At 62.4% G+C, this 254,562-nt stretch overlaps 18 protein-coding genes and 3 long non-coding RNA genes across 63 annotated transcripts; 9 read left to right on the forward strand and 12 right to left on the reverse strand.

The window, feature by feature from the left end:
- The first annotated feature begins 7,132 nt into the window (after positions 1 to 7,132).
- ARHGEF11 (Rho guanine nucleotide exchange factor 11) lies at positions 7,133 to 32,685 on the forward strand. 8 transcript variants are annotated; one of them, XM_087772278.1, is made up of 42 exons: positions 7,134 to 7,314; positions 14,138 to 14,173; positions 15,351 to 15,442; positions 15,957 to 16,055; positions 17,392 to 17,441; positions 17,541 to 17,598; positions 18,182 to 18,360; positions 18,489 to 18,560; positions 18,787 to 18,906; positions 19,152 to 19,206; positions 19,288 to 19,364; positions 19,845 to 19,982; positions 20,164 to 20,238; positions 20,535 to 20,636; positions 21,098 to 21,196; positions 21,787 to 21,829; positions 22,266 to 22,362; positions 22,445 to 22,567; positions 22,877 to 22,900; positions 23,346 to 23,490; positions 23,746 to 23,842; positions 24,374 to 24,403; positions 24,803 to 24,932; positions 25,072 to 25,251; positions 25,670 to 25,717; positions 26,227 to 26,414; positions 26,524 to 26,670; positions 27,162 to 27,241; positions 27,430 to 27,555; positions 27,650 to 27,767; positions 28,125 to 28,303; positions 28,384 to 28,459; positions 28,687 to 28,854; positions 28,991 to 29,078; positions 29,194 to 29,295; positions 29,561 to 29,649; positions 29,746 to 29,982; positions 30,096 to 30,365; positions 30,893 to 30,985; positions 31,412 to 31,626; positions 31,748 to 31,937; positions 32,015 to 32,685. In XM_087772278.1, the coding sequence occupies exons 1-42, from the start codon at positions 7,283 to 7,285 to the stop codon at positions 32,062 to 32,064; spliced, it is 4,617 nt and encodes a 1,538-aa protein (XP_087628404.1). In that variant the 5' UTR covers positions 7,134 to 7,282; the 3' UTR covers positions 32,065 to 32,685. The 8 variants fall into 8 exon arrangements, with proteins under 8 accessions (XP_087628403.1, XP_087628404.1, XP_087628405.1 ...); XM_087772279.1 differs by having other exon boundaries at positions 24,806 to 24,932; XM_087772283.1 differs by lacking the exon at positions 30,893 to 30,985.
- LRRC71 (leucine rich repeat containing 71) lies at positions 32,683 to 37,209 on the reverse strand. Of its 9 annotated transcripts, none has more exons than XM_087772325.1 (15): positions 35,812 to 37,209; positions 35,613 to 35,729; positions 35,399 to 35,530; positions 35,146 to 35,221; positions 34,973 to 35,047; positions 34,813 to 34,881; positions 34,523 to 34,682; positions 34,357 to 34,440; positions 34,208 to 34,273; positions 33,981 to 34,091; positions 33,797 to 33,833; positions 33,647 to 33,714; positions 33,456 to 33,564; positions 33,264 to 33,379; positions 32,683 to 32,914 (listed from the first exon to the last, which is right to left on the reverse strand). In XM_087772325.1, the coding sequence occupies exons 1-15, from the start codon at positions 35,909 to 35,911 to the stop codon at positions 32,798 to 32,800; spliced, it is 1,437 nt and encodes a 478-aa protein (XP_087628451.1). In that variant the 5' UTR covers positions 35,912 to 37,209; the 3' UTR covers positions 32,683 to 32,797. The 9 variants fall into 9 exon arrangements, with proteins under 9 accessions (XP_087628451.1, XP_087628450.1, XP_087628445.1 ...); XM_087772324.1 differs by having other exon boundaries at positions 34,202 to 34,273; XM_087772319.1 differs by having other exon boundaries at positions 33,647 to 33,833; positions 33,981 to 34,273; positions 35,812 to 35,920; positions 36,768 to 37,209.
- Positions 37,210 to 37,342: 133 nt separating this feature from the next.
- Positions 37,343 to 48,335, reverse strand: PEAR1 (platelet endothelial aggregation receptor 1). The gene is made up of 23 exons (XM_087772297.1): positions 48,206 to 48,335; positions 46,427 to 46,519; positions 46,234 to 46,338; positions 45,648 to 45,748; positions 45,477 to 45,569; positions 44,504 to 44,750; positions 44,304 to 44,418; positions 44,091 to 44,227; positions 43,549 to 43,761; positions 43,145 to 43,319; positions 42,307 to 42,427; positions 42,066 to 42,229; positions 41,870 to 41,972; positions 41,655 to 41,801; positions 41,431 to 41,559; positions 41,219 to 41,347; positions 39,811 to 39,939; positions 39,521 to 39,736; positions 39,333 to 39,448; positions 38,931 to 39,036; positions 38,716 to 38,775; positions 37,993 to 38,181; positions 37,343 to 37,698 (listed from the first exon to the last, which is right to left on the reverse strand). Exons 2-23 carry the CDS (start codon positions 46,516 to 46,518, stop codon positions 37,547 to 37,549), a joined length of 3,039 nt encoding a protein of 1,012 aa, XP_087628423.1. The 5' UTR covers position 46,519; positions 48,206 to 48,335; the 3' UTR covers positions 37,343 to 37,546.
- A 4,472-nt stretch (positions 48,336 to 52,807) lies between these two features.
- Positions 52,808 to 61,482, reverse strand: NTRK1 (neurotrophic receptor tyrosine kinase 1). Its single transcript, XM_087772298.1, has 17 exons — positions 61,223 to 61,482; positions 59,330 to 59,404; positions 59,096 to 59,167; positions 58,560 to 58,628; positions 58,087 to 58,241; positions 57,834 to 57,982; positions 57,568 to 57,694; positions 57,157 to 57,486; positions 56,923 to 56,940; positions 56,615 to 56,673; positions 56,261 to 56,363; positions 55,752 to 55,898; positions 55,528 to 55,658; positions 55,272 to 55,444; positions 53,649 to 53,889; positions 53,090 to 53,248; positions 52,808 to 52,993 (listed from the first exon to the last, which is right to left on the reverse strand). Exons 1-17 carry the CDS (start codon positions 61,411 to 61,413, stop codon positions 52,808 to 52,810), a joined length of 2,385 nt encoding a protein of 794 aa, XP_087628424.1. The 5' UTR covers positions 61,414 to 61,482.
- A 1,443-nt stretch (positions 61,483 to 62,925) lies between these two features.
- INSRR (insulin receptor related receptor) lies at positions 62,926 to 73,721 on the reverse strand. Its single transcript, XM_087772294.1, has 22 exons — positions 73,576 to 73,721; positions 71,073 to 71,624; positions 69,483 to 69,795; positions 69,253 to 69,395; positions 68,957 to 69,101; positions 68,655 to 68,869; positions 68,458 to 68,584; positions 68,073 to 68,311; positions 67,828 to 67,995; positions 67,491 to 67,680; positions 67,325 to 67,366; positions 66,951 to 67,216; positions 66,669 to 66,805; positions 66,057 to 66,222; positions 65,484 to 65,592; positions 65,281 to 65,351; positions 64,697 to 64,926; positions 64,506 to 64,616; positions 64,236 to 64,395; positions 64,011 to 64,140; positions 63,802 to 63,936; positions 62,926 to 63,650 (listed from the first exon to the last, which is right to left on the reverse strand). The coding sequence occupies exons 1-22, from the start codon at positions 73,667 to 73,669 to the stop codon at positions 63,386 to 63,388; spliced, it is 4,008 nt and encodes a 1,335-aa protein (XP_087628420.1). The 5' UTR covers positions 73,670 to 73,721; the 3' UTR covers positions 62,926 to 63,385.
- Positions 73,722 to 74,365: 644 nt separating this feature from the next.
- Positions 74,366 to 82,045, reverse strand: LOC104012073 (death-associated protein kinase 2). Of its 3 annotated transcripts, XM_087772358.1 has the most exons (16): positions 81,963 to 82,045; positions 81,482 to 81,557; positions 79,665 to 80,160; positions 79,261 to 79,495; positions 77,792 to 77,862; positions 77,241 to 77,332; positions 76,912 to 77,133; positions 76,686 to 76,824; positions 76,383 to 76,512; positions 76,148 to 76,196; positions 75,998 to 76,024; positions 75,710 to 75,862; positions 75,331 to 75,376; positions 75,151 to 75,240; positions 74,860 to 74,943; positions 74,366 to 74,589 (listed from the first exon to the last, which is right to left on the reverse strand). In XM_087772358.1, exons 5-16 carry the CDS (start codon positions 77,858 to 77,860, stop codon positions 74,509 to 74,511), a joined length of 1,182 nt encoding a protein of 393 aa, XP_087628484.1. In that variant the 5' UTR covers positions 77,861 to 77,862; positions 79,261 to 79,495; positions 79,665 to 80,160; positions 81,482 to 81,557; positions 81,963 to 82,045; the 3' UTR covers positions 74,366 to 74,508. The 3 variants fall into 3 exon arrangements, with proteins under 3 accessions (XP_087628484.1, XP_087628486.1, XP_087628485.1); XM_087772360.1 differs by lacking the exons at positions 79,665 to 80,160; positions 81,482 to 81,557; positions 81,963 to 82,045 and adding an exon at positions 80,245 to 80,301 and having other exon boundaries at positions 79,261 to 79,398; XM_087772359.1 differs by lacking the exons at positions 81,482 to 81,557; positions 81,963 to 82,045 and having other exon boundaries at positions 79,665 to 80,161.
- Positions 80,271 to 84,513, forward strand: SH2D2A (SH2 domain containing 2A). 3 transcript variants are annotated; one of them, XM_087772306.1, is made up of 8 exons: positions 80,271 to 80,483; positions 81,741 to 81,892; positions 82,071 to 82,246; positions 82,358 to 82,447; positions 82,535 to 83,159; positions 83,339 to 83,866; positions 84,165 to 84,321; positions 84,446 to 84,513. In XM_087772306.1, the coding sequence occupies exons 1-7, from the start codon at positions 80,327 to 80,329 to the stop codon at positions 84,306 to 84,308; spliced, it is 1,872 nt and encodes a 623-aa protein (XP_087628432.1). In that variant the 5' UTR covers positions 80,271 to 80,326; the 3' UTR covers positions 84,309 to 84,321; positions 84,446 to 84,513. The 3 variants fall into 3 exon arrangements, with proteins under 3 accessions (XP_087628432.1, XP_087628433.1, XP_087628431.1); XM_087772307.1 differs by lacking the exon at positions 84,446 to 84,513 and having other exon boundaries at positions 82,535 to 82,700; positions 82,989 to 83,159; positions 84,165 to 84,437; XM_087772305.1 differs by lacking the exon at positions 84,446 to 84,513 and having other exon boundaries at positions 84,165 to 84,437.
- Positions 84,514 to 85,483: 970 nt separating this feature from the next.
- Positions 85,484 to 94,353, reverse strand: PRCC (proline rich mitotic checkpoint control factor). Its single transcript, XM_087772336.1, has 7 exons — positions 93,675 to 94,353; positions 91,011 to 91,058; positions 89,982 to 90,566; positions 89,283 to 89,378; positions 88,263 to 88,406; positions 87,837 to 87,902; positions 85,484 to 87,207 (listed from the first exon to the last, which is right to left on the reverse strand). The coding sequence occupies exons 1-7, from the start codon at positions 94,218 to 94,220 to the stop codon at positions 87,121 to 87,123; spliced, it is 1,572 nt and encodes a 523-aa protein (XP_087628462.1). The 5' UTR covers positions 94,221 to 94,353; the 3' UTR covers positions 85,484 to 87,120.
- Positions 94,354 to 94,629: 276 nt separating this feature from the next.
- Positions 94,630 to 97,848, forward strand: LOC148053902 (uncharacterized). Its single transcript, XR_015707875.1, has 3 exons — positions 94,630 to 95,217; positions 95,850 to 95,948; positions 96,795 to 97,848. It is a non-coding gene; the product is annotated as an uncharacterized LOC148053902 (long non-coding RNA).
- A 184-nt stretch (positions 97,849 to 98,032) lies between these two features.
- On the forward strand, positions 98,033 to 105,472 carry HDGF (heparin binding growth factor). Of its 2 annotated transcripts, none has more exons than XM_087772403.1 (6): positions 98,033 to 98,429; positions 104,036 to 104,112; positions 104,247 to 104,385; positions 104,495 to 104,677; positions 104,757 to 104,948; positions 105,122 to 105,472. In XM_087772403.1, the coding sequence occupies exons 1-6, from the start codon at positions 98,343 to 98,345 to the stop codon at positions 105,146 to 105,148; spliced, it is 705 nt and encodes a 234-aa protein (XP_087628529.1). In that variant the 5' UTR covers positions 98,033 to 98,342; the 3' UTR covers positions 105,149 to 105,472. The 2 variants fall into 2 exon arrangements, with proteins under 2 accessions (XP_087628529.1, XP_087628528.1); XM_087772402.1 differs by having other exon boundaries at positions 98,277 to 98,429; positions 104,757 to 104,968.
- A 727-nt stretch (positions 105,473 to 106,199) lies between these two features.
- MRPL24 (mitochondrial ribosomal protein L24) lies at positions 106,200 to 107,914 on the forward strand. Of its 2 annotated transcripts, none has more exons than XM_087772406.1 (6): positions 106,200 to 106,327; positions 106,844 to 107,035; positions 107,120 to 107,215; positions 107,295 to 107,398; positions 107,485 to 107,615; positions 107,705 to 107,914. In XM_087772406.1, exons 2-6 carry the CDS (start codon positions 106,856 to 106,858, stop codon positions 107,839 to 107,841), a joined length of 648 nt encoding a protein of 215 aa, XP_087628532.1. In that variant the 5' UTR covers positions 106,200 to 106,327; positions 106,844 to 106,855; the 3' UTR covers positions 107,842 to 107,914. The 2 variants fall into 2 exon arrangements, with proteins under 2 accessions (XP_087628532.1, XP_087628533.1); XM_087772407.1 differs by having other exon boundaries at positions 106,228 to 106,327; positions 106,817 to 107,035.
- A 57-nt stretch (positions 107,915 to 107,971) lies between these two features.
- On the reverse strand, positions 107,972 to 110,575 carry METTL25B (methyltransferase like 25B). 5 transcript variants are annotated; one of them, XM_087772333.1, is made up of 6 exons: positions 109,833 to 110,575; positions 109,475 to 109,765; positions 109,321 to 109,383; positions 108,514 to 109,223; positions 108,252 to 108,439; positions 107,972 to 108,185 (listed from the first exon to the last, which is right to left on the reverse strand). In XM_087772333.1, the coding sequence occupies exons 1-6, from the start codon at positions 109,935 to 109,937 to the stop codon at positions 107,989 to 107,991; spliced, it is 1,554 nt and encodes a 517-aa protein (XP_087628459.1). In that variant the 5' UTR covers positions 109,938 to 110,575; the 3' UTR covers positions 107,972 to 107,988. The 5 variants fall into 5 exon arrangements, with proteins under 5 accessions (XP_087628459.1, XP_087628457.1, XP_087628460.1 ...); XM_087772331.1 differs by having other exon boundaries at positions 107,972 to 108,439; XM_087772334.1 differs by lacking the exon at positions 109,475 to 109,765 and having other exon boundaries at positions 107,972 to 108,439.
- Positions 110,576 to 110,632: 57 nt separating this feature from the next.
- ISG20L2 (interferon stimulated exonuclease gene 20 like 2) lies at positions 110,633 to 113,446 on the forward strand. 2 transcript variants are annotated; one of them, XM_087772378.1, is made up of 4 exons: positions 110,633 to 110,774; positions 110,912 to 111,596; positions 111,916 to 112,116; positions 112,507 to 113,446. In XM_087772378.1, the coding sequence occupies exons 2-4, from the start codon at positions 110,964 to 110,966 to the stop codon at positions 112,618 to 112,620; spliced, it is 948 nt and encodes a 315-aa protein (XP_087628504.1). In that variant the 5' UTR covers positions 110,633 to 110,774; positions 110,912 to 110,963; the 3' UTR covers positions 112,621 to 113,446. The 2 variants fall into 2 exon arrangements, with proteins under 2 accessions (XP_087628504.1, XP_087628503.1); XM_087772377.1 differs by lacking the exon at positions 110,633 to 110,774 and having other exon boundaries at positions 110,781 to 111,596.
- Positions 112,583 to 124,073, forward strand: CRABP2 (cellular retinoic acid binding protein 2). 2 transcript variants are annotated; one of them, XM_087772451.1, is made up of 4 exons: positions 112,583 to 112,715; positions 119,633 to 119,811; positions 120,640 to 120,756; positions 120,879 to 124,073. In XM_087772451.1, exons 2-4 carry the CDS (start codon positions 119,641 to 119,643, stop codon positions 120,927 to 120,929), a joined length of 339 nt encoding a protein of 112 aa, XP_087628577.1. In that variant the 5' UTR covers positions 112,583 to 112,715; positions 119,633 to 119,640; the 3' UTR covers positions 120,930 to 124,073. The 2 variants fall into 2 exon arrangements, with proteins under 2 accessions (XP_087628577.1, XP_087628575.1); XM_087772449.1 differs by lacking the exon at positions 112,583 to 112,715 and adding an exon at positions 117,196 to 117,583.
- A 1,273-nt stretch (positions 124,074 to 125,346) lies between these two features.
- LOC104011869 (dnaJ homolog subfamily A member 1) lies at positions 125,347 to 128,334 on the reverse strand. The gene is made up of 7 exons (XM_087772345.1): positions 128,184 to 128,334; positions 127,911 to 128,109; positions 126,997 to 127,101; positions 126,682 to 126,909; positions 126,372 to 126,602; positions 126,183 to 126,283; positions 125,347 to 126,099 (listed from the first exon to the last, which is right to left on the reverse strand). Exons 1-7 carry the CDS (start codon positions 128,313 to 128,315, stop codon positions 125,872 to 125,874), a joined length of 1,224 nt encoding a protein of 407 aa, XP_087628471.1. The 5' UTR covers positions 128,316 to 128,334; the 3' UTR covers positions 125,347 to 125,871.
- A 6,315-nt stretch (positions 128,335 to 134,649) lies between these two features.
- Positions 134,650 to 142,219, reverse strand: NES (nestin). Its single transcript, XM_087772276.1, has 4 exons — positions 141,287 to 142,219; positions 140,236 to 140,360; positions 139,595 to 139,668; positions 134,650 to 138,997 (listed from the first exon to the last, which is right to left on the reverse strand). Exons 1-4 carry the CDS (start codon positions 142,097 to 142,099, stop codon positions 135,147 to 135,149), a joined length of 4,863 nt encoding a protein of 1,620 aa, XP_087628402.1. The 5' UTR covers positions 142,100 to 142,219; the 3' UTR covers positions 134,650 to 135,146.
- Positions 142,220 to 142,970: 751 nt separating this feature from the next.
- BCAN (brevican) lies at positions 142,971 to 162,653 on the forward strand. Of its 5 annotated transcripts, XM_087772628.1 has the most exons (17): positions 142,971 to 143,050; positions 144,885 to 145,693; positions 146,217 to 146,512; positions 151,559 to 151,651; positions 151,742 to 152,134; positions 152,310 to 152,484; positions 152,578 to 152,705; positions 153,769 to 154,062; positions 155,529 to 155,954; positions 156,574 to 156,762; positions 156,934 to 157,383; positions 159,491 to 159,598; positions 159,797 to 159,955; positions 161,015 to 161,097; positions 161,455 to 161,599; positions 161,824 to 162,006; positions 162,099 to 162,653. In XM_087772628.1, exons 4-17 carry the CDS (start codon positions 151,567 to 151,569, stop codon positions 162,122 to 162,124), a joined length of 2,844 nt encoding a protein of 947 aa, XP_087628754.1. In that variant the 5' UTR covers positions 142,971 to 143,050; positions 144,885 to 145,693; positions 146,217 to 146,512; positions 151,559 to 151,566; the 3' UTR covers positions 162,125 to 162,653. The 5 variants fall into 5 exon arrangements, with proteins under 5 accessions (XP_087628754.1, XP_087628753.1, XP_087628755.1 ...); XM_087772627.1 differs by having other exon boundaries at positions 155,529 to 155,786; positions 156,574 to 157,383; XM_087772629.1 differs by lacking the exon at positions 155,529 to 155,954 and having other exon boundaries at positions 156,574 to 157,383.
- A 543-nt stretch (positions 162,654 to 163,196) lies between these two features.
- HAPLN2 (hyaluronan and proteoglycan link protein 2) lies at positions 163,197 to 167,454 on the reverse strand. Its single transcript, XM_087772158.1, has 6 exons — positions 165,650 to 167,454; positions 165,307 to 165,420; positions 164,725 to 165,075; positions 164,383 to 164,499; positions 164,083 to 164,268; positions 163,197 to 163,952 (listed from the first exon to the last, which is right to left on the reverse strand). The coding sequence occupies exons 2-6, from the start codon at positions 165,392 to 165,394 to the stop codon at positions 163,669 to 163,671; spliced, it is 1,026 nt and encodes a 341-aa protein (XP_087628284.1). The 5' UTR covers positions 165,395 to 165,420; positions 165,650 to 167,454; the 3' UTR covers positions 163,197 to 163,668.
- A 480-nt stretch (positions 167,455 to 167,934) lies between these two features.
- Positions 167,935 to 172,924, forward strand: RHBG (Rh family B glycoprotein). The gene is made up of 10 exons (XM_009464182.2): positions 167,935 to 168,310; positions 169,712 to 169,898; positions 170,300 to 170,450; positions 170,587 to 170,734; positions 171,045 to 171,211; positions 171,433 to 171,570; positions 171,745 to 171,878; positions 172,083 to 172,204; positions 172,522 to 172,595; positions 172,818 to 172,924. Exons 1-10 carry the CDS (start codon positions 168,136 to 168,138, stop codon positions 172,881 to 172,883), a joined length of 1,362 nt encoding a protein of 453 aa, XP_009462457.1. The 5' UTR covers positions 167,935 to 168,135; the 3' UTR covers positions 172,884 to 172,924.
- On the reverse strand, positions 169,729 to 208,768 carry LOC148053905 (uncharacterized). Its single transcript, XR_015707857.1, has 3 exons — positions 208,694 to 208,768; positions 170,584 to 170,836; positions 169,729 to 169,866 (listed from the first exon to the last, which is right to left on the reverse strand). It is a non-coding gene; the product is annotated as an uncharacterized LOC148053905 (long non-coding RNA).
- Positions 208,769 to 209,568: 800 nt separating this feature from the next.
- On the reverse strand, positions 209,569 to 242,622 carry LOC148053906 (uncharacterized). 12 transcript variants are annotated; one of them, XR_015707842.1, is made up of 6 exons: positions 235,502 to 235,576; positions 218,600 to 218,696; positions 217,819 to 218,179; positions 213,623 to 213,786; positions 211,197 to 211,310; positions 209,569 to 209,918 (listed from the first exon to the last, which is right to left on the reverse strand). It is a non-coding gene; the product is annotated as an uncharacterized LOC148053906 (long non-coding RNA). The 12 variants fall into 12 exon arrangements; XR_015707839.1 differs by lacking the exons at positions 211,197 to 211,310; positions 235,502 to 235,576 and adding exons at positions 222,729 to 222,818; positions 231,480 to 231,555 and having other exon boundaries at positions 209,572 to 209,918; XR_015707840.1 differs by lacking the exons at positions 211,197 to 211,310; positions 235,502 to 235,576 and adding exons at positions 224,260 to 224,305; positions 231,480 to 231,555 and having other exon boundaries at positions 209,573 to 209,918.
- Positions 242,623 to 254,562: the final 11,940 nt, after the last annotated feature.

Below are 254,562 nucleotides of genomic sequence, written 5' to 3' on the forward strand. Positions count from 1 at the left end.
TGGCTGTCCCCATCGGGGACTGGTCCCCAGGGAGCTGCATCCCCATCGCTCGCAGGGGCTGGGTGTGAGGAGGAGGAGGAGGATGGCGATGGCCGCGGTCGGCAGCCCACGGCCGGTGAAGGGTTAAGGCAATCGTCTGTGCAGCCACGGCCGCCCTCCCGGGAGCCAGCGTAGCAGGACTGGGTTTTCATTTTAAGTGCCCCTAACGCGGTGAAATGCAGCGGGCCGGGTGCGCCAGAGGCGGGGAGCGCGCGGGCGAGACGGACGCCGGGCGCCGGCGGGAGGTAGGAGACCCCCGAGCGAGCCGGTGCGGGCGCTTTGGGAGAGGCACCGCGAGCCCTTCCCTCGCAGCGACCCGGGGGTCCCAGCACCCCTCGGAGCCCCTCTTGCTCCTGGCGCAGGTTGGGTGCCCGCCGCGGTGGCGCCGGATCGGGCACGGGGCACGGCCGGTGCCCCCGACGCCCCGCTTCCCCCCATGGCTCCCACCCTTTGCGGATGCTCGGGGTCACCGCGCCGGCCTCGTGCTCCCGAGGCTGCTCGGAGCCTCCGCCTCTGCCTGCAGGCAGGGTTTGGCACAGGCAGGGTTTGGCGCAGGCAGGGAATGGGTCTCGTTTTCCATTTTCACCAATTTCACCAAATCAAGGGCAGGGTTTCACCCTGTTTGCTCCGATCGGTGCCCCTGCGCCGGCCCCACCTTGCTGCCGGCTCCGAAGAGGATTTAGGCAGCGAGGGAAAACCCCAAAGAGCTTCGAGGATTAGGGCTGGGCTCGGGGGACGAAGCCGGCGATAGCCCAGACCAAATTTCGGCCCCGCTCCTTGCGGTGGCCATAAAATCTCCACGGTCAGGAGCCGGATCCAGTGCCTCCCTCTGCCCCAGCGCCCAGTATGGCCATATCCAGCCCGAGTATGGCTGTATCCAGCCCTGGGATGAATGTATCAAGCCCTGGGATGGCCGTATCCAGCCCCAGAATGGATATTGAACTCTGGGATGGCCATATCCAGCCCCGGGATGGATATCGAGCCCTGGGATGGGCCGTATCCAGCCCCAGAATGGATATCGAGCCCTGGGATGGGCCGTATCCAGCCCCGGGATGGATATCGAGCCCTGGGATGGGCTGTATCCAGCCCCAGAATGGATATCGAGCCCTGGGATGGGCCGTATCCAGCCCCGGGATGGATATTGAGCCCTGGGATGGGCCGTATCCAGCCCCAGAATGGATATCGAGCCCTGGGATGGGCATATCCAGCCCTGGGGTAGAGGAGGGGACCGAGCGGGGACAGGGGATGCCACCGTCCCAGGACGTGGCGTGCCCGGGGACCAGCCCGGCCCCCCTCAGCCCCTCGCCTGGATCTTTCCAGGGCTGTCACTTTCCGATGTGACCTTCATCCCCTTGTCATCCTCCCCCCCGACCCGGTTAGGGTTTCTGTCTGAAACCTTTTAAATCCCACAGTCCCAGGAGACCGAGAGGATGGGAATGAGCAGGGCCGGGGAGGGAAGGGGGAAGCCGCCGTGAGCATGGGAGGATGCTCCGAGCTGGGGATGGGGCTCCCCCCGGGGCGGGGGTCGGACCCTGCGGCACGGGGGGGCTCCCAGCCCCGGGAAATGAGGGGGTGACGTGCCACCGAGGGTGATGCTCCATCCCCGTCCCTCTCCCCTGCCCCATACCTGGGATGAACCCCAGGATCTGGCCCCCCCCGGTCCCGTTGGGGTCCCCCCAGCTCCTGGCTGTTCCGATGCTCCCTAATCCGCTTGTTTTAATAGCATTAAATGCTTTTAAGCAAACAGGCCCTTCACCTCTGCCTGCCCGGGGGGGCGATGCCCCCCCCAGGACTCAGGGGGGCCGGCTAAGGAGATTGGAGCGGGATTTGGGAGAGATAAAGGGGCAGGAACCCGGCCAAATCCCAGCCCTGACAGCCAGCCCTGCAGGATCGGTCCCCAACTCTCTCCTGTACCCCCCCGGGGTCCCCGTCCCCCATCCTGGGGGGACCCAGGCATCCTGGCCCCCTGCCCACCCCCCCGGCAGGGCCGTGGGGACCCCCTGCCCCGATTCGGAGTCCCCCCTCCGTGTCCATGGTTGCCACTCGGCTCCTGTCCCCATAATCCAGGGGGACCCCAGGAAAACACCCCCGGGGCTCGACAGCTCCCGCAGGGCTCCCGGGGCCCCTGGGGCCCCACCAGAGACTTGCAAGAGGCATCGAGGCCCTCGCTGATGAGAGATGGAGAGCAAACGAGGAGAGGAAAGCAAATTAGGAGAGGAAAAAAACGGGCACAAAGCCTTTCCATCGCTGCCCGAGCCCTCGGGGGGGGTCGCAGCCTCCTGCCCTTTGGATCCGCTGCTCTCGGGGCCCTGTTCGCCTTCCCGCTCCAATCCAAATATCCCAAATGGCCCCACTGGCATTTACCCGGCTGCGACACGGGGCTGGGGATGCGCCACGGCCGCTCGGGTGAGGGAGAGGAGGGAGCGGGGGGGACGAAGCCACCGCCACCCTGTCCCATCGCTCCCATCTCTTTTTTTCCCTGTTTTTGTGGCTGAATCCGGGATCACGCTCAGATAAAATGGGTGAGCACGGGGGGCACCCACCTCCAGGCACCTGCAGCCGAAGGGTCAGGGTTTTGGGCAGCGGTTCTTTCGCCGCCGCTGGGCAGGGACCCCCAAACCTCCCCCCTGCACCCCAACCCTCCGCTCCCCCCTCTCCTTCCCAGCCATTCCACGCTCCTGCCGGGGTGTAAGCAGATTTACGCTTAACCCGTCCCCTCCCTTTATATACCCAGGTGATGCTCCCTGAAAGCCTCAGAGGGCTTCTCCTGCCCAGCAGCTCCCGCCCGGGAAGACCCTCCCAGGTGAGTGGGGGGGGGGGGCCGGGGTCCCCTCCCGGGGACCCCACGGGGAGCAGTTGGGGACAGCGACTTTTGGGTTTTTTGGCAATGCCGAACCCCCTGCAAGTGAGAACGTGTCCGTCCCCATGAGTTGCAGCGGCGTGGCCTGTCCTGGCCACATCGGAGAGGTCACATAGCACCGCAGCATCATCCCCCCGGTGCTGGGTGTATCCCCCCCCGGTGCTGGGTGCATCCCCCCGGAGCTGGGTGCATCCCCACCCCCAGTGCTGGGTGCATCTGTCCCCGGTGCTGGGTGAATCCCCGCCCCCGGAGCTGGGTGCATCCCCCCGGTGCTGGGTGCATCCCCCCCCGGTGCTAGGTGCATCCCCCTGGTGCTGGGTGCATCCCCCCCCTGTGCTGGGTGCATCTCCCCAGTGCTGGGTGCATCTCCCTGGTACTGGGTGTATCCCCCCCCAGCACTGGGTGCATCCCCCCGGTGCTGGGTGCATCCCCCCCCCGGTGCTGGGTGCCCACCGCTGGGCTCCTCTGCTTTCTGCTGGCAGGCCGGAGGATGCAGTGTGGCTGTCTGTCCCGGGGGCTGCCCGTCCTGCCCGGCTCTTACTGGGCACCAGGTGAGCGCCCAGCGAGCGGGGCGAAGCCTTGGGGAGGGCAGGGGCGAGGGGGCACCCTCAGCCCCCCGCTTGCCTCCCTGCCTGCACCCAGGGTGGGTCCCTCTCTGCAGACCCGCAGCCGCTCCGGGATGGGGCACGGATCCCGTCACCGTCCTCCCCGGAGCTAAAAAGCAGCAGGGAGCGGTGACTTTGAGGTGATGTCCCCCGGTCCCCGGGGAGCCCTAAGCGTGCCCCGCTCGCTCCGCAGGGCTGGCCTTCCCCGACTGGGCGTACAAAGCTGAGTCCAGCCCCGGCTCCCGACAGATCCAGTTATGGCATTTCATCCTGGAGCTGCTGCAGAAGGAGGAGTTCCGCCATGTCATCGCCTGGCAGCAGGGCGAGTACGGGGAGTTTGTCATCAAGGACCCCGAGGAGGTGGCCCGGCTGTGGGGCCGGAGGAAAGGCAAACCCCAGATGAACTACGACAAACTCAGCCGGGCGCTCAGGTGCTGCAGGGGACGGGGGGCATGGGGGGGACAGAGCCCTCGCCATCCCCAGGGACCCCACGGAGAGGCATCCGCCACCCCAGGGGGACCCCTCGGCTCGCCCACTCCCAGTCCTCGGTGGGGGTGTCCGTCCGTCCGTCCGTCCACCCGTTAACGCTCCCGCTTTCCCCACAGGTACTACTACAACAAGCGCATCCTGCACAAGACCAAGGGCAAACGCTTCACCTACAAGTTCAACTTCAGCAAACTCATCTTCCTCAGCTGCCCGCCGTGGGATGCCCGCTGCCCGTCCTCGCTGCCGGCCGCCGGCGGCCTGTGCCACCCCGCCGGCGTGCCAAGCCAGGTAGGGGAGCCGGGGGACCCAGCCTGGCTGGGGACACCCCTGGGGACATGCTGCCCTTCGCCGGCGCTGCCACGTCCCCTTTCGTCCCCCCAGTTGGTGCCGAGCACGCTGCTGAGCCGGCGGGTGCTGGCGGAGCCGCTGGCCTGGCACCGGTGTCCCCGGCACCCCGAGATGCTGGAGAAGAGGGCAGCCGCCACCGGGACCAGTAAGTGTGGGGCCAGCGGGGCTGTGGCATGGCAAGCGCCGGCACCCAGCACGCTGCTGCCTGCACAGGCAGGGGATGCATCGGGGACAGGCAGGGCTTGCTGCCTGCAGGCAGGGCAGGGGGCTGCAGGGCGGTGGAGAGCAGCGGGTGCCGGGGCTTTTGTGGGTGCAGGGGCATGGTGGGGCTCAGGGCCCTTGGTGCCGGCAGCAGGGCCCTTGGTGCAGGCAGCAGGGCCCTGCCTGCAGCCCCGGCGCAGGCAGGGACGCCGTTGCCGGTCCCACAGCAGCACCCAGTGGCTGTGGCCGGGAGAGAGGACGGGGGCACCCACCCGGAGGGTGCTGAGGCCAAGGGAGAAGGGACCGGCCGGAGCACCCCGGGGTGCTGCCCGTCACCCCGGCTCGGCCGTGCCATACGGTGCCGCCACCGGCCACGCTCACAGCGCTTCCCATCTCTTGCTGCCCGCAGGCCTCGGCTCCACGTCCCCGCCATGCCTGGGGGGCTCCTGCTGCCGTCTGGGGGTCCCGGAGGAGCTTCCCGGCCTGGCTACCTTCCCCCCGCCGCTGCCAGCCCTGGGCCGCCCAGCACCCATCTGGGCCACCTTCCCCAGCCACCTCCTGGCCGCCCCCAGCCGCCCCCCGCCGCTGCTGGCCCCCCAGCTGGGGGTCCCTGCCCATGCGGGGCCCCCCACATCGCTGCTCCTGCACCCCAGCTTCCCGCCCCGAGCCTTCCCCGGGCTCCCGCTCGTGGCCAGGGCGCCGGTGCCCGAGCCCCCTGCATCCCGGCCAGGGCAGGAAGGTGAGGAGGAGGAAGAGGAGGAGGAAGGCCGGCGTGGTGCCAGCGCTGCGCAGAGCTGCCCTGGGGTGAAGCTGGAGTTCAAGGACAAAAGTGGGGTGCTCCCGGCCAGCGGCTTGGCACCCCCCCGGCCCCCCAGCTGGTCCATCCAGCCACCCTAGGGTGGGCTGCGCGTTGGCGGGGCAGCCATGACACCCCCTCGTCCCCCCCATCCCAACCCCGCAGCACCCCGGGAGGTGGCCGACATCCCCAGCACAGCCCCCGGGGTCCGGCTGAGCCCCCCGCGAGGTTTAGGGTGCCCCTGCGGACCCCTGTCAGGTCCCTGCCTGCAGGCAGCTGCCTGTACAAAGGGCAGGACCCAGCCCCCCCCCCCCCCCCCCAATAAACCAGTTTGCAGAGAGGGGTCTGGCTGTTCTCACCCCGGGGAGCACCCCAAATCTGGTGGCACCCCAAAGCCTCCGTCACGCTGTTCACGACCTCAACCTCTCCCCAGGGGTTTGCAGACGGGATTTCGGGGGACAGCGGCGCGGGGGGATGCAGGCAGGACAGGGTGGCCCCCCAAAAAGCCGATCTGGCCCTGGGGGCAGTGGGAGGCTGGGAGCCGGTTTGGGATTTGGGGGGATGAGCCAGGCGGCCTCCGCTCAATCCCAGGGATTTCCGGAAAATGGCTCATTTTCATTTTCGCTTTTCCATGTTTTTCTGCCTTGGGAAGTCTGCAGGAGCAGGGGAAAGCACCTCACTCGCCTTTTTGGGGACCCCCTCTGTCCTCCCCTCGTGGCACAGGGCACCCGTGGGGGGGCTCCAGGGGTGGTGAGGGTTTGGGGGGCTCCCCGTGGGGCACCCCTCAGTGGGGTGTCGGTGGGTGAGCCCCCCGTCCCCTCTGAAGCCTTGTGCCCCCCAAATCCCGGCTATGGCTACGGGCTCCCCCATACCTGGGGTACAGGTGGGACCCCTGTACCCGGGCTGTGTCTGTGGGTCCCTCCACCCCGGGGTGTCCCCGTGGGTCCCCCACATCCACGCTGTCCCCATGGGTCCCCACGCGCCCAGGTGTCCCCATGGGTCCCCCCACATCCATGCTGTCCTCATGGTCCCCCGCACCCCGGTCTCCCCGTGGGTCCCCCACATCCACGCTGTCCCCATGGGTCCCCGCACACCTGAATCTCCCCGTGGGTCCCCCCTTCCCATCCACGCTGTCCCTGTGGGTCCCCCCACATCTCTGCTGTCCCTGTGGGTCCCTCTCATCCATGCTGTCTCTATAGGTCCCCCACACCTGAATCTCCCCGTGGGTCCCCCCCATCCACGCCATCCCCGGGGTCCCCCACACCCCGGTCTCCCCGTGGGTCCCCCCCCGCCAAATCTCCCTGTGGCCCCCCATGCCCAGGGTCTCCCCGTGGGTCCCCCCCATCCACGCCATCCCCAGGGTCCCCCACACCCCGGTCTCCCCGTGGGTCCCCCCCACCTGAGTCTCCCCATGGGTGTCCCCCCGCCAAATCTCCCCGGGGTCCCCCACGCCCGGGGTCTCCCCGTGGGTCCCCCCCATCCACGCCGTCCCCGGGGTCCCCCACGCCCGGGGTCTCCCCGTGGGTCCCCCCCATCCACGCCGTCCCCGTGGGTGCCCCCCCCCGCCCCGCCCGGTGTCCCCGCGGGTCGTGTGTGTCCCCCCCCCCCGCCTCCCCCGCCCTCCTCCCCCGCCGGCGCTGCCCCCTCGGCGGCGGCGGGGGCCGGGCGAGCCCGGGGATTGGGAGCGGGCGTAGGCCTCTCCCTCGGCCCGGCCCCCAGCGCCGCCGGGCGGGTCGGGGGGGGGGCCGCGCCGCCGCCGCCGCCGCGCCGAGCCGGAGCCGGAGCCGGAGCCGGGCCGGGATCGCCACCGGAGCCGAGGGCGGGTCGGGCCCCGCCGCCGCCGCCGAGGCCGCCGAGGCCGCCGCCGGGCTCCCGGGGATGGTGGCGGCCGGAGCGGGGCGGCGGCTCCCCGCGCCCTGACCGCCGAGGGGCCGCGGACGAGGCACCATGAGCGTGCGGCCTCCGCAGGCCCTCGACAGGTAGGGTGCGGGGCCGGGAGGGCCGGGGGCCGCCGCTCACCGCGGCCTCTGGGCGGCTGTCAGCCGGGGGAGCGGGGCCCGGGGCGGCGGGGAGACACCCCCCCCCCCCCATCCCCGGCAGCCATAGGGTAAAAGCAGCGTTTTGGGGTGAAACGCTGTGTTTTGGGGAGGGCAGGCTGTGGCCTCTCCGGTTGCGGGGGGGGGGGGGGTGTGTGTGTCTCAGCCCTCCCCGACCCCCCCATCCCGTCCCTCCGTCCCGTCCCGCCACAATGCTCGGACCAGGCTTATGGTGTCCCCCCAAAAAACCCACCCCAAACCCACCCCGCGTCCCACCGGTGGGAAGATGCGGCCGAAATTAGAAAATGGGGGAAACACCCAGGTTCACCGTTAAATATCTTCTCCCCGGGTGCAGCGTTTTGCCCCAAATAACCTCAGTTTTAACGTTAATTTCTTCAGCTGGGTTTTTGGGGTGGACGGGGTGTCTTATCCTCGCCAGGGCTCAGTTCCTGGCATGTAATTAAGCTAATTAAACCCCAGCGGGATGCGTTCGTCTTCTGCCCCGGGAACAGGGGGCAAGCGACGGGTGAGGGTCCCGCGTGTCCCCCCGCCATCTCCGGACGTCGCGGTCCCAGGTCGGCAGCACTGCCGGCGTCTTCCTCGCTCCGTGCACGGGAAGATGGAGGTCCGTGCACGTTTGGGAGCTGGAAACGGGCACCTCGCTCCTCGGCGGCCGGCTTGGCATCCGTGCCCTGGGATCCAAGCAAATCGGCATGGCAGAGGGATGCAAGCTGGGGGAATCAGCCCCAGAAAAGCCTCATTTACTTTTGGGGTGACTCGAGGGATGGAGGCGGATTGCGACTGCCCTGTCTCAGGGCGAGGAGCTTCCTCGTGTCCCTGGCACAGTCGGGCTCGTGGGCCAGGACCCCCGGTCCGGCCGCAGGGATGCGACAGCGTCTATTCCACGCAGATCTCGCCCATTTGTGCCGCCGGCGGGGCTTTCTGCTGAAAACAAGGTTTTCTTTTCGCTCCCCGTGCCCCAGAAGAAGCCGATTCAGGGCGTTGGGGGCGGCTGCGATGCTGCGTCCGCTGGAGGCATCCCTGGCCGACGGCGTTGAAGATGCTCGACGTGGGCTTCGGGCGCATCGGCACATGCTGCTGTGCCGAAAGGTGGTTTGGTGCGTTCGTTGGCAGGACGGGCGGCTGATTTCCACCTTCTTCGTCAACCAGCCCTCTCCCAGTTTGGGGGAAAGAGCGCGCGGGTGAGGCAGGGGCTGGGGCTGAGCACAAAAGCCCCCCGCCACGCTTTCCCTCCCCGTCACTCTTAATTAGCCAGAGAACCCAGCCACAAGGCCAGCGATGAGGCTCTGCCTGTTCGCAGCCAGCCCCTCCGCAGCAGAAATTAAGGAGCTGTTGAATTTCACTCCCATCCCGGGCGGCGAAGCGGCAGGATCAGGTCCCGGCGGCGTGTCGGAGCGGGGACGCGCCGCGTGAGCCTCGCTGCCCAACTTCCCCGCCTCGGGGAGCTGTGGGGCGTCATTACCGGGCTTAAGACTTCTCTGCTCTTTAAATAGCCGCGGTCTCCTCCGCTCTTTAAGGTCAGGCGCCTGGAGTGCCCTGGCCGAGCCGGGAGTCACTCGTTGCTGGGTGGCACGGCTCTTCGGCAACAAAAATGACTTGAAAATGGGTCAACGTGAGGACTTTTTCCCCCAAAACACCCCAGCAGCCCCTGCCCAAGCTTGGGGTGGGCATAGGGCTTCTGCCCACTGCTCTCCACGGCCGATCGATGTCCAGGCAGCCCCCGCGGCAAGTAGGCAGGCTCCCAGGAGAGGCAGACCAGTGCAAACCAGTATAAATCTTCCTCCTCCAGTAGCAGGAGATGCAGAAGGAGCTGCGCATCACCAGCGAGCGCCGTCTGGCTGCAGGGACGTGACTTGTCTGTGGGTTTAGTCGCCGCTCTCTGACCTCTTGTATTGCCACGGTTTTAATCATAGAAGGAGCTCGCGGGGAGGCTGGAGGAAAGCGTTTCGAGAGCGGCCGCTCCCGAGCTGCACTGGTGGAAAGAGGCGCGATCTTCCCCGCTGCGGGGTGCGCGGCTTTTGGTTAGGAGGAAGGTTGGGGAGAAAACGTCCCCTCGGGGCAGGTTATTCCATTTCTTGCTCGCTGCTACAGATCTCGCACCCCAAAAGCGCCGTCAGTGCCGGACAAACCAGCTCTGCCAGTCTGTGTTTTCCAGGAGATGAGTGGCACCGTTAATGATTACACTGCCCGGCACAGGGAGAGCTTGGGAGAAATTTGGAGCTGCTCACGGTCCTTGCCTGTCTTGCTGCGTGCTCCGGCGGCATTCCCGGAAAAGCAGGGCCTTGCGCCGCGTGTGATCCGCATCTTCCGTGGTGGGGAATTCGGATCCCGGCTCCGCTCTCCCCATCGGACTCCCTCCACGCTCCCATGCTGTGGTTTTCTGGCAGGTGGGGAGGGAGAGGATGGAAAACGCTTTTTAAAACACAGTTTTGCGGGAGGAAAGGGCTTTCGGTGTGCGGGATTGCGGCTGATCTGGCCTAACTTTGCTGGTAGCGGTCGTGATACTTAACATTTATGTAGCAGAGTGCGTGCGCAAAGTGCTTTGCAAACATTATCTAATTAAGACGTAAATACTCGCTCACCCCTTCCTCGCCTCCCGCCTTGGATCCCGCAGCCCCTCCGTGCTCTTCCCCGGCTCTTGCTGCGCTCTGCCAGGCAGAGTGCTCCGGTCTCTGTCCCTTTTTGGGTCTAATCCTGCTCGGGAGCTCCCGCGGCCACCTCCGGGAGCGGAGCCGGGGTTGTTTAGGGTCTCCCTTCCCCGGCTGCCGGCGCCGTTTTGGGAGAGAGCAGCACGGGAGGAACCCGGCCCAGCGAACCGGGCAGGCATCGCGGCTGCGAAACCCAGCGGATTTTGCGTAACCGACTGGCTGCCCGAAATCACAGCTGTCCCCGCGCTCAGCCTCCGTTCCTCCCCGTGGGGAATAGGCATTGCAAAAATTTTCAGCACACAGACAATTAGAAATGTGGGGAATGGAGTCTGCTGCGCCATTAAACAACCAGGGCTGCTGCGCTCGTCGTGTTAATTTTTTTTTTTCCCCCCATTTAATTAAAAGTCTTAATTTAAACAAAGCTTTTGCAGAATCCCCTGTCTGCTGCAACAAAGTGGCTGGAGGAACCCAGGGATTTAAATTCAGTTTGCTGTGGCGTGTACACGGGACTTTGCATCTGATTTGCAAAATGAAATTTGCTACCAGCCGCCTCCTGAGGGCTGAGGCTTTGCTTTTCTCCCTTGGAAAAAAGAAAATAAGCAGAGAGAGAGAGAGAGAGAGAAGGAAAAAGCTTTGCTGCATAAACCCCAGATGGATCCGGGATGACTCCAGCCTCATGGATTTGCGGGCGGACGGGCAGCAGCTGCAGGGTGGCTTGGCAGTCGCACATAGCCTGCGTGCCACGGGGACGCGCCGATCTCGGCCAGCCACCGCAGTGCCGGCGACGCTGCCCCGGCCCTGCCGAACCCCTAGGGTTGGCAGGGCGCTGGCGTTCCCGGCTCTGCTGCCGGGAAGAAAAAGCTGGGTTGCAGCCTGCAAACGCGCCGGGGTCGGCACGGCGGGGATGGAGGCACCGGCACCGGGCTCTTGATTCAACACCGGCCAAAAGTCCCCGGAGGGCTGCTCTCGTCCCGCTCTTCAGGCGGGCTCTGACGTGCTTTGCCGGCTGGGAGTCGGAAACCTGTTGTGCGCTCTCGTGTGGGAAAAGATGAGAAGAAAACCAGATCTCCTCGGGGACGGGGGGTGTCAGCGCAAGCTGCGTCTGCAGGCGGCCAAAAATGTCGAGAAATGACTTTTTCCCCCCCCCCCCTCTTTCATTTGCTAGCAACACCCTAGCAAGGTTTAAATCTGCCTCGCCGTGCAAACTTAGAGGCAGACGCATAATTACAAGCTTCCCCGATGCGTCATCGTGCAGCAGTCGACGGGTCGGCCGCCGAGCAGGAGCAGCGGGCAGCTTTGCACCTCAACCCCTCCGTCCCCTGCAGCCGGCCCCGGCGAGAAGCAGGCAGCGTTCCCAGGGGACACGCACCCCGCTCCCGGAGGGAATGCGGACACGCAGCCCGCTCCCGGAGGCATGCGAAGGGACGTCCCCGGGAGACGCGCATCCTCGGCACGCATCCTCGGCACGGCCGGCTTTCCGCTGCGAGGCTGGAGCCGCTCCAGCGAGAGGAGCGTCGGGGCTGGACGCAGCCAGGCCAACGCGTTTTCCCTCTGCCGTGCCGTGGGGAGGGGGAAGGGGAGGAAGCTGAATCTTTTTTTTTTTTTTTAGCTGAAATTCCTTCCTTCCTGTCCCCAGAATACCAGTATGTGAAACCGTCTGCGGGGCTGTGGCCCGGGAGAGCGGCCAGCGGCAGGGTTTGGCACGGGAGATGTCGGGTAATCCTGGTGCTACCAGCAGTGCAGACTGTATCGTCAGGCTGCGGTGGAAGCAATGACTCAATTGCAAGAGGCATCCCACCAAGACACTGATTTCCCTTTTCAAGTTGTTTTTCTGGGTTTGGTTTTTTGGTTTTTTGTTTTTTTTTTTTCTTTTTTCCATATATATTTCTGGTTTTTTGCAACTTCTGCTGCTGCCAGGCCGGCGCTGGCGCCACCTGCCTCCCCGCTCACCTCAAAAGGCAGCGGCTTTGCCGGCGCAGGCTCCGGCTGTTCGTGAAACGTTGTCTCTTCCCCGGAGCTGGGATCGCAGGGAGCGGCCGTTTGGAGACCTGGGAGGGGAAAAAAAATAAAGCTCCCAGTCTCGGCGAGAGCATTTTGCAAAGCTGGAGGCTGACCCGCTTTGAGGATTTGATCCTGTTCCTCTCTTAATCTTTTAATTGTGGCGTTTGCTCTGCGTGGGCTCCCGAGGTGGCAGCGCCTGTGCTGCGCTTTGCTCTTCAGCGTGCGGGATGATTTTATTTTCCTCCTTGGTTGTCTTTTTTTTTTTTTCCCTTGGCCGTGCCCAGCTCCGCCTGCCTGGGTGCCTCTCGCCGGGGTGCCCGGTGTGCCCTGCCCTCCCTCCCCGCCGTGCTGCCCGCTTCCATCCTGCCTCCATTGCAGGCAGGCTGGGCAGAGCATCTTCCTCCCGTCGTGTGTTCGTGACAAGCAAATAGCCGTCACTTAACTGAAAGTAGCCAAAATCGGGGAAAATAACCTCAGAGGAGAAACCTCTGAGGGCAGCGCATAGGATGGGGCTGCAGGTGCCGGTTTGGAGACTGGCACCAGCGCTGGGACTGGGAGAGTCAAGGGCGGTTGCAGGATTCGGGCATCGCGCAAGGGCTCTGGAGTTACAGTTTTTTGGAAGACCGGAGGGTTGGTCTTTCAGGGCAGCGAAAGGAGCTTCCCTGGCTGGAAACAGGCGCCGGGGTCAGGCCTCCGTCGAGCTGGCAGCGTTTGGTTTAAAATGGCATGTTTTGGCTCTCTGTAAGTCAATTAGGAAGGAGCTTATGCAAAGCCGAATTAAACTACTCTTTTAGACGGCAATAAGCCAGCGCTGGCCCGGCTCCTTTGAGCAGGATGGAAACGGGCTCCTGCCACGGGCGCGGGGTTGGCATCTCCCTGTGTGTGACTGGTGTCCGACCGGTGGCTCCTGGCGGGGCTGGGGGCTCAGCCGCGTGTGGTCCTGGCACCGTTGGGCACCGGGGAGCTTCCCGTAACAAAGAGGCTTAACGACTGTCCCGCTGTGCAGCAGCGCCTTAAGTCCCGGCATCCGGGGCCATGCGGAAAAAGGAGCCGATCCTTCCTTGGCCTGGATAAGCGGCGGGTCTGACCTGCCCCGAGTGCCCTCCGCCTGGCTGCCGCGTAATCCCGCGGGGTTAATCCTGCACCTACCCTTCGACCGACAACGATGCCGGGCCCCATCCTAGATTGCCTCTGAAACGGAGGGGACCGGTCCCATTCCTGCCCCCAGCTCCCAGGGAAGCTGGTGGGGATACTTCGGCCGTGTTCCTCCTTCCGTAGTCCCCATCCCAGGCTGCAACCGCGCCCGGGCTCCTTTGTGCCGAAATCCTGGTTTATCCCCAACTTCAGCAAGCGAGGGTTGTAATCGAGTAAATTAGAGGCTGTGGCATAACGGTTGTGCAGGTTGGGTCTCGATTAAGATTGTGCAGGCAACCTTAAATGAGGTGTTTCCTAATATTCGTCTCCTGGAGCAGGGAAGGAGCCGGGGAGCTGTTGCGCCTCGGGAACTGGCTATGGCGGCGGGGCTGTTGGGTTTACGCTGCTGCGGGCTCCGACTTTGCATCCCCGTGGGGTGATTTTGGGGGGAGACCCTCCTGCTCGGCCCCGCCACGAAGGGCTGAGAGTCTCGCCCGGCTTTGTGGTCCTGCAGTGAAACCGGGCTGGGTTCGCTGCGGATGTTATTTTAGGCAGGTGGGGGCTTGCCAGGGGGGATGCTGGCCCAGGAGACACCCCCGTGCTTCCCCCCGCCTGCCTCCAGGCAGCCCCCCTGCCCGAGGGACGATGCCGGGGGGCGAGGCCTCCCCCTCCCCATCATCCAGAGGAAGGCGCGAAACCTTCGCGGGATTTGCACCGGCGAAGGCGAATCCCGCCCCGAGCCTGGTGGGTGCTGCGAAGCCGTGCTGGGCACAGGGAGGTGTTTCTGGGTCCCACCGCCCTTCCCGAGGGGTGTAAGTGCGCTGTCGCTGTGCCGTGCGTCACACCTCTGCCTCTTGATTCGTTTGTCTCCTCTTTCCCCCGCTCCCCGCACCGGCTGTCCTCCGGGTGTCCCTTGTGCCACCTCTCACCGCCACCGCCCCTGTCTCTGTCCTCCCTGGCAGCCGACCGGGCAGCAAGAGCCAGCCCCACCTGCCCAGGTAAGCGGGGTCAGGGACGGGGCTGCTTGTGCTCTCATCCTGCACCCTCACTTCATCGCAGCCTTCGGGGTGTAAGGCAGAGACCGGCTGCTCTTCCCGCCAGGAGCACCTTCCTTTTCCCACTCTTCCCATTGCTTCCCGATCCCTCCGGCCCTGCCCCGACGGGGGAGAGCTGTGGCTGGTTTGGTTGGGAGGAGGAGAGACAGGACAGCGGAACCGGGCTTTCCTCCCTGGGATGGCGTGGGATCATGGAGGGGCACAGGGAAGGGGAGGCAGCGCTCCAGGGCCCTCGTTTTGTGGATGGAGCCGGATTTGGAGGCAGTCAGGCCCCCGAGGAGGGGTAAAGGCTGGGGGCTGGCACGCTGTTCCCTCTGGCCGCAGCTCGTGGGCTGGCACTGTCTTGTTCAAGCAGTGTTCGCAGGGATGGCTGCCCAGCCTTGACTTCTCCAGACCCCCGTTAGCTGGAGAATAAACTCCGGGGCTGAAAAGAGCCGTGCAGACGAGCCCCCCCTTCCTATCGCGGTCCTTCCAGCACGGCAGCGAGGGGACGTGCTCTGCCCCTTGGGTGCACAGAAAGCCCCAGCCCACGCGCCCATCCAGCATCCAAAGCCTTGCTGCAGGACTTGCGAGGCTCAGCGAGAGGGCAGGACCGTAAAGTACCTGTCTGTTGTCTGTCTGTCTTTCTCTCACCCGTCCTTCACTGCTTCGTGTCTCTCCTTCCATCAGCCCCATCGCAGCCTGGTAAAGACCTGCCACTGAGCTCCGTCCTGTCTGCGCTGCATGACGCTTCTCTCCCCTCGCCTGCCGCCTTCGCTGCTCTCCCCGAGCCGTGCTCGCCCCGGGCAGCCCCCGCTGCTCCTCCCTGCCGGCAAACGCGAGATCTTGGGGTCCTGGCCCCGAGCGGGGCCTCTTCTGGGGCTCTCCCCGGAGCCCTGTGGTGGTGAAGGGAGAGGAGCCTTTTCCCAAGGTGGTTTGGGGACGGGCAACTGGAGGGACCGGCAGCTCTCACCTGTGCTGGCTGCTGTCACCTTCCAGCTGCATGCATTTGTTTTTCCGGAGCCCAAGAAGGAGCCGTGGCTGGAGAATGGCTCTGTCCAGCCGTCCCCGGTCCCAGCCATGGCTGGAGGATGGCTCCGTCCAGCCATCCCCTTCCCTGACCTCTCCTCCTCCTCCGCAGGTTAAGCAGCCTGTCTTCCCTGGGTGATTCGTCTTCAGAGCGGAGGTCTCCCGGGCACCGCCGCCAGCCCTCCGACTCCTCCGAAACCACAGGTAGGTTTTCCTTCCCCTTCCTCTGCTTCTCTTGCGCTTGAGGACTGCACTTAGTGCCCTGTCCGCCCAGGGAGCTTCGTGGCACATTGCCACCTGCCTCTGTCCTTGCAGTGCCTTTGGGGACAGGGCTCCTGTGCCCCTTCACAGCACCCAAAGTCACCCGGCCGAGGCTGCACGTGCCTGGGGGGGGCAGGACCCTTCCTCGGCTGCCGGCGAAGCAGCCCAGCAGGGCCAGGGATGATGCTCCAGCTGCCCACAGCCGGGAGCTCTTCCCACCCTGCCCATGCTCCCCAGGGCACCCTGTTTTCAGGAGGAGGGGTCCAAGCGGGGACATCACGCCAGGGGTTCGTAGGGTGAGGAGGAACTAGCTGTGCCCTTGGGGTCTGGCAGCAGGGATTGGGAGAGCTGACAGGAGCCGCAGACCCTGAAACCGAGAGCGGCAGGGGGTCCCCACAAGCCAAGCTCGTGCCCCAGGTTTGGAGTCTCACTGGTTCTCCCTCCTCTCCCTCCCCAGGTCTGGTCCAGCGCTGCGTCGTCATCCAGAAGGACCAGCATGGCTTCGGCTTCACCGTCAGCGGGGACCGCGTTGTCCTGGTGCAATCGGTGCGGCCAGGTGAGAGGGGCCGGCGCTGGCAGCAGGCAGGGTGAGGGCAGGGCGGGCAGGAGATGTCTTGGGGCTCCCCTCACCCCCTCAAAGCCACATCCCTTGTGAGAAAACATGGGAAAAAGGGGTTTTCCTTCCTAAGCGTTGCCGGCTTGGGGTCTCGCTACGGCATCAGCCAGGATGGGGAGGACACGATTGCTGGGGTGGAAGGCAGGCAGTTTTGGGGGGAGCGTTTTGGGGAAGCTCCCCAAACCCGTCGTGCTCTCCCTGCTCCTCGTACAACCCGGGGAGCTGCTGACGGTGGGTGGGTGGGGAATTCCCTTTTGTAGCCCTGGGTAAACACAGCTTCAGCAGCTCGCTGCTCTTGGCGCTGTGCTGCAGGAGACGCTGCCGGTTTTGCTGTATAATGACTTTGCGGGGTGGCAGGGCTTGGAGCAGCAATTTAAATAGACAATGAGCTGCTTATTTTACAGCGGATGTTCCCACCTCCTCCCCCTTCCCCCCCTCTAGCCCGAAAGCCAGGAAAAATGAGAATATAGGAAAGGGAAAACGCTGTGAGTTTCAAGGGCAGGTTAGCGCCGGAGTGCCTCTCTCCTGCAACTGGAGCCGCGTGGGGAGCCCCCGCATCGGCCCCCTCGCCCCAGGGCTGGCTGGGGGGACGGGGATGAGGTCCTCAGGTGCAGGACAGCCCGGAGTCCCGTCCCCCCTCTCCCCGCTCACTTCATTTGCCAATAACGAGATCGTTAAAGCCCAAAGAATCTGAACAATCCGACGTACTTTCCACTCTCGGAGCTCACTGCCGTGTCTCAGGCCCTTGGCTTGGAGTTGAACCTAATGGAAACATTTTCCTCTTGGTTTTGGCTTTAAGAAAAGTGAATTTTTCATGTATTCCAACCTCGGCAGCTTTGTTAAAGAGCAGGCAGGGGGAGAGGAGGCAGAGCAGTGCTGCTCTTCCTGGGCCCCGCTCCTGCCTTTGGATCCAGGCACGTGGTGGCTCTCTAGATGTGTCGGAGCCAACCTGGATGGTGGGAAACAGGTTGGGGCCCCCTCTTCCATCCCGAGACGGATGGAAAAGGCTGGGGTCTGGCTGGGTGAGCAGAGGAGGGCTTGTCTGGATGAGCTGTGAGCTGAATGCCTGCTGGGTGTTGTGCGTAAAGCACCCAAGGCTTGGTCGCCAGCCTTGTCCCGTGGGGAATACGTGCCTGGTGGTCCCCGTGTCCCCCCCGGCAGGACGATAGCTGCCCAGACTGTGCCAGGACAAGCTGGGACCGGCGGGAGGGGAGCCCGTGGCTCCGTCTGCGTCCCCTCCGGCCCTCCTAACGCCTGTCTCCTCCCTGTGTCGCAGGAGGGGCGGCCATGAGAGCCGGGGTGCAGGAGGGGGACCGGATCGTCAAGGTGAGCATCCCCAGCCGTTGTCCCCGCTGCTTCTCCGCGCAGGGCCGCGCGCCCCGCTCCCCGCCGCCAGCCTGTCTGACCCCCTCTCTCCTCTCCCAGGTGAACGGCACGATGGTGACCAACAGCTCTCACCTCGAAGTGGTGAAGTTAATCAAGTGTGAGTATGGCAGCGGCTCCTTCCCACCCCGGGGGACCCGCAGCCCCGGCCCCCACCGGCTGGCTGCTCTGCCCGGCCGCCTCGCTCCATCGTGCCCGGGCTGCTGGGGATGAAACGGGAGGAGGCAGCGCGGGTGCGCAGGAGCGTGGGCGTGCAGAAGCACATTTCCATCGGGCTATTAGGGAGATGGGCGGCAGCCAGCCCCCGCCTCTTGCACCCCCAGGGTGACAGTCTGCCCTGTAGCAGGGTCCGAAAAAGACAAATAGGTGTTTACAACCTCAGTCACGAGCCTTGCAACATGGAGAGGGGCACCTCATTCCTCCCCAGCCTGGGAGGCCACAGGATCCCACCCAAGGGCAGGTCTTGATTCTTGGGAAAAGATGAGAAAACCTGTCTTGGTGCTTCCAGTGCGTGTTTGCGGTGGGCCAGGGTAGCTCCTGCCACGGCAGAGGTGGCCTCGCTGCTTACAGGGTCAGGGCCGTGCCCACCCCGATGCCGTGGGGCCCATCGGATGTTTTAGGTTGAGAGAGCGAATAATGGAAGTCTTTCTCACCCTCCCTTTCCCACTCCCAATTTTTTCCAGCCGGTGCCTATGTCGCTCTGACCCTCCTGGGCTCTCCCCCTCCTTCGGTGGGGCTCTCCAGTTCTCAGCAAGACGTGAGCTTGGCAGGGGCTCCCCGCGTCACCCCCGCCTGTCCCCCACCGCCTCCTCCACCGCCGCTCCCTCCGCCGCAGCGCATCACCGACCCCAAGCCCCTGCAGGTAGCAAACGGCGCAGCCTTCCCACCCAGCCGTCCACGCTGCCGCGCTGCTCTGTCCCCCCACCGCCCGGCACGGCGGGCGGGAGGAAGGAAAAGCTCAGCCCTCTTTGCATCCATCCGAAATTGCAGGACCCTGAAGTCCAGAAGCACGCGACGCAGATTCTCCGGAACATGCTGCGGCAGGAGGAGGCAGAGTTGCAGGTACGCCGGTGGCACAGCTCTTTTCTTCTGTGGAGCTGCGGCGGAGCAGCCCTCGGTGCTGCCCCGGTGCAGTCCTGGCTTCCCAGCCCTTGCAGCACCCGGTGACCTGCACCTGCTTCAGCCCATTGTCCCACCGACCTGCTCAGCCCCGATTTCTGGGGGACGGTGGGACGGGACTTACGGGGTCGGGGCCGGTGTGAGCATCCCCTCTCGTCTCTCCGCTCAGCGCTTCTACGAGGCATACAGCCGAAACCCTGCCACCGCGGTGGAGGAGCAGATCGAGGGAGCGCGCCGGCGAGTCAGCCAGCTGCAGCTCAAAATCCTCCAGGAGACTGGTGGCTCCATGGTACGTGAAATTAGTGGGGTTACCCCTGGTTCAGGGGCCCTGCCATCCTCCCGGCTCCCTCTGAGCCTGGCTGGAGCCTGCGGAGACCCTCCCGAAGCAGTGGGCACAGCAGTGGAGGCATCCCTGGTTTCCAAAACCTGCTGCAGTGGGAGCTGCTGCAGCTGGCCGGTCCCTGGCCCAGCATCCCGGTGTCCCCACGTACCGGGGAACATCCCACCGGTCCAACACAGCTCCTCGTGTTGCAGGATTCGGGGCGGCTGTGCGGCGACTCCGGCTCGGGTGGTTTCAGAGTGACAGAAGGTGAGTTGTGCCGGCGGCTTGGACCATCCCCACATCCCCATCTCCTGAAGACACGGGTCAGATTCTCTCCTCTGCTCCCAGGACGCCTCTCCCTGGACTCTCAGGATGGCGACAGCGGGTTGGAGTCCGGGACGGAGCGGTTCCCCTCCGTCAGCGAGGTGAGAGCAGGGTCACTGCGGCCACAGGGAGCCCACCCCAACTTCTGCTGGGCCCTGGGAGCGGGGAGAAAAGCCCAGGTGGATGGGTCTGTGCCTCCTTAGGAGTCGAGGACCGGCCATTGCAATCGCAATTATTTGTTTGCCATCTGAAGAAGCTGAATTTCTTGTAATGTGGTCTTGGCTCTGAATTTCTTGGGCTTGTAATGCTTAGCCTCGCATGACTGCCCCAAAATGAAGGGTACCCCCAAGTTTCTGGCTTGTGGTCCTAATTTTAAAGTTTTTCTGTTGGCCCTGGAGGGGTTTTGTGGTTTCCAAGTTCCCTGGGCCTGTCTCCCTTATGATCTCTGACCTGGAAACTGCTGTCGAGATGGCCCTGAGTGCCTCTGCCGGGTGGGGGAGCGGCGGTGGCAGCCCCCGGCGTGGAGCCTGCCCGTCTCCGTGCCCTGCGTCCCCTGACGCCTGCGCTGCCGTCCCGAGCAGATCTCCCTGAACCGCAACTCCGTCCTCTCCGACCACGGCCTGGACAGCCCGCGAACCTCCCCGGTCATCACCGCCCGCCTCTTCCAGCACCACCGCCGGCAGGGCTCCGACACCCCCTTCGCCCCCTCTGCCGAGCAGGTGGGCTGGGGCCGGGTGGGGGGTCCCGCTGCACGGCCAGGGCGGCGGATGGGTGTTCGACCCCATCAGACGTGGTCCAGGCCTCCCTCGGGAGCTGGTGGGGTGGGTGCTGCAGGGAGGGCGAAGGTGTCACCCCAAAGCTGGGTGCCTGGCTCCTAACTCTGTCCCCTCTCCCTGGCAGGGGTTGGACCGGACAGGACAACACCTCATCATCGGGCCGGAGGAGGATTACGACCCAGGATATTTCAATAACGAGGTAATGGTGTCCAAAGGGTTCTTGGCTTTTGTCCCGTCTCCTTAGGGGACAGGGCTGTCCCCCTCCCACGCGGGTCCCTTTGCGGGCCCCCGTGCCCTGGCACCTGGTGGCACTTAGAAATCCTCCCAGGGGACACCCAGGGACGGGGGGAGGCAAGTGCCCGGCTGGGGCGAGGAAAGGGGTGTGGGAGCTGGGGATTTACCCCGGTGCTGAGCTGTGGGACGGGCCTGAACCGGAGGAGTGAATTCCTTTCCTTCCTAACTGGCTCTTTCTCCTGTGGTCCCTTCTCTGCGCAGTGCGACTCGCTCTTCCAGGACCTGGGCAAGCTGAAATCCCGGCCGGCGCATCTGGGGGTCTTCTTGCGTTACATCTTCTCCCAGGCAGATCCCAGCCCCCTGGTAAGGGAACCGTCGGCGTCACCGGCGCAGGCACCAAGCGGGGCCAGGGTGGGATGCAGACAGGGCGGCCTCTTTGGCACCGTCCCCCCCTCCGGGCGAGCGCAGGGTGGTGCTGGTTTGCTGAGCCCATCCGCAAAGCTCTGTGCTGCCCTTCTGCCAGAGGCTGCCTGAGGCAAAGGCAGCTGCCTGCACCCGCCTGCTCTCCGGCTGCCTGCTGCAGGCAGCTGCCAGCCAGGGGTTCCCAGAGCTGTGTGTGCACATGAGAGGGAAACACAGGGTAGGGTTACACTTCCTCCCCTTCCTCCCAGGCGTGGCACGGTGGGGTGCTGCCCTCCCCAGACCCCAGCGATCGTTTCCTGTTTCATGGCCGTACGGGCACCGCTTCACCGACTCCTTTCACCTCCCTGCTTCTAAACCTTCCTCCTCCTTCACTGCCCACCTCCGCTCTCCCCTCCTTGCAGCTCTTCTACTTATGCACGGACGTTTGCCAGCAGACGACCGCCAAGGATTCCCGGGTCTTGGGGAAGGACATCTGGAACATCTTCTTGGACAGGAACGCGGTAAGGGCAGGACTGGGCCGTGAGCCTGCAGAGGAGTCCTTGTCCCTGCAGGGGATCAGCTGGAAAGCCAGCGTTGGGTGTCGCATCCCTTGCGGGGGGATGGTTTTTTAATGGTGTTTTTGCCACTGACATTGCTTTGTTGCTGCTGGTTCCTCTTCATCGGTACAAGCAGTTGCATAAGGCGCATACCCACGCGTTGCACAACTGCAGCTTCCCCGGTGCCTGAAAGCTCAGTGCAGGCGGGAGAGCAGGGTCCTGGCAGCGAGGACGGGGCTCCAGGTGCTCCCGTTCGTGCTGCTGGGGCCCAGTGCCCGCTCGGAGGGAGCGGGGTCCCACTGTGCTGCTCCGGAGGGGGTTGGGTGTCGGGTGCTGGGATGAGGGCTGGGCGCTTGGTGTGCGAGATCCCCAGCTTTCGCCTCTCTGGCTGCAGAAGTTGCCACGGGGCAATGGTGTGGGAGCGCAGGGCGCCGTCTCCGCGCTGGCTTGAGCGTGGCTCTGGCGTGTGCGCCGCATCCCCAGCTCCTTCCAGCCCTGCATGGGGAAAATGAAGTGGTGCTGAGCCGTTCTTCTGTTCTGCCTTCCCTCCCCAGCCTCTGCGAGTGAAAGTGTCTGAGCAGCTCCTGGTTGAGATCGGTGAGTGCGGGGCTCCCGGGTCGTGTGCCACAGCCCAGGGCCTGCCACAGCACCCGCAGTCTGCACGGCCGGCATTGCCAGCACCTTCGCCCTGAATAAGGGCTGTTATTAGGATGCCAAATCAGGATCCCAAAGGATTTCTGCAGGGCCTGTTGCCCTCTTAGAGAGGATGTGCTGCGGTTTGGGACTGGGGCTCCTCAGCTCTTCCCCAGCTCCGTCCTGGTGGTCCCGGGGGTCTTGTTATGGGCAAGTGTCTCAGCCTGGGTGTGCAAAATGGGAGACAGGTTGTCCCAGGCTGGAAACCACCTAGCAAGGGGGCTGCACTCTGGCAGGGGGAGGCCAGCAGAGAGGCTCTGAGGATGCCAGAAGATCCCTTTGGCCCTTCCCTGCATGCTGAGCCTGGTTGGTGACACCGACTCTCCTCTCCCGTCCCCAGAGACTCGCTTGCGGAATGGGGACGATGTTCGAGCCGCCCTCTTCGAAGCTCAGGAGATGGTGATGCCCGAGATACAGGAGCAGATTCAGGACTACAGGTAACGTAGAGCCCGCAGAGCTCAACGGGCTCCTGCCCGTGCGGGTGACCGGGCTCCTGGCCCTGACCCTTGTCCTCTGCAGAACAAAGCGCACCATGGGCCTGGGGAGTCTGTACGGGGAGAACGACCTCCTGGACCTGGACGGGGATCCCCAGAAGGAGCGGCAAGTGGCCGAGAAGCAGCTGGCCCAGCTGGGCGACATACTGTGAGTGCCGGGCTGCCACAGAGGCTCCCTGCCCTGCACGTGGGGGAGCGCCTCTCTGCCTGGATTCGGGGCGAGGACGTGGGGAAGGGGATCGGACACAGGCTTAGCTCTGCTCCTTGATCCTGCCTGAGCCACACGTTTGCCGTTGGAGGTGGGAAGGAGAGTTTGGAGCAGGCGGTGGGTGCGGTGAGGGGCAGGGGGCACAGCGGGATGGGGGGCTCAGTGCTGCGAGCGCCCTGCTTGCAGGAGGCTGTGTAGAGGAGCCTGTTCCAAACAAGTTCTTTTATCCCTCCCTCTCTCTTTCTCCAGGTCAAAATATGAAGAGGACAGGAGGTGAGTGGCCCTGGGGCACAGGGGAAGCGCGTCCAGGTGCGACTGCCTTACAGTTGTTAGCTGAGGAGGCAAAAGGAGAGGAGTCGCAGGAACGTCCTCTTCCCATGCTGGCCTCTGGCACCCTCTCCCCGTGCCAGCCGTGTCCCCGTGGGCTCTCAGGCCGGCCCTGGGGAAGGGTGAACACTTACCTCGGGGTCCTGGTGCGCTGGGTGCGGCCCGCTGCCAGCCCCTGCCACCCCAGCTCGCCCTCTTGAACTACTTCTTGCCTTTCCTCCCTTCTACCTTGCCTGCGTCCCTGCCTGGGCATCCTCTCCTGCCTGGGAAGGGACGGACCCTCTCCCCCAGAGCCCCGCGGGGTGTCCCGGCCTCCCCCGTCGTCTTCCCCTGGCCTGCGGTGCCCTGTCCTGGTGTCGGATCTCCAGCCTCACGCTCTCCTCTCTTCCAGCTCCCCCATGGCCTTTGCCCTCAGCACGTATATGAACCACACAGGCATCCGCAGCCGGGAGCCCCGGGTGGCCGGCACCAGCGAGAAGGCCCAGTCCCTCCCGGACAGGGACAAGTGGCTGCCCTTCTTCCCCAAGGCCAAGAAGGTGGGTGGCTTGCTGGCAGCCGCTCCTCTGCCTCGGGGCCAGGCTCTTGCTGCTGGATCTTTTGAGGCGACGCAGGGAGGGGTTCTCCAGAGATCCCCATCTCTCCCGGTGCCTTGGAGAGCCACTTAGCGCCGGGATCCTGGCCCCATCCCTTCCCTGACGGCTCGTGCCGCAGCGTTCAGCCGGCACGGTGAAGGTTGGGGTCCGCGCGGTGACCTGTGTTTTTATCAGTGCTCCTCTCGGGTGTCCCAACAGAGCAGCAGCACGAAGAAGGACAAGGATGCCATGGAAGACAAGAAGCGCAACCCCATCCTCAAATACATTGGGAAGCCCAAAATCTCCTCCCAGAGCAGTGAGTATCAGGACCTTCTGGGGTGCTGTACCCACCAGCCTCCCTGCTGCCTGGAGGAGATCCGCAGCCGTCTGCGTGCCCGGGGCTGTTGGGTGGCTTTGGCACCCGTGGGACTGCCGTTCACCCGGTAGCAGGCACTTCGCATCCGCCACCCTCCGCTCTCCTCCGGCCGCTCATTGGAAACCTCCTGTCTCAACCGTCCGTGCTCCCGCGTGGCGTTGAGGGGAGCGGGAAGGGAGCAGAGCTGAGCTCTGCCCGCAGATTTATCTTGCGTACCCCGTCCTGCAGGCTTGCAGGCTGCTCGCTGTGTCGTAAAAGTGAGGTGCACCTCAGCAGGGCTGAGGCGGTGGAGAGCAAGTGTGTGCCTGTGCGTGTGTGCACACGTGTGTGCACACGTGCGTGTGCCCGTGTTCCTCTTCCTCCCCTTCTGCTTTCAGTTCTCATGCCGTTAGCTCACGCATTCCCTCTTTGCCTCCTTCGTTGCTGAAATGCAGGATTGATTTGACATCTCATTTTTGTTTTTCCTTTCAGCATTTCATGTCCCTTTGTCCCCCGTTGAAGGTAAAAGGCCTCTTTTTCTGTTTGCCATTCACCTCATGCGCTTAGTTTTATTTTGTCCCCCCGAGGTACCCCAGCGTTGTTGCACCGGGTGTCGGGGTGGGCTCGAATGGGTGCCGTGGGGGCCGGGAGGAGGGCTGCCCGTGGCAGCCGGCTGTTCCCATCCCGCGCTCGGGCAGCCCGGGTGCCTGCTCGGCACATCTCCCCGAGGAAGCTGGCAGCCGGCCTCAGGGAAGCCCCTCGGGTGAGCGGTCACGGTGCGGCCTTTGCCTCCGCAGCCTGAGCTTCGCCGGGCAGACGGCCGAGGCCGCGGTGCCGCGGGGTGGGCAGCAGCACCAGCATCTCCCGCCCGGCCGCGCACAGCCCGCTCTCACCGGGCTTGCTTCCTTGCTTTCGCCCCAGCAGTCAAACCCGGCAATGTGAGGAACATCATCCAGCACTTTGAGAACAACCAGCATTACGAGAGCCAGGAGCCCGGCACCCAGCGTCTCTCCACCGGCAGCTTCCCCGAGGACCTGCTGGAGTCGGACGGGTAGGGCAGGGGGACGCGTGGGGGGCAGCCCCTGCTCTCGGGGGTCCCACGGCCGTTTTTGGTGGGTTTGCGTGCGCAGGGACATCCCTGCCTGTCCCACCAGGCTCAGCTTGTTCTTTGCTTTGTCTCCCTGCTGCAGTTCCCGTGCCGAGGTCAAGCTGGGCCGCTCGGAAAGCTTGAAAGGCCGGGAGGAGATGAAGAAATCCCGGAAAGCGGAAAACGTGCCTCGGTCCCGTAGCGATGTGGACATGGATGCCGCAGCCGAGGCCACGAGGCTTCACCAGTCGGCATCGTCTTCCGCTTCCAGCCTGTCCACAAGGTGGGAGACGCCGTCCCAGCACCGGCAGGGAGGACCTGGGTTCCCCTGGGCTTGTTTGGCTTCAGAGGGGAGCTGGGACGGCCGGGGGCCTGAAAGCTGAACCCCTTGGGCTGAGACGCTGCCTCTTGGGAAAGCTTTTGCCTGTGGGTGAAGGCCAAGCAGCAGCCACACAGAGCAGGGTGGTCCCAGCCCCGCTGCCTGCGGAGCCTCCTGGCCGACATTTGCCAGGGAAAAACCCAAGAGAATTGGGCTTTAATTCCCATTTGTGCCCCAAAGCCCTCTCGCAGCCAGTAGCCCCGGACCCACGTCCGGAGGGGCTTATGGAAACACTGCTGGGTGCTGTCCCACGGGGTGCAGCGATGGAAGGAGAGGGGCCAGGATGTCAGGACACGAGGGTGACTCTCCCATTCCTCCCCAGGTCGCTGGAAAATCCCACCCCCCCGTACACGCCGAAGATGGGACGCAGGTGAGTGGCCCAGCCTCGGTCTCTGCCATCTCTACCGCGCTGCCTCGAGCCGGCCGGGGTCCCTGGGGCCAGTCTTCCTTCAGAGCAGGACGGTCACTGTAGGGGTTGCCGGGGCTGTGCCCCCGTTTTGGGGGTCAGAGGGGCTCCATCTCTGCCTTCCTAGCTTTTCCCTCCCCATAAGCAAGCCATGACAGAGCACAAGGGGAGGCGATGCCCAGCGCTGCCCTGGGAGGGAGTCCCCCATTAGTTCTCCATCCTCCTGGGGCGAGGGGGCACCTCTGTTCCCTTGTGTCTCACGCAGGAGCTTAAAGGACCTATATAGATGTCTGCTGGGGGACCTAGTCTTTTAGCTCAAGAGTCAGAGGCTTGTACTTCTTGTGCTGAAGGCCCCGGGTTCAAGCCGAAATAGGGCCCAGGTAGATATTGGCTGTACTGGGAGCTCTGCGGGGTGGGCTGGCTGGATGCGGGTGGCTGCAGAGTACTCCCACCGCCGCCTTTCACCCTCCCAGGAGCATCGAGTCGCCCAGCCTGGGTTTCGGCGTGGACTCCTTCCTGCCTCATCTGCTGGAGGACGAGCAGGGCCAGCTCTCCGACCTGGAGCCCGAGCTGGACTCCCAGAACTGGCAGCACACGGTCAGCCGGGAGCTGGTGGCCAACCTGCCGCAGAAGGAGATCGACCGGCAAGAGGTGATCAACGGTAAGGAGCACGGGGCATCCCAGGGACACGAGGGACCCCCCCCCGGCAGCGCGCCCCAGCACCGCAGGGCTCCCCTGGGCACTTCTCCACCCCCGTGCCTTTCGCACAGAGCTCTTTGCCACCGAAGGGTCTCACCTCCGCATCCTCCGAGTCCTCGACCTCCTCTTCTACCAGCGGATGAAGAAGGAGAGCCTGCTGTCCCGGGAAGAGCTGGCGCTCCTCTTCCCCAACCTCCCTGACCTGATAGAAATCCACAGTAAGCCTCTTCGCGCTCGGATCCTGCCCTCCCCTGGAAATACCCCCCTGCAGTGGGAGCAGAGGGTGGCCCACGTGGCCTGCACCTGCCCGGTGCTCCTGTGTGCTCACCCACCATTCAGACCAGCCCTGCTGATGGCATCGTACCATCTTGCCACTCCGTCCTCTCCTTTCCCTCTCCTGGGAGCGATCCAGAGCCTGTTTTTTCTGGGCTCTGCCAATGCCCGTGTTTGGGACGCCTGGTCTGTACCCAGCCCTTGGCGTAGCACGCTTTCAGGACACGCTTTCGGTGCCACACTCGACACGCTGCGTCCGTGATGGCAGCAATCGAAGCCCAGTCGGCTCTCAGCCCCTCCTGCCTGCACCCGTGCTGGAGAGCCGGCAGGGACCCTCCCGGGCAGGCAGCTCAGCGGGTGCGGGCAGGGACGAGCGGTGGGTGGCCCCAGCGCCCCGTTCACATGAGTCCTGCCTGTCTCTCGTATCCTCGTTTAGATTCTCTCTCCGAATCCATGAAGAAGCTCCGGGAAGAAGGACCAATCATCAAAGAAATTGGGGATCTCATGCTGTCTCGGGTAAGGGGTGGTGGGGACATCTTCTTGTCCTCCAGCGTGGAGGGGCTGACGTCTTGAAGGGGAGGTGGAGGTGACCCCGCTGTCCTCTGGCCGTGGCTGCGCTCGTAGCAGACGAGCTCGGGGAGACGCAGGGCTCAGGGCGGACGCTGGGGGGTGCCTGAGCCCAGTTCTCCCCTGCACCCCCCCAGTTCGACGGCCTGGCCAAAGAGGAAATCCAGCAGGTCGCTGCTGACTTCTGCTCTTACCAATCCATCGCCCTAGAGCTGATCAAAACCAAGCAGCGCAAGGAGACCCGTTTCCAGATCTTCATGCAGGTTTGTCCCTCTCCTGGGCCGTTCTTCACCCTGCTGCTCCCCTGGCTTCCCCTAATCCCACCTCGGGGCTTTCATCCTCTTCCCTCTGCCCTAGGAAGCAGAAAGCAATCCGCAGTGCCGGCGCCTGCAGCTCAAGGACTTGATCATCTCCGAAATGCAGCGCCTGACCAAGTACCCGCTGCTGCTGGAGAACATCATCAAGCACACCGAGGGTAGGGGCTGGGGGGGCAGCGGGGGCTCGTCCCCAGCCTCGCTCGGCTGCGTGCTCCCATCTCCAGCACGTCCTCCGGCTGGCAGGAGCCGATCGCTTTCTGCTGTGGGGCTCCTGCCGCTCTGTTGCCATCCAGAGCAAAATCCCAGGGCGGTGGGGAGGACGTGCTGCCTTTCCAGCAGAAAGAGCCGGGCCAAGAGGGTCCTGGGGGTGGGAAAATCTCCCTCGTGTCGGCAGGGAGCTCTGGGCCGCAGCATTTCGTGCCCGGGATGCGGCTGGGAGCCTGTCCCAGCGGGACAGGGACAGCCCCATCTCCTTTGGGTGCTGCTGACCCGCTCTCGCCTCTCTGCCATCCCAGCGGGCACCTCGGAGCACGACAAGCTGTGCCGAGCCCGGGACCAGTGCCGGGACATCCTCAAGTACGTGAACGAGGCAGTGAAGCGAGCGGAGAACCGGCACCGGCTGGAGGGCTACCAGAAACGGCTGGATGCCACCTCGCTGGAGAGGACCAGCAACCCGCTGGCTGCCGAGTTCAAGGTAGCTGCAGCTCCCGGGCGCTGCGGTGGGGGCTGCCTGGCCCAGGCCCACGCTCACCCACCGCCCTCACCTTCCCGCAGAGCCTGGACCTCACCTCCCGGCGCATGATCCACGAAGGGCCGCTCACCTGGCGCATCAGCAAGGACAAGACTGTGGGTACGGGACTGGGAGCACTGGGAGGCCTCCCTCTGCATCCCCAGCATCCCCCAGGATGGGGGCATTTTACCTCCAGCCCCAGCAGCGTTACAGGGACCCCCTTAGCCCCCGCTTTGCCGCATCCGCCGGGCCATCGTCCCTCCTGGCTGCAAGGAGGGAGCTTCCACCTGGCTTGTGAGCGCATCCCTGGCTGAGCCTCCGCTCTCTGGCTCTTCTCCCCCCCCCAGACCTGCATGTGCTGCTCCTCGAGGACCTCTTGGTGCTGCTGCAGAAGCAGGACGAGAAACTGGTGCTTAAGTGCCACAGCAAGACGGCGCTGGGCTCTTCGGACAACAAGCAGACCTTCAGCCCCGTCCTCAAGCTCAACTCGGTGCTTATCCGCTCTGTGGCCACAGGTAGGGAGAAAGGCTGGCAGCGAGGACGGCCTGTCCTCGGCCACGTCCCACTGCGGTGACAGCCATGCCAGTGGGTTGGGTTAAGGCCCTCGCTGTGCTCTGACCTTCCTCGTCGCTCTTGGTCACCCTCCTGCAGATAAACGAGCCCTCTTCATCATCTGCACATCGGAGTTGGGACCCCAGATCTATGAGCTGGTGGCGTTGACCTCCTCCGAGAAAAACACGTAAGGCTCGGCGGGACGGGTCCCGGCAGCGCTGGGCAGCGGCTGCCCGGGGCGGGGGCTTCTCTGGGGGGCAGCAGCCCCCCCAGGAGCTGACAAGGGGCTCTGGGCCGGGCAGGTGGATGGAGCTGCTGGAGGAGGCGGTGCAGAGTGCCACAAGGAACGCCACCTTCCCCCCCAAGCGCCGGACGCCAGAGCCCAGCCGCGCAGCACCCTCTGGGTGAGCAGCCCAGCCCTGGCTGGGAGCCAGGGCCTTAGCCCAGTCCCGTGCTGGTGGGTGCTGGGGGCTGAGGCCAGCAGGCTGCTGGGTCTCTCCGGAGGGCGGTTGGGATGGGGACAGGGGTCCTCCCTGGTCACTGGGGACCTGGGGGTGGCTGCCAGGGCTCCTGGCAGCTTGGGTGGGGGCTTCGGCAGTGTCTGCCCCGGGGTCGGTGCTGCCTCCGAGCCCCTGGCTCCTGCCTAACACCCCTTCTCCGTCCTCGCAGCCTGGCGTTACAGGACCCCGACGTCTCCCCCATCCTCTCCCGAGGCGCCAGCTCTGGAGCAGAGGCAGAGGCAGAGGATTGCTCCTCGGGTGAGCTCCCCCGGCCCTGCCTGCTGCTCGCTGCCTGCACCCTGCCCGTCTTCGAGGCACGGGCCGTGGGTCTGAGCTCTCCCCTTCTCCCCGCAGCGGATGACAATCCCACCGTGCTCCTGGGCAGGGAGCAACCCCCAGCGCTGCTGGAGGAGCCGGTGAGCAGCGAGGTGGAGGAAGGGGAGGAAGAGCTGCCCGTAGCCCCCCTGCCCACGGGCGCTGGCGTGGAGGCAGCTGCCACCCTCCCGGCCAAGCGGCCGGGGCCCCCCATGCGTCTGCCGCTGCCGGGGCCCGTCGGCGCGGAGGGGCTGGCCGAGGCGGCGCTGGAGGATGGTGAGTGGCGCGGGGGGCTCCAGGGGGGAGGCCCCCCCAGGGTGCCAGCCTGTCCCTGAGGGAGCCGAAGCCCAAAACCGCCTCTTCCACCCCCTCCCCACGCTCCATCCCAGTGGAGAACCTGCGGCTCCTGATCCTACGGAGGCTCCTGCCCTGCCGGGACGCGGAGCCCGAGGACGACCTGACGCCCACGCCGTCGGTCATCGGGGGAGCCGGCCAGGCCTGGGACTCGGTGCTCTCCAGCCAGGATTCAGCCTCCCAGGAGGTGCTGGCAGAGCCCCCGAGCGCCGCCGAGGACACGAAGCTTCGCTCGGGCCGGGAGGAGACAGACGAGCCGGGTCCGGCTGCCGAGGAGCCGAGCGGCTACAAAGTCGTCCGAAAAGGTAGAGGGGCGGCGGCGAGGGTCCTCGGCCGGGCAGGGTGGGGGGCAGGCGCCGGGGACCCCCCCTCCTCTTCCTGACCGGCCCCTCGCTGGGATTTGGGGTCTCCCTCCCCGCTTGCCTGCCTGAGCTTGGCTGGATCGGAGCTGGGGGCTTGCATAGGGGGCCGAGGGGTGCGGGGGCGCTGAGGGGTGCTGGTGGTGGGTGCTGATGGATGCCGGTACTGGGGTGCTGGTGGTGGGTACCGATGGGTGCCGGTATTGGGGTGCTGGTGATGGGTGCTGATGGATGCCGGTACTGGGGTGCTGGTGGCGGGATGCTGTTGGGTGCTGATATTGGGGTGGTGGTGGTGGGTGCTGGTGGATGCTGGTATTGGGGTGCTGGTGGTGGGTGCTGGTGGATGCTGGTATTGGGGTGCTGGTGGTGGGATGCTGTCGGGTGCCGGTGGTGGGTGCCGGTGATGCGGTGCCGGTGGCGGGTCCTGCTCACCCCTTCCCTCCCCCCCCCCCCCCCCTTTTTGGGGTGCACAGCCCAGGCGGAGGGTGCTAAGGAGGCCACGCCCTCGCCAGGCAGCAGCCAATCAGAAACTGAGGTGCAGGAAGGAGGCGGAGCTAATGTAGATGGTAAAGAGACACCCCCCCCCCGTCCCCCGTCCCCTCCCCAGAGCTGGCAGAGTGCCCCCATGTCCCCACGTCCCCAGGAGGGCCACGTTACCGGTTCCCCACGACGGGGAGGCCCTGGTCTCCCTGGAGGGGAGCCGAGTCCTCTGAGGGGACGCGTGTCTGTGGCCGGGGGGGACAGCATCACTTGGGAGGACATGTCCCTGGTGGGGGGGGGACGCCGTGTCCCTGAGGAGTGTCCCCATGGCGGAGGACACCCAGTGCCACCGATGCCATGACCCAGAGCGAGCTGGAAACGGGTCTGTGGCCGGATCCTGCCACGAAGGGGCACAACCTGCAGGACCTCGGGCACCAAAACCCCGCCGGCGGGCCACCATCACCCACCCAAGCAGGTCCCTGCCACGCTAACGCCGCTCATCCCCTCTTAAGGCAACTACTTCTACGTCAGCATGCCCACGGGACACCCCCAGCCCACGGCCCCGGACCCCGCGCCGCCCCCCAGCCCCCCGCGGGGCTCCCCGCAGGAGGCACCCACCCGTCCCAGCCCCGCCGAGGGCTCCCCGGACCCCCCAGCTCCCCTCCGCGACGTCGACCTCATCTTTCGCACCATCGAGCAGCTGACGCTGAAGCTCAACAGGCTGAAAGTGAGCCCCTCAAATTGGGGAAAGCTGGGGGGGCTTGGAGGGGCGGGGGGCACATCGGTCTCGACCCCAAACCTGCGCCCACCCCTCTGACCGGGCACCCTTTCTCCCCGGCACCCTCCAGGCTGTCGAAACAGCCCACCGGGAGCTGCTGCGGTCCCTGGGGTGCAGCTCCTCGACCGATGCCACCCCCCTGGGGGACTCGGCCCCGGAGATGGACGGGTGGTCCCGACAGCAGCCCCCCAGCCCCGACGGTGACAGCCCCCTGTCCCGCGCCCTCCGGAGCCTGCAGGGCCCTGCCGCCAACGCCCCGGGTAAGACCCTCCGCCGCACGGTGCTCGCTCACCCCTCATCCCCCCCGTCCCCCTCACCGTCTCCCCGTCTCTTCCAGGCTCCAGAGCCCCCCTGGCCGAGGACCCCGCTGGCGACCCCGGCCTTTAGCCGCAGTGGGGAGGGGGGGTCTCCCCCCAGGAGTCGCTCAAAGCCGGGGCGCTGCCCGCCAGCCCCCTGTGCCCCCCACCCCGTGCCGGCAGCCGTGGGAGCCTCCCCCAGCCCCAGGCTGCCGGGGGCTTCGGCTGGAAGGAGGGAGCACGATCCGGCGGGGCCGGCAGCCGGGCCCCCCCTCACCCCCTCGCATGGCAGCCCCGGCTCGGCCCCCCCGCGTCCCCCCGGCCGTGAGAGCTGGATCTAGTCTGTATAAATGCACTTTGTTCTGTTCCTCTCCGTGCTGCGGCCCCCTCCCCGCTCCCCGCTGCCTATAAATATGTACGTACGTGCACCCCCTCCTGTAAATAACCACCGCCGGCCCCCCCAGCCTGCCCGGCCCGCGGCCGGGGACGGGGGACAGCAGGGACGCCCCGAGCACCGGGCTCTCCTCCCCGGCTACCGCCGGTGACAATCGGTGACCCGAGGGGATGGCCGGGGAGCCGGGGCGACGGCTGGGGCGCACCTCCGCTCCCCCCCATCCCTTCTCCCCCTCCCAGGTGTCGTGGCGAGGCCAGCGCTGGGGCGTCTGATATATATATTATATATAATAGAGCCAAGACTGACCAGTTGCTGTTCGACGCTGTATAATCTGGTTTATTTTCTTCCTTTCCACGGTAAAAGTTTTGATTTCTTTTTTTTTCTCCTCCGGGTGCGTGTGCGGCTCCCTGGGGGCCGGCTAGGGGGCCGGCTAGGCGCCCGACTCCTGCTCCTCCTCCTGGCCCTGGGCTTTGGGGAGGGGGTCCTGCGGCGGCAGCAGCTCCTGGAGCCGCGTGAAGGCCGGGCTGGTGGGAGGGATGCGGTTCTTCTGCGGAGAAACGGGGCGTCAGGCCCATGGCGACGCCAGCCCCACAGCGTGCTCAGTGGCCACGCCAGCCCCACGGCGATGCCAGCCCCATGCTGTGCGCGGTGGCCATGCCGGCCCCGCAGCGATGCCAGCCCCACAGTGTGCCCAGTGCCCATGCCGGCCCCGCAGCAATGCCAGCCCCACAGCGTGCCCGGTGGCCACGCCGGCCCCGCGGCAATGCCAGCCCCACAGTGTGCCCAGTGGCCATGTCAGCCCCACGGTGTGCGCGGTGGCCACGCCGGCCCCGTGGCGATGCCAGGCCCACAGCGTGCCCGGTGGCCATGCCAGCCCCGTGGCCCACCCGGCTCACCTCCAGGGAGAGGCACAGCAGCCCCTGCTGCCCCGGCACCTTTGGCTTCTTCTCCCGCCGCTGCCCCTCCAGTGCCGCCAGGAAAGCGCCGAGGCCCCGCTCGGTGACATGGTTGTCTGCGGAGGGAGAGGGGTGTTGGGGACAAGCGGCGGGGGGCCGGTGGGGACGAGCCACCCGCCCACCCTCACTCACGGCTCAGGTTGAGGTTGAGGAGCGCCCGGTTTCCCGGCAGGACGACGCTGCCCTGGTGCTCCCTGGCCTCCTCCAGCAGCGGGTTTGGCGGCTCGGCCAGATCCGGCGCCTGGACACAGGGGTCCCCAGAGGGAGCGTGGGGACCCCAGCATCGGGCACCCCCTCCCCACCCCATCCCCGGTGCCCCTCACCTCTGGGCTGGGTTTCTCCTGGCCGCTCGGTTTCACATCTCTGCCACGGGCGGCTCTCGGCTCCGGCGCTGCCGGGAGGGGAGAGCAGGGAGGGGGCTGAGCCGGGCACGGCCCCCCTGTGCCCCCCGAGCCCGTCGGACCCTCACTCACGCTTCTTGGGCTGCCTAGCCTCCTTCTGCAGCAGCTCCTGCAACAGACAGGGCAGCAGGCAGCGGCTTACAGCCCCCCTGCTTCCCCCCGTGCCGTGCACCGCAAAGCCAGAAGGGTGGGGAAACTGAGGCACGCCTGCCCCCACAGCCTGGCAGCTGCCCGCACCACCCACCCACCTCCTCACCTTCTTCTTGGCCGGGGTTTTGCCAAGCTTGGCCGGGGGCAGCTTATCGGGGGCCGCGCTGCCGCGCAGGTTGGATGGACGCTCGCTGTTGCCCTCGGTTTCTTTTGGGGTCTGGGGGAGACGGGTGCGGAGGGTGCTGGCAGCCCCCCGGGAGCCGCCGGCCTTTCCCGGAGGTGAGGAGGGAACGTGACCCCCGCAAAACGGGGAAGGGGGGTTCTCACCAGCACCTCCGCCAAGAGCAGCCGCCTACGCTCCACCACTTCAGCGTCCGTCAGGGCAAACGGCCCCAGGACCTGGCAGGCAGCGGGGCTGGGGTCAGAGCAGGATCCGGCCCGAGCCGCGCACCCCCGCTCCCCAGGAGGCGGGGGGCACCCACCTTGGCGAGCCTGGTGGCCCCCGCGTCGCCGATGTCATTGTTCGCCAGGGAGAGGGAGAGCAGGGAGCGGTTCAGGCGCAAACCCTGGGGGGCCAAGGGACAGGATGGGTGCTGGGGAGCAGGGTGCTGGGCACCCAGCCGAGCCCCACGCCCTCCCGCTGCCCACCGTGGCGATGTAGCCGGCTCCCAGGTCCGAGATGCGGTTGAAGCTGAGGACGAGGGAGACCAGGCTGCGGTTGGAGGAGCTCAGGGTGGAAAGGCTCTGCCCGATGAGCCGGGCGGCCGCGTCCCCGATGCCGTTGTGGCGCAGCGAGAGGTGGGCCAGCCTGCGGGATGGGGTGGGCTTCGCTGCCTGCGCCCGGGGGGCTTCGCGGCAGGCAGGGGGTGCGCCGAGGGTCCCGGCCGAGCGGGGCAGGGGGACGAGCGGGGCTCGATCCGGCTCCAGCTCCGACTCACGTGCTGTCGCTCCCCATCAGCGTGTGGAAGGCGGGCTCGGGCAAGGGGTTCCCCTCCAGGCTGAGCGTCCTGCGGAGGAAAACCCCCCCGGCCGGCGTTAACGATCCTCCCCGGCACCCCCGTTCCTCAGTTAGCGATACCGAGGGAGCACCCCGCGTACCGGAGGCCGGGGCAGCGCGCCAGCAGCGCTGCCAGCGCCGGGAGCAGCCGCTCCGTCAGCCCGACCTTCCAGAGGCTGCGGGAGGACAAAGCGGCATCGGGACCCGCTGCCGGAGAGGGGACACGGCGGCATTTTGGGGGGCTGCCTGCGCCCCCCTCCCTGCCCGCACTCACTGCACTGCCTGCAGGCCGGCCAGGGCGGGCAGGCACTGGCTCAGGACCCCCAGCATCTTCTCCTCGATCTTCCAGCCTGCCGGAGACGGGGAGATCAAGGCCGCACGATGGGATAGGGGGGAAGAGCCCTCAAATGTGGCCATTCCCCTCCCGAGAGTGCCCGGGAGGCGCCCGGGGGGGGTCCCACAGGCTGATTTCCAGGGGCTCCTCGTCCCTGGGTGCCAGGGGGACCCTGGGGCTCCCCAGGACCCACCTCGCAGGAAGACGGCGCGGACGCTGCGGGGCTCCTCCTGCTCCCTCTCCACCTGGACGCAGGGCTGGAAGCGGCTGTACTTGCGCTCGATGCGGGCGAGGACCTCCGTCAGCGTCGGCTCGGCCGGCTCCTCTGCGGGCCGGGGACGAGGGTGGGGTGGGGGGTGCTGCCAGCAGCCCCCCCCCGCACCCCGATGTCCTCCGGCCCCGCTCACCATCCGCAGGGAAGCTCGCGGCCGGCCGGAGGGTGACTCTGGGGACGCCGGTGATGCCAGCCCGGGCGCAGAGCTCGGGAAAGTCCTGCTCCAGGAGGCCGGTGCACGGGTACTCCTCTGCGGGCAGGGCAGGCAGGAGCGGGGGGACATAAGGGGGACCCCCGCAGCCCCCCAACCCCTGCCAGGGCCGGGGGCTCACCTGCGCCCTGCTCAGCCTTCCTCCCCGCGCTCTTCATCTCTTCCTCCGCAGCCACCACCGCCGCCTTCTCCCTGGGCGCCCGCTCCCCCCGGCGCCTCATGGCCCACAGCTGGGGGGGCACCAGGGAGGGCTCAGCACCCCCCAGCCCTAGGGCTGGCCCTGCCCAGCACCCAGACCCCCTGCATCCCTGGGCCAGGGGGTCCCCGTGGGGTCCCTGTGTGGATGAGAGGGGATCCCAGGGCTCTGGGGGGGTCCCAGGGGCCCTCTGGGGGTCCCTATGTGGGTGGGTGGGGGGTCCCAGGGCCCTATGGGGGTCCTTATGTGGGTGAGGAGGGTCCCAGGGCTGGGGGCCCTATGGGGGTCTCCATGGAGGTCTTTGTAGGGGGTGAGGGAAGACCCAGGGTCGGGTGGGTCCCTTTGGGGCCCCTACGGGGGTCTCTGGGGGGGGGGGTCCTAGGCCTGGTGGCTCTGTGGGGGTGCAGGGGGATCCCAGGGCCCTATGGGGTGTCCCTATGTGGGTGAGGGGGGTCCCAGGGCCCTATGGGGGTCCCTAGGTGGGTGAGGGGGGTCCCAGGGCCCTATGGGGGTCCCTATGTGGGTGAGGGGGGGTCCCAGGGCTGAGCAGGTCCTATGGGGGTCCCTATAGGGGTGAGGGGGCTCCCAGGGCTGGGGGGGCCCTATGGGGGTCCCTATAGAGGTCTCCCTGGGGGGTGCCAGGCCTGGGGGGGTCACTAGGGAGGTGAGGGGGCTCCCAGGGCTGGGGGGGCCCTATGGGGGGCCCTATAGAGGTCTCCCTGGGGGGTGCCAGGCCTGGGGGGGTCACTAGGGAGGTGAGGGGGCTCCCAGGGCTGGGGGGGCCCTATGGGGGGCCCTATAGGGGTCTCCCGGGGTCCCAGGGCTGGAGGGGGCCCATGGGGTCCCTGCGGGGTCCCCCGGGGTCCCAGGGCCGCCGTAACCTCGCTCCTGGGGACGGGCAGGGCCTGGGGCGCTGCGGCGCCTGCGCGGGGCGGGGCCGGCTGGGAGGGGCGGGGTCTGCGTGGAAAGGGGAGGGGACGAGGCGGGCAGGGGCGGGGTCTTCGCGGAAGGGGCGTGGCCGGCGCGGAAAGGGGCGTGGCCGGCAGCACGGCCACCCACGGCTGGGGACGCCGGGCACTGGGCAGCGGCACTGGGAGTACTGGGCTGTAACTGAGCCCTTACTGGGACCAGCGCTGGGCCTTCACTGGGCCCTTACTGGGGCCATCATTGGACCGTTACTGGGCCCATTACTGAGCCTTCACTGGGGCCATCATTAGACCATTACTGGATCTTTACTGGGGCCATCACTGGGCCTTAACTGGTCCATTTCTTGTCCCATTACCAGGCCTTTATTGGGACCATCACCGGGACCATCACTGGGTTATAACTGAGCCCATTACTGGGCTCTTACTGGGCCCATCACTGAGCCTTTACTGGGGCCGTCATTGGACCGTTACTGGGCCCATCACTAAGCCTTTACTGGTCCATTTCTTCTCCCATTACTGGGCCTTTATTGGGACCATCCCAGGGTCACAACTGAGCCCATTACTGGGCCCCCCCGACCTCATCCCCGGTCCCCCCCACGCCGGCCCCGCGCCCCCTCCCTCCCACCGGTGCCCCCGGTGCCCGCGCCCGCTCCCCGCCGCCGCCGCTGCTCCCGCCGCCGCCGCCGCCGCCGCCCCGCTGTTCCCGGGGGTCCCTCGCCGCGGCCCCGCGGCCCTCAGCGGTCCTTCCTGCGCAGCGGCGGGGACGGCGGGTAGTGGCGGGCGGGGGGGACGTCATAGTGGCTGGGGATGTGGCTGTTCTTGGGGGAGTCGTAATGGCTGGGGGGGGGCCCAGGGGTGACGCCGTCGGCCCCGCCGGCGCGGCTCTCTGCGGGGACGAGAGGAGGCTGCAAGGGGCCGGGTCTCCCCGGGGCCACGCAGCCCCCGTCACCGGGGCCATGTGTCCCCCCCCAGGGCCATCACCGGGGCCGTGTCCCCCCCAGGGCCATGCAGCCCCCGTCACCAGGGCCACGTTGTCCCCCCAGGGCCATCACCGGGGCCGTGTCCCCCCCAGGGCCATGCAGCCCCCGTCACCGGGGCCATGTCGTCCCCCCAGGGCCATCGCCGGGGCCGTGTCCCCCCCAGCCAGGCTCACCAGGGCCAGGGGACCCCCCGGCCGTACCCTCCTGGGACGGCTCCTCCAGGAGCCCGATCTCGGCGTAGGACATCTCCCGCCGGACGGGGGATTTCATCTCCATGTAGCTGCCCTCGGGGGGCTTGGCGGCGGCGGGGGGCAGCTCCTTGATGGTGGCGTAGGGGTTCTCGCTGGCCAGGGAGCTGGCGCTGGCCCCCAGCCGCGGCGGGGGGTGCTCTGGGGGAGCAGGAGTTGGGGGCTCCCCACGGCGGGGAGCGCAGGGGAGGGGGGCAGCCGCCGCTGGCTGTGGCCCGGGCCACTCCGAGCTCCATCCGCGCCCTGTCCCAGCCCTGTCCCTTCCCCGCCCCATCCCATCCCCGTCATATCCCTCTCTCTTCCCCATCCCATCACAATCCCATCCTCATCCCTTTCCCATCCCCATCCCTTCCCCATCCCCATTTCTGTCTCTTCCCATCCTCACCCCATTCCAGCCCTGTCCCATCCCCATCCCATCCCTGTCTCTTCCCCACCCCATCCCCATCCTTTTCCCATCCCCATCCCAGCGCTGTCCCATCCCTGCCCCATCTCCATCCCTTCCCATCCCATCCCCATCCCTTCCCCATCCCATCCCCACCCCATTCCAGCCGTGTTCCATCTCCATCCCTTCCCCACCCCATCCCAGTCCCATCCCCATCCCATCCCAATCCCATCCCATCCCCACCCCATTCCAGCCCTGTCCCATCTCCATCCCTTCCCCACCCCATCCCGTACCTTTCCCGCTGTACGTCCCCGGGCTGTAGCTGTAGCTGTAGCTCCGGTCCAGCTGCCCCCCTGGAAGGGAGCAGATTTGGGGTCCCCCCGTGCCACCCCGCCCACCCCAGCACCCTCCCGGTGGATCCTGAGCTGGGAGGGGGCCCCGGTGTCCGCCCCGCTCCGGCCTAGGTCCGCGCTGGCTCCCCGGGAGCTGCCCCCGCGTCCCCCCTTACCCCTGGGGCCCGGGGCCCCGAGGTGCTTCCAGTCGGGCGGCAGCGTGGCGTTGCCTTCGGCGCCGTAGGGTCTCTCCACGCCGGGGAAGAGCTGGGTGCCGGGCACCTGGAGCCCAAACGGGATGGGCTGGCCACGAGGCTCCCGGCAGCAGCGCCGTGCCGTGCCGCACTGCGCAACACCGCGCTGCACCGTGGTACGGCATGCAATACCGCGGTGCGCTGTGCAACACTGCGGTGCACCGTGCAACACCACGCTGCACCATGCAACACCACGCTGCACCACAGTGCACCATGCAACACCCTGGTGCACTGTGCATTACGCCACACCACGCCACGCTGCATCGTGCTGCACCATGCCACGCTGCACCGCGCCGTGCCGTGCCGTGCCGTGCCGTGCCGTACCTTGAGGGAGCTGGCTCTGTCCTGGGGGCCGGGGCCGGGGGCCGGCAGCGTGCACTGGGACAGCGTGTGGTAGCTGGGGTTGGAGTAGTAGTGCGCGTGGTGGCTCGGTGGCACATCTGGGGGACAGGCGTCAGCCCGGCGCAGCGGGGCCACCGGGGCTGCGGCCGCGTCCCCGCCGCCGTGCTCACCTGGCACCACGTAGTCGGAGGTGTCCGTCTGTCCCGCCGTGTAGGCCACGGCCAGGTGCCGGCTCTCCTTTTCCTTCTGCCGGTGCCGGTAGCACAGGGCCACGGCCACCACGGCCACCAGCAGCGCCACCAGGGCCACCAGGCTGAGCACCACCCCCAGGGAGCTGTAGGCTGCCGGGGGGGCCGGCACGATGGTGTAGGGCTGCTCGGGGGTCCCTGTGGGGGGGACAGTCCTTAGGGTGGGGCAGGGACCCCGGCGGGCCCCCCCACCCCGCTCCGCACCCACTCACCGGCCTCGCAGTGGGGCCCGATCCTGCCCGGGGCGCAGGGGCACGTCCCGCTGGCGGGGTGGCAGCTGGCGTTGTGGGCGCAGCGGCAGAGCTGCTCACACCGGAGCCCGAAGGTGCCGGGGGGGCAGGCTGGGGGGCAGAGCCACGCTGCCGCGACCGTATGGCTCCATACGGGCACAATACGGCTCCATACTGCCCGCGACTGTATGGCTCCATACGGGCACAATACAGCTCCATACTGCCCGTGACCGTATGGCTCCATACGGGCACAATACGGCTCCATACTGCCCGCGACCGTATGGTTCCATATGGGGACAATACGGCTCCATACTGCCCGCGACCGTATGGCTCCATACGGGCACAATACGGCTCCATACTGCCCGCGACCGTATGGCTCCATACGGGCACAATACGGCTCCATACTGCCCGCGACCGTATGGCTCCATATGGGGACAATACGGCTCCATACTGCCCGCGACCGTATGGCTCCATACGGGCACAATACGGCTCCATACTGCCCGCGACCGTATGGCTCCATACGGGCACAATACGGCTCCATACTGCCCGCGACCGTATGGCTCCATATGGGGACAATACAGCTCCATACTGCCCACAGTTGTATGGCTCCATACGGGGACAATACAGCTCCATACTGCCAACGACCGTATAGCTCCATGCTGGCACAATACAGCTCAATACTGCCCAGGACCGTATAGCTACATACCAGGGTCATATAGCCCCATACTGGGACCACATAGCCCCATAGTGCCCAGGACCACGTAGCTCCATACCCGAACCATATATCTCCATACTGCCCAGGACTGCATAGCTCCGTAGTGGGACCACATAGCTCCATACTGCCTGGGACTGTATCGCTCCATAATGGGACCGTATGGCTCCATAGTGCCCAGGACTGCATAGCTCCATACTGGGACCATACAGCTCCATACTGGGACCATATAGTTCCATACTGCCCGGGACCGTAGCGCTCCATAGTGCCCAGGACTGCATAGCCCCATATTGGGATCGATATGGCCCCATAGTGGCTGTGACCATATAGCTCCACACTGGGACCATGGACCTCCATACTGGGACCCATAGAGCTCCATACTGGGACCACAGAGCTCCATATTGGGACCATAGACCTCCACACTGGGACCATAGAGCTCCATACTGGGATCCATAGAGCTCCATAGTGGGCCCACAGAGCTCCATACTGGGCCCACAGAGCTCCATACTGGGCCCGTAGAGCTCCATACTGGGCCCTATACCTCCATACTGCCCAGGGCGGAGCGGGGTGGGGTAGCCCCTATGGCCCCGGGCAGTTCTCTCTCTTGCCCCCCCCAGGACCCCCAGGCTGGAGCCGGGGGGTGCAGCCCCCGCGGGGGGTCCCCGTGCCGGGCCCTACCTTCTCCGCAGAGCGTCCCCGTCCAGCCGGCCGGGCAGTGGCACGTCCCCTCGGCGGGGTGGCACGTCCCCCCGTGGTGGCACCGGCAGGGCTCCGCACAGGCGTCCCCCCAGGAGCCGGGAGTGCAGGCTGGAAGGGGGGGACGGGACAAGAGATGGGGTCACTCCCGCTCCCCACTCCCCCCTCCCCAGTCCCCCCAGTCCCCCACTCACGCTGGGAGCAGCGGGGACCCTGCCAGCCCGCGGCGCAGAGGCAGGAGCCGTTGACGGGGTGGCAGGAGGAGCCGTTGGCGCAGGAGCAGCTCAGGGCGCAGCGCTTGCCGTAGCGGCCGGCTGGGCAGGCTGGGGTGAGATGAATGCGCCCGGTCTCAGCCCGGGGGTCTGGGGCAGGGGGGTGGGTTGCTCCCAACCCACAATTTTTTGGGGGGGCCACTCACGGCGCTGGCAGGCAGGGCCACGGTAGCCCGGGGTGCAGGTGCAGGATCCGTCCCGGGGCGAGCAGGCGGCCCCGTTGCGGCAGGAGCAGGGCGTGCGGCAGCCCCGGCCCCAGAAGCCGTCGGGGCAGCTCTGCTTGCACTGCGGCCCTGCGAGGAGGATGAGGGATGAAGGCCAAGGGCAGCGGGGTCCCTCCCCTCCCTGGGCCCCCCCTTACCTGTCCAGCCGGGCAGGCAGCGGCACTCTCCCGTCACCGGATCACAGCCGTCGGCATGGGCGCAGTCGCACCGCTGCCCGCAGCCCGCCCCGAACGTCCCATTCTGGGGTACGGGGACAGGTCGGGGGGTTCAGCGCCGGGGACGGTGGCACCGAACCCCGGTGCAGGCAGCACCAGCGCAGCCGGCAGGACTCACCGGGCAGGGCTGCAGGCAGCGGGGGCCCTGCCAGCCCGGTGGGCAGCTGCAGGTCCCAATTTGGGGGTCGCAGGCAGCTCCGTGGGCACAATCACAGCTCCGGTTGCAGCCGGGACCCCATGTGCCGGCGGGACACGGCGTCGAGCAGTCGGGTCCGTGCCAGCCTGCGGGACGAGGGGACGGCGGGGTGGGCACGGGGACGGGGACGGGGACCCCCCAGCCCGCCCTGGTGTTCACCCACCTTCCTTGCAGAGGCAGGAGCCGTCGAGCGGGGAGCAGGCGAGGGCGTGCTGGCAGGAGCAGCGCCCCGAGCAGTTGGTCCCAAAGGTGTCAGGGGGACACAGGGAGGAGCAGTGCTCATCCTGGGGGGGACTGAAGACTTCAGGACAGCCGGGACCCCCACCCAGGGCTGGGGAAAGGCCCCAGGAACCTGGGGAACCCCCCCCTCCCTCCTCTTGGCACCCTGGTACTGGAGGGAGAGCGGGTGACCCCAAAACCCCCATCCTCCCATGGGAACCCCAAGCTGTCCCCAAGGTGGCCTGGACCCCCACGCTGCCCCCCAGGGATGCCCACATGCCCGTGCCCCCCCCAAGGGATGCCCAGGCCCCAAAACTGCCCCCAGAGATAACAAGAGCCCCAGCCCCTTCCCAAGGGTGCCCAGACCCCTGGGTTTCTCCCAGGACCCCCTAGACCCCCCCACGCTTCCCCAGGACCCTCCAGACCCCCACACTCCCCCCCAGGACCCCCCAGACCCTGACACACTCCCACCAGGACCACCCAGACCCCCATGCTCCCCCCAGACCTTCCCATGCTCCCCCAGGACGCTCCAGACCCCCATGCTCCCCCCAGGACCCTCCAGACTCCCCCATGCTCCCTCCAGAACCCCCAGGACCCCCAGACCCCCCCACGCTCCCCCAGGACCCCCAGACCCCGTCACACTCCCCCAGGACCCCCCAGACCCCCACACTCCCCCCAGGGCCCCCCAGACCCCCACACTCCCCATGGGATGCCCAGACCCCACCACGCTCCACGTGCCGCCCCAGCCCCCCGTGCCCCCCGTGGCCCCCGTGCCCCCGCACCGTGTAGCCAGGGGGGCAGCGGCAGTGGCCGGTGGTCCCATCGCAGGCCCCCCCGTGCAGGCAGAGGCAGGCCTGCAGGCAGCCGGCCCCGAACCAGCCGGGGGGGCAACTCTCGTTGCAGAAGAGCCCAGCCCAGCCAGGGTGACAGACGCACTCCCCCAGTAAGGGGTGACAGCTGGGAACCCCTGCTCAGCACCCCCAGTGCTCCCAGTATGGGGTACTGGGTGTGCTGGGAAGGGGCTTTGCAATTGGGGGGGCACAAAGCACCTCTTTGGGGGATTAAGCTCTTCCTGGCCACCCAGCCAGCATCCCAGCTTGCCCGGCAAGGATGCTGGGGAGAGGCGAGGATACTGGTGGGGAGGTGAGGCTACTGGGGGGAGCTGGGCTGGGCTGGGGGGTCCTACCTCTGGCTGTGCTGGTGGTGGCAGAGGCAGCGGCTCTGGCAGTGGAGGCCGTAGAGGCCGGGCAGGCACCGCCGCTCCTCGCAGCGGCTGCCCTGGAAGCCGGCCTCGCACAGGCAGCCCCCGTCGACGTGGAAGCACTGGCCCCCGTTGGCACAGTCGCAGCTCTCCTGGCAGTCCTGCCCGTACCGCCCCACCGGGCACCTCTCCCGGCACCTGCGTGGGGGCGAGGGGGTGACACGGCCCCACCAGGAGCCGAGGCGGCTCCCGGACCCCCCCCGCTTCACCCCAAGCTGAGGCCGTCCAGCTCATTGCATGCCAGGCTGGGGGAGCTGGGCTGACGGCGCCGGCAGCAGTGGGGCTCGGTGGCCCCGTCCCCACGTGCCTCATCCCTGTGTACCCCCAGCCATCCCTCGTACCCCCGTGCCCCCTCCCTCTGCACCCCATCTGCCCCGCGCGCCCCCAGCCCCATTGCCCCCAGCCCTGTGCCCCGTCCCCCTGTCCCCCCGTCCCCTTGTCCCCCCCATGTCCCTGTCCCCCCTCACTGCTCGCCGGTGAAGCCGGGGGCACACTGGCAATGCCCCCCCCGGGGGTCGCAGCGGCCCCCGTTGTGGCAGCGACACTCGCCCTGGCAGCCGGAGCCGAAGCGGCCGGGGGGGCACGGCACGGAGCAGATCTCCCCCTGCGAAGGAGCAGCGGGGTCGGAAGGGGAAACTGAGGCAGGCAGCGCGGGGCGGCAGGGCTCGCAGCCCACCTACCATCCATCCGTGGGGGCAGATGCAGGTGTCAGTGCCGGGGGGGTGGCAGATGCCCCCGTTCTGGCAGGGGCAGGGGCTGCCGCAGGGTGGCCCCTCGGGACAGGGCACCTCGCAGCTGCGGAGGGGGACGGGGGGGTGAGCGGGACCCCCGGCTTCGGGGCGCCGGGGTGGGGGGCGCAGGGCGAGGAGCCCCGACTCACAGGGGGCCGGCCAGCCCCGGGGGGCAGAGGCAGGCGCCGGTGGAGGCGTTGCAGGGGGCCCGGTGGTGGCAGGGGCACGGCAGGCGGCAGCCCTGGCCGTAGGTGCCGGGCGGGCACGGCTGGCGGCAGAGGGGGTCGGCGAAGCCGGGGGGGCAGGAGCAGGCCCCGCTCAGGGGGTCGCAGGGGGCCCCGTGGTGGCAGTCGCAGCGGTGCTCGCAGGCCGGCCCCCACGACTGCGCGTCACACTCTGCACGGGGAGACCACCGCTACCGCCCCGGCCCCATCCGTCCCCGTCCCAAGCATATCCCATCCCAATCCCATCCCCATCCCATCCATATCCCATCCCAGTTCCATCCCTATCCCATTCTCCATCCCCATCCCTATCCCATGCATATTCTATTCCATTCCAATCCCATCCCCATCCCATTCTCCATCCCCATTCCGATCCCGTCCCATCTCCATCCCCATCCCATTCTCTGTCTCCATTCTATTCTCCATCCCAATCTCATCCATAGCGCATCCCCATCCCAATCCCATCTCTATCCCATCCCCATCCCTCTCCATGTCCCCATTCCCATCCCAATCCCATTCCCATCCCATCCCATCCCATCCCCATCCCAATCCTGTCCCCATCCCATCTCCATCCCATCCCAATCCCCATCCCATCTCCATCCCATCCCCATCCCTCTCCACATCCCCATTCCCATCCCAATCCCATTCCCATCCCATCCCACCCCCTACCTCCCCCTGCCCCCATCCCCATCCCTCTCCCACTTCTCATCCCCATCCCAATCCTGTCCCCATCCCATCCCATCCCAACCCCATCCCATCCCATCCCATCCCCATTAACCACCGGACCACCCCACCGCAGGCTGCCCAGCCCTCCAGAGAAACCCGCTGCCCCCCCGCCGCCCCCAGCTGGGGGTCCCCAGCTCCGCGTCCCCCCCCCAGCACCCCAACCCCTGTCCCTCACCGCTGGAGCAGTCGGTGCCCCGCCAGCCCGGCTCGCACTGGCAGAGGTCGGGAGCCACGCACCGGCCGTGGACGCACTCCTGGGTGCAGCGCGCTGCGGGGACACGGCCGGGGGGGCTGAGCCGGGACACGGCCCCCGTGGCCACCCCACCGCCCCGCTCGCCCCACTCACGGACGCAGGTGTCCCGGCTCTCGTAGTAGCCCAGGCAGCACTGGTAGCGCCTCCGGTAGTCGGTGCGGACCACCTGCCGGTACTCGGTGCGGTACACGATCCTGCGCCCCGCACCAGCGCCGTCAGGGTGGGGACAGGACCCCCCATGGCCTTGGGGACCCCCTGCAGTGGGACAGCCCCCCCCACATGGCCTTAGGGACCACCTGCAGTGGGACAGCCCCGCTCCAGCCCCCCCCAAACTGGACTTGGGGACACCCTGCACTGGGACAGCCCCACTCCAGCCCCCCCCCCAGCTGGCCCTGGGGACACCCTGCACTGGGACAGCCCCACTTCAGCCCCCCCAAACTGGACTTGGGGACACCCTGCACTGGGCCACCCCCACTCCCGCCCCCCCAAACTGGACCTGGGGACCCCCTGCAGTGGGACAGCCCCCCTCCAGCCCCCCCCAAACTGGCCTTGGGGACCCCCTGCAGTGGAACAGCCCCACTCCAGCCCCCCCCAAACTGGCCTTGGGGACCCCCTGCAGTGGAACAGCCCCCCACCATGGCCTTGGGAACCCCCTGCAGTCCCCTCGGGGGGCTCCCACCTCTGCTGCAGGCAGGGCAGGGGGGACCCCAGCACCCCGGGGCAGGGCTCAGCGGAGGACACGACGTGGGGTTTGGTGTACGACTCCTTCACCGCCACCGTGAAGCTGCCGAAGGAGGGGACACAGGGTGACAGCAGGTCCCGGGGGTCTCCACCGCCGTCACCCCCCCTCTCCCCAGTCCCCCCAGTCCTACCTCTCCCAGTAGCTGCAGACATTGGGATCGCTGGGGCGGAGGGCGGCCAGGAGGCAGGCATGCATCGCCAGCGCCGCAGCCCGCAGCACCATCCTGCATGGGGAGACGACGGCTTCGCCCTCCGCCTTGCCGCATTCCCGCTCCCCACCCACCGCCCCCGGCCCCGGGCTTCGGCGCAGGATCCGACCTCCCCGCGGGGCTGCCTTCGCATTCCTCCCTCCGCAGGAACAGCCCCAACCCCGGCCCCCGCCGCTCCCCCAGCACCGGCCCGTGCCAAGGGGAAACTGAGGCACGGCCGCTCGGCAGCCTGGGTGGCCCCACGCAGGCTCGTCCCAGCATCCCCAGACACCCCGGGGCTGCACCCCGGCATCACCGCGACCTCTCCCGCCACACCCCATCCTGGTGCGGGCTGCTGCGGGGTGGGGGGTACCCGGGGTGCCGGGGAGGAGTTCGGCGCAGCGGCTCCCGGCCCTGGCACGGCGCCTCGTGGCCCCGTTTCAACCCGTTTCGTGTTTATTCCTAGTTGTGTTTCCTGGATCCATCAACTTCTTGCTCAACCCAGCGAGGGTCCAGCTTTGCCGGAGTGGCTCCGGGATCACCGCCAGCCTGGGGGCCGGTGTGGGGGGCAGCGAGCCCCCCAAGCCCGCGGTGCCGTGTTTACCGGGACGCGTGTTTTACGGCTAAACACCGTGTGCCGAGGGAGGAAACAGAGGTTTCCTGGTCGGCACAGCTGGATTTACGGCCGCTTCTGTGCCGCTCCGGCCATGGGACACCCCAAAGGTGCAGCCCCCGGCAGCCCCCCGAGTCCGTCCTACTCCTTGCCGGGGCCTGTGCTGTGGTTTGGGGCCAAATAAGGGGGTGGAGGGAGGGAGCGACCCCCCCTCATCCCGGAGCAGCCAGTTTTGGGTGGAAAAACCGTTTAGCGGGAAAGTTTCCACCCCCCCATTTCCCTTCAGCTCCCAGTGGTGAGGAATTAATTACTCATCCGCAGGCGAAATTCCCTCCCTGGACCCTCCCGGGGGGCAGAGCCGGGGGGACCCCCCCAGGCCCTCCCCATGGCCCCGCTGCCGGCCCCATCCCCTGCTCCGGCAATGGGGGGTGGGGCCGGGGGTCCCAGTGCTGCTGCAAACAGGAACCACTGGGAGATGCTGGCAGGAAAAGCGAGGAGTCATCAAAACCCGCTGGCGGGCCCCATCTGCTCCTCGTTGGGGGGCCCAGCCGCGGGGAAGGGCCCCCCCAAGGTTGCCATAGTGGCAAGAGACCCCCCAAAAGCCAGCGCTTCCCACTCCGTGGGTGCCCCCGAGCACCCCCTGAGCAGGATGGGGAGCATCGCCCGCCGGTGACAAGGCACGGAATGGGGGGGCGTGTGGCCGGGGTGCAGGCAGGGGACCCGGGGAGCCCTGGGGGCCCCCCCGGCGCCGCTATCTCTGCCCTAGTGCTTCCTCCGAGGGCCGACACGTTTCCTCCGGGGGCACGAACCCGCAGGGATGGGGCTGGGTGAGGGTGAGGGAGGCGAGGATGAAGGTCAGGGTCAGGGTCAGCAATGGGGTCACCGCAGGGTGTCACAGCACCGTCCCACACCCCATCTGCTGTCCCCCTGCCACCGTCCCCCTGCCACCAACCCCTCGCCTCGGCTGTGGGACCCTGCGACGTCCCCAAGCCCCCTGCCACAGCGCTGGGGACCGTTCCCTTCGGCACCACCCCAGCAGGGCACAGCGCAACCCCCCAAACCCACCCCCGGGACCCGGGGTACCCCGGGCTGGGGACGGTGGCACTCACCTGGCCGGGGGCCGCGGCGGCGGGCAGGGTCGGGGTGCGATGGCCACACGCGGGGCTGGCCTGGCCGGTGGGCTCGGCCGGCCAGGACGGCGCAGCGCGGCCGTCGGAAGCGGAGGGAGGGCCGGAGCCGCTGTCAGGAAGTTTGGACGCGGAGACGACTACGGAAAAGGGAAAAAAATAAAAAACCTTAATTTTTTTTTCTTCTTTTTTTTTTTTTTTCCTTTTCTGGCCAGAAACCAGCGGGTTTTGGAACAACAACATCGCCGGGGCCACTCGCACACGCCGCTGGGTGGGGAGGGGGTCCGTGGGGACGTCCCGCTGCGGCCCCTTGGCCGCGTCCTGGCGCTGGAGGGTGTCCCTGTCCCCCGGGGGGTCTGCGGGGACCCAGGGCCCCCTCGACAGCAGGGCCGGCCCCATGGCCGGTGACTGCGGGACTCTGCGCAGGAGCGGATGGAGAGCGTGGCACCGCCGAGGGTGGGGAGCTCTGTGCCCACCCGTGGCTTCTCCTCCCCAGAGGTCCCCACCTGGCGCTGGCACCCATGGGTGCTGGCCTTGATCCGGGGTGCCCCGCAGGGCTGGGGTGAGCGGACGGGACCCCGGGCCGAGGGGCTGCTGCTTTTGGCTGTGAGGGGCAGCGGGGATGGGGGTTCCCTTCGGCTTAACAGCAGCATCTGCTGGCAGCGCGGAGCAGAGACTGGGCCCCGTGCCCGGCATCCTGGGCACACAGCATCCCTGCATCCCTGCATCCCTGCATCCCGGGCACACAGCATCCCTGCATCCCAGCATCCCAGGGACACATCATCCCAGCATCCTGGGCACACATCATCCCTGCATCCCAGGCACACATCATCCCAGCATCCCAGGCACACATCGTTCCCACATCCCAGGATGCCGGGCACACGTTGTTCCCGCATCCTTGGTGCACATTGTCCCTGCATCCCAGGATCCTGGGCACACACCATCCCCACGTCCTGGGATCCTGGACACATATCATTGCCACATCCCGGACACACGCTGTCTCTGCATCCCAGCATCCCGGGCACACATCGTTCCTGCATCTCAGCATCCCGGGCACACATCATCCCCGCATCCCGGGACCCTGGCACACATCCCCGCATCCCGGACACACGTTGTCTCTGCCTCTCGGCACCCCAGACACGCGCCATCCCTGCATCCCGGGATCCCCAGCCACACGTCATCCCCATCTCCTGGGATCCCTGGCCTTGCTTCACCCCTATATCCCAGGATCCTCAGCCATCCGTCACCCCTGCGCCCCTGGGATCCTGCCCATGGATCCCACCTTCATCCCGGGATCCCCAGCCACGTGTCGGCCCCATCCCAGGACCCCCGGCCAGGCAGCTCAGCACCACGTGTGTCCCCGTGCCCAGCCGCCCCCCGCTCCCAGCGAGCGCACGTACATTAGCCGGCCTCAACTGATGTCAAGGCGCCGTTAATTGCCTCTCCTCGTTACAGTAATAGCTCTAATCACTCATAACGATTTCCACGTCCCAGGGTGGCTCAGCTGCCCCCCCCCCCGCCCGCCCAGGGGCTCCATTAGGATCAAGCCCACCAGCAGCCAGGGGTCCACTGTGGCCACCCCGAAAAGACGCTTCCCGGAGCAGGGCTGGGCACCGAGGCCACGGGGGCTGAGGGGTCCCAGGCTGGGGACATCGGCGCCAGGACAATCCAGGGACATCTGGAGCCCAGGACCTGGCGTGGAAGTGACCAACAACCCCCCCCCCCCCGCCGTGATGCTTTTAAATAAGGTGTCCCCAGGGTGGCGGGGAAATACTGCTCGGGGACGCTTCAGCTGCGCTCCAGCTGCGCCTCAGCGCCGAGATGCCTTTGCAGCCCCCCTGAGACCCCCGGTGCCGGAGGGGACGGGGACCCCCAAGTGCACTTAGGGGTGGCCAGGGGCTGCGCGGGGTCTGGCCAGCGCTCAGCCCCCCTTGGGACCCGCGGTGCCGGGATGCAGCTGCATCCCCAGCCCCAATGTCCCCCCAAAACCATTCACCCCATCCTTGGGGGGGGAACCCCGAAACACACAGCTGGGTCCCTTAGGGACCTGGGGGTCCCTTTAGGGGCTTCTGGGGGGGTAGAATCGGGCCTGGGACCCCCCAACCCTCATTAACCCTCGTTAGCGGGGCCAGGCCGCGGTGCCGCTGGGGCGGGCAGCTTTGCCAGCGAGCGGAGCCGTTAATTACCTCATTGCCAGAGTCCATTACCGCTCCCCTCGGAGCGGGTGAAATGGAGAAACTGCAGCAGGAGATGGGAGGGAATAAAATCAATCAGGGCTGAAACCTTCAGGGAGAGGGGCTAGGGGGGGCTTAACCCTTCCCTGACCACCCTGAGGGGGAAACTGAGGCACGGCCGCCCCATGGGGGAAACTGAGGCACGACCACAGGGAAGCCCGCCCTGCTCGGGGGGGGGCACTGCCGCGCATGGTCCCCTTTGGGGCGTTGCTCTGCAGCAATCTGCGGCGCGGGGCTGGAAAAGCTCAAGGTTGTAATCTTGTTCCTTCCTCAAATTAGATAAGAGGGAAAAAAGGCCATAAATCAGCGCGGGTAGCGATTAGAGAGACCCCAAGGAAGCAGGTGGGGGGCTCTGCCAGCTGGGCTGCGCTCGAGCGGGGCCGGATCCTGCCCACGCCGGCTCCCCACGTCCCTCGGCAAAGATTTGGGGCCAGGCGGAGGGACCGAGCCCCGGGCTGGGGGCTGGATCCGGCCCCGCTGCGGGCTGTGGGGATGGATTACAGGCTGGGAGCCGCGGGGCGCTGGGGACGGCTCCGCTTTCCTCCAGCTCTCCTTGTGCCGTACCCAGCCCCGGCCACCCAGCACAGCCATGCATCGTGCCGGCCCCGAGCCCCTCGGCACCCGCCGTGGACCCCCACCTTGCACCGTGCCTCAGTTTCCCCTGCGACCCCGCTCTCCCACTTATCTCAGGTCGCGGTGGGTAACAAAGGAGCTGCCAGGGCCCTGGAGGCGCTGCCTAATTAGCCAGATGAAATCAATTCAGCTCCATTACGGTCAGATCCAGGTCTCAACCATTACCAGGGCGGCCGGAGAGCCTGGGGAAGGATGACGGAGTGGACGCTACAGGGCATGCGATAACCCCCCGGCTGCGACGAGGGGGCGCGGGGAAGGGAGGGCTTCGCCCTTTGATGGGGGGGTGGCTTTGTGCTGCGAAGTCCCATCGCCCCCCCGGAGCCCTTGACAAGGGGAGCCGGGCGTCCGGGCCAGGGTACGGCATGAGCATCCCTGAGGGGCAGGGACATCGGCCCTGCATCCCCGGCACTCATCATCCTGCATCCCAGGCACTCTTCATCCCTGCATCCCAGCATCCTGGGCACTCATCATCCCTGCATCCTGGGATCCTGGGCACACATCATCCTGCATCCCGGGCACTCATCATCCCTGTATCCCAGGATCCCGGGCACTCATCATCCCTGCATCGCAGGCACTCCATCCCTGCGTCCCAGGCACTCATCATCCCTGTATCCCAGGATCCCAGGCACTCATCATCCTTGCATCCCTGGATCCTGGGCACTCATCATCCCTGTATGCCAGGATCCCAGGCACTCATCATCCCTGCATCCCTGGATCCTGGGCACACATCATCCCTGCATCCCGGGCACACATCATCCCTGCATCCCTGGATCCTGGGCACACATCATCCCTGCATCCCGGGTACGCATCATCCCTGCATCCCTGGATCCTGGGCACACATCATCCCTGCATCCTGGGATCCTGGGCACACATCATCCCTGCATCCCAGGCACACATCATTCCTGTATCCCAGGATCCTGCGCATACATTGTCCCTGCATCCCAGGCACACATCGTGCCCGCATCCCAGGATCCCGGGCACACATCATCCCCGCATCCCAGGATCCCGGGCACACATCATCCCCGCATTCCAGGATCCTGGGCACACATCGTCCCCACATTTTGGGATCCCTGGGGCAGCACATCCCCTCCTGCTCCTCTTCCCCAGCTCCCAAAAGCCCCTCTTTCTCCCCAGACGCCCTCCATCCCGCCCCGTGCCCGGCGGACACCCCGGAGCAGGCAGGGCCCAGCGCGGGGGAGAGATGGACGGTTTTATTATCAACCGGTTTCGCTGCAGAGCGGGCGAGCGCGGGGCGTCCCCACCGGCCAGGGACCGGGGACGAAGGAGCAGCCAAGCCACGGGGTGCCCCCAACCATCCCGGAGAGCCGAGCCCCCCCGGCTCCCACACCGGCATGGACCCAGCGCTGGAGGGGCACTGGGCTCCGTCCCGCCGGAGCAAACCCACCTCAGCCGATCGCCGCCGCCCCGGCACGCCGGGGAAGTGCCAAGGAGCCGGATGGCACAGCCACAGCCCCGGGTGGCACAGCCTTGGGGGGCCCCCAGCCCAGCCCTACAGCCCCCCATGGGGGTGGGTGGGCGTTTTCCACTATAAATAAGATTTCAGCCCTCTCATCAGGGCATCTGTCCAGGGGGCTCCGTTGGGTGGGGGGCGAGGGGCCGGACCCCCCCCGAGCTGGCCTGGCAGGGCGAGCCATGCCCCCGGGAGCGGGGAGGGCAGAGGGAGAGCGGGGAGTGGAGGGTGGCCGGGGGTCCCCGCTCAGCCCAGGATGTCCAGGTAGACGGGGGGGGTCTTGACGAGGGCCTGGAGGCGGCTGTGGATCTCCTTGATGGGTCGCCGCTGCTGGGGTTCCCGCTGCCAGCAGCTCTGCATGATGGCGTAGACCTCGGAGGGACACGTGCGGGGACGCTCCAGCTCCCGCCCCTGCGTGATGCACTCGATGGCCTGCGGGAAGCCGGGAGGGAGATGGAGTAGCCCCCCCCCCCAGCCGGGTACCCCCATGAGGGTCTGCCGCCAGCCTCATCCTCCCCGCTCGCTCACCTCGGTGTTGGAGAGCTGGTACCAGGGCTGCTTCCCGTAGGTGAAGATCTCCCAGAGCACCACGCCGAAGCTCCAGATATCGCTCTCGGTGGTGAATTTACGGTAGAGGATGCTCTCGGGGGGCATCCAGCGGATGGGCAGCATGGTCCTGCCCCCCACCTGCCCGCAGCAGGGCCGTCAGCGGGGCAGGGACCCCCCCCTTTGCCCCCCCAGCCCTCACCCTGCTCATTGAGCACGCCTCAGACTAGATACAAGGAAGAAATTTGTTACGCTGAGGGTGCTGAGACGCTGCCCAGAGAGGTGGGGATGCCCCATCCCTGGAGACGTTCAAGGTCAAGTTGGACGGGGCTCTGAGCAACCTGACCTGGGTGAAGCTGTGCTCATGGCAGCGGGGCTGGACTGGGTGACCTTGAAAGGTCCCTTCAACCCAACCCAGTCTATAATTCTACGATTAAATCTAGATGGAGATGGGTCGGGATGCAGCAGCTAAGAGGGAAAATTGAGCGTGGCCCCCCCCAGCCCATCGCAGAGGGAGAGGGCAGCTCGCCAGCCCGCTCACCCGGTAATAGTCGGTGCTGTAGATGTCCCGGGACATGCCGAAATCCCCGATCTTCACCACCAGGTCGTGGCCCACCAGGCAGTTGCGGGTGGCCAAGTCACGGTGGACGAAGTGGAGGGAGGCGAGGTAGACCATGCCCGAAGCGATCTGCGTGGCGATCTGCAGCATGTGGCTCAGCGTCAGCTGCCCGCAGGGCTGTCCCTGCCCCTGGTCCAGGATCTTGGCGTCGGGGCCGTGGGACCTGCCGGGGCAGAGGGGCTGCTCGAGCGGGGGACGAGCGAGAGTGGGTGCGGGGATGCGTTTGGGGGGGACGTGCAGATGCGTGTGCAGGAGAGGGCGTGCAAAGGCAGGGGAAGGGCCGTGCCCACACGTCAGGAAGGACGTGCACGTGTGCGTTCACGCTGGGGAAGGGTGTGCGCGCATATGCATGCGTGCCAGGGAAAGGAGAGCACATGCGTGTGCATGCACACGGGGAAGGCCATGCACACATGCCAGGGAAGGATGTGCATGCGTGTGCATGCACAAGGGAAAGGGGTGCACTTGTGTGCATGCACACAGGGGAAGGGCACACACATATGTCCACACATGCACAGGGGAAAGGCATGCACATGTGTGCTTGCACACCAAGGAAGGGCATGCACACATGCCAGGGAAGGGCATGCACACGTGAGCGTGCACACAGGGGAAGGGCGTGCACATATGTGCGCAGATACCAGCAACAGGCATGCACTTGTGCACATGCATGCCAGGGAAGGGTGTGCACGTGTGTGTGTGCACACAGATGGAAGGGCATGCACATGTGCATGCACACACGTGTGCGTCTGTCCCTGGCATGCGTGCACACAAGGGAAAGGCACGTGCTTGTGTGCATGCATGCCAGGGAAGGGTGTGCACACGTGCATGCACAGAGGGGAAGCACATACACAGATGTGCATACGTGCCAGGGAAGGGTGTGCACATGCGTGTGCATGCACAGGGGAAAGGCATGCACTTGTGTGCACATGTGTGCATGCACACAGGGGAAGGGCGTGCATGTGTGTGCACACGTGCCAGGGAAGGGCACGCATGTGTGTGCATGCACAGGGAAAAGGTGTGCACGCATGTGTGCACAGGCCTGGGCCATGACGCCGGGGAAGGCTGCGTGTCAGGGGGGCGCGAGCCCGCACGCGCCGGGTGTGAAAGCGCGGCGACGCGTGCGAAGTGGGCGCGCGAGGCGGGCCGGGGGCCAGCGCGGCTGCGGCCGCCTCCAGCCCCTCTGCCTTTGATGCCGAGCGCGGCTGACAGCCGTGCCGGGGCGGCCGCGGCCGGGAGCTGGGGGGGTTCTGCTCGGCAGAACCATTAATGCCAACTCCCATAACAATAATCATAAAAGCCACGTCTCAGAGCTCATCGCGTGGCCACTAAAGCGATGCCTCTGGCAGCCCCCCCCCCCCGTCTAGCAGCAATACCTGGGGGGGCAATCGAAAAGTCTCTGCTTATTCCAGCTGATGGCCAATCTCTCTCTATTTAAGCCTCTCAGACAGCTAATCTAATCAATATTGCAAGGAGGGCTGCATTAGCAGGGAGCAGGCTGGCTGCGCTGATGGAGCGGCAGATGGGGGGGACAGGACCCCCCCGACCCACCTGAGGAAGCGGTTGAGGTCGCCGTGCTTCATGTACTCGAAGACCATGATGAGGGGTTCGCCCTCGGTGCAGACGCCGTAAAACTTGACGATGTGTTCGTGCTGCAGCACCGTCAGCAGCTCGGCTTCACGTTGGAAATCCAAGCGGGTGCTTTCCGTCACCTCCTTCAGCGCCTGCGGGCACACGGCGTCAGCCCGGCATCGATCCCCCCCCGCCCGGGACACCCCAGCCCACCATCGTGTCCCCCCCTCCTCACCTTCACGGCCACCAGCATCTTCTCCTGCTCCGGGAGGAGGTTGTAGCACTCGGCCAAGAAAACCTTCCCGAAGGCGCCTTCGCCCAGCTCCCACTTCAGCACGATGTCCCGTCGCTGCACGTGGTGCACGCCTGGGGGGACCCCCACCCATCAGTGGGACGGGGATGGGGGCATGGGAGGGTGCTCGGGGACCGCGGTTGTGTGTGTGCCCCCCCAGCCCTTACAGGCATCGCAGAAATACTGGGGGTTCTCGATGAAGTTGCTCTTCAGCCCCTCCAGCTTGCTCTCGGCCGAGGAGAGGGGGCTGCTGCCCAGGTTCATGAAGTGCAGGGACATGGCCAGGTCGTCCTCCTGGGCCAGCACCGCCGAGCCTTGCGGGGACAAGGACAAGGCCATCGGGGGGGGTCCCGCGGCCCTCCCCAGCCGCTGCGGCCAGCGCCAGGCTCTGCCGAGCATCCCCCCGCCCCGGCGGGCCCCCGGGGGCCAGGCAGCCCGATCAAACCCATTTAGAGGCTGAATCCATTCCAGGAGTGAATTAGCAGCTGCTGCCCGCGCTGCCGGGGGGAACCGGCACCCCTCCGCGGTCCCCATCCCTGCAGGGATGTCACCCAACAGCCGGGTCCCAACCCGGGTACCCGGCACAGCCCCGGCCGCCCCGCGGATGCGGGAACTGGGGTGTCCCTGTGTCGCGGCTCGAATCCCCCGTGGCGCCGGGCGAGGCGGGGGGACTCACGGTTAATGCCGAACTTGGACCGGCGCCCGCACTTGTTGAGCACGATGAGCATGACGGAGAGGAAGAGGCTGGCGAACACAGCCAGCGCCACGGCCACCGAGACCTGGTGACAGCAGGGATGGGGGCTCGGGTTGGGGTCCCGCCAGCTCCCTTCTCCCAGCCCTCGGGGGACTGAGATGGCCACGAGTCCCAGGAGCTGCCGCAGGGGAAACTGAGGCACCGGGACTCTGCTATTCATCCCTGTCATATGGCCCCATCCCACGTGGCTCTGGTTTGGCTGTCCCCTAAGGATTTGTCCCACCCTCCCACGGGTGTCCTGGTCCCCCCAGCCCAAACCACGGAGCATCCCCTCACCCCGAACGTGTGCTCGTCCGTCGTCTCCACGGGCCCCTCCAGCGAGCTGTTCCTGGTGCCTGGGGCAGGAGAAGGGCGCAGGGTGAGCGTGGGGTGGGGGGTCCCCATCCCCTGGGGTGGTCCCGGCAAGTGGGGGGGGTCCCCAGGACGGCAACACTCCCGCAATGACTCTGCACCCTCAGCGCAGGGTGGGGGGACCCCAGGATTGGCTCTGGGGAGGGGGATCCATGGTTTGGGGGGGCCTGGGGCAGGGGCCTGTGCCCGCTGCGGTGGGGACCCCGTGGGGAGCAGCGTGCCCAGTCACTCACCCAGTGGAGACAGAGACACTGGTGCAGCCCAAAGGGAGAGAGAAAGGAGAAACACTCGTTATTCCCCAGGCGAGAGCACCCCGTCCTTCCCCGCTCCCAGCCCTGGGGAAACTGAGGCACATCGGGGCTTGCTCGGAGCCAGCGGCCAGAGCCAGACACAACCCGCTGGCACACCAACGCAAGGAGAGATGCGGCGCATCGTCGCCGCCGAAAACGGTGTTTGCCAGCACCTACCAGGGATGGGCTCCTCGGGGCTGAAGCTGAAGGGGTTTTCCATGAAACGCCCCTGGACGCTGCGGGCGGCGAAGCCCAGGGGGTTACGGACCAGGAGGGTGTAGTTGCCGTTGTTGACGTGCGTGGGACGGTTGAGCTGGAGGCAGCCGTGGAGGACGGTGGAGTTGTGCTCGTATTCCACGATGCGGGTGTGGATGTAGGGACCCTCGGTCAAGGCCGTGCCGTTGAAAAGCCAGCGGATGCTGGGGACCGGATTGCCGTCCACCGAGAAGGGGATGCACCAGAAGTGCTGGGGAATGGCTTCGTGCAGGAGCAGGATCACTGGGGGGACTGGGGGAGACAGAGCCGGGTGGATCCCCGAGCCGGCCCCCTCGCCCGGACCCCCACGCCAGCCCCCTCCGGGCTGCTCACAGGTGACGTTCAGCATCACGCTGTCCTCCGCCAGCCCCGCCGCGTTCTCCGCCCGGCACGTCAGGTCTTTGTGGTTGAGGTTGGACGAGACGTTGATGATCTCCAGGACGATCTCCCAGTCCGAGAGCTGCGGGGAGCACCAGGACAGGGTGAGCCCCCCCAGAGCCGTGGAGCTCCCGCATCCCCCCACGGCCACCGCACCAGCTGCGGCGGGGACGGTGCTGCCAGGAAGGTCCCTGGCCGTGCCCCGGCGAGGCTGAGCTTGCCTTGGTGATGACGGGCAGCTCGGGTCCCACCTCGGGGATCACCCATTCCCCGGTGGCCGGCGGCTCGGCGGCGATGCGGCAGGTGAGGTTGACGCTGTCCCCTTGGCGCAGCACCGCCTCGGGGTGCTCGATGCGGACGGTCGGGGGCTCTGCGAGGAGAGGCCGGGGGTGAGCGGGGCCACGTCCCCTCCCGCGTCCCACGCTCTGGGGGACAAACCCAGCACCCAAACCCAGCGGGTCCCCGGCCACGTACCGCAGGCGCGGAGGGGCTGGCTGCCCAAGGGGACCAGCACGCTGCCCTCCCAGCAGCCCAGTGACTGGTTCCCCAGCTCGGCCCGGCTCCCGTTCTGCCAGAGCTGCAGCCAGCGGAGGCCGCAGGAACAGTTGAAGGGATTTCCCACCAGGATGCTGAGATGGGGCAGGGAAGAGGACAAGGGGTCAAACAGGCTGCGGTGGCCCCGGCTCTGGGTCATACACGGGTGTATTCGTCCCCGGCGGGGTCAGCCAAGGCTGGATGCCGGCATCCCCGGCCCCAGCGGCACCGATCCTGCGTTGAGTGCTGCTGGTGCCCCCACATGCACCCAGGGCCACCCCATCCCCACGCCCGTGGCTGTCAGAGCCGCCATCTCGCTGCGTCCCCAGCCCCGTCCCTGCCTCAGCGTCACCCCGGGGGTGCATCCCCGCTGCGGGATGCTCCGCACCCGCCTTCCCCCCATCATCACTCACAGCTCCTGCAGGGGCAGATGCTGGAAGGTCTTCCAGGAAAGGCTGTGCAGGGCGTTGGAGGAGAGATTCCTGCCGGGACAGACCCTGTCAGCCGCCCCCTCCCACCGCAGACCCCCGTCCCGCATCCCCCCACCCTTGCAGAGGGTCTGGCCGGGGCGCGGAGCAGCACCGCGGCCACCGCTGTCACGCCGTGACCAAGCAAACCCAGGGTGCCACCAGTCTTCAGGCACCTCCCTGCAAGCGGGGAGCCCCACGCACCCCAGGACAGGGTCCCCCCCAGCTCGCTGGGGTCCCCTCCCGTGCCGGGGCAGCACGGAGCTCCCGGGGGGGCCAGCAGCTGCCTGCACTCCTGCCCCCCCGATCGATGGTTTCCCACTCAGCGGCACAGCCCCACGCGGCCCCCCCCGGCCCGGCTGATGCGCCGACGGGCAGCGGGACACCATCGATCCCGCACGGGGACCAGCCACCCTGTCCCGGGCCCAGCGCCCGCGGGGATGGGGTGCCAAGCCCCAAAACTGGGGGGGGGGGATACTCACACGTGGCTCAGCCTGGGGGTGTCCAGGAAGGCATCGGCAGAGACGTGCTGCAGCCCCGACCCCGAGATGGTGCTGGGGGAGAGAAGGGCTGAGCACCCGCACTGGGGACCCCGAATCCACATCCTGGGAGCGCCCCCCTTCGCCTCCCCGCAGCGGGATCAAGCGCTGGGGATCCCCCATCCACCAGCCCCCCCCCCGTTTCCCTGTGCAGGGACCCCACCCCGGGGTGCTCACAGGCTCCTGAGGTCCCGCAGCGTCCTGGTGTCAGCCCGGGTCAAGGTCGTCAGCGTCTGCTGGTTCTCGATGACGCTGGAAGGCAAACGAGGGGGGATCGGGGGAGTAGCCCCAGGACCCCCGTGCCCGGGGGGCGAGGGGAGTGGGGGGCCACGGCTCTCCCCCTCCCCAGGCTGTGCCTGCGCTGCCCCGCGCCAGCCCGCGGCTGGGGACGGGGACAGGGACGGAGCTGCGCTGCCCCACTGTGCCTCAGTTTCCCCCGGGCAGACAGGGATGAGCTGGGAAGGGGGGGCCGGGACGGCGGCAGGCGATCCTGCCGGTGCTGAGTCTCCGGCTGCCGCTTGGAGCCTGCGGTCTCACCCAGAGAGCGAGTTTGCTGGGTCTCAGCCCCACTCCCCCGTGGGTGCCCACCTTACCTCGCACCCCACGGTGTCCTGCGATGTGACGGGGGGCACCCACTGTCCCCCCCTCCCCTTTTCCCAAGGCAGGGGGTGCAGGAAAGCCCCTCTGGGAGCGGGTGTGGGGTTTTCCCACCCGCCCCACCCCAGGGGCTGCTCCTGCAAACCCCAAATTGTCTGGGGTTACTTGGGGATTCAGACCCACACCGAAGGGGTTTTGGTCCTGCTGACCCCCGAGGCAGGGTCCCTGCCGCCACCCCCATGGACGAGGGTGTGGGGCTGGGAGGGAGGAGGGAGGCTGGGGCAGGGGGACGGCCGGGGGCCTCTCGGGGGACCATCATCCCCACCACCACCCACCCCACCCCGCCAGCCAGCGAACAAAGAGCTGGCAGCGCCCCGCGGCGCAGCGTCCCCCGGCACCTGGGGAAACTGAGGCACGGAGACGTGCCGCAGCCAGCCCCCGGCAATGCGGCACGGTCAGGGCTGCGGCAGGGGGAGGACCCAGGAGTCCGGGCACCCCCGTATCACCCAGCACCCCATACCCCCGCAGCACCCTCCTCTCCACGCCACGTCCTGGAGCAGGGGGATGAGCGAGAGCAGAGGAGATCCCCCAAACCAGCAAATTCGGGGTGCCCCCCCTCAGCATCCCAACCCGCAGGCCCCAGGGCAGGGTGACAGCCCTGCGGGGTGGGGGGACACGAGGCTCGGTCCCTCCCTGCCTGGGGCCCCCACTGCACCCTCAGCCCTTCGCTCCCACTGGCATCGCTGCGGGAGAGGGCGAGGAGCTGCCCCCAGCCCCTCACTCGCTCCCCAGGGGGATGCAGGAGGGACCCCCCCCATCTTTGCAGCCCCCAACGCCTCCCGCTCCCCACAGCGATCCCAGCCCCGGAGCAGATCCAGGCCCACCGCCGCGGTCTCAGCCCCGTAGCGCTCCCTGCTCCATCACCGCCCCAGCCCAGCCCCATCGCCCCGTCCCAAGCTCCGTCAGCCCCAGCCCCATCGCCTGCATCATCATCATCCCCAGCCCCATCACGCTGTCGTCCCCCAGCTCCATCACCCCCAGCCCCATCGCCCTGTCCCCCAGCTCCATCACCCTCAGTTCCACCACTGCATCCCCCAGCCCCTCTGCCTGGTCCTCAAGCTCCGTCACCCCCAGCTCCATCACCCCCAACCCCTCCTGCCCAGTCCCTGAGCTCCATCCCCCCCTGCTCCACCACCCTGTCCCCCAGCCCCACCACCTCCAGCCCCACCACCCTGTCCCCCAGCTCCTCTGCCTGGTCCCCTCAGCTCCATGTCCCCCGGCTCCATCACCCCCTGCCCCTCTGCCTGGTCCCCTGAGCTCCATCACCCCCAGCTCCATCACCCCCAGCTCCATCACCCCCTGCCCCATCACCCCCTGCCCCTCTGCCTGGTCCCCAAGCTCTGTCACCCCCAGCTCCATCACCCCCAGCCCCGTCACCGCATCCCCCAGCCCCTCCGCCCCCTCCCCACTCACACGTCGGTGAAAGCCCCGGTTCCCAGCAGCCGGGCCAGGCTGCCCACGGTACCGGGCTCCCGGCAGAGCAGGGCACCGGCCCGGGGGCAGCGGCAGGGCCGGGGGCAGGGACCGGCAGCGCCCGGGGCGGGCAGGGACAGCAGGGACAGCAGCAGCGCGGCCAGGCAGAGCCAGGCGGGCAGCGGCGGCATCGCGGACCCGGTGCCGGACCCGGTCCCGGTGCCGGTGCCGGTGCCGGTCCCGGACCCGGACGCGGTGCCGGTGCCGCCCTCCCTCGCACTTGCCCGGCAACCCGAGGACGGGGCCGTACGGGGTTTAAAAGCAGCACAGGGACCGGCCTCCCGGGAGGGGCCGGCGGCTCCCCCCGCCCCGGCACCGCCCCGGCCCCGGAGACCCCCCCCCGGCCCGCGGGCGGGGATGGAGGGGCAGGGCCGGGACCCCAGGGAAGCCCCCGGCCGGGGGGGGGATCGGCCGCAGCCCTGCCCGGAGCCCCCCGCCCCACGGAGGGGTGTCCCGCTGCAGCCGGGCACCGAGCAGGGTGCCTGCCTGCAGCCTGCCTGCAGCCTGCCTGCAGCCTGCCTAGACCCCTGCACCCTGCCCAGACCCCTGCACCCTGCCTGCACACTTGTGCCATCCATACCTGCACCCTGCCTGGACATTTGCACCCTGCCTGCACCCTGCCTGCATGCTGGCACCCTCCACCTGCAGACCTGCCGCCCCCCAGCCCCCCAAAATCAGCGTCCCGGCACCGGCACCCCCAGCCACACGCGTGCACACGCGTGCACACGCATGTACACACGCACAGGCACGCACACCCCTCCAGGACCTGGCTCCAGCCCGGAGCTGGCTGCACCTAAGGGACAGGGGACGTCACACCAGCACCCCCAGGCTCATGGGGCCACCAAGAGCCCCCCAGCCTGTCGCACCCCACCCAGGCCGTGCCCCGAAAATCTCGAAGCACGATGGAGCCGGCCTGGCCCGGGCTCTTCCCCCAGCACCCCGTCATGTCGGGGGGCAGAGAGGCTGGAGATGGGGGACGTTTGGTGGCACGGTGGCCCCGTCCCCAGGTGTCACCCCGGGGTCGGGACCCTCCTCCTCCTCCCCGAGGAGGGACCCGCCGCTCTCCCACCGTGGGTCCCCGTCCCCACCCGGCTGCCGCCTGGCCCCGAGCCCATCCCAAAGCGCCTCGGGGGTGGCTCATCTGCGCACTGAGTTTAGCACGTTCTCAGCCTGCGTTCCTCCCCCATGGCTCAGCCCCAGGCCCGTCTCCCATGCCAGCTCTTGGTGGCGCCCATGGGGCCACGGTCCCCCCTGGGGTCACCCCGCTATGAGACCCCGCTGCTCACCCCCAGCAGCCCCCCCGGCAGAGCAGGCTGGTGGCTGCCGCCCGCCACGTCCTCCCAGATTCCACCGCTTTGACGTTTTTCCCCAGAAACGCCCCCGGTTTGGGCACCGCAGGGCAAAGCCGCAGCCGGGGCACGCAGGAAGCCGATGGGGCTGGCGGGGAGGGAGCGGAAAGCCCCGTGTGCCGCCCTCCCGCCCCGGGACCCCCACAAACCAGGCACTGCCGCGCCCGAGCTTCGTCCCCCTTTATTCGTGCTCATCCCGCGACCACAGATTAGACAGCGAAGCCCCTTCCGTGGACCAGCACGGCCCTGACACTGGTCCCAGTGCCGGGGACTGGGGGGGGGTGTGAGGGTGGCCCCAGGCGTCTCCCACTGCAGGCCTACCCCGTGCCTCAGTTTCCCCACCTGTAAAAGGGGGGGTGCGTTACTGACCTGTTTGCCGGGCAGCTGGGGAGAGGCAGCAGAGGCAGGTTGGTGGGGGGACCCTGAACCCCAAACCCCGCTCCTCACCCCCAGACCCTCATTTCCCCCCCCTCCAAAAAAAAAAAAGAGAAGACTGGGGTTGTCTCCTCCCGACCGGCAGCCCCTCGATCCCTCCTCCCAGTCTGGGGCACCCCAATTTATTCCCAGGGGAAATGCACCCCACGGAGCACCCTCGCTTTGCCTGCCACCCCCTTCCCAAGGCACCCGCTCCTCGGCCAGACCCTTGGAAGCAATAAATAACGCGGGCGGGGGTCCCGGCGGTGGGGGGGCGGCTGGAGGAGGGCAGGGGGGTGCAGAGTCCGGTGCGGGTCTGAGGCCGCCCCGAGGATCAGAGTCAGGCCGTCCCGTTGGGGAGCCGGCCGGGGCTGCGGTCCTTGCGGGTGGGCAGGGGGGACACGGGGGGCTCGTCCTCCCCGGGGGACTGATCCGTCTCGGCGTCGGAGGGTTCGCCCGAGCCGCGCCGGCGGTTCTCGGGGCTGTAGAAGAAGGAGAGGGTGCGGAAAGCGGGAGCCATGTGGTCCTTGATGCTCTCCAGGAGCTGGATGAAGGAAGGGCGCTGGCGCGGGTTCTGCTGCCAGCACCGGCACATCAGCTCATGGCTGTGGGAGAGAGGGCGACCGCTGGGTTTGGGGGGGCCCCGGCACCCCACGGCCATCCCGACACAGCAGAGACCAGGGCTCAGGGCCGATTCCCCCCCCAGCCTTTCCCACAGCAGGGTGGGGATCTGGGGGGGTCTCACCCCCCACTCACAGTTTGTCGGGGCAGTTTTCGGGCCGCTCCAGGACGCCGTTGTCCATGACGAAGCGCAGGACCTGCTCGTTGGACATGCCCTGGTAGGGCTGCTCGGCCAGCGTGGCGATCTCCCACAGCACCACGCCGAAGGACCTGCCGGCATGCCGCCGCTCAGCCGGGGGACGTCCCCCAAATCCCCCCCGGGTTCCCCCCACCCCAACACCTACCAGACGTCGGACTGCGTGTTGAAGATGCCATCCTTGAGGGCCTCGGGGGACATCCAGCGGACGGGGAGCAGCCCCTTGCCCCCTTTCCGATAATAATCTGTCTCGTAGATATCCCGGGTCATGCCGAAATCTGGCGGAGGAGGAAGAGGAGGAAGAGGAGGAGGAAGGCGTGAGCGCCAGGAGATGCAGGGCTGGCAGTGAGCCTGCCTGCCGCTGCCCACTCACCTCCGATCTTGACGGTGAAGTCCTCGGACACCATGCAGTTGCGGGCAGCCAGGTCCCGGTGCACGAACTTGTTGGCGTTGAGGTACGCCATGCCGTCGGCGATCTCCCCCGCCATCTGGATCATGTCCTTGAGTGACGGCGGCGGCAGCCCGGGGTTGTTCTGCACCGTGCACAGAGAGTCGGGGCTGGGGGGACACACCAGGACCCCCCCGGGAACAAGGTGGGTGCCCTTCACCCCTGGAGCACTGCGGCACCCGCCCAGCCCCTCACCTCGGCGTCAGGCCTGAGCGAGCGCAGGTAGCTCTTCAGGTCCCCACGTGTCATCAGCTCCATGATGACCAAAGCTGGCTGGCCCTGGGACACAACACCAAGCAGACGGACCTGGGGGGACAAATGGGGTGGCACGTGAGCGGCCGGACCCCCGCCCATGTCCCCTCCCTCCCCTCCGGCCGCCCACCTACCACGTGGTGGCACTTGAAGGCTTTCATGACGGAGGCCTCGTTGAGGAACTCAATGCGCTCCCGCATGGTGGCCAACTCATTGACCGTCTTCAGGGCCACCTTGGTCTCCTCGCCCTCAGTGGCCAACCCCAGCGCCAGCCCCTCGTACACCATCCCGAAGGAGCCCTGCCCCAGCTCCCGGATCACCGTGATCTTCTCCCGCGACACCTCCCACTCATCGGGGATGTACACTGCGGGGCGAGGGGGGACCACCCCATCACTGTCACCATCCCCATCCCCGTCACCATCTCCATCCCCATCCCCATCTCCATCCCCATTCCATCCCCAGCTCCAGCCCTATCTCCAGCCCCATTCCCATCTCCAGCCCCATTCCCATCTCCAGCACCAACCCCAACCCCAGCCCCATCCCATCTCCGTCTCCGTCTCCATCTCTGTCTCCATCATCTCCATCTCCATCATCTCCATCTCCAGGCCCATTTCCAGCCCCGTCCCATCTCCAGCCCCATCCCCATCCCCATCCCGTCCCCATCTCCAGCCCTGCCGGCATGGCCCCAGCGAGGACGCCCCTCCCCGTCCCCACGTACTGTCCGAGGCACTGAAGTACTCGGGGTTGACGGAGGCGTAGAGCGTCCCGCTGGGGTACCCGTCGTTGCTCCTGCGAGGGGTGGGCATCACTCAGGATGGGGGGCGAGGGCACGATGCCACCTCCCCACGACCCTTTCCCAGCCCTGCCGTGGCGGGATCCGGCCCCAGCCCAGCCCTGGGGGTGCAGGGGGGGGGTCGCTACCTCTTCTTGTTGTAGAAGAAGACGAAGACGGCGAGGCAGGAGATGAGCACCATGAGGACCACGGGCGTGACGGTGAGCAGGACGTAGAAGCTGCCAGACTCCTCCTCGGCTGCCGGGAGCAGGCGGCCGTGGGCCAGGGCCCGGGCACTCATTCCGCCCCACACATTGCAGGAACACTTGTCCCACCACTGCCACTGGGCCAGAGAAGGGAGCCCCCAGCTCCCCAGACCAGCAGCACCCACTGATCTCTGGGTGTCCCTGTCCCAGAGCATCCCCCAGATCCCCCAGTCCCTCAGCATCCTCTGATCCTCCAGTGTCCCAGTCCAGGAGCATTCCCCAGTCCCCCAGCTCCCCAATCCAGCAGCATCCCCCGATCCCCCAGCTCCCCAATCCAGCAGCATCCCCTGATCCTCAGCATTCTGGTCCAGCAGCATCCCCTGATCCCCAGAGCCTCAGCCCACCAGCATCCCCCAGTTCCCCAGCAGCACCCCCTGACCCCCAGCTCCCCCTCCCTCCCTCCCTGCCCCATGGCCGGAGACCCAGCCGGTGTCCCCCCTGTCCCCCCGTGGGTACCTGGCCCCAGGATGTAAAACTTGACGAGCCCCGTCCACGAGCCGTTGCCAGCCAGCGAGGTGGCCCGGACCTTGGCCGAGTAATTCCCCGGTTGGAGCAGAGCCAGATGGACCCCCCCGTACTTGGAGTAGCGGTGACGGGAGACGCAGACGACAGTGGTGACCTCCTGGGGGGGACAAATGGGGGGTGGCGAAGGGGGCTTCATCCTCCTCCAGCCATGCACAAGCCTCAGGGGAGGGAGATGGGATGGGATGGGATGGGATGGGAAGGGAAGGGAAGGGAAGGGAAGGGAAGGGAAGGGAAGGGAAGGGAAGGGAAGGGAAGGGAAGGGAAGGGAAGGGAAGGGAAGGGGATGGGGATGGGGATGGGGATGGGGATGGGGATGGGGATGGGGATGGGGATGGGGATGGGGATGGGGATGGGGATGGGGATGGGGATGGGGATGGGATGAGATGGATGGGGATGGGGATGGGATGAGATGGGGATGGGATGAGATGAGATGGGGATGGGGATGGGGATGAGATGAGATGGGGACGGGGATGGGGATGGGTGCTGTGCCCCCATAACCAGACCTGGCCGGGCCGGGCAGGGAGGGCTCCAGGGGGTCCTCACCTCGCTCTCACGGCTGTACTTGATCTCATACTTGAGGATGAGCCCGTTGGGGTTCCTGGGCTCTTCCCAGCGCAGCAGGACACTGTTCTTGCCGGCCGGCTCCCACGTGACGTTGCCGGGAATGTTGTCGGCTTGCACTAGAGAGGGGTACGGAGAGGGTCAGATCCTGGGGGCATCACCCAGATCCCAACCCAATCTCCCCATCTTGAAGGCGCCAGGACCACAGAGCATCCCGGCATCGCCGAGGCAGGGTTTGGGAGGGGGGACGCTGCCGGGACGTACGCTCCGGCATGGTCCTGGCGAAGACGAAGGTGGCAGCACTGCAGCCCACGGTGTGCGCGGCGTGGTTGCAGGCGTGGATGTCGATGCGGTACTCGGTGAAGTGCCGTAGCCGCGACAGCACCGCACGGTCGCGCACCACCTTGTCCTCGAAGATCTGGAAGTCGGGTTTGGGCTCGCCCCCAGCGCGGCTCGGGGCCGGCGGCTCTGCCGAGGAGGCGTTGGCCGGGGATGTGACAGCCACCACGTCCCTGCGCCGCTTCGGGGTCCTGCGGGAGATGGGGACAGGAGGCGGTGGGGAGCCAGGATGCCTGGGTTGTCCCCCAAAATCGAGAAGGAGAGGGGAGATCCTCCAGGCTTGTGTGGTCTCCGCTCACCTCTGTGGGTTCTTGTTGATGGATGTCACCTTCCAGGGTGGCCTGAGACAGCGAGAAATCAGTTAAAGGATCTGCCAGGAGCAGCCACCGGACCCCCCACCCAGGGCAGACCCACGCATCCAGCCTGGGGGACCCCCCTGACATGGGGACCCCCCCCAGACGGCACCTGGGGATGATGATGGAGTTGTGGAGGAAGTTCTCAAACTTCTTCTGGAAGGACTCGGCTTCACCCTCCATGCGGAGCTGCCCATCGGTGGGACGGCAGGGGCAGCACCGCTCCTCTGCGTCCTGCTCCACCTCGGGGCCGTCCCCGTCCCCGAAGCGGGTGTCCGCGCTGCTGGTGGGCAGCTTCAGACCTGCGGGCAGAGACGGGGAGGGGTGGCAGCGCTGCCGGAGCCCGGCTTGGTGGCACCATCCTCATCCCGCCGGTGTCCTCGGCCGCTGCACCCAACCTGCCTGTGCTGCCCCTGCCCGGCAGCCCTGCCTGCCCTGCCTGCCCTCACCTTTGTGGCAGTAGTCGTTGACATAGAGCTCCATGTCCTCGGCCAGCTGCTGCCACAGCACCAGGTAGTAGGTGATGTTGCCATTGCGCTGCGTGGGCGGCTTCCAACGCACCACGATGTGGGAGGAGGAGTTGGACATGGAGATGACGTCCCGGGGCACTGTCGGGGCTGGGTGGACACAGGAGGGTCAGTCCATCTCTGAGGGGCCACCACGGGCATCCCTGGCCCCCTCCCCAGCCCCTTACCCGCCGGCATGGTGCGGATGTAGACCACCTCACTCTGCGCCCCGTAGTTGCGTCCTTCCTCGGCGGTGGTGAGGGTGATGGCGCGGACGAAGATGGCGTATTGGGTCCAGGGGCGGAGGTTGAGCAGGGCCACCCCCGGTGCCTGCTCGCTGCTGAGCGGCAGCTCCACGTCCAGCACGTTCCAGCTCTGCGCCCCGCAGGCATCCTGCCCCACGTACTCCGACACGTTCTGGAAGGGTCTGCCCCACGCCGGGCATCGGGGAGGGTCCCGGGACCCCCTCCAGCCGCAGGACCCCCCTGGGGTCCAGCAGCCCACAAGGAGACCACGGGTTGGGGTCCCCAAGCCCTCCATGATGGGGACAAGTTGGGGACAGGGACCACTTACGACTCCTTGTAGTAGACGATGAAGCTGAGGAGGTCCCGGTACTCGGGGGGCCGGTACCGCTCCCACTTGAGGAAGATGCGGTCGGACTCGGTGATGTTGGAGATGAAGCGCAGGGTCTGGGTCTTGCCTGTGGAGGGGTGGCAGGGTTCGGGCAAGGCAGTCGCGGCACTGCCGGGTGTCCCCGTCCCCGTACTCACAGGACGCCCGGTCCCCGTTGGTGCGGGGGTTGATCTCCGCCTTGTTCTGCCGCCCCTTGGTGCCTGTCACCTCCTCCATGCGGTAGATCTCAGCCAGACACAGCTTGGGGTTGAAGGCAAAGTACATCTTGCCCACAGGGATGGAGAGGACATGGTGGCTCCAGTCCCAGAGCTGCTGCAGGTTCTGGTTGTCCAGGACATACAGGGTGTAGTTCCTGGAGGAGGAGACGTGGACAGAGGCGGTGGGCACAGGCACCCCCAAAGCCACGTGTGTCCCCTCCAAACCCACACCTTGTCCTCACCCGTCCACCATGGAGTCGCCGCGGATCAGCTTGAGGTTCTTGAAGAAGGACAAGGAGACGAGAGCGAAGGAGTGCTTGATCTTCAGGAAGCCCGTGATGGTCTCGATGAGCCCCAGGCTGCTCTGCAGCTCTGAGGCCAGGTTATCTGGGGGCAACCCACGGATGTGAGCTCGGAGAGGGGGGCACCCCCCCATTAATTCACCCTGCAAGGGAAAAGACCCCCCTCCCTCACCCCCCGCACCCCGTGGCAGCTCTCCCACCCAGGCGGGTTGCAGGGGGCCGGATCCGGCACTCACAGCCCCGGCGGATGTTGACGATGAGGTTGCCCTCGACGAGGGTGCAGCCCCCCAGCTCCTGCGCCGCCCGCGTCGAATCGATGGTCTTGGTGCCCACCTTGCACTCCTTGGGGCACAGCCCCTCGCACTTGTGGCAGAAGATGCTGTGGGCAGGAGGACGGTGATGGGACGTGAGCCAGGCACCACGCCACCACTGTGCCCATGCCAGTGGACACCGGGGACCCCTCTACCTGCTCTCATTCCTGGTGTAGCCCGAGGGGCACTCGGAGAGGCACTGCCGCTGGTGGATGACAAACTTGGAGGCGTCGCGGGGGTTGTCGGAGACCTTGCGGAGGCTGGCGCAGTACTCGGCGGTGACGCAGCGCCAGCCCTCGTACTCGTAGGTGCGGGGCGGGCAGGAGGGCAGGCAGTGCCCGTTGAAATGGAAATGGCGGCAGGCGACGCAGGCTCGGTTGTCGCGGGGTCGCCCGCAGCCCCCCAAGCACTCGGCGTGGCAGCACTCGCCCGTCGCCGTGCACGCCGAGCCCACGCCGCACGGGCACACTGCGGGGAGAGAGCCGGTGCCGTGGGCAAGGAGAGTTCTCCAGGCACAGATCGCACGGCTCCGGGGCAGCACGGCGGGGCAGGGGTCCGGGATTTGCTCCGGGGGGGTAGAGGGAAGAGGTGGGAAGGGTTGCGGGGGGGGCTACTGAATCCTTCTGGCTCTGGGGGGCAAGGGGAGAGGGGTGGAGGGATGGATGGATGCAGAGATGGAGGGAGGGATGCAGGGATGAAGCAATGGAGGGATGCAAGGATGGAGCGATGCAGGGATAGATGGATGGAGGGATGGAGGGACGCAAGAATGGATGGAGGGATGCAGGGATGAAGCAATGGAGGGATGCAGGGATGGAGGGAGGGATGGTGGGATGGATGCAGGGATGGAGCAATGCAGGGATAGATGGAGGGAGGGATGGAGGGATGCAAGAATGGATGGAGGGATGCAGGGATGAAGCGATGGAGGGATGGATGGAAGGAGGGACACAGGGATGGAAGGATGCAGGGATAAAGTGATGGAGGGATGGAAGGAGGGATGCAGGGATGCAGGAATGGAGGGAGGGATGGAAGGAGGGATGGAGGGATGCAGGAATGAAGCAAAGGAGGGATGCAGGGATGGATAGAGGAATGCATGGTGGGATGAAGGGATAGAGGGATGCAGGGATGAAGGGATGAATGGAGGGATGGAAGGAAGGAGGGATGCAGGGACAGATGGAGGGACACAGGAATGGGTGGAGGGATGGAGGGATGGCCAAATGGTGAGTGGATGGACGGACAGGTGGGTTGATGGGTGGCTGTGTGACCAGCTGGATGTGTGGATGACGGGTTGCACGGATAGACGGCAGGACAGACGGACGGATGGGGTGAGGCACAGCCCATGCTGAGCCCCAGCTGCCTGGTGCAGCCGGGGCAGCGGGCGAGGTTACAGCCCCGATAAGGATCTGTGTTTACAGTATATATTTCATTACCAGGTCTCCTGTTTACAGCAAACGAGCCCGGGAGGGGCCCGTATTTACCTCGCCGCTGGGAAAACATGGCAGCCGGGAGCTGGCCTCTCCTCCGGAGGATGATACAGCGCGGATCCGGTTACCCCCGCCACGCTGCCGGTGCGGCACGCTCCCAGCGGCAGGGGAGCAACGGCCACATGCCAGGGCCTGCCATCCCCTTGTGGCTCCACCACCCTTCCCCAGCGCCCTCCCAGTTTACCCCACAGCCACCACGGTGCAAACCAGCACCATCCTGGCAAAGCAGCCGGCATGATCGAGCCCCGCACCGCCGGCACCCACCTTTCTGGCAGTAGCTGGATGTCCAGCAGCGATAATCCAGCTGCCCGTTGACGCTGGTCTGCGCACACGGCTTCTCCACGTCCAGGATGCCCGGGCAGACGTCGGCGCACTCTTCGGCCAACTTATTGCCGACGATGTAGGTGTTGTCCACGGCGTCGGGCAGCAGCAGCCCCCAGTCGATGGTGGAGAGGTGGCAAAGCTCCTGGTTGCGCTCGATGCGGACCGAACCGCGCAGGACGTGGCCGAGGCTGTGCAGCCCCACGTCCCGCAGATGCGGCATCTCGAAGATGACCAAGGCGTAGCTGAAGAAGAGGTTGGTGCCGCGGATGACGGAGAGGTTGGGGAAGAGATCCCGCAGGCTCTCCAGCCCGTAGACGCGGAAAAGGAGCAGGTACTCGGTGATCATGAGCAGGCGAGGGAAGCTGAGCCCCCGAAAGTCCTCGGCGCCCGTGGTGAACATCAACAGGATCTGCAGGTTGCCCTCGATGATGGAGCAGTTCTCCAGCTTCTGGAGCTGGGAGACGTCGTTGCGGATGTCCATGCTGCCACAGACTGGGGTGGCGAGAGGGGGAGCCCGTGGGCAGCGGGGACAGGGCAGCTGCCCCCCTCACCGCCGCCCAGGGACCCCCCCACCGCACCCATTGCTGGGGCCGCAGAGACGCTCGAGGGGGTTTAATATCCCGGCCCTGCCTGTCAAACGTGGCTGCAATTGGTTTGGGCGGCCAGGGAGATGCGAGCGGCTCTGACAGGCGGCCGACGCGCCGCGGCTCTCCGGGGCACGACGCGTCCATCAGCGCGGTGATGCTAATGAGGTCTGGCTGCCCGGGCAGCCGTCTCGCCCCGTGTCGGCCCAGGGAGCACGTCCCAGCCCTGCTGCCCTCCCCAGGGGGGTCCGGCTGGGGGTGCAGAGGGCTTTCCCCCTTCCCCGAGCCGTGGGGCAGCCGTGGGGGGCTCACGGCACCGTGGTTACCCAGCGGGCCAGCAGCTCCCATGAGATCGTTCCCATTAACTCCCCGGCACAGTGCCCAGGCAGCTAACGGGGCACGCGGGGCTACACGGGTTTGCCGTCCTGGGACTTTTCCACCCGGATTCCCCCCTGCATCTCCTGCTTCCCGGTCCCGGTGGGGATGCAAGAGCCGGGACAAGCCGGCGGCTTCCCACCGGCAGCATCCCCAGCCTGAAACCTGACGCCGAGTTATGGTGGAAAGAAGCTGCTGAGATGCCGGTGAGGGATTTACTGTAAACACCCCGAGTAAACACGGCCGGCTCCGCGTGTACCCTAAACACCAGGCAACGCCAGTACCACGGCTCGGCCACCCGTGCCGCAAAGACCCGCTGGCCGGCACACGGCACACGGCTCGCTGGCGTGGTCCAGGTGCTGGTGGGCATCTGGGTGCGCGGTTCGCCCCTCGTCTGTCCGCAGCCAGCCTGGGCCTGCGGCTCGTGGCCGTATCCTTGGGAAGACGTGCCCGGTGGCGTTTTTTCCCCTCTTGGTGTCCCTTGTTAACCACGGGCACCGTGGCCCTGGCGCAGACACCTGCCCCTCGCCCCCAGCCCTGCACTGGGGCTCGGCCCTTTGCAGGGGGCTGGTGCTGGCCGGGGGGGGCCCTGGGTCCCCTCTCCCCCCCAGTGAGGACACGAGGGTCCCCTCCATCCTCCCACGGGATTGAGGGACTGGCTGTGGGTGCAGCACCACCTCTGGGGTTACAGCCCCCGCTGCCACCGTCACCCCCCCTGACCTTGGCAGTCACCCCGTCCCTCCACCGCGCAAGGGGACAGGGGTCCCCCGTGTCCCTGGGGGGACAGAGAGGGGACAGGGGCCCCCGGTGGGAGCAGACACAGCGAGGCGCGTCCCCTGGGGAGCTCTCAGCATAGCCCCAGCGCTGGGATGCTTCACCCCCCCACCTCCATCGCTCCCACCCGCCCAGCACACCCCCTCAGTGCTCGGGGAAACTGAGGCACGGGGCAGCGGGGAGAGGGGAAGGCAGGACAGACCGACAGACCCTGACCCCAGCCCTCCTGGTGCCCCAGCCCCTGCCAGCCAGCGGAGCTGGAGTGGGAGCCCAGACGTCCCCTGTCACGGCCATGGGTACCGGGACCCACAGCCGCTCCCCACCGTGCCGCCCCCTCCCCAGCCATTTTCCATCCCAGTAGCAGCACTGGGAGCAGCGGTGCTGGCTCTGGCTCCCGCCCAGCCACGATTTTCCACCATCCCGGCTCCCGGCTCCAGCCGAGCCCCCTGCCACACTCCCCTTTTCCCAGCCCAGCAGTGGGGGGGTCCCACGCTCTGCCCCTCCTGCCCTGGACGGGGGGTCTGAGGCATACGGGGGTACTGCCATGGGGGAAACTGAGGCAGGGAGCACCAAAAGAGCTTTGCCTCGGGGCTGGGCTCTTGCAGACCCCCATGCATGATGCCATGCAGCCCCCCCCACCCCAGAATTGCCCCCCCCCCAAGCAAACACCCCCCACCCCGCTCCCGGCCACCCCCTTTCCAGGCACTTACTTTCGGAGGGGGCCCGCACGGGGGGCAGCGGGAGAAGACCGAGGACCAGCAGCATCACCCCCAGCCGCAGGGCACCCAGTGCCCTCGTCCCCATCCCCGAGCGGGACCCCCGGGGTCCCGTCCCCGTCCCCGTCCCGCCTCAGGCGCTGCTGCACTGTGTCCGGCCAAGCACGTCGTGTCCGGCCGGCACTCCCCACCGGCACCCACGGCACGCCGGGATAGGGGTGGCCCCCCACGGCCCTCGCCCGGGCTCTGCGGCCCCTTCACTTTTGTTTTCGGTTGCGGCACACAAAATATTTAGCCTGACAACTGTCAGGGCCAGGGCCAGGGCTTGTTTGGGAAATAGAGAGGGGGAAAACAGGGCGGCCCCCCCGTGCCAGAGCGGGCTGGGAAGGAAGGGCTGCCTCCTGCCTCAGTTTCCCCAGTTGGAGCAGGAGGATCCAGGTTGCTCTGGTGTGGGGATGCCAGGAAAGCAGCCGAGCACCGGCGGAGACCTTGCCAGAGCGGCACAGAGGGGACGACCCAAGGGTCACCCTCCATTGCGGGTGCCAGGACCCCACGTCCCCTGGGGTCCCCAGGCCCCAGCAGCCCTGCAGCGAGGAGGAGGAGGAGTGGGAGGAAGCTGTGGGCGTTCGGCACTGGCTTGTGCAGACACAGCAGAGGAGGATGGATGAGGGGGAGACATTTATTTCTTGCACTAGAGTCAAGCATGGGCGAGGGTCCTGGCCGTGGGGCAGCCCTGGCCCCGCTGCAGCAGAGACCTGGGGGCAGGAGGGGGCGGCTGCTGCCCCAGTGACCCTCCAGCACCATGGAACTGGGAGCACTGGGCCAGACAGTGCTCCTGCCCCGTGGGCTGGGGAAATGGGGGGACCCCCAGGGCTCCTCTCATGGGATGGGCCCTCTTGGGGGGTCCTGTCGGCTTTTGGGGGGGTCTCAGGAGCAGCTGCTTCTCCGCCGGCGCAGCAGCGTGACGGGGTGGCTGTCCTTCTCCTCCTGGTCGCTCTCGCAGCAGCGCTGGGGGCACAGGGGGGCTGGAGGGCAGGGACAGGACCCCCCAAGGGAGAAGACACCCCCCAGGGGAGAGGAACCCCCCTAGGAGAGGGCACCCCCAGGGGACAGGATCACCCCCCAGGGGACAGGGCACCCCCCAGGGGACAGGTCACCCCAGCTGGGGACACCCCCCATTGCCCAGCCCTCCCCCCTCCATTTGGGGGACCAAGCCCCCCGAACTCTCTTCTCCCCCAGCCCGTGCCGGGGGGGGTCTGGGGGCTTCTGGCCGCTCACCAGCTCCTCGTCCTCCTTCCTCAGGCCGCAGAGCAGCCGCGTGCGGCAGAGCCGGTTGCAGGCAGCCACCATGTTGTAGGAAAGCTGGGGGGTAGGAGGGTGGGGGTCCGAGGGGGGTCGCTCCCCTCCTCTCCCCCCCCAACACCGCAGTGCTACGCGTCCCCCCCAAGACCCCCGAGACGCAGCCAGCCCTGGGATGGAGCAGAGCCCCAGCTCCCCGGGGACCCCATGGGTGGTGGGACGCCGCTGCTGGGTGCCCCCCGCCACCCCCAGGGCCGGGACCCCCTTCACCTTCCACTTCCTCCGAGCGTTGAACTTGCGGAAGTTTTTCATGTTGATGGAGGAACGGCTCCGGTTCGCCGCCTGCTTCCGGCTCAGGGGCTGCCGGGGATGAGGACACGGCGTCGTCACCGTGTCCCCATCCCGCTCCCGGGGGGTCCAGAGTCCACTCCCCCGCCCCATCCCTCTCACCTTGATCCAGGGATGGACCAGGCACTCGGTCGCCGTCATGCGGTGCCTGCGGCACAGAGGGGTGCGGCAGCGGGGGCGGTGGGGGTCCCAGCCCCACGTATCCACCATGGGATGGAGATGATGGGGATGGGGATGGGGATGGGGATGGGGATGGGGATGGGATGGGGATGGGGATGATGGAGATGGGATAGGGATGGGGATGGGATGGGGACGGGGATGGAGGTGGGATGAAGGTGGTGATGGGGATGATGGAGATGGGATGGGGCTGGGATGGAGATGGGATGGATGGAGATGGGGTGGGGCTGGGGATGATGGAGATTGCATGGAGATGGGGTTGGGAATGGGGATGGGAATGATGGAGATGGAGATGGGGACTCACCCTGGCTCCTTCACCAGCAGCTGCTGGATGAAGTCCTTGGCCATCTCAGAGGTCTGGCTGAAGCAGTGCTCCTCGAACTCATAGGCACCGGCCACGACGTTGGAGAGGGTCTCGGCATCCGTCTCACCCTGGAAGGGGGACAAGCCGCTGAGCCTGCGGGGACACGACAGAGCCACTGAGTGCTGGGACAGCACCGGCTCGGCCACCCCAGCCCCCGGGCTCGGCCATGTCACACTGTCCCCATGCCTCAGTTTCCCCCGGCCGCAGGGAGCAGCGCCCTGTACTCACAGGATGTAGGTGATGACCCCGATGCTCCTGAAAGGCAGAGGTGGGGGTCAGGCACTGCCCTCCCCGGGGTCCCCCCCGTGCCCGTGGCACCCAGGGGGTCCCCACCCACCCCCTGGCTCAGCCCATCGCCCCCGGGTCCCCGCTCCTCACCACATGTCGGTCGCGGAGCTCAGCGGCTCATAGTTGATCACTTCGGGAGCTGGGGGTGAACGCAGAGCCGGGGGGGGGGACATTAGAGGGGACAGCACCATCCCGGCCACCTGGGTCCCGTCCCCACCCCGGGGGTCCCTTTGCCCTGTCCCTGCAGGACATCCCAGCTGCACCCCACGGAGCAGGGCTGCTCGGCGACCCCCCGGGACCCCCCGGGGACCCGGCAGCCCCGTACCAATGTACTGCGGGGTCCCGCAGAGGCTCTTGAAGGTGACACCGTCCTCCAGGTGCTGGGCCAGCCCGAAGTCGATGATCTTGATCCGGGGCTTGGGGACGTCTTTCTCCTGCAGCATGATGTTCTCGGGCTGCGGGGACGAGGCCGGGCACAGCGGGGTGACGGGGGGTGACTGGCGGGCACTGCCCCGGAGAGGACAGCGGCATCCCGGGAAGCCGGGCAGGATGCAGCCAGGGAGGTGCCCGGCAGTGGGGGGATGCAGCCCCGGGATAGAAGCGAGGATGGGGGGGTCCCCGCGGGCACCTTGAGGTCGAAGTGGGCGATGCGGCGGGCGTGCAGGTACTCCACCCCGCGCAGGATCTGGCCCAGGAACTCGATGGCCTCCTCCTCCAACAGCATCTCCTTCTCCGCGATGAAGTCGAAGAGCTCCCCGCCGCCGATCCTGCGCGGGGCGAGGGCAGGGTGAGCTCGGCCACCTCCAACACACGGCGCAAAAAGGGGGTCCCCCCGCCCCGGGACCCCCACTCACAGCTCCAGGATGAGCACCATCTCAGCTCTGCTGGCGAAGAGGTCGTGGAGCCGCATGATGTTGGGGTGGTCGAGCTGGCGGAGGATGGCGACCTCCCGCTCCACCTGCGCCCGCTCCAGCCCCAGGCGGCTGCCCCGGCATCGCCGCGTCTTCACGAACTTGGCAGCGTAGAAGGTGCCGGTGCTGCGTTCCCGGCATCGCTTCACCACGCCAAAGTGCCCGCTGTGGCGAGAAGCCGGACTTGGGGCATGGCCGGCGGGGACAACCCAGGCGTCCGGCTGCCTCCGGGACCCCGTTGCAGGCAGGATCCCTGCCTGCACCCCACTCACCTGCCCAGCCTCTCCAGCAGCTCGTACAGCTCCTCCACGTTGCCCGGGCTGAGGGCGGCCCCCAGCCCCTCGCTCCCCGCAGCCCCTGCACCCTGCAGGGATGCACCGGGACCCGGCTCAGCCGCCGGCTCAGCACCGCAACCCCCCTGGCACACACTAGAGGGGATTCTCTGGTGTCTAATACTGCGGTTGAGCTCAGGTCCTGGCCGGCTCTCCCGGTTCCCACTAAACTTTCCGGCGCATGGAATTGTGGAGACCTTCACCCCTTGATCAGGGCAGGCAGGAGCTGCTCAGGGGGCTCGGAAATTGGGCAGGGGCAGGCAGGGAGTGGGGTCACACCGGCCCCCGTGCCCCTCGCTGCACCAGGGAGGATTGGGGGGTGCAAAATGCAGAGGAAAACTAAAATTGCTGTTGTTTTTCTCTTAAAGAGGGGATTAAGAGTGGATAAAAATCATTTCCATGAGCTCATCTCTGAGCTGGTTGCCCCCCCGCAGCCCCCGGGCAGGAGACCCCCCCCAGCCCCAGCCCCCAGCCCCGTGGCCGTGGCTCACCTGGGTGCTGTCAGGGGTGGCCCCCGGCTCCCCCCCAGCCAGAACCCCGGCCCGGCCGCCCTCGGCCATCCCTGCAAAGACAAGAAGGCACGGGGTGAGGGGGAGAGGGGCTTTGGGGGGACAGCAGGGCCCCACGGAGGGCTCTGCCAGCCAGTGCCCTGCCTGCACCCTGGGGTCCTGGCAGAGTCCCCCCGACTCATTACACTGATGGGCAGGAGCCACCGAGGGGGGGCCTGGCTCTCGTCCCCAGCAGCTCCAAGCCACAAACCGGCCTCTTTTGGCTGCCGGCTCACGTGGCAGCAGGCAAACCCCACGGCCCGACCCCGCATGCCTCAGTTTCCCCAGCTGTAAGATGGGGCTCGTGATGCTCCAGCGGTCGGGGCAGCCGGGACCAGCGGCCTTGCAGGGATGCGGGGAAGGGGGAACGCGGGCTCTGAGCTCTGGTCTTGGGGCCACCTCTTGGGGCCACCTCAATGACCCCAGCGCTGTGTCTCTGGGAGCGGGAGGTTTCCCGGGCCGGTGTGGGCTGCAGGGTTCAAGGCCACTGGGAAGGGGACAAGGACAGCGATATTGGTGAGAGGCGGGGTCATTCCCGCAGGAAAAACCGGCTCAATAAGGGAGCACGAGACCCCACGGGGCTGAGCTGCACCAAACGGGGGCCGGGACCCCTCCGATCTCCCCACGGGGGCTCTAAGGGACAGCGAGCGGTCCCCAAGCCCGGTCCCGCATCGCTCACCCCTGCTCCCAGCCCGGCTGTGCCCCCTTACCCTCCCGAGCCTTCCTCCGCGCCCAGTCACGCTCTCCCTCGCTCCCCGGCCGGCCGGGACAGGGGACGGCTGCTGCCCACGGTGACGGTCCCATGACATCCCCGGGTTTGGTGAGGGGCACGCGGCCAGGCACCGCTCACCCCCGGCGCCGGCTGCTCCCCGGGTTGGTACGTGCGTGGGGGCGGCCGCGGCTGGAGCCGGGCCACTATCCCTGGCATGCGACACAGCCGCGGGGTGACGGCGTGTCCGTTTGTCCCCTGGGGATGGACACAAGCAGCCGATCCCCCCCGTCCCTTGCTGGATGCCCCCCTCGCACCGTGCTGCCGAGCTGCTTTTGCAGGGAGGGAAACTGAGGCACGGGTGGCCCCACGCCACTGCGGCCACGGCTGAGCTCACGGCAGCAGGGGCTGGAGCGGTGGGGGCTGCGTGCATCCCACCACATCCCGCTCCTGGTCAGCCCTCCGCCGGGAAAACCGGCCCGGCCTCGGCTGCGTGCCGGGGCTGGGCTGGGCGGCTGCGCCGAGCAAATGACCCGGCACCGGCCGGCCGGAAAATGGGCTCCTGAGGAAATGTCACCTCGCAGGTGACAGCAGCCGCTCCCCAGCATCCGACTACCAAAAAGCACCGCAGGACCCCAAAAACTCCCTGACCCCCTGCGCCAGGACAGACCCCGGCATGCAGGGGGGAGCCGGCACCCCTTACCTCTGCGTGAGGGTCCGGGCCCCCGCTGCCACCGCACGCAGCTCCAGCCTTCCTCCAGCAAACCCCGGCAGTGCCAGGCTTTTCCTCGAAGTCCCGGCGTTTCCCAGAGAGCTGGGGCAGGATCTGGCCGCCGGCCGGCTGCGGCTCAGAAGAAGAAGAACTCTTTGCGTTTCTCCTCCCAAGATCTCTTGAGAAATCCCCCCACGCTGTCCCCGCGGCTGGCTGCAGAGAGGAGCTGCAAAAGGCCTTTTAGGGACAATTCCTGGCCTTTCCAACGCCTTGGCTCCTTGAGGAGCGGCCAGGACCCAGTGGGACGGGCGGCCAATGTCCCCCTCGCCGACGTCCCCCGGTCACTCGGCACCCAGAAGCGTGAGGCTTGCAAACAGGAAACCTGGCTGACATACCAAAATATCGTCCTGCGGCCGCCGGAGGGGAAGCAGAGCAGAGGGTGTGAAGGTAGCAGGGAGGGACAGGTTTCTTAAGGTGGAGAGAGCCGGAGCTGGCACCGCGCCGTGTGCCGGGGGGCACCGGGCACCATCGCCACCCCGGGGGTTGCAAAGCCACCGCTCGCTGCACCCCGTCCCTGTCCCGGTGTGACGGATGAGCTGGCCCCAGCCCTAATCCCAGCCCGAATCCCTGCCACCTCTGGGGTGCAGCCGGGCTGGCACGGCTCTCGCTGCGGGACCGGCAGGAGCCTGGCACCGCCGGGACGGAGAGTTGCGACTGACGCGCGGCAGAGCCGGCGGTGCTGGCAGCTCGACTGCTGCATTTCCCAGCTGGGCTCACTCCCTGTTTGCCATCCCGATGCCCCCAGCACGTCCCGGGATGTGCCCCGCAGCCGGCAGGGAGAAGGACACTGCAGCCGGAGCGTGAGGAGGGGAAGTGGTGCCGGATCCCACCCTGCCAGGAACCGAATCCCAGCTCGTGGCATGAGCCTGGACCAACCGAGCCCCGCTGCCCCCGTGCCCGCAGCCCCCCGCTCACCACAGCCCAGCCTGTGCCGAGGGTCCCGGTGTCACCCGGGTGTCACCCCAGTGCCACCACCTTCCCGTGACGTCTCCGCATCATGCGAAGGCTCTTGCAGCTTCAGTTGCTGCTTCCTGCCCTTTGCAGGCAGCGGAGGCGCGAGCGCGGGCAAGGCGGCAGCGCTGCCTGCCCTGCCAGCCTGCCCGTCCCGTCGGCTCCGGCCATGGACTCCTGGGTCCCTGCGTGGCCGGGCAGAGGTAGGCGCGTGGCCTGGGGGCTCGGGGCTGGGGTCTGCCCGGGGTTGTACTGGTGCTGGGATGGGAGGAAAAAGGCCGAGGAGCAAATCCCAAGGAGGGGGACTTGGGACGGGCAGGTGCCGGGGTGATTCGGGGATGCTCTCCCTGTCCGAAGGCACGATGGAGCTGAGGACAAGGGGGTGCAGAGGGAGCAGGGGGCCCTGCCTGGCCCGGCCCTTCCAGCCCGCTCTCACCCCCTTTGAAGGGGGAAATCCAGCCCAGAAAGGCCTCATGGAGCAGAGCCGGGCTTTAGCCCGTTTCAAGTCTCACTTGGCCCATTCTTAGCCCAGGAGTGTGGGCTAATCCCACCCCGCGGAGCAAAGCCCCCCGCGCCACCTCTCCGAGGCCGAAGCGCTGGGGTGGGGGAGCAGGGACGAGCCCCCCGCCTCCGCCCAGGACCCCCGCCCGGCTGTGACACACCACGAGCCGGGGACGGTGGCGTTGTCGCCAGCTGCCTGGCCATGCCTGGGCAGGACCTGACCCGAATTCACCTCCCTGGCGCTCGCCGCGCTGGTTCGCTGCGGTTTGGGGTGTTTTGTTTCACTTTGTCAACCGCCTCCCTGCCTTCCCCTGCCCGCCGGGGCGCCGGGACGGGCTGGGTGCCGCAGCCGGTTCAAGGTGGAGATGAGGTGCCGTGTCCCCCCCAAGCTCTCCCCATCCCCCCAGCTGGATCCCCCCGCTCTCGGCCGAGCCTCAACTGGCTCCTCTGACTCAGCATGGCCTCCCAGATCAAACCGGCCCCAGCCTCTTCCACCCCCTCAACCATCTGCTGGGGATTAACGTTTTTTGGCCGAGTGTTGGCGGCTCGGGGCCGAGCTCGGGGTCCCACGGTGGCCGCACGCAGAGCCCCGCGCCCGCCGCCTCCCTCCCCTTCCCAGGGCTGACCCGACACCCCGAGCACTTTTGGGGGGCTGGGGGATTCACCCGCTTTCCCCTCTCCGCCGCCCCACCCAGCTCACCGGTGCCCGGGGTTTTTCTCCTCTGGGGTCCCGGTGTCATCGTCCCTCCTCGCCGCGCGGGTCCGGGATGGCCTCCCTGGGGAGAAGCAGGGTGAGGAGCCCTAGGATGGGGGGCACAAGGCGAAGGTGCCCCTCGCCCAGGCCATGGTCTTGGAACCCCCCCACATCCCAGCGCCCCGTGGGCAGTGACGGGGCACAGGGCCAGCGCAGGGCCCCGAGGGAGGCTTCGCTGCCCTGAGGCCGTTTCTCCCTGGGACAGGGGACCCCATGGATGATGACCGGCCCCTCTTCAGCACCTTCAAACCCATCAGTGAGGACAACATGGCCAGCGCCAAGCCGGGACCCAACACAACCCCGGTCCAGCCCCAGGGAGCAGAGCAGCGCCCGGGACACCAGGACACAGAGGGCAGGGTAGGACACGGGGCTGCGAAGGGTCCGTCCCCCCCCAGCTCGCTGTCCCAGCGTCCCCGAGCTCACGCACCCGCAGGGACCCCGTGTCTTCCCGGGCTGCATCAGGAGCCCCGTGCGGGGAGCAGAGCATTGTCGGGGCACATCCTCAAGCCCCCAGCCGCTCTCCCCTTCCCTCCAGGTCCCACCAGGCTCCTGGCTGTCCCCACCAGGCTGGTCCCCGCTGGAGGGGGACCCACGGCCGGAGCTGGTGGCCCTGCGTGCCCGGACGAGGCTGTGGTTCAAGCAGACGCAAGCCAAGAGGCTGGAGGTCAAGGGCGAGCTCCCAGCTTGGTTCCACGGCTTCATCAGCCGGAGGTGAGCAGCGGGGGGCAAGCCGAGGTGGGAAAATAAAGAGGAAATAGGGAGCTGGACCCCTGGATCCCACAAAGGGGGTGAGGATGAGCAGCTCTGGACCCCTTCCCACAGGGAGACGGAGCAGCTGCTGCAGGATCAGCCCCCGGGCTGCTTCCTCGTCCGCTTCAGCGAGAGCACTGTCGGCTTCGTCCTGTCCTACAGGTGAGGGACCCCCGGCCCCCCCGGAGGGCCCGATGCGCTCGGTCCCCGTCCCGCCCGCTGCGCCAACCCCCTCCCTTCTCTCCCCAGGGGCAGGGATCGCTGCCGGCACTTTGTCCTGGACCAGCTGCCAGACGGGCGGTACGTGATCCTGGGGGAGCGGAGCGCCCACACCGAGCTGGCCGACCTGCTGTGGCACTACACGGCCGCCCCCGTCACGCCGTACCACGAGTTCCTGACGGTGCCGCGCGGACGGGTGAGGACCCGGCCCCTCCTTTGTCCCTGCAGCCGAAAAAGCGGCGTCATTCCTGCTGTACGGACAAGGGGGGATTTTCCCAAGCTGGGGAAATCAAAGCCAAGTGAAGCCGAAGCGTCGCGGCTGGGCAAAAACAAAGCTGGGGTTGGCACCGGAGCCACCTTGGCTGTGGTGCAGCTCCTGGCCGGGAATGAGGAGCCGAACCGCGGGGAGCACACCCAAGGTGGGACCAGCACCCGGCTGGGTCTGCCCGGGCCCACGCACCCACCCCCTCACCCCTCGTTGCAGGAAGACGAGGCCCAGGGAGGGACGCGGACCCCAGCCAGCGGCGACGCTGCACGCTCCCCGTCGAGCGAAGCCCCAGCAAAGCTCCCGGCGTACGGCACCGTGACCAAGGGGCCGCTGGGAGCCAGGCAGGTGGCCGCGGCCCCCCCGCTGCCCACGGAGCCCAGCGCCAAGGTAAAGGCAGGGCAGAGGGGAGGGGATGGAGGCATTTTCCCAAGGACAGAAGCCGCAGCCTGGGCAAAGCCCTCATGAGGCGGAGGGATGCAGCCGGGACAGGGGACGCGGCCCCAAGTCACCACGGATCCGGACCCGCTTCCAGCCCTTCCCACCGCCCTGTCCCGTCTCTTCCCCAGGCTCCCAGCGTCCCCCCGCCGCTCCCAGCCAAGGCCAGCTCCTCGGCCGTGGCTCAGGGGTCGCACAGCCCCGCTGGCGGCAGAGCAGCTCCCGAAGATCCCTACGCTCAGGTGCGCCAAGAAGCCGTCCCCGCCGCGCCGCCCGTGCCGCCCCAGCCGGCCGATGCCAAGTACCAGCAGCTGATGTGCTTCCACACCTACGCCGAGCCCCACGAGGGCATCGCACCCAGAGCCTCCACCTACTGCGAGCTGGAAGAGCCCATCCCCTTCTACGCCGTGGGACGGGGCTCCAGCCCCAGCGCCGGCCCCGAGGAGAACATCTACTCCGAGGTGGCGCTGGCCCGGCAGGACCTGCCCGCTCCGCTCCCCAGGGGAGCCCCAGGCGCCTTCTCCACGCTGCCTCCCAAATCCCGTGCTCACCACCGGCTCTTCCGCAGCATTTCCAGCCAGGCCTCCAAGAGGCGGCAGCTCCCGGTAGCTCCCACCGGAGACGGGAAGGAGAGAGGAGGCTGCGGCCCGGCCGCGGAGGTGCGTTCCCCATCGCGGGTGATGTTGTAGAGCCACCCGTTGCTCTAGAGCTCAGCGCCAAGGCGACGTCTCAGCCAGACGTCCCGTCGAGTCTGGTGGGTCGGGGTTTGCTCCACGCCAGGGTGACGGGGAGGAGAAGGGGGTCCCCCACCCAGGGCTCCGCTTGGAGCGACCATCCCCAACTCACAGCCAAAGCGGGAGCAAAAATTGAGGACTGGGAGGGCGAAGGACCAACTTTCAGCCACGTCCTGGCTCTCAAGTCAAACCTCCACCCGATCTCACCGCCGTTTCCCTTCAGCTCTCCCTGCGGATCGCCCAGAACCCTCCCCTGGAGTTCAACGATCCCCTCTACGGCGGGAGGACGAGCACCGCAAAGCGAGCCGCGGCCGCGCGGGCGGGCCCCGAGAACATTTACGAGCAGCTTTCCGGAGACCATCCCTAAGCCGCCCGCGCAGGTAGGTCTGAGACAAGACCCAGCTCCCAGCTCACACCCCCCAGGCAGAAGGAAGCTCCCGGGCTCCTTCGCGCCCCAAGAATCCCGGGAGGAGAGGTCCGAGGCCGCGGTTGGCCCCTCCGCAGACGACCAGCGCCCCAGCCGTACCAGCGACACCGGTCCACTCCGTGCTGGGATTCCCACGCCCTTCCCGACGCAGCAGCCCGCTTCCCAAGCCCTGTGAGACAGTTAAGAGGGGAACAGATTTAATTTATCTTTGAACACATTCAGAAGGAGTTTTCTATTAATAGAACGAGGGCGGAAAAGGCTATTACAGTAAAACCAGAGATGGGTTTCAGGCACGGCTGGTTCATCCGGAGTCGGATATTAAATTGGCCACGAGCCGGAGCGATACCGCAGCCTAGCACCAAACAGCACGAGCGCGGTGCTGGCACCTCCAAGCCCTGCCTGTTTCAAAACACCCGACAGCACCAACCCCGAGGACCAAATTCGGTTGCCGGGGCGGTGACACCAAGCCCGGTGCTGCCCAGCAGCGTGCTAAACCCCGGCCTCCCATCGTTTTGTCCGAAAGGAGCCCGAGCCGCGGTCGCTCTCGCAGCAGAGCTGGCGCGCCTGGCCTTAAATGGAGCAGAACGCGGAGGAGGACGAGCGAAGCCCCACACTCGGACGCGTTGCGAGCTCCAAGACAGGGAGGGACAAAGGAGGGCTGAGGGGGGGGGTGGTTTTCTTTTATCTCTCGGAAAGAACCCCTTTTGCTTTCCACAAGCTACATTTTGTTGCTCTTAAATGGCTAAAAGCAGAGCGGGAGTCGATTCCCGTCCTCGTAACTCCCCTCTAGTGCTAAAAATGAGCCATTACACAGCGAAACGGAGAGGGAAAAGGGGAAGCCGAGAGCTTCAGCCTCTGGGCCGGCTCCAGAGCTCCACGATCCTACCAAGGCCGCGGAAGAGGAGTTTGGGAGCGCGCGGTCTGCCGGGGGACGCAGCCTCCTGCCTCCGACGCTGGGGCAAAGCGTCCGCTCTGCGAATAAACCGAGGCAGGTGTTGCCGAAAGGCGGGCTGCCGCGAAGGTGCTTCCGCCTTCCCGGGGAGAAGGGGAAAAATAAAAACAAACCCAACGCCTCGAGCCAGGAGTTGAGCACCTCGCGGTGGAAACAGGTGTGGTTCGGTTCATTTAAAAGTTTATTCCTTTTATCAAATCTCTTTTCAGAGGATTTCACTGTACATATAAGATATGAATAAATTACTCAACAGTAACTTTATTCTGGTCATTCAAATACTCAAAATGGGCTCTGCAAAGTACTAAAACATCCAGGGAACTAAACTAGAAATCAGATTATTTTAAAATATTCTAAGAAAAGACTTCATTCCTGGGGGTTTGTTTGCTTGTTTTTAACAGGTAACGTGGGAGAAAAACCACCTCTCGGCGTTTTTTCCAAATGGAATAACAAATATTAGCTGTTTTAGCTGCGGTTACAACAAATAAAACCCTTAGTGGTGGGAATGTAAATGAAATAACCAGACCAGCTCTCTGTTCCCTTCGGCATCACGCGTTTTGGTGAATAACAAACTGAGGGAGGCCACAGAGATTTGCCTAAAGATAGGGGGGTCTGGCCAGCAAGGCTGCACATGATTTGCAGTCGTATCGCCTAGACCTAATACCTTAAATAAAAGAAAGATTTCATTTTAAAAAGTTAAGGCCGGACACGGTCTCCTCTTCCCAGCCAGGAGGGTAAAGTTAACACTTAATTGAAACAGAATTGATACAAACAAGCTGGAAGGAAAAAAAAAAAAAAATAATGTACAGTTGGCAGCTTTCCTCTGCGTCTGCTCCGAGGAAATACTGCTGCTTCACTGGCGAGCTCACTGCCAGCTGCACGGCACCGTGCGGCGCTGGGAATACTCGGTTCAACAAGTCTGGAGAGCGGCCTGCAGGCCTTGGGTCAGGGGGAGGAGGAGGAGGAAAGAGGGGGGGGAAAAAAAAAGGAAGAGAAATGTACATACACACATCGATCGCGCTTATCCAAAAGCCCTCAGCAGCGGCTGGTGCTGGGCAAGAGATCCTCACTGCTTTTTTTTGTGCGTTCCACACTCAGGGCGTTTTCACCTCTATTGCAAGCTCTGACCTGTAAAGGAGTTTCCCCTCAGCACTGTTCGAGACAGACAGGGTGGTGGAGCTGAGAACAAAAACACTAGCTTAGCCACACTTAAAAACAAAAAAGAAAAATCAAGATCATTTGCGGGAGAGGAGCACTGGATTTACTCGGACGTGAGTAAGCAGCCATGAGGACGTCTCAAATAAAAGGACAAAAAAAAAAAATAAAGCCAAGCTTGCTCTTGAAACTCACTGTCTTTTAGAAAGAAAAATTACACTCTCAACGCACAGCGAGTCCGAGAAAGGAGCAAAGCGGGAATTGGAAGTTTATTGAGACTCTGCCTAAGGTTCCAGCGGCGAGGCTACGTCGAAGGAGGCGCAGCCCCTGCGCCTACAGGACAACAGCTCCGAGCCTTGCACCAGGCACCTTCCCTGCGGCCGCCTCGGGGCTGCCGTGGGCCGTACAAAACAGGCGGGATTCGAACCTTCCACATGATCGTTTCTAAGGAGGGAGGGGAAAGATTACAGGTGGAGTTTCGGGACCGGTTTGCACGAAACCTTTCTCCTGACAGGCAGGGGAGCGCGGGATCCTCCCACCCGCCGAGCAGACCGCGTTCTGCACGGGGCCTGGTTGCTCTCCAGAAGGCCAGGAGAAGTCTGACACAGTAGGTCACCTGGGACAGAGCCAAAAAGCGGGACAGAGGTGTTAGAATCCGTATTTGGCTTGAGTCTGACGTCGGCTGAGCTTGTTTTCAGACCACGTGTTTTTCAGTTCCAGTTCTCTTTCCTTTGCCTGCAGAAATTGAGAGGATTAACATCAGTGCTGCTGCTCACTGACTCAGCAGAATTTCACCCTCCTCTGCCCTTGCTGACGGGGATTACAGAGCGTTTCAGCGAGAAGCCTCGTTACAGGAGTTAGCACAATTATCTTGACAGAGGCCTGAATTAATCGGGATGCACGGGCATTTCATTCGCGCTGAAACACAGCTTTTCTTGTGGGACGGCCTCGGCAGCCGCTTACTAACCACACGGCAGCGGTGCGGAATTAAGATGGGAAGCAGAGAGTCTCGTAACACATAAACCGCACGCACACCGGCGCTGGGCGGGAGGGGAAGAGCGAAGCAAAGCAAAAAGCAAGCCAGCAGCTCAGTGCCATGACACCCCCGGGGCCAAGGCGCTGCTGCCACGAGGCTGTTTGGGCCGGCGGTGGCCAGGACGCTCCCGCAGCATGGCCACCGCTGCTGTCCCCCCTGTCAGAGCCGCCGCAGGTCTCACCCGCGGCTCGGGGCGCTCCGAGTCAGGGACAGCCCCCGGTCCCCGGCTGCTGAAGGAGCGGCTCCGCCAGCTCTGCCTCGTGCTGCCAAGCATCGCCCCTTGTAATTCTGCCTGGATCGGTTTCCACGCTAGACAGAGGCCACTCACCTGATGGATCAGGTACGTGATCTGGTGTTTTCTCCTTTGCTGTCCCGTGGGTTGATCTCCTTTTTTCTAGAAAGCAAAAGCAGGTGAACCGTTAAGCCCGGAAAGATACTGACCCAGAGAGCGAAACAAGACAAGAGCTTGCACAAAGCCATTTCAGGAAGCATTTGTTTCATATTAAACAGCTCTGGGCAGATTCCTTAGGCTGAAGCAGTTCCTGGCTGCTCTTTACCACCTGCACGCTGGGACTACGTTTTGAGAAGCTCTCCTGGTCTCTCCTCTGTAATTATTTATACAACACGCAAGGGTCCCTGTCCCCCCTGCCCTGGTGACTGCATAGCATCTAACACAGCTCCAGCGGCAGTCGAAACGGGAACGGAACAGAGGCCTCCAAAATCCCAGCCGGCACTCCTCCCCTCCTGCCCGTACCTTGCTGAACGATTTCATGGTCTTCTCCTCCGTTAAGGATTTGGTCAGCCACTGCTGGGCTCCGCTCAGCTGATCGTCACCTTTGATATCCACAAAGTTGATCTCTTCCCTCCCTCGATTCCGCTTGCCTTGCAGACGTTTGAACTGAAAGAGGAACAGAAACAACGGGAGTTACACAGGCACATCACGCACCAACGCGAACCTGAAGCGAGTAGAGGTAGATGGGGTCCGAGCCTGAGCTCCCCCAGCACGGGACAGGCCACATCAACAAAGATTTTTTTCTTTAGGAGAGTTCTGCTTTGCTATAGTTCAGAATATCTTAAAACTACTTAGCACGAAGGTTATAATCTCATTTTCCCATGCATTTAAACAACATTTACTCTTGTTTTCAGTCTGGCTCAGAAGACCCTCGGGCTCCTGGGTCTCTCGTTTTAAGTGCTAGGGAGGCACCTGAAGCTTTGCTGCTAACACATCCACCTCCCATAACGCAAATCCACCTCCAAAGCAAAGAGGTCCCTCGAAGAGGCGAGCACCAGATGGGCTCCTGTCTTCTGCAGCACTGACTGGCTCAGCTAACGAGGCTGGCAGTTTCTAGATTAGATCAAGAATGGGGAAGGGTTTTTTTAAAACAGGTTTTGGAGCATTTGAAATAAGTGGGGAATTCACTAGAGGAGGTACTGTGAAGATATCTGCACCTCAGCAAGCGACAACTTCGCTCCATGCACCTTGTCTGCCCTAGATACCCTTCACGAGAATGAGACTGGGCTTGGTGGAAATAACAAACGTCATCTACTTATGAAGGAAGCAAACCCGTCTGGAGCAGCAGCCCAACAGACCGCTGGACGGACGCCACGCATGTCCACAACACAGCGCTAGACCCCATGGAACAACCACCCCGTCCAACTCGGCACGAAGCACGGGTCGTGCCAGTGGGGCAGGACTGCGGCTGCTAAGCAGGTCCGATGTTCTAGCCAAGTTTAAACGCAAATTCCGCAGCGGGATAGACAGAAAAGTGCCAACCGCTTCGTCATCTATGAAGGAGGAGTCGGTGCTCATCTCCTGCGGCGGTGCCTGGGCTGGTTCCATCTCCTGGTAGTACCCGCTGCTGTAGTAATCCTGTCAGCAAAAGGGAAACCAGTTTGTCACGAGAGCGAAGCAAGATCGATCCTGGAGCAACCATATACGGAGGCCCCGAGATGCAGCACTGAATCTCGTACCTCACCCCGTGAGCTGCTGCTTTTTCACCCAGAGGGATTTCGCTCAGCCTCCGGGGAGTACAGCGCTCCTCCCAAGGCTGACCGAAGCAGTCATTAATTGCTTCTCGTCACTCTGGCACTACTGAAGAGCGCAGGGCGTTTTTTCAGAGGTACTCAACACCAAATACTTTGCTGAATTACTAGAAACAACCTGGCTTCAAACACCAGCTCTGGCGAGCCCCAGTTCTGCACCCTGACAACAAACAGGGGCAGTTGCACAGGGGCTTTTTAAAATGAGTGCAGCTATTAAACATTTATCCAGCAAAGAGCATCTGCGGCTCTCATGCCAGAGGAATCCTGTTGTGCTAAGTGCTGTGGATCTCTGCTCCTCGTCCCAGCTCGCTCAGACGGGTTAGATTCCCACAAGGCACAGCCCGCTCCAGTAACTAATTCGGAGCCGCTCGTCCTAGACGCCTTTTCAGAGCGGCAGCATCAAGCTTCACCTCCTGGTCAGTGAACCCACCTGATAATAAGCACCAGCCACGCCGGCCTCGCTGTAGGCAGGGAACTGGCTGTACGGCTGGCTGCCGTAGTCTTCTCCGGGTTTGGGCGCCCAGCTGTGCTGAGCACCGCTGGAGCCCGCGCCCGTCTTGAACTCCAGAGGGGCGTTAGCAGCAGCGTCCTGGAATTGGGGCTCTGTCTCTGTCCCGGGCGGTGGGTCCTCCGACACCACCGTGCCAGAGTACATGTACGTTTCGGCACCCACGACGCTGGGCTCGTTCCCGTCGGACAAGGAGAAGTAGTTCTCTGGCTTGACTTCTTCGTCGCTGTCGTCCTCTTCCTGCGTGATCTGCTTGGTTACCTGCAGGGCAGCGCTCTTCGCAGCAGCTTTGATAGCAGACGGAGAAGGAGTCGTGGGCACCGCTGGCTTGGACAGAGGTTTGGTTTTGGAGGAAGAGGTCGGGGCCTTAGCGGGCTTTGAGTCAGAGGCATTTTCTCCTGCTTTCCTCGAGAAAGCGTAGGGCAAAAGTAACCGATTGGTCTCTTTCACTGTCAAATTTTTGGGTTGAGGAAGCAAAGCGGACAAGCCAGAGCCCTCGCCGCGTCCCTGGTGAGTTTCATGCAGGGCAAATGGTTCACAGAAATAAGAGAGATGAGTGAGACTATTTAGTTTTCCTGACTCCCTGCCAATTATCTCCTCCAATTCTAACAACATTAATGGGTTCCCCATTGCTCAGCACAATCGTTCGCTACTTCGAACCCGCTGCAGGGTTTTCTTGCACAACAGGCCAGTGGGATTTTTAAGGGAAACGTGGTACTTGCAAATACCTGCCAACTTCCGAAATTAATGCCTATTTTTCTGAGATTTAACTTTATGAAATTACCCCCCAAAAAAAGGACTTGACACCCCAGGGGATTTCAGGAATTTTATGCACTAAAAGCCACGCGCTGATCCGAGTGGCTGATTTACACTAGTGGAAGCCCAAGAACTGGCCCAGCCAAATGCTTCTTTCCTGTGAAACTTGTTTAATTGAACATCCCAGGTATTTACCTGAAGAGGATTTTTCTTCTTTGCTGGTTCATCTTCCTCTGAATCTGACTGAGAAAGAAAAACAGAGCTTAGCACAACCTGAGATATTAAACTAAAAGAAAAAAGCCTACCCATCATGCAATTTATTAATTTTCAGTTTGAACCAGCCAAAGAATCACGGTAACACAGATCTGGATTTATAATCTGCCAAGAGCCGAGCTAAAAAGCAACAGTGGGATGCAGTCAAGCCCTTTTTCACAGTCTTGCTGATGCATCTATGTCAGGGCAAAGGGAGATAAAAGCCTGCTCTGGTTACTACTACGAGAGATAAATAAACTGTCCACAGTGAAAGCAGGACCACAGCGCTTGCCGCTATATTTAGAGATTGCTGGGTCTGCCGCAGTCCGGGCAGAAAAATAAGCTGCGTTCTGTAAAACCTGAAGCTTTGCAAACAAGTCAGCATCGCCTCTTAAAAATTTCGTAAGAGCCAACCCTCCACAGCCAAATAATCATCTCCCACTTGAGTTCATTTACACAACTTACGGAACTTAAAAAAAAAAAAAAAAGGATTCGCTAACCCAAAATTCCTAATTTTCAAGGCGGCTTTTTAATGCTGCTCTAAAGCAGAGTGGGTGGGCAGAGAAACTCAGCTTCTACATATTTGGTTCCTGCCAGGAATTAGCATTTAGAGAGCCAACAGCTCAAACGCATTTATTTTTTTTTTTAATAACTCACAGGAAAACAAACCTAAAGCAAGGCAAAGAACACAAGCTGCACGGCATAAGGTCAGCGCGCTCTTTCAAAGTAACAGACAACATTACGTTCATGGAGGGGGAGCACAAAACCACCCAAAGCAAGGGTGTAAAAATTCACTGCGGGGCTTAACAGGGAATCGTTCACAATAACGTCGGAGTCGCTAAATATCCATTTAAAACTTGAGTAGAAAGTCTGGTCGTCTCTGGCACCAGAAAAGGCCTTTAACATCTTTATCGTTTTATAGCTTTGCAGAGCACTTTAAAGAGATTACAGGAAACAAGGTCTTCTGCCAGTTTACTGTCTAAATTATAAAACAGGACGAAGACAAAGAACACGCATAAATAAAGGCAAGTCGAGAGTTGCCATAAAACCCGCGTGTTACATTTGGGAGGGAGGAGATAAAGCAGACTGCCCAGGAGCGGCTCCGCAGGTGCAAGCAAAAGGGACAGGAGGTATTTTAAGGAAAAAGGGGGAGCGAGCGAGGACTTGGTCACAGGCCAAGGGACTTCCAGGAGTCCCGAACGGGAACCGCTCGGTTCAGCTCCGGTTTTACGGTTCTTTTTCTGCCTTCAACATTCATTCACTCGCTTGACGCTGACAACCTGCGGTATTTCTGTTCAAAGCCAATACACTGGAACACAGAGCGGGAGATAAAGGGGAGGAACAAATTTCCTTTCATTTGAGCTTATTTCCGTAACCGTACAACCAGCGAGGAAGAGAAGAGCCCTAACGCTTGCTTTATTACGATGCGCCTGTTCCAAAGCACTGCAAGAAAGTGAGTAAGCAAAAAGAGGCTACGAGAGACTGGGATATCCCTCGTCCATTTGCCTAAAAGGGGAACCCGTCCGTCCCACCGCCTGGTGTGCCTCTGGGAGCCGTGGCGTGAGGAGCCCTGGCTCTGGGATTTGCCAAATCGGGCTGGTTATCGGCGAGCAGCAGAGTGTGGTTCAGGGACGGCCGCAGCCTCCCACCCGCTCCCCCCAAGCCCCTGCAGACTGCTCTTCCAGCAAAGCGAGATGCGCTGACTTCGTTTCAGCTCCTCCAGGCCCAAGACGCTGGCAGACCACTATTAATTGACGTTTTTTATAAATCCATCCAGTCGAACCTCTTCCTCAAGCTACCTGTCCCCATGGAAAAGACCCAAAGCTTTGCACTTCAGCTCTTCCTACAGCCAGAGGTACTCATGTCTCACCAGAACCAGTGACCGAGGCCAGGTACCGCCGCAGTCAGGCGACCCTCACCTCCACGCTATGACAGTACCGTCCCAGAGTGACGGAGCAGAGGGGAGAGAAGGAAAGCTGGTCGATGGGGACACCCAGCAAAAAAAAAAGGGGGGCACGGACCTGCCTTTCCCTGCTCTTGCCACAGGGCTGTCTGGATTCAGTGCTCAGGAGCCCCGTAAGGCACAGGGCACTACAAACACGAAAAAGCACAAGCTAAGAGGGAAATGATTACCTAAAGGTCTGGAAGATGCCTAAAGCCTTTAGATAAATAAGCAATAAATTGACAGGAAAAATCTATCAATTGCACAGCAAACAAAAAAAAAGAGACTTTTTTGGGATAGCCCCACGCAAGGCCATACAGCCCCACATCATCAACCCGTTAACTTCAGTAATAAATCAGGGTGCAGATAATCTAGGTTTTGCTGTATTACGATTATAAATAAGGTTTCTATATCAGTTTAATTATGCAAAGCGCCTTAGGATTAGGGCTGGCAGGCAGGACAAATCTCCCCGTAGGTGCCACAACAATAGGTACCTTGCTATATTATGATGGGAGAGAGGGAGGAAAGAGACGCTGTGCTTTATGGGCAAACGGATCCAAGGGGGAGTTGAGCCGGGGAGAGGATTTCACCCACGAAGGCTCTCCTTCGCGGGAGGGCTTGATGGGGTCCCCCCCAGCTGAGCTGGTGGTTTGCTTCATACTCACATCTCCCTTGTGCAACTCGGGCACCGTGATCCGCACCGGCTCCGTCCTCTTCTTTGGCTTGGGGAGGCTCAAATCCACCCCAGCCCCGGGCAGGGCAGCAGAAGCCGAGACAGGAGGGGGCAGGTTGAGGGTAGAGGCAGCGGTCGTGGTGGTAGCGTTCCTCGGGGGAGGCAGGAGGAGCCCCCCCAGCCGGGGCTGCTCCCCGCTCCCGTTCCCGCTGGCGGCCGGCTCGGGCAGGCTGAGGGCCGAGGCCTGGGCCGGGCTCATGCCCGGCGAAGGGGCGCTGAAGCCCCTCATGCCAGGCGGGGGGCCCATAAGGAAAGGAGGGGGCGGCCCGCCGTGGGGCGGCGGCAGCAGCGGGTAGCCGCTGCCCAGCGGCTGCTGAGGCGGGGGCAGCGGGGGCATCACCGGGGCTTTGGGGGGAGGCAAGGCGGCGAAGAGCCCCCGGGCCGGGGCAGGAGGCGGAGCGGCGGCTTCCTCCTCCTCGCCCGCGGCCTCCTCCGCATCGCTCTCCTCTTCGCTGCTGGCATAGGCCACCAGGGACATGGCCCTCCGAGGAGGGCGGCCCTCCGCGGGCAGGAGCCGCTACGCGAGGCCGAGGATCCGCCCTCCCGGCTAGGCCGCGCCGCCGCGCCTTCAGCGACCGTAGCGGGGAGGAAAGGGAGGGCGGGGGCGAGGCTAAACCGCCATGGCGGCCCCACCTCCGGGCAGCGGCGGGGCCGCGGGCTCGGAGAGGCGGCGAGGCGGCCCAGCGCCCAGCTCCGCGCCCGGCGCGCCGCGCTCCCAGATAATGGCTGCCGGCAGCGCCACCCCCCCCTTCCCGGCGCCTCAGCGCCGCCGCACTACGACTCCCGGCGTGCCCCGCGCGCCTCCCACCGCCCGCCTCCCAGCGCTCCCCGCCGCGCTGCACCACGGGAAATGCAGTCCGCGGCGCCGGCCGGCGGGACCACCGCTCCCGGCGTGCCCTGCGAGGAAGGCGCGGGGGGCGCGACCTGACATGGCGGGGTAGCGGGGGCGGGAAGGCCCCGGGGGCCGCGCAGGGGCGGGGAGCCGTTCGGGACAAGGCTAGGCCTGGCCCAGTCAAGCCCGGGCCTAGTTAGACCAGACCAGGCCTAGTCAGGCCCGGCCAGGCCCTGAGGTAAAGTGCGGCCTAGCCCGGCCGGAGGCCCCGATAGGCCCAGGTCTCGCTGCGGCCTGCTCGGAGTGGTTCCCAGTGAGGGCTGCCGGGCCTGCCCGAGTCCCCCTCAGCGAGGGAGAGCCGGGGCCTCCCTCAGGCTCCGTGGGGCCTCCCCGGGGCCTGCTGTCAGCCCCCGCCGGCCTCCACGGGGCTGCGGGTGGGCTCCGGCCCAAGGTTCCCCCGGGGGCGACCGGCCCTGCCCGGCTGCCGTGGGCCCGGCTGCCCTCCCCCGAACTACAGCTCCCGGCGCTCCCCGCCGCCCTCCCCCGGGCCGTTTCCCCGCCCTGCTCGCCAGGCCGCTTAGTTCATCGCCAAACCGGGACATGGAGCGGGGGACTACAGCTCCCGGCGTGCCCGGAGAGGCCGGTGGGTCCCCCGGCTGCTGTGTCACTGCAGGGGGACAGAGCGACGGGGGGTGGGCAGCTCTCCGCCAGCTAGCTGGCTCCCTTCCTGCCTATTCATCCCTGCCTCTTTAATTTTAAGGCAGGAGCCGTGCCTAGGCAGGGCTGTGAGTCTTGGTGGAGGGCTTTTCTGGAGGTGGGAGTTCTCTTTTGTGGCAGCAGGGGCCCTGGCCAGGACTCCCTCGCAGCAGGTTTATTCCTTTAGCTCTCCACTGACTTCAGGTTTGACTCCAGTGGCCTCCTCCTGGTTTGTTCTGGCCTTAATAAGAAAAGAGCCGGGCTCTGAATTTGGGTCCCCAACGCAAAGCCCGAGGAAGTAATTTGCCAAGCTGCTGCGAAGTCCTAGCATAAGTAATTAAAACAAAATCAAGATAAATGAGAAGCGTATCCTGTGATGCGAGCCCTTTATCATTTCAAGCGGTGTGAAACCCAACTAATGTGCCCTGTCTCACCCCTCCTGCCCTGTTCTGAAGGACTGATGAGCATTAAAAATAATTAAAAATAGGCATTGAGGCCTCTGGGAACAAGAGGGAAGGGGAAATGGTTTTCCCTAGCTGTGACACTTACAGGGACATTTTTTCCCCGCTCTTTACACAGCCGAGACCTGTAAGAGCGAAGCCGAGCGATACCGCCACCAGGACGCTGAGGAGGAGGAGGATGTTCCTGCGGCCCTGGGGCCAGTTCGGCTTGCAGCAGGTCCCGTCTGCTTTGTGGCAGCACAGAAACCCCTTTCCCTGGGACTGTAGCTTCCCTGTCCCCCACAGCGAGCTGTTGTCTCGGCTGTGACCCGCGCGCCTGTGCGGTGACTTGTAGAGCGAACCCCTCGTCGAGGGGGCCTGAACCCCAAAAGGTGTCACAGAGGCGTTTAAGCCCCTTTTGTTTGCAACCCTGCCCACCCACTCTCCAAATCTAATGGAAACCAAAATGGAAAACAGCCACGATATGATGGAAGCGGGGAATTTTCTGTGGATCAGGCCCCTGCTGCCGTCACTTCCCCAGCAAAGCACCTTCCCCTTGGGCTGAAATTCTTGGGACGTGTTGGGATCTCCCCAGCAGATTTTTTTTTTTTTTTTACTCCTTTATAAATGTCTGGGTCTGTTGAAAAGTAAAATCAGAAGCACGGAACGAGGAGGTTAAACCGCCCAAAGCCTCGATGCGAGGCAGTCCTCATCCTCTGCGGAGGAAAATCAACAATAACCCTGGCAGAGATAGGAGGGACCGAGTTTAAACAAGGCCCTGCTCTCGCTGCGCGGAAGGAGAGAGAAATCTTTGTTTCCCTCGCCCTTTGTCCGTCTTTTTCTGTTTAAGCTTGAGATTCCTCGCGCCTGGGGCTCTCACCCCTGGGCAGCAGGGTCCTGCTTTCAGCTGTGATCCCTCTGATTATTTATTTGTGTTATTTTGCGGCTTGTTAGGAGAAATTAAGCCAAGGAAAGCACATGGGGGATGGAAGGAAAAGAGTCCTGCCCAGGAACCCCGACTGCTGGGTCACGGTGGAGGTTCTAGGCTTGCAAACGGCTTAATCTGTGCTTAATTTAATCACAGGTGTTTGGTTAGGCCAGGCCTGCACCCGTTGCGTCCGGGACGCCTGGCACAACGTCCCCGCTGGCACCCGAGCCCCGTCACCCTGAGAAGGAAATCCCCAGCACCCGGAGCTCCGCCGGTTTTAATCTGAAGCTGGGACACGTTCAGCAGCAGAATGAGACCGAGGTGATGATTTACTCATCTGGTGACTTAGTCACCCCGTAACCCCCGCGTCGAGCCTGGCTGGGCGGCCCGAGCCTCCTCCCCAGGCACACAAAGACTTTCCTACACACTTAATTTTGCGTGCCGTGAGTAATCCCGGTACCTCCAGCCCGGGCTCTGCACAACAGGGTATTTCTGAAGAAAAATGCTTTTCTGCTTTAGGTGAAGCAGGGAGCTTGCCCGAGGCGGCTTGGGCACGAAATGCTCCCAATTATTTATTTTCCCAATTTATTTTTCCCAGTTTATATTCCCAATTGGTTATTTATTTTTTTCTAAAGGCTGGCCTCCCTCTCCTACAACTGCAGCTGGGATGTGGAGTTTTGGGGATGCCACTGCACCGGTTTTACACCATTTTTACATAGCTTTATGCTGGTTTTACATGGTTTTACATTGTTTACACTTGTTTTATATGGTTTTACATGGTTTACACCGGTTTCATATGGTTTTCCATGGCTTTACACCAGTTTTACACTGGTTTTCCATGGTTTTACACCAGTTTTACACTGGTTTTCCATGGTTTTACACCAGTTTTCCATGGTTTTACACCAGTTTTACACCGGTTTTCCATGGTTTTACACCAGTTTCACACGGTTTTACACCGGACCCCTGCATTTCCAGGGTCGCAGCGGCCAGCCCGTGGCCGGGCGTCCCTCCGATGCCACGCCAGGGTGGCCGTGTCCCCGTCCCTCGTGTCACATCCACGATTACTCACCACGATTGAGCTGGAAGCATCCATCCCCCCCCCCCCCCGACCCCCAAAGCCACCTGCAGCTGGATATTTTTTTATTATTATTAATTGGGTTTTTTTATTTTTTTTTTTTTTTGGCACCATGGCTGCCTCCCTCCAAACCGGTTATTTCACCCCAAACCCACCCCAACCCCATCACCCGTGGGTGCGCAAGGCAAACCCTGCCGAGCTTCCGAGCTCATCCACCGGGAGGAGGAGGAGGAGGAGGAGGAGGAGGAGGAGGAGGAGGAAGAAGGGGAGGGGGGGGAGGTGGCGGAGGGAGGGAGCAATTGAATTTCAAACACAAACAACCGCATGGGGCACGGACCCACGGCCGCCGCGCCGCGCCGCTCCTAGCACCGCGGGCCGGGGCCGCCGCCGCCCCCCGCCCCGGGCTCCCCGCGCTGGGGGGCAGGAGAAGCCGCTGGTTCCTTTCCCCCCCCCCCCCCTTCTTTTTTATTTTTATTTTTTGAATAATTATTATTTTGATTATTTTTTTTTTTGTTTGTTTTTTGTTGGTGCTCCCTCGCCGGGTTTTACCTCCTAAACTTCATCCTTAACCCCCCCTCCCCTCCCCTCCCCGCCCCCCCCCCCGTTCCCGGGAGGAGCCGCCAGCAAAGATGTCCCGGTCCAACCGGCAGAAGGAATACAAATGCGGGGATCTGGTTTTTGCCAAGATGAAGGGTTACCCCCACTGGCCTGCCCGGGTAAGAAACCCGGGAAAAAACCGGCGAAGGGGGGGGGGGGGGGGAGGCGATGGGCCCCACCGGTGTCCCCCCCCCCCCCCCCGCCCCCGGTTGCTCCCCGTTGCATAACGCGGGCGGCCGCCCGCCGCAGCCGGTGTCCCGGGGCCGGGGAGGGGGGGGGGGGCCTGCACCGGGGTCAAGGGAAAGGCGGGGGGTGGAAGGGGGGGGGCAGCTGTTTTTCGGTTAGATCCAACTTTACCGGCACCTTCTGCAAGGCCCCGCTCGCCAGGGCGGAAAAGTTGGGGGTTATTCGTTACCGGGGGGGCGGGGAAGCGCTTTTTGGTCATTTTATTGTTTTTTTTTTTTTGGGGGGGGGATTTAATGTGTTGGAAACAACGTCCCGGCCCCCTTTTGTGCTATTTCCCTCCGGGGGGAGAAACAGGTGGGGGTCACGCGTGGGTTTTGGCACCGCGTGGGAGTGGGGAGCTCCCCCCCACCTCACCCCCCGTCGGCTCCTCCTCGTTTCGGTCCCCGCCGCAGGACCCCCGGGGCAGGACGGGCCCCCCCAGACCCCACGGGATGAAGCCGTGACCTGGGCCGCATCCTGCAGTGGAGCGTGAGGCCGGCGATGTCGTGTGTCCCCCTCCATGGCATCGCCCCGTGGGGCTGGGGGGGGGTCCCGTTCCCGCGTGGGGCCACACCACGACCCCCACCACCACCACCACTCCCCGCTCCGGCTCCCCGCTCCACCGGGGCACCGGCAGCGAGGCATCGGGGAGCGGCAGCACATCGCTCCGCTTCACCCATGATTTGGGGGGAGACTGGGGGGGTGCTTAACCAAACCCCCCCATCCTCCTTGGCTTGGCCGGCGTGTCCCCAAGTGTGTCCCCTAGGTCCGCGTGGCCTTACCTCTCGCCGGGGTGCCAAATAGGTGCCAGCGCTCGCCAGGAGTTTGGCTTTGAAAAATCAATATAATTACTGAGGACTTAGGACAGAGTTTGGGGGGGGACACACGGATACGGGTGGGGAAGGGTGGGGGCGTCGAGGCGGGGTGCCGGACCCGCCGTGTGCCGGACCCGCCGTGTGCCGGACCCGCCGCCTCCACCCGGCTTGCTCGCACCGGTCCTGGGTGCCGTGCGGATGCTGGGGGGGTCCCTGAGCATCTTGGGGGGGGGGGTTCAGTATCATGAATCCCCCTCCCTGGGGTAAAGCACCTCAGCCACGCTCGCCGAGAGCCATCAGGGCCTGATCCTTCCCCGGGTGGCCGAGCGGCGGCTCGGCCCGGTGGCTGTGGGGAAGCTCTGGCTACAGAATACGTCGCTGGTTATTTTTAAGCGGTTGATGATGCAGTTTAAAATTTCCTTGGAGTGTTCCCCCACCACCCCCCTCCTCAACTGGCCTTGCTGCAAAGCGAGCTGGGCCGCCCGCAAACCCCGAATTAAACCGAAACGGGGAGAAATGGCAAAAACGGGGAAGAACGGCAAAGCGCAGCGGGCTTTAAAGGCCGAGGATCCCCCCCCCCCCCCCATCCCCTCCTCCTTCCCCTCCTCGGGTTTGAATAACTTTTGTTTGGTTTGTAGGGTTCTGGCGGGGAGGCCGCGGAGGGGGTGGGGAGGCGTTCGGATTTGGCACTGGCCTCCCAACGCGCATTTGAAAGCGGCTTTGCGAGGAGGAGCCAGAGGGATCCCTGGGAGCCCGGCGCCTGCTTCCACCACCGCTTCCCTTCGCGGGGCTGGGGGGGAGCGATGCTCCCCTGGCCCCCAACGTGGACCCGCTGCTTCGTCCGCCATCACCCATCCCATCCCGGCGGGATTTGGCCCCCGGTTCCCAAAAAACCACGGGGACGGGGGGGTGAAGCCAGGTCGGGGCTCGCGCAGCCTCGTGTCGGGCTGAGCTCCCGGAGACCAAATTAGCGCCTGCGTACGCTGCGCGGGGCCAGGCCCGCTCAGGTTTCACGCCGCGCTCGGCTCCCAGCAGCCGGTTTCACCACCACCATCATGGCAGGAGCGTTTCGGGGCCACTTGGGCAGGCGGGGAGCGGGTTTCCCCCCTCTCCGAAAGCAGGCTGCCCTCCCCGAGCCCGGGGGGACGCCGGGTTGAACGGGGGGGGGAGGGGTTTGGGGTGCTGCTCTGCCGAAGGGGCTGAGCCCCCCTGCCCTCCCACCGGTGACTAATCCCGTCACGGGCTGGGGTGAAGCAGGCAGGGTTTGCCCGTGACTAATTGGGCGCTGTGATGAAACGTTACCCGGCCACGCGTGGCGTTCGCTGGGATATTTGTTTCCCACCAGGTGTGGCTGGGAGCAGAAAGAAACGGTGAGGGAAGAAATGGAGGGGGGGAGAGCCGGGGCCACCGCGGGGAGGTGGGGGTTATTCCCCTGCCCCATGCTTTGGGGACGGCGCTCGGGGAGATGGCACCTGGCACTGTCCCCCAACACCGATGGCTCAGCCCCCTGCCTCAGTGGGAACCTCTCCCTGAACGGGGCAGCACCAGAGGGGAAACTGAGGCACGGAAGCAGGGAGATGAGGCACCAGCACTCGGAGCGGGAGCCCTGCCTTCCCGCACACGGAGCCACCCTCCTCCCCTCGCCCTGTCTCCGTGGGGTCCCCAGCACCCGGACCCTCGCTGTCGGTGCTTCCCTGCTGCCGTGGGCGCGGGCCTTTTTCCTTACAGCCCACCGGGATGGTGTGGGAGCGTGGCCGGGACTGGTGCGCCATGCCGGGGGTCCCGGCACTGCTGGCATCCCGCTCCCTGAGCATCTCCTCTTCCCATCACCGGGCATTCGGCGGAGGTGGAGGGCTCCTCGCTGCGGGGCCGGATCCGGCCGCCCCTAGGCTTTGCCTCTGTTTGGAGAAGAAATGGGATCGTTTTGCTGCTGGCGGTGGGAGAAGCTCACCGCCATGGGGCTCTGCCCCGGCGTGGTGCCACCGAGGCCGGGCGAGCTTGGTGCCCGGCCCCAGTGCTGGGATGGGGCCGCAGCGATGTCCCCTGGGCTGGGGACGGCCCCGGGTGGGCGCATGGCTGTGGCCGCAGGGCTCGGGGATGCCCCAGGCCACCAACCCAGGTGCGTGTGCTTTTTTCAGCCGTGTGTGACCCACATAAATTAATTCCATTCATTCCCCCTCCCCGATTGCCAGCCTTCGTCCAGCAGTGGGGAAACTGAGGCAGGGGGTGCCTTACTCCCAGCACCCCCGGGGTCCCCCACGGCCAACGCAGGGCGAGCTGCTCCCAGCTTTGCTCCGCTCGCGCTCCCAGGACCGGTTGCAAAGGTCAAGTGCAGAGGTTGGGGGCAGAGTCCGCACTGGGGTACGTGCCCGGCCCTCCCCTGCCACGCTCCAGAGCTTTCCCCCCTGGGGGGCCCGGCCCAGCCTCTTGTTTTCAGACCCCCCCCCCCAGCCCCCTGGTCCGCAGGTCCCCGGGCAAGGACGGGCTGGTGACACTGGTGCCGTTCGCAGGAGCTGGCGGGGGAATGGTGACAGGCACACGTGTACTTTAACCCGCCACCGCAGCCCTTTCACCAGCCCCCTCCGCTTGCCACCTTTCCGGCGAGCCACAGGGATGGACAAACAGACGTCGGACAAACAGATGGCGGTGCCTCGAACCCCGGATGAGCGTCACGGGGCCGTTTGGCAGCCGGGTGGGCTGCAAACGCCTCATTTTGGGGGAGGGTGAGGGGTTTCCAAACAGCCCCAGCCCTGCGGCGAGAGCGAAGCCCTCGTGGCCACGCTTGCTTTGGGCAGCGTCAGCCCCCCCGGGGGTTTCGGAGGGTTCCCACCCCTGGCGCCTGCCCGCGCTATCGGCGTCCCCGCCGGGGTGTCTCACCCATCCCCCCGTATCTCCCCGCACCCCGTTTTCCCCGCCTGCCCTTGCAGATAGAGATGCCGCATCCTTTTCTCCGGGGACGGAGGTTGGGGTGGAGAAGGGGCAGATAAGGGGCCATCGCTCACTGGGCGGCGGATCCCAGCTGCCGTGTGGATCGGTCGGGGGGGAGCCCTGAGCTTTCCCCAGTGCTGGGCCCACCGCTGCCCTCGGCCACGCCGTGACCTTGGCCAAGGACGGTTCCTGGCATCGGGCAGTGCCACGGGGCGCCGTGGGGCAGCCGTCGCTGCCCTCGATACCGCACGTGCTGCCTTTTCTTGGGGAACGAGCTTTTAAAACTAACTGGGGGTGGCGGGCTGGGGGCTGCGGGCGGGCAGGGGTCCTGCCAGGACGTGGTGGCCAGTGCGAGACCGAGCTTTTCACTGCCGGAGACCGTGCCCGCTCGCCCCGTCCCTGCTCCCGAAATGCCTCCATGCAGCTGGGGGTGCCGGACGGGGAGACCGGGGGGCTTCAGGGCAGGATGGTGGTGCTGGGAGCGCCGGGGTGCTGGGTGGAGGCACTCACCAATCCCAAAACACAGCCTGGATCCGGGAAGAGGGATGCGGGATGGCCCAGATGCCCTGAGCCACATTTGGGCAGCGTGGCGGGGCATCCCACCCCCGTCCGGCTCTCTGGGAGCAGGGACCGTGCACGGGACATCACGCCGACTGCACGGAGCCCCTTGCTGGCATCCCATTCCGCCCAGCTTCCCCTGGGGCTGTGCCGGCATTGCCACCCGGCACCACGGCACGTGTTAGTTCCTGGATGTCGGGGAACGAAGCTGCACGGTATTCCCAGCTCCAGGAATGAAACCAGGAGAAACCCTTGGCCAGGTTGGCCCTTGAGCATCGCATTTGAGATGGGTCGGTGACGCGCTGGGAGGAAGAGGGGCAAAAAAACCCCGGCGGCAGCCCTGCCGCCGGCATCGCGGCTCCACACTGGCCCGGCCGGCTGGGGAAACTGAGGCTCGGCGAGCCGGGGGGGTGGCAGCGACTCCGCAAAGGTGGTGCCGTGAGTCAGCAGCGCGCTGGGAACGGGACCCAGCACCCCGGCGCTGGCAGCCGCCCCGAGACCCCCACCCGCATCCTCCCTCGGCTCCTTCCACCTCCCTTTGAGGCTTTCTTCGGGAATTTATGGCTGCGCTCCTCGTGCTGGCTGGAGCGGGGGGGCGTTATTTTTAGACTCTATAAAAAGCAGCCGGAGTCGCTTTCGCTCTATTCCCGCGTGGCGCCTCGGGAATATTCACGCTCGGCGAAACGGCACCTGCCGGCGGGGTCGGCACCGGCTGCTCGCGGACCCCCATGGTCCTCGCCGTGTCGTCCTCGCAGCTGGTGACCCCGTTTCGATTGGGGGGGTCCCAGCAGCAGGACGGCGTCACCGGGAACCCCGACACCTCCTGGTTTTTGCCCCCCAAATCCCCATGCCCCGACCCAGGGCTGGAGGCGATGCCTCTGGCTTCACCGGCGCCGCCGGCAACGCCTCTTGCGCGAATTTGCTGAGCTGAATATGTCTGAGCCGGTCTAGACAAGAGCTTACGGCTGTCCCCACGGGGTGGGACAAGCGGAGCCCCCCCCAGCCCGGCACCGGTGGGCACAGCCGCTTGTTTTATTAACCGCTGTTCTTGCCCGGTGGGTGAATTCCCAAGGAATAACATTTTCCTCCCTCCCCGGGCTGCGTCGGGCGGTTGGTTGCGGCGTGCGGGATGTCCTGGTGTCGGGGGGAGTTGGGGTTCTGCCCTCCCCGATTCTCACCCCGTCCTTTTTGTCGCATAGATTGACGAGATGCCAGAAGCTGCAGTAAAATCCTCCTCCAATAAATACCAAGTCTTCTTCTTTGGGACCCACGAAACGTGAGTGGGGCCCCGGCGCGCGCGGGAGACGGGGCCGAGGGGGCACTGAGGGGCTGCCAGTGGCCCCGAGGGGTTTTGGGGAGCGGCGAGGCCCCCCCAGCTGCCACCCCTCACTGCTTTTCCCCCTGGAGCAGGGCATTCCTGGGGCCCAAAGACCTCTTCCCCTATGAAGAATGCAAGGAGAAGTTTGGGAAGCCCAACAAACGGAAAGGGTTCAGCGAAGGTTTGTGGGAGATTGAGAACAACCCCACCGTCAAAGCCTCCGGCTACCAGGTGGGTTGTGAACCGGGGGGGGGGGGGGTCCCGGCGCCTCGTGTCGCCCTCTTTCCCGCCCGTTCCCCCTTCCCGGATCCCCCCTCTGAGCCCCCCGTGTCCCCTCCAGCCCACCCAAAAGAAGACCTGCCCCGAGGACGCCGAGCCGGAGCGGGAACCGGAGGGCGACGGAGAGAAGAAGGGCAACGCGGAGGGCAGCAGCGACGAGGAGGGGAAGCTGGTGATCGACGAGCAGTCCAAGGAGAAGAACGAGAAAGCCGGGATCAAGAGGAAAGCGGAAGATGCTTTGGAGGTAGGGAGGGGACGACGGGGACGGGGACGCGGGCGAGGAGGGGGCCGGGGCCGGGCTGAGCCGAGCTCCCCCTGCCCAGGACTCCCCCAAACGCACCAAGGAGGCGGAGGGGCAGGAAGGGGAGAAGAAAGTAGACAACGAAGAGGCCCCCAAGGAGGAGCCGAAACCCAACCCGGTTGAAGGGGAGAAGGAGAAGAACAGTGACGCCGCCGGCGTGCCGGACGCCAACGAAGCCAAGCAGGAGAGCAAGGAGAAGGCGGGCGCGGAGGAGGTCAGAGACCACAAGGAGAGGTGAGGGTGGTGCGGTGACCCCCGTCCCCGACAGCCGGGCTCCTCCCTGCCCTCCCCGGGCACGGGGGAACGTCCCCGGCGGCGCGGAGAGGGGGGTCCCGGTGCCGCCGGGGTCGGTGACCGAGCGCCTGCGTCTCTTTTTGGCTCCCGCAGCCTGTAGCGGCCTCCCCGGTGAGCTGATCTTCCCGCCTGCCCCTTCCCCGCTGGGCTCCCTGGGTGCTGCCCCATCTCGCCCTCGTCGGCTCGTCGCGTCCGCAGCTCCGGACAAGAGAAACAAACCGAAAATGAAATTTTAAAAAAAGAAAAAAGTAAAAAAAAAAAAAAAAAACAAAACACAGAGAAAGAGAGAGAGAGAAAAAAAAATGAAGAGAAACCCGGTAACACAAACCCCTGAACCAACCCGCATCTCCCGGCCCCGCCGTCGCGGGGCGCATGCTTTGTATTAGTGATTTCTAGGGGGCTGATCAGTTGATTTGAAATAAAAGCGATTCATGCCTTTTTAAAGCGCTTCCACCACCGTCTCCGTGCCCCGGGCTCGGCCCCTTTCCCGCCGTGCTGGCCATTTTGGGCTGCCCTAACACCACGGCGCGGGGGGCCGGTGCCGGAGAGAGGGGCTCCGGCAGCTTCGGTTTGTTTGCTGGAGAGGGAGCAGAAGGAAAGGCGGAAAGGGATTGGACCTTCCTGGGGAGAAAAGGGGTTGAAAGAGGGAAAGGAAAGAGGCGAGGGGAAGGTTTTTTGGAGGGGGGATGTTGAATAAAATAGAAAAACACAGTTCTGCCGGAAAGCGATGGTGAGAAGCTGGGATTTGAGCCGGGGCCTCGCTGCGCCCCGGCTGGTGATGGGGCTGGGATCCATCCCTGCGGCAGGGAGAAGCGGGGACCCCTCCGGGGAGACGGCAGCACCTCGGCCCCCGGGATCAGCCCCCGGGGGGAGTGACGGCAGCTCCCGCAGCAGAAAATGGAGCCCCTGGCCTGCAGCCAGCCCCACCGCGGGACTACAGCTCCCAGCTGCCCGGGCTGGGCCGGCCGTGGGGAACCCGGCCCCGGGGAGCGCCCTGGCCTCGGGGAGCCGCCCCCGGCCCTGCGTGGGGAGCTGCAGGGCCGAGGCCGGGCGGGGACGGCTGGGGACACCGGGGGGGGGGGGCGCGGACTACAACTCCCGTCGTGCCCTGCGGCGCCGCCTTAACCCGCCTGCGGAGGCTCCCGGCATGCACCGCGCCGGGGGTGGGAGGGTGCAGACTACAACTCCCGTCGCGCCCTGCGGCACCGCCCGGCGGGACTACGCGTCCCGGCGTGCACCGCGCCGTCACCTCGCTTCTCCTCAGGGCGGGAGGCGCGGGAGAGGCCGGGGGACGCCGAGGTGAGCGGGGGGGGGCCTCGGGGGGCCGTCTAGGGCCCCTTTTTGGGGGGGGGGGGCTCTGGGGGACGCCTGGGTCCCCTTTTTGGGATGGTGGTGGTGCTCTGGGGGACGCCTGGGTCCCCTTTTTGGGGTAGTGGGGCTCTGGGGGACGCCTGGGTCCCCTTTTTGGGGTAGGGGGGCTCTGGGGAACGCCTGAGTCCCCCTCGAGGGGTGGGCGGGTGCTGCAGGACGCCTGGGTCCTCTTTGAGGGGTAGGGGGGCTCTGCGGGACTCCTGGGTCCCTTTTTTGGGGTTCGGAGGGCTCTGCAGGACGCCTGGGACCCCTTTGGGGGGTGGGGGGGCTCTGGGGCCCCCTGAGTCCTCTTTTTGGGGTGGGGGGGGACTCTGCGCGATGCCCGAGTCCCCTTTTTGGGGTGGTGGTGGGGGTCTGCAGGATACCTGGGCACCCCCCTATCCGTCCCCCTGTTGAGCACAAGGGGGGTCCCGGCAGGGCCCCCCCTGACCCGCTGCCCCCCAGCCCCCCGGCACCATGCGCCTCTCGGCCCTGCTGTGCGCGGGGCGGCTGCGGCTGCCCCCCGGTTACCGCCACGGCACCTGGCGCCCCGACACGACCGCCGCCCAGCAACGCAACCCCCCGGGGCTGCGCCGCCGCAAGGTCTTCGTGGAACCCATCGCCAGGGAGGACTGGAAAGTGTTTCGGGGTGACACGGTGAGTGTCCCCCCCCTCCCCAGGCACCCCTCAGGGTGGCAGCCGGGTTGGGGGGCCACCGTGACCCGCTTCCCTCCGCCGCAGGTCCAGGTCCTCACCGGGAAGGATGCTGGGAAGCAGGCGATGGTCACCCAGGTCGTGCGAGCCCGCAACTGGGTGGTGGTGGAAGGGCTGAACACGGTGAGGCCGGAGCCGGGGGGGTCTGCTGTGGCGGGGGGGCCACAGGCGGGCTGTCGGTGACCCCCCCGTCCCGTCACAGCACTACCGCTACGTCAACCGAACCGCCAAGTACGCCGGCACGTACATCGCCAGCGAGGCGCCGCTGCTGCTCAGCCAAATCTCCTTGGTGGACCCCGAGGACCGGTAACGGCGGCGGTGGGGGGCGAGGGGACCCCACCGTGTCCCCCCCCACGGAGTCCCGTCCCCCCCCAAACGCTCTCTGCCGGCAGGAAGCCAACGGAGGTGGAATGGCGGTACACGGAGGAGGGCGAGCGGGTCCGCGTCTCCCTGCGCAGCGGCCGGATCATCCCCTTGCCGCTGCGGCAGCGCCGGGACGGCATCGTCCCCGAGCAGTGGATCGGTGAGCGGGGACGGGGGGCGGCTGCCGGGCCCCGGGGGGGACGCGGGGCCCCCTGAAGGGCTCAGCGCCGTCCCCTCGGCTGCACGCAGACGGCCCGAAGGACACGACGGTGGAGGACGCGCTGGACAAGACGTACCTGCCGTCCCTGAAGACCTTTGAGGAGGAGATCATGGACGCCATGGGGATCGTGGAGACGCGCAGGGCCAAGAAATCTTACTGGTATTAACTGGTGGGGGACGGGGGAGGAACCAGAACCCCCCCGGGGCTGGGGTCTGCAATAAAGACACCCCGTTATTTTCCCCGTTTGCGGCGCGTGGTGCTTTGGGCGCAGCCCCCAACTCACACCGAGCCCTGGGTTGTTCAAATCCCGGTTTTATTGCGGTTCGTGCCCGGCAGCGGGAGCCGGGGGGTTCCGTCCCTCGCCGGGGGGCTCCGCCACCTCCTCGTCCTCGTCGCTGTCCTCGTCCAGACCCGACAGCACCGCGCCCAGGGGCGTCCGCGCCGCCACCAGCACCAGGTTGCGCGGGGAGAAGCGGGGATCGAAGAGGGGGACGAGGGCACAGTGGAAACCTGCAGGGAGAGGGCGGCTCGGTACCGGCAGCGCCGCAGCCCCCTCCCCGCCGCCCCGGCACCCACCTCGCTCCCGTAGGTAGAGCAAGCGGTCGAGGAGGATGAGGGTCTCCACCAGCGGAGCCAGCAGCAGGGTGAGGCTGAAGAAAGCCACCACCTTGTGTTGCTGCTCCAGCATGGCCTCCACGGCCTCCGAATCCAACGGGACGGCGGCCGGATCCAGCCCCACGCGGGGCAGCCCCAACCGGGCGTACCTGCGGGCTAACGTCAGCCAAGGGGACGAAAAGGGGGGGGACAAAAAGGGGGGGGGTCCCCACCCCAAACTCACTGGGGGAAGCTGAGGGCGTGAGCCTTCTTCACCGTCTGCACCCCGGGGCGTTTCTTGCCGGGATCGGCCGCCCGGATCAGGGTCTCCAGGACGGCGCGGTAGCAGTGGGCGCGGAGGGAGCCGCTCTCCCCGTCCAAGCGCCTCACGTACTCCTCCAGCGCGTGGCAGGCGCCTTCCCTCGCCCGATAGGAAAGTTCGTGGCCCGGTAATCCGGCTACCCAAGCGCTCAGCGGGTAGCCAACGAGGCAACCGGGAGGTTGCGGAGAGGTGGAAAGCTTCATGTGGCAGCAAGCCACCGAGGCGACGGCGGCCACGGCAGGGCTGCGGGCGAAGTGCCGCAGCAGGGCCGGGCTGAGGTCCCCGCAGGCGTGCAGCCCCGTCACCAGCACCCCTTCCCCCGCCGGGCCCCCCAGGGGGTTCCTGGCCACGGGAGCCGACCCCGGCGGCTCGGGGGGCAATAAAAATTCCCCCCAAGGAGCCCCGGGGTCCAGGCGGCCGGCCACGTGCCGCGGGCCGCGGCAGGAGAGGGGAGGCGACGGCCGGTTCTGGCGACGCCGCGGGGGCCCCTCGTTTCCCGGCGCCCCCGTTTTCTCCAGCTCCCGCAGCAGCTCCCGGTCGAAGCGCTCGGCCACGCCGGCCAGGCGGCCGTCGCCCTCCACCGCCGTCACCGATAAGCCGAGGCCGAAGGCCAGGAAGCGCGAGAGGTGGCCCTGGGGAGGGGGGGGACGCCCAGCTGGGGGGGGGGACGACGACACCCCCATGTCCCGTTCCCCCCCCCCCCGCCGTGTCACCCCCCCCGGCTCCTACCTGCCCCGCTCCCACATCCACCACGCGGTCGCAGCCGGTGGCCTGGCTCAGCCGCCGCAGGAGCTGCGGGGAGAGGAGGGGGTTGGGGGGTCGCGGGGGGGGGGGGGGGAGTTGGGGGGTCTGGGGGTGCGGGGGGTGGGGGGGGGGCACCCACCTTCCCCAGGCGCCGGATCTCGTGCTGTTTTTTGGGCTTGACGTGGCGGCGCAGCAGCGGGTGCAGGCGGGCGCTCTGGCAGGGGGGGCGCGGGGACCCCCCCGGGCGCCCGCGGGGGAAGGCGAGGGCACGGGCGGCGGCGGCGAAGGCCAGCAGGGAGAGGGGCCAGGCGGCCCCCGGCCCTCCCGGCCGGCCCCCCAGCAGGCTGGCTAGCTGCGGCGGGGCGGCGGTGGCCAGGGCGGCTTGCCAGGGCGGGGGGAGCCGGGCCCACAGCCCCTCGGCGAAGAAATCCTGCGGGGAGGGGGTCAGCGGGGGGGAGGGGGCGCGGGGGAGGGGGGAGCGGCGCGGGGTCACTCACGATGACGTAGGCGTCGAGCAGGGGCCGGTAGAGCGACAGGAGGCGGATGATGTCAGCGGCTCGCTGCTGCTCCGGCTGCGGGGCGGGGCGGGGCGCGGCCGCCATGGCGGCGGCTCTGGGGTTGTGACGTCAGGCCCGGTGTGGTGATGTTGGGTTGTGACGTCAGGCCCGGTGCGGTGACGTTGTGGGGTTGTGACGTCAGGCCCGGCGTGGTGACGTGGGGTTGTGATGTCAGGCCCGGTGTGGCCCCTGGGGCTGTGATGTCGTTTTGGGATGCGTCGGCTGGAGGTCTGACGTCACCCCCCCGGGGCGCGTCCCCTGGGGTTGTGATGTCACCCCAGGATGCCACCCCCCCTCCTCTGGCTGTGACCTCACGGGGCTGCTCACGTCATCAGGCCGTAACAGCTCTCGGTGGCCGTGACATCACCCAAGGATGCCATTCCCCCTCCCACAGCCGTGAAGTCACCAGGCTGTGACATCACCCAGCGTGGCACCCCCCGCAGCCATGACATCACCAGGCCGTGCCATCGCTCCGGGATGCCATTTGCCCTCCTGCAGCCATGACGTCACCGGGCCACGACATCACCAGGCAGCTCGAGCAACTCCCGCCACGTTGGGCAGCCCCGCCGAGCTGTGACGTCGCGCCCAGGCCTTGCCATCGCCTTGACGTCACCCGAGACGTCATCACCCCCCCAGGGCCGGCCAGACCATAGAGCCGGCGGGCCAGAGCGGCCCCACGCGCCACTCACCCCCGGGCCCTTCCGCCTTCCGCACGCGCAGGGGCCGGATCCCGCCCGCCAGGGCGCGTGCGCGTTGCGTCACTACCGCCGGCGGGGGGCGGGGGGAGGGCCGCGCGCATGCGCGTCAGCGGCGAGCGCCGCGCCGCGCCGGCCACGCGCGCCGCTCCGCCGCCGGGGCAGCTTCCGCTTCCGGGGCGCGGAGGTCAGGGGGGGCCGCGGCGGGGGGGAACGGCGGTAGCGGCGGCACCGGGGCCTTGCGGGGGGGGAGGGGGGTCGGTGCTGGGGCCCCCGGCGCTCAGCCGCCTCTCCCCGGTCCTGAGCCGCCTCTCCCCGCCGCAGGCAGGCCCGGCCCGCCCGGCCGGGCGCCGTGACGTGGGCGTGAGGGCCCGCCATGGCGGATTTGCTCCTCAACGTAGACTTCGCCCCCTCCGAGCGCCCTAAGAAGAAGGAGACCGGTAACCGAAAGCACCAGAGCTTCCTGCGGCGGCGGCGGGCGCTGGAGCGGCGCGGGGTCCTGAGGCAGAAGCAGCTCCCGGCGACCCCGCCGCCGGCGAGGGGCGGCCAGAAGAAGCCGGGCCCCGGGGGCAGGAGGGGCAAGAGGCCGGGGGCGACCGGGAGGGAGAAGCCGAGCTCCATCCAGGCCAAGCCGTGCCCCGGAGCGAGCGGCCCGGTGGCCGCCGCTGCCCAGGCCGCCACGCTCCCCCAGAACGGCTCCAAAGGGCCGGGGCTTCCCTCCAAACCGAAGCCACCGGCCCGCAGCGCGGCTAAAGGAAACCAAAAACCCCCCGCTTTCCCCTGCCAACCCAGCAAACTGGTAGCCATCGACTGCGAAATGGTAGGCACGGGGCCCGGCGGCCGCACCAGCGACCTGGCCCGCTGCAGCATCGTCAGCTACCGGGGCGACGTCATGTACGACCGGTACATCCGCCCCGCCGCCCCCATCGTGGACTACCGCACCCGCTGGAGCGGCATTCGCCGGCACCACATGGTCAACGCCGTCCCCTTCGGCAAGGCCCAGCGAGAGGTGCGGCCCTGCCGCCCTCGCAGGCGTTTTTGGGGGCAGAGGGGACGCGCGCTGGGCTGGGCGCTTCGTTTCGGGGGGGTTGGGGGCTGTTTGTGGCGTTCGTCGGGCTGCGGGGAGCTTTGCCCGGGCGGGCAGGGGCTGCCCGCGTCCCCCTCTGGCTCCTGCAGCGGAGGGAGCGTCTCCCGCACCTTCGCACCCGCCGGCGGTGGGGCAGCCCCGCATCCCTGGGGGCCGGCAGCGCTTTGCCGTGGGGCAGGAACCTCCCGCAGAGCGAGCTGCTGGGTGCCTTAAACCCCCGCTTTCTCTCCCCCCTCCCCAGATCCTGCGCATCCTCTCCGGAAAGATCGTGGTCGGCCACGCCATCTACAACGACTTCAAGGCGCTCAAGTATTTCCACCCCAAAGCGCTCACCCGGGACACGTCCAAAATCCCTTTGCTGAACCGTAAGGGCGGCTTCCCGGAGAACGCCGCCATCTCCCTGAAGCGCCTCACCAAGGAGCTGCTGCACAAGGACATCCAGGTAGCTCGATCCTCCCCGATCTCGGCGCCCGCCACAGGGTGCCGCTGCGAGGCCGTCGCCTCTGCCGGCAGCTCCCCACGCTCCCCCAAAAGCCGGGGAGCGGCGTGGGGAACCCCCCCTCTGCGCCGCAGCGGGGTGACAGGAGGGGAAAGATCCATCCCTGGGGAAAGATTGGGGTTTCACGTTTTCACCTCCTGAGGTCAGGGCGCCCTGAGTTCAGCCGCTGCTGCCGGTCCCGGAGCGAGGCAGCGTCGTGCCTCAGTTTCCCCTTCCCTGGAAGCCGGCCCGCAGGAGGAGGGACCCCCACAGTGTTGAGGGGGGTTTTTCCGCTCTGGCGGTGTTGGAGCAGTGGCTCGGGCTGTGCCAACCCCTTATCTCTGTCCCCAACAGGTCGGGAAGAGCGGCCACTCCTCGGTGGAGGACGCCCGAGCCACCATGGAGCTCTACAAAGTGGTGGAAGCAGAGTGGGAGCAACACCTGATGCTGAACCCCGAGCAGGAGTGACGGCCCCGCCGCCCGGTCCTGCACCCTGAGACGTGCCTGGAGCCCGCAGCGGGGAGCAGCGCGCGCTGAGGGGCCGCTCCGTCCGTCCGGGCGAGGTAGCGGGGACGGACAGACGGTGGGAATGCGGAGCCAGGCGCGACCGTCCCTCGTCCCTGTGCCCCCGATGTGCCTTGTTACGCTGCTGCTGTTTGGCTCCCTCCTCCCCCAGGGCCATAGGGGAGAGCTGGGGCCAGCCTGTGCCTTCCCGGGGGGGTCTCTCGGGTCCTGTGCCCCCCCAGAACAGCCCGGTGCTGCCGGCGGCGCCGATAACCAGGCGGCGCCCAAGCCGGAGCGGGACCACGGGTCCAGGTGTGGCGTTGGGGCTCTGCCGGCTGCGCTCGCCCCAAACGCAGCCGCGGTCCCCGGGGCAACGGGTGCCCGGGGCGGGCTCCGTCCCCTCCCGGTTCTTCCCATCTTGCAAAACTACCTCTGACCGCTGGCGAGGGCGTGGGAGCGGGCAGCGCCCGGCAGGCGGGAAGCAAATCCTGCCGGAAAGTCCCCGCTCCGAATTTCGGAGCTGCTCCCTCTTGATGATTTGGGTGCCATCTTCCTCATTGCGTAAGCGCCGCTGTGATTGCAGGGACCGGGACGAGCCCGGGCACAGGGCGGGGGGGGGGGGGAACCGGTGTCACCAGGGACGCCGCGTCCTTCCCAGCTGCCTCTGAACACCGACGTGGGGTTGTGCCCTGAACTCTCGAACGTGCCCCGAGTTCTCAGTCCGGGCGCTGCTTTGAACTGAAATGTTTATGTACAAAATCCCAATTAAAAAGAAATGATTGAGCCCTTCCTTCGGGGGATGGAGAGGAGCTCCGGGCCCTGGGGCCGGCGCTCGGCCCCGGGTGTGCGGGGAGCGGCGCGCCGGGCGCCGGGCGGAGGGGAAGGCGTCTGGGCTCCGCGGGAGATCCCGGTTTGAAATGGAAGCGGTCGGCCTCCGAAATGGGCCGGGAGCTGGGGTGTCCCCGGGGCCAGGATGGGCGCGGGGACAGGCTGGGGGCTCGGAGGGGTGAGGGGCCCGCGCCGAGCGGCGGAGCGTCAGGTTTGCCGGCTCTGAGCGGGCCCCTCGGGTGGCTGCTGTCAGCCGTCAGCCGTCGCCTGCCAACATCTGCCTCCTGGTTGACCTTCCTCCGCCTCCTCTTCACCCCAGGTACGAGCTGGCCCCTTCCCCCTGCCCGGGGCGCGTGGGGACCCCCCACCTCACCCCCTTTCCTGGTTAAACCCCGCGGGGCCGGCTGGTCCCTGCCGCCAGCGTCACCGAGGGGCCGGGGCAGCCAAAATGGCCGAGCCCCGCGCGAGCCGCTGGCCGTCCCCACGCACACAGCTCCTCCTCGTCACCTCCTTCGTCACCAGCGGCTCCGGGAGCGGTGCTGGTGCTGGTGCCGGTGCCGGTGCTGAGCCTTGGGGGGTCCCTCCCGCCCACGCTGGGCTGGATGCGGCCCCGAGCCCCAGGAGCGCGTCACATTTTCCAGCCTTGCAGCGCGTTTACGTGGCCGCGCTCGGCTCCCGGCAGCGGAGACCGAGGGGGGGTTTTGGGGGGCACAAGCTCCCCGAGCCCCCGCAGCGGGGGGGATCGTTCCTCTTTTTTTGGGGTTGAAACACAAAAATGTGGGTCCCCCTGCAGCGGATGCCTGGGGATCCCCCGGGGCTCCCGGGGGGGATTTTCGGGGGGCAGCTTTGCAGCGCTCTCCCTCCCCCAGCGCCTGTGTGTGTGCACGCGTGTGCACACGCGTGTGTGTGCGCCCCGTCCTGCCTTGCATCCCGGGAGGGGGTGGGAAAGACCCAAAATCCGACGGAAGGTGAGAGCGCGGAGAAGAAGCCGGGAGCCTTTGTGTCTGGGCTGGGTTTGGAAGCGATTAGAGGGGGGATTTTATGAGCTGGGTTATAAATGGCCGGTCGTTAAAAGGGTTTTTTTTTACGTCTTTGGAAATGAGAAGCAGGCGGCCTGGCCCCAGCTTGTCGGCAGATGCGGGATACGGCCGGCGGCTCGGGGTCGGAGGGGCTTCGCTTGCATCCCGCCCCGGGATCCCTTCGGCCACGAGCCGAGGGCTGGGGCAGGGTCCCGCCGTGCCGGCAGCCGGCGGAGGCCGTGGGGCGCGTGGGCTCCTTCCCGCCCCGCAGCCGGGGTCCCCGGTGGCCGCTGGGCCGGTGTGAGGCACGGTCGCCGTTGTCCAGCTGCGTTTCATTTCCGCAGCGGCCGTGGCCATGGCCCGGGGACGGCAAGGGGGGGGGGGGGGGGACTGCGCCCCGCCAGCTGGGATGGATTTGCAGGGATGTGGGATGGAGGCTCGGGGGCATTGACGGCGTTTTGGGGGGACCCGCGGGGGTGCCGAGCCGGGGAGGGAGCCGTGCCCGGCTCTGGGGGGCCCTCGGTGATTGCTGCACTCAGGATTTTTGTGGTTTGTGAGGATTTTTGCAGCTCGTCCTGCCGGGAAGCGGGGCGGCGGCGGCCGGTGCCAGCTGTTTCCAGAGGCCGAGCCAGCCGCCGCCGCCCGGGCACCGGCACGCTGCTCCTCTCCCGATGAATCCGTGGCCTTCCTGGGGGTCACCGGTTATTCGGTGCCGGTGTTGGCCTGCCCACCCCAGGGCTTCCCTGGGATGGGAAGGAGGGAGAGGAGGGTGGGGTGCGAAGGCTTTATCCGCCCTTCCCGGCAGAATCCCTTCCAGATGTGGGGCTGCCGGTGTTCATAACCCGGCCGGGTCACGGTGTCCAGCACGGGACGAGGGGTCCCCGCACGGATGGGGGTCCCACCCCCACCCCCTCCACCCGCTTCTCCTGCAAACGGCGCATTTCTTTTACCCCGCTTTCCCCAAACTCGGAGCGAGCACACGGCATCGCCTCCTCCCGTACCTCCGTGACGGGGGGACACGGCTCCTGTCCCCCCGGGATGAAGGGATCGGGGTGACGCTTCCCCTGCCCCCCCTCCCCGAGCCCCTCCAGCTCTGCCGGGCTGCGCAGCGAGCGCCGGCCCCTGTCCCCATCGCGTCGAGCATCCCTGTCGCTGTAGGTAGGGTTATGTCAGCTCTTTGTTATAAATCCTGTTCTTCGGGGGATTAGAGACTCGCTGCAAGCCAGAACTTGGCTCGCCAGCGGCGCAGCCCGGAGATTTTGGGGGTGAGAGGGGATGTGGCTGGGAGAAAGCGGGGTGCCGGCGGCTCTGGCGGGGCGTTTTCACCCCAAACCGGAGCAGAAATCTCTCTCCTTCCATTTCAGAGCCACCGATGAACCAGAAACGCCATTTCTTCCTCGCCCACCGGGTTTCGGCCGGGGCCGCGATGCCCGAGACCGGCACGGCGGCACCACCTGCGCCGCGCGGCACCTTCCCCCGGCTGTTTGCGGCGGAGGGAAACCCCGGCAAATAATTCATCACGCTTTACCCGGGCCCAATTTATCAGGGGTTTAATCTAGCGTTAGCAGTTAATCTTGCTTTCCCCCCGGCCGGCGGCCAAAGCAAACCTGGCGCGGCGCGGCGAGGGCCGGTGCCGGAGCCCGGGGGTGACGCGGGCCCCCGCTCCCTGGCCGTGCACGCGTGCACACACGCGTGTGTGCAGGCGTGTGTGTGTGTGAACACGTCACCGGACAAACGGCGTGCCTGTACGCTTGCTGGTGTCCCCGTGCGTGTGTGCGTGCACAGGCACCTGCGCGCTGTGCGCACACGCGTGTGCCAACATCTGCAGGCGTGTGTGCGCGCACGCGTGCCGCGTGCACACACGCGTGTCCCTGGCGTGCTTCCAGCCCTCTGCACACCCGCGGGTGCCCAGCTGGCAGCCGGCTGTGCCGCCGGTGTGCAAGCGGGCGCAGGGCTGCTCGGGGGGATGCAGGCAGATTTAGGGGGGTGTAGGCAGCTCGGGGGGGTGCAGGCAGATTTAGGGGGACAGAGGCAGTTCGGAGGGGGTGCAGGCAGATTTTGGGGGGTACAGGCAGCTCCAAGGGGGGTACAGGCAGATTTAGGGAGATGCCAGCAGCTCAGAGAAGGTGCAGGCAGATTTAGGGGGGTGTAGGCAGCTCGGGGGGGTGCAGGCAGATTTAGGGGGACAGAGGCAGTTCGGAGGGGGTGCAGGCAGATTTTGGGGGGGGTACAGGCAGCTCCAAGGGCGGGTACAGGCAGATTTAGGGAGATGCCAGCAGCTCAGAGGGGGTGCAGGCAGATTTAAGGGGGTGCAGGCAGCTCGGGGGCAATGCAGGGAGACTTAGGAGGGTGCAGGCAGATTTAGGGGAGTGCAGGCAGCTTGGGAGGGTGCAGGCAGCTCAGGGGGTGCAGGCAGCTCGGGTGGGGGGGGAATGTGGGCATTCAGAGGGGCTTGCAGGTGGTTCAGGGGGTTGCAGGTGGTTCAGGGGGGTGCAGGTGGTTTTGGGGGGTGCAGGGAGATTTGGGGGGTGCAGGCAGCTCCAGGAGGGACGTGGGCAGTTGGGGGGGTGTGCAGGCAGCTCGGGGGGTGGGTGAGCAGTTCGGGGGGGGGGGTGGGCAGTTCGGGGGGTGCAGGCAGCTCGGGGGGGGGTGGGCAGTTCGGGGGGGGCAGGCGGATCGGAGGGGTGCAGGCAGCCGGGGGTGCCTCCCCCCGCAGGTGCGGGGCAGATGCGGGGCGGGGGGGTCCCCACCGGCTCCCTCCCGCTGCGGAGCCCCGCAGGTGAGCGGGGAGCCCCCGGCGGCGGGGCCGGGGCCGGGGGCGGAGGGGGTGGGACCAGCCCGGCAATAAAAGGGCCGGGGCGGGCCGGGCCGGGCCGGAGAGCGGCGGGGCCGGGGCCGGGGCCGGTGCCGGTGCGGAGGGAGCGGCGGGTCGGTCGGTGCCGGTCGGTTCCCCCTCGGTTGCCCCCCCCGGTTCCCCCTCGGTTCCTCCTCCCCATCCCCCGTAGCCGCGATGCCCAACTTCTCCGGGAACTGGAAAATGAAGAGTTCGGAAAACTTCGAGGAGCTGCTGAAGGCGCTGGGTGAGTGCGAGCCCCGATCCCCCCCCCACCCCAAAACCGGGGACCCCCCCCACCCCCCGGGGCTGGATGGGGGGGGGAGGGAGGGGAGCCCGGGGCGGGGGGGGGTTCCTGCCCCCCATCTCCCCTCCAAAACCCTCCTGGAGGGGGATCGCAGGGCCCGGAGCCGCCGTGTGCCCGGGGGGGGACCCCCACCCCGCTCCCCCTTTTCACAAAGCCCTGGGTGTTGCTTCCCCATTGGGGAAACTGAGGCACGGGGGGAGGAGGAGGGGGCTGAGCAGCGCGTCCTGCTCCGAGGGGTCCAACATGGCCCCTGCAGCCCCCCTGCCTCAGTTTCCCCACCGTGGTGGCCTTCCCAAGCGCAGGCACCTCCAAACTCCCCCCCACCCCCCCAGGACCCCGCCACCATCACGGTCCCCTTCACACCGAGGTCTTCCTCCCCCCCAGCACCCACCGGGGCCCGCCGACCCCACCGGGACCCCCCAAGACCCACGACCCAGATGGGACCTCGCTGCGCGGGTGCCCCATCCCCGCGGGGCTCCTTTCGGGTCCCCTCCGCCTCCCACCGTGGCCCGGCCGCAGCGGGGGCTTGGGGAGGGGGCTCACGGGGTCAGGACCCATCGCAGGGGGGGAAAGCGGGGTGCGGGGGTCCCCGGGAATTTGGGCAAGGCCCCCCCGCTGCTCCCCTCCGCCTGACCCTCTCCTCGCCTGCCGGGGAGCTGCCGGAGCAAAATATTTTCCAGGTTAGGGGATACGTAACAAATATTTCAGGATAATTATCACTTTCTTGGATTTCACTCCCCGCTCCCCCTTCGCCCCCTCTCCCCCTCCAGCCCCGCCGGTGAAACTGGCTCCGAGAAACCTCAGCAGGAAAATAAATCTGCCAGCCCGCAGCCAGCCGCTCTGCCTTTCCCACGGCGCGAGCGGGGGGCTCCTGCCCCTCGGTCCCCCCCAGCCCCCCCAGCCTTGGGGGAAGCCGATACCTCCGGACCCCCTGGGCAGAGGGGCTGGGGGGGGGGGATCTGCTCAAGACCCCAAATCTGCCCGCATCTTGCACCCCCCCCCCCCCCAGTTTTTGCTCCCTTTTGGGGGGCTGTTTCTCCTTGTGCCCCGCCACGACCGCGGCGCGGGGGACGTGTGGGGCTGCACCCACCCCGGCGTGAGCCCAGGCCTCGGCGGGAGGGAAGGGACCTGGGGGGACCCCAACCCCACCGCCCCGGCCGGCAGCGGCATCCTGGAGGGTCCGGCCGTGGGGACGTGGCGGGGACCCCGCAGGGGCAAGGAGGATTCGGCTCCTGGAGCTTCCCGCATCCCACCCGTGTCCCCACGGACTGGGACTGTCCCTGTCCCCCCGTCCCTGTGCCGGGGGGAGCCCCTTTCTGCAGGGACCCTCTCTGGGGGTGCAGGGGTGGTGACCGGGCCACGGTCCCTCTCCCGGGAGGCCTGGCCGGGCGCCCACCCGCCGCTTTCGGCTGCCGGAGGGTGACAGGGGAACAATGTCCCCAAAGAGCAGCTCCCGAGGGAGCCGGGCTGTCCCCGGTGACAGCCGGGGGCTCGGGGACGTGATGGATGAGCCGCCTCGGGGAGCGGGGACAAAGCCCCAGCTGCCCTGCGTGAGCGGGGGGGCGGTGGGCGCCCCTCGGGGGGGTCAGGCCGGTCCCCAGGCGAGCTGGGAGCCTTGTCCCCGCCGTCACCCCACGCTGGGCGAGCCCTCGCCCCCGCACACCCTCCCCGTCACCCTCGTCCCTTCCCTCAGGCGCATCCGGAGCCGGCATCATCGGCCCTCGCCGCCAGGTAACGAGAGCCAGATGTGGCCCAGATGTGGCCCACGGCGGGGCTCGCTCGTCCCGCCACGGCTCGTTCGTCCCGCCACGGCTTGTCCTGAGCTCGGGGTCCCCCTGGGACGTGTCGCTGCCCAACCGGGGGGGCTGTGGCCGTGGCCCCGGGCTTCGAAAGGAGCCCCTGGGGGAGAGGGGGGCCGCATCCAGCCCCGAGAGGTGCTTAACCTCCCCGGCTGCCGGTCGCCCCTGACGCCGCTGTCCCCTTCCCCAGGCGTCAACATGATGCTGAGGAAGATCGCGGTGGCGGCGGCCTCGAAGCCGGCGGTGGAGATCAAGCAGGACGGGGAGAGCTTCTACATCAAGACCTCGACCACCGTCCGCACCACCGAGATCAGCTTCAGGATCGGGGAGGAGTTCGAGGAGCAGACGGTGGACGGGCGGCCCTGCAAGGTGGGGGCTAATCCCGACCTGGGGGGGGCTAATCCTGACCTGGGGGGGGCTAATCCCGACCGGGGGGGGGCTAATCCTGACCCAGGAGCACTCTTTTATGGGCACGGGCGCACACAGGTGTGCGTGCACCATATGTGCGTGCACACAGATGCACGTGTGTGCACACCGGTGCTCGTGTGTGCATGCACGCATCTGTCTGTGCATGCGCACACATTTTGCACGAGGGCAAGAGCGCTCACTTGTGTGTGCGTGCACGTATGTGCATGCACAGGGTTGCATGTGTGTGCACACTTGTGCATGCGCACGCACACGTGCACAGAGAGGCATGTGCATGCATGCCCACAGGTGTTTGTGCACGCACACACGTTTTGCATGAGGGCAGGAGCGCTCGCTCCTGCATGTGCATGCACACAGACGTGCATGCACAGTGCACACACGCGTTTGCGCATGCACACGCAGCTTGCATGAGGGCAGGAGCGCTCGCTTCTGCGTGTGCGTGCCCACATAACCACGCACGCACACGCATTTTGCAGGCGTGCACCCGCAGGAGCGCGCACGCACGTGTGCGTTTGCACGTGCGCGTGCGTCTTTGCACGCACGCAGCCGCACGCTCTCCCCCGCGAGCCGAGGGCCGGTCCCCCTCTCCCCGCGCCTCCCGTCCCCTCCCCGCGGGCCCCCAGGTGCCGGATGAGGCCGGGGAAGCTGTGGGGGCCGGGGACAAACGGCCCCATCCGTCTCTTGGCGGGCGGTGATGGGGGCTGCCGCGCGGCGGGGGCTTCTCGGGGTGTCACCGTCCCCCCCCAGCGTCGCCCTCTCCCCGCTCCGCAGAGCTTGGCCAAGTGGGAGAGCGAGAACAAGATGGTGTGCGAGCAGCGGCTGCTGAAGGGCGAGGGGCCCAGGACGGGCTGGTCCCGGGAGATGACCAACGACGGGGAGCTCATCCTGGTGAGGCCGGGGCGGCGGCGGCGGTGGTGGTGGCGGTGGTGGGGGGGCATCTCTGCCCCAGTGCATGCTGGGAAACTCCGGTGGGCTGGGGGCCATGACCGTCACCCTGCTCCTCCTTGCAGACGATGACAGCCGACGACGTCGTCTGCACCAGGGTCTACGTCCGGGAGTGACGCTCCCACCCCGTCACCGCGCCAGCGGCCCCCTCCCCAGCCCCGGCCCCTCCCCAGCCAGCGCCCGGCCCCCCGCCCCGTGTCCCCCCCCAGCCCCCCTTGCCCACCCCGGCTGCCCCCCGCTCCCCCCCAGCCACGGGGAGGGGGCTGCGCCTTCCCATGGGGGTAAATCCCAGCAACCCCCTGGTTTTGGGGGGGGAAACGCGGCTTTTTGGCACCGCGGGGGCTCTCCGGCGGCAGGAAAATCTCATTTTCTGGCCCCCTCCTGCTGCCGCCCTCGCTGCAGCCCAAGAGCCCGGTTTCTGGCGAGGCGCCGGGGCCGCGGCGGGGGGTAACGCAGCCGCCTCCCTGCGCCTTTGGGTTGCTTTCAACCGGTTTGGGGTCAGTTTGGTGTTTTTTTGAAGGCGGCTCCTGGCCCTCGCCCTGCCCAGGGGCTGCCTTCGCTCGCCCCCTCCCCAGTATTTATTTATGAATATTGTAGCGGAAGGAAACACCGGACAGCCCCAAGCCCTGGCACCGCGGCCGTGCAGCTCCAGGGCCGAGCCCCCAGGGTCCGAACCCCCCGGGACCGTTCCCGCCACCTCCCTCCTCCTTTCAATAAATGTCCTACAACCCCTCCCGGCGTCCCTGTCCCCCCCCCCGCCGTCCCTGTCCCCTCCCAGCATCCCTGTCCCCCCCCCGGTGTCCCAGTCCCCCCCAGTGTCCCAGTCCCCCCCCGGTGTCCCTGTCCCCTTCCAGTGTCCCCGTCCGCTCCCAGTGTCCCCGTCCCCCCTGGTGTCCCCGTCCCCCCCCGCCCGCTGGCTCAGCACCGATCCTGCACCGCAGCGCTTGCGCAAGGGGCCGGGGGCGAAGGCGGTGGCGGGGTTGGCACCTCCCAGCGTGGGAAGCGAGGGGCGGCCGTGGGGCGGCCGTGGGGCAGGGAGGGTGGCGTGGGGCTGGGGCGCAGCTCACGCTTTGGTGTGGGGGGGTGAGACCCTCTCCCGGCTCGGCTGGAGGAGCCGGGGCACCCATGGGTGCTGCCTGCCGGGACGTGGCTCCCTGTTCCAGCGTGGGCCGGGACCCCTCGGCCGGGGCAGCTGGGGGGCACCGACCTGCTCCCCCTGCCAGCACCGGGGCCCCGCTGAGCCGTGGGGCGCCCGCGGCTGCTTTTGGGGTGACGGAGGGGGACGGGGACAGCACCCCCAGGTCCCTAGCACCCAGCACCCCTCCTGCCCTGGCTGGGGAGGGGACCTCTTCCCCCGGCCAGGACGGGGGCTTGGCTTCACCCCCACGGCGCGGGTGGGAGGCTGCGCCGCCGGCGAGCACGTTCGGCAGCGGGAAGGGTGTAATTACACCTTCCCTGGGGAAGAGGAGGAGGGGGGGGAGGAAGGGGTCCGGTATCTCCAGGTGGACGCTTGGCAGGCCCCCATCGCCCCCGTCGCCATTCCCGAAACGCTGCCAAGGGCCGCGTCGCGCCTCTCCCGCCATCCCCGCGCCGTAACCGCGACCAGATGGCATCACCGGCGGAGCCCGGTGCCAGCGGCCGGGGTGGGCGTCTCTTCCCCACACCGCCCCGGTTTCTCCCCGGGGAGACCTCGCCAAAGCCGCCACCGGGCGGGAGCAGCCGGTAATGGAAACCAGCTGCTCCCCCCGCCCCGATTCCGACTCTCCGGCTTCTCCCCTTCGGAGCGATATCCCTTTTCTCCCCGGCGACGGCTCCAGTTTGCCTCCCTTCCACGCCCCTGGGTGGAGGGGGGCCCTGGGACCCCGAAACCAGGGGGGCACATCTGGATGGGGGGGGGTCTCTGGGGACCGCACTCCCCCTGCCCGGCACACACTGGGGTCCCATCCTGCTCCGTGGGTGCTGCCCCACGGTGATGGGGGGGGCGCAGGGGCTGGATGTGCCCCCTCCCCGGTGCACGGCCGCTGGTGCTGGATGGCGGCTGCTCCTTCAACAAAAGCGAATTCCTGCTCCGGCCGGGGAGTGGGGCTGGGGGGGGGGCCGCCGGTGACCCCAAAACCCCGCGTGGTGCCCTGAGCTGTGACCCCCCATCCCACAGGACGGCGTGGGTGGTTTCGGGTGCCCCCCGACGCCTCGAATCCGGCACTAATCCTCCCCGGTGACCTCGGCGGCCCCGCTGCCCCCCGGGCTGGGGAGGGGGCCTGCGCTGGCCCCTCGCCTTTCATCTCCCGGAGACAAAGCGGGGCCCCGGCCCCCTCCCCAGCCCCGCTTTGTGCTGCGGGTGATGAATCCCCGACCCCGGGGGCCCCTCGCCCCCGCCTTTGTCAGCCGCTTTTCTAGAAGCGACGGCTGGGCCGGGCGAGGGGGGTGGGAGACGTGGCCCCTTGAGGGGGGGGGGCTTCGGCCCACCCAAAGCGGGGGGAAACGCGCTGGTGCTTGTCCCCGCCGTGGTGAATACCTGCCCGGGGAGGGGACTTGTTGGGCAGGTTTGGGGGGGACAGGCCCCTCCGCCACGCTGGGGCCAAGGAGGGGGGGACCTCACTGGGGTCACCCCCTCCGCCACCCCCAGCACCCTCTGGGCCGGCTGCTTCCCAGCTCAGTGGCCACCCTGGATGGTCCCAGGGGTCCAGGCCGGCTGCCGGAACCCCATAAAGCCCCCCGCCTGTTAGGGGGTCTGGCTGACGAGGCGGGGGCTGGGGAGGTGTCAGGTTTGGGGGGGGGGGGGTGTCTTCACCGCTCAGCCCCCTCCCTGGAAGTGTCTGGGTGGGCCACCGGTTCCGTGGCCACGTGGCCTTGGGGAGGGCACGGTGGTGGGGCGCTGCGCGGGGCGCGTCGGTGAGTCAGCGTGGCCACCTGCGCAGCCGGGCTCCGGCACACGGCGATGGCGCGGCCCTGCCAGCGGCGTGGGCAGAGATGGGGCGGGGGTCCCACCGGCGGGGTCCCCTTCCCCGGGGACGCGGTGCCTCGCACCCGGCATGACCGGAGGGGACCCTCACCTCGGGGGCGTCCCCCTCTGCTGCGGGGCGACGCGCCCGTCCCCGTGGGCCGGGGCCGCCGATGCCGCAACCGGGCGAGCGGGGTGGCTCCCCAAAAAGCACTGCCAGCTCTGGGAGGGGACAGCCAGCCCTTTTTCGGGGGGTGACCGTCACCTCCCGTGAGCTTCGCCCCTTCCCCTCGCCCCGGGGCCGGCTCGCTCCGCCGCCAGGGCACCCCGCTGCCCTCCGAGGCGGGGGGCCGGGGAAGGAGCCCCCTGCCCCGCTTCCCCCGCGGCTGGCGGCCGGCCAGCATTGTTCTCGGCCTCCTCCTCCTCCAGCCACATCTGGCGCCGGCCGCTTTCCTGGGCCCCAGCAGTGAGGGGGGCCCCGGCTGCAGCCCCCCACAAGCACCCCCAGGCTGGGGGTCCCCATGGGTGAGGGGCTGCGGGGCTTCGGCCCCATCCTATTGCAGTGGGGGGGTCTCGGCAGGCAGCTGGAGGGGGATGTGGGATGTTTTGTGGGGTGCAGCTTGTCCCCCAATGGTTTTTTTGGGGGGGTCTCCCCCCCATCCCTGCTCTGGAGCCTGGCTCTGCCCCATAGCACAGCCTGGAGCCCCCCACTCACTCCTGTGCCCTGAAAGAGGGGGGCTGAGGTTGTTTGGGGGGGTCTTGCTGAAAGAGGGGGGCTGAGGTTGTTTTGGGGGGGTCCTGCCCCCATGGTGAGGGGCTCCAGGGATGCTGAGATAACGCGAAGGGGACAGGGAGGAAACAGAGGGGGTGAGGCGGGGGCTGGGGGGGGTGGGGTGTGAACCGGGGCAGGGTGAGGGGCTCTGGGGACACGGAGGCGATGCAAAGGGTCCAAAGATTGGTTTGGGGGGGCTGGGGCTGGTAAAACGGGGTCAGGGATGGGGTGCAGGGGGGCAAAACGGGGGGGTGAGGGGCTGGGGAGGAGGGGAACAGGGCCAGGACCCTGCCTGGGTGGGTGCTGATCTCTGCCGGGGGCCTGGGGGGGTCCCTGTCCTGCGCCGCGGGGCTCCGGCTCACCCCGAGCGGGAGGTGAAGGGGAAAACCCCAGGCTGGGAGGGCCGGAGCTGGCTGCCGGCCCCGGCCGAGCCCTGCGGGTCGCCTCCCGCTTGTGCAAAGCCAGGGAAACTGAGGCACGCCCGGCAGATCAAAGCGGGGAAGCAGGAGTCACCGCCCGCGCCCCGCCGGCCTCTCCGCGGGGAGCACGGCCCCGCTGCGGCAACACGCAGCCACGCGGACTCGGGATTTGCTTTTAATGCCGTGTACAAAGTTTCCCTTCCCTCCCCCCCCCCCCCCCAAAAAAGAAGAAAAATGTTTTAAAATTCTTCCAAAAATAAATTAAAGGGACGGGTTCCCCCCCAAACCCCCTTCTGTTCTGTGCAAAGAGAAAAGAGAAACCCCCTCCGCTCCCCAGGCCTGACCCAGGCTCCAGCAAGGAAAGAAACGGGCAAAGCAAGGGCTCTCGGGGGGCCCGGGCAGTGGCAGGGACCCCGGCGGGGGACGGCGGCTGAGCCGGGCAGTTCCCGTCCTCCCCAACTCGGCTCCTGCGAGGCTTTGCCCCACCGGACCGCAGGTGGGGAAACTGAGGCAGGGGGGAAGGTGTTGTCCCCCTCCTCCTCGTCACCAGTCCGGGGCTGCGCTGTCCCGCTGGATCCCACCGAGCCCAGGGCCAGCGCAGCAGCGGCGGCTCCTCCACCGGCAGGGAGCCGGAGCCGGAGGGAGGATCCGGCTCCCTCTCCGGGGGAGGTCGGAGAGGGGCCTCGTCCCCAGCCTCTCCCCTTGGCGGGAGAGCAGGGGGGGTCCCCGAAGCGGGGCAGCCCCGCACCCGGCTCCCCAGGGGCGGCGAGGGAGGGTAAGTGCTGTCGGAAAGGCGACCTATGTACATCCCTGAACGTGACGGCTCTCCGAGCCCCCTTCCCCGCCCGAGCGGCCCCAGCCCTGCCCCGCCACCCCGGGGGACGAGCCCGGCTGCCACTGGAGCCCCCCCTCCAGCCCCCCACCGGCTACGAGGTCTGGCACTGGACGTGTTGGCGCATGCCATCCTCAAAGTCGTCTTCGTGGTAGGCTTCGCCGGTGTAGGGCCGTCGGCCCGACCCGCCGTGGGACGTGTAGTCGCTGAGCTCTACCTCCTCCGTGTCCTCGGTGGCCATCACCTCCTCCTGGGGCGGGAAGAAGGCCTGGAGCTGGCGCAGGCGGTCGGTGGGAAGCCAGCCTGGCTCCGGGAACTTCACCTGCGACCGGAGAGAGGAGATGGAGGCACGGGATGGAGACGCGGGGACCCCAGGGATGGGGGACGCCGGCTCCAGCTCCTCACCTGGAACTGCAGGATGAGTTTTCCCTTCTGGAAGGGGCTCCTGTAGACGGGCATCCCCTCGTTGGGGACACACTTCAGGTCCCCGGGTCGGATAACGTCACCTGAGACAAAGAACAGCGTCACCTCGCTGTGCCTGGCAGCCCTGCGGCTCCTCGCAGGGCTAGCGGAGAGCACCCGACCCCGTCCCACCTGGCTGGGAGGAGATGAGCAGGGTCCTGTTGTCCAGGGTGCGGATCACCTGTCGGCAGCCGCACAGGGCGTCTGCCAGGCTGATCTCCCTCTTGACGATGAGGTCGTCACCGCTGCGTCGGAAAACGGGGTGTTCCTTCTGATCCAGGACGATGATGATGTCGCCGGGTTCCAGGCCGGGAACTTGGTCCCCTTCCTCGTGGAAGGTGATCTTCTGCCCGTCCTTCATGCCTGCGGGGTGCGCGGGGAGAGCTCAGGGCGCGGGGGCCGTTTTGGGGGCGACCCCGCTCCCCAGGCGGCCCCGTCTCACCTTTATCCAGGTGAACACTGAGGATCTTCTTCTCCCGCACGACCTTGCGGCCGTTGCAGGTGAGGCAGCAGTCCCGAGGCCGGATCCACTCGCCCTGGCCCTGGCACTGGGAACAGACCGTCTGGATCTGCTGGATCATGCTGGGTCCCAGCTGGTGGATGCGAACCTCCATGCCCGAGCCGTGGCATTTGGGGCACCTCCTCTGGGCGCCCTCCCGCACCCCGCAGCCTGGGGAGGCAGAGGGGTGAGCAAGCCGGGCTGCGGCACCGGGAGGAGCCCCGGGCAACCCCGCGGCCCGGCCCCTCGGGCGCTCACCTCCACATTTCCTACAGATGATGTTCTTCTGCAGGGACAGCTTGCGCGTGGTGCCGTTGTAGAGGTCCTCCAGCGACACCGAGAGCTGGTGCACCACCGTCTTCCCTGGAGGGACGGAGGAGAGAGCCTGGATCAGCACCCGGCCACACGCCACCCCCCGAGCCGCAACCAGAGGGGTGCCGGCTGCCGCGGCTCGGCATCACCGGTTCTCTGCGGGGAGCGGTGGCTGACAGCTTCCCTCCAGAGTCGGTCCTGCTTAATCCTCAGGGACCAGAAACAGCTTTAAGCCGGGCTTGGCGTGAAGGCTCTGTGGAACTTCGAGCAGGGATCTCCTCACGCCTCCAAGCCCGGATCCTGCCAGCTGCCCCGGAACAGCCCCGGGTCCCCAGCGTGCGTCGGGCCTGGCTTCTACCCCAGGGCCCTCCACCGCCCTCCAGCCGCTTATCGCCTCAACCCGGCTGGAGAGGCTCTGCCCGGAGTCACCGGGACGCTCCCCTTGGCCTCCTAATTGCCCTGCTATTAAATCGTGCCACTTCAGCAAGAAACGCCGTGGCGAGTCACCCTTTCCCAGTGACCCAGGCCAAAAGCATCTGTAGAGTCACCGGAGCGGCCCTGCACGCCCTGCGTCTTGCTGCAGCCTCCCTCGGGGCTCGCGGGGAGCCGAGGGCAGCGCTGGGCTGACTCAGCCTCAGCCCTGGGGATGGCGGGGGAAAGCTGGGACAGGGACAGGGAAGGGCCCTTTGAAGAGGGGTAGATGGAGAAAGTAATGAGGATGACAAGGAACGGCGTCGGGCTGCGCACCGCGGGGAGGGACGTGGCCCGCGGGCCACCAACTGGAGCCAGCACCGCACCGTGCCTGGGCGTCAGTCCCCTCCCAGCACCCGGGGTCCCGGCGGGTCCTTCGTCCCCGGTACCTCGCCTGTCCGCCCGGCTGCGCATCCGCACTCCCCCTCCGAAGAAGAGATCGAAGATGTCCATGGGGGAGCCGAATCCGCTGCTTCCTCCTCGGCTCCCCAGGCCGCCCTCCTTCATGGCCCGCTCCCCGCCGCGGTCGTAGAGCGCCCGTTTGTGGGCGTCCGACAGCACCTCGTAGGCTTGGGAGATCTGCTTGAACTGGGGAAGGGGGGAAAAACGGGGTGAGACGAGGGGGGAAGCGAGGCGGGTGGGGGCCGGGGGGCTGCACCTACCCGCTCGCCCTCGCTGGGGTTCTTGTCAGGGTGGTAGCGCAGCGCCAGGCGCCGGTACGCCCGCTTGATCTCATCCAGGCTGGCTCCCGGCCGCACGCCCAGCAGGTCGTAGTAGCCCGTCTCCTTCACCATCTTCCTGGCTGCTGACGTGCTGCGAGAGGAGAGAGCCCTGAGCCCCCTCCAGGACCCCTCCCCCGCGTCCCCCTGCCCTGGCCCAGGACCCCCCACCCGTGGGACTCGCCACGGGCTTTTACCCCATTTCTCCTCCCTGTGCCCGGCTCTGCCTCAGTTTCCCCACCCCAGCAGCATCCCACGGCCCAGCCGCTCTCCCCCCGCACTGGCCCGTGTGCCGGGAGCCGATAAACCCCACGCGGGGTGTGGACGCCGTTTATCTTGCGACACGGGTGGGAGGGGGACGCGGGGAAGCTCCGGGCTCCCCGGGCGGGAGGTAAATAACCGGCTCCTCCCGAAAACCCCCATGGGATCGGGCCCCCCCCCGGGGCTGGCGGCCCCCCAGGGGCCACGGCTGGATCCGTCCCGAGTGGGTTCGCCTCGGGTCTCTCCCCAGGTCCAAACCCCTCCCGCCCGGGCACCTCCGAGCCCCGCTACAGGGGACAGGGGGCTGGGGTGGGCTGTCGGGCGATGTGACACCCCGCTCCCCATGTCGTGACAGCGTGGGGGCGGCCAGCAGGACCCCGCCATGGCCGGGGGGACACCCCAAAGCACCGGGTACCCCCAAAGCGAGGCCGCACGGCGGGCACCGGGCCCCCCCCCCCGCCGCCCTCAGGCCGGGTCAGGGCAGGCCCGGCCCGGCTCCCCCGCTGCTGACAGGCCCCGCAACCGGGCCCGGCCCCCGCCGCCGGGGGGTCCCCAGAAGCGGGCCGGGCCCTGCCGCCGCGGGTGGGCGGGGAGCGGGGTGGCGGGGCCGGGGGAGCCCGGGGGAGCCCGGGGGAGCCCGGGGCCGGGGCCGGGGCCGCCCCTCACTCACCGCCGCCGCCGCCGCTCCGCTCCCGTCTCCGAACTCTCTGGAAGCCGGGGACACGCCCCCCGCGCTCCCCATTGGCTGGGAACGGCCCCGAGGGATACGCCCCCTCCGCCCGTCGCACCGCGTCCATTGGCCGTCGCTCCCTCAATCTCCCGCCCACCGCCTCGCCCGCTCCCCACCGCCCCCATTCTCATTGGTTGTCGGCTCTTCCGGGCCGGTTTGGGAGGTGGAACGCGTCGCTGGCTTTCGATTGGCTACGATATCTGCCGGGTCCGCCTTCCCGCCCGACACCTCCTCTCTCATTGGCTCGAACCGGGTAGCCAATCAGAAAAAAGAGTGGGAATTCCGAACGCCGCGGCCGTCCTGCAGGGGGCGGCGTGGTGCGCGGCGGGCCCGATCCCGCGCCGCGGGGCCCGATCCACCCCCCCCGGGCCCGATCCCGGGCCCGATCCCGCGCCGCGGGGCCCGATCCAGTCCCTTCCCCCCCCCCGGGGCCCGATCCGGCGGGGCAGGGGTTCCCCACGGGGGGGCACAGACTGAGGGGGGGGGGTCTGCCCTCTCCTGCCCGGTGCCCCCCAACAGAGAGAGGCCTTTGGGGGTGCGCTGGGCAGTGCGCCCAGCCGGGAGCCCTTCTGGGGAGCTGCCTGCTTGCCCCCCCCTCCCCAAATAGGCATTTTTGGGGGGGGGAGGGCTGCCAATAGCAGGGAGGGAGTAAATCCCTGGGAGGAGGAGGAGGAGGAAGGCGCTGGGGGGTGCTGCTGGGGTGGCGGTGGGGTTCAGGGTGCGCAGGGTGCCCCCCCCCCTCTCCATGGCCAGCCCTCCGCCATCCTCCCAGCCAGCTCCGGTGTCGGGCCACCAAAATCACTGGCCATGTTTGGACAAAGAGCCGGGCCCTCGGCGGCTCCCGCGGGGCTGCCCTGGCCCCCAGCGCCGGGCGGGGGGCGGCCGCAGCGCCCCGGGCAATGGTGGGGGGGTCCCAGGAGCCTGGAGGTGATAAATCTCCCCCCCCTCGCCCCCCGAAACCCAACGCCGGCGGGCAGTTGTCGCCCCGCTGGGCTTCCAGCGACCCCCAGCCCACCTGCCCGCGGCGGGGGAATTCGGTCGGAATTCCTGCGGGAAGCCGCCGCCGTCGGCTGATCGACGGCGAGGGGCTGGGAGCCGGGTCTGCCATGGGGGCCCCAAACTGGGAGCGGAGTCTTCAAACTGGGAATGAAGTCCCCAAACTGGGCACGGGGTTTCCAAACTGGGCAAATGGTCCTCAAACTGGGAATGAAGTCCCCAAACTGGGCATGGGGTTTCCAAACTGGGAATGGAGTCCCCAAACTGGGAATGAGGTGCCCAGACTGGACGTGAGGTCCCTAAACTGGGCAAACAGTCTCCAAATTGGGCAAGGGGGAGTCTCCAAACTGGGCACGTGGTCCTCAAACTGAGAATGAAGTCCCCAAACTGGGAATAGAGTCTTCAAACTGGGCACAGGGTCCCCAAACTGGGCACACAGTTCCCCAAACTGGACACGGGGTCCCCAAACTGAGCACACGGTCCCCAAACTGGGAAGGGATCTCCAAAGTGGGCATGCAGTCCCCAAACTGAGCACACAGTCCCCAAACTGGGAATGGAGACCCCAAACGGGGAATGAATGAGATCGCCAAACTGGGCACACAGTCCCCAAACTGGGCAGGGGGTCTCCAAACTGGGCACGTGGTCCCCAAACTGGGAATGAGGTCCCCAAACTGGGCAGGGGGTCCCCGGCCATGCTGGGGATGCTGTTTGGGGCAAGGAACGCTGGAGCCAAGGGACCTTCCAGCCCCTTCCCAGGGCCGGATCCGGCACCAGCTGCTCGCGGTGACTCAGCGCCGGCCGCGGTCACATCCTGTCCCCAACGGCGTGACCTTGCCTGGCACCGTGCCCCCAGCCTCCGGTGGGCACCAGGTCTGGATCCACGGGGGCTCAGCGCTCTTTGGCCACGGCAGGTTTGGCCCCGGGGGGTCAGATCCCACCCCAGCGATTACGGGGTGAGGGGGGGACAGCCCTGCTTGTCCCGGTGCCACCTGCGTGCCGGGGACCGGCTGTGCCGCGAGGAAGGAGCTGCTTTGTCGGCGTTTCCCTCCGGCTGCCGTGGCCGGGGGTGAGTCACCTCCTGCGCCCGCTGCTCCCCGGCCCAGATGCCCCATGGCTCGCGTGGGGTGGGTGCAGCTGGGTGCCGTGGGGTGCCCTGGGGGGGCTTCCCCTCTCCCCATCGCTGACTCAGCCCCTTTCCACTCGCGGCTGGCCCGTGGCAGGCTGGATGAGAAGGGAAACTGAGGCACGGTGCTGGCACGCACGTGTCGGGAGCTGGCCGGGCTGCTTCCCACGCCACAGCCCTTTTCCCGTACCGCTCCTACCCCACGCCCCAGCTTAATGACGGGCGGCCGACCGTGGGCTGCGTGCCGCATCCTGCGCCGTGTTTACCGGCGCTGAGGCCGCCTGCGGGGCTGCTGGGGCTGTGTTTACCAGGGCTGGGGAGGAGGAAGGGGCTCTTGGGGTGCCGGTTGGCAGTGGGTGGGTGGGTGCCACGTTCCCCCTTGTCTTCCCCCACCCATTTTGGTGCAAAGGAGCGTTTTGGGGAGGTAACGGCATGGGGACGGGGGGCATCGCCCCAGGGACCCCATCATCCTCCCAGGCGCTGACGGACGGCCCCAGGCGCGCATTCCCGGCGGGGCTCCCGCCGCGGGGCTCGGCCGCAGGCATCTGCGTCGCCCCGATTTGGCAGCAGCTGTCGTGGCGCTGGGGCACGGTGCTGCCGAGGGGGTCACGACCCGGCAGCTGGGCGAGCCCCCGAAAACCGGGACAGAGCTTATTATAGCCGGCGGGAGCTATTCCCGGGGGGTGTCTGACCTGGGTGAAGGGCGAGCGAGGGGGTGGCCGAGCCGGCCCCCCACCCCGGCACGTCCCCGGGGTGTCGCGGGAAGGGACGGCGCTGGCTGGGGACGGCGATGCCTCGCTGGGGGGGACACCCGTTGCCTGCATCCCTGCCCTGGGCTGGCGGGGGGGACCCAGCCTGCTTCACCCCTGGGGGTTTTTGGGTCCCCATCAATTGTCCCCACCGTGCATCCCCCTCGGGGACAGCCACGGTGGCCCCGGCGTGGCTCCTGCTTGCCCGCATTCAGCATCCCCAAGGGCTTATTTTGGGGAGGGGGAGCAGGGGCTGCCCACACGCCTCCGGCTGTATTTTTAGTCCTTTCCTTATAAGGTTCCCAGGATTTTTGGGAGCTGCAAGTGGAATGAAGTCATCGCTGAGGTCATCCCGCCTCATCCCCCCTCCCCATCCCGGCGCGGGCTCACCCCACAGGGAGTTTTTGTGTGGGCTCCATTGAAATCCCCCTCTCGCCCAGCCTTCAAGGAAACAAAACCCTTCCCCGGCTGGCGGGGGGCCAGGCTGCGGGGGGCTCCGGGGGCTCTTCAAGCACCAGGCCGGCCAGCCCCACGCAGCCCCCCGCCATGGCCGCGGCCCCCGGGACCCCCCCCACCCCACCTGCCCTTTTGCACGTGCGTGTGCACCAGCACCGTGCTTCCGTCTGGGCGTGCGAGCAGGTTTCGGGTGCGGGGGGGACACCTCTGTTTCTCTTTCCGGCCCCCGAAAGCAGCGTGGTCCCCAAAATCAGATTGCGTGTGCTCGGTGGAACCGGGGGGGTGCTGCCCGCGGGGCCCCACAGCCTCCAGTGGGTTTTGGTCTGGGAGGGGGTCCGATGGGTGTCCGAGCTGCAGCCCCACGCCAGGGTTGGGCACAGGGGGACCCGGGCACGCGCGGTCCCATCAGGGCATGTTTGTTCCCATTAGGGCACACTTGGTCCCACTGGGAACACGCTCAGTCCCACTGGGGACACGCTCAGTCCCATTGGGGCACACTTGGTCCCACTGGGAACACGCTCAGTCCCACTGGGGACACGCTCAGTCCCATTGGGGTGCACTTGGTCCCATTAGGGCATGTTTGGTCCCACTGGGGACACGCTCGGTCCCATTGGGGCACACTTGGTCCCATCGGGGACACACTCGGTCCCTTCGGGGACACGCTCGGTCCCGTTGCTGCACACTCGCTCGTGCATTTCTCGCAGCCTGCAGACGAGCATCGCCGGGGTTTCGCTCTCCAGGCTGCAGCCCCTGGGGTTTGCAAGCACCCGGCAGCCGTCCCCACCCCACCAGGCGACCCTCAGCCCTCTGCAGCCTCGTCCCATCCTCCTCCTCCTCCTCGGGGTGAGGAAGGGGCTGCCTCTCCTCCCCCTTGCCATCTGTCCCCCCTCATCGCTTTGTCAGCACCGGCTGGAATGTGGATTAATTTCGGGAGGAATGTCACCCCCCGCCTTGCGAAGCTCCTCGCCCGCTGCCGTCTCCTCCGCAGCATCCCGCCACCGCCCCTCCTCGCCCGGGGACCCCGGCGTCCGGGCAGCCCCGCTTTTGGGGGACCACTCGGGGGGACACCGGGGGTCTCGGGGGGGTTTACCGGAGCTGCCATCGGCTGACGCTGCCCAGGCCTCGCTGAAGGGGTGCGTTAGGGCCAAGGGCTGATTGAACACAGGCTCGGCGCCTGATTAAACTAATCGGAGGGGTTATTTTTTTTTTATTACGGTGTTTGGATCCGTTGGAGTTTGGCCTTAAAAGGAAACCGTCGCCTTCGGGCAGGGGAGGGGGCCGGGGGCTTCGCATGGAGGAAGGCAGATAAATGTTGGGTCCTTATCGGTCCCTGGCTCCGAGCACCCCTGGGCGCTGGCACGGGGACGGCCGGGCTAAATCCGGCGCGTGGGCGAGCGGCGGGGCCAGCCAGGCGGGCGGCCCGTCCCCGAGCACCCAAGGAGCGATGCTGAGCGCACCCGTGGGTGCAAGGCTGTCGGTCCCCAGGGATGTCGTGGCCACCCGGGTCCCCTCGTCCGCTTGCCCGGGGTGACTCAGCCCTTTGCCCGGCATAAAGGAGCCCATTCTCTAGCCGGAGGCTGATTTATGCGGCTCTTCATGCGCCGTCCCCACGCCCGGCCGCACAACGGGGCGATTGAGCCCCCTTGGCTCCTTGTAGCCCCCTCTGCAGCCCAGCACCCTTTGGGAGAAGGGGCAAAGCCACGTCTGCCGGGGCGACGGGGTCCCCACCACGATGCTCGGGGTACCCGGCAGCTCCCGGGGCTGGGTGACCGCACGCTGCCCCGCGGGCAGCCTGCCTGATCCGGGCAGGAATAGCGGCTGGTTTTGTTGGCTCATTGCTGAAGGCGCTGGCACAGGGATGGGGTGGGCTGGCATCCCGTCCCGCTCCCGCTGGCCAGCCCAGGCAGCCGTCAGGCAAGTGCCCGGCCAGCAGCGAGCCCTGAGTGGCATCCGTGGGGCCCTGGGGATGGGGGAGCATCGCCCCAGGGATGGGTGACCATCGTCGTGGGGACCCTGTCCCCAACCCGTGCTGATGAACCCGTCCCCCCCAGAGCCACCCGGCCGCGGGAGTGAGGAGAGCCAGGCTGCAGCAGGTCCAAGCGGGATGATGAGGCTTTATTAAATTAACGTTAAGGCAGAGAATACATCCGGCGTGGGTCAGCCCCGCGAACGTCGGCGGGTCGGGGCTGGGGACCCGGGGGTGCTCTCGCTCGCCCTGAGGCGCTGGGTGCAGCATGTGGGGGTCCCCAGCCTCCAGCTGGGCTTCCCGGGGCGGATGCGCTGGGGGGGCTTGAAGGGGGGAGATCACAGGGAAGGAGGAAAGATGGGGTTTAAATTAAATACAGCCATGGCAACCCACCCAGAGGGGGCACAAAATGAGGCTGGGGTCCCAGAGCAAGCATGCAAATTTGGGGGGCCGAGGGGGAACTGAGCTTGGTGGTTCTTCACTCTGAAAAGGGGTGCAAAAAATCCACACAAATGTGCTAAAAATCATAAGGAGATGGAGAAACATTAGGTGGGCAGGTGGGCGAAGTGAGGGTGCTGGGTTTTGGCAGGGAGGGAGCTACCGGAGGGGTCCCCCCCCGCCACCGTCACTCGTCGCCCGAGGACCAGGGCTCCTGCTCGGCTCTCAGCCGGCACGCTGCCGGCTGGTCGGGCGCGAGGCACAAGACGTCATCCCCCAAAGGGGATGGCATGGGGACGGTGTCAGCCCCACCGTGCTTGCCACACGGGGTGGCATCGGCCAGCTTGGCGGCAATGGCATCTGTGGGAGCAGGGGGCTGCGGTGGCATCACCGCAGCGGGGTCTGCAGTCTCCGCGGGGAACTCCTGTGCCGGCGGCACGCTGGTGATGCCGTTCAGCACCTCCTCGGTGAATTCGGTGAGGTCCTCCAGGCTGGCCTCCCGGTGCAACCCGTTCTCGGCCCGAACCGGACCCTCCGTCCCTGGTGCTGCATCCGCTGGCACCTCCTGCACCGTCGGCTCCTCCTCGCTGGACGAGGCAGGCGAGGAGTCTTCCCCGGTGTCCTGGGGTAGCTCGGTCCCACCAGGATGCCGCTGCCCACCCTTGGCTGCCCTCACCCCCATCACCAGCTCCTGGTTGAACTCCAGGGCTTGCTCAACTATTTCCAAAATATCTGAGTCTTTCATGACATCCGCTGGCACCTTTGCAGAGAGATCAGCCGCCTCTGGGATTTCTTTCATTATCTCTGGAAAACCTCCCTGCTCTGGCGCAGAGCCCGGCCGAGGTGCGTCGGCCTCGGGGGGCTCCTCGTCCCCGGCCGGTGGAGGGCTGTCACCCTCCGGTGCTTCCTCCTCCGCAGATGGCTGCTCATCCGATGTCTGCTCCGCTTGGTCAGGCAATGGAGAAACCGGCATCACCGGGGCCTGGAGCCCTGCCGGAGGGATGGGCTCGGCCACATCGTGGTGAGCCGTGCCGGGCTGATCCTCCTCCTCCTCCTCCTCCTCCTCCTCCTCCTCTTCCTCCTCCTCCTCCTGCCCCACCAGCCCCAGGTTGCAGCCTGGGAGCGTTTCGGCTCTGCCGGCATCGCTCTCCGGCTCCACCGTGCCATCGAGCTCCTCGACCGATTCAGCAGCCAAGACCTCTGAGCGCCCTGGTTCCTCGTGCGTGCCAGAGCCTGCGGCACCCTGGGCCGGCTCATCAGCACCTCCTGCTAACGGCCCCCTGGCCCCGGGACAGCTGGGATCTGCCTCAGGCACAGCTGGACCTTCTTCCAGCTCAGCAGTAAAACCCCCAGCATCATCCTCATCCTCATCCTTCAGCATCTCAGGTTCTTCTGTGGGCATCTTGATGTCTTCGTCTCCTTCACCAACAAACGCCTCAAAGTGCCCTTCGTCCTCTGGCACTGGAGATGCTTCTCCAGGAGCTTCCAGATCATCTTTGCTGGCTTCAGTTGCTTCAACTTTAATTTCTTCAAAGTCCTCGGAGATCTCGGCTTCCTCTGAGCTGGATACCTCTTGGTTAGGAGCAGAGACCATGAAATAGCCTTCCTCCTCCTCAGCACCCTCTGCTGCAGGGGCTACCTCTGTCCCTGCCTCCTCTTCGTGGCTCTCTGGCAGGGTGGGCGTTGGTGGCTGGTCCCTCCCTTCCAGCCATCCTTCATCGTCCGGAGCTATTTCGGATGCAGGTGCTGTCTCTGTGGTCTCCTCAGTCTCCGGAGGGTTTTGGCTGGGTGCGACCACAGCCAGCGTCTCCCCTTCGTAGAGGTGCAAGGGCGTGCTGTCCGGCAGCGTGTCCTCCAGTTCCACCCTCCTGCCCGTCCCTGGTGCCTGCTCCAGCTCTCCCGATCGCCCAGCGTCCTTCTCCACCGACTCGCCGCTCTCCACGCCATCACCCGATGCCTGCTGAAGTGCGGCCGCACTGGTGCTGCTGCTTGCCGGCTGTCCCGGGTCTGAGCCGAGCTCATCGTCAGCATCCTCATCCTGCACTTCCCACGACTCCTCCGGAGCCTCGGCCGGCTCCTGGCTCTCCCCTCGCCCGGGGGCATCTGTGGGTGCCCAGGCAGGCTGCCCCGCCGTGCCCTCCTGCTCATCCCTCGCCAGCCCCGGGGCCGGCTCTGCCTCCAGCGCTGGCTGCTGCTGGCTCATCTCCTGGCTCTCGGCATCTTCTTCATCATCTTCCCGGGTTTGCTCCAGCTCTGCTGGCGACATGCCCTCTCTCTCCTCGCTTTCCAGCCCTCCTGTGCTTGTCGGGGTGTCATCTGCCCAGGCTGGCTCTTCTGTCCCCAAAGCCCCCTCTGTGTCCTCTGCTGTCACCTCCCAGTCCTCTGGATGGGGCTTTTGGCTGTTGCCATCATCCCCGCTGCCCCAGGGCTCCTCTCCTGGCTCCGGCTCCAGCTCCTCCTGCTCCAGCACCTCTTTCACAAAGCCATTTTCCTGCAGGTCCCCGGGCTCCTCACGGGCTCCGCTCTCCTGCCCCGGGGCTTCAGGTCCCGCAGCCTCTCCTGCCCGGGGGTCTGCTCCTCCCAGCACCTCCCCGCCGGCCTCTCCCTTTTCTCCCTCACCATCTTTTGCTCTGCCTGGGTCCTCGCCTTCCACAGCATCTTCTTCAGCCCCCGATGAAGCCTCTTCTGCTGGGATGGCCTCGTGGTTGCTCGAGGGCTCCTGCTCCAGGCATGGCTCCTGCCCTGGGCTTGTCTTCTGCCTCCTTTCCTCCTCTGCAGCCGGATCCATCTCGCACACGGACATTTCCCGACACTCAAACTTTTCCTGCTCTTCATCAACAAGGTCCTCTTCCAGGTGACTTTCCGTGGGCAAAACCGGATGGCTTTCCATGGGGACAGCACGAGCAGCTTCAACTTCCCTTTGCAGGGACTCCTCTTCTCGTGCATCCATCCCTTCACCCTGGAAATCGCCATCCACTCCGCAGGGGCTGCGGGGTCCCCTCTCCTCCTCATCCTCCGAGGGGTGCAATGCCTCCGTGCATGGGGCCTCTGCCTCGTCCTCCTCTTGCTCTGGCTCTTCCTGGCTGGTCCCCATTTGCCCAGGGCCACTCGTGTCCTCTTCCTGAGCCACCACTTCGGGTTCCCTTGGGCTCAGCACAGTGGGCATCTCCTCCTCCTCCCACGCTCCCATCTCTTCCCGGCTTGCCGTGGCACTTGGGGAAGCAGCTGCGCCGCAGGGATGTGGTTCCGGCAGGGATGTGGCTCCATCCTGCAGACTGCTGCTCTCCACACCCAGCCCCTGGAGCATGGCTTCCCCAGCCCTCTCCTCTGCCTCAGCGGCCTCGCCGTCCCCAGCACCCTCGGAGGGGTCTTGCCCTTCCCCAGCCCCTCTGCAAGCCTCTACAGGGGGAACGGAGCTGGGGGCATGGGCATCTTGGGGGGCCCACACAGCGCTGAGCGTGGGCTCTTCTTTGGGCTGAGCATCGTCTTTCATTTCCTTGAGAGCACCCTCCAGCGCCTCGCTGACCAGCTGGGCTGGGTACTGCAGGCTGTGGGTGGGCGCCGTTCCTGGGGGCTTGGCGCTGGCGTCGTGGGTCTCCACTGCGGCTCCGGGTGGAGGATGCTCCTTCCCTTGGCTCATCTCAGCCCCCTCTCCCCCCGGCCAGGCAGGACCCTCTTCCCCCGGGCTCCCTGGCTCTGGTGGCATGGGACTGGGGGCGTCTGGGGAGAGAGAAGGGGCAGCTTTGCCAGGCTGCGAGGGGCTCGGCGTGGGGCGGCCGGGGGCACCTGGCTCCCTGGCCACGCCGGCAGCCTGCGGTGCCGTGGCATGGAGGACCGAGCTGATTTTCTGGAGCTCCCTGGCACCGGGGCTCTGGATTTTGGGTGTCAGGGTGTCACTTTGGGCTTTTGCTGGCTGCACCCTCCCCTCCACCCTGGGGAAGATGGAGGGGCTGGCGCGGTGGTCCCGGGGCAGCAGCCGCCTGGCCTCGGCGCTTGCCGGTGTCAGCTTGCTGCCGCTGCTCACCTCCAACTTGAGATCTGCAAAGAGCGAGGGGGAGCGCGGTGAGCGTGCCGAAAAGCCGCTCGTGCGGCTCCCCCATCCCTCCCCTGCCACCCGGGTGCCTCTCGCTGCCTGCTGCCCCCTCTCCTATTTTTAAACATCTCCTTCACAGAAAGTGGGAAATTCCTCGCTCGAGTGCGGCCGATGCCAATGCTCCCGGGGGATTCAGCACCACGCGAGGACGATGCTCGGCCTGGCTGCAGCCGCAGTCAGGTCTTGCTGCTGGGGGAAGCGTGCAGGTGACAGGCTTTCCTTCTTGGTTGTTTTTGGAGGAAAAAAGAAATGCTCAGCTTGTTACAACAGCCCGTGGTCCTGCCAGGCACGCGGATCCTCTCCTGCCCTCCCCGTGCAGCGGAGGAATTAAAAAAAGAGACGAAGAAGCAGATAAGCCCTTATCTGCACCGCGGCGTCTGCGAGCCCCGTGCCAGGAGCTCCGCGGTCTCCGTTCGCACCTTCCTATCGTGGCCGAGCAACCGCTGCCAGGAAAATGCTTGTGTCTATATTCAGCCTCATCCCCTGAACCCCCCCGGGGTGACACGGCGGCGGTGCCGGGGTTGGTGCCGGTGCTCCCTTACCTCGCAAGCCGTTGGCCAGCTTGTATTCCCCAGCTGGCATTTGCAAGCGGGTGCTCTCTGCTTCCAGCAGCGTCCTGCAAGGAGAGGAGCGGGGTGGGTGCTACGGGGTGGGTGCTATAGAGCGGGTGGGTGGGCGTCTGCACCACGGCGAGAGCCGAGCTGCTCCCTGTGCACCCCAGCACACCCCGCTGGGCTCCGGCGGCTGCTTTGCAGGTAAACTGAGGCACGAAGGGGCTACGGATGGTTTTGCTGCCCTGTCCTGGCTTGGCGGGGAGATGGGAGGGACCGGATCAGCCTCCCTTGCTCCTGCCTCCCCTCCCATCCCCCTGTCCCCAGGATTAGTGTCCGCGCCGGGTGACATCATGCTCTGCCGGGGAGGCCCCTCGGCTGGGCTGGGGACAGCCCCTATTCTCATGCTAATTGTCCCCCCAGTCCCCTGGCAGCCTGCCTTTGTCTGGGGCCATCTGGAAGGGCTGGAAGAGGGGCTCAGGGCTGCCCCTACGCAAGACCCCCCCTTGTACCTGAGACCCCCCTTGTGCCCGAGACCCCTCCTGTGCCCGAGACCCCTCCTGTGCCCACCGCGGTGGCTGTGTTGGGGAAGCGGCTGCTCGCCGGCCCCGTGTCCCCATTGGGGACCTCACCTGTAGGTCGCCACTTCCAGGCTGAGGGACATCTTGAGGTGCATGAGCTGCTGCCTGTCCTCCAGCACCTGGGCGATCTGCACTCGCAGGGTCTGCTTCTCCTGCTCCAGGGCCTCCATCGCCAGCTGCGGGCAGCACAGAGAGGGGGTCAGGGATGCCTCAGCCCTGCCTGAGCCCTGCCTGCCCCTGCCAGACGTGGGAATGTGCTGGTGGCTCTCGCTTCCACCCAGCACCCCTTGGGATGCTGCGGGGAGAGGGGTCCTGGGCACTCGATTTTAGCATGGGGGGGCTGAGGATGGGGAGAGGGGGGCGAGGAGAGGAGCGGGGCTGAAAAGCAAGGGGGAGGAGGGAGGAAAGGCCGGGGGATTCGGGACCGCAGGGTGCCGGCGTGGGAAAGAAGCATCTTTTGGGCAAGCGGCCGAGGCCACGGCACCCTCTGCTCCGTGACACCGGTGGTGGGTGCCTGGACCTGGAACAAAGAGGGACCCTTCCCCGAGCAGCGTCCGCGCCGTCCCTGGCATTTCCAGCCCCATCCTCCCCCTGCTGAATTACTTTTGCAGCTGTTGGGTTGCAGCTGCAGCAAAGTCGGTCAGAGTTTATCCTTCCCACAACCCCCCCGCTGCCTGCACCCTGCTGCCTGCACCCAGCGCTGGAGGGGCAGCGGGCAGGGGCTGCCGTTCCCCCCCTGGCTCTGTGGTGCAGCGGGACGTGGAGCACCAGCCCCGGGCAGGGTGGTGGGGGAGGACCTGGTGTCTGGGTGCTGCTCCCTTGCAGCAGAGTGGCCTCAGGTCCCTGTTGTGATGGGGACAAGGATGTCCCCAAGCCGCTCTGCTCTTCCTCCCACTCTCCCCAGCTTCCTCTCCATCTGCACCTCATCCAGGGCCAACCATCCATCCCTGCTCTGCGGTTTGCTCCCTCCGTCTTGCCTCCTCTTACCCATCTCCCCAGTCCCTTTGCAGGGAGTGGGTGCCCTGAGCACCCCCCAGGCACCCACAGCACCCTGCTCTCCCCCTCCCCAGGGGACCGGCACCTCGCCACCGCCTTCACCCACCTGGAACTTCTCTGCCTCCCCGCGCTGCTCCTGCCACTGCCGGGCCAGGCTCTCCTCCAGCATCTCCTTCCGTGCTTTGAGCCCTGCCAGGTCCTTCTCCAGGTGCTGCAGCTGCAGCTGGCTCTGCTGGTTGTCCTCCACCGCCTTCCAGAGGTTCTCCTTGGCCTGGCAGAGGGAACCCTCCAGCTGCGACACCTCCGTCTTGTAGGTCTCCACCGCCCCTTTCCATATCTCCGAGAGCCTCTTGGAGTAGTCCTCCACCTCCACTGGCTGGAAAGCCACCGGCGCGCAGCGGAAGCTCTCCAGGCTCTGCGAGAAGCTTGCGATCTCCTGGTCCAGCCCTGCTTTCTCCTCCTCGTGCACCTCCAGCAAGGCTTCCACCTCCTTCTCCAGCTGCACGGCTCTCTCCTTCAGCCAGATCTGTGCTCTCCTCTCCTCCTCCAGCTCCTTCCTGCTCAAGGACAGCTGCTTCTTGGCTTCTTCTCGGGCTGCCTGCTCCTTCTGGCACCTGCTTTTCACCTGCTGGACCTCCTCGTAGAGGTTGTCCCTGGCCAGCTCGGCTGTGCACTTCTCCCTGAAGGCATGATCCAGTGCATCCCGCAGGGCTCGCAGCTCCTCCTCGTACTTTGCCCGCCACGAATCCCCGGCAGGGCTGCCCTTGGCGTTCTGGATTTCGGCTCGCAGCACCTCATTTTCCTCCTCCAGGAACTTGACGCGGGCCAGGTACGCCTCCAGCCGCTTGTTGAGGTCCCACATCTGCAGCGATTCCTCACCCAGGGCTCTCGCCCCGGTGAAACTTTCCGTGCTCAGCATCGGCGCTTTCTGGAGGATGCCGGGGCTCTGGCGCCGGCGCTGCCGGAGGATGTCGGGGAGGATGCCGGGGCTCTGAACAAGAGGGAAGGCAGGGAGGGAAGCGAGTGGCTGGGAGCGGAGGGGAGCGCAGCTATTCATACTCCACGCCGGGCGAGTGGGAGGCCCCTGAGACCCGGGCGAGCAGCTGGGCTTAACTCTTCCGCAGCCGGCCTGGCTCCAGCCCACATGGGCTCGACGCCGGCTGCAGGAGGGCTGAGCCCTGCTCCAGCAAACACCCCTGTGATTTTGCCCTGGGGAAGGGCAAGGTGTTTCTTTGCACTTTGGGAGGGTGGCTTGAGGGGTTGGATCCCCGCCCCGGTGTGGCTCGGCTGGGAAAATCCCCCTGGCAAAGCCTAATCGCCGTGCTGGGGTGCTGGAGGGCTGCCGTGGGGCTTGGCGTGGAGGCTGGGAGATGTCCAAGGGTGGGTGGGCTGCGGGCATCCCTCTGCGGCAGCTCGCTGGCACTGTGCCGCTCCAAAACCTGGGGCCAAGGGAGCCCAGACGGGGCCCGTCAAGGGTCTCGTGGTCCCAGGGAGGTGACGGCTGCACCGGGAACACCAGTGCCTCTTGATGGCCGGGGCAGTTTTGGGCTCAGCCCAAGCCACGGCTGAGCCGGTGCCCTGGATCCGGCCATACGGGCATCCCTTTGCTTCGGGGGGACGGCGGGGAGCACCAGGCATCATCCCGGCCACCCCCCCCCCCCTTAGGGTGCTGCATCCAGCTGTGTCCATCTGCAATCTTCTTTCTTTCCAGATGTGCGCGGCGGGAGGCGCTGAGCGGAGCCGGGAGCCCAACGGGGACTCATGGCTGTGGCTGGCCGCCGGTTTCGCCGGCAGCCTCCGAAACTTGGCAAGCGCCGGCTCAACATTTGGTTTCGTTCACAGCTTTCACCCGCACGGCCGAGCCGTCACGGTGGGGTTATGAATTGCTTTGCGGGGAGCATTTGGGGATTAGTATTTTTTATTTTCTCTTTTTTTTTTCCCCCCAGCTGATTTATTTGGGGGGAGGGCAGTGGGTTGGCAAGGGGAGGAGGTTTAAAAATTCAAACTTGGGAGGTTTCTGTGAACAAAAGAGGCAGGAAAACATTATTTGGGGAGAGACTTGTTGCCAGCTTTTTCTCCTGGTCCTCCCTCTCCCGGAGAGACGGTGGTTTTCCCACGGGAGGGTCCCTGCTCTGTCCCCTCCAGGGCAAGGAGGAAAAGAGTAAATGTCCCCTCCCGAGCTGTCCCATGGGGCAGGCTCCAGGCAAGCTCCTCCAGCGAGACAAGCAACAGTCCCCTCTGCTGGCAAAGGCCACCCAGAGCCACCCAGAGCCGTCCCCAAGCTCCGTCCAGCCTTGCACCATCCAGGAGCTGGTGGGTACCCCGTGTCCCCCACATCTGGGAGCAGGGATAACGGGGGTCCCGCCCCCCCTTGGCACAGCAGGGAGCGGGTTTTCTCCCCCGGGTGCTGCTGCATCCCGGCTCGGTGCCTGGCTGGTGGTGGGGGGATGCCCCGACTTGGGGGTCCCCGAAGGCATCGGCTTCCCGGCTCATCTCCGGCCAGACATCCTGTCTGGCTCCCCGGCCCCGGCTCTGGTTTGCCTCTCGCAGCCAGGATTGAAATGCCATTAAGCAGCACAGGGAGCGCTGAGGTCGGATAATTCATCTCCGGGTCCCCGGAGCTCCGGGCAGCGGGGCGATGGAGCCTTGCCAAGTGCCTTCATCCTCCTCCTCCCTCTTGTTCCATAGCACATCCACTCCGGAGCCGGCCATCCCTGCTGCCTGGCTGCTCGGCTTTTCCACCAGCTCCCAGTTTCCTCCTCCAGTTGAGTGCCCGTGGGGTGACTGGGTGCCCCAGGGCTGCCCAAGGGCAGCTGGCCCCCAGTATTGGTGTCTGCCGCAAGGCGGCCCTCGGTGCCCGCGGCTGCTCCGGGAAGTGCCTGGGGATGGAGCGTTTCCTTCCTCCTTGGCCTTGCTCCCCTCTTCCTCCTCATGCCAGCACCGGGGCTCGGTGGGACACCCCAAATCCTGCAGCCCAGGGAGGACTTGGGTTCTCCAGGGGTGTAGAGGGGTCCCCAGGGGTCTCTTCCTTCTGCGGGGTGCTCAGGGTTGGGAGTCACTTGGGATAGGGATGTCTGTGTCCCTGTGGGGTGCTCGGGGTCGGGATCCACCCGGGGTGGGGACATCCACGTCCCTGGGGGATGCTTAGGATTGAGCCCCCCTCCTCAGAGTGGGGATGTCCATGTCCCTGGGGGATGCTTGGGGTCAGGACCCCCTGCGGTGGGGATATCTGTGCCCCCCCATCCCCGCGGGGTGCTCAGGGGTGACCGTTCGGTGGCAGTGGAGGTTTGTGGGGGCAGCAGGGTGCTGCAGCCCCACAGCCCCTGGCGATGGGCGCTGCCCCAGGGCGGGGGCCCGGCGGGGTGCCGGCGAGCTTGGCACGGGGTGTGCGGCAGATGCTGCTACGTGGCTTCGAGCAGGGCTGGAGGGGGAAGGAGGAGGAGGAGGAAGCGCAGCTGGGCATCAGGGCCCTTTCAGCCTCGGCGCAGCTGGGGACCGCCTGCAGCCAGGGGCCGCAGTTGTTGGAGGGGGTCCCCGTGGGGCCAGCCCCCTTCCCATGCCCTCGGCTGCTGGGGCTGGGCCTGGGGCAATGGGAAGGGCTGGGAGGCCCCCGACATCTCTGGGGCTGCAGACAGGGATGGGGATTCTCTGATGTCTAATAAGGGTTGTGCCCTGCTGCTGCCTTGCTCCTCTCCCCCTTCCAGGAGCTGGATGTCCCAAGGGATTTGCCCCACCGATGCCGCCAGCCAGGAGGGACCAGGAGCTGCCCTGGGAAGGAGCAGGCAGAGCAGCAGCCCTGGAAGATTTGCTCCGAGCCGGAGAGAAAACACCAGCCAGGCTGGGAACATTTGTTCCCAATTAGGATGGGGGACGCTCCTTGCTGAGCAGGCACTCTGCGCTTCCCCCAGCCCCGAGCCTTTTGCCGCAAAAGTGCTGGGTGCAGGATGTGACCTCATGGGTCGGGTATGGGGGGCAGAGGCTGGGGCAGCCCGTGGCTTTCACCCCTGCTTGTCCCGGCGTCTGTCCTGGTGTCTGTCCCAGCGTCCATCCTGGCCCCGTCCCAGCGTCCATCCCAGCCCCGCACCGTGATGCGGCTGCCTCAAGGGCAGAGCGTTGCGGCGTGCATCACCCGCCGGACTGCACCGCTAACGAGACCATCTCCGCCGCCCGTAATTATTTCCCAGGGCGACGAATGATTAATTCTGCTCAGGAGCTGCGGCTTTCTGCAAACTCACCCAAGCAATTATCTGGCAGGCTCCACGCCGGCCCCCCCAGGCAGAGGATGCTCCACACCAGAGAAAGTTTGAGCGCGATCTGGTTAAAAAAAACCCTGCTGCTGGTTCATGGGTGCTGCCCTTCTCCCGAGGGGCTTGGGTCTGCAAATGAGGGTCCTCAGCTGCACCCCGGACCCCACTGGGTGCCCAGGTCCCGACACGTCCCTCCAGGAGCAATCTGCAAGCCATCAGACTTGAAGATGCATTCATTATGATGGGTTCCCGTGCCATGGATGCAGGTGGGTAAACTGAGGCACGGCACATGCTCTCCAAGCTCGACTGTGCGTGCCGTGCCGGGAGGTCGGGTCTGGTTGCTCCCACCACCCTTCTGGGGCTGGTGAAGCCCCTGGGTCCCTCCAGCCCCTGGACGGTGCCTCCGTCCACGTGGGGATCCGCCGGCCTCGCTGCAAAGGGGGTTTTGCATGACAAAGCCTCCGCTGGCTACCGGGACCCCTGCCCGTGGCCCCCTCCTCATCCAGCTGAAGCTGCCAAATATTAGAAATAACCATGCAAAGGGCATTGCCGTGCCGTGGCAGGGGGCTGTGGCGGGGGGACCCTCCTTCTCCGGTCGGGTCCAGGGGATCCAGCGCTGGCTGCTCTTCCACTTCTGCTGCACTGGGTTAAATAACGTGCCCGGGTTGAGCAGCCTCCTCTCCCCACGCTCGGCATCTCGTGCTGGGTTTGCCAGCTGCCAGGAGGGAGGGAAGGGGAGGGACGAAGCGCCTGCCAACACGGTAATAATTTTTTTTTTTCCTTAATTAGGGGAAGGAATAAATATAAAAGGAGGAGGGAAAGGGGAAGGAAAAAAAAAAAAAAAGAGACGAGGACACGGACACACACAGAGGACTCCTCTTTTCTCGGTGCCTGCACTTATGCCTGGTGGAGCTCGTTCCCAGCCGTCCTGCCAACCTGCTGCCGACCGCTGCCTGCGCTGCCCCCGAGAAGCCGCAGCTCAGCACCGCACCGGGGCCCCGGGGAAGGGGAGCCCCCTTCGGCGCTGCCGTTCCCCCCGCCACGAAGAAGGGCCGCAGCGGGGCTGCCGCCGCGCACCGAGCAAGGTGGGATGCGGGGAACGCGTTGGGCTTGGCCGACGGTCAACCACGGGACGATGCCTGCTGCCGTACTGCGCTATTAATTTCAATATCTCATTTCACCTCCGCGCCGGTGGAAAGTAAAAGGAGAGCTGATCCGGCGTGGGGATGCCGAGAGCTTTCCCCGTGCTTTTCCCCGTGGGATGCAGGCACGAGGGGCACAGGGCATCCTCCTGCCCTGCAGCGGAGGATGCCCGAAGCTGCTGGTCCCCACGGTCCCGATTCTGGGAAGTTTGTCCTTGTCACCGATCCCCCCGGGGAGGACAGCATCGCTCTGCAAGTTGGTTTTTTTTTTTTTTTTTTTTTTTAATGGATCAGCTTGTACCGGTGCTGCCTCTGCAGAGCGGGGGCTGAAGGGGGGTTTCTTGCTAAGTTGCATGGAAAAAGGACTTTGGTGCTGCCTGGCCACCGCAGCCTGGAGCCCAGCCCGTCCCGCTGCCCGGCCAGCGGTGGGGCTCGGAGGCGTTGGGGATAAGGGGGATTTTGGGGGCTGTTTTAGCAGCTGCTCCCATGGGACCCTCGTTTTGGGAGAGCTGTTGGAGGGGCCGGGAGGCCAGCAAGGGTCTGGGGTGTCCCGTCATGGGGGACCCCTCCCCATCTGTCCTGCAGAGCCTCTGGATGGGTCCTTGTCCCAGGGATGCTGCAGTCAGGGTAGCAGTGGAAAGGGAAACTGAGGCACGGAGCCAGGCAGGGGCTTGCACAGAGACCCATGGGTCCGGCTCCCCCCCTCCTGCCCGGCAGCTCCCCATGGGGAGGTATTCAGGGACAAAGCTGCCCCGTCCCAGAGGGGCTGGGGCAGAGCGCAGGGTTTGGGGTGGCTGCAGGGCACCGCCGGATCTCCCTGTCCTCCCCCGGCTCCGTCCCCCGGCTCTGCCAGTGTCCCAGTGGGGGGGACAGGAGCGGCTGGGGGAAAACAGAAACATTTTGCAGGATTTTCATGGCTTTTCCTGGCTGAGCAGCCCCGGAGTGAACCCCTAGTCCCCCGTGGGGTGCCTTGGGCTGGGGTAATTTGCTGCAAACCCCTTCCCCTCCTGCAGTCAGAGCATTTTGTCCCGGGATGAAGGGGCTGCCCTTGAGCATCCTCTCCGGGGTCCGCTTTTGGCTGAAGCCATCTCCTCTCCCATCACGCTGACTTCTCCCACCTCAATCCAACCTAAAACCTGTTGCTCTTCCTTTCGGCTGCCGGAGGGCTGGGAAAAACTCCCTCTGCCCCAGCCCGGAGCCTTTTCCAGCTGCTGGGTGGGTGCATAGCAGTGTGAGGGTGGTGGGGATGCTTTAGGGCTGCTTTGCAAGGGATGGGTTTAGACTGGGGAAACTGGGAGCCCGGGTCCTTCCTCAGGGCGCCAGGATCTTGTGCTGGGAGCGAGAAGCTGCGAGTCGGCTGGTAAGCGTGCAGAGGGGCCGGGGAGCAGTGCCGCAATCTGGGTCCTCCCACCCTCTACCCCACACTTCTCCTGCCCCACCTCGTGCCTCAGTTTCCCCACAGCTGGGAAAGGCAGGGATGGGTGTGCAAACCTTCACGTGTGTGTGCGACACACTCACCCAGGTGTGCGTGTGCTCACGTGTCCCTGGGGGTCCCTACGGGGTCTTCTCCCACCCCCACCCCTCCGTGCGGGACTGTATCTCCCCGGGGACCCTCCCTGGGCTCCCCCGGACCCCCTGCTATGGGGGGGGCACATCTCTGCATCCCAGCCTTGCAACAAGGAGCCCCTTTCTCTCTGCTGGGCTGGGGGGGCCGAGTGGCTCCAGCAGCCGCGGGACCCCCCCGTTCTCCCCACCTGCTTCCGGCCTTCCCAGCTCTGCCAGCGGCTGCTGCCAAGAGGCTGCCGGGCTCTTCCCGCTGCATCCCCTGCGCAGAGCGCGGCCCTCCCGCTCCCAGGGCAGCCGGCGCGTCCCCCCGCACTGCCCCGCTCCGGGGACCCCTCCGAGCACGGCTGCGCCCCGCGCACACCCAGGGATGGGGCTGGATCCTGGACTCAGGGCCAGTTTGCAGCGAGACGGGGGACCGATACGGAGGCAGCCACGTGCGTGGATGGGGACGTCGGTGCGTCTGGCCGGCCGGGGTGACAGCGGGGTGTCTGAGGTCCTTTGCTGTTGGGGACGGGGCTGCCTGCTCTCGCCTGGAGCAGGGCCAGACTCTGCCCGTGGCTGCTGACTCATTCTGCAGCTGAGCATCCCTGGAAAGCCACCGCTCGGCTGCCTGCCCTCCCCCCGGCTCGCTGCGGGCTGGCAGGGCACCTTGTGAGCCGGGATGAGTAACCATCACGTGGAGGGGACAAGGGGGCCATGGAGGAGAAAGCCCCTCTCTGGAGATGGGAAGGGATCCGGCCCTCGGCCGTCCCCTCGCAGCATCTCCTGCCTTTCGCCCTGGACCAGGTGCTGCAGCTCCAAATTGCGCCAGCCCCATGGTCGTGGAGCCGCCTCTGAAAGCAGGGCCGAGCTCAGGGGAGAAAGAAAGATCGCTCCCAGCCCAAAATAGACTTCAGCTCCATTTTCCACCTGGTTTCCCACGGAAATGGAGGTTAGGCGGCCCCGCCGCTTGCGTGCGTGCCTGCGTCTCAGTCCGTCCCCGGCAGCTCCTGAGCTCCGAGGTCTCGGAGAGGATCGAGCCCCACGAGCTGCTGCCATCCCCCCTCTCTGAGCTTTTTGTCCGCTTTTCCCTAGTCCTGCTCCCAGCTTTTTCCTCCCAACTTGTGGGCTGAAAAATTTTCCATTTGTGGCAAATAGGAAAAAAAACCCAACCAAAAATCCAACCCCAAACCCCAAACTTGGCATCTGAGAGTCTCTTGCCATGACGGGAATCCAGGATCTCGGGGCATCGCCCATGGGCAGGGTGAAACTAGGTTTAACCCTCTCCGCATCCCATTCCCAGTGCCGGTACCCTGGTCCCAGCCAAGGATGGGCACAGGAGGGGAGCAGACACCCGCTCACCCCAGCTTGCCCAGTTCTTGCAGAGCTTTATCACTTGATTTTCCTTCCTGGGGCTTCACGGCTGCTGCCGGCCGCTGCTCACGCCACCGCGGCGCCTTGGGAACGGGAAGAAAAGGCACCCGCGACAAAAGCCTTCCTCGCTTGGCCGCCCGGGGGGACGGCAGCCAGCCCCCGCACTGGACCCCGGCCACGGCCGCCGAGCAGCGGGGTTTTGTCTCTCACTCCAGAGCTGTGGGGCTGAATTCAAATGATCCGTCCGGAGCAGAGAAAGCCCCCGGCTTGGCTCTGGCACCGCTGGCCACGTCCTGGGCGATTGGGCTTTGGCTGCCCGTGCCGAGCTCCTGCTGGGAAGGGGGTGGTTTGTGGTGCGCACATGATGGTCGATGTCCATGCTGCTTGGTGCTAGGGGCTGTACATCCATGGTGCACGGTGCCAGGGGCTGTATGTGCATGGTGCATGGTGCCAGGGGCTGTATGTCCAAGTACTTGGTGCTAGGGGCTGTACATCCATGGTGCTTGGTGGTAGGGGCTGTATGTCCATGGTGCGTGTTGTGTGGTGCCATATGTCCATGGTGCGTGGTGCCAGGGGCTGTACATCCATGGTGCGTGGTACCAGGGGCTGTATGTCCCTGGCACATGGTGCTAGGGGCTGTACATCCATGGTGCAGGGTGGCAGGGGCTGTGCGTGCATGGTGTGCGGTGCTGAGGGCTGTATTCACACCCTCTCCCTGGTGCATTGGTCCCGTGGGTAAATTCAGGCAGCACTGTTTGCAGAGGGATGCAGGCAGTGAGGCCAGCCTCCCGTCAGGAGGCCCAGAGAGCGCCACGGAGGTGCCAAATCCGCTTCTGTGGCTGCCGAAATCGATGCAGCACAAAGAGCTCATAAATTACAAAGCTGCTCTGAGTCTCAGGGTCACCGTGCTCCGGTCCTGGCGAACCGCGCGGTGCATCCCCGGGGGACCACGCGGTGCATCCCCCGTACGGGGGGCTGAGGAAACCCCCAGCCCCCTGAGGAGCGAGGGGGCATCGGGGCTGTGCTCCCCTGCACCACGCTGGGGCATCTCCCTGCATCCCCAGCATCGGCCTCCCCTCCGGATGGCTGCTGAGGCCGTGGGCAGCCAGAGCCCCTCCGCCACATGCCCGGTGTCCCCAGTGGCCCCCGGGCTGCTCCCTGGGGAGGGCCAGGGCCCGGCGATGGCAGTGCTAGCCACTGGGCTCTCCTTTCAGCGCTGGTCCCCAGCCCGCTGGGGAGAGCCCTTTGTGCCAGGCAGCCTTGAGAGAGGCCTGGGACATAATGGCTGCTTTGGTCGGCCCCGGTTTTCCCAGCGCGCAGGGAACCTCTGGCGTGAGCTGAATGGCAAAGAGAAGTGCTCCCGCTCCTTCCCTCCCTCTCCGCCCCGCGCTTTGTGTGCCCTCAGCCATGTCCCCCCCCCCGGCAGCTCGCTGACCTCAACCCCCTCCGCACAACCCCCGCCCCCCCCCCCCCGGCAATGCACACGTGCACGAGCGCACGCACACGTATGTGCACGCTGCGACACGCGTGCAGAAGCACAAGCGCGCACGTGCATGCCCTGCTTGCACACTCGCCTCCGCGGCCGGGGCTCGCTGCCTCTTTCTTGCTGAACACCAACTATTAAAAAAAACCCTTCTGAGGTTTTTCACTGCGGCGCCTGTGAACGCGCAGCCCCAGCTCCGGCATGCCAGGGCCAGGGTTTGGGCTCAGACTTTCCGTGCCGTCAGGGCCAGGCTGGGCTCCGCTGTCTCCAGGGGACCCTGGGAAGGCTGGTGGGGCTGGATGGGACCCAGTGGCACCCAGCCAATGGTCCCGGTTGCTCGTGCTCCCTCCTTCCTCCTGTTAACCAGGGCACATTTCCTTCTCTTCTCTCCCCTCTCCGTCATCCCAGGGTCCAGGTGACACCACTGCTGTGCCGGTGCTGGCCCCGATGCCACACGCATCACCCCATCCCCACACACGCGGGCTGGGGTCTCTCCTGGACCTCTCCCCCTCGTGCAGGGAAGGGATATTTTGGATGCTTCTTTGAATTTTAAGCACAGCTGGTGGCTTTTTCCTTCCCCCTTGCAGGGCAGAGGATGGCCTCAGCCCTCCCGCTGCTGCTGCTCTGGCTGTTTGCCCCCACGGTGGTCCCGGAGGTGTTTGGCCCTGGAGACGGCACAGGTAACTCAACATCATTGCCCGCATCCGTGCCGCTCCCTGCCCTGCCAGTGCCCTGCGCCAGTCCTGCTCATGGCTCCTCTCTTCTCCCAGAGGACCTCAAGGCTCTGCAGGTCTCCATCCCACGCCACCCAGCCCTGGACGCCGTGCTGGCGGGCGACATCACCATCCCCTGCCTCATCACCTACCTCGGCCCCCAGCCCACCGCCGGCACGGCCGGGCGCCGGGCGGTCCTGGGAACCCCCCGGGTCAAGTGGACCTTCATCTCTGAGGGCAGGGAGGTGGAGATCTTGGTAGCCCGGGGGGACAGGGTGAAGGTGAGCGAGGACTATCGCCTCCGCGCCTCCCTGCCCATCTTCCACCAGCGCTACACCAACGCCTCCCTGCTGCTCACCGAGCTGCGGCCCAACGACTCGGGGATCTACCGCTGCGACGTGCAGCACGGCATTGAGGACGGCCACGACATCCTCGACGTCAAAGTCAAAGGTACCTCAAGGCGGGGAGCGGTGGGATTTGGGGTGGGTGCCCAGGTGCCCTCTCCTGGCTCAGCAAACCCCTCCTGCAGATGCACCCGCGTGGGTGGGGGGCTGCTGCAAAGAGGCACCCGTGCAGGTGGGAGCTGCCGAGAAGCCCCTTGCCCATGCCTACGTCCTCCCCGCAGGGGTGGTGTTTCACTACCGGGAGGGCTCCATGCGCTACGCCTACACCTTCGCCGAGGCACAAGAAGCTTGCGCCAGGATCGGCGCCCGCATCGCCACCCCGGAGCAGCTGTACGCTGCCTACCTCGGCGGCTACGAGCAGTGCGATGCCGGCTGGATCGCAGACCAGACCGTCAGGTGGGCACCCCCGCCACCCGGGTATCGTGCCCGTCGCCTTCCTCTTCACCCCTCCGCGAGTCGCCAGCCCTCCCCTGTGCTTTCCTGCCCCAGGTACCCCATCCACACGCCCCGCGAGGCCTGTTACGGAGACATGAACGGCTTCCCCGGGGTGAGGAACTACGGGGTGCTGGACCCGGAGGACATGTATGACGTGTACTGCTACGCTGAGGACCTCCCAGGTGCCTGCGGTACCGCCAGCCCCGTCCTGCCCTCCCCTGCTTTTGCGGCCGTGCTAACTCACCCCCATAACCCGGTGTAAACCCAAACAAAAAAGCCTCCCTGAACCACAGGCGCTGGCTCCGAAACCTCTGGGCTCTGCAAAGCTTTGGGCACTTCGATGCACGCAAGCGCGGGGACTTGCTGTGCTGCTTCCCGAAGCGTTTCTGGTTTGGTTTTGCGGGGCGCGGGGCGCTCTCACTTGCAGCAGTCGGTGCCCAGCCCCGGCCTCACGGCTGGAGGATGCCCAGGGTGATCGGCCCTGGGTTGGCAGCACTCCATGGGTACAGCGTTGCGTGGGGGTTTGGGGTTTGGGCAAGCTCACGCCGTGCTGTGCATGTGCTGGGTGCTGCGTGTCCTGCAGCCCGGGCACATCCCACCCGCGGGGGTGGCCACTCCCTCCTTCGGGCCCTGATGGGGCTCCCCGCCGGCGGCTGCGGCTGCTGTGGGGTGGGTTGGGGTGATGCCAGGCAGGTGGCAGGGATGCGGTGCAGGTTGCTGGTGTGCGGGGCGCGATGCGGGGGGACGGGGAGACCGGTGCGGTTGCGGGGGCTGTCACGTGGCGTACCTTAGGGTAGCGGTCTTCAGCCCGTCTCCGCATGAAGCCCCACCACAGCGTCTGCTGGGCTCGCAGCTCCCCTTGGAAATGTCCCGTACGTTGATGGCGCTGTGCAGGGCGTGGACTTGCTCCTCTGCAGTCCCTTTCACCGAGGTTTTAAAGTCTCAGCAATGTTTGCGAGGGCAGGTATCCCGCGTGGCACGAGAGCTCCAGCCGTGCCTGCGCCGCGGTTGTCGTGTGCATGTGCGGGAAGACCGGAGGCAGGCAGGGATGCAGGCAAGGATGCAGGCAGGGATGCAAGCAGGGCCCTCCAGCCCCCAGTGCTTCTCCTTGCGAGGACGACGCTGGAGGTGTCCATCTCCAAGCCAGCTCCTGGGGTCATGCAGAGAGCGGAGGAGGCGAGGGGGCTCCCGGAGCCCATGCCCCCCTCCCCGGCTCTGACGCCCGTCTCCTTCCTCTCTTCGCAGGGGAGATCTTTTTGGAGACGGCCCCAGACAAATTCACGTTGGAGGAGGCGGCGGCACGCTGTCAGGCGCTGGGCGCGGAGCTGGCGAGCACGGGGCAGCTCTACGCGGCTTGGAGCACGGGGCTGGACGCCTGCAGCCCCGGCTGGCTGGCCGACGGCAGTGTCCGCTACCCCATCGTCACCCCTCGGGAACGCTGCGGCGGGGCTCTGCCGGGCGTCAAAACCATCTTCCTCTTCCGCAACCAGACGGGATTCCCCGATGCCCAGAGCAGATACGATGCGTACTGCTTTCGAGGTAAAGAGGAGCACCCCGCCGGCCCGCGGGTGCTCCCGGGCAGGGGCCAGCCTGAGGTTTTGGGAAGCCTCCGGGCAAGGGCGCAGGTGCCCGGTGGGTGCAGGGTGCCGGCTCCAGCCACCCACTGGGTGCAGCAGAGCTGGGATATCCTGCAGGGTCGGGATCATATCAGGATCCTTGCGTGCTTTCTGTGTTGCGTGTCGCGATATCGCGATAGAGCAGGGGTGTTTTGTACCACCTCAATCGCGCACATCACCCTACCATGGTAGGATAGGGATGCCTTGCATGGTCTCCGTATTGCATGCCAATATATCGTGACAGGGGAGGGATAACCTGCATGGTCCCGATACTGCATGCTGATACATCATGCTAGAGGACGGGTGCTCTGCACAATCTCTATAGTGCATGCTGATATATCGCGACGGAACAGGGATGTCCTGCGTGGCACTGTCGGTCTGCGTGAGCTGTGTGGGCGCGGCTCTGGGATGGTTCATCCCCCAGCGGCTGCCGGCCGGGGGGCATTGCTGGGTCCCTGCAGGCTGCTGGGCACAGCCTGCAAGGCTGGTTTTGGGCGATATCTCACAGCGGTGAACAGGAATCAAGGCCTGCAGCCAGCGGTGCTGTGCTGCCTGCGCTGCCTGCGCTGCCTGTGTGCTGGGGGCCGTAGGCAATAAGCCAGGAGGGGATGAGCAAAGATGGAAGCTGGCAGGGATAACCAGCACGGAGGGAGGAAGAGCCACCCCTCCGCTCCTCCTTCCCGGTCCCACATCTCCACGTGTGCCCTCAGGGGCTTGCAGGACGGGGATGCTCTCCCCCGGAACAATTGGATGCCGTGCAACTCCGTGCCGCAGTTTCCCCGTCTCTCGGCAGGGAAACCCATGGGTTAGGCAGGATGGACCCGTCCCACGACTCCGCGACCCCTGTAACCCACTAACTCCCCACACACGTCTGCGCTCCCCGGGGTGGGGAGGGGGGGGATGCATCCAGGTTTAGGGTTTGCTGGAGCGGGAGGAGGAGAAGCGGGGAGAGCTGCTGTCGGGAAGGGCAGGGATGAGCAGAAAATGCTGCGAGTGTAAAATTCGGCGCTGCCTGGAAGCCTGCCGAAGCCACAAGCCTTGGCCGGGCAGCTGCGGTGGGAGCCAGGCTGGAGCATGGCTCCGAGGCCAGCGCAGGTGGTGTAAATCAGCATCGCCTCGGGGAAACAGGGCTCAGGATCCGGCCCCACTGCGTCCTGCCAAGCCCCACAGCTCCCGCCGGGGCTGTCAGCTTTGCTGATGCTGGCAGAGCCTGGGAAGGGCCTGATCCTGACCCTGTGTAGAGGGGAAAGGGGAGGTCGAGGAGAGCTGGGTCCCCACCTGGGTGCCAGGCTGTCCCCAGGGCTCCAGCCCCACGCTGGGGCGAGGGCATCTCTGCCTGCCGCGGGGCCAGGACAGGGCAGTAATATCCCACTTTCTTTCTGCCCACAGAAGGGACAAACTCTTTCCCTGAGGCTGCAGGAAAATACCGAGCCAGAGAGCCCGAGGGCCTCCAGGAGATTGTTACAGTGGCAGAAAAGCTGGAGGAGCTGCAGCTGCCCAAAGCGCAAGTGGAGATTGAGTCGCGAGGGGCTATATACGCCGTCCCTTTCTTTAAGGACGCTGAGCTGGAAAAGCCGAGCCCGTCCCCCGAAGACGCACCGGGGCCAGGGGCCCGGCACCCCCCGCTAGATACCTCCGTGTCCTCAGGTCACCCGACCTCTGCCTCCCCTTTTCCCACGGCCCCGGCCGTCCCCGAGGCAGGCGTCCCGCTTAGCTGTGGTGCAAAACCGGGGAGCCCGTCCCCCGTGGAGAAGGATGGGGTGACAGGGACAGTTGGGCAGTGCACAGCGGCCGGGCGCGAGCCGTCCCGCGTGGGTAGGTTAAGCAGCCACTGCGACGGTGCCAGGGCTGGGGTGTAGAGAGGAACTGCAGGGACGGAGGTGCCAGGATTACAAGGAGAGGTCGGAGGCACCCGTGGGTGCCCAGGTCACCCCAGCCATCCCCATCCCTCCCGTGGAGGGAGCACCCATGGCACTGGTGTCTTGGTGTAGGGCTGTGCGCAAGTCACTGGCGTGGGGACATCCGTCTGTCCCTCCCTCGGCTGGGGTACAGCGCGCAGGGTCCGTGCCGGGCCGCAGCTTAGCAACGCAAAGAGCTGGCGAAGGGTGGTGGCAGCCGGAGGGAGAGGAGGCCAGGCGCAGCGGTGAGGGGCTGAGCACAGCCCCTGCCGCAGGGAAGCCTGTGCCAGGGCTGGGCTTGGTGGTGGCCAAGCCAGAGCTCGGTTTGCCGCGCTGGTTCAGAGGGGACAATGTCACACGGGCTCGGGGCCGTTTCTGTCTCCCTGTGCATCTTAGTGCCGGCGTTGCCCCCCCAGCTCTGCCCACTGCGCGCAGGACCTGCAGCACTGGCGGGCAATGCCAGTGCCCGCAGCCCTGCGGTCTGGCTGGCTCCCCGACGCCAGCATCTCACTGCCTTTCTGCCTTGCCCTTTGCAGAGGAGGAACAGGGAGCAGCACCGGGCAGGGACCCTGGCAGCCCATCGGCGGAGAGCCCGGGCGGAGGGCGAGACCCCAGCCAGCCCATGGAGCCGGATGGAGCCACCGGCACGCAGACACTCTCCGTGGCCCCATGGGTGGGCGCAGAGGGACCCACCGGTGCCCCGTCCCTGGTGGGGGCCGCAGCAGGTGACACGGAGCCTCCCGAGGGGTTTCCCCGGCTGCTCAGCCCCGTTGCCCTCACACATCGCCCTGACCGTCCACGGGATGCTGTGGGGCGGCCAGCCCACACTGCCAGCCCCGGGGCACCTGGGCACCAGGTGACATCGCCAACCAGTGCCACTTCTGCCACCTCGACAGATAGCCAAGAGCATGGGGGGACCCCGCCACGTGGCCATGAGCCTGGCGGGACGAGCACCCCCGTCCCAGCCGCTGAAGACACCGAGCTCTCAGGAGATGTGGTCGAAAGCCCCGGGGTGTCCCCGCTGCCCCCCGCTCCCTCGCAGCCGCAGGAGGAGGGAGAGGAGCAGTCGGGGGCCCTGTGGCTCCCCTCACCCGCGGCCCCAGGGGATGGGAGCACCAGCCCCGCGGTGGAGGCAACGGCAGTCACGCCGTGGCACACAGAGGTGCTTGGCAGCAGCAGCACGCCGGCCACGGGAGGTGAGGAGGCTGTGCCGCGACCCCCGGCCACTGATGGCGGGATGCCTGCTGCATCTTCGGAAGAAGAGGAAGAGGAGGAGGAGGAAGAGCAACCCGCTCCCTCCGTTGCAACCGTGGAGGGTTTCCTTGCAGCCGTTCCCGGAGAACCAGGTGGGACCCGCAGGGATGGCCTCACCTCTCCCCATACCGGCAGCGCCGGGGTGACCCTGGCGGGGACCCCACTGGGGGACCCGGCCCCCAGCACGGCTGCCCCCCTGCCCGCCCTCCCCACCGAGCGGGCCAGCGTCGGCGCGGGCACCCGCTCAGCCGGGGCTCCCCGCCGCGCCACCCTCGCCCTCGGGGCAGCCCTCCTGGCTGCTCTCTGGCACTAGAGAAAGCCAACACCTTTCCTTCACGCTGTGCTTCCCTCTGTCCATCTGTCCGTCCGTCTCTCCTCTCTCTCTCTCTCTCTCTCTCCTCCTCAGCTGGGTAAGGGAAGGTTACAGGTCTGGAGAAGCACATATTTGTCAAACAAATTGGTCTGAGCTCTGCATGCACTTTAATCTCTTCTACTTCTGTGAAGTGTTTTAATGACTGTTTCCATGAAAAAAAAAAATCAAAAGAAGGCCCCAAACCCTACTCTGACTAACAGTGGTACTAATAAAGGGAATTAAAAGCTTTCTAGAACAAGCACCTCGGCTAGCTCTTCCCTTCGTCCTCGCGCCTGCTGCCTCGCTCACCGCCCGCGCGCCTCTCCCACTGACGAACTAATCCCCCGGCCCCCGCCCCCGCGGTCCCCAGGGAGCAGGGTGGACGGGACCCCGTGCGGGGCGGGATGGTGGGGTACGGCTGCTTGGCACCCTCCGTGCGGCCCCCCGGGGCTGGGTCCCCCCGCGCTTCCCCAGGTGGAGGGAGAAGGGCTGGAAGCTGCACGGTGCGAGCAGCGGGGGCTTAGCCTGGAGCCACGGGTGGCACCGATGGGACACGGGGTGCAGAGCCCCGCCGATAGCACCCCACCTCACGCAGCCCTCGACGGCCAAGCGCCCCGAAGTTGCTGCAGCCCCCCTGGGGAGCACAGCCCCCCCTCCAGCCCCTGTCCCCCAACATGGGGGCTGAGATGGGAGAGCAGTGGGGGCGTGAACGGCCGTGGGTGGTTGTCACCCACCTGCCAGCCCCCACGCCGGGATGCTCCCGGCTCCGACGCCGCTTACAGCAGCCAAGCCCCTGCCCCGTCTGCCCTCCTGGCTCCCTGCAAGGGCGGCTGCAGCGGAGGGGACCACGCGGGGTCCCTGGTCTGGCAGTGCCCTGCCCGGTCCCGTGGCACAGAGGGTGCTCCGTGGTGGGTGGCCAGACCTCACGGGACGGTGGCCTTTACCCTGGCAAGGAGAGATGCTCAGAAAGAGCCGGCTGTGTAGCGTTAGGGCCCTAAATAGCTCATCCCGCTCCGTGCCTCGGTCTGCTGGGGATGGCCGGGCAAGCCGCTGGCACCTTGCGGGGAGGTGATGGTGTCTGGGGATGGGTGAGGGCAGCAGCATCGTCCTCGGCATGGCTCCAATGAGCCAAGGACCATTAACTGGGCATCATTAGGCTGGAGGGTGTCAAGGACTTTCAGTCTCCGCTCCGCCAGCGCTGGCGGCAGCCCTTAATCATGCTCTTGAGCTGGGGCTGGGAGCACACGATGTACTCCAGGCGCCTTAATGACCGTAATGGGCTGGTGGGGACGTGTGGGTCAGGGACGGCGCCGGTTGAGTTATCAGCCCCAGCCAGGCTGAAGGTGACAACAGGGGGACAGGCGTGAGGCTCACCTTGCTGCCAGGCTGAGGACGTGCAGCCGGGATGCGCCGAAGGCTTCATCCTTTGCACATCCCATCCCAAAGCACATTCACTGCATCGCTCCGGGGGAAAGCAGGAGCCGTCCTTGAGCTGCAGGAGCGGGCCAGGGGCTGGCATGGCAGCGAGCCCACTGATGTGGAAGATGAGAGCGTCCAGCTCATGTCCCCATGCCCTGGGGGGAGGCCCAAGCCCCAAGCCCAGCCAGCTCAGGGCGGCTGAGCTGGGAGCTTCCCATGAAGCGTGGGCAGACGGGATGGCTCCGGGCACATCACCGTGAACCTGAGTCCTTCCCCTGCCCCAGACTTTGTGCCCGCAGTGGCAACTCGGGCATCTGATCGCTGTAGGGTGCTCACGGCAGAGATGAGGCTTTAACGATGCTGGGCGCTAATGAGGTGCTCCCCATCTCTGAGCTCCCGCGGTGAGGACGGCTGCGTCTGCCTTGCAGGTGGCTGCGTCCCCAACCCCTGCCTGAACGGAGGGACCTGCACGGAGGACGGCGCCCGCCTCGCCTGCCTGTGCCTGCCTGGCTACGGAGGCAGCAACTGCGAAAGACGTGAGTCCCCAGGTCCCACCACGGCCGTGCCGTGCCACCACGGCAGCTCCCGCTGCAGCCTCGGCTGCTGAACCAGCAGCCCAGGAGACATAAATGTGTGGAAATCAGGTTTTTGGGGGTTTTTTTGCTTGCTGGTGAGCTGGGCTCCATCACCCTGACCCTCTCCTCTCTCCCCCCTTGCTCTCCGCCATGGCTCAGTGCTGGAGAAGTGCAGCCCCGGCTGGGATGGCTTCCAGGGAGCCTGCTACAAGCACTTCTCCACCCGGAGGAGCTGGGAGGATGCGGAGAGCCAGTGCAGGCATTACGGGGGGCACCTGGCCACCATCCTGACCCCCGAGGAGCAGGACTTCATCAACGGTACGTGGCACCACCCCAGGCCCCACTGCGTCCCCCGGACCTCTGCCCACGGGACCCTCAGCATCCCTCAGCGCTGGGCTTCGAGTTTTAAACCTTAAGCCAAAAAGCGGCCAGGAGCCAAGGCAAAGCCCTACCCCGCTGTGGCAAGGGAGAGGCAAACACAGTCTAGGGAAGCCAAAGAAAATAAAGAGTAAAGGAAACAGCTGATATGATGGATTGCCCAGAGCGTGGTTAGATGCTCACCGGCCTCTGGGCTAGTGGGAGGCGGGGGAAGCGCGACAGTGGGATTGCTGGGCTGATGGAGGATGGATGGATGGACAGGTAGATAGATACGCGGATAGATGTGAGAGGAGACGGATATATACATGGATAGACATGGGAGCAGATGGATAGACGCGTGATGGGTGGACAGACGTGCAAGTAAATTTGAAGGCAAAGTAATAACCTGCCTGAAAGCGGACGGGGAGGGAGTGGGGGGAAGGCAGAGGGAGGCAGAGCAGGGGACAACAGCGGCAGGGACGGAGCAGAGAGCGAAGAGGCCAGAGGGACGTGAAGGAGGAAGGGGCAAGGAGAGACCGGGCAGGGACAGGCAGCAACAGGCAGGGACAGGCAGGGACAGGCAGGGACCGGCCAGACCAGAAAAGGGCAGGCAGGGACCTGCAGGGCCAGGCAGGGACTGGCAAGAACAGGCAGGGAGCTGAAAAGACAGGCAAGAACAGGCAGGGAGCTGCAGGGATAGGCAGGGCCTGGCAAGTACAGGCAGGGCCTGGCAAGTACAGGCAGGGCCAGGCAGGGCTCTGCCGCCCTCTCCCGGCCAGCCCCGTCCCGCCGCTCCCCCGGGGGTGCAGGGCGGGGGGGTCCCCTCTGTGTCCCCTTCGGGGCTCCCCTTGTCCCCAGACCCCCCAGCTGCAGGGCTGGGGCCACCTCCACCTCCCCGCACTCCCCCCCAGACCCCAAATCTCCCCAAACTCAGCCTCCAGCTCCCTTGAGCCCCCTCCTGATGGGGGGTGCTGGGGGAGCCTGGTTGTGCCCCCCCCAACACCTCCCTTACCCCCCCAGACCAGTACAGGGAGTACCAGTGGATCGGCTTGAACGACCGGACCATCGAGGGGGATTTCCAGTGGTCTGATGGGAGCCCCTTGGTAAGTCGGGCTGTCAGCCCTCCTGTGCCCCCCCAGGAGAACAACCACCCCCCAGGCACCTCATCATCCTCCTCCATCGCTTGGGAATGTGCCCGGGATGGGTCCGACCCTGGGACCAGGCTTTGAAGCCCCCCCAGGAGCCTCGGCTGGGCTGAGCATCCTCAGGGGGTGCCGTGGGTGAGACAGACCCCAGGATTTGGGGTCCCAAGGCCATGCCACAGGGCATGGAGATGGGACCTCACTCCCGATGGGGGTATCACGGCCAGGAGCCTGCAGATGGGTACGTACTGGTGCGGCCCCCCCCTTTAAAGGGTGTGCTGGGGTGCCCCGGGCACCCCGTCCCGCCTGTCCTCCCAGCTCTACGAGAACTGGCACCCCGGGCAGCCCGACAGCTACTTTCTCTCTGGGGAGAACTGCGTGGTCATCGTGTGGCACGACGGGGGCCAGTGGAGCGACGTGCCCTGCAACTACCACCTCTCCTACACCTGCAAAATGGGGCTGGGTAAGCTGTGCCCCCCCCCCCCCCCCCCCCCAGCCCCTGCCTCGGGCTGGGGCTGCACCCCTCCGTGACCCCAAAGTGGGGTTCCCCACCATCCCCGCGCTGGGGAAACGGGTCCCGTGCATGGGAGCTTCGGCTTGTTTGGGGTTTATTGGGGGGCAGTTTGCTCCAGTTTGGGGGTGCCCATCCATGGCTGGGTGCAATGACCCCCTTCCCCCCTACTGCAGTGCAGTGCGGGCCGCCCCCCGCCGTCACCAACGCCCGCACTTTTGGCAAACCAAAGCAGCGCTACGAGATCGGCTCCATCACGCGGTACCAGTGCCGCCGTGGCTTCGTCCAGCGCCGCTCGCCCATCATCCGGTGCCGGGAGGATGGGACCTGGGAGCCGCCTCAGCTGGCCTGCCGCCCCAGTGAGCGCAGGGCTCCCCAAAACTCCCCCAGCTCCCCCCAGCACCTGCCTTTGGGGCTTTCCCTTCACCTGGGGTTTCTTGTGTCCCCCCAGGCCTGGCTCAGCTCCCCGATGACTGAGCAAGTCCCCAGGGCAGAAGCCACCACCTCCCCGGGCCCTGGAGCCGGCGTGGATGGGGACGGCACGGGGACGCCAGCGCGGAGCCTGGCGTGGCACGAAACCTCACTGTTGGATGTCTGCCTCCTTGTTTGTTTTATATCTGTACAAAGAAATCCTAATAACTAAAGATCCCCTCGAAAGGAACCGACAGCGACCCAAAACGTAGCACAAGGGGTGTTTTGTTCCTGAAGTCACAACCGGGTCGAAATCAAGGGGGGAACCACGGGCAGGTGATGGCATTGACGTGCCAGCGTCACCTCCAGCCGCTTTCTCCCACCTCTGGCCCAAGGGTCCTCATCCTGTGACACCTTGGTGGGAGGTGACACGGGGACATCCAACCTGTGCTGCAGCTCAGCACCCGTCCCGGGGTGCAGGGGGGCTTTTGCACTTCCCAGGAAAAGCAGAAGCCACTGCCGCAGGCTCGGAGTGGCCACACGTTGCCCAAACCCCCGCTCTGTGCTTCTGTGGGTATTAAAACCAGTAAATGGATGGTGCGGAGCGGTGGCCTGGTCATTTGGGGCAGCCCCAGCACAGGGGTGGGAAAGGCAGGGCTGCACAGCCCCAAAATGGGGAGCATGGCAGCACCCACCAGTGCCGTTGAGCCCCTGGCACAGCCTGGGCATGGCGACGTCCCCAGGGACCACAGAAGAGGGAGGCACAGCCCAACGTGCCCCCGCATCCTGGCAGCACTGGGGACCGCTCAGGGCTCGGGCTGGGACACTGCTCCCAGCAAACACACGGGACCTGGGGGTACAGCGCGGGTACCAGGGGATGCTGGCATCTCCCCACGCTGTTTTTCCCCCTGTGCCATGCCAGCTCCGGTGCTTTTTATAGCTCTCCCTGGCCCCATTGAACAGCAAAACTCAGAAACCCCCAGTGTGCGGTGCCAGGGACACCGATAACCCCCGGGACGGGGCGGCCGGGGGGGGCCCCACTGGCTGCCTCCCTGCTTGAGACAGAAAGTCCTTGGCAAATTCCCCTCATTGAGAGGCCAGGCGGTCCCAGGGGGCAGAGGCCAGGCGAGAACGTGGCTTTGCCGTGCAGCTTTACCGTCGCTTTATTAATTGAGAAGGCGAAACTCCATTAGTCACGCTCGTTAATGCCCGGCCCTCCAGCGCGCTTGCACCAGCCAGAGTCCTCGTGGCTGCGGGGAGCAAGGATGGGGCGAGAGATGCACCAGGGCTGGGGAACGGGGAGCCTGTGCTGCCTGCCGGGGGGCTGGATTAGGCCCCCTTCCTGGCCCAGCAATGGGTCTGGCTTCTCCAGCAAGCCCCCAGCACCCAGGAAGCCCCAAAGGAGGCTGGGGCGTGGGGAGCAGCTCCATCAGAGGATACACCGAGCAAACCCAAACTCAGCTCTATCGCTCCATTGGAGGATGCACGAACCAGCCGAAATCACCGGGAGACCCCCCCTCATCCCCTGCCTCAAGCTCTCCGCCTGGGTGACGAGGGCCGGCGTCCCACCGCCGTCCCTTCTGCTCAGCCCCCCTCTCCTCCCAGCGTTCCTACTTCTCCACGAAGCAGTAGGTGCCATAGGTCCGCAGCTCCTTGCTGGGAAAGCCGAAACTGCGGACACCGGGGTCCGGCAGCCCCCCGCAGCGCTCGCGGGGGGTGGTGATGGGGTACCGCACGCTGCCGTCCGCCAGCCACCCCCCGTCACAGCGATCCAGCTGGGAAAACTTCCAGGCGGAGTACAGCTGCCCCACTTTGGCGATGGCAGCCCCGTGGTTGCGGCACGCTTGCCCAGCCTCCTTGAAGTTCAGGTGGCCTCGGATGAAGTAGACCTGGCCTGGGGATGGATGGGGTGAGCGGCCACCATGGATGACCTCCTGGGAACAACCCCAGCCCTGATGCAAAGCCGGGTGGTGGGCATTGGGGTTCAGTGCCACTGTGGGAGGGACGGGGGACCCCAGCACTACCTTGAAGAGCAGAGGTGAAGCAGAAAGCATCGAATCGGTCCTTCTGCTTGTCCCTGGCCCCGTAGGTCCGGACACCTGGCAGGAGAAGACGGCCACCGCATGGCTCCCGCGAGTTGATGATGGGGTAGTGGACAGTCCCATCGAGGATCCAGCCGGCGTTGCACCAGTCCAGACCCTCCGTCCAGGCTGTGGGGCAAGAGGCGGCTCAGCACCAGCACTTCCCTCCTCCCTGCTCCCATGCCCAGCAAGGAGCATTTTGGGGTGGATGAGGGTTTTGGTTTTTTTTTTTGGATGCTTTACCTTTGTAGAGCTGCTGGTAGGTGGCAAGGCGGGAGTCCTGCTGCTCGCAGGCTCGCTTGGCTTCGTGGTAGTTGAATTTGTAGCGCCCGTTGCTGGGCTGGTAGGGGAAGACGACACCTGGGGGGACAAGGACAGGGACAGAGAGTGAAGAAGATGCTTTCCCCAAGGAGGATTTGGCTTAACATCCCCAGGGGATTCGGTGCTGAAGGTAAGGCTGGGGCATAGGACATTGCAACAGGGGACACAAGGGGTAGAGGCACCCAGCCACGGACCCCCAGCCCAGGCCAGGGTCCCCTCCTCACTCTTCCCCATGGGATGCGGCGGGAGGGAGCCCAGCCTCACCTTCAAGGTGCAGCGTGAGCGAGACGCTCTCATCCTCCAGCCCGTTGACGAGCTGGCAGCGGTAGCGGCCTTCGTCCTCCAGAGCCACATTGGTGATGGTGAGCGAGGCATCGTAGCGGTGGCTGTGCCGCAGGCGCACCCGTGGGCTCAGTGGCCCGTAGTTCTTGTGGTACAGCCCGTTGGTGATGATAATGATGTTCTCCCGGTAGTTGGCCGGCTCCACCTTGCTCCACTTCACCCGGTAGTTGCGGGGCAGGGCGCGCAGGACGCAGGGCAGGGTGGCCGTGGCACCCCGCTGCGTGTGCACCGCGGCGTGGAGGGGCTCCAGCAGGTACTGCAGGCGCGGGGGGGCTGTGGCACAGCCGGGCAGCCTCAACCTTGGCTCGTGTGTCACATTTCTGTGGCCCACCACCCCTTCAACACCTCCCCTGATGCCCCTTGGCCGTCATTGGCATCTCCAGCCTGGTTTCCATCACCCATCCTGGCTCCTTTTCCCCCCCTCAGCCCCTGCCCTGGCCGGAACCCCCCAGCATCACCTCCCTCCTCTAGCACCGAGTCCTCCCCCCAGGTCCTGCTCCCTACCTGGGCTCCCCGTCGGCCGCTGGAAGATGCTTGATGCTGGCGGTGCTGCCAAGAGCCAAAGGGAGCCAAGCAGGAGAAGCCGGTGCATCCTTAGAGCTGGGGGCAGGACGGTGCCTGGGGGGAAGCGCAGAGGTCATGGATGTACCCCGGCTTCGGTGGGGACCGGTGGACGTGGCGGGGGGCACCTGCAGTGCTTGCTGCTGGGGATGCCGTGGGGGCAATGGATGGCCCTGCTCCACTGGGGGCTCACTGACAATTTACTGTGCAAAGGAGACATCCCCTCGCAGAACACCGAGCCAACAGAATGTGCCAACCCTCCTCCTCGGCACCCCACACCTCTTACCGTCCCCAGCCACGTCCTTTGGGGAGCCACCGTTCCAATCCAACGCCTCCAGTGCGCGTCCTGCCCGGGCACCCGCCGCGTCCCGTCTCCGTCACAGCTGCCCCATCGCGGGGCCGAGGGCTCCGGAAAGGCCAAACCTGCGTTGCGGTGCTGCCGGGAAGAGGGGACACGGGGACGCGGCGAGCAGGTGCTCCCAGCCAGCCCCTGCCCTGTCACCATCCCGGGGCGGGCAGCGTCCCGGCAGCCCTGGGGCCCCGCGGTCCCTTGGCGCCTGCTCCCATGGCGTGCGGGAGTGGCGAGCGCCAGCCGTGCCCTCGCTCCCTGCCCTGTCGCTGTCTCTTCCCGCTTTCTTCTCTTTTTTTTTTTCCTCCCCAACACCTCCCCGAGGAACGCACGGGGAGGAGGAAGCACAATTTCCCATTGTGAGCATCTTCTCTTTATTGTTCTGCTCGGCAAAACACAGCGCGCCAGGCTAACAAATATCCCTTTATTTACAGGCCACAGCGTCGGGGAATTCAGGGAAAACGCCAGCACCGCACAGGGCTCCGGCAGCCCCTTGGGCCGGCAAAGCCCCCCCTCGGCATTGGCCCCCCGTGCCAGGACGGTGCTCTCCGCTCCCGCGCACATCAGGGCAATGCTTAATTTTATGTCTCTGATGGGGGGATGCTGCTCCCACCCTTCGGGGCTCCCGCAGGTTGTGCAAGGCGGGTCCCCGCTGCTCTCGCATCCCACCGGCCTTATCCCGCCCTGTGAAAAGGCATCAGAGAGGCTTCCCCATCGTCACCTTGGGGCCGGGATGCTGCCGGGAGCAAAACAAGGCCAGACAATGAGGCTGTGTTCTGGGCTCCCTTATCTTCTCCCTCCCCCTGGGTCCATCTCCAGGGGTGGAGGAAGCTCTTCTCAAAGGAAACACAAGACAAGCAGCGTCTGTCCCCGGCACCAAAGGACACAGTGATCCCGGCTTCGCCGTGGCACGCACGGCACAGAAAACAAACCTCGCCGGAGGGAAGCGGCACCAGGGCGTGCGCTGGTCCCTTGCCCCCAGCCCACTCCCTGCGGCTCCCAGCCTCTCTTCAAATTTGGCTGCTTGTACAGAGGGGTTAACGCACTAACCTGCCCTAACTGTGATGCCCGCAGGCTGGACTGGAAGCCTCCAAGGCTCTCCCAGCTCAAAATGGTCAGTTCTTTGGCTCATTTTAATGAGCAAAAGGTGGCCAGAGCTTTGCCACCCCCATGCAGAGAAAGGCTAAACCACAGCATCACTGCACGTTCCCCTCCTGCATCTCCCCACGGTTATTTTGTAGGTCCATGGCTGTTCAGAGAGCATCTGTGATCTCCCTCCATCACTCCCTGCTCCTTCCCATGCCCACGGCTACCAAAGCGGAGCCTGACCCCCCAGCAGTGCCCAACCCCGGGGCAGTGGCTCAGGGCTCCTTGGCCGGAGGGTGCTGTTTCCCAGCTCCACAGTACCATGGATGAACTGAGTCCTTTCTTGCATTTTTCCCAAGTGAAGGCAATAGCTACACCCCTCAGTTCTCACAAAACCACAGCCTGAAGCAGGACATTTGCCGGAGCCTCCAAAAGTGACTCATTCCCCTTCCCCATCCCGTTGGCGTCAGGGCATGACCCCAGCCCGATGCTGCTTATCTGAGATCATAATTTGGCCCGGTGCTGTGGAAAGGAGTTACCCGAGCCACTTCCCAAACACAGGCTGTGTTTTACTTCTCGGCTCCTTTTCTCTTCTTCTCCCTTTTTGGGATTTGTACCCGCTCTCGGTGCATTACAAACACCTCTCTGCAAAAGCAGAAGCAGCCAAAGAAAAGCAAAGGAACCCCTTGCGTTCCAGCTCCCCCCCACCTCTCCTGGCGCGGGTTGCTAACAGCAGCCGCTGACTCCGCTCCTCGCCCTTGTTTTCCAAGGCTCAGCTTCTCCTCCTCCCCACGCAGCCCCACAGGTCACCTCGTCACCAAAACCCCCCTGAACCATCATTTTTCCTACTGAGCAGGGAGTTTAAACCCGGCTTTGCTGAGCTTGCCAGAGCCCAGCACCTCTGCAGCGGTTCAGTACCGCCCTCCATCTCCTCTGTCTGACCTGATCCCCCCAAACCATCACATTTCTCCTGTGCTGAACTTCCAGAAAGGCGGAAACCTCAGGCACCCCCCAGCCACAGCTCGCCCCCCACCCCAAATCCCACCCCGACCCTCCGGCACCCAGCCAAGACCGATGCTGACACCAAAAACTCAACCCGCTTCCCCGGCACAGTGGTCCAAAATGTGGCAAAACCAGGTGCCGAGGCGTGCCAGCCCGGGGTTTCCGCATTGGCAGCGCCGTCCCGCTCCCGGCCGGCTCTTCCGCCCTTGGGAAACACCAAGGCGAGGGCAGGACCTGGCAGCCACCCTGGCAGGCGGAGTTTGCAGCCCCAGCGTGTCTCTCACTCGCGTGTCCCCAGTTTCGGGGTCTTTGCCTTGCCACAGCCACCTGGCAACATGCCAGAGCACACCGCCGCCTCAAGGCTCCGGCTCTCCGCGCTGTGCTTCCTCCTCCAAATCCTCACCATCATCCTCTTCGCCGTTTTTGTCCGGTACAGCCCAGAAAGCAGCCCCGGCCTCTGCTCCCAGAACTGCAGCTGGAGAAGCCAGGACTCGGGTTTTCAGCACCCGCGTGAGTACCCCCACCCCAGGTGGGTGCAGGAGCGTCTACCTGGTCCCCAGGAGCTGCTGGGGGGGGGACAAGGGATGTCACCGTGCTCGGTCCAGGCTGCAGACCTGTCACACTGCTCAGCTCTGGATCAGGCTCCAGAGTAAAACAGAGGAGGGGGAACATCAAGCCGCAGTGTCGGGGTACCAGTGCATCCCACCAAGGAGGGGTCAGTGGGTGGAAAGCAGATGTGCTGCAAGGATTTCCCACATGCTTGGACAAAGCCAGGCCCCAAACAGGGATATTTGGGTCTAGGACACATGTTTCAGCAGCTGGAGCAGAGAGGGGATCAGTCGGTGCAGTGATAAATCTGGGATTGTCCTCCCATTCCCAGGCGTGGAGCACGGCAGCTGCTCCTGGCACCTTGGGGTCTGTGAAGCTTCCCCCCGACCCGCCGGGTTTTGCAGTGCCAAGAGACTTGCCCTGAGCCTCTTTCATGGAGGATTTGGCTCCCTTGGTGCTGCCACAGCGTCCGACGCAGGGCTGAGGGCGCACCCCGCCAGGAGCATCCTCCCGCATGCTGGGCATCGCTGTGAAACTCATCCCGGACTGGGGGACGAGGGACTGAGCCTGGTTTTTCCACGGCAAGGGCAAGGCAGGCGATTGGAAAGGAGCGTCCGGAGCACCCTGGCGGAGGGAGGGGAGCTGAGCCCAGCCGAGCTGCAGGGAGCAGGCAGGTTCTCCCAGTTTCGCCTGCCCACGTAACCGCACCCAGCGCAGGCAGTGACTCACGGCTCCGGCGCACAGGGAAGGACGGGACACAGCTCTTGGCACGGCCGAGGGGTGCAAAGGGCGTTTCGCCCAAGCGAAAATCGAGTCCCCCCTCCTCTGGTTTGCCACTAAACTGGTCCCATTTTTCCGTTCACCCTTCTGGTCCTCTTGTCCCACGAAGCGGGACGTGATGTTTTCAGGGGCAGCAGAGAGGTCCCGGGGGGTGGCTGACACCTCAGACCCACCTTTGCGCTGGCGTAACGGGTGCAGGTGACTCTCGGCCACCCCAAGAGGTTTCGGGGCTGCGTACATCTGCTGAGGTACCTGCACAGGGCAGCTGCAAACGGGGTGGCCAGGAGCCACCGCAAAGGGCGGCAGGGGCTACGTCGGGTGGGGACAGCGTTACCTGCCGCTAGCACAAGCAGCGGCCACTCATGCTCTCCGCTGGAGATGTCCAAGGGAGATCCAAGGCCAGATCCACCACGGTTCCAGAGACACACAGGTGGAGCAAGGCTGATTTATAGCAGCCGAAGCCTTCAGCTCCCCAAAACCTGTTAGAGCAGGGGTGTCTGAGCCCCCTCGGGGGGACAGCAGGCAGGAGGGCGGCTGCCTACCCTCAGCACCTCCAGACCCATCCTGCCTCTCCTCCGCCAGGTTTCCGGGATGTCCACCTTCAAGCTCTCCTTGGCTTCGGGCTCCTGGTGGCCTTCCTCGGCCGCTACGGGCCAGGCAGCGTGGCCATCAGCATCCTCGTCGTGGCCTTCGCCATCCAGTGGGACGTACTGATCCAGGGTTTTTTATACTTCTTCCTGAATGGCAAAATTTACGTGGGAGCTCAGAGGTAAGGCAGGAGGGAGCTGCTGCTGCCCAGCCGCCATCGTCCCAGGTCCAGCCCTGGCACACTGGCTCCCTCCTCTGTAAAACTCACCGCTCTGCTTTGGAGGAGGATTATGAGGACAAGTAGGACCAGGCTGCTGGGTTATTTGAGTACCACACTAGTAAGGGCCACGTAAGTACTGCCAACGTTACAGCCAGGCATTTAGGGGGTGCACAGTGGCCCCCGCCTGCCTCAAGCCCAGCCGTCCCTTTGTCACCAGCATCGCAAGGCTCGGGCTGCCCGTTCAGCTTGCAGGAGCGATGGGACGCAGGGTCCGGGCTGCAGGCTCAGCTCCTGTCCCCCTCAACCCTGCTCGCCTCCCGACAGCGCCGGGTCCAGCCCCCCGCCTTCCCTCTCCTTCCCAGCATGGTCAGTGCCGACTTCTGCGCCGCAGCCATTCTGATCTCCACCGGAGCTGTTCTGGGCAGGGTAAACCCCATCCAGATGCTGCTGCTGACCCTGCTGGGAGTCACCCTCTTCGCTCTCAATGAATACATCCTGCTCAGTCTCATGGGGGTGAGTCACCGATCGGGGGTCCCACCAGAAAGGGGGTGACCATGGGTTTAGGCTCCTCATGTCAAGACCTGCCTCGTCCGTAGAGACAAATCCCATATCCCCCCCTTCCTGCACGGTGTTTTTCTGTACTCACCAGGTAAGCGACAGCGGGGGCTCCTTGACCGTCTACACCTTCGGTGCTTATTTTGGCTTGATGGTTTCACGGATCTTGCACCAGCCCCATACAGACAAGAGGAAAGAGCAGCAGGACACAGGGCACCAGCCAGATGTCTTTGCTGTGGTTGGTACGGAGCTTGAATCCTACAGTACCGGAGTCATAGACATGGTGGTGGAAGGACCATCACCAATGTTAGGACAGCATGGCTGTGGCTTTGACCAGCAGAGTCCTGCAAACCATCAAGGACAGAGGTTCTTCACCTCCCTGGGGACCTGGCCTAGGGCTGCACCACCCTCTCCAGGAAAAAGCTTTTCCTCCTGTCCATCCTGAACCTCCCACACCGCAAGCTGCGGCCACTTGCATCTCTTGGCACTAGCAAGAAGTTTCTTTCCCATGAGGGATCAACCCCAACATCAAAACCTACCTGTTCCCCATAGGAACCCTCTACCTGTGGATCTTCTGGCCCAGCTTCACCTCGGCCACCACGGTCCGTGACAACGCCGAGCCCTGGGCAGTGCTCAACACCTACTTCTCACTGGCAGCCAGCACCCTGGCCACCTTCGTCCTCTCGCCTGTCCTCTACGAGGAGAGCACCCTGCGGATGGTAGGTCCTCTCCTGGGACAAACCCAAGTCTCATGCACTGCCCAAACCCCATCCTACAGGGATGGCGAGCATGAATACACCCGGGGCAAAAGAGAACGCCCGTTAGGCTTGCTTAGGTTTGTTAAGACCCAGTTTGATCCCCGAGGAAGCCCAAATCCCCCCAGCTCCATGCTGATGTCCTCCACGGAGCCTATTCCCCCAACCATGTCCTGCTCCATCAGGTTCAGATCCAGGATGCCACCTTGGCCAGCGCGGCCATGATGGGTATGGCTGGGGAGATGCTGGTCACCCCTTTCGGGGCCCTCATCGCGGGGTTTCTGGCCGGCTTGATCCCCCCGCTTGGCTTCAGATTCCTCACGGTGAGTCGCCTTGGGACAACCAAGGACACTAGTCCCAGGTCAGGGGAACTCCCTGCTTCGGGGGAGGCTGCGTTGCCAACCTGCAGCTCCCAAACCTGCAAACACTGAGCCGCAGCGCAGCCTCCCTGGGCAAGCACCCCCCGTCCGAACCCTGGCTCTTAACGCTCTCCCCAGCCCATCCTGTGCTCCAGGCTGAAAACCCAGGACACGTGTGGGGTTCACAACGTCCACGGGCTGCCGGGGATCCTGGGCGCCTTGCTGGGGACGCTGCTGGCAGCGCTGGCCACTGCAGATGCTTACGGCGGCAGGTGAGAAGAGCCAGAATCCAGGGTGCCAGTGACTCCACGCACCAAGCTGTGGCCACCACAACCCCTGAAATCGGGGATGCTCCATGCACCCTCTATTACGGCACCCCTGATAGCACATCACCCAGAGCCATGAGTGGACCCCTCCATTTCCCTGCCTGGGAGAACGAGCTCCCCAAAAACCCATCCCTGCGCTCCGGCTTGCAGGCTGGAGCTGGTGTTCCCGCTGGTGGCCCAGGGCAGCCGGACGGCCACCGACCAGGCGCTCTGCCAGCTCTGCGCCCTGCCCATCACCCTGCTGCTCGCCACGCTCGGGGGCTGCCTGACGGGTGAGTTGTGCCCCGGGTGGGACGGGACGGAGGGTGCGAGGGGCAGGGAAACGGATGGGTTTTGGGGAGCAGCCCCAAAGCGGACCCTCCCCATCAGCCGGGGTGGGCAGAGCCCGGCAGTGCTCGGCGCTGCGCAAACCCCCCCGGGGCCGGGGCTGCCCCCGGGGGCCGGGGCCGGGGCTGCCCCCCGGGACCGGGGCTCCGTGCAGCCCAGCCCAGCGCTGCCGCTAGATGTCAGGGGAAGCCCGGCGAGAGGAGCCGGGCTGGGCCGGTCGCCCCGCTCTCAGACGCCCTCGCCCGGTTTTTGGCATCCTCAGGAGCCATCCTGAAAATGAAGGGGCTGAGGTCTCCCCCGGACACGCAGTACCTGGAAAACAGAGTCCTCTGGGAGGTAAAGCTGGGGGGTTGCTGGTAAAAAAGGGGTTTATGAGGCTCAGGCAGCAGCAGGGGGGGGATGCTGCTTCCCCGGCTGCCGATACCCTGCCTCCTCCTGCCGCAGCATTTGGGGTGGGAGACAGCTTCATTAAAGCCCCCCATGTTCCCCCCATCCAGTCCTGATTTGCCCCGAGCAGGGCCCAATTCTGCCCCTCTCCGTGTCTCCACGTTTGTGCAGGTGGCCGAGGAAGGATGCGACCACAGGGCGAGCAGAAAGGAGCCGGGCACCAGCACCTTGGTCTAATGACCCCGACGTCCCAGTGAGGTCCTGCACCACCAGGCTCAACCCTCTGCCAGCATTGCCCAGTGCCGGGCAGCTTCCAGCAGCCTGAACTTCCCAGTAGCCTGCTCTGGAGGCAGCCAGGCTTGTCCCCGTGTGGGAGCCAGCGCCTGGTCCCAAAGGTTTTGGGAGCAGCCGGGTGCCCGCAGGCCTTTGTGGGGTGAAGAGATGCTGCAGTGATACGGGTGCTTGTTGTGGGAGCAACCCGGCTGGCTCCAGGGACACCTCGGGGTGCCCAGACTTGGCTCAGCTGCTTCCCCTCTCTGCTCTGTGCCTCAGTTTCCCCATCTACTGCTCTCCAGAGAGATGAAGGCAACGAGGGGGGCTGTGTCGAGGAAGGGGCGTACCAGGCTCCACAGAAAGCAGCAAAGACTTTCTACGGATGCTTTTGCACACAACTATTAAAACACATATGTCTTCTGTAGGTTCAGGATTTGCCAGTGAATTCACGCAGCACCTGCCCAGCTTTTTCCTTCAGGTTTCTTTCCAGGCGGGAAAGCAAAGCCCCCAGCACCCCCCTTCACCCTAAAGGCTGCTGCCCATGCGGTGGGGTTCATGGGTTACCCCATCCCCATCGTCATCCCCCTGCTGAGGGGGGTACCCTCCTGGAGCCTTGGCCACCAGTGCGTGCGACAGCCCAGAGCACCCGGGGCAAGACCAGGGTGACACTGGGGTCCCCAGCCTTCCCCTTGCACCAGGGACTGGGGCCAAGCCCCCCTCCTCAAAACAGGAACGTGCCCCCCAGCACTCAGCCCCGTCGGGAGAGGGATGCTCCCCTGGCCGTTGCAACCCCCAGGTCCCCCGGCTTTCCGGGACCCCCGGCAGCACCCAGCACCCTGTCTCCACATGCTCCCTGCAGAGAGGCTCTCACCCTGCCTGCCTGCCCCAGGTGCAGGCAGCTGCCCCCAAACCTCCTGCCCAGGAGCAGGTTCGAGCACCCTGGGAACGTGGCAGCTCAAGCAAAGCCACAGGGGGTCCTGCAGCACCTGGAGCAAGGGCAGAGCCCCAAAGGGCTCCCGGAGGGGCGACGGTGGCCGTGCCAGGGGTCCCCGGTGGCAGGAGGCTTGGGGGCACCCACCTCCATGAGCCCAGGGCAGCTGCCAGATGCTTTCACACCTCCGGTGCCAGACTCCGGCGCTCGCCATGTGGGGTTTCCGCGGGCGCAGATGTCCCCAGCTGCCGACACCGACCCCAGGGAGGGGGCCCCAGCCCCATTCCACGCAGGGGGGACAGGGGGTTCCGGGCCAACGCAGCGAGGTTGGGGGTAAGCAGTTTGCTACCCAAAGTGGCCACATTAGGGGCCATCTTGTTTTAATACCTGCTGCTGTTGAAACACACAGGTTTTTTTAAATTATTGCATCAAAGATGCAAAAAAATGAATAAAAATCATTTGGTTGCAGGCTGACAATAAAGCATCACTTTTAAACAGGGATCTTTATCCTTTCTAAAAGGAATTAAATCAAATTAGAGAAAATCTGGAGTCTGAAGCATTGCTCCACAGCAGAAATTCAAAACTTCGCACTTCGATATAATTCAAACCATCACTTGAACTTTTCCAGTTTCAGTTGTTCGTTACAGAAAACCTGGTGAAACCAACACATTTGCTAAATGCTTCGGTGCCACTGAATTTCCACAACAAAACACAGGGCAGCGGGCCACGGGGCTCCACTCCTGCTGCCACCATGGGCCCTGGGCGGGTTTCTGCTGTCCCCGCTCCGTGCAGAGACCCCAGCCCCACTCCAGGCTCAGGTCGCAGGGGAGGACGCATCCCACGTGCCCATGTCCCCGTGCCATGCACCGCTCCCCGGTGCCACGTCGTGGAGGAGGGATGCAAGAGGGCGAAGCAGCACGAAGACTGGTGCCCCAGCAATGGGGTGCCCACCCCCTCCCCACCTCACCTCCTTCCCAGCCTTCTCCTCCTCTTTCCCAGGCAGCCCCTTTCCCCTTTTTGATCTCCTCGCAGCACGTTTCAAAAGCAACCCACTGCGATGGGAAGAAAAGCCCCTCCAGTGAGATCATTGCAAGACCCCCAGACGTAGGGGTCGGGTGTGAAATGGACCTCCCTCCTCCTCCCCTTGCCCGGCCCCCCGGCCCCTCTGAAAGGCTGTTATGTTTTGTAATCGGATTAGGGGAGCCCTGCGCCCTCCCCGCTCCCATTTACCAGTGCAACCAGCTTGTGCGCCGCCACTCTCCCCGCAGATTGTTTAAGCGAGCCGGGCGCGAGCGGAGAGCTCGCCCGTGCAGCGGCGAGGGTAGGTTCGGACTGCGAGAGCCTGAAAGGTTTAGTCAGCGAACAAATTGCTTCTCTGTAGGGGCCGTTTTCTTCCCAAGTTGAACATAATGATGGCAGTTTGGTGAACAGATGGTGCGGCTAAGCAGATAATCCCGCCGGCCCCGCTAGCTCGGGGAGAGGCAGCGCCGGCTCTGCCCGCAGCTCCGAGGGCCCGTCCCGGGACAGACGGGTCACAGCGGCGGCTGGGTGATAATCGCACCCCGGCGGGGCACGAGGAGCTTGGGCGAGCACCCCACCTTCACACCTCTTCTGTTTCGAGGGTGGTTTGGGTGCCAGACGCCGCTCATGCCTCAGTTTCCCCAGCCCTGCGGGGAGCGCTCTGCTCTGTCACTTTGCAAAGCAGGGCTCACCCTCAGATCGCAGCCTGACACGGGGAGACATACTGCGAGACAGCATCGCTTTCCCTGCACAGGAGCAAAGGACAGCTGAGAAAAGCTCATTTTATTCTCATTTTCCTATTTTGCCTCTCTCTCCAATAATATTCAAGGTGTGAAAAGAGCTGGAGAAGAAATTCTGCCAGCTCGCAGGGGTTGGGTGCACTGTGTGCATGTGTCAGGCTCAGGGATGCTGGGACCTGCCTGCTAAATAAGTCTTTATTTAAAATATATCAGCAGGAAAAGCCCAAGGCCCCACCAACACCACGCAGGCAGGGGAGGGCACGGACACATCTGCGTGGAACAAGCCCTGCCTGTGCCACGCTGGCACCGGGGACCCCTTCCCCACGCCGCGGGGCTCTCGCGGCCTGCGGGACACGCGCCAGATGCACCACACCGCATCCCTGCTTCCAAGGGGGGGGGGGGGGGGGGGGGCATTTAATTCATGTTTCCCCCCCGCCACCAGCCTCGTCCCCCGAGAGCCCCAGCTCTGACAGCTCCCTTGCCCTCTCCTGCGGCAGCCCAGCTGCCAAGAGACCTGCCTAAATCACCTCTTGCTAATGCAGGATCTCAATCAGCTGCTCAAAGGGCATTTTACAAGGAAAAGCAATAACAACATCTATCTGTTACAGCTGGGGAAACTAAGGCACACAAAGAGGTGCCTGAGAGTCCATTGGAATTAGAGGCAGGACAAAGGCTGGGCTCCCTGAGCTCCCGGCGTACGTGTCCTTACACATCCGCAGCCCCCGGCGCCTCCCCACCCCCCAGGAACAGCTGATGCCATGTGCTGTTTGATAGAAAGCCAGCTAATCATCTTTCCCACCTTCGTTAGAGTGTGAATCATTATCCAAGCGACACCTGTAAAGCTCCTTGTCAGACGAGGCTGGTGCACACGTCTAATAATGGGCACCATATGGGAGAGGGAAGGCTCAGGAGAGGAGCAGGGGCCCAACCATCCCCGCACCGAACAAAGAGCGGCACCCGACAGCTTCCCATGGCAGCACAGCATCGCCAGCGGCAGCGTTGGGCCATTTGAAAGACCGGCAGCGCTGTGCCACGGCAAGGGAAGAGCCCAGGCAGCGCCGGCGGTGGAGGAAGAGCCACCGCTCCTGGTACCGAACATCTCGATAACTTCCCCAAGCAGCCCCTGCCCTTTGGAAAAGGACCTGACAACAGCAAACCACGGCTTGAGCGTGCAGGGTGAAGGCAGGAGAGCCATCGAGCACTGCTCCCCGCAGCGTGCCCAAAGCCTCGGTGCCCCAAATCCACCGAGGCACATCCCACCGTGCCTCGGAGCACCCGCTCGCCGCCAGCCGGGCAGAGGTCACCCGCGGGTGCGGACAAAGCCTCCCAGGACCTGCGGGTTATACGGTGACAGGGAGGACGCAGCGTGAATTAGAGACGGGTCCCTGCATTGGGGCTGATCCAGAGCCACCCAGACTCCCTCCCTGACCCCAAACCTGGGGGGCAGAGCTCAGCCCCTCTGCCAAGCCACCCCCCAACGAAAGCCCCCACCACCTTCAACCCTCTGCAATTACGAAGCTCCGTTTTCAGGCCCCCATTCATCGCCGGCAGCGTAATGAGCCTCCAGGCACCGTCAGTGGGGGCAAAGCAATTAAAATCGCTGGCATGGTGGCCGCGTGGGTGGCTCTGTTGTTCGCTGTTGTCGGCGCCCGTTTCGGGGCGAGCGGGCAACGCCAGGCCGGGCAGCGCGTAAAAGCACCGCGTCTCCCCGCAAGCGAACAATCGGCTCGTTCTTCACCGGGTTAAAAGAATAATAAAATAAAATAGAGAGGGGAATAAAGGCCCCAGTAAAACTGGGAGTCAAGTTTATTTACAAACTGAATATGAAGTGAAGGGCCTGGAACAAAGGTGTTATGTAAGGGACAGTCACTAAGGGGCTCTTTACCCACGCTAATTGCCACTTGCTCCGCGATATCCATTTATCTTGCAGCTGAAACAGCCTCCTCAGGCTCGCAGGTTCAAGCACTGCTTGTTTGCAACACTGCCTGGCACAATTAGGACGCAGGAGCAGCGGCCGATGCAGTCCCACCACCCAAATCCACTGGGAAACCTCGCACCTCCCCAAAAAGCGGGATCGTGCCTGGCGCGGGTGGATGTACCAGCGGGCACATGGCTTGGTAGGGAGAGATGCCGCCCTGCGTGGGGCTTCGGTGTCGGTTGTGTGATGGGGAGGGACAACGGGGCTTGATTCTGCTGGAGAAGACCTCCAGGTCCCTGCATCAACCCTACCCGAGTGGTGATGAGCAGCAAACCATCATGGGATGCTTGTGGGAGCGGCTGCAAGAGCAATAGCTAACGGCCATGAAAGGAGAACGAGATCCGGAGAGGATGAATGAACCTGCTGCTCGCAGTGATGCTTGAGTGCTCTGGCTGGAAACTGCCCTCAGATGCAAAAGACCGAAGGGCAAAGAATAATAATAAAAACAACAAGACGGGGAGAAGCAGCTGCCATGATCACTGCTGTGCCCTGCAGCACATGGCCTTTCTGCTCCCGTCCCCGCTCTCGGCACATCCAGGGGTGCGACGACCACGGAGGGACCGTTAGCTCTGCTCCGGCCGAACCGGTGGGAGAGGGAGGAAGAGGAGGCGGCAGCAGCATCCCCGGGAGCCAAGAGGTCAATTTTATTGACAAACTGCCTCTTGAATGGAGCGTGGGGAACAATGCCGGCCCTCAGCCCGGGTCAATCGGGACTGTGTAAAGCGAGGGGCCGGCACCAGCGGCCCCGGGGAAGCCCTCCGGGCGAGTGGCCTTTACCACCGTGTTTGCATAACCCCTGACCCCTTCTTTTGGGGTTTAATTGAAATCCCAGCTTGGTGACAAATTGGCATGACCAGCGGGCCGGAGGGTGGGAGGGCGAGCGTGGAAGTGATGCCGGGAAGCCCTCTCCCTGCTCCGGCAGAGACCGACCTGCTGCCCCTTCCAATCCTGGCACAGGCCACCTGCAAAGTGGTTTACACCCAAGTCAAGTGTTTTAATCACAGCCTGCTCCTTCCTCTCCTCCCATGTTACTGCCCAAATGCTGCCATGATGGGCTTTGTCTGGCTCCGCAGGCAGCTCTGGCTCATTGCAGGCAGGAGCAGGCAGGCACTGCCTGTAGATGTGCGAGGCTCCTTCAGAAAAGGCCCTTTGGGCTGAAGTCTCCTTGGACTGCAATGATATGATGCCTCCTTAACCACAGAGCTCGTTAGCCCCGGGCAGAGGCATTTTGCAGTTTGCACCCTGGCAAACCCCCACCACACAGACCTGTCCAAAAGGAAGGGTCACAGCCCTTCGCCAGTCCTTAGTCTTGAAGTAAAAACTGCTTTTTGGAGCCACTAGTAGAAATGAGCTTCTGAAAAACAAATGTAACTAAAGCCCCAAAGCAGTTCCCACAGATCGGGGATCAAAAACTGACATTGAGCCAAATGGGGCTGAAGTCATCCCATTTCAGAAGTTCCTGGGAGAGGGGTGAGAAATGACAGGCGCACCCTTATGATCGCAGAAATCTCATTTTCTGTGGAAACCAGGCTAAAACACAAAGAGAAAAAGCCCCAAATCGGCTGCCTCAGAATCCCCATCCCTTTTACAGAGCATTAGCAGCATCCCAGCCGCTCCACGCGGTACATCAGCGATGCGGAGCTGCGCTACACCAAGGTACCGCGGCACCCAAGATGGATGCCAAGGTGAGTATTACTGCTGGCTAAAGGGTCTCCGTGGAGTTACAACCTAATCCTCCAAAGCACTAATATTTTCCCTTCACTTTTCCCCCTGTCCCAGAATACCGTAATCATCAGATGCCGAGATTAGACTGCAGAGTTTTCCTGCCCACAGGTAGATATTTAATATTTTACATCCCATAGATCATCCAAGATGAATCCCAGCTGCTCTTTAAAGGAGATGGAGTAACATCTTCTGCTCCCATGTGCAACCGGAGCCCGAAAGCGCAAACGGCACAAGTGGGGCTTGAACAATTCCACTCTAAATCCATGTAATTTCCACATGCTGGCAAGAGCCCGCGGCTCACCAAGGCTCCTGCCCATAGTTTTGCCGGCCCTGCCCTTGCAGCCCATCCTGCAGGACTTTGCCGGGGCTGGCGAAGCATCCCACACATTGGAGCATCAATCACATCTTTACAGTACCAACAGGAGACTTTCACTCGGTAGCAGATGTCTGTACATCCAATTTGCACTAAAGCACCTTAAAAACGGAGTGGCCCCACTTTGAGGCAAAACCCAAAAATATCCCCTGCTTTGCTGTCTGCGCCTCATTTGCAAATCATTCACAGGGATTTTTACATATCCTAAAATACTTTTAACTGCAGGTTTCCTGTCTGTCATCCGTCACTGATTAATACATTTCATTGCTATTATTGTTATTATCACTATTAAACCTGCATCCATCCAATTCATAAGTCAAACACCCTGTCGACAAGGACGGAGCCAGCAATAACCAGGGGTCGTTTTCAGGAGGTGCGGCCATGGGAGATGATGAGCCTTGCCCCCCCTTGTCCCCTCCATGAGTAGATCTCAAACTGGTTTGCAGAAGAGGAACAGATTTCCAGTTTGTGGAAGGAGAGGTACAAGGCGGGAGGTAACCTGCCTCCAGTGACTCCAGTAAACCAGGGGCACTGGTGGGCACTGGACTATCCGATCCCTTCATCCTCCTGCCTCCCCGCACAACCTTGGAGGTTGCCACCTTTCAAGGGAGAGAAGCGGACTGCAATTTTGTGTTGCTTAACCTCCTTACCTCCCAGCCCCACACCCATTCGTGAATAAATCCGGGATGATTTCATCCCCCCCCGGTTTCTCTCCCCGCTACCCAGGACGACCGGGTCCTTACGCTCTGCTGGCTGTCACTTAGCCACCTTCCCGCGTACCCTGCGGGTCACTATTCCTCCAAACAACCTTTGGTTTCCACCAGTTGAGGTTCTTAGGGGCTTCTTGCACAAAACCCTTTGAGGTATTTCATGCAAGGCTTGAAAAGGCTCCTGCTTCCTCTGGGGGGCATTATCATGACAACCGCCTTTAATTCAGCGCAGATCCAGGCTCCCAGCTGGATCCTCAGCCACGCCAAGTCCTCCCGACACCCTTCGGCTGGCACGGAGAGGCCAAAGGAGCGCGCGGGTCCCAGGATCACGGGGAACCGGCCCAGCCCCATTTCCCACTCCCCATCCTCATATATATTCCCTTCCAGTCGCCCCGCGCTTTTCTCTGCGTGTTCTGCTTTTGCGAGAGCTGCCCTCCTCTTCCCCACTCCCACCGGGCGCTTCCCCCCTCCCCGCGGTCCTCCTCTGTCCCCAGCATCCCCCTTTCTCTCAGCTCTCTATAAACAAAGCGCCTCAGTGTCTGGGGGAAGAAAAGTTGCATTATGCAAATGGGAAAAAGCGAACAGGAGATTTCTCACTCCGAGAACCCCCATTCCGGGCCTGCACCTCGGTTTCCATGGCATGACCAAAGCCTGCTGGAGGCTGGTTTGCATACGGATGAGAGAGGAGATGAAATCAGCACGAAAGCCCATCGCTGACAGAACACCATTGTTTCGCCTGTCTGATTTGGAGGCTAATGAAACGCCATTAAAAAAAGAAAGAAAGAGGGGAAAAAACCCACCGCTTTCATCCTGGCTTTGGTCAGTGACGGGGAGGGGGGGTTAAATATGACGATGGAAGATCGTCTGCACGATCGGGCTTGGGGTGAAGGTGTTCTGGCATCAGGGAAGGAAATTCCCAGGATGCACTGCCCCCGCAAGCCAGAGCGATGCCGACGGGAGATGGTGCTGTGGGCAGAACACTGGGCTGGGAGAGGCTGCGAAAGAGCTGGCAAAATCAGCCCTGTTCCTCTTAGGAGATACAGCAGCACCCGGGATGAAAATATCCAACCCGCCAATGCTTAATGGCAGCCGCAAATCCGTCTGTCCCACGGCACATCTTACGTTATTGACCCACTCAAAAACACACCGTGTCTGGGAAAGACACGGGACCAAGCGCGTGGGCCGGGATCGGGCTCTCCCAAGTCACAGGCTTTCAGAGCGGAATGAATTCAAACCTGTGAAACCAAAGGCCGGAGCGGGAAGAAGGTCAGCGAGCAAGCACGGTGCGTTAGCACTCCTTCACCATGCAAGCCGCGACCGTGCTGGCGGAGAGGGAAGAGCCATGTACACCTCAAAGGACAACACAAAATACACAGAGAAACACCCACGGGTGCCCCGTCGCCCCCACCCCAACACCCTCCTTGGGCTATTCCTGATGCACGGGGCTAAGGAGGTCCCAGCACCGAGTGCTCCGAGGAGGTGGGACGGACGGAGCAGGAGTGCGGCCACCAGCTCTCTGCCCCGGGTAGCTCTGCTCTCCTCCCCTCGCCCTTGCCATGGCCACCCAGGCCCTTTCTCCCCTGCCCCGCTGCCAACGGCGCATTGTCTCCAGTGTGTGCCTTCGAGAACAGCGTGATTGGCCTTGAAAGGGCTGATTTGCTTTCCCCGGCCCATTGAAACGCCAGAGACCAAAGCCTGTTCCCTCCAGGCGCTCGGAAACCTGGCACCCTTTCCACTTCGCTTCCCCGTGCCCCTCAGCCCAGAGGCTCCTGCTGAGATTTTGCTGTCAACAGAGTTTTGTTCCCTTTCTAGGGCGGTGCAGAAGGGACACAAGGACCTTGAAAATGGCAGCTTCTTTGACACTGCTATTCTCCTTCGACCCCCCTGGCTGAATAAACAGCTCACAAAAATGGAGTTTACTGTATTTCCTCCTCAGGGGGAAAACACTGCATCTTGGTCCTAATTAATTTACGTAATTAACATTATCTTCATTGGGTCTGTACGTAAAGACCTCTTTCTGTACTGGCCGGGACAGAGGAAAAAAAACAGGAATAAAATATATTCAGGCATCTCCCAGCCTTGACTGTAAAAGGGACATCGCAGAAAGAGCTGCGCCGCTCCGATCATTTCAGCCTCGGAGAAAGCGGCTGCTGGAGAATCGCCTCCGCCTCAACCTCCTCTCTCTTGCAAACACAGAGGACGGAATGGGGCCGTATCACGGCACGCCAGCCGCTCGATGCTGCGCTGGAGGGGCAGTGGGTGTCCTCGGGGAATTAACTGCTGGGACAGGCGTGCCTGGGGATGCTCGGGTGGATGAAGCTTAGGGCAGGAGGGAGACCAAGGCGAACAGGGGGAGCCAGGAAGATGCCCGTGAGCAAGCTAAAATTTAAGCCACTGGCCTGACGACTCCGCTGCAGTTAACCAGCAAGCTCTGTGCCAGTTTATACCTGCCGGGGAGCCTGCCCTGTGTTTAGACCCTAAATTTTCCTGGGGCTTGCCCAGGTCCTGGGCAGTGGCTGCCAAAGAGGCAGAGGGCCCTGCAAACCATCCGCCTTCACTGCTCCTGCCTAGCAAAGCCCTGCTCTGCTATTTTGTTCTTTTCCCTGCCAGATGCCAGCTCTCTTCAGCCTCTTTCTTCTCCCCACGCTTTGCTTTGCCGCATAGTTCCGGAAATCAGAAACAAAAGGAGAGGAAAGAAAATAGGCTGGATCTGGGGGGGGGGGGGGGGGAGAGGAGGGGGAGTTTCCCTTCCGTTAAGCTTTTTGCAGCTCTCCCTGCCTCCCAATATGAGACACTATATGGCATCTCACATGACGAGCGCTCGCGCCCACGTGCGCGGCCACGTGATGAGATGCCCAGCTATGCCAGGCTGCGGGATGGAGGCGAAAAGGGAGAGGCTGGCTTTGCAGCCCGACCTCTTTGGCTGGAGAAACAGGAGGATGCAGAAGAGAGAAGCTCCTCTCCGCTCCCGACCCGCACGCCCAAAGCGGTATGCGCTGCCGAAACGCACGCTTTGGGGGGAAAAGCATTCCCGGGCCATGTGTTCACAGGCTTTTGTGGTTTAGTTTGTGCAGCGAGATCTGTGCTTTCAGGGCAGGACGTGGACTCAGTCCCACTGTTGCTACCAGGGCCCCCACAGATCAGATATTGGCAGCCAAAACTTCCTAAGCACCACGAATTACAGAGTCTGAGCCGCACATCTCTGCCTCCACATCTTCCCATCAGCCCCACTTCAAACAAGGCTGTCAGCATGGGTTTAGGTGTCCACATCATCATAATAATTTGATTTACAGACATTTTTGTTTTATAAAGGGAAATCCCCCATCCCAGGCTACATAACCATTAGCTGAAACGGCCAGCAATCATCCTAGAATTTGTTTTCCTTACCAAAAGAAAGTCCCAGCTCAGGGTGCGTTTCCGTTTGGAAATGTCAGCTCCCCGCAGCAGCCCGCTCCGAGCGCGCTGCCTTTCCCACCACCCCAGATTTACGACGGCGCTGAATTTTAACAAGGCGATAAGCAGCTCCCACCCTCGGGAGCCCCATCAGGATTCTCCGCGCCAGAGGAGAAACGGGCAGAAACCTTCATGCATCCCGATGGACAAGGAGGAGAGAGGGAAGGTCTCTGTGCCATAGGCATCACCCTCTGGGCTTTGCTTTATTTCGTGGAGAGTCAGAGCACACCTCCAGCCCTGGAAATCGTGCCACAGCGAGCACGAAGCCTGTCCGAGCAGCAAGGCAGGGTCTGGCTGGCTCCAGCCACTAGTAGGAGCTGCAAAAGTGTGATTTGAGCAGCAATAAGAGCTGAAAAAATGGGCCACAGAGCCATGCCAGAAAGGGATGCGCCGAGGCAGAAACGAGGGCTAGCGCAGCTCTCCTGCTCCGGCACCGGTTTCGCACGGCTGCACCTCCCAGGTTGTGCTCTCCTGCTGCAAAATCTGCTTTAGGCTGTTGGAGGAAGAGCATAGCAAGCACGGGGTCTGCACCGGGCTCCCAAAGCAAAGCCCTGCGTCACCTCGACGGAGCACGATGGCGAGCACCAAGCCTGCAACGCAATCTGCCCAAAGCAGGCATTGCCACAGCCCAGCTAAAATTCAAGTTATATCCCGGAGGAGAGACCTCAGACATCTTCGCCTGCCTGCTGGACCAGGCCAAGGGGAGATGCTCCTGCCATCAGAAACCTGCTATTAGCAGCAGGTGCTTTGTCCACTCCATTTCCAGCTGCTGCTAGACTTTCAGTAATTCTCAGTGACCTCATTTTCACTTAATTTTGTAAATCATTTTTGGGTTGTTGTTTTTCATTTCACTCTATTTTTAATTTGTTGTTGTTTCCCTCTGAGCTGGAGTTTGTCATTTAATCAACTTAGACCCAGATAGCCTGGAGGGTGTTTGGGGAAGGGGGGTAAGGGGGGGAAGAATGAAAACGCTAATGTCACATCACCTCCCTAAAATGAGTTTTAATTGTAATCCTTTAATCCCTCTCAGATGGCCCTCTCTCCACTGATGTTTTTCATAATTATTCCTTGCCATTTTCCCATCGGTCTAAGGAGTGTCTTCAAGAGGGAGGGGGTGGAGAAAAGGCCCTTTTATAAAATAATAATAATGGGCCAAATTAAGACACAAAGAGGGAAATAACAAGGGGGCAAGGGCTGCAGAGACAGAATGGGGATTATTAATGCCTCCCCCCTCAGAAATTTCAGTGATGGTGCTCTCAGCCACCCCAATCAGTGGGCAATTGAGGCTTGTTTGCTTGAGTGGCTGCACCCTCCTACAATGACCCACATTTAGCCAAGTGGCTGCATTGACAGAGTACCAGGTGCGCAGGATTGGGAAACCGCCTCAAGGCAGCATCTCGCCAGCCCGCCCCGCTCAGCACAGAGGGGTCTGCACAAGGCTGGCCACCTCCAGGACAGTTCCCACCTGCCCGAGCCGCCAGCTGGACCTGAGGATGAGATGGTCAAGGGGAACGTCCCCTCCAGCACCACCAAGCACCCAGGGCCCTCTGCCACCCTGGAGAGCTTTGGAGAGCATCATTCCCACTGCTGCTGCCAGCGATTGGCCCCTTCGCCCTCTGAAATGAGTTAACTCATCTCTTGGTCTCGCTTAGATGGAGACTGAAGGGTGCTGAAGAGGAAAGGCATTGCCTTCCCCAGCAGCACCAGAGAAGGACATGGCTGGGTGGGGGAGCAGATCAGAAAGGGTCTTCTTGGAGCTTAGTCCTGCTCAGGGACCACCGAGCCCTCAGTGCTGTCTTCAGCCCTCCACCAGGATCGGTGCTCCTGGCACTGCTACCTGCCAGCACCCACCACCACAGACACCCCTGCCCCTCCACAAAGCTGAGCTGGCAGGAGAGCAAAGCGGCTTGTCCCTGACCAATTTACTTGGCTCTGAGCAGCACCGAATTTCACCCAGGACCCCAGGGCCTCTGCTGCTGTCGAGTGCCAGGCACATTACAGCAATGTCTGGTGCAGCCTCTTCCCCCACGGTGCCAGTGCCCTACGGATGGGACCATCACCCAAAGCCTGCTGGAGGGACCACAAGCCCAATAAAAGGTCACTGGATGCTTCCAAGCAGTTTGGAAAGCTAACAGGAACCAAGTACCCAGGTTAATCAGCACTTGGGGGCTCAGGTCTCTAAAGACACAGGGGTGTTAATTCAGAGGAGTTAAGCCCAACCTCCCTTTGAAAAGATGTGGGCCCAGCGAGCACAAGCAGGAATTGAGACACCATGAAAGTCTGGTCCCCGAATGCAAGCTGCAGAGCTTTCATTAACTCCAGAGCTGCTCTGGCGAAGCACCCCGGCAAAAGGGGAACGTTTACAGACCACTGAACTTGTATTTAATCTGGGAAACCTCTTGTACAGGTCTGACGGGGGTTAATCCACCCCTAACATCTCTTTCACCCTCTCTCCCCCTCCCCAGCCATAAAGCTCAACAATCATTGCTAATCATCACATTACTTCAATGAGCCTGACCCAAAGGGCTCCGCCAATGCCTCCTCCCTGATCATCTTGCTCCCCGTTTCGGCTTTCTCCCCACAGCAACCTGCACCGTCCCACCCTCCGCCATGGTGCAGGGATCAAATTGACAGTGCATGTCAGCAGGGCGACCCTCGGGGACGGCAGGTCACGGCCACAGCGACCCCGAAGGGCAAGTGATTCTTGCGGGAACAAAGAGCCCCTGTGTGCCGACGGGCCGGAGTTTGTGTGCAATTAACTCTGGTCAAACCAAACAGACCCAGTTCATGAGCGTGGAGTCTAAGAGCATCATCAGGGTTTATAGACTCCCGGCTTTGAGGGAAGGGGGACCGGCAACGCCTGAGCAGCGGGAGCTGCAAAACGAGAGGCGAAGACAGCCCTGGACACAAAGCAGGGCAGGGAGGGGGGCAAAAATAGGATTACAGCAGGGGTATGGCTGACAAATTGTGTCAGGCACCAGGAGCATTTGGGGAGGAGAGCTGCAAAGAAAAGGATCCCTTTAATTATCAACGGTTGGGCACCAGAGGAAGAAGCGTCTCGTGGCTGGAGGGGAGCGGTGGGACGACTGGACACAGGGCTCCCGCCCGCAGCCTGCCTCACAGTCAGGAGCGGGGAGTGTGGACAAACCCCGGCTCTGCCATGGGCCGAGGGCTGGTTGGGGTCCTGAGCACGGGCACAGAGGGGCGGTTTTACCTCCCGCCTTGCCTGGCAATGCAAGGATGCAAGCCCCATCCAGCCAGGGGGAAAAGGGGAGCTCAACACTGCAAAGAGTCCCCCTCCACCCCCAATGCATCCCCCCAAATAACATCTTTTCCTCCTAACCAAATTAAAATCGTCATGTAGAATTTCTCAAGAATCCCAGTGTAGGAGCATCAAAGCGTTTTGGTTTGAATTGCATCAAAACATGACAATTACGTGCAGAATTTTCAATTATTTACATGGTACAGTCTCACTAGAGATACGATACACAGCAAAAGTTTATGAAATGAAACAACCAAAGTAAAGGTACTTTATGGTGTTTTATGTTACCAGCCCTCAATAAAAGCATCGGAATAACATATTAGCGGGGTTGTTCTGCTGCTGACAGGGAAATATTCCTGTAAAATGTGTCGATTTCAACACAACTGCATTTTCCCATTAACATATTGCCAACGAACCGAGCACGTCCTCTCCTGTCAGCCCTAAGCTGCTCCCAGGCTCAGGCATAAACGAGCCCCGTTGGGCTGCACTCAGAGGCCCCAGATCACAAAAACAGCCACAAAATCACTTTTCCTCCCACTTCCCACATGAACCTCGTGCTCCAGCAGCAGCGTTGTCCTTCCCCTGCAGCACCCTGGTTTCAGGTGAGGCTTTTGGACAAAGCCACAATAACCAACCCTCGCAATTTCAATCACCAGACTCAAATATCCACATTGAGCTCCCCGCCTTCAGGAGAAACACCTCTTCCGACTTGTAAAAATGAGATGTATCCCTGGAATAAAAGACAGAGGAAGAGGGAAGGCTGGAGAAAACCCCCAACCTTTACTTCCTTTTGAACTGGTTTTTAATTTCTTTTTTTAAACCCGTTTCCCAGGTATTCGGGAAGCTGGGAAAGGCAGGTTTGGCTGCAGCCGCCTCCGAAGTGATGCCATGTCGCTGGGCAGCCCTGCTCCCCCGGTCTCCCAGCCCCCCAAATTCCTGACCCCCTTTCTCCCAGCCCCATTTATTTTCCTTCATGGGCAGACATGGAGGCTGGCACTGAGTCATGGGAAGCAAACAAGCAGCTGTGGGTGCCGGAGCGGGGCGGCCGCTCTGCCAGGCCCCTTCGTCCCCAAACCCGGTGCCATCCCCGCCGACGGCGGGGGGCAGCTGGGGAGGCTTAGGGAAGAACTGGAGCAGGGGGATAAAATAGGAGAGGGGGAAGAACAAGAAAGGGAAAACAGCCCCCTTTAAAATAAAGAGGAGGAGGAGAGAGCAAAAAGGGGGGGGGGGGGTGTAAAAATCGTTAACACTAATTATCAGGCACAGGGACAAACGATTAATTTGCAAGTCAATTAGTCTCAGATAGGTTCACGTTTCCTGTTCTCAGCCACTGAGGGGGAAAGAAAGAGGGAGATACAACTGTGGCCTTAATCCTCCTCAGAGGCGGCCATGGCAGGGCCGCCTGCCCGTGCCAAGGCAGAGGGAGGGGGGCTACAGCTGGCACTGCCGCGGCAGAGGGGCGGCCACCGTTATGTGCCAGTCATTGTGCCCTCCCGAGTGGCCCTGGCACCGCGCCGACGCCTTCCCCGCCGGGCCCCGCAGGACGGGTGCCGCCATTTGGGAGCCCCTGCCGCCATTTTGTTGATGCCCAGGGAGGGCAGCTGCTGCTGCGGGCTCTTCCACATGTAGAGCCTGTAGCCATGCTGTCCTCCTGCCTCCTCTCCGTCCCTCGCTCCCCCTGCCAGGCCTGTGTGGCCATCGGGGCCTGCAGGTGCTACCAAGGCCTGCGGGCGCCATCAAGGCCTCAGTGGTTGCTAGGAGACCGAGTGGCCTGGCCAGGCCTAGTCTGGCCTGCGGTTATGGCCGTACCAGGCCCAGTCCGGCCTGGGGTTATGGCGGCACCATGGGGATGGGGCAAAAGTCCCCCCTCAGCTGGGGAGCTGGCGGGGAACCGCACTATGAGAGACCGGCTAGAAAATGGCCCCATCTCAGCAGGCGAGGAACAGAGCTGCCACCCCTCTGTGTGGGCCCTCAGCCCTGCCCCGTGCTGCAGAGGCTGTCGGAGTCCCCAAAGGGATGGGTTTTGCCCGAAGTTGCCCCCTGAGCTGCAGCGAAGCAGGGGTCCCGACAGCAGCCGCGAGGCCGGGGGCTTGGGCCAGCTGGGGATGGAGGAGTCTGGGGGAGAAGAGACACAGGATGGGTGTTCGGGGTGTCCCCCCACCCCAATCCAAGCTGTGGTTTCTCTGTCACCTGGCATTACACAAGAACTCACAAAAACAGCACTGTAAAATATATATTTTCTAGGAACAGCTTGAGGACTCAATTGAACATCACCCTGTGCTCAAGAAACACAGGGAAAAACTGAAGAAAAACAGCTTAAAGCAACGGATGGAGAAAAGCAACAGGGGGAAAAACGCAAAGCGAGGGAGAGAAGTGCCAGCAGCCCCCCGGCTCCATCCAGCGGGACAGAGAGCCCCTGAGGACGCACGGACACCCGCCACTTCGCCAGAGAACGGGCACCCTCACCGCTTTGCACTCCAGCCACCCCCAGACCCCAAATCCCACCGCCCCGGGGAGGACACGGCGGCTGTTTAGCATGCGTGCGCACCCCGCGTGTGTGTGTTTGCGCACGGGAGGGTGCAGCGCATGATCTGAATGTGCGCCGCGTTCCCCACGCTCTGCGCGGGGATATTTGTGTGCGTGTGGACACAACATGTCTGGGACCTGACAAAAGCCATCTGATTGACACAGAAAAGGGGGCTGACAAAAGGCCAAGCGGGGCTGGAGAGCGGTGCACAATGCTGGTTGCCGGTACCACGCGCAAGGGTGGGGGAATTGAGGGAGGCAGGGGGGAGCAGGGTGGTTTTTAAGGACACCTCTGCCTTCCACATTTTAAAAAATTAATAAATATATTAACGAGCCTTCAGCCTCACTTTTGTGCAAAGCATTTGCACCTAGCCGGAGAGATTTTTATCAAGCATCCTCATCCTCGGCAGCGGCAATAACAGTTTTGCTGCTGTCCCACGGCCGCAGCCAACACAGGAGCCTTTTGCGCCAGGTGAAACACAAATCCAGAGGCAACTGGAAGCCACCATCCTTTGCCCAAAGCCCGCTGAAGCTTTTCGATAACCCTTCCCAATGGTAAAACCCAAGAAGCTGTGAAACACTAGGAGAGTGGCCTGAAATTTGGTTAAAATGCCAGCTGAGCTCCATCCTGGAGGGAGCTGCAGCATCCAAGACCATCGGGCACCGGCACCCATCCCTTCAAGAGTCACCCATCCTTCAAAAGGCCCTCCACAATGCTGGGGTGTGTGATAAAAACCACATATTTTTCTTGTTCTAGGCAGCTAATTCTGGCTGGAGCAAGGACCCAGCTGAATTCCCAGGAATGCTTCCATTTTTCCAAGAAGCTTTCTCAAAACCCATTTTTTTTTTTTTCCTCCCCCCTTGTCTTAACAAGAAACAAAAGTGTTTGTGATTTAAACGGCTCCACTGCCACAGGGAAGTCCTGGAGCAGCGATTGCTTTGCTGCACAAGCCGCTCGGGCTCTGAATGCATCCGAGCAGGGAGGGTAAAAAAAGACACTTATTTATCTTTAAAAAGTGAAAACTGACCACGCTTGTTATTCTTTGTTTTAATCATATTCTGAAATTTTCAGCCGGCTTCATAACCGATTAAGCTTTTGTACCCGATAGCCTCAAAGATGGTTTTTCAATCAAAACTAGTTTTGAACAGGATTGACCCAAGTTTAAAACCTCTTGTTCACCTGCAGACCTGGGATTTCATATTTCTGCGTATGCATTGAACAAGTCTCAAAGCACATGCTCTTATTTGGATACATTTTCCTTTAGGGTATTTAATATTTTTAAATTACTTTTTTGCGAGAGAAAAAAAGGCAGCACTAAGAAAATGTTTCGTTCACAATAAAGAATCCATCCAAATTCCTAAGAATAATAGGAAATACCCTGGGATGATGCTACACAATGGAGCTAAATTGGTTCCCACCAGCTCAGGACCCTGTAAAAGCCTTGTTAAGATTTTTTTTTTTAATGTGGACATTTTAAATTGTAATTTCAAACAATATTTTATCAGAATAATTCCTAATAAAATGCTTTTTAGTGTGTTCAAACGTTTCTCAAATATTGTTCATTCTATAAATGAACAAACATTAGTAGCAGTAATAATAACATAGCTAAAATCCCCCCCTTTTTTAAGCTTCTGGGGGCAAATGATCACTACCATTTATGCCCCCAGCAGAAAAGTGTTTTTTCGTTTGCTAAATTAAGAGGCAAAGTGGGAGAATTACATTTAGTAACTGGCTTAAAACGGGATCCTGCTTGACCCGACAAATCCCGGGTAACAAGACTGCTTTGTCTGAACGTGTGGCAGGCGAGATTTCACACTTCCCCCCGCACAGAGCTGAGACCAGACCCAGAAACACACGATTTTACCCCAAACTTCCCCCTCCCGAGTTTTAAGGAGATAATTCGACTTCAACGATTTTTTTTTTTTTTTAGAGAGAGAAAAAAAATCGAGTCTGTTGAAAGAGGGTTTTTTGCCGATTTGCTGGGATGGAAAAACGCTAGGAGAAATGGTAGAAAACGAAGGGAAAGTTTGGCGGGGAAGGAATGGGGGGGAATTCGGGGGATTTGGGGACTTTCCCACGCCCCCACCCGCGGGCGGAGCAAAACCCACCCGGGACCGGACCGGGAGCGTTTCTCCGGGGGGGGAGGGAAAAAAAAAAAAAAGAGAAAAGACTTGCCAATGAATATTTTAAAGCCAGGACCAGCGGGACGAGCTCTGCACTTTTAGCCCGAGGTGCTAAAGCCGGGGGGGGGAGGAATTTCGGCTCCCCCCCCCCCCCAAAATGATGCTTTTCTGCAGGTTTCGGGCTTTAACCCGGGTTAAAACAACTCAGCGCCTGCCACTTCCACCCGGAGCTTTTAGCTGCCGGCAGAACCCTGTTTGCAAACGAATTATTTGCCCCAGGTCGCCTTTTGCGAGCCAGCTGCCCCCCGCACCCCCATCCCCGGCACTGCCCCCCCCCCCCTTGGGGACCCCTCCCCGGCAGCCCCCCAAAACAGGGGAGAGGAGTTAACATCGTGCCCTTTGCCGTCTCCATTTGTTTGTTAGTTCTGTTTACTTCGCTCATAATCTGGGGGTTACTCTGATCAACTGTGCACCAACTAATTTAATTAAAAAAAGCTTATTTTATAATCTGATTCGGGAGGGGGAAATCTCCGTTTATGATTTTTTTTTTCCCCTCCCCTGCCTGCTGGATGCGATCATTATTCTTGCATTTTCTAATGAAATGTAAGATTACAAATTAATTGAATTGCTTTCCCCCCCTTCAATCTGTCATCTTTGTTAAATTTGGGGCTAATTGTAAATAAATTGCAAATATCCAAAGCGAGCGTGGGGGTTTTTATTTATTTATCTGGTTTGCATTGTGCGTTATGGGGGAAGGGGATGGGTTGGGGCACCCCTGTGCAAAGAGCCAAGAAATCCCTGCGGGGAGGGTCCCGCCAGGGCCCCCTCGCCCCACGGGTCCCCCCTTCCCAGGGGGGGGAAAAAAAAAACCAGCAAAAACCCCACTCCACAGAACAAAAGAGAGGTTTGAATGGCTGGGAGATGAAAAACGGGTAATTTTTTGAAAATAAAAAAATACAACCCCACTGATTTTAGGCAGTTACAGAGCTCCCCAGAAAAGGTTGCAAAAGGGACCACAGCAGCTTAAAAAGTGCCCTAAAAACCTGGGCGAGCCCAGGGCTGAGGCGGCCGACACGGAGGGGTCCCGGGAGCCAGCGCGGCGCTTGGTCCTTTCTGCCCTGCCTCCATCCATCGCCCCCGCAGGCTGCGTCCCAACCGCAGCCCCCAGAAAAAACTTGGAGTCAAAAAAAAGAAGAAATAAAATGCATTCATCCTTGCAACACATCACCAGTTTGCCAAGCTATAGCAGTACTGGAAATCCTGGACACTAATAAGTGATTTAGGTAGTTTAAGCTTTCCACTTGATCCTCTAATATTAATTTCATTGGTTTAAATGATTTTTTTTTGCATACCTAAACACAGCTCCTGTATTTATAGCCATTGAGATTAAATATTGCATTTTTTTTTAAATTCACAGCACAGTTTATTAGAAAGCACTGCAACTAGATTTTTTAAAAAACTTTATATTTGTCTTTTTTACCTGCTGGCATATTCAGTTGCTATTTGATTACATTTATTGTAAAACAGGGCACAAACTAGCACATTTTATCCCATATAAATAACTTAAATTTGATGAGAAGTTATTCCTGCACTCCATAAACCCATCACTGAAGCCAATGCAACTGTGTTTGCTTCACGGATGCGTACATCTACGCTCCTGCGCACGCACAGCGTTAGAGGATTTTGGATTTATCCCATTTGCCAAGCCTGGACAACTTTTCACCTTCAACTCAGAGTTTTAACCAAAAAATCAAGGTGTTCCAGGATGGAAAATATCTTTATAAGTGTATAAATCGCTGGTTATTATTGCTGCTGCTTCCCCAGGAGCCACAGGCAAGAACCAGGACACCCTCCTGTTTTCACTCCTCTCTTGCAAACAGCAAAAAGCAAAGGTTTGTCCCCAGAAACCCCCGCTCCAAGAGGCGATTCAGGGGTCGCACAGGCAGCGGTCCCCTCTGCACCCTCCCAGCGCCTCGGCTTGCTCCGTGCACCCCTTCTGCTACCCAGGCGCGGCGCGGGCATCGCTGCCGCCGAACCGCCCCGTGGCACTGCCAGAGCCCCGGCGAACCCTGCAGGAAGGTTTTACCCCCTCTGCCCAACCCTTGCTCTCTCCCTTAAATCTTAAACCAGCTGCTATTGTCACCAACACACAGATTTTAGGGGAAAAAAAATTAATAAATTAGGTATTCCCAGGTCCTGCGATGCCAGGGGCTTCCCAGCCATTGGGATGGGGAGACCACTCTCCCAGCAGGGTAATTTTACAACAGAAAAGTCTTAGAGCCCATATAAATTACACTTAATATTTGTTTTCAGAATAAAAGGGTTGCACTGGCACTGAAAAATCAGCAAGTGTCATTTAGGGGAGCACCAGAAAGGACATATCTCCAAAATTCCTAGCAATTTAAACATCTATTGGAATATTTTCTTTGGGAGGTTGAAACTTTTTTTAATGTAATAAAAGGCAGAAGGGACTTTCAAAGCCAAGCACTGCCCTGAGCTGAGCTCAGCCAGGTTGGGGGGGGGGGTCGTGTGCTTCCCCCCAAAGCAGGTCCCGCATTTTCCCCTAAAAAAACCACCCCAAAATGCAAAAAAACCCCAGAATCCAGCGTGCGCAGTGCCTGGCTCAACCTGAACCCTGTTTTCCCCCCCCTCTATAAAATGCTGCATCCCAAGGAAAACGTTTTGACCTCGCGGTAAATAACGATTCCCCCCGCGCAGCTACCGCAGCAGGACCACGCTGCCGGGCTCTGTGCAAAGCCACCCCGAGACGACGTATTCTCAGCCCACCACGTTCAACGAGGAAGATTTCGGGACAATATTTATTACCTTTGAAAGCACAACAACATGTTATTGTTCTCTTATAAAGCAGACAGGACTATCGCCCTGCTGTCGCTCGTTTTATGTATGCCATACCCCATTTCTTCCTAATCCCCCATTAGAAAGAAAATAAAAAAAACATTATCATTTGGAAGATGAGAAAGTCATACGTACATATCCTTTAATTATATATAAACAATTTCTGATAACATTGTCACAGCTTTTCATTTCTTTCTAATCCTGATCACTTTTATTCAACCTTTATCTAAGGCATCGCCTTCCACCGCAGGAGCAGCCAAGGCCTGATCCTTCCTTCGTTGCGTCGCTGCAAGTAACACGGACAAAACCTGCACTTTTTGGGGCACGCACAGTTAAGCAACCAGGGCGATGGGATTCTCGCGCCCGCCCTCGCTCCGGCATCGCAGGGAGGTCTCCACGAACTGCGATTTCTCCAGCTGCAGCAGCCTGCGGGAGCTCGCTGGTGTGAGGCAGCGCCAAAACCTCGGCTGGGTGACAGATAAAGCCAAACCTACGATAATTTACACCAAAACACAGCTCCAACCAGGGTGGTGTTTCACCTGATATTTCATAGGGATCGGTTTAGCATTCTCTACATGGGCTTTTCCCCCCGCTTAGCGCTCCAGTTCCAGCAGTAGTTATGGGATTTAGCACACAAGGGCTTCTAAGATCACTAATCCTATTAAACTTCTGCAAACAGGCAGGGTAATAGCCATTGGCTGCCCAGGGCCGAGGAGAGGGAGACACGCACAACGGCGATGACCCCAAATCCTTGGGAAAGACGACGCGCATGTGCGTTAAGCTCGGAGGAGCCCTCTTTCTTTACGCTCACCCTGATGATCTGCCCCAAACCTGGCTCGCCGAGCCCCCTTCCCCACCGGCTGGGACACGGGTGCAAATTCACAGGAAGGTCCCGAGCAGCAGCGTGGGGTGGGATGGAGGGTGGTACGGTGATCCCCAAATCAATCCCCATCCATCCTTCCTTGGCTCTGCCGCCACCAGGCAGGGCCAGGGGGACACCGAGGATGCTGTGCCAAGCCCTGAGCCCACCCGGCCTCGTAGCCAGGCCGGTGCCCCGACCCCGGGGACCAGCACCGGAGGGAGCCTCCCCGCATCCTCCTTCCCTCAAGGATCCCTGCCGCGAGGTTCCCCCAAATCCCATCCACACAGGGCAACCTTTGTTAACCACCCCAGGAAAAACCCCAAAAATCCCAACGGAGGGGAAACGGGTGCAGCCACCACCCTGAAACCCCAGCTAAACCATTTCCTTCCCCCTCAAACCCACCAGTGTTTCCCAGTGCCAACAGAAAGCTCCTGCCCTGGCACGCACCACAGAGAAAAGAGGGCAGCAGCTGCCAGGCAGCGCCGAAGCAATGACATTTATTGGGGGGGTCGATGGGGGCAGCTGCCTGCTGATTATTTTTTTTTTTTTTAATTCATCTTCCCTTAAATAAGATTGTTCCAATTAACAAAGCACTCGCCCAGAACAGGTTTCAGAGAGGAAAGAAGCAGGCGCAGGATGCGCAACAGCCACACAAACAAAAAGACTGAAAAAAGAGGAGCCCAAATCGATTTATATGTGCACGTCTCTCATCCGAGCGAGGTCGGCGTGGAGGCTGTGGGGCATTATTTATGATTTTATCTAATGATATACCCAACTGGGACTTTATAGGAACGGGGTTTTATCTCCCCACCACTCACCCTGAACAGGACCAGCGTCTGTGGGGTCTCTCCCACACCCCAGCCCCTTCCCAAAATTCACCTGCCCCGCAGGCAGCCGCCAGCACGCTCCCAGCCAATTTGGGATTTGCAGAGGGACCGGTTTCCACCACCCACTTGCTGCAACATCCCCAAAATATTGGGAAAAGCCCTGCAAAGCCAAAGAGCAAAAACCCCGGTGCTGGAGCCCGGCTCCTTTGCAGGGTGATGCCCGGGATGGTTCGCGGCCCCGGGTCCGTTTCCTACCCCAACTTGCCATACCTGCTGCCGCACAACAGCCCTTTGTCTCCCAGCTCCTTAGCAGGGGTGCCCTGCATTTTATTGCCATTAACATCCAGAAAACAAATGGAAAATAAACAGTCTCTTCACAGCTGAACCGCCACATTTCCCCCTGCCACATTAATACAAGGTTGAGCCACGCTGACAAATATTCCCTTTTAAAAAGGCCAGCACAGTTGAAAAGGGATTTGTTTTCATTTAGGGGAGATGGGTAATTTTTGCCTTAATAAATGTTTTTCCTCATTTACGCTGCAATAGTATATTTACGAGGGGTTCATTTGATATTATAGCCATGGCAGCCAGCAGCAGCACACACTGCGGATACGGGCATCAGGATTACCACGACAAGGCATCGCTGCTCTGTGCCACAATTTTAAGCCTCAAGACCAGCTGAACTCTGTGATGCTTAACTTGATGATTTATTAATATTTCATCATATCTAAAAAATATTTTTTTTTATTATCCTACCTATAGAGCACAGGGAATTGCATAGCAATCGGCTAAATTCAGATCTGGTCAAAATATCTCGAGTACATTTTTACCTTTTTTTTGTGATGTTTTCGCAATATTTTTGTCAAATGCTAACTATGTCTATACGGATATTTCATGACAAAAAAATCTAGTTTACTGAAAGAGTGTTTTTTTTGGTTTAAATACAAGAAACTATTGATTTTTTTGCTTGACAAAAGTTTAAAAGAATTCACTTGTTCCATTAAAAAAATTTAGCATGCCCCCTCTCCTCAGTGGCACTTATTTTTTTGCCAAAATTTTTTACAGGTGAAGGCAGGGATCTCCCAACCCACTCTGAGCAAGAGGTTTCAGCAATTCCAGCAGGAAAGACAAACCAGCCCTCCTGCAGCTATTGCCGGTCTCTGCTGAGCACAGCAGCTACAGCCAGAACAAGGCAAATAAATATATTTAAAATTATTTGAGTCCTTATTGACAGTCACAGGGTCACTCAGCCGGTTCGGAGCCACGTGGCGCTTCCCACCCTCCGAGCCTCCCTCTCGCCCTGGCCAGGGGTAAGAGGGAAGGAGCAGCTCGGGGCGGTTTCGCTGTTTTTGCAAAAGCCGCTGGTGGAGGACGGGGATGAGGAGGGACGGGATTTGCAGCCCCCAGCCCCTGCCCAAGGGACGCCTATCACAGAGCCAGCACACCCCCATTTCCCACCCAGGCACTGCAACCCAAAAGCAAATCCCGCTTTAAACCATTTAACCAAGCTTTTAACCGTTAAAATAGTTACAATTTTAACCCTTTCAATTTTCTTGCAGCACCCTGCTGCAACCCAGGAGATGGTTAGCGCTGAATAGGCCCAGCAAGGGCAGGATCTGGCCCCCAGCCCATTGCTCTGCTGAGAGCATCACTGCCCATCCTGCCCCATGTCACCGCATCCAAGCTGGGGCTGCTCGTCCCCGCCAGCCTGGCCCACCGCCACACAGGGCTGGCATTTATTTTTTTTCTCCCATTTTCCGCCTTTCCGCGACTCCTCTCCGTGCGGTGCCGGGGTTGCACTGCAGTTCCAGGGCCGGCACCGGTAGAGGCTCCCGGAGCTGCTTTCAGCCCTGCCTGATGCTCCCGGCTGCTCCATCACCTTCCCAGTCCCCAAAGTCCTGGCTCTGTCACCTCCCTTGTCCCCAACGTGCTCAAAAGGGAGTCCGGCATCAGGCCACCCGCCCGCTCAGCTTTCTGCTTGTAACCCAACCCAGGCACCGGTGGGTTCGGCTCTGGGGGTGCACACAGGGCGAGGGAATTTGCTGATGTTGAACACAGGGCAAGCACCCGCCGCCCTCCTCCTCGGTGGGGCAAAGCCACCGCTGCTGCTCTTCTCCCCCCTCCTTTCAGAAACCTCTTGTCACCAGCCAAAAGGCTCAAATTTTCAGGCAGGGGAAGGCAGGGCTGTTGCACAGCCCCATCTGATCCCCACCTGATTTTCCTGCAGAAAACACAATTATGCTTTTAAAAAAAAAATAACCCTCTCTCTGCACCGAGCCAAGCATTTGGCAAGAATAGCTCAAGCAGCGCAGGGCCTTCCTCCTGAGAGTGCTGTTTGATTTCTGGGGGTGCCGGTGCGATTTATTTGCAGCTTTTACCTCCTCCATGCCCGGTTTTGGTTTGGTTTTTTTGGGGGGTGTGGAGGGCACGCCAGACCAGGCCATCTCTTGCTGGAGCAAGCAAATGAGCCTCCTCTGCACGCCTTGGGTGCTCAGAGCTGCCAGGAGAGGCAGAAAACGGGTGCAGCCTCATCCCAGCCCTTTTACCCCAAACCCTGCAGGCATTGCTCAGCCCAGGGGAGCTCTCACCGTGGGGACACCAGACAGCGGCTCTTCTGGGGGACGCAGGTAACCACATTTACCCATCAGAGAATGAGCAATAGCATGAAAACCTTCAAGAAAACCTTCCCTGAGCCTGGAGCTGCTCAGTTTTTCCCCAAACCGTGCTGGAGGCAGGAGGGAAACACCCTATCCTGCACCCCTGGGGCAAGCTGAGCATCCCAGGTCAGATGGAAAAGAGCAGTGGCAAGGGACAGCCTGGAGTTCAAGGGTGAAAACAGCTGGGTTTGCACACAAGCACCCCAAACCTGGCCAAACCTCGGCACACAAGAGCTGCCCCGGTGGCATCTTGGCTTGTACTGGTGTCAACTGGGGGATTTGACTCTCTGGACTGGCCTGGGGTGGGAGCACTCCTTCACTAGGGGCTGCAGGGCTCTTCTCTCTGGTTGTGCACAAACTGAAGCAGTTGGGGATATCACCAACACATGGCTCAGTGGGTGGAGCTGGCTGGACATTTTTCTGATGGAAAATGACAATTCATCAAAAGCAAGATGTCACGCATAAACGCAGTCCGTTTCTACAAAGAGTTTGTTTTGAAAAAGGGAGAAGCACTGAAACGCGATCAACACATTTTGCTTTGGGCTTTTCAAGAAGGAACACTGAGCTTGTTTAAAAAAAAATCACTTTTCATTTTAATATTTCACATTGTAGAGTCTAAAGTAATTTACTTTGCAATTTCACTCGGAGAAAAACATTGAAGTTTCAGCTCTTGTTCTTCCTCAGAAGTGGAAGAAAGGGGGAAGGAGAAGGGAAGAAAAACCTCAAGTATTGCCAATGAATTTAAAACACCCAGTTCCCCTTCCGGCTGTCTTAATGAGATCAGTCTTGAAACTATAGGAACCCCGCTCAGGAAAAATCTAATTCGAAATGTTTTCTCAACAACAACAAAAGATCAGGAATGGAAATGCCCATGGGAAAGGAGCAAGTTGGAGAACACTTTTTTGGTGGGGGAGAGGGAGCTTTTGGAGAGGACAAGCATGAGGAGGTCCCATGGGATGGGGGAAGGGACCATCTGGAACTACTTGTTGTAGCCGATGCAGCGTCGCAGGGAGCGGCACCAGAAGAAGCATGGTCAGGTTGCCTCCCCTGCAGCCATTTCAGTGGCAACAGTCCCAATTTACCCCACCAAAACCCAGGATTTACCCCAACAGCAGCACTTCTGTCCCTACACCAGGGAGCAGAGGCTCCAGACCTTTGGTAGGGGCAGCTGATGCTGCCAGAACAGGCAGCTTTGCTCTGGAGAAAAGCAAATTCAAAGCCTTTCTATGCAAAAAAAGAGAAATCATCTAGGGGAACCGCAGCAGCAAAGAGCTCGTGGATGAGGCAGAGCAGCAACCCAACCTGCAGCTGCTGGAGAGGCAGTGGCCACGCAGGGGCTGCTCCCAGCCCGCTCCCTTGCGGGAGGGTGCCACAAAATGTTGGAGATCTACTGCAAAACCGTGCTAAGATGGGCGATCCGGAGCCCTGCAGCTGGTCACGGCTCACGCTGCGGCATCCCCGAGGGCAGAGCTGGGGCTCACTCCCCCTTCCACGCCACCATCTCACATCAAAGCTCCTTCCAGGAGAAAGCAATGGGAGCAAGGGAGGCTCTTGGTCCTCCATACTGACCGCTCTGCGTGCGATTGGTACCAGGCAAACCAGCACCAAGCAGTGCAACTGGAGGAAAAACTCCACACCAATCCTTTTAGTTCATCTGGTTTTTTTTGGAAAACGCTTCCAACCATAGGAAATAAAATAGGATAGAGCTGGAGGGATGGCCAAGTCCTGGCAGACTCAGTCCCCTGCTCCTCCTCTCCATCCCACCCTCCAGCACCTGCCTGGGGGTAGCATTGCCTCCTGCTCCCCCCAGCACACGGCTGCTTCCCCAGCAGATTTTTAGCCGCCACAATGGCACAGGCAACGGTGCCGGGCCGATGCCAGCCACATCCCGGGTTAACGCTGCCGCCCCTTTTGTCTGAGGGCATTAAAACCCCAGAAACGTTGGGGTGGTGGTGGGGGACCGGGAGGCTGTCACCGCATGATGAGTGGCTGCGCAGCGTTACCCGTCTGGCACCGGTGCCCCTCGCCACAAATGCCATTGGCAAAGCTCTGCACAAACATCTTTTCAGGGCTCGCCTGGTTCTCCCGGCTGCCATAGAAACCCCTGTTTAGCTGAAAGTATATTAAAGGGTGGCGCTGGCCCTCGCGCTGAATTCATCACATTGTATTCCCCCAGAAAAAAAAAAAAGAAGAAAGCCCACCCCTTTGTGCCTCTGCCTTCGCTTTCTCTGTCCAAGGGAGATGGTCGTTCTCCGGTTCATTTTGCACTTGAAATTACATCCCCCCTCCCCAAGCGCGGCACAGCCCTGGGAAGGACTGCTCTGCGTCCCACCAGCCCTCACCTTCTGGCCTCCTCTCTCTCCATCTTCCCAAACGCCACCAAGGAAGCACCAAAAGGCTCCTTAGAATAATAAAAAAAAGCAGAGATGGGAAAATTGGAGGGGTAAATCCCTCCCTGCTCTTCTCCGTCCGTTCCTCCCCAGCACTGCAGGCAGCCGTGGGCTAAATCCAGAGTTGCAGCCAACGGGTCCCAACAGGGATTTTGGGGAGATGGAGAAGCGGGCAGAGGCATATTTGCTCGCACACATCCCTTTCATTACAGAACCAGGTTGAATAGGAAGTTGCCAGCTTGAACAGCAGCAAAAATGCTATGGAATACATCTCAAATACAGCTAAAATTACATGTAAGACATGACTTGGAGAGGTAGAAGCTCATTTTTCCCCAACTGCTGAGCAAGCTCATCCCAACACAAGCAAGGACCTGGCCCCAAAACCTCCCCGTGCTGAGCAGAGCAGCTTCGCCCGCCCTCGCCAGCCCGGGAGGGACCTCGGGGGCAGCAAAGGGGTAATTTAGTCATTTCAGGCTCATTGGACGGCGCGAGCTGGGAGTCACCCATTCAAGCAGATTTCATGCCCTGCCACTGGACATATCTCTCTATCAGGGCAGCCGGCGGAGGTCTCGCAGCAGCACCCACGATCCATCGCCCGCCCTGCACAGCTGAGCCCTTGTCCCACCACAGCAAAGACCCAAGCAGCCCCAGGACACTCCAGGTTTACATCAATGAGTAAAAAACCCAACTGTATTAGTCAAAAAAACCCAGCACTTTGGGCTTATAATCTGCTTTTTCACTTCCAGAAAGGGGAAACCTCCCTGTTTCTTGCAGAATTTGCTCATGGTTTGTGACAAATCCCCCTGCAGTTTTCCCCTCCCCGCCCCCCACCGAGAATTTCATTTTGTGGGACATTTCCTCCCAAAGCTTCCCATTTCAGCAAAAAGGACTCAGTTTTGACCAAATTTATTAGTGATTATTTTTAGCCAGTTCCCTCTGCAGAACACTCCTCAAATCTAAACTGAACTCACTCCTCATGGCTCACATCAGCACCCGCAGAGGGGCCTGAACACAGCCGCTATCTCAAATCTGCCGTGAAAGTATTTCTTAAATTTTCAAAAACCTCTCACCAATTTAATTTTTAAACCATTTATTTTACCTCCACTGACAATAAAAGCAGAAAGGATCAAAGCCAAGCCCTTTTGTGGTTCAGGGTGCCCCTGCCATCAGCGTGCTTTGTTCCAAACACCCTCAAAGAAACTCTCATTTTGGTCAAGAGCCAATTATAAAAATTGGGTTGGGGGTTTGCTAAGCTTTCGAGGTGTAAAATTGTCATCGCATCGGTAAAGCTACCAAATGGCCACGCACAGGCAGTGCACTAGGCTGAGTCTAACCTTGCCTGAGCAGAGGGAGTGTGGACGGAGGGGATGTATCGCTGCTTAAAGGCCGGTGGAGAACGGCAGTTTCTCGGCTCAGGAATGAGCCCTTCGTGCCTTATCCCTCCTGCACAGCAGCATTTTCCCTTCCCCTGACGAATGCAGCAGGTCCTGGGTTAGGTCCTCAGGAGCGCAGCATGGGGTTTCCTCGCCCCCGACAGCTCGGTTGATCCCCACAGACACCCTGGGGGTCTCAGGGGTCCACCTGGCCCCACACAGCCCCCCCAGACCCCAGCAGCAGGGCCAGGACTGCAGGCATAGCCCAGACCAAGCCGACATAGGTGCAGCAGTGCTGGGAAGAGCGACCCAAAAGCCATCCCCTTCCCAACCCCACGTGCAAGCAGGGGGAGCTGGGTGTCTGCTCCAAGGTGGCCCCACACCAGGACCAAGCATCCCCTGGCCCCACAGCACCGTACAGCCTGGCTGCAGGGATGCACGCACCCCAGATTGTTTGCTAACCTCCTCCTTGGGCTGCAGGAGCACCCCCAGCCTCCAAACCCACCCCATGAACAGCACAGGGCCAGCATCCCCCACCATCATGCCCCCAGCTGCCCCAGGGAGTAGAGGAGCCCCCCACTTTGGCCCATGCCGGCGCATCGGTCCCACTCGACGTCGTGGCGGTGGGGGGGACCCTGCCACGCTCGTCTGGCCGCTCTCTGCCGATCTGCATCACAAAAGCCCCATTCTTGCGAACTTGGGCGACCTCCCGACCTCGCCAGCTCGGGGAGTGAATGGCTTTAGTCTGCCACGACCATCATGTCACTTTGATTAGTGCGTGAATAAACTCTCAATCCCGGGCTGGGGGAGGCAGGGCTGGCGGGAGCCGCACCGGCTCGCAGCCCCGGCCACGGGGACAGCACCCTCAGTCCCGCACCCAGGGATGGCCGCAGGGATCCCACCACCCAGAGCACCCTCGCCCTTCCGCCAGACAAACCAGACCACATAACCCACCCCACCGCCCTGCCTGCGAGGAGCTGGTGGCACTGAATCCCACCTCGGTGCTCGAGGGTGACCCTAACCCCTTCCCACGGGACCTTGGTAGCGAGCACAGCAGCCAAAATTAAAAATGTAAGGACCCCCAGGGAAATACTGCCAGTCTCCCTCATTACTTCAGTGCCCAAAGCAGCAGCACCGAAAACATCAACGGGGAAGCTCCCTCTGCCAAACCCTGCTGGAAGCAGCATTTGAGCAGACTGGGCTGGATCCAGCCCAGGTCCCTTCAGCCCCCGAAGGGGTTCACAAAGGGCTGCAGGAGCCTCCAAAACATCCTACTCTTCCCAAATTGCACAGGGAAAGAGCAGCATGAGCAGCCGCCTCTCCCCAGCCCAGGGCAGGGTTTTCTGAGCACAAGGATGCTTCTGGATCCATGGGAAGCTCAGCCACGCGTTTCTGTGAAAACAGGCAGCCGATGCCACTCACCCAGAGGAGGGATGGGTGCTGCAGGGACAACAGGGCTGCCCCTTGCCCCAGGGATGCTCCTGGCTCGCTCGGGTCCAGCGGCCGCATCCAGCTCAGCAGGGACGGCCACGCAATCCGCCACCCCCCCAGCTTCACCTAAGAAATCAAGCATCATCTGGGGGAATCAAAAAAGTTCGCAAGAGCTGCTAGCAAGCTTTCGGGCAGGCAGAAACTCATGTTTTTGGGGAAAAAACCTGGGGGACCTTGTATTTCAGGAGGCCCTGAAGTACGCTTCAATTTACAAGCCAACCTGCAGTACGTAATGAGTCTCAAACATCTGCTTTTGAGGAGAAGCTGAACTCTTGCACATCCTTCCCGCTCGCTACACGTCCCACAATATCTAATAAACCCCAAGTTGTTCAACACCTATCAAAACTGCCAAAATATCACCATTTTAAGTCTAAAAATGCAAGATTTGTAGAAAAGGGTTCGAAAGACAGTAAATTAGGCCCTGCACGAAGGGCTCTACATGGGAAGCTAATGACCTTTTGTCTCTCCTGTCTACAGACGGGCCTCATTTGCATGTATGCAGTTGGAATAATCTCGCCCATATTTCAAGCGTGTGGCTGCATCCCCGCGTCCTCCTCCGGAGAGGTTCCCTCCTGCTGTGCATGCCATTATAATAGTGCAGCCACTTCAGACTGCCTTTAAAGCCACCTAGACACCAGCCAGGCTTCTCCAGCCCAACGGGAGGCTTTCCTTATGGAAGAAAGAGAGGTTTGAGGCCCCATATGTGACAAAAACTGAGAAGTCCCAATGTGGCACGGGTGGGGGACACCCCAAGCTGCGAGACCCCGACAGCGGTGCCCATACCTCAGCTACGGGGAGCAGCCCCAGGCTTTGGGGGAGCTGCTCCAGTAACAGCCCCCATCCTCCTCTGAGGACCAAGATTTTAGGTTGATCTCAGAATTACAGAGCCTGAGTGTTTTACCAGATCCCTGTGCCGCAAGCTGAAGCCCCAGGATGCCCTTTCTTAGGTGCTTTGAGGATACTTTTGAAGCAGTTCCCAAAGGGAAATGTTGGAAGTGGAAAATCTGGGTGCCACTTGAGGTCTCTTGCCCACCTCTCCCTGCTCATGTTGCTTCTCCTGAAAGCCTGGAGGTATCTCAGGAGGTTTAATAGACCAAGGAGGAGCTATGAGGCTGACTGGGGGAGGCTGGTGTTACTGGGGCCAGAGCAGCTCTTTGCAACATCCACACACCCAATTCCGCTCAAGGTGTGCGGCAGCAAGGTGGCTGCGCTGGCAGGGGACAGCTTGCCCAGCAGAGCCATCCAGTAGCACTTGGCTTCACACTGTCAAGCCCCATCCGCCGGCCCCACAGAGATCCCAAGAGCAGGATTAGCCCCAGCTCAGGATAATCTGGACTGCAAGAGCCAGAGCTATGCAACCCAGGGAACCCTGGCTGCACCCTCCATACCAGGACCTCAAAACACTGAGCACCAGCCCCCCCCCCTTTCCTCCCCAGCACTTTCCAAGGCTTCCAGCATTAAAAATAATTCTCTCCCATTTATGCCATGGTCCCCCTCCACTGAACCCCAAGACCCAGTCTCAGCCCCTCTCCCGGTGTGAGGATCGGGCCCGTCCGGGAGCAGAGCGGCTCCGCTAACAATAACGCCTCCCGTTCGGTGCTGGGAAGGCAGCACCGTGGCAAACACAAGACCTCAGACAGGCAGAGCTGTCAATCCTGCCCCGATCTCTCAAAAGATTGATTAAGGACAAAAAAAAACAAACAAAAGAGAAAAGGGAACTTATGGACATGAGCTGAGAGGCGGGGAAAGAGGGGAGGGGAAACCAGCCCGGCCAAGTTAAAATTCCGACGGAGAAGTTGCAGCTGAACTATAGAGTCTAGACAACCATTCACAGCCCCGGCCCCAATTGTTATATAGCCTCTATTGTCTTAATTAACCATTTTAGCTGAAATGGAAGCAGACAAATCTTTTCTTCTCCATTCCACCCCTCCTCTGCTGCACACTCATGCAGACAAACACACAACCGAGTCAAGTGCTTTGATTAAAAAAAAAAACCCTCAGCATATACACACGCACCCACCCCTTCTTTCGGGGGAGATCTTTGCAAGGTTCCTTGAGAAAAAAATCACTCGCCAAACAAGCAAGGGGAGAGGGGCTACTTGGAGGTGGGGGAAAAAAGAAATGCAAATCCTGACGCAACATGAATGGGAACAAATGGGTTGATTCTTTTAATCTCCTAATGTGCTTAATAAAGCATTATTGCAATGCAAATTTTATTTTAATGCTGTACATATTTTATTTGACATGCTGGTAATTTTAGTTGGCTGAACAATCCACCGCTTTGTTTTACCGAGTTATTTCTGTTTGGGGGGATATTTTTGAGGGTATCATGGGACTCCTGCCAACCGATACCCCCTGGGAATCTCTGCAGCACACTCTTCAGAGGCTTAAGCTAAAAAAATAAATAAATAAGAGGGCCAAATTCTCCTCTCATGACCCCAGTAGAAATGCAGGAGCAATTCAGAAGCACTTCTCACCCCCTTCTCTGAACCCTCACGAGCCCCACAGCCTCTTTCCACTCCTCCCACCGGTTGCCTTCCTGCCCACTACATCCCATTTACACCACTTTAACAGGGTTTTTGTGGAAAAAGCCCAGCCAGCAAAGCAGGGGGTCACCCTCACCGAGGACACCGGCGGGAGGCTCTGCCCTGGGTGCACGGGTGCGGGAGGACCCCGGTGCAGAGCCCTGGGACTCTCCAGCCCAAAGCAGGCAGAGCCTTTCATCCCCCCATCCCGCCTTTTCTAGGATGGGTTTGGGATTTACCTGCTCTTGAAGAGCGCCTGCCCCTTCAGAAGGTGCTTGCATGGACCATCCCCAGTCCCCGGCTCGTGGTCTGCGCATTGCTAATATTGCCCCTGCCTCACCATAAACCGGGACATCTCTTCAGAGACACCCCAGAGCAGCAGCAGCAGCTTCCCCCAAAGAAATCAGGGCTTTACAAACATTTTGAGAGCCAGCCTTGCCCTGGAGGGGGGGGAAATCTGCCTCATTTTATGCCAGTGTGTCAAGGTACAAACCTGATTGCAAAAGAAAGAAATTAGTGACAATTATAATCATCGTGCCGGGCTGCAGCTCTCTAATAGAAAACTGTCATTTTGGCAGGATAAATGCAGCTCAAAGAGCTCTGTAAAACAAACACGGATGTGTGCAAATGTGCAAGTTTGTGAGCGCTCCCGAGTCCACTCGGAAAGGGTTTTTTTCAGCACAGAGCTTAGCATCAAACTGCTCCCCGCACGTAGTGAAGCCAGGGACTGCTCTGCTCCCCTGTGGAAAGCCCGAGAGATGAGCTGAAGGGCAGGGAACAACCCCACAAAGCACTTTAGGAGACAAGAGGGACAGGTGGAGAAGCACAGAAAAGGGATGCAAAAGTCTTTAATAAAGGCATTTGTGGGGTCCTGGAGCTGGAGACCCCCACAACAGAGTCTGAAACCCCTTCCCATTTCACTGGACACCTCCTGCCACAACACTTCATCATGGGTAGAAGCACCACTGATGATGGGGACAGGCTCCTCTGGCAGGATGGAGAGAAGGGAACCAGATCTTTGGCAAAGACCTTGAGTTGCCTCACTGCAAGCCTGGAAATCCAGACCCCAAATCTGTGTGGCAGCAGATTTAGGAGCAGGCAGGGAGCTCTCCCCATCCTCCGCTCAGCCCTACAAGTGTACAAGCCTTTGCTACAGGAGATGTGGAAACCAGAGGCATGAAGGGGGTCAATGATCTTCCCTTCGCCTCTGGGGAAGGCTGATCCCTCCGCAGTTAAAGGCAGCAGTTCAGAGATGGTGTCAGGAAGCCTTTCACCAGGGAATGGCTGCAGAAAGGATTAAGGTGATTAACGTGGTCCAGGAGCAGGTTTGCCACAGCCGGGAAAGCTGGTCTGCAGGGCAAGGAGGACCAAGCAGGAACCCTTGCCTTCACCGAGGGAGCAGGGAGATTGCAAGTCAAGAGAGGTCCAAAACATGTCCTGGCCTTTAATGGTCCTCCCACAGCCGTGCAAACCCACTGAGCTGTCACTGCTGCCCTCCCAGCATGCAAAGAGCAGCATTGCTGGGGAGAAAAAGCCAGTTCTGCCTACCCACATTCCCAGCCAGGTCTGCAAATTCCCAGATTCCCATCTCACTTCATTCCTACCAGGCACACGGGAACAAGGACCACAGAGACTTCATGCTTTGAGCCCTGCTGGGGATACCTGAGGGGTACGAGACCCATCGTGCCAGCTTGGCCTTCAGTCACCCCATGTCAGGGTCCCATTTTCCAGCCACTTGCAGCCAGCAAGTCCAGCTGCACACCCCTTCCCACCTACACCGCCTTCACTAGGGCACTCCAACCACTGCAAAAGCAATTTCACAAAGGTCTTCCAGAAGAGCAGACCCTACAAAGACGATTAGGGTCACCAACCCACTCGGTAAAAGCTTTAGCAGAATCCTCAGCAAGAAAACAGCCAGACCTTTAAGCACGTAAAAATAACAGAGACCAACCTGAGAGCTGAGGTGCAGGAGGACCAGCGTCGGCATGGATGCACACCGCAGCCTGCTGCAAGGTCAGAAGCCGAGATGAAAACAGAGGGAAGCCAGAGCCCTTCCATGCCCTCCTTTAAATACAGCACCAGCCCCAGGAGCCCAGGCTGGCCCCTGCCCTGATTGCTCACGGGGCTCAGCTGTCATCTCCTCAGGCCCATGGGTGGGACGACAGCTTGTTTCCACTACCCAGCTGCTAGCACTTTGCTTGATCCCTACCCAGCTGGGGTGCAGGAGGGACCTAGAGCAGGTGGAGCTGGGGTGGCGGGAGCTTGGTGCATGATCTGACCATCACACGTATGCTCCAACCATCACGTGCATGCTCCAACCATCACATGCATGCTCCAACCATCACGTGCATGCTCCAACCATCACGTGCGTGCTCCAACCATCACACGTATGCTCCAGCCATCACATGCATGCTCCAGCCATCACATGCGTGCTCCAACCATCATGTGCGTGCTCCAACCATCACATGCATTCACCGTTAATCACAACCACACTCCAGCCATCACGTGCGTGCTCTATCCAGCCAGGCCTGGCTTACGGAGGACACAGACAGGGCTATGCCCTGGAAAGAGGGGCTGGAGAGGTCCAGAGGATGGCAAAGGTGGTGTTGCCTCTGCATGCGCACCTCAGCCAGCGCACTAGGGTCTTCATCGTCGTTAAAGCCTCCAGGCACGCTCTTAATGTTACCTCTCTAATAATAATATTTCATCTGCCTTATCTGATTAGGTTAGGCTCATTTGATTTTTTCAAAACACCTTTAATCACCTTGCAAATTCCCCATCATTATAAACAGAGCCACCACAAACATTTTCAGCAATCCAAGTTTTATTTTCAGCAATCCTTTTTTTTTTTATATATGCAAGAAAGGCAGTTGTAAAAAAAAATAATTTTAAAAATATGAACAAGACAGAGGCTGAGAAAACATTAACAAGGCCCTGTGCTTTCTGCTAAAGTGCCTTCATTTCATTATCATTAAATTTGCCTAGTAATTAGATTTCGGTGCATGAATATTTTAAAAAAATGTAACAGACAGGCTGTCAAAAAAAAGCACGACAACATCAATTCGATAATTTTTTAGACAGAGACATTCATAAGCAATTAACACAGATTTCCGGGGTTTGGAGACTTTTTTTCTTTCTTTTCTTCTTTTTTTTTCTTCCAGCCTTGTGTTCTTCACCTGAAATCAAAAGAAAAAGAAAATCACTGTAAACATCAGCACTTCCATTTCTGCTATTTTTTTCCTGCTTTGCCAACACGCTAACATGATCCCAGTGCCATTTTTCCCTCTCGCCGGCCGCGCAGAGCCCTCACTTAGCATGCTCCGGCGTTCCTGTCCCCCACCTCCCACCCCAGCCTTGCTAAACACAGGCAGGCACGAAGTTGGGTCATCCATCAGACCTCCCCACTCCTGCAGGACCAGATTAAATTAAGGTTGCATGAAGCTTCTGTCTTGATCTTCAGGCATTTCTGCTGAAAACAGTGATTTTGATCACTATTTGCATAATTGTACAGTTACGTATTCACCGGGCCCCTAATTATACGATCTGTGTTCGACACTGCTCCAGACACGGGGAGGCTTGCGAGGGGCATACTAAACCGGCTGCTCCGCAGTTATTCCCTCGTGCCCCCGGGCCTGATCCTGGCTCCAGGTGAGCTCGAGTACGACCCCCTTCCCACAGCTCCTCCCTGCAGGCTTGGGACCACCAAAACGTGGTGGGGACAGCCCCGTGCTTGCCTTCCCCACCCTGTTTCTGTGGGAGATGCACCGAGAGCGATGCCAGCCCCAGAAAAGAGGGGTTGTGGTTGGGATGCCAGTCCCTGCTCTGCAGCTACCAAAACGACCCCCTGCAGAGCATCGTCCTCCGATTTTCACCCAAAGGGATGCAGTCAAGGTGCAGCACCACGAGCCCCTGCCTTGCCCATGCTGCACATTTCCAACAGGACCAAAAAGTGGCCGGAAAACAACACAGTCCCAAATTTCCCCCTTTTTTCCCTCCTCAAAGTCCCAGAAGAACCTCACAGACCAGAAAGAAATCCAGCCCGGGGGCTGTTTGCTGGGATGATTCAAGATCTGAGCTATTTTGGAGGTGGGGGTAGCACGGGGTAGGCTCAGTCCGTGCCTGGAACCAGCACAGACCCCAGACTGCGTGTCGCATACGACTGGTACGGCGCTGCCGACCCCGTGGAGATGCCCAGGAAGGATCTGGTTGCTCAGCCAGTTCCTGCTCCCTCCTGAACTCTTCATTTAGCAAGAAGCAACATTTGGAGGGATTTTATTTCAGACAGAGCTTCCAAAGTTCCTGGGTTTAGTCCGAAATCAGGACCAAACACTTGAAATACTCTAGAAAAGGGGCCTCTTTCCTCTGCACATCCCAAGTCCTTAAGGAACCAAGTCCTTATTTTAACTGAGCCCTCGAAATGCCAAAAGCCCAGCGTTAGGTCTGTGCTCTCTTACCAGAGCAGCATTTTGCAGTACAACCCACTTGGGACAGCTCAGGGCTACTGCGGACAGGTAGCCGAAATGATCTTTGCAGGTCTTAAAGAGCATGCACCAGAGCTAAAAAGCGTGCTGTGAAGAGAAAACAACAACAAAAAAAAACCCTCAAACCCCAATTATTTGACCTAAACATACGTGGATGTTAAAAATCTGTGTCTATGTTATTTTTTTATTTTTGCTATCATCATGATCATCATCTTCTCTGGCAAATTAAGAATACACAAAACAGCCACACACAAAGAAAATCCTAGACCTCAACTCAGGTCATGCCTTCCTAAAATCTCCTTTGCAAGGTTTTATCGGCAAGAGCAGGGAGTGGAAGCAGTTGGTACAAGCAGCTGAAAGACCAAATCAAAAGCATGTGAGCAGATTAAAGAATCAATCTCTCCGTTTGATGCAGAGGAAATCCCACTAATTATAAAGAAGGGGCTTATTTCCTGGAGTCACTCTGTTTGAAGTCATCAAAACTAGTAATACTTAATTACTCTACTTTATGGAATATATAACATCGAGCCCCTTCTCCCACTCGCCAGTCCTCTGATGCCATTGCTGGCGCTGGGGTTTCCAGGGGGTTATGGTGATGTTCCTCCTGTACCTATGCACTTATTTATTCAAATGAAGCCCTTAACAGCCCTCGCATGAGCCTGCGGGGAAGCATTTAAACGTGCTTTAAAAGGAGGTTATAATGAAAAAAAAAAAAAGCCAGAGTGATTTAGCCGCGCAAGGTACCTGGCTGTTATTGCAAACGTGTGTGCATTGTGAGCATGCTGGGCCAGCAAACACCTTCAAAATCAGGTATTTAGAATTAAACCAAAGTGAAGGTATTTGCCTCATCCTAATCCTTGGAAAGGGAAGGGGACTGGCAGTGGTGTTACTGAAACGCAGCCTCCACAAGCCCTTTGGACCTTGCTGAGCGATCTTTGAATGCCCGAGTAAGAGAAGAGCGAGCTGCCAGCTTCTGGTTTATGGACACGTCTAGATTATATCCACTGACATAAAAAAAACCACATTCAGGTGTTTTGGGGAAAAGAAACAGTGACAGGTAGGCACGGGATCTTCTCAGAACTGGTATAAAGATATTAAATACCGAGGACGGTCTGATTTTCCTCATCTAGGTGGCTCTAGGGCAAACCTGGCCAAGATGTGCTTTGCTCAAGGGCCAACAACTGCCAGTCCCATAAAACACCACGCTAAATCTCCAGTTTCTGGAGCCAGGTGATTAACATGGAGGGGAAACATAGCTTTCATTAAAAAAAAAAAAAAAAAATAGCAATAATCATATTTTTACAGGTTGAGAGAAACCTTGAAAAATGTGACCCAAGAGATTCAGGTAGGAAAAGGCAAGTAAGTTCGTTTTTATTAAGTCTTGCCATTCTTGATGCGATCTCAAGGGGAGCTGAATACTCCCGAGTGCATCCCTGGCACTGGCGCTTCTCCCAGGACCTGAGTCCTGAGGCAAAGCCATCCCTGCCAAGAGAGCAAAGCCCACGGGAGCAAAACCCTCTGCCGGGATGAGATCAGGGTCTCTAAGCCCATCCCTCTCCTAAAGGCGAGCTCCAGGGAGCAGGTTTCATGAAGAGCTGCCCATTTCCATGGCTGGGGAGCCCCAGGACAACCCAGGTTTGGGTTTGACTTGCTCAGCCCTGGCTGGTTAGGAGCCTTTTTCCAAATTGCTCTTTTTTTCCAACTAAGCTGGTAAATTTTGGAGAGGAGAGACAGGAGCACAGCTCTTCCTTCACCACCCCCTACACACACCTACCTGCGTCTACGGGTGCTACACAGACAACGCTATTACTAGTAGCAATAATAAATCTTGCTGCTCTGTCCTGGCGTTTCTCCCAAGTAACTGAGTCCAGCCAGGGGAGCGCACGGGAGCCATGGAGCTACGTGCCGCTGTTTGAAATTCTGCACATACCACCGTGCATCAGGAAGGTCCCAGGAATGCTGCTGTGGAGTCATGAGGCTTCACAGCCAGGAACTGGGGGTGAAAAGGGTTGGGGTTTGCTTTTTTTCCTAAGATGGAAGGGGAAGAAATCTGCTAAGCCCAGGTTTGACCTGACTGGGAAATGCAACTGGGCTCCACACAAGTCCAGCTGGCCAGAAAAATCCCTTTTGAGATGTCTGAGCTTTGTGAAAACACCAAGCCGGAGCACATTAAAACCCCCTCTACCTGCCCAAGCACCCTTGCGATTTTGCTGTCGGTGGGAGAAGGGGCAAGCGCCATGCCCAGCAGCTCCCGCACCGCAGGGGCTGGCATCTCACCGCTCCCCGTGCTCCCGGCTCATGCCCTCCCGCGGTGCTTTTTGCAGATCAGGTCCCTGAGATGCCCCGGCACTGCTGGGCTGTGCGGGAGGGTGGATGTGCAGTGTGGCATCCGCACAGACCTGGAGGATGAGAGCTCAGCTTCCAGCCCGGTGACACATCTGCTGCGTCCCCAGTAGTGCATGGCCCCACCGAGACTTTCTCTGCTTGGCGTTCTCCTTTTGACAGCGAGCATCCACCTGGAGAGGCTCAGCTCGGAGCTCTCTTCGCTGCATCTTTTCCACACCTGCATAACGTGAATCCAAATAATATTTCCCTGAGCAACACGGAGCATTCCAGCATTTTATCCTGAGCAACACAGAGCATTCCAGCATTTAGCCCCTTCACAGGTGATGGGAATAATCTGAGCTGGACCTGAAATAAAACTCACATCTCAGTCCTTCTGGAACTGAGAAAAACCCAAGATGAGCCTATCGCTGATAATTTTTTGCCTCGCCTCTTCAGTTCTAAGGTATCAAAGGAGGAAAAGAAGGATCCGCTGTGAGGTGAACATCCCCATCTTTGCTGGCTGGTAAGAGAGCAGCAAGAAAGGAATTGGATTTTATCCAAAGAGGCTTTCTAGGGCTGGAGACTTTCCTCCCTGCAATCTATCACGGCCACAGGCAGCAGCGAGGAGCAGACCCGGCTCTGGGCTCCAGGGCTCCGTCTCAGCCACGAGAGCGATGACCTGCTGCGGGTGGGAAGGAGCCCGGGCTGCATCCCCGCTGCCCACGGGCTGGGCTCTGGACAGACAGACAGACTTAACCCCCCCCCGTCCTACATCGTTGCTCTGTGCAGTGCTCCTAACAGTGGAGCACAAACTAATGCTTCTTTGCCTGCTGCCCTGAGGCCACAGGCGATGGACGTTTTCCCCGTGCAACCTCAAAAAGGGATGCGGGCTCGAGCAGCGGCAATTTCTGTGCCTGAAAAACAAACACACCCGCAAGACCTAAACCCTTCTGTAGATTAAGCACAAGGGCTTAAACGCTTTGCTCGGAGGGGCGCGGGAAGGGGGTCCCGCTCCCCGTTGGCTCTCCCCGGAGGAAGGGGCGAGCGGGTCCCCGCCGCCGCCATCAAGCGAGGACCTCGCTGCAGCCCGGCCGAGGTCTGTTTGTCACTTTTCCTTCATTATTTGCAGTTTGTACACAGGCGTCATTAGGGATTCATTCGGTTTCCCTAGCAGCAGGCATTAGTCTGGCTTCCCTTTCCCCCTTCTCTCGCCAGCGCCCTTTATTTTTAGTGTCTTATTTACAGTTTGACAGAGTAACTGTAACCCTTGCAAGCTACTCCAGCGGCTTTAATCGGGGGAATAATGGGTCCTGTCTGGCGATGAATAGAATTTAGGGGACAGATTGTTCCACACTCGCCCGGTGGGGTAATTTATTTATGTGCGCACTTGTCAGGAGGAGAAAGGGACGGGGGATCTGTATGCGCCGAGGACACTGCCGGCGCTGAAAGGCAAGGGAGAATGGAGCCAAACGCCCCAGATCCCGCTGCCCCCCCCCTCCGGCAGCTGAATGCCTCCGGTGGCCGTGAACTTGGAGGGGCCGAAAGCCCCATTCCCAGGCCCTCGGCACGTCAGCGGGGCCGCCGAGCGGCTGGGTTGCCGGCAGCGGGGCTCGGGGCTCCAGATGGGTCCGGCCGCGGCGGGCAGCCCTCCCCGGCACTGCCCCGCATAGCCGCGGCACGGGGAGCATGTCCCATAGCAACGGTACAGTAGCAGGAGCACAGCGGGGGTCTGGGAAGAGAGGCAAAGCCCTCGGAAAAATACAGGATGGGTCCAGACAATGGCCCTCTCTCATATCATAAATTACACGGCAGCAACAAAAGGGGACGGATCCTGCCCTCCTCCCTGCTCCCACAGCCGGCGTGCTTGCTGGGTGCCGGTGGGTGACCCTGGGCATGGGGATGGTGGCGGCACAAGGGAGAGGTGGTGGCATTGCACCTCCCATGACATCTCCTTCACCCTTTCCCTGTCCCCTAAAGTGCATCTCCTTCGCTCTGCAGCATCCCTGCTTTCTGCCCCGAGATGCTGCCTGAGCATCCACCGCTTGGGCACCGGAGTCGTCCATCAGACTGTGACCGCGGTCCCTCAGCCGATGCTAACCGTGCCCAGGATCAGAGAGAAATGGCTCCTGGTCCAGAGGTGGGATGCTTTCTCCTTCTTCTGCTCTTCACAGAAAAGGCCCTTTTGCTCCTTTTTCCTCTCTGTGGCTCAAGGCCAGGAGCATTTTGCATCTAGAGCTGACGGCGGCAGCGTCTCAGCTCAGCTTCTCCCACGAGCTTTTGCCTGGCGATGGCTGGGGCCAGACCAGGCTCCATAGCAGCCGTCCCTGGGTTCCCGTGCAAAGCAGGACAGCGGGATCCACCGAGTGCCAGGGCCACCTCAGCCGGGCGATGGTCGCCCTTAGCAGAGAGGATTCACCCCGCAGAGACCCCAAGAAGAGGCAGGACAGATGTGTGGTGGGTCCCTTTGCACCCACAACGCCAGGCAGCATCAGGCTAAAAGAGAAGGGGGGCTGAGGCTGAACGCACCCGGACCCAGACGTGGAGGTGCTGAAGCTCCACCAGAACTTGTTGCTGATGTCCCTTAAACGTCTCCCCGCTTGGCCTGGCTCCCACCTACGCTTAGCACCTTTCCTTTCCAAAAAAGCCTTAAAGTTCACGTATAATTACACTTTCTACCGAAGTGAAGACCCTTTTTAAGTTGCCGGTGTGGTGTAAAGACACCCTGGTCTGGCTGCACGCTTTTTACACCCATGTAGCCATTTTGGCTGCAGGGGGATTTGCCTTCACCACTTTGTTGGTAGAGTCAGGAATGAAACGCCACGGCCACAGACACCGATCCCTGTTAACAGCAGCCACGTCGGTACAAAACATCTTTCTGTTCCTGGGGTTTTACCAGTTTACCGGTGTACTGGGAGAGATGCTTAGAGCTGGGTGTGCCACGGGAGTCTGAGCGTGGGCAGACGGACAAGCAAGCACCCAGACCCACCTCACCCATCCCAGGTTCCTCTCCCGCAGGTGAGGATGCTATGAGGACCACCGTTTCTGGCTACGTTAGACCTCAAACCATGCAAGCAGTGAGCTAGTGGGTGGCATGGGAGGACTACACCAGACAGAAAGCACCGAGATGTCATCTCCAGGCCACGGTGCAGAGAAGAACAAGGTCTTCTCTGGATCTCCACTGGCCGGAGGACAGCCCGTGCGATGCTCCTGGCATTTCTCTGCCGCTGCCCCAGGACCAAAGGCGATGCGCTGGGTGTTTTGGGAGCAGAGGTCTGACCGATGGCCCCCAAAACTTGGTCCCACAGCCGGTGAGAGCTCTCAGCCAACACGAGCGCCTGGGCGGGCTGGAGCAGGGCTGCGAGGTGGGGACAACATCTGCCTGGACACAGGGACGGGACCTCACCCCAGGGACCCTCCACCAGCTCACAGCTGAGGGTCGCACTCAGACCAAGAGCCTACTTCAGGGAAGACCTTCCCCTTGGCAGAGATATTGAGACCTCTCCTTGCTCGGCTGAACTCAAGCCAAGGCAAGAGGCCTTGCATACACTTAAAAAACACAAGAAAAAGGTCTTTGCACCGGAAACCCATGGGGTTTTCGCTGCCACGGGCGAGCGCTCCGGCGGGCGCGGGCAGCGGGGCTCCCGGGGGTCACGGGCAGCCCCTGCACCGCTCCATCCCACCACGAGAGGAGAGCGGTGATGATTGGCAGTGAGACCTGCGGCACGATTGCGTCGGGCCTGGGGGGGAACCCCCTTGTCCGGGTACAATGACTGTCTATTCTGCTGATCACAAGCCTAATCCTCTTTGGTTTTTAATTGGCATTTGGGCTAAGCTGATTTAAACCTCTTCACCTTGTTGGGTCCCCCCTCCCCACTTCTTTCTTTTCTTGGGTTGTTTTTTTTTTTTTTTTTGGACCAAATAACAACGCTGCCATCACCGAGTCCCCGGCACAATGACATCTTTGTGCGAGGGCGAGAGGAGAGGAAAGGGGAAGGGAGGGGGAGAAGGGAAATGTGCTGAACCCACTCGGAAACAATGCGGAGTTTGTGATTCAGACTTGACCACTGGCAAAGGACCCGCTTCAGCTGCGTCTCGTTAATAAACGCACTGTCCCTTCCCAGCCCCTCTCCCCCTGCCCATCACCTCCGCCTCAGGCCAGCTGCCCACCGGCGCGGGCTCTACCTGCGGTCCCCATCTCCTAATGGATGCAGCATCCCCGTGCCCCGATGTGACCCGCCGGAGCGGTACCCACATCCCACCCCGGTCTCACCAGCGAGGCTCCGGCGTGCTGCCCAGCGGGATGGGGACATCCCCGTGTCCTCTCCGCCCCATCCATCCCCGAACCGGTGCTGGTGTCCCCGTGCCGAAGCCCTGCGCTGGCCGGCAGCCTCGAGCAACCTGGATGGATGCTGGTGCAAATCGTGATCTACGTCGTGCTCCAGGCCAGGAAGGAGGAAGAGGAGGAAGAGGAGGGTGCACGTGGGATCAGCCGTGGTGAGGGGCTTCTGCTGAGGGTCCTGCAAGACAGGTCCTGCTGGCAGCTCCCACATGGCCAGGGTCTTATGGCTTTTGGAGGGTGGGGTTTTTTTCATATAGCCCCCACTCCTAGGTTCGTGTTATAGCGAGCCGATCTGGGTTAAAAACAAAAGCAACAGAAACACCTTTATTCCCCTCTTTCCATTTAAAAGACAAAAAACCCCCCAAAAGGACCCCAAAGGAGCCCTTTGTTCCTCGGGTGGGAAAGACACCTCTCACGGGGTTTGAGGATTACGAGTGAACAAACCAGCGATAACAGAAGTTAAATACAGAACAAAATCCACAGTTGTTCAAGACTTTGGGCCAAGTGGACGGTGAGGAAGGTGCTGGCAACCGTGGAGATTTTGGCCCCTCTTTTGCCCCATAATGTGGGTCACCGCGGTCTCGCACCGGTCCCTGAGCGCTTGCTATAGGGACACTCAGCCCATCCCGGCGGCGTGCCGGCGCTAGAGCCTGTCCAGTGTAAGATCTTACGGAAAGCCTTTAATAAAAAAAAAAAAAATAAATCCACTTACCGGGAAATTCCCTGCGAACTTTCACCGGGGCCAGAGACCCACGATTCGCCAGCCAGAACATGAGCAGAGCATCGCGTAGGGTGAACCATGCTCCTCCCTAGCAGGGAGAGAAAGAAAAGAGGATGGGAACGCGTTAAATGTCAGCCCCATCCTTCCCTGGCTGGATTACACCAGAACAGGGAGATTACAGCCATGTTTCTGGCAGAAAAGGGGAAGGAGGAAGAGAGAAGTCAGTTGGAAAACTCTCAGCATCCTTGCAACTTGCCGGTTTCCCAAACGGAGCCCTGTGGAGACACCCCGGCGGGTGTGCGGCCCTGTGGGGAGCGAGAGGAGCCGGAGTCTGCTCCGGGGGGATTCGAAATAGGGGAAAGCTCTCGTTGCACCGTCACCGTTCCCTGTCCCCGCCGAGCATGGTGCCAGCCAGCGTCCTGCTGTGGTCGTGGTGGCAATCCTGCCAACCCCAGGTATTCAAGAATTACGAGGCAGGACTGAAAACTATAAATCTAAGTCAAAAAAACCCACTTTTTTTTTTTTTCCCCATTTGCCTGCTGGGGAGCTGCGTTCTTCAGGCTTCTCTCCCTGCCCAGGGCAGCGGCCGCTGCGCCAAGGCACTTGAAAGCCAAACCCAAACCCAGCAGCGACCAGGGGGGATTTATCCAGGCGCCGAGGAAGCCGGGCTGCCCCGAGCGCTTTGCCGCGGCCGAGCCAGGGGAGACCCATCACCGGCGGGAGCCGTGTCGAGGGAAGACGCTCGGGTCAAACACAGAGTGAGGAGCCCGACGCAATGCTTCCCTGCGACCTTGACCCCCGCGCCCTGCGGGGTTTTCCCCTTGCCGATGCAGTAGGAACCAAGCGGGCGAGCTCCAGCACCAGCAGCATCGCTGCCTAAAAATAACAAAACCAAGCAACCGCGATCCTTGTGCTTCCAGCCGCTGCTCCGTATTGCTTTAGAGCATCCTTACGGAATTATTTTTTATTTTAATATTATATATAATATTCACCTATGTATTTTTCATCTGTATAAACTCTGCTTTCATCCATGGCTGTTCACAAGCTTCACGTTCTGCCCAGTGCAGAATTTACTTGCCTTGTTTAATAGAGGAAGGCGCTTGGGCCAGAGCAAAAGCCTTTTCTCTTGCCCATTAGTCCCATAAATCATTGATAACACCACAGAAATCAGAGAGACAATCCGATCCGGTGGAAATTAAGTGATGGAGAGCAAGTGAGTGGCACTGGTGGGAGCCGAGCGGGGATGCCCAGACCCGTCCTCTCCTTCCAGCCCCACTTCCAGCCCGTTAATGTGCCCCGTCCCAGGGTAAGAATGAGAAAAAAGGAAGGGAAAAAAAAATCCCCCAGCACGGACCAGAGGTTATAAATAAAAGCAATGAGAAATCAACTAAGTAGATGCAGCTTAGCCGAATAGCTAAGAGCCTTAGTACATTTTTGCAAGCTTTAGGGAAGTATTTCCCATTCCTGAATAAGCAAGTTGGGCAGGCGGCTGCGCACCCTTCGCAGCTCGGGCTGGATCTGCCGGCGGGGCCGGGGAGACCCCGCAAGCGTGCAGGGACCCCGCACTGGTTGGGGTTCGAAGCATCACCATCCCCGGGGGCAGCGGCCGAGGCCACCGAAAGGGGTACGACGGTGACGGTCACCACTGCGCCGGTCCCTTCCCACCTTCCAGACCCCAGCAGGGACCGGGATCGAGCCGAGCAGCGCTTCCCCATGGGGACAACCCCAGCCGGGCACATTTGGAGCTCCGGCATCAGCCCACCAGGAAAAAAAAAAAAAGTGATTTATTTTTCTTCTAAGGATAAATTTCTGGTTATTTTTAATCTCCTTTCAAAATTCCTGTTGCACCAGGGTTAAACTCATTCGGCATATTTGGGCTTTTAAGTTTCTAGGTCTCGTGGCAACAAAGGGATGGGGAGAAATTAAAAAGAACAACAAACCCGGCCTTGTGTAACACCAAGATTTCCACCTAAACCACAAGCCTCTCGCAAAGGGATCTTCAGATAAAAATGCCCCAAAATATTTCAAGTGCTGTAGTAAAAATTAATCAGTTCACACCACACCAGCTTGTATAAATTGATTGTTCCCCTCTCTCATATTAACCTTAGTGCAATAACTTCGTACCCACAAATCATCTGGACCAGGTGAAGCCTCTCACGCCTCGGCCCATCACGCACAAGGGGATGAATTTGCTCGTGTTTCACGTTGATTCTATTTTTCCTCCTCCTAAACAGCCACAAAATGGTCTCAGCAACAGAAAAACGAGTCTGTTGAATTTCTCTAGTCCAAAAAAGGGGGGAAAATAAAATTAAACAGCTGTTTCCCTAATACTATCGCAATACACAAAGAATTAAATGTCATCTAATGTCACTAGGAAAAAATTCTGCAGCCGAGCCTCAAAACCTACAGTATCCCCATGTGGCGTGGAGGTAATTTTAAATGATAATTTAAAAAAAAAAATCTGGTAAAAAAGTCTGTACGCTCGCCTTTGGTGCCATCCCCACTGCAAAACGTGAAGATGAAACAAAAGGAGGTTGATTTTTGGGTGTGGGTTGGTGCTTTGAGCATGGCCGGGGGGGTTTCGTGGCCACGACGCCCCGTGCCAAGACCATCGCCGGCGGGAAAAGGAAAATCCCCACGGCCGAGGCCGGGACGAACGCCCCACAGAGCCGAACGCCCCGTGGCGAGGACGCGGTACCTGGGGCGCTGCGGGCAGGATCCAGCCCCGTCCCCGGGATGCTGTGGGGATGCAGCCGACCACATGGCGAGGACCAGGGGGAAAGAGAATCGGCCATTTTACACGTCGGCTGCCTAAAATGGTGGCTCCCACCATTTTTTTTCCCCTTTCTGCTATCGTTTCAGCACGCATGCACCCGCAGGGAGGGGAGGGAGAGGGGCCGCGGCCCCCCGCGCGCGAGGGCGCCGGGAACGGGAGCCAAGATGGAATTAGAGGGAGAAATTAAAGGAGGGGAAGGGGGGGAGAGGGAAAGGATGCGCTTCGCCTCGACACGGCCTATCCGCCGTTGGCTTTTGTGCGTCCTGCGGAAGGGAGAGGCAGGAAGGCATCGAGGGGGGGAAAAAAATGGGGGGAAAGAAGAGGAAAAAAAAAAAGAGCATTTGGATGAGGATGGCGAGGGGCAGGGATGCGCGTGGGATGCGGGGAAAAAATCTTCCCTTCTTTCTTCGTCGACCCCCCTTCGCCCTCCCCGCAATCCCGCTTTGACTTTTCCCACAGAAGTAGCCAACCTCCAAGAATGCAAATGACATTCATTATGTAAATGCATGCAAATCAGGTTTAACTATCGGAAGAAGGGCTCGGAATTTCTAATGGATTAACTCTTTCGCGCACAACCAGGATAACAAGAGCCCCGTGTCTTCCTCGGGGCTTTGTGTTTCCCCGTCCATCCCCGGGCACCCCGACCCACACCCCTCGGTGGGCGCCCCGCGGTCCCCAGGGAGGGCGTCGGGTGGAACAAAGCACCAGGAAAAAAAACAACAACAACAACAAAAAAAAAGCCATTGGCATGGGAGCGGCTGCCCCTTCGTTAAACACGCTGGCAGGAGACGAGACAAAGCAGGTTTAAATGCAGAATTGGAAAACAAAAAAAAAAAAAAAAAAAAAAAGAGGAAAAGAAAAAGGAAAAAGGAAAAAAAAAGGAAAAAGGAAAAAGGAAAAGAAGAAAAAAAGAAAAAGGAAAAGAAGAAAAAAAGAAAAAGGAAAAAAGAAAAAAGAAAAGGAAAAGGAAAAAAGGAAAAAGAAAAAGAAGAAAAAAAGAAAAAGGAAAAAAAGAAGAAAAGGAAAAGGAAAAAGGAAAAGAAAAAGGAAAACAAAAAAAGAAAAAGGAAAACAAAAAAAGAAAAAGGAAAACAAAAAAAAGAAAAAGGAAAACAAAAAAAGAAAAAGGAAAACAAAAAAAAGAAAAAGGAAAACAAAAAAAGAAAAAGGAAAAGGAAAAAAGAAAAAGGAAAACAAAAAAAAAAGAAAAAGGAAAAAGGAAAACAAAAAAAATAAAAATAAATAAGAGAAAAATATTAATTAAAAAAAGGAAAAAATAATAAAGAAAAGGAAGGGAACAGCAGGCCGCTCTCGGCAGAAGGTGAAACCCTCCCCACGACGCACCGCCAAAGGGCTATGGCAGCCATAAGGGTTCGGCTGTTTACATCCAACCTGCTCGCCGGGACGGGCACAGAGCCACCGTCTCTTCGCCTGCTGGAAAAAGAAAGTCACGAAACACTCCAAAAATCCCACGCTTCGGGTTTTTTCAGCTTTTGCATGGAGAAAAAGAAAAAATAAATTACACAGTTGCCCCCGGTGCTGGCTGAGGCCGTTGTCCGCCGGAGAGGGAGGGAGGAGCGGAGGGATGGGGTTGGTGGCACCAGGGCCCCGATCCGCATCCCTGGGACCCGCCCCGGCGCCCCGGGATGCTCCGAGCGTGGCAGAACCGTGCACGGCATCAGCAGCCCACGCGGCACCGCCGCTTCTCCAAAACCTCTGGAAAAATCCCGATTCCCCAGCCCAGCCCTAAAAACACAAAGGCCCCGGCGCGTAACCTCGCACTCACCAAACGCAGGGATTGCAGGAATTACGGATATTACAATGAGCTGTAAAGCGGAGAAATAGATGCAGTGCATAATTCTAAATATCTTATAGCGATGCTGTTATTGATTAGCAATAATAATGCATTTTAATGTTATTGCTGTGGTTTGGCTAAAAATTATGCCTCATCTGCACTAAAACCACCTTGATTTTTCTGTTATTTTCTAGAGCTCCTTCCCATACCCACATTTGATTTTTTTTTTCTCCATCTGCTCAAAAACTCTTATTATTGAAGACGGAAGCTGTTGGGGGCAGGAGCAATCATCTGGGCTAGGGCAAGAATTTCCCAAATTTTAGGGGTTTGGTTAAGGACGCCATAAAAATGATTGTTTTAGAGGCAGGCTGGTGGGCTCTGAAATGCACGAACCCAGAACTACTGGCCAGTTATAAAAAAAATAACCCCTTTTATTTCATTAATTTGATCTCAGCAGGTCCCAGCCTGGTAAGGCCTCTGCAGAGCGTAAAATATTCAGCACTTCGGCAAACCTCAAGTGTCAAAAAAAAAAAAAAAAAAGTAAGTCAGCCCCTTCCCTACTAAAAAAAAGATGAGGGGGGAATAAATAAATAAAATACTAATTTTAAAAATCCCCAAGCCCCCAGTAATTTGGGTTTCTTTATCTTCTGGCCTCCAGCACACAGGCAGGTTGACATCTGCGAGCCTTGCTCTGCTCCCGTCATCGCCTTTTGACTCCAAGCCCCAATTTCCAAGTTCACGCAGAATTCCAAAAGTGGAATTGGGTGATTTTTTGGGGAACAATTATTGGAAATTATATTTTTTAAAAAGTAATAATAACTGGAGGCAAAGAAAGCCAAGTCCTGGGTGGAAAAAAAGGGCTGGAGGGGTGCTGGTGGGTGCGCCCACCTGCGACTCCCGTGCCGGCCAGCACGGCTCGCGCCGACGGCTCCTTATTCCTAATGACTAATATGCGCCATCGTTATCACATCGCAGTGCTGAGGAAGCAAACTTCTCTAATGCTTTCTTATGAGCCCACAACTAGGACGTAAATCGTCATTTACCACGACGGTAACGAGTTCGGATTCACTTAGCAAGTACCTGGTGTCAAAGGCACGGCTGGAGCTGCGGCGGGACGGAGTTCAGGCTGCGGGGAAGAAAACCAAGTTTGTGTTTTTAGCACGAGGCCGGCAAGGAGTGGTGCGGAATTGCTTGGTTTCTTACAACCACCCTCGCGGAGTCACGTGAAAAGAGGTTAGGCACCATTTGCAAAAGTGATTTTTTTAAAATTTTTAATTTTTTTTTTTTTAAAAAGAGCTCCTCTTCATTCTCCTCTCTTTTCCTTCACCTCCCCTCTCTATCAAATTTCACTATTCACATCTATTGCAAACCTATTTGCTCTGGTTTTGTTTTCCCCATCCTTGATGCACCCCTTTGGCCCTCGAAAACTCCAGATTTTTGCATCCTGAAGGCACCAGGCTGCAGCCCCTGGGCACGGGGTGGGAAAAGAGGCGCCGGGGACATTTGCAGCCTCTACATCACCCCATTAAAAAAAAAAAAAATTCAACTTTCAAAATGTTTTAATCACTTTGCATTAGAAGCCGACTGCCAAATAACACACGCTGGGAGTGTTTATCCACACAGGGGGTGGAATGGAGCCTGGCAGCTTTGACAGCGATTCCTTGCGCACAGGGCTCTGCAATATCACTGGAAAGAAGGGAAAATAAGAGGGGGGGGGGGGAGAAAAAAATGACAAAGGAAACATATTTCTTGACAATAATTTCAAGTGTTTCCTCAAGGAGGCCCGGGGGCTGCGCGTCCCAAGAGAAGCGTGCAACGGGAGCAAAGCGTCCGGCGCGCTGGACAGCCGAGCATCCCCCGTACGGCCACTTTCTTCCCCATTTCTACCACCATTTAAAAAGCCAGGAGCGACTCTGCCTGGCCTTCGCCACGTGCTGGGCCGTTTTCTGCCAAAAAGCCCTGGTTTTCCCCAAAAAGCCCCCTTTTCCCTCCTTGCAAGATTTCCAGACGGGATGCTCAGCACCGGACTTTGCACAGGGCTTTTCCTCGGCCGTGCTGTGGGGAAAACACGACCTGGGAGAAGGCACTGCTGGTCTTTGAATGAATCCAGCATCAGATTATGAAAAATTAGCAAGGGCAGGAAGAAAACATCCTGGACAGAGACACGTGGAGACACCGAGTCCTTGGGATGGGGCAGCAGGAGCCACTGCCGGGGATTGAAGTCCCCAAAAGCTCCAGCCAGGTGCCCCAGACCAACCTTCCCAGCGGAGAAGAGCCCTTAAAGTCCCAAACTGCTGCAGCAAACCGCTTGGGTTTCCTACCAAGCAGGACCTTTGTGGGTTTTTTAAAGAAAGATCTGGGGTTTGGGGCTATTATAGGTAGCAGGCGGCTTCCCTCCCGCACGCTCGCATGGTCACCGGTGCCAGGAGTCACCCGGGGACGACCCCGCACCAAGCGCTAATTAAAGCGCTTTCGGGGAGAATCCTGACTTTTCGCTATTCCTCTCGAGGGCAAGAGGAAAAGAGGAATTTTGCAGCAGCGATTCGAACCGCCTCGTGCTGGTCGATGCTCATCGCCTCTCGGGATGCAACGGGACGTGGAAGCGCCCTTAGACCACAAAACAATTTCCCCCGGGATCACAGAGGGGATTTGGGTTTTTGGTTAGCGGGCCTTAAAAAAGCAGGAGGCAAAGGCTCTCGATACTAGTATTTTTGGAGGCAGAGGCTCCTGCTACTGTTATTTTTAACCGGTTTTAACTCATCTCACCATGCCCTTCTTCAAAGCCAGCTCCCCAGCCCTTCCAGGGCCAGATTTTTTTTTGCCAGACTCAATTTTCCAGGGGCTGCTGATAGCCCTCCAAAAAAACCCCACCAAAAAAAAAAAAAAAACCAACCACCAACCACCAACCCCACCACCCTTTTTTCTAATTTTTCCCAAAGAACCGGGAGGCGTGAGCGCTCAAGAGTCAAATTTGCCCAGGACCCGCGTCCCCTAAGAAAGCAGGGCTCATTCGCCTTCCACAAACTCCGCAGCGGCAACAAAAGTCCCTTTCAAGCCCTTCCAGACGCAAGTCCTTCAGCTCAATTAGTCAGGCACACAGAGACACAAAAAAGCCTCCCATTCAGGCTAGTGGCTGGCTGTGGAGGACAAGGGCGAAGAAAGGATCTTTCTCCCACGCTTTCACTGGGTGTCATAACAAGCAGAAAGCCCTCTTACGGGGGGATTATTGGAGATAAGAGCCCGATGGAGGAGCTGGTGCAGAAGCTGGGGCTGCAGAAGTAGGGGAGGAGGGGATGGGGTTTGGAGGTTGCGGCTCCCAAGGTCGGGTGAGCACGGCCGCCGCCGCCAGCATCGCGCTCCATCGCAAACGTTTAAAAAAAATTTAAAAAAAAAAAAAATGACGCTATTCGCCCCGGCGCAGACACGCGCAGAATAATCCCGGTTCTCCATGGCAACCTGCTCCGTGGCCATCCCTCGCACTGGAGGAGGGAGGCAGCCTGCCTTTGCCCCAGCCTCGCTGCCGGCTTGCCCTGGTGCCGGCAAAAGCTTCGGCCGAGACGGGCAGCGGGGCCGGGCAGCGCAGGCAGGCCTCCTCTCCCTCCCTTCTGCTCTGAAAATAAGCGGTTGATCTGGAGCAAAGAGTGGCAAGAGGGTGCACAGCTCCGCGGCGAAGCTCCCCCTCCAGAAACCCACCCAACCCTGCTGATGCTCCCGGAGCCGGGTGGGTTTAAGATTAAAAAAGCCCTCTTTTTTCATTAAAAAAAAAAAAAAAGGAAAAAAAAAAAGCAGGGGGGCTTGGCGGGTTTTGTTGTTCAAAGCCAAAACAAAGGGGAAGAAGGGAGAAAATTCTCCAGAGAACGGGGTTTGGCTGCAAAATCACGAGGCGGGTTGGTGGCCCGAGGCCACCCGTCCTCCGTGGTACCCGTCCAGCCCAGCGAAGCATCCCGAGCCCTCAAACCTCCCCGCAGCCCGAGCGGTCAAACCCTGCACCGCCCGGCCCAGCCCGCGCAGGTAGAAAAATCCTCTGGATACCAACAGTGCCTTGCAGGATTAATCAAAGTTCCCGAATGAATTACGTGCCTAATTCCCTTGAACAATCTAAGTTATATTCCTAATTCCCCACGCCTTTTCCATGGACTCCATACGCGGCTGCAGAAGCCAGTGCACTTCCAGCTCTTTTCAAAGACTATTCCTCTCCTGAAACCGGGGCCACAGAGGCAAATTCAGAGCAAATGCTAGAAAATTTAGGGTTTTTTTTCGCTCCTGCTCAGCCCTGAGCCCCTGCAGATCGCTGCTGCGGGATGCCCCCGCTCCCGGCACCATCGAGGAGCAGCTGACAAGAACATCCAAGTTTAGCGATGTTTTACAAGGATCAGGGAGGGGATATAAACTCTCCAGCTCGGGGACAGAAAGCCGAGAAACTCTCTCGGAATACATTATCCCATAATTGTAGGGTTTCAAGCACTTTCCTCCCAAGCAGCTGGTGCCTGCTGATGCCAGAGAAAGGTTATTTGGCCCAGATGCATTCCTGCCCGGTTCAGCCTGGGAATCCCTAAATCGATCCACTCCTATGAAATACCATAAAGCTGAATATTTCACTCTTAGCTAAAATAGTAGGTATTTATTAAAAGCTAGAGAGGGAGGAATGGATGAAACAAAGCGAGCTCCTTGGGAGAGATCTTCCTCCTTTCCAAAGAGCATCCAGAGCCTCCGAAAGAGCAACGCGGATCTGGGGGAACCCCCTTTCCCCTCCCCGTAGCTCACACATGGATCCAGGAGACTTTTTTTTCCCCCCCTCCAAAAGGGACCAGTTTTGAGCTTCCAGCAGGCAGGAATCTGCTGAAGGTCAAATTAAACCCGGTTTACCTGCATCAACCCAAGCGATGCAAAGCCAGCGGAGGAGCCCACAGCCCCCAGGAGCCACGCGCAGGGCTCAGGGCCAAACCATCCCACCACACCGATGAATACTCAGGCTTTTTCATTCCCAACACTTATTAATCAGCTTTTTTTTCCCTCCGAGAGCCTGCATTTTCTCTCTGTCCCAGACCAAGCTCCACCTCGTGCCATCCACCTGCCTGCAAAAATTCCCTGCCCGAGACCGAGCAGTTAAAGCCAGCACCCAGTGCAGATGCTCCCTCCTCCTGCACCAGCATCCTGGCACTACCCCCTTTGTCCCTGCTCCGGCAATACTAAAAGCCCTGAAAGTGGAATTAAAATGATTTTTACACCTAGCCTGGGCTGTCAAAGCTGAGGCTCAGGCCACGGCCGTCATCGCTGGGTGAGGATTACACAGCTTAGCTTTACAGTTACAGATGCCAGGTCCAAGTCTGGTCTCAGCTGTAGCAGGGTAACTCCTGGAGTTATATGCCAGCACAAGACTGTGATCCACTGATAACCAGAGATGGATTCAGCCAGGAGATCCAAGACCTCCCCGTTAGCCTTGCAGACTTCAGTACATAAGGACACCCCCTCCCCGGCCCCAGGATTTGGGGGGTCCCTCGCCGTGGCTGGCACAGGGCTCCTGAGCCAAGCCTTCCCAGCTCTTTTTCTGCATTTGGGAAATGCAGAGAAGCTTTGCAGGCGGCCAGATCCTGCCTGCTCCAAAGCCCACCGGCTGTCACCCTTTCCCCCTGCATTTTACAGCGGCGGGGGAAAGGCAGCGAGCGTGGAGGTGTCGGGACTCACACGCACACGTCCCTTCCTATCTCTGTCCCTGAAAATCCCGCAGGGCAAGCCAGGATGCAGCCCCAGGACTATTTTTAGGGCCCCTCCGTCACGCTGGCAGTGCTGTCACACGAGCCTGGGCCAGCAAAAACTCCCGCCGCGGCGGCGAGTGACGGGGAGAGGCGAAGCTGCCAGCGCGGGCGGCGAGCGCCGCATCTCCGCTTTCACATCCAATCACCCCGGCTGCATCTCAGCGACCTGCCCGCTGGCAGGCCGTCTCCTCCGAGCAGCCTAAAGACCACAGAGCTCATCATTTTCCTTCCAGCTGTCCCCCCCCCGGGGCACTGCCACCCACTTTCCCCGGGCAGGGTGCAGGAGAGCCGTCCGGTCCCATTTGCTGGACACCCAGCACCGCGTTTGCACCCTGGGATTGGGGGGGGATTCAAGAAATCCCCTCTCCCTTTTCCTCTTGCCATACAGAGACCGGCGCTGGACACCCCAAAGTCATCGCAGGGGGTTGCAAAGTGCCCCACATCGGCAAAGGCACGGCGGGGACAGGGACCAGGGGCAGCTGCCTGCACCCCTCCTCCGGTCCGTGCATGAAAACGGGGGGCCCCGGGGCCCAGAGCTCAGACGGTTAATTCAGAGCATCGCCCCAGCCTCCGTTCCCACACACCCGCCACTTGCTGAAATTAAAGCAGGGCCTGATCTGATTCCTATGGCGGCTTAGCGCGCCCACTCAGCCGGTTTATCATAATCCCGACATAAAAATCGTTCCCTTGAAAACGCTCAGGGGTTTTGAAGCCCTGATTGTTTGAAGAGGAAAGACTCTGTTCTCGGCACAAAGACGAGCTCCCCTCTCAGCCCCGGTCCAGCGGCTGGAGGCTTCAATAAGCATTTTTGACCCCTGTAGGTACGGGTGGCAAGAAGTCTTACGCTTTCTCTTGGCGCAGAGCTCACCCCCAGCCCCAGCCTGACGAGGTGCCTGCGCACCGCGTCGACCCGACACCCCAAAAGCAGCAGAGCTTCTAGGACCGACGCCGGGAGCGAGCCGCCGCCTGCCAGCCCTGCCTGGAGAGCACCTTTAAAAACCACCCCATCTCCCGTGCGCATCGGGCTGCGACCGCTTGGAGGAAGGAAATATATAGCTCCATTTCAAAAATATCTAGATACACAGACATAAATGTCTCGTATCGGGGCTGTAGGGTTTCTTTGTGGTTGCACTGCAGAACCAGCAGGGAGAGGCTGGGGAGGAGAAGGGGCAATTCGTGCGCCGTGGAGACCTCGAAGGGCTTGAGCCATCCGGGCCTCCTTTTGTTTTCAGTTTAAAATTGTAAAAAAAAGGCCAGCAGAAAATTCCTTCAGTTGGGAAACGTCTGCTTTCCTCAAACACAAAAAAAATCCTGATTTTTAAAAAAAAAAAAAATTTAAACTATTTTTCACAGTTTGGGACCGAGAATTTGCTAATATTATTTATAAAAAATAGAAACATTTTATCCTTCACAAAGAAAAAGTTACTAGACGCTGGCAGCATTGACCAGCACGAGCGTTTCTGCGCGCTCGCCAGTCCCCCGGCCCGCTGCGCCGGCCGCGGCGCGCCGCTCCCGTGACGCGAGTGGTGCCAAGGGGCTTTGGACTCAAACTGATCTGCTCCGTTTCTGCACCCCTGGCACGAGCATTAAAGACAGGAGCTAAAGGCAACTCAGTGCCAAGCTCTTTCCTAGGTGAAAGTGATATATTGAATGAAATGATTAATTTTCAATAATTATATTTGTATAGGCTAGTTCTTCTCAACGACTGGCCAAACCATAAAAAAATTAGTATTGCATTTGCTCTTTTTTTTTTTTTTTCCCCTCCAAACACAGTGCTTCTGAGCATGAAAAAGAATGTGGAGAGCTAATCTCTCGATACAGAACATGCAAGCATATCTCCTATTAACGTCTCCAGCAGTTATGCAGCCATAAGGGAGAACAGAGTAGACAGTGCTGAGTGTTAACCAGTCAAATCATAGTGTCCGAGCAAGCTTAAACGGCCACATGTAAGCTGCAATTTGGATCAACGTCATGCCAACACACTGGGCTTTCTTATTGCTAGTGCACTCCGGCAGCAAATCGGGGAGAAAAGGGGAAAAAAAATAATAATAAATCAGCTGTTTGCAAGGCTATTCCAGTTCACGTTCCCAAAGGCCTTCGCGAGAGCCAAGCTCTCAGCCGCGCAGCCAGCCCCGCCGCTGGGAACCCTCACCCACCGCAACAAAAATCTGAATTAATAAGAAATCTCCGCCCGTGCGGAGAGTGACCCGGTCCGACGGCACCCTTAGACCCCGGGGGAGCCGCGGCAAAGCTCGCGGCACCGAGAGCCCCACGGGACCCCCCCCGACGGTCTGCGCCCACCAAAGAGCAGCGAGTGGGGTGAGGAGAAACTGGTTCCCATTCACCCTGCCAGGCTGGGAGCACAAAGGGATGGGTGAAGACCTGGGGATGCTTTAGCCCCGCGGTGTCACCCTGTCCCCGAGCAGAATTGGGGGTTCACGACCATTTTAAAGGGTGCTTTTTGCGGCAGGGAATGGGGTGCACGAGCTGCGGAGAGCCAGGGCAGGCACGATGGGCTTTAAACCCGTTCTCTCCATCACCAACCAGCATGGACACCTCCTGCCCCTGGATCCGGCCCGCCATGCAGGGGCTCCCTACGCCCCGGGTTGCTCAATTCCCCATCGAGCTTCGCCCTGGTCCCAGTTCGCATCCCCCCCATTCCTGCTCGTGCCTTTGTTATACCCAAGCAAGTGACACCATCAAACATCAGCCTATGGCGGTGCCGCCTTGGCCCCGCACAGACCATGATTGGTCACCTAGGAACACCAAAAGATGATCACATAGCATCGCTTCCAGCCCCTGATTGGACAAAAGGCGCCTTTTTCCCCCCCTTGAACGAAGACACCGGCCAATGGCGGATGGCACATGGCAGCTCACCAGTGCTCACCCAGGAATAAAAGTCCCTCGTCCCCGGGCGAGCCACCGCACCCCTTCGCACGAGGACTTGGGGGCCACCGCTCAACGCCAGTGTCCGCCCGCAGACGTATCCCAGTCCGTGAGCCTGGCGGGTGCCGGCTCGACCGGCCACTGTTCTCCGGGCTCGGTCTGCCTCGGAGGGATGAAGGAGGAGAGCTCCGTGCGGTGACATCCCACTGCCACCGAAGCCAAGGGTGTCCAACTTCATCCTATAAGATGCTTGGGGTGCGAGCATCCGTGGAGGATGCTCTCCCCCCTTCCGTGGACCAAGGCTCGGATGCTTTCTGGAGCTGGGTCCCTGTTGCCCTGTCCTCTGCAAGGTCCCCCGCCGGCTGGGGACGAGCCACCAGGCCGGGAGAGCGGCGCTTTGCCCTCGCCCAAGGGAGGAGCAGCAGCAAGGCAACAGAGAAGAGGGAATAAACCAAGAGCTTGTAAAAACTTCCCTACGCCCCTGCCAGCGCCGGCGTGGGCTGCAGGAGCAGCGCCAGGAACAATAGCAGCACCGAAACGAACCTCGGAGGGAAGAGAGAACGGAGGTTGTCCTTAAGCTTTCCCCAAGCAGATCATTATGGGGAGTTCACGCACGCACTAAATTATTCTGAATTACAGGGCCATGGGTGAGGGGGGGGAAAATACCTTGTTTATTAATTTAAATATGAGCGGGATAAACCTTTCATGTTACACCCAGAACTACCCCCTTGCCCCGGACGAGGCAGCAGGGACAGTTTCTTCTGCCCCCCCCCCCCTTTTTTTTTGTTTGTTTAAAGCTCCCGAGGAGCCCCCGAGCGAAACGAGCGGGTCCAGCACAGGTCACAACTCAGCTCTTTTTCTCCATCTCTCCCAAGAGGGTTTTCATAAAGTTGCAACGCTATAATTGCTCCTTTCCAAAATTAGTTCAGGTGCCGTCACCCGTATTTGTTCTTTATTATTATGATTTTTTTTTTTTTCCCTTTGGAATCACCATTCTGAGATTATATATTATCTTAATCCAGCACAAAATCTTGTGTTCTTCTAAGCAACATCAAGACACCTTGCCAAATAGGTTGCTGTATTTTGCAGGTGGCATCTAAGGCAACCAGTCTGACCATTAAAAGCGAGTGGGAAGCACCCAGTTCACCTCTTTGACCCAAAATTCCTTTCTACAGTAGAGGAGGTGAAAAAAAAAAAAAAAAGATAAATCTCAGTTTCCATAAGGAAGAGGCTGGCATATAATCCAGTGACGGGGTAAGGACCAGCACGAATTTGCAGAGAGGACAAATACGACAAAATCAAGTTCCCCAATTAGTCTCACGCGGTTTCATACACAACTTCGAGATATATATTTTTTCTGTAAATCCCCGATCTTGGAATCTTGCGTCCATTCAAAGAAATGTTCATAGACAAAGGGTTAAAAGAAGAAAGAAAGCATTTGGATAGAGGGACTAGGGAAGAAAAACAAAGAAAACTGCAAGAAACCATTTTCCAAATCACCATATCCTTCTTTCTAATCCTGATATCGAGTTATAGCTGTCAGGGAAGAAAATTAAACATATGACAGACAGGGAATGGGAGGGGGAAAAAAAAAAAGAAAAAAGAAGAAAAAGGAAAGAAAGAAAAAGGATCCAGCGCTCGTCTTTGCAAAACAACCATGAATAACCATTGCTCTGCTGCTGCTTTATTAAACAGATAATCCAGCACAGTAATCTGTATCGATTTATGGATTCTCTGCTGCTATACGACTGGTTACGCAATGGAAGTTCATCCTTGAGCTGTAGTCTGTGTCCTGGACTTCCCTAATTCCTAATCTGACGGGAAGTTTTACTTTGTTAATTCAATTACAGGTAACAGCCGAGGAGAGAGCGGCAACATCCTTGCCTTTCTCAAGACAGACGTTTTCTTCACGTACACAGAATCAGTAAACTCTTTCTTAAAATCATAGGAGGGAAATAGGTTCTTTTTTATAAAAAAAAAAAAAAAAAATCCTACCTCGGGTTTTAATTCCAGTCTCAAAAAGTTGTCTTTTTTTCCCCAGTTTTTTTTTTCCGCCTCTCATTTCCTTTCTCTTCCTTTTTTTTTTTTTTCCATTTCTTTTTTTTTTTTTTTCTTTTCCTCCTCTTCCTTTGGATGAATTTCCTTTCTTCTCCACATCCTCCTCAGGCGTGTAATGGGGTTATTTTTACTTTCGGTTATCTAGCTTTATGAAGAATTGACACCACTCATACAGCTAGATAACCAAAGATAACAACCAACCCCTGAAGTCTACAGCATTAGCAGGAAAAAGCCAACCTCTTCTTCTCCAGGGGGCTCGGGGGCACAAGGCTTTTAAGGAAGGAAGGAGGGAGGAAAAAAAAAAAAAAAACACAACAACAACAAACACAAAAAACGAATAAAAAGAGATGCAAATATTAGCAGCGCGATCCAGAATATCAGCACCCAGCTACAGCAGTGGCCCTGTCCCTGCAACCCAGCGAGCCCAGGGCGAAGCTCTCCTGAGCATCAATGGGACAAGCAGGATCAGGCCCCTCGGCGAGCCAATTTTCAGCAGAATTACAGGAGAACCAGACAGGAGCAGCCTATTTTCTGCCGAGTTTAAATTTGTTTCATTTGCAAACCAAATGATAGTCTGCAGGTGCTGAGAATTAAGCCCGCATTATTTTTAATAACTATCAAATTAATGCATTCAAACTGGTAATAATCAAAGCAAATATAATTTGCGCCCGCAACTTCAAATATGCATAAAAGACCAAAAGGACCTTTCCCCACCCAAAAATGCGTTTAACGCTCTCTGAATAAAATGACTGCGAAAAAACGGTTAAAATAAAGATTAACTTGTGATGCTTTGGATGCAGCCGAGAGCTGGGGGAACAGAAGCGAGGAATAAACACGGACAACCCAGAGGAAATGATGAAAGGGAGGGAAGGGAAGAAAGAAGGAAGGGAGCGACTCCTGCTCGCGGCTCAGGACCCCGGCCCTGGGCGCAGGGACCCGCACCCCGGGCAGGACCCGCACCCCGGGCAGGGACCCGCACCCCGCCTTTTCCTCGGGGGGGACCCGCAGCCCTCCGTCCTTTCTTCTTTGGCGGGGAACCCGCAGCCCTCCGTCCTTCCTTCGGGGGCTCTGCATCCCTCCATCCTCCCTCCCTCCGGCGCGGGGGGGGGGGACCCGCATCCCTCTCCTTCCTGGGGGTGACCTGCCTCCCTCCACCCTTCCCTCCTCCGGGGAGGAACCCGCATCCCTCCACCCTTCCTCCCCTTCGGGGGAACCCGCATCCCTCCATTCTTCAAGGGAGGAACCCGCATCCCTCTCCTTCCTCCGGGAGCCCCGCATCCCTCCCTCCCTTCGCCAGGAGACCTGCACCGCTCCCTCCCTCCTCCGCCTGCAGCCCTGCTGCCTCCGGGCCGGCACGGCCCCGCTGCGGGGAGGCTCCGAGCCCCGCTCCCCCTCCCCGCCGCCCCCCGCGCATCTCCCGCCGAGCGGAGCGGAGCATCGCGCAGGCAACGCGGGGCCGGGGGCCCGCCCGGCGGCTCGGCTCGGCTCGGCTCGGCTCGGCACGGCACGGCACGGCACGGCACGGCACGGCACGGCACGGCTCGGCTCGGCTCGGCTCGGCTCGGCACGGCACGGCACGGCACGGCACGGCACGGCACGGCACGGCACGGCACGGCTCCTACCTGCTGCCCGCCGCTGCCCGCCGCTGCCCGCAGCCGCTGCCCGCAGCCTCTGCGCCGGGGGGAGCGGAGCGCGGCACTTTTCATTCATGCTTTCACACTCCCGGCCCTCGCCGCCGCCCCTCATTGGCTCGGCCCCGCCTGACGTCACCTGCCCTGACTCCCACCCCTCTGCAGCGCCTATCAGTTCATCAATGGGCGGGGGAGGGGCCGGGAGCGGCGCGCACACGCGCGCCGCCGCCACCCAGCACCCCCGTCCCTGTCACCCCCATCACCCCCATCATCATCCCCCCCATCACCGCCACCCGTCACCCCCGTCTGCACCATCACCACCACCATCACCATCGTTACGACCACCACCCTCAACACCATCACCCTCATCACCACCACCATTATTCTCAGCACCACCACCACCATCCTCATCGCCACCACCATCACCATCCTCATCACCACCATCTCCCTCATCACCATCACCATCAGCGCCACCTTCATCACCACCACCATCACCCTCATCACCACCATCACCACCATCTCCATCAACACCACCTTCATCACCACCACCATCACCCTCACCACCACCACCACCACCATCTCCATCAACACCACCTTCATCACCACCACCATCACCCTCATCACCACCATCACCACCATCTCCATCAACACCACCTTCATCACCACCACCATCACCCTCACCACCACCACCACCACCATCTCCATCAACACCACCTTCCTCACCACCACCATCACCTTCATCACCACCATCACCAAAATCTCCATGAACACCACCTTCATCACGACCACCATCACCCTCATCACCACCACCATCACCCTCATCACCACCACCATCTCCATCAGCACCACCCTCATGACCACGACCCTCATCACCACCACCATTAGTACCACCCTCATCACCATCACCACCACCATCATCCTCATCACCATCATCCTCATCACCACCACCACCATCCTCAGCACAGCCGGCCATCACCCATCGCCAACACCGAGGACGACCACCACCCGCCACCACCGCCATCTCCAGCCCTCCCCCACCTCCCTGGCCTCCCAGCCCCTCCCGGCTCCCCTCTCTCGGCGAGGGGGAAGCCCCCCGCTGCCGGCGTCCGACCGGCACTGGGTGCTGGCGCTGGGCGCTGGGACTGGGCCTGGCCGCGCTGCACAGACCCCGGATGGAAACCGCGCGCTATTTTATTTCTGCAGCTTCAACCCGCTGTTGATGACCCTTTTATTTTCCCTGTTACAATACGGGTAGCATCAAAACGAGTGATTTTTCCTCAAACAGGAACGGTTGTTTGGGGTTTGGTTTTGGTTTGTTTTGGCTTTTCTTTTAAAATTCCTCTTTGCCTTGGAATTTTTTTCCCTGGTGTAAAACCGGCCGGGTTGGGGCTGCGGGTCTGGGGCCGCGGGTCTGGGGCGGGAGGTTATTTCATGGGTTTTGCCTCCTTCCCGGAGCCAGATTCTCCCGCTGCCACCACCAGCGCAGCCAGCGGCACGTCCTCCCCATCGCGGCCCTCTCTCCCAGTTGCCCCCACTGGGAAAACGGGAGCCCACTGGTCTGGCTCCCGCCAGGCCCAGTACTCGTCTTTGGGAATACGGCCCTGGCTGCGAGCGGGGAGGGTTCTGGGGGGCACCCAGAGACCAGGGACCATCCCAGCCTTGGGGGTCCCCAAACCTGCCCGGGGGGGTCCCCGACCAGCCCGGCTCGGCTCCCCCGGGGCTCTGCCCCCCAGGACTATCGCTCCTCTGCCGGCAGCCCCTCACCGTGGCCTCCTACCTGGCCTTTCCGCAAGCCCCCGCCTGCGCGAAGGGTGGCTGGGGGAAAAAAAAGGCGGATTTCGGGAACATCCTGCCGGGTGCTGGGGGGTGCAGCACCCATCGGGGGCACCCCCCCAGCCCGCAGACCACCCCCCAAGCTGCAGCCGCAAAGGGCCCTTCCCCCCCGGGACCCCCCCCCCCGCCCGTGGTCACCCACCCGGGCCGCTCTCCCACGCCAGCGGCGGCTCCCCCGGGGGCTGGGGCCGGGCCCGGGCGAGGCAGAGCCCGGAGCGGCGGGGCTGCCCTGGAAGGGAAGGGCCGAGGGGGGCGGTGAAAGGGGCGGCAGCGCCCGTGGGTGCCCACGCAGCCCCCACGCGTGGCCGTTGGCGGAGCGGCCCCGCGGGGACCCGGCTTTAACCATTCCCCAGGACGGGAATTTGGGGACGCAGCCGCACGCCTTCCCCGCTTTTTCTTTTCCTTTTTTATTAAATCGACGTAAAATAAATAAATAATTTTAAAAAATTCTAAATTTCTATTTCCAGAAATTACAGTTATTTTTTTAACTAAAAGAAGAAACACGACGAATATTGCTGTTTATCCCAAGACACGTTGCAAAGACACGGATTCGGCTTTCAAACTTATATTCTCCCTGGGATTATCCCGATGACAGTGCATTTTTATATATAGGAATAGATATGGGAATAGATATGGGAATAGATATGGGAATAGATATATGGGAATAGATATAAAAATAGATATAGGAATAGATATAAAAATAGATATAGGAATAGATATAGGAATAGATATAGGAATAGATATAGGAATAGATATAGGAATAGATATAGGAATAGATATAGGAATAGATATAGGAATAGATATATAAACGCCGCCTTAGACACGTCCCGATCCGGGGGGGTTTAGGGAAGGACACGAGCGGTTTGCAGGAGATGCTCGGCTGTGTTTTGAGTTTCAGTAGCAAATAAAAACCCGCTCCCTGCTTCGCTGCTTTGCTCTAAAGTCGCTCGAGGCGAAGGGAAGGCAGACAAAAAAAAAAAAAACAAAAAAACAAAAAAACCCCGCCAATAAATAGCGGGAGCCGCTGTCGCGATCGCGGGGATCCCACGATTCACGGCGAATTGGAGGATTTCCAGCCCGAAAAATTTGCACGTACACCAGTGCAGAAAGAAAAACTTAATTTTTAGGGGGTTGCCCAGGGTTAAAACCGGAGCTGAGCCGGCGGCTACCAAGTGCTTTTCTGCAGAGCCGGGAATCCACGCACGAACCGAAAAAAAACAGAAAATAAAATAAAGCCCAACACGATTTTCTTTTTCCCCGTGCACCGTCTGAGCACAACCTTCCCCGCTCCAATGGGGAGAATTAAGGACCGAGCGCAGGGACGCGTATTTTTAAGAAAAAGAGGGAAAATTAAAATTGAAATGGAAAGGTTTCTTGGCAGAAAAAAAAAAACCCAACAAACCCAAACCCTGCGGGATTTTTCCGCCGGCGGCAGCGGCCCGGGCGGGGGGTCCGGCCGCGGCGTGGGCAGCCGCCCCTCCGAGCCTCCCCTCTGGTCCGAAAAGCTGCTAAAAAAAATTTTAAAATACCCGAAAATCCCATTTATTTGGGGTGAGCCTCCCGGCCTGCTGCGGGGGGAGGCTCGGCGGGGCCCCCGAAGGCAGAAATCCCGGGGGGGGGGTGAATTGTGGGGAGGGGGGGGGGATTAACGCAATGTAACGCAACGAGAAGTTTGCGGGGGGGGGGGGCGATCCCCTCTCTGCTCCCCCGCTCCGCGCCCGGCCGCGGAGGAGGCGCGTAACCTCCGCGCTGGGGCTGTCGTAACGCGGCTTTCATTTGTTTTCGGCCCCATCCCTCGGGATTTGGTTATTCCCTAAGGAGGTGAGGGCCTGGGGAGCCCCCCCAAATCCCCCTCCCAGCGCGGGGAGGGATGGGGCGGGGGCGGCCCCTCCGCTTCCACCCGTGTCCGTGTCCCCACGCCAACGCCTCCCCGCCGCGACCCCGGCCGCTCCCACGGGGAAGGCGCTTGCAGGAAGGGGTGGGGGGATTTTGGGGACCCCCCCCAACCCCACGCACCGTGAGCATCCACTCGAGCAAAGCCCAAAGCCCCGCGGGCAGCGCCCTGGCTGCTCCGTGCCCACGGGCGGGAGGTGCGGAGGGCAACAATGAGCCCACGGACACGCGTGGGGCGGGAATGACCGTACCCTGCCATGCGGGGGGGGGGCTCCGCACCCCAAAACTGGGCCCCCGGTGGAGGCGGGGGGGAGGGGAAGGCAACGAACCCCCCACGCGGCGTGGGTCTGGGGGGAATTCCCACGATGATCCCGGCCCGGCGGAGGAAAGCGCGGGGCTTCGGGGGGGCCGCGCCCGCCCGCCCCCAAACTTTCCCAGCTCGGACGCAGGGGTGGGGGGGTCCCCCCCCCGCCTCCCCCCCCCGGGGCTTTGGGGGCAGACACCTCCCCCGCCGCCGGCCCTGGGGGGGACCCGCACCCCCGGCCCCCCCCCGCTCCCGGGGCATCCCCAGCCCGGCCCCGCCGCCCCCAGCCCCTAAAAAAACCCCCTTTGCGCCCCCCCCCGCCGGCTCCCCCCCCCCCCCCCCCCCCCCCCGTTATTTTTTGTTTTATTAGGGTTTTCTCACCAAGTCCCACAACTGCGCGGCTCGCCTGCCCTCGGACGTGTTCAGCAACCCAAGCCCGCGGCTTTTGTTCCGCCAACTCTCACATTGTTTTGTCCGGCTGCGGGGCCGGGCCAGCGCGGATGCGGGGGCTCCGCGGGGCTCCGCGCCCCGGCCTCAAGCCCCGGCCGTGGGGAGCGATGGGCAGCGGCGGGGGGTGGGGGGGGGGGTCCCGGCCCGGCCGCCCCTCTTCCCCCGGAGTTACCCCCGGCTTCTTCACCGCACCCCGATGCGGCGGGGGATGCGGGTCCTGCCTGCGCTGCCTGCGCTGCCCTCCCGACCCTGCTCACCTGCCTGCACTGCTTTCCCTGCCCGCTTGCCCTCCTTGCTCCTCCGCCTGCCCTCCGCTGCCTTGCATGCCTACCTGCCCTGCCTCACCTGCCTGCGCTGCCCTCCCTGCCTGCGCTGCCCGCGCTGCCCGCCCTGCCCTCACCTGCCTGCCCCCAGCCCCCGCAGCCCGCGGGTGTTCGCGGCAGCCCCGGGGCCGGAGCCGCTGCCGGAGGAGAGGGGGGCCGTGCCCGGCGTAAGGATATATAGGAGCGGCCGCGGAGCCTCCACGTAGCCTATACGTAAAGTATACGTGTTATATTAAAAAAAAAAAAAAAAAAAAAAAAAAAGTTGCGATGCAAATGCGGGGCCGGCTCCATCGCAGGGGGCCGGGGGGGGGGAGGAGGGGACCCGCGCTATTTCCAAGCTTCCTTAACCTATGTATTGCTCGAAATCGATCAGCAAAGCACGGCGAGCCTGGCAATTAGGAGCTCATTACCATATATGCAAATATGGCAACCTCTCTCGGCAGCCAGGGAGGGCTGGGATGCGGCGAGCGTCTCGCAGCGATGCGAGAAAAAGCGCAGCAGGGTTTGGGGGGTTGGAAATTGGGGTGAGGAGTGGGGGGAAACGGGGGGGGGACGGTTAGTTGGGGGTATTTGGGGGGGTTTAAAGGGCTGCGGGGGGGGCGGACACGCGAGTCCCGGTCCCGCGTGGCTGCTGCGAATTCGCTCCTTAAGGAAAATAAAATTTCTTCCCTCTGCAGCGAGCCGCGGGCGAGCAGCGCGGCCCGGAGGAGCCCCCAGGAGCCCCCAGGAGCCCCCAGGAGCCCCCGGCCCCGGCGGGGCCCCGCACCGGGCGCTGCCGCGGGGCGCAGGGGAGCGGAGCCGGCCGGGGCCCCGCCGCCCCCAGGCCGCTCCCGGGAGCGGGGCCGGCCCCGCACACCCCCAGCAGAGGGTTTGAAAGGTAATTACCGACTTTTTACATTTTATTACCAAAAAACATTTACATTTTATTACCAACCCCCCCCCGCCGAAGCAGCGATTTTCCAGCGCACACGCTCGAAGGCGGGTCCCCTTCTAATAAAGAGTTACCCGCAATTTTAGAAGCATCGTCGCGTTGGGTTTTTTGGGTTGTTTTTTTGGTTTTTTTTTTTTTTGCTTAATAAGCACAGCTTAGGAGCAAAGTCCCCCTGGTATTTGCTGGGTGCTGGTCCCGGCCGGGGACCCCAGGCAGGGAGCGGAGGGGACGGGGGCATCGCCAGCATCTCCCACCGGGGCATTTAATAAAGTTATCCCCGGCTCTGTCCTCCCCCCCTCTATTTGGGAACTGACTTTGTTTTCCCCCTTCCACAAACCCTAATCACGGCTTATTAAAGAAGAATAACGCCCGTTTCAAGTGACACTCCAATTTTCTTCCTTACTTTGGATTATTATTATTTTCCCCCCCCCCCCCGAATATTTTCTCTGTTTCACCAAACTCCAAAATAACGCGAATGAAATGAAAGCAGGAATCGATTCCCTCCGCTAAACACGTCTGGGGGATTGGTTGAAATATTAAAAAGAGAGAGAGTAAAAAAAAAATAGACCAAATGAGCAAAACCGCCCCAAGGGCTCCGGGGAGGAGGCACCGGTACCTCGGCAAACCCGGCCGGCACCGGGAGCCCGGGTTATTCCTGCTCCTCACCCGTGCCAGCCGCAGGCGTGGGGGAAGAGGTAATTGCAGGTTGGTTTTTTTCTTTCTTCCTCTTTTTTTTTTCCCCCCCTTTTTTTTTTTTTAATTGGGAAAAGTCCTTTTCAGCGATTGCATTTGCAGCTCGGCGACTGAGCCGCTTTTCCCAGCCCCGTCCGGGTCGCTGCTCTCCGCATTCCTCTGCCCCATCCCTCGTTAATTCCTGAGCTACCAGGATTTATTATTATTATGATGATTATTATTATTTTTCATTCATTTATTTCCTGTGAATGGCCACAAATGGGAAATAGCCCGCACGGCGAGAAGCTGCGGGACTTTCCTTTACCCTGGGCATCTCCATTCCGTCGCATTTTATATTTTGATTTAGTTATTATTTATATTCGGGGAATGAAGCCGCTGCTTTCTACCAATCTCCTGAGTTTCGAAAGGCAGAGAACACCGTTTGGAAAGGGGAAAAAAAAAAAAAAAAAAACCAAAACCAACCCAAAAATCCCTTTCGGTTCCCCCTCTCCTGGCAAAATTCGCCGTTACCGAGGACCAACGAGATGAAACGTTTTCCCTGCAAAAAAAAAAAACCCAAATCCTCCCTCCAGACCCGAGGGTCCTGGCCCCACGGCCCCACCGGGGGCGAGGACGGGCCAGATAATGCTAAAAAAGTGAATTATTTCCCCCCCCCCCCCTCCTTACCCCAAAGCAGGAATTAAAGTGGCGATTTTTGCCTTCGGACGAGGCTCGGGAGCCGGCGATGGGTGCCCGCACCCCCCGCACCTTCGGGGTTTTTTAGGTCGCAAAGCTCGGCTTTATTTTCTTTTATATGGAACTTTAAAGAGGAGGGGATGGGGGGGAGGGAGGGCGAGGAATTCCTCCCGAATTTTCGGGATTCCCTCGGGATTCACCGAGGAAATGCTGGCTCCTCCAGCCGAAGGCGCGGAGCCTTTGCCTAAAGCCGGGAATTCTGTGCCCATCCCATCTCCCGGTTATTTTTTTCCAGCCTCGCTCCCTGCCAAAGGCGCGTTATTGCGGGCAAAGGGGCGGCCGCGACTTCTTTTTATAAGCAACCTCCTGATGGAAGGGCAAATTCCGGGCTGCGGGGGGGGGTTGGATAATCTCAGAGGATCCAGGAGGATTTTTCACCTGGGAAAAGCGGGATTTTCGGCCGTTTGTCCCGGGGGAGGCGGGGGGACCCCGCCGCCGGCCCCGCGGTATTTGCGCCCGGGGGGGGGGGCCGCGGAAGATCCGCAGGCAGCGACCCCCCCCCCGCCTCGATTAAAAAATACGCATTGAGATAATGCAACCCCCCCCCAAACCCCTGATTCTGCCCAGAAACGCGCCCATTTGCAGAGCACAAGGCACACGCCATGGGGGGGGGGGGGCGGTGAGGTGGCCCCCCCACCCTGGGGACCCCCCCGGGGCCGCTCTGCACCCCCCGATCTTATTTCAATGAGGTTTTGTGGGGTTCTGCAGCCCTGCGGGGCCCAGGCTTTGCCCCCCCCACCGACCCCCAGCCCCTTCCCCACCCGCAGCCCCCGGCCCGGGTCGGACCCGGGAGAGCCCACGCACATCGGGGAGCTGCAAAATGGGGGATGCCGCTGCCAAAGAGGGGTGCTCATTCCCCAGCAGCACCCCCCAAAACCGCTCAGACACCCCTGGGGCGGGCGTGCACCCTTACCCGTGGGGGCCCGCACACGCGTGCCCCGCGCGTGTACTCATCGCGAGCCCGCGGCGAGCGGGCGTGCGTGCGGGGCGCGCGTACCGCGCCGGCCGCGAGCGTGCGACGCGCGGGCAGGATGGGTGCGTGGTTTGATTTACATACAGCTGCACACGGGCGCGCACCGGCTCCCTCCACCCAAGGAGCTCCAGGCTCCCTCCACGCAGGACAAAATACCCACCGTGAAACGCTCTGCCCGCAGCCTTTCCCTCCCCGGGGGGAAAAACGGGTGAGCCCTTTGCTCACGAATGGGTGCTGGGCACCAGCGAGCACCTCCGAGGCCGCGAGGGCTTTGCAGGGTGCGGAGAGCCTGCAGGGCCCCGGCACGGAGCAGCCTGCGTCTTCCCGGGGGGGATTTTTAAGGGAAATTCCCTCATTTTTTTGCCTGCCAGCTCAGAGATGCTCCGCTCGGGAGATGTCTGGGCTCTGTCAGAAACGCCGCGTACGGTTCAAAGAAGGTTTTGGGCTTTTGCACCGAGATGTGCACAAACCCGTGGGACTCCAGACCGACCGCGTGTGCTTATTTTCGATAGACCACGGCCACGCGACCACCGCCGCCTCTCAAAGCGGGTATTGCCGTGCCCTTCAGGTACAGGGGGTTTGTTTGAAATTCTCCTCGCAGCCCCAGCGCCGTCAAAATTTGGGGTCCAGGTGTCTGCGCAGGTTAGTGGCTCAGATCTGGGGGTGGGAGAGAGGCCTGGAGCTGGCTGATTTCTAAATAAATGCCTTTGTCTCCGTGCTCAAAAGCACCAACCCTGCGTACTGCACTTTTCCGCAAGCGACTGTGTTGGCCGGGCATTTCTCGCTGCCGCCTGGGCCGCGCGGTGCCACCGCTTCGGCATCTCCCCAGACAAAGAAAATTGCAACAAAAGCTGCATTTTGAAGCAAGCGGTTGCGCGCTGAAGGACGGTAGCAGAGAAGCTCCGGAGCCGTCCCCGGGCCCGCGGGGCTGTGCCAGCCGCGTACAGGCACCCGCTGTGCCCGCAGCCTCCGTCCCGGGCACCCGCACCCTTTGCTCCGTCCTTAAGCAAGAGATCGAGAGCCAAACCCTGCTCCCCTGAGCCAGCTCCGGGCGGGAAAGCCTCGTGCCTTCCTCCTGCCTCTCCCCTGCAAGTAATTCCTACCTCAGGTGGGGATTTTTTTAAGAGTTGACCCGAAAAGCCAAACCGCTGCGCCCGCATAACGTGGGAGCTTCAGAGGGGAAAGGGGCTGGCGCCTGAAAACAAGCAAATTCATTTCTATCAGATCATCTTGGCCCGAGCTGGGGTGTCAGCCCCAGTTTCAGCTCATCCCCAAACCAGTAGCAAAAAAAAACCCAGCAAAAAAAAACCAACCTAAAACCCCAACCCCAAACCAAACAGAAAAATTCCCTCTTCCCGTACTGGAGGGGAGCGCTGTTTTGTCTCGGTCAAACTGGGTGAAGCGTCCCCCCGGCACCTCGCCCGGCTCGCCCAGCTGCCCGAAGCACTCGGGCCAGCAGGTGCCTTTTCTTCTGCTTCAAAGGGCTCTGGATGGGATGGGGACAGCTCTTTTGGAGACCGGCGTTTGTTAGCGAGAGACGCCTGGCACGGACGCGGCCTGATTACAGCCCTGCTCGTTAAAAAAATGTTCGCTAGGTATTGAAGAGGATAACAAGGATATTTAAACATTCCCAGCGTGCACCTTTAAGCGGCAGAAAATAAGGGAAATTGCTATCGTTTAATTCACTATTGCTCCTTTTGAACTCCCACTGGCTTCGCCTGCAATTGTTCCCTTAGCCGGAGCTGGAAGCCGAGCCTAGATGAGAGAGGCGGCGGGTCTGCGGGTCCGGAGGGCTGGGAGGGCGAGCACAGCGGGACCGGCTTTCCCGCACGGCAAAAGGCCGCCGGGGCTGGTTTCCATTCGGATTTGGAAAGCTTTCCCTCGATAGGGCAGAGCGGGGTCTGGCTTTGGGGCCCACGGCCCCGGTTTGTAATTGCTCTCGTATTTTGTGTGCGCCAGGGAGAGGGCGGAGCAGCGTTTCTTTTTTGTCCCTATCTCTGAGGAAGCTTTTTCCAAAGCGAGAGCAAAAAAATCCACAGCTGCTGTTCATGGATGAGCCACTCAGCCGGGTTCGGGGGGGGGGGGGGGGGGGGGATAAAAATCTAATTTTAGCTGTTCTGAAATGCTTACACCGTGCATCCTTCCCACTGCCTGGCACGGGCGCCGGGTGGTTATTTCCACCCCAGCACAAGGAGAGAAAGGGAGGGTTCGGCTCCGCCGCGGCCTTCGCCGGGCTCTCCCCGGGTGACCCCGTGGGACGTCGCCTCCGGGGGTCTGTTGGTTCGCCTTGCCTGGGCCTGGGCAGAGGGAGAGGCTCCTCTCTTTGGGGCAATTCGCTCACGTTTTGGCTTAGCCCCTCCTGGCCAGAGCTCCCTTCGGAAAGCCTCCGTCCCCCAAAAAGCAGCTTTTTGTGAAGCACTGGGAGCCCTACCGATGAAACCCCAACGCGCGCGACGACGGCCCGTGATTTACCCAGAAGTTCACCATTTCCCAGGTCTCTTGCCCTCAAGACTTCTGTCACCCCCCTGCCCGTTTCCCGCGCAGCCGCAGCCGCGTGCCGTACCCCCGCCGGCCCCCTGTGCCGCCGCGGCCCCCGGCCCCAGCCACCCCCCCCCCCACCTTCCCCCCGCGGCTTTTTCTCCCAACCCTAGAGATTTCGCACCCGAACTTCTCATTTTCCCGTTTAACCCCCAAAACGAGCCGAACCGAAGCCCCACGTCGACAGGGGAGAAGCTTTCGGGGGAGCGAAGCCGCGGCATCCCCGACCTGAGAGGGGGAAATGCGCCGCAGAGGCAGGACAACGTGGCTCACAGGGCTCGGCGGGCTGCAGCCCCCTGCCAGAGCCGAGCCTCAGGGGAGGGTGAGGGTCTCAGCTTACCCGGCCTCTCATAAAAGTCTCCTCCATTCTAGCAAATAACCTTTATGTCCAGGGACCAGCAAAGTTTGCTTTCTCCCTCCAGGGTTAGTCACAGCAGGGGCGAAAGAGAAAGCAAGCGCTTGTAGGAGGTTCCCTCGGCATAATAACCTCAGAGGAGTTTAGGTCTAAAGACTAAAAGGCTCTATTTACTTTCACTGACAAGGAACAATCTAAGCAGATGTCCTTTGATGGGATTAGTTATTAATCCTTGAATCATGGGTAAATGGGAAAATGATCCATTATTTTCTGCAAAATCCTTCACTACTTTAGGTTTCAAGGATGGGGTGGAGGATTGTGAACAGAAAGGTCTCGACCTGTCTGTTTTTTGCCGGTTTTCAAATGTATTTTTACAGTTTGTGCCGTGGAGCGTGACTCTGAAATAAAATAAAATAAAATAAAAAAGAAAAAACCACAAGAAAAAGGTTTTTCCTTCCACTGACGACTGAGAACAATGCGCCGTGTCAGACGTTTATCAATATATAGGCCCGAGCGTTCCTCAGATAATAATACCGATTATGACAATAATAATAATAATTATAATGATGATAATAATAACGATAATACGAATACTCCCCCCTCCAAAAGCACACCCTGCGCTATTCTCCAAACAGCTTCGGCAACTCTGCCTAAATGTTTAGATCCCTCCGCCGCCTCTGTGTCACGCCAGCGGCGAAACACAGGAGGAGCCCCGCCACGCGAGGCTCCGCGGGCAGGTGCGGCTCCGCGTCGGCCACGCGCCGGGAGCGCGCCGGTATAAATAACGCGCGTAGGTGGTGCAGGGAGGCGCGGGAAGAGGTGGCGAGCCGCGCCGGGTCGTCTCCGAGGCCCGATCCCCGGGCAGGGAACATCTGGGGGTGGGGATGGAGCTGCGGCCACGCGGAGCATCTTCCCACGGGCTGGGTGGGAGACGTACCGGCACCCAGCACCCGCCGTCCCGCACGGAGGGGCCGGATCCCGCGCCGGCGCGGCTCGCACCCAGCCCTTTGCCCCACCACGGGCGAGCAGAACCGGGAGCCGCACGAAGCAAAAGCCGAAATTACCGGCAATTTGCCCATCTCCTCGGCGCTGCGGCCGCAGCTCAACTTATCGGAGTGCGTATTAATAGCCCCGAGACAGCCGCTCGCCCCCGAACCCTGCCTCCGAATCGCCCGTCTAGGGAAAGCAGAAACAGATTCCCAATAAATAATTTACTCGGCTTTCTTTTGATTTGCGTTCTGATTGTACACAGCGGCGCAGGCTCTGAGGGGGGAAAAAACATGTTCTGATTAAAGATTTATACCGGGCATAGGATTTTGTTGCTGTTGTTTAAATCTACTTCAAAGTTGGAGTAGCGGGGTCTGGAAAATAAACAGGCAGGAGCTTGCGGACGGCCTACGGGACGCGTGCGTGCACGGCCGAGCTCGACGGCCCGGCGTTTCGGGGCGACAAACTTTGCGTGGCCTTGCTGGAAAGGCGCTGTCCTCGGCGTCCCTCTAACGCCAAACGCAGCCAAACTGGGGCGGTAAATGCCCTCTGTGTTCTCACGTTACTGGTCCCCAGTTCCCTCTCCTGAGCTACGCCCACACCTCAAGAATCAAGAAATAACCGCTACACTTGTGCTTTATTCCTTTACCATTCCTTTACCATTCCTTTACTACTCCTTTACTATTCTTTGACCATTCGTTGGCCACACAAAGAATAGTTTCTGGCTGCCCGGAGTGATTATCTCACGTGGGGAAACTGAGGCCTGGAGCTGGACGATGCTTTAACCAAGGTGACCAGGGAGGAACCAAACTTCAGCTTCCAGCCTCCTCCTTCACCGAATCTTGGAGAGAAAAGCTCCGCGTCCTTCCCAGGCTGCCGGCTGAATGGTTCAGGGCCAAGGATTTTCCCTTTCTTCCCTCTCTCTGCTCCGGCTGCCGGCTCCCCGGCGGGCAGAGCCGCTCCCGCCCGTGCAGAAAGCACCCGCGGCCCAGAAGGGAGCCGCGCCGCAAACACCGGCCGCGCTCCATTCCTCAAAGTGCCTTTCCGTAAACCCGCCGCGTTTACGCCCCCGGCTCCCATCGGCTCGGCAAGAGCGAGAGCTTTGTGTGGCGGGGAGCGGCTCCCGCAGCGCACACCCCGTCCTGGAAAAACGCAAATCTGCTAAAATAGCGTTTTCTAACATTTTTTTTTGTTGGATATTTTGGGGCCAGCTGCCTGCATTCAGCCCCGACCGCAGGCGTCGGTAGCAAAGCAGCAGCAAGGCCCTCCCGCCCTGCAAGGAGAAGCCTCTCCGAGGCGGATAACTTGGAACCCGCTCTTCAAAGCATCTTCCCGGCGTTGGGAAACGCAGCTCCGGGAACGCCGGGCACCCCTCGGCACCTCCAAACCCGGCTTCGGCACCTCCAAACCCGGCTTCGGCAGCCCAAGGGGGCTGAAAGGCAGGCGATGCCCAGGTCCCTCCCTGCCTCCGCCGCACGCGTCGCGCAGCTCGCAGGCCGCCCGTCGCTCTTGCGGCTCGCGCCGGCTGCCTCGGCCCCGGCGCGTTTCTGTGGTTTTCCCTCTTTTCCAGGAATTCACACCAAACCCAGGAGCTCCCCGGCCACGGGCGGGATGGCGTAACGTGGAACTAGCCACGCTGGGGCCACTAACACCCCACGCCGGTAGCCCCGGGCTGGCCCACAGCCACGCACCCACTCAAAGCCCTCATCGCACGCGCGGCCGCCCTTGAGTGACAGCTGTCAATCAACGCCGCGGCGCCCCGCGCTCTGCCTCCACCTCGCGGCGAAACGCGATCGTGCAGCGCCCCCCTCCCCCCCCCCCCCCTTCCCCAGACGTTTAATCGGTAAGAACTTAATAAATTATTTGCTTTTTGAGCATTAACGGACGGAGGCGGCGGCGCTGCCCCGCCGCGGGGTCCGAGCCCCCGGGGAGGCTGGGGGGGGGGGGGGGAGGGGAACCCCCCATTAGTTTTGGGGGGGAAAGGTGATTTTTGCTGGGCGGCAGCTCTTGGTTTAGTTGAAATCAGCGGCAATCCGGGTCGGCTGGGGGGGGGGCTGCCCTACAGGGGCCCGATCCTGCCCCCAGCCAGCCCCTAAAACCAGAGCCCCGCTGCAGGCGGTGGAGGGACGCGATGGGGCGCGGGCTCTGCCCTGCACCCCCACCTGCTGCTCGCACCAGTTCCCCCCAGTTCCCCCCCACCCAGGAGCCGGGCACCGCTGCCCTCCCTGCCGGCACCAGCCCCACAGCATCCCCAGGGAATATCCTGACCCCAGCGACGCCCAGCAGAGCCGGGGTGGGCGACGGGGACCCCAGCCCGAAGGTGGCCCTCAGGAGGTCCCGCTTACCTGGCAGCCTCGCTGGAAGCCCGACAGAAATCCCACCTCCAGGTGGAGGGAGGCTCCGTTCTGATTTCAAGCCCATGTGGGTCTCATGAGGGATCAGGGGGTCGGGAGATGCTCCGACACCCACCGGGAAAAGCTTTGGGTAGGGAATGCGGCGCCTGAGCCGTAAGGAGGCCGCGAGGGTCCGCGGGAGCCGGAGCACGGGGCGTCTCGGGGTGTCCATCCCGGCCAAGCGAGCGAGCGGCCCGAGGACGCGCCGTCTGCTGGGAGGCACCAGAAGCTCTGCGGTGGGAACCGCCGTCTCCAGGAGCACCCCAGGGTGGCCATCGCCCCGCGCCAGGGCTGCCTGTGGGGAGGGGGCTCGCCGCCAAGCGCGGGGTGTCCGCTGGTCCTCGGACCGGTTGGATCCCTCATGGAGATGGGACAGGGATGGGAAACTGGGGACACATGAGCTGGAAAGCGGGGGTAACCCCCTGCTCCGGCACCCCTGCGGCTGCCCCAGCCGCGTCCCACCGCCCGGCTGCGTCGGGCGAGCTCGTGCCGACGTTCCCGGCGGGAGCTGGGGCAGCAGCGTCACCCCCAGCCGCCGGGACCAGGTGACACTGGGAGCATCCCCGCCGCAGCCGGACCCCTGGCGGGAGCCCGACCCCCGCACCCGGAGCGACCCCCGCTGCGCCCCGCAACGCAGGGGCTGAGGAGGGCGGGAAAGAAAGAGCCAGAGGCACAGAAAGTTATCAGAAACGTGTATTTTTTTTCTTTTTAATAGTAAACCTCTTTACAACAAATATAGTGAAAGAGTTTCCAAACAAAACTCATAAGAATTTTTCATGGTAATTATTATTATTATCGTCATTTTTTTATCTCTTTTTTTTTTTCTTATTGTGGAATATACAATAACGCATCACCATACAGCACAAAAAAAGGAATATTGAAAAAACGAACCGGACGTCTCAACCACGTGCTGCAGTCCCTGGGAAGGAGCCACTGATTGTCAAGGGTGCAGGGACGGGAGGGGACGGGGACGGGGGCGACGGCGTCCCCAGGGCTCGGTCGGCCAGGCCAGACCCCGAGGTCGCAAATACTCAAGAAAAAGATGGAATTAGTCAAAGATCCCGGTTAAAACTTTCCAAGCGCTTGGCATAAACCCTCCCTCCCCGCCCAAGGCTGCTGCTTGGCTCTCGCCGCACGGCACCCGAAGAGCGGGATACGGCGAAGAGGCCACCCCGGTCCCCGCGTCCCGTCTGCGGGACGAGCGGCACCGTCCCGCGGCTGTCCCCCGCGGGCGCAGAATCCCTTGACGCGCACACACACGCACACGCACGCACACACCCACGTGTGGAGGAGCATCGGAAAAAAAAAAAAAAAAGAGGTTAAAAATATATATATATATTTATAGATACACAGTTTATCTTTTTTTGTTTTTTTCTTTTAAATTGCTTCTCGAAACAATAAATAAAACTACTCGGGGGAAGTGCACGGTCTGTTTTGTTTCTACCTGTGCAGCGTCCTGGGGGAGAGGAGCGCTGCCTGCGGCGACCCGGGCGGGCTGAGCCGCGGAGGAGATCCAACTAACCGCCACGGAGCCGCTGAGCAGGGGGTCAGGTATATATATTTTTTTTTCTTTTAGTGCATCATTTAAAGGGTCTATTCTATTTTACACAGATCGCTGCAGGCACCCCAGCGTACGCTAACACCTACCTGCTTTGCTTGAGCTCCGGGGAGCCGGGGGCAGCGGAGGGGATGGGGTAAGAACCAGGACCCGGCCCAGCGGCCATCGGGGGGGACCCCTTTGCCAAGGGGGGACGGCGGCACAGCCGCGATGGTGTCCCCCGTCCCCCCCCCAAGGTTCAGCATCGTATTTGCCTGCAAACTGCTTGGAAAGAGCCGTGGGGAGGAGGGGAGTCGTGGCCCGAGCTGGGTGACGGGGCCGGGCAGGGCTGCTTCGGCCCTCGGCCTCGCAGGGAGACGCCGGGAGCCCGCGGGGACGTCCCGGCATTCGTCCTGCGATGGCGTGTTTGCACCCGGGGAATGGATGTTCCGTACGGCTCCGCGGCACGCTCAAGCCCGGAGAGCGAGGAAGCGTGCCGGTCTCTACACCTTGGTGACCGGAGCGGCACCGGGAGGAAAATCCCCACCTGCAAACCCAGCCAAAGTGAAAAAAAATCCCTTCTTTTCCCCCACCACGAAGCTGCCCTGCGGTAAAATGCAGGGGGGCAGCAGCCGACCCCGGCCCAGCGACGGCTTGGGCTTCTCTGCCTCTCCCCGTGGCATCAGGCTGGGGATGTCAGAAAATCCCCAGGTCCTGGAAAACCATCCCAGCCTGCTCTGAAGATGCAGCTCCCTGAGCCACACCACCCTCTTCTGGCTTAAAGAAAGCATATTTCAAAAAAAAAAGGCATCGCTCTGAGAGAACGGAGCTCGAGAGGAAAAATAAACTGGAAAATAAAGGGGTTTTCCACCCGCTGGGGAGGAGAGGGGAGCTGGGACGACCCCGTCCGCTCCTCCGAGGCCCCCTGTTCCTGCCGGGAGCGTAGCAGAGAGCCGGAGCATCCCGGCGTGCCGGGGACCTCCCTATATCCACGATCCGCTCAAAGACATTTCTGGGTGCCGGTGACCTCTCCGGACCCACGGGTGAGACGGCAGCGCTTTGGGGACCCTCTGCGGAAAAACGTCCCTGGGGCTCCCGGCCGGGAGCCTGGCGGGGTCCGGGTCTGGGACGCGGAAAATCGGGGAGCGGGGAGGGATGGGGAGAGGGGGGCACGGGAAGAGCCAAGAGGGTTAAACAAGAAATAGCTGTACAGTTCGGCCATGTCCAAAGTCAGTATTATTACAATATACTCTGACAAAAATATAATCTCATTTCATATCAATACAACCAAAAAAAAAAAAAAACAACCAAAAAACAGTTTTCTGTACTGTTACCATTGCTAACATATCGAAACGCGCTATTTACAGTTACAGTAGCCAGGTAAAATACTACAAGTGAAAGATCAGAGAGAGAGGAGGAGCGGGGAGATGGACAGACGGGGGGACAAAATCTCTGGAGAAAAGGAAAAACTAAAGGGGGAAAGGCCCTCGTCCATCCCGAGCATGGCTTCTGGCTTCGGACAGGGAAGGGTGATGGAGGTAGCGAAAACATAATACTCTGTTTATGGGTCTGGCTGGGGTTTTTTGTTGGAAAAAAGAAGAAAAGAAAAGAAAAAAAGGAAGAAAAAAGGGAAGCGAGAGGCGCAGAAGGGAAAATGAAGGGAAAATGGGAAAGGCAAACAAGAGCGAGCCTTCAGCTGAAGGCCACGGTTACGGACTCGCCCGTGGCCCCGGGAGAGGCGGACAGGGATGAATTTTTGCCACTTTGGGTGTTCAAAAATCCCCAAAACATCCCCAAATGGTACCCTCAGCCGGAGGGAGGGGAGGGGAAGGCAGGAGGTGGCACCGGCGATGGCACGGGCAAGGCATGGCCGGGAAGATGCCGCAAACTCCTTCCCCGTCGCCCTGCTCGCTCCTGCTGGGAAGCCGGCGGCGCGGAGGGGATGGCCGGCAGCACCCAGAGCCCCGCGGCCCCTCTCCCAGTCCCGCGCAGGCAGCGGCAGTTGGCAGCATTTTCCCCAGAGCTGGTGACAAACTTTCCAGTTCCCATCAAAAAGGTTGGGGGGGATTTCCCAGCTGAGCAATGTAAGGGGGGCAAAAAGTGCAGGAGGTGGAATTTTTCAAGGAAAACGTGGGGGTTTTTTTGTAAATTTGCTTTTTCCCTGGTTTGCTGAGATGTTTTTTGGGGGGGGAAGAGTGAAGTGAAGAAGGCGGGGAAGAAAAGGAACCATTTTTCTTTCTCTCGCTTTCCCCCCCGGGACCGCGCGCGGCCCTTTGCGACCAGCTCTGGTTTGAACGCCTCCATCTGCCCTCCGGCCCCATACCCGCGACGGCGACAAACCCCGTCCCCGAAGGCCTCCCCGCCACGACCGCGAGGCTCGGGGGTGCCCCTTGCACAGCCCCCCCCAGCACCACCCCCCCAGCACCAGCAGCCCTCGTCCAAGCCTCTGACGCAGCCGGGCTCTTCGCCATCCCCCAAAACCGCCCCGTTAGCACGGGGTCACCCCGTCCCCTTGCACCCGGCCGATCACCTCCGCAGCCCCGCCGGAGCGGGCGAGACCGTCCCCATCCATCCATCACCATCCTCAACGCCCGCCTGATGCACCCCAGCAGCCCACCCTGATATTTTAGGTTCGAGGCCTCATTTAGGGTCCTGCTCGGTCCCCAAATCTCCTCCCGGGGCGGGCAGGCGACTTCCCACCCCACCCTGCTGCTACGGCTGCCGGCAGCAGCATCACCCGCGCCAGACCCCGCAACCTCCTTCCATCCTCCTCCTCTCTGCACCAGCCAGGGGCAAAAACCCCGGTTATCCCGGCGCACGCCGGCGGCAGAGACCTCGCCCGCTCCCCGTGTCCCCTGGCACGTGGATGTACCCTTTATTCTGCATTTGCCCCCCAAAACGCTGCTCGCCCCGGCATCGTCCCACCGAGGGACACCGCGCACCCGGCCAACCCCATCCCCACCGCCGCCGGCACAAACACCCCGAAAACTAACCGGCCTCGGCTCTGCCAAACCCTGGGAAAGACCAGCCTTCCCGGGACGGGGGGGGGTGACAGCCGCCCCCCACCGCCGGCATCACGGCCGCATCCACCAGCCCCGCGCCCCCCA

This window comes from Nipponia nippon, unplaced genomic scaffold (assembly GCF_047370975.1).
Source record: "Nipponia nippon isolate SJK-2023a ecotype South Korea unplaced genomic scaffold, ASM4737097v1 scaffold_36, whole genome shotgun sequence".
Taxonomy (NCBI): domain Eukaryota; kingdom Metazoa; phylum Chordata; class Aves; order Pelecaniformes; family Threskiornithidae; genus Nipponia; species Nipponia nippon.

What these genes read in the sequence shown, in the direction of transcription:
- ARHGEF11 (XM_087772277.1), top strand. Translation starts at nt 7,283, where the DNA reads ATGAGCGTGCGGCCTCCGCAGGCCCTCGACAG. An exon ending in CCGACCCCAAGCCCCTGCAG is followed by an intron (nt 18,361 to 18,488) that starts GTAGCAAACGGC and finishes CCGAAATTGCAG; the next exon opens with GACCCTGAAGTCCAGAAGCA. An exon ending in AAATATGAAGAGGACAGGAG is followed by an intron (nt 22,901 to 23,345) that starts GTGAGTGGCCCT and finishes CCTCTCTTCCAG; the next exon opens with CTCCCCCATGGCCTTTGCCC.
- LRRC71 (XM_087772319.1), bottom strand. Translation starts at nt 35,911, where the DNA reads ATGAGGCGCCGGGGGGAGCGGGCGCCCAGGGAGAAGGCGGCGGTGGTG. An exon ending in GAAGGCTGAGCAGGGCGCAG is followed by an intron (nt 35,730 to 35,811) that starts GTGAGCCCCCGG and finishes CCCTGCCCGCAG; the next exon opens with AGGAGTACCCGTGCACCGGC. An exon ending in CCTCAACCTCAACCTGAGCC is followed by an intron (nt 33,380 to 33,455) that starts GTGAGTGAGGGT and finishes CTCCCTCCGCAG; the next exon opens with ACAACCATGTCACCGAGCGG.
- PEAR1 (XM_087772297.1), bottom strand. Translation starts at nt 46,518, where the DNA reads ATGGTGCTGCGGGCTGCGGCGCTGGCGATGCATGCCTGCCTCCTGGCC. An exon ending in GGGCACCGACTGCTCCAGCG is followed by an intron (nt 44,751 to 45,476) that starts GTGAGGGACAGG and finishes CTCCCCGTGCAG; the next exon opens with AGTGTGACGCGCAGTCGTGG. An exon ending in GCTGCCCCCCTGGCTACACG is followed by an intron (nt 42,428 to 43,144) that starts GTGCGGGGGCAC and finishes AGTCCCCCCCAG; the next exon opens with GATGAGCACTGCTCCTCCCT.
- NTRK1 (XM_087772298.1), bottom strand. Translation starts at nt 61,413, where the DNA reads ATGCCGCCGCTGCCCGCCTGGCTCTGCCTGGCCGCGCTGCTGCTGTCC. An exon ending in ACCCCCAGGCTGAGCCACGT is followed by an intron (nt 58,629 to 59,095) that starts GTGAGTATCCCC and finishes CTGTCCCGGCAG; the next exon opens with GAATCTCTCCTCCAACGCCC. An exon ending in GTCCAAGTTCGGCATTAACC is followed by an intron (nt 55,899 to 56,260) that starts GTGAGTCCCCCC and finishes TGTCCCCGCAAG; the next exon opens with GCTCGGCGGTGCTGGCCCAG.
- INSRR (XM_087772294.1), bottom strand. Translation starts at nt 73,669, where the DNA reads ATGGGGACGAGGGCACTGGGTGCCCTGCGGCTGGGGGTGATGCTGCTG. An exon ending in CGTCAACATCCGCCGGGGCT is followed by an intron (nt 69,102 to 69,252) that starts GTGAGTGCCGGA and finishes GGTTGCCCCCAG; the next exon opens with ATAACCTGGCCTCAGAGCTG. An exon ending in GTACTTCAGTGCCTCGGACA is followed by an intron (nt 64,927 to 65,280) that starts GTACGTGGGGAC and finishes CTCGCCCCGCAG; the next exon opens with TGTACATCCCCGATGAGTGG.
- LOC104012073 (XM_087772358.1), bottom strand. Translation starts at nt 77,860, where the DNA reads ATGGCCGAGGGCGGCCGGGCCGGGGTTCTGGCTGGGGGGGAGCCGGGG. An exon ending in AGCTCCGCGACCGACATGTG is followed by an intron (nt 76,025 to 76,147) that starts GTGAGGAGCGGG and finishes TCTGCCTTTCAG; the next exon opens with GAGCATCGGGGTCATCACCT. An exon ending in GGAAGGAGGACGAGGAGCTG is followed by an intron (nt 74,590 to 74,859) that starts GTGAGCGGCCAG and finishes CTGTGCCCCCAG; the next exon opens with CGCTGCTGCGAGAGCGACCA.
- SH2D2A (XM_087772306.1), top strand. Translation starts at nt 80,327, where the DNA reads ATGCGAAGGCTCTTGCAGCTTCAGTTGCTGCTTCCTGCCCTTTGCAGG. An exon ending in ACCAGGACACAGAGGGCAGG is followed by an intron (nt 81,893 to 82,070) that starts GTAGGACACGGG and finishes CCTTCCCTCCAG; the next exon opens with GTCCCACCAGGCTCCTGGCT. An exon ending in CACGGCTTCATCAGCCGGAG is followed by an intron (nt 82,247 to 82,357) that starts GTGAGCAGCGGG and finishes CCCTTCCCACAG; the next exon opens with GGAGACGGAGCAGCTGCTGC.
- PRCC (XM_087772336.1), bottom strand. Translation starts at nt 94,220, where the DNA reads ATGTCCCTGGTGGCCTATGCCAGCAGCGAAGAGGAGAGCGATGCGGAG. An exon ending in AGAAGAAAAATCCTCTTCAG is followed by an intron (nt 90,567 to 91,010) that starts GTAAATACCTGG and finishes GAAACTCACCAG; the next exon opens with GGACGCGGCGAGGGCTCTGG. An exon ending in TCACGTACCTGATCCATCAG is followed by an intron (nt 87,208 to 87,836) that starts GTGAGTGGCCTC and finishes CAATTTCTGCAG; the next exon opens with GCAAAGGAAAGAGAACTGGA.
- HDGF (XM_087772403.1), top strand. Translation starts at nt 98,343, where the DNA reads ATGTCCCGGTCCAACCGGCAGAAGGAATACAAATGCGGGGATCTGGTT. An exon ending in ACCCCCACTGGCCTGCCCGG is followed by an intron (nt 98,430 to 104,035) that starts GTAAGAAACCCG and finishes TTTGTCGCATAG; the next exon opens with ATTGACGAGATGCCAGAAGC. An exon ending in AGAAGGCGGGCGCGGAGGAG is followed by an intron (nt 104,949 to 105,121) that starts GTCAGAGACCAC and finishes TGGCTCCCGCAG; the next exon opens with CCTGTAGCGGCCTCCCCGGT.
- MRPL24 (XM_087772406.1), top strand. Translation starts at nt 106,856, where the DNA reads ATGCGCCTCTCGGCCCTGCTGTGCGCGGGGCGGCTGCGGCTGCCCCCC. An exon ending in AAGTGTTTCGGGGTGACACG is followed by an intron (nt 107,036 to 107,119) that starts GTGAGTGTCCCC and finishes CCTCCGCCGCAG; the next exon opens with GTCCAGGTCCTCACCGGGAA. An exon ending in TGGTGGAAGGGCTGAACACG is followed by an intron (nt 107,216 to 107,294) that starts GTGAGGCCGGAG and finishes GTCCCGTCACAG; the next exon opens with CACTACCGCTACGTCAACCG.
- METTL25B (XM_087772331.1), bottom strand. Translation starts at nt 109,937, where the DNA reads ATGGCGGCCGCGCCCCGCCCCGCCCCGCAGCCGGAGCAGCAGCGAGCC. An exon ending in AGATCCGGCGCCTGGGGAAG is followed by an intron (nt 109,384 to 109,474) that starts GTGGGTGCCCCC and finishes CTCTCCCCGCAG; the next exon opens with CTCCTGCGGCGGCTGAGCCA. An exon ending in CACGCCCTCAGCTTCCCCCA is followed by an intron (nt 108,440 to 108,513) that starts GTGAGTTTGGGG and finishes GTTAGCCCGCAG; the next exon opens with GTACGCCCGGTTGGGGCTGC.
- ISG20L2 (XM_087772378.1), top strand. Translation starts at nt 110,964, where the DNA reads ATGGCGGATTTGCTCCTCAACGTAGACTTCGCCCCCTCCGAGCGCCCT. An exon ending in TCGGCAAGGCCCAGCGAGAG is followed by an intron (nt 111,597 to 111,915) that starts GTGCGGCCCTGC and finishes CCCCCTCCCCAG; the next exon opens with ATCCTGCGCATCCTCTCCGG. An exon ending in TGCTGCACAAGGACATCCAG is followed by an intron (nt 112,117 to 112,506) that starts GTAGCTCGATCC and finishes TGTCCCCAACAG; the next exon opens with GTCGGGAAGAGCGGCCACTC.
- CRABP2 (XM_087772449.1), top strand. Translation starts at nt 117,514, where the DNA reads ATGCCCAACTTCTCCGGGAACTGGAAAATGAAGAGTTCGGAAAACTTC. An exon ending in GGAGCTGCTGAAGGCGCTGG is followed by an intron (nt 117,584 to 119,632) that starts GTGAGTGCGAGC and finishes CCCCTTCCCCAG; the next exon opens with GCGTCAACATGATGCTGAGG. An exon ending in ACGACGGGGAGCTCATCCTG is followed by an intron (nt 120,757 to 120,878) that starts GTGAGGCCGGGG and finishes TCCTCCTTGCAG; the next exon opens with ACGATGACAGCCGACGACGT.
- LOC104011869 (XM_087772345.1), bottom strand. Translation starts at nt 128,315, where the DNA reads ATGGTGAAGGAGACGGGCTACTACGACCTGCTGGGCGTGCGGCCGGGA. An exon ending in CATCTGTAGGAAATGTGGAG is followed by an intron (nt 126,910 to 126,996) that starts GTGAGCGCCCGA and finishes CTGCCTCCCCAG; the next exon opens with GCTGCGGGGTGCGGGAGGGC. An exon ending in AACTCATCCTGCAGTTCCAG is followed by an intron (nt 126,100 to 126,182) that starts GTGAGGAGCTGG and finishes CTCCGGTCGCAG; the next exon opens with GTGAAGTTCCCGGAGCCAGG.
- NES (XM_087772276.1), bottom strand. Translation starts at nt 142,099, where the DNA reads ATGCTGAGCACGGAAAGTTTCACCGGGGCGAGAGCCCTGGGTGAGGAA. An exon ending in GGGAGGCAGAGAAGTTCCAG is followed by an intron (nt 140,361 to 141,286) that starts GTGGGTGAAGGC and finishes TGCTGCCCGCAG; the next exon opens with CTGGCGATGGAGGCCCTGGA. An exon ending in GCTGGCCAACGGCTTGCGAG is followed by an intron (nt 138,998 to 139,594) that starts GTAAGGGAGCAC and finishes CGCTCTTTGCAG; the next exon opens with ATCTCAAGTTGGAGGTGAGC.
- BCAN (XM_087772627.1), top strand. Translation starts at nt 151,567, where the DNA reads ATGGCCTCAGCCCTCCCGCTGCTGCTGCTCTGGCTGTTTGCCCCCACG. An exon ending in TGGCCCTGGAGACGGCACAG is followed by an intron (nt 151,652 to 151,741) that starts GTAACTCAACAT and finishes CTCTTCTCCCAG; the next exon opens with AGGACCTCAAGGCTCTGCAG. An exon ending in AGCCGTTCCCGGAGAACCAG is followed by an intron (nt 157,384 to 159,490) that starts GTGGGACCCGCA and finishes TCTGCCTTGCAG; the next exon opens with GTGGCTGCGTCCCCAACCCC.
- HAPLN2 (XM_087772158.1), bottom strand. Translation starts at nt 165,394, where the DNA reads ATGCACCGGCTTCTCCTGCTTGGCTCCCTTTGGCTCTTGGCAGCACCG. An exon ending in GCGGCCGACGGGGAGCCCAG is followed by an intron (nt 165,076 to 165,306) that starts GTAGGGAGCAGG and finishes GCTGTGCCACAG; the next exon opens with CCCCCCCGCGCCTGCAGTAC. An exon ending in CTTCACCTCTGCTCTTCAAG is followed by an intron (nt 163,953 to 164,082) that starts GTAGTGCTGGGG and finishes ATCCATCCCCAG; the next exon opens with GCCAGGTCTACTTCATCCGA.
- RHBG (XM_009464182.2), top strand. Translation starts at nt 168,136, where the DNA reads ATGCCAGAGCACACCGCCGCCTCAAGGCTCCGGCTCTCCGCGCTGTGC. An exon ending in CTCGGGTTTTCAGCACCCGC is followed by an intron (nt 168,311 to 169,711) that starts GTGAGTACCCCC and finishes CTCCTCCGCCAG; the next exon opens with GTTTCCGGGATGTCCACCTT. An exon ending in GCTCGGGGGCTGCCTGACGG is followed by an intron (nt 172,205 to 172,521) that starts GTGAGTTGTGCC and finishes TGGCATCCTCAG; the next exon opens with GAGCCATCCTGAAAATGAAG.